Below are 288358 nucleotides of genomic sequence, written 5' to 3'. Positions count from 1 at the left end.
CAGATCTGATTGCTGCAAGCTTTTCTACAATGGAACATTGGGCAAAGGTGTTTCGGTTCAAGTTAAATAAGGATAAAACCCAGTACCTTATTCTCCACTCCCCTTACTACACACTCCCAACAGATACCATCATTGTAAAGGACTACGTCCTCCCTATTTCTAAGTAGCCTAAAGCTCCTTGGGGTGAATTTGGACAAGCATTTGCATCTGGATGATCATGTACGAGTTGTCACTAAAAGAATGTTCAATGCAATGTGGAGGCTTCAGCAGATTAGATACTGCCTAACTAGAGAACTGTTTCGTACCCTTGTTCATTGGTTAGTGCTATCTCACCTAGATCACTGCAGCGGGATCTATGCAGGTTGCCATGAATATCTTTTGAAAAAGTTCCAGACTGCACAAAACACTGCAGCGAGATTAATCCTGGGAAAATCACGTTTTGAACATGCTCAACCTCTGCGCTTCCTTCTCCACTGGCTGCCCGTGAGGGAACGTATCTCTTTCAAAATTTGCTCACTAACTCATAAAATCATTTACGGGCAATCTCCGGAGTACATGCTTCGTCTCATTGACCTCCCACCCAGAAACGCAGTAGTCACCTCACGTTCGTATCTCAACCTGCACTTCCCAAATTGTAAAGGCATCAAATACAAGTCGATCTTCACTTCGTCTTTCCACTACTCCAGTGCCAAGAATTGGAATGTTTTGCTGAAATACTTAAAACTACAAATGGATCACCAACTGTTCAAGAAGCTGCTGAAGACTCACCTATTTGGATTGGCCTCCTCCCCCTATACTCATACCGATTAATTGTCCCACTGATATGCCCCCTTCCCCTTCCAATTGTCTCTTACCATAACTCTTACTGTATTGTTATTTTACTTAATCCTATGTAAACCACATTGTGCCTGCATGTGTGGGAAAATGTGGGGTAGAAATGTACTATAAATAAATAAATATATATATATCAGAAATAGAGCTGGTGTAAATGCTTGCACCTAGATTACTAACAAAAAAAATATGCATGTCAATTATAGTATTCTATAATTCACATGCATAACATATATCCCACCCAGACTCCATCCATGTGTATGCTCATCTTAAAATTTCATCCCATCACCCTTAGGCACCACTCTATCATAGCTAGAATATTGATATTTACATGCATATGTGCCAGTATTCTGGTCACTTATGCATGGTCTTGGCACCCTCCTTATAGAATTATTCCCTATATGATAGCATAGGATCTCACATGTAGAGCACAGACCTTCACCAAATACAGAATAGGGGCCTGAGAAACCTCTTTCAGCAGTGGATCTCTGAAGGAAGAGAAATTGAAATACATTTTGTCCAGTGCTGATCAAACTACAGAGATATATGAAATGCGCATTCCCAAAGCTGATATATCCAATCCCTAAATATCCAAAATAAAACACATCTTTGTCCTTTTGTTATCTGATCCTTTTTATTTTTCTAATGTGATTGGTCCTATATAATACTAACATGTTTACCCATGAAAATATGTGGTTTGAAAATCCCCTTCCCCTATATGTGGTTAAAACTAACCTCCCCCCCCCCCCAGTTTACTAAGTCACGCTAGCAGTTGCTATGTGTTAATGCCGACACAGCCCATCTTGCAACAGTACCTGGAGATCTTGATAACACCCTGCTTCTAACCTTGGATGTAGGCTCTACACAAATATATCCCAACTTGAGGCCTTGACCATTATAGAAAAAGCATTACGAAACCATACCACACACAGACGTATACTGAACCATTTGATTCTCATATGTGCCACCATAGCAGCGACGTTCCTAGGGTGGCTGACACCCGGGGCGGATCGCCGATGCGCCCCCCCCCCCCCGGGTGCAACGCGACCACACACCCCCCCCCCCCCCCCGGCAAAAGGACACCTCCCCCCCGTCCAAGCCCCGGATGCATTTTTACCTGCTGGGGGGGTGCCGCGCGCCTCTCGGCTTCGCTCGTTCCATGCTCCCTCTGCCCCGGAACAGGAAGTAACCTGTTCCAGGGCAGAGGGAGCACGGAACAAGCAGAGCCAACAGGCGCGCGGCACCCCCCCAGCGGCGTGCAACCGGGGCAGACCGCCCCCACCGCCCCCCCCTTGGTACACCACTGCACCATAGCTTTAACAAAAAATTACTTTCAGAACACATACTACCAGCAGGTGAAAGTGACCGCTATGGGGGGCAAGCATGGCACCTGATTTAGCCAATCTATAAGTCGCAGATTTTGAAAGCAAATTTTTGACAGATCATCCATTCAAGAATCATATCAAGATATACAAAAGATACACTGATGATGTTTTTATACTGTGGTGGGGTAATAATGTTTCTGGATTGGCTCAATATTTAAGACTGTAACCTAAAATTTAAAATGAATTATAGTCAAGACACTGTACCCTTTCTATCCATTTCCAAAAATGACATTGAATTCACCACGACAATTTACAGGAAGCCTTGAGATCATAACGCTTTTCTCCATTACACCAGTTTCCACAACGGAAGTCTAAAGAAAAACCTTCCACTTTCACAATTTTTCAGATTAAGAAGAATTTGTTCAGCATTTGATGATTTCCATATACAATCACGTACCACAGCACAAAGATTTATCAATATAGGATATCCCGAGGAACACGTATTGTAAACGGGCCCGCTGCTCCAGTATGGGGGAGGAAGCTGCCTCCCCTGAATAGCCAGAACTTCACAAAACTGCCACCAGGAAATACTTCAAAAACATTCCTTTATTTTCCAGATTCATAAACAAAACTTCCCTCCAGAGTAGAGACTTGCTTCTCAGGCAGGGCTGTTCTGCCTCGCTTAGTACATCAACCAATTACACAAAGACTTTGCCCCTTTCCCGTAGGGGAATGCAATAGTCCTTTGGAAATCCCTGCTTTTTTGGTCCCAGTCAGTAGCAAAGAAATAGTACTTGTCCTACAAGCAGGATTTCCCCTCAAGACAATGTTAATCACCAAGCAGCCTTTACTTTCAGGAGGTTCAATACTTTGGGGACTTCCTTCCACCCAAGGTATTTCAGCCTGCACTGCTCCTCTCCTCCTGAACTGAACCCCTCTTCCCACCAGGCAGCCCTCCATCATAAACAAGCCTTCCAACTTCAGAGGTTCTCACAATAATCAGGTTTCAAAAAGGGTAGTAATTCCCCCACCACTCAGGGTTTCCCCAAAAGAAAACCAGGCTTCTCTACTTAAGCAGGGTTTAAACCAAAATAAATTCCCAAAACCATGTAGGTTCCAAACCTTCAGGGGCTGCCTTCCTCAGCTCTCAAGCTCCCATTCAGTTCTGCTTTCTTCCCCTGCTCAGGCTGATTAATTCCCTCTTCCATCCAATCCTCCTCCTGCTTCTCAGCCCACCCCTCCCTATTACAGGTGGGCAGCATGATATACAGATTGCTGGTTCCGGGAACTGGCTCCTTCATTCACCCTCCCTCTTGTGGTCAGAGACGGTATATGGCCAGCTTGCTTATCCCCTGGGATCTCACTGCTAGGACTGGAAATGCATTCTGGGATATGTAGTTCATGGTTCTGCTGCTTCACTCTATACATCGGGGATGTAGCCTTGTCACAGTATCCAATGGTTACATTAAGGCATGCCTGAAAGAGAAGTATGAACTGCTACAACCAAGACAAGAGAAGGATACTCCAGATATAATTTTTACTCTTCAGTACTCATACTTAGCTAACAGGATTCAAAAAAAAATCATCAGGCACCATTGACATATATTGGAGAATCACGAGTGTTTCAGAGACAAACATCTCACCATTGCATATTCAAGAGGTAAGAATTTAAGAGAAACACTAGTGCCTTCTACCCTCACTGAAATAACAGCTGAATCATCGGAGATTTTTTTGGGACATCAAAAATATGGTAAAAGATGCAGCGTTGGAGACATCTGTATTCATCCATCCCATAACACAAAAGATATACACCTTAAAACACACTTCCAATTGCAATACCTCCAACGTAATTTATATCATTCAATGTCCCTACCAGTTATTATACATAGGCAAAATCAATCGTACGATCAAAACCCATCTTATTGAACATAGCTGCTGGAGTGGAGGAGTAGCCTAGTGGTTAGTGCAGCAGACTTTAATCCTGAGGGTGCGATTCCTACTGCAGCTTCTTGTAACTCTATGCAAGTCACGTAACCCTCCATTGCCCCAGGTTCAAATAAGTACTTGTATATATACTATTGGGCTCATTTTCAAAAGAGAAGGACGCCCATCTTTCGACACAAATCGGAAGATGGGCGTCCTTCTCACAGGGTCGTCCAAATCGGTATAATCGAAAGCCAATTTTGGACGTCCCCAACTGTTTTCCATCGCAGGGACGGCCAAAGTTCAAGGGGGCGTATCAGAGTTCAAGGGGGCGTATCAAAGGTGTAGCGAAGGCGGGACTTGGGCGTGCATAATACATGGACATCCTCGACCCATAATGGAAAAAAAAAGAGCGTCCCTGATGAGCACTTGGACAACTTTACCTGGTCGTGTTTTTCTTACGACCAAGGCACAAAAAGGTGGCCAAAATGACCAGATGACCACTGGAGAGAATAGGGGGTTGACCTCCCGTTACGCCCCAGTGGTCACTAACCCCCTCCCACCCTCAAAAAACATCTTTCAAAATATATTTTGCAAGCCTGTATGCCAGCCTCAGATGTCATACTCAACTCCATCACAGCAGTATGCAGGTACCTGGAGCAGTTTTAGTGGGTGTAGTGCACTTCAGGCAGGCGGACCCAGGCCCATCTCCCTCCCTACCTGTTATGTTTGTGGAGGAAACAGCGAGCCCTCCAAAACCCACCAGAAACCCACTGTACCCACATCTAGGTGCCCCCCTTCACCCATAAGGGTGATGGTAGTGGTGGACAGTTGTGGGTACTGGGTTTTAGGGGGGGTTGGGGTTCTCAGCAGACAAGGGAGCTATGTTGCTGGGAGCATTTTATGAAGTCCACTACAGTGCCTCCTAGGGTGCCCGGTTGGTGTTCTGGCATGTCAGGGGGACCAGTGCACTACAAATGCTGGCTCCTTGCAAGACCAAAGGGCTTGCATTTGGTCGTTTCTGAGATGGGCATCCTTGGTTTCCATTATCGCCGAAAATCAGAAACAACCATGTCTAAGGATGACCAAATTTCAAGATTTGGGCATCCCCGACCGTATTATCGGAACGAAAGATGGACGTCCATCTTGTTTTGATAATGTGGGTTTCACCGCCCCTCCATCGGAACGTTTTGCGAGGACGTCCTCAACAAAACTTGGGCGTCCCTTTCGATTATGCCCCTCCACATAAACCACTTTGAATATAGTTGTAAAAACCTCAGAAAGGCAGTATATCAAGTCCCTTTCCTTTTCCCTATTAACAGAAATGTTGAGACAGCTCCATTGGTGAACCATTGGCATAGTACAAATCATTCCACAGATGACCTCAAGTTTTTGTCTTCAAGATTTTTAAACCCATTGGCACAAGAACAACATTGACAATTTGCTTTTAAGAGAAGAACAATGGCTTATTTATAATTTCAATACTGTTGCACCATTGGGCTTCAATCAAGAAATTGATTTTTGCCCAGTTCTTTGCCCGAGTATTTTTTGCCCAATTCTTTGCCCGCAGTATTTTTTTAAATAGTCATACCATATATACATCGCATTATTTATTGCAATTGTAAATTAAAGCATAATCCATTTATAAGATTACTGATTTACCTACTATAAATATCTACTACTACTACTACTACTATTTAGCATTTTTATAGCGCTACAAGGCATATGCAGCGCTGCACAAACATAGAAGAAAGACAGTCCCTGCTCAAAGAGCTTACAATCTAATAGACAAAAATAAAGTAAGCAAATCAAATCAATTAATGTGTACAGGAAGGAAGAGAGGAGGGTAGGTGGAGGCGAGTGGTTACAAGGGTTACGAGTCAAAAGCAATGTTAAAGAGGTGGACTTTCAGTCTAGATTTAAAGGTGGCCATTTAAATATCTATGCCATTTGCACCTTTCTAGATAATGCAACAATATCTTATAACAATCTGTCATTCTGACCTTTAATTTGATGGGGGGGGGGGGGGGTTATATATAAAAACATTAGAATGGTTTGTGTTTATCACCAGTTTATAATTCTATTTTTGTTCCAGTAGCAAGGTCTGATTGCACATTTGCCAATGATATTCAAATTAGGCATTACATTCCTTTTCAAAGATTTTTATTTACAATTGAAATTTTTTTTAGACATCTATTCATTTGTATCATGTTTTCTGTCTCATTTCCTTCACTACTGTATTCATTTAGGGCCCTTTTACAAAGCGGCGGTAAGCCTAACACGGGCATACTGCTCACTAACAGGCTCATTTTCGAAAGAGATGGACGTCCAAAAAGTGACATAAATTGGCATTTGGGCATCCATCTCACAGAAACGTCCAAACCGGTATTATCGAAACCTCATTTTGGACATCTTTCTCCGAAGTCCATCGGAAGGACGTCCAAATCTCAAGAGGGCGTATCGGGGGTGTATTCAAAGCGGGACTTGGACGTTCCTAAGACTTGGACATCTTTGAGCCATAATGGAACAAAGCAAAAACGTCCAGCACTAAAACATAGTAGATGATGGCAGAAAAAGACCTGCACGGTCCATCCAGTCTGCCCAACAAGATAACTCACATGTGCCACATTTTGTGTATACCTTACCTTGATTTGTACCTGTCTTTTTCATGGCACAGACCGTATAAATCTGCCCAGCACTATCCCCCCCCCCCCCCCCCAACCACCTTGGACGTTTTGAGCTAGATCTGTTTTTCTTAAGAATAAGGCACTAAAAGGTGCCCCAAATGACCAGATGACCACTGGAGGGAATCAGGGATGACCTCCCCTTACTCCCCCAGTGGTCTCTAACCCCCTCCCACCCCGAAAAATTGTGTTGAAGACCATTACTTGCCAGCCTCAGATGTCATACTCAGGTCTATGATAACAGCATACAGGTCCCTGGAGTAGTTTAGTGGACTTCAGACAGGTGGACCCAGGCTCATACCCCCACTACCTGTTACACTTGTGCAGGAAACTGTGAGCCCTCCACAACCCACCAGAAACTCATTGTACCCACATATAGGTGCCCCCTTCACCCATAAGGGCTATGGTAGTGGTGTACAGTTGGGGGTAGTGGGTTTGGGGGGGGGGGGTTGGGGGGCTCAGCACACAAGGTAAGGGAGCTGTGTACCAGAGAGCATTTTATGAGTCCACTGCAGTGCCCCCTAGGTGCCCGATTGCCTACTAAAAATGCTGGCTCCTCCTATATCCCAACGGCTTGACTTTGGACGTTTTAAACTTGGACTTTTTTTTTTTTTTTTTTTTTTTTCGAAAATGGCCGAAAATCAAAGACGTCCAAATCGCAAAACGTCCAAATCATAGGATGTCCATGGTATTTTTGAACACAAAAGATGGACGTCCATCTTTTCCGAAAATGCCCTTCTCCCCGCTTCAGAATTTGGACTTCTTTGTAAAACGTCCAAATTCTAACTTAGACATTTCTTTTGAAAATGCCCCTCTATAAGGGAAGTACCACTAGGCTACCGCAGCAGTCTGGCAATAGTTCCCACCCCCCAGCACACACCATTTTTAATTTTGTAGCGTCAGGGTGTACCCAGCGGTAATCGGGCAATGAAATTACACATTATCAGTAACACATATTTAGTTATTGATTTATTTATATCCTTATGTTATGCAATTATGTAAATTCTCAGTAACATACATTCATTTGTATTTTTAATTCAGTTTTAATATACCCACTAGTTAGTTTCTCATGTCTTATTGCATATATATGTTCTTTTTATATATTTTTTCATGCATATCTCTTACCATTTTATGTTAATACATTTTCAACCTATTTATAATTGTGTAACTTATATTTATATGTTATTGTGCTATCCATTTTTATTTTTTATTATTTTTTATTGTAGACTGCTGAGGCAGGCACTTAAGTGCTGAAACAGAGTGCCATGTCGAGTCTTACATATTGCAGCAATAAAACTAGTCTGTTCATCCCGTTGTCTGTTCAGCCTGCTTCCACTTTTTGGTCTGTTCTGATTACTCCATGGGTTTTTCTCGTTCAGTTATCTTTGGTTTCTTATAGTCAATCCATGCATTATTGAAATATCTGCCTTTCTAAGCACTGGCCATAATGGCTATATTTAGCATTAATTGGTCTTTGGTTCCATATACTCCGCCCTTCTGCTCTACTGCTATGATGTTATTAGAGTCAATATGATCATATATTCTATCAGCATCCATCGCAGCGAACACCTTATATAGTTAGACAAGTTATGGATCTATAATTTTTGGAATCTCCCTTTGAAAGAAATTTTCTTCCTGTTATCATTAGCTATCATTGTGTTAAGTTTGGCTGACTGACCAATTGATTTTTGCAATCTGCCAGGTCTCGGTGGAGTGATGTTAACTGTTTCAGACAAAAATTGGTGACTCCACCTGAACCAGGACTCTTCCAGTATAGAGCTCTTTTTAACCTACTTTCCAACTCTTTTGTTGCTACTTCAAGCCATTCCATAACTTTAATGGGGTTTTTCCCCCAAATTCTCCAATATGCAAGGTAGCTACTCCAATTCTTGGTTGTGTTCTACAGGGTCCTTTTACAAGTTTCTCCAGAATATTTCTGTTTCAGCTTTAGTTGGTGGTGTTTTCACTGTACCAATGCTTTTCCCCATTTCCTGGCAGTGACATAGTCATGGGGGGAACTTGAGAGCCTGGGACCCCCTCCACTCTGGGCTCAAACCCCCTCCAAAGTTGCAGCACCAGTTCAATAGCTGGCAAGGATGCCAAAGCCCTGCCAACCAAACAAATCTGCTACCTAAGCCCCTCTCCCTCATGTTGATTCATGAATGAGGAAGTTGATGGCATTCAAGCGTGAACTGAACATGCTCGGGGAGTGTCAACATTGGGGTGGCTGGAGGCATACCACCAACTTGCTCGCTCCTGAGGCAGCACAAGAAGGAAGGGTTCAGCTTGGGTAGCACCTCTCTTTGAATGGCAGGGCTTTGGCATCCCCACCAGCAAAGGTATGATACTTAACACAGCGGGAGAAATAGAGAAGAAATTGACTACTGGCTATGCCTCTGTTTCCCGGTATGACTGATTTGGGTTCTGTCTAAAGAATTTATTTTGATATATCCATTTTTAGTTTTTGTGTCTCAGCCATTAGTTTCAATTTAATAATTCTATAACAGGATGCCTCGTAGGAACCTATTCTATAAATGAATATAGGCACCTAATTTTCTTTATAGAATACTAGCATAACCAGGTATTAACATGCCTAAATGCCGCAGATATGCGCATGACTTACAGTACACTATAAGTTACTTGTGTAAGTTTGGGTCCTGCCCCTATGTACGCCCCCTCCCACCTCCCTTGCACATACACACCATGTAAGTTAAGCAAGTATTTGCAGAATAATGCTTAGGTAGCATGTTGGCATATACGCACATATGTGCACATACACATGCATATATGCTCATATTCTAAACATGTTACTACCTATTTTATAGAATTGCCCTGTTAATGTCTTCCTCTGTTAATGCAGCACGTTTCAGTTTCATATTTTGGATCTCCCATTATCTTTGGTGATCTTGATCCTTTTAGATACCTCATTCACAATGATTCCATTTTTCCTTCAATGCATTTTTACAAGGAGGAATTATCGATGTTTTGTCCTCTGGCCCAGTTGGTAAAATTCTCTTTGTAATAATGTTTGCTGCACAGTATTGTATTGTATTCAATTAATTACTGTGATACCAATAGATTGTTCCTTTATACAAGTTATGGCCTTATTCATCTTACTTATCATACTCTTTACTGTGGTTGTTAAATACAATTTAGGTAATCTTTCACTTTCCTGTAACCCAGCATATTCATCTCTTCCCAAATAGGCTAGGAGCTCCACAGTTAAATCCTTCACCTCTGAGTCTTTTTCCTGCGTTTCTTCTTCCTCTGCAGTTGACTTTTTAGTCAGTTCTTCATTCATCTCACTCTCTTGTTTCTGGATCTCCTCTCTCCATCTCAGCTTTTCTTCTATGCTCCATTCCAAGACTCCTCTTAGTCTTTCTCCAGAATGCGCAAAAACCAAGCATGTGCAGAAGGAAAGAGGCCAGCATGACAGCAGCATGTGGACAGTGCCACCAGCTGTAGCAATTAGGGGAGTGATTTGTTCTGGCTGCCAGAGTTGGCAAGGCCTGGGGATCCCCGCCAGCTTAGGTATTTATTATTTGTTGGGGGTCACTGGTGCAGGGGCAGAAGAGCACAGGAGGGGGTGGAATTGTATGCCCGCCCACTTTGGGATCAAGGCCATCCAAAATATCATGTCTGGCTAAGTACTGTCCAGCTGCTGCTAAATTTTATGCTGTCCTCATTTTATGATCCCTTTTATGCTGCAATTCCTTGTGAGGATGTGAGGGACCATGCTGGAGAATATGGGATGAGCAATCTGGATAGGCCAGTGTAAAGGGAACAGTGAGGTAGGAGAAAAATTTTAAAATGTACCGGAAGCCAATGATACACAGAAAGAAGGGGTGACCAAGACAAATTTCCATGCTCCAGCAAGGAGTCTGATTGCTGTATTTTGAATCAGTTCAAATAATTTTAAAGATGCCTGCATTAAACTGCTATAGCATTCATTGCAGTGGTTGAACTTCATAGAACTAATGCATGGACAAGAGGTTTGAGATTATTCTTTCACAGTAAGGGGATCATTTTCAAAGCACTTAAACTTACAAAGTTCCATAGATAGGAGTGGCCTAGTGGTTAGGATGGTGGACTTTGGTCCTGGGGAACTGAGTTTGATTCCCACTTCAGGCACAGGCAGCTCCTTGTGACTCTGGGCAAGTCACTTAACCCTCCATTGCCCCATGTAAGCCGCATTGAGCCTGCCATGAGTGGGAAAGCGCAGGGTACAAATGTAACAAAAAAAAAACTTTGTAATATGCCTCTAAGTATGTTAAGGAACAGATCCTATGAAGAACAAGGAATGAATCTATGCACAGGTTAATAAATGTATGCACTAGCAGAAATTTGAGGTGCCAGAGTAATATCAGAATCAATCCAATCCCAAACAGTGGTAAAATCATTTTCTCACAGCAATTTTAGTTCCAAATATAGAAGGTAGAGATTTCGAAGAGGCAGTGAAAGAAACAGTCAAAAGAAATACCATCTGGAGTGGTAAATGCTAACAAATGCCAGTATGGGAACCAGGATAAAATTTATTAGCACTCGACTCAATGCAGCCACATTTTGGCATCCATCTGCATCAGAGGTAATAAATCTTATTAGACAAAAACACAGTGCTATGCTGACTACATAGGACTTGCTGACTGAGAATCTTCTAATGTCAAATAGTACTGCATTACTTCACAAAATGTACGGTTATTATTCAACCAACAAACCCTTGATGCAGTCTGATACAGAAACATGGCCATGTTGGATCGATGTGCTAATAAATTTTATCCTGGTTGCTATACTGGTGTTCATTGGCATTTTTACTGCTGTCCCTCCTGGAGTTGCCACTCCAGGTAGTATTTCTTTTGACCAAGAATAGAAGGTGCCAAGGATACAAGGCCACTCTTGTATGGAACCAGATGGCCTCTTGATTTGTATGGCTTCAGACGCAGCCTTTGTCTAGTTAACCACTGTACTATCGCATTAAGGTGGAAATTGAGAGATTCAAGGTCAACTGCACCTGGGTCAAACATAACAAGCCATCTGAATAGAGAAAATAACAAATCAATTTTAGCGTTAGAGTAGCCAGTGGGACAACAAAAATAAAGTGGATACAAAGATAATGCCTTGTGGGACTCCTTGCTGTAGAGCAAAAGGAGGGAAAGAGAGAGTTATTGTCCACTTGAAAGGCTCTGGACCCAGCTTTAAACTGGGGCACCTATGCAAAGATCCCTTAAACATGACAGCAACAAATTATAATCCACCAGATTGAAAGCAGCACTGAGATCTAGGAAAATGACAATAAAGTGCATCCTGATATCCAACTTAGTTCTAATCTCATTTAAAAGTGCTACTTAGAAGGTCTCTCAGTGCTGTGACTTCTCTGAAAGCCTGATTGTACAAGGAGCCAATGATTTTTCCACGAAATCGCCACCAAATGATAAGTGTGAACCAGGATGCTAGTTTGCAACTGTGGAAGGACTCAGACTTTATTTTCAGAAGTGGGCAAACCCCAGCTTTCTTCCAGCAATGAAGGAAAAACTCTGAAATAAGGCTAGCATGTCAATGTAAGGTAAAAGCCTATTAAAGGTTTTATCATGGCATGGAACTGAAGAAAGATCCGAAGGAGTGCATAGACAACAATGTCTTATGGAGATTGATTGAAGTTACAGGATTTAAAATCCGCCATGCACTCACAGTGATGGAGTTAGGAGTACTGCCAATAGAAACTGGGCAGGAAAAGGCACCTGAGACAGAGATTGGTTTTAGATCCTGAGGCTATGAGAGTAAACACCTGGAAGCAGGAAAAAATAGGGGACAGGAAAGAATTGTTCTCTAAGTGTAAGGATCTTCCCAGAAAATTGTAGGTGAATATATCATTTTCACTTTGATATGAGGAAAAGACTTCAGACACTCGGTACCTGCTGTTAATTTTTAGCTCAGCGGTCCGGTTCACTCAATGCACAGTAGAAAATTTCTTTTCTTAAGATATGTACGGTTGGCGAGTATCCTCATAAGTCTAAAAAACCTCAAGTTAAATTGCATCTACCCTTGTGTTGAAATATTGGCAAAACTGGTACTTAACTGTGGTACATTCTGTGACTGCTGGGTATGCCCGACAGCGAGCTCCTGTTCCGTTAGGTGCTTCGTAAGGAGCTGGACCCAAAATCTTTATCACAGGAATCTGAAAAACAGTACACAGTCTGTAATGTCAAGAGAGAATAGAAAGTTCTTGGAGTGAAATTCCTCTTAGTTTTATTCTCACCTGTTACCACCGTTTGCTTTCTGATACTAAAATTCTAGAAATGGCGGATCCACTCCGATAGGCGCAATGATGTAAGGGCTGACTTTAAAAGCTGCCGCCATTTCTAGAATTCAAGTATCAGAAAGCAAACGGTGGTAACAGATGAGAATAAAACTAAGAGGAATTTCACTCCAAGAACTTTCTAATCTCTCTTGACATTACAGACTGTGTACTGTTTTTCAGATTCCTGTGATAAAGATTTTGGGTCCAGCAGCTCCTTACGAAGCACCTAGCGAAACAGGAGCTCGCTGTCAGGCGTACCGAGTGTCTGAAGTCTTTTCTTCATATCAAAGTGAAAATGATAAAAACTGAGAGATAAACTCGCTAACAGTGTACTTTAAGATTTCCTTTATTTTCGCATGTACCAAGTAAATAATTAAAGGTGAATATATCAGCAGCTAGTACTTTGCAGGCATCACCAGTTAATGGTGATGTGAAACTGGTCACAACTTGAAACAATTATCATGATCCGGGACAATTTTCTGACATTTGTGAGAGCTGAGTAGAAGCTGCATTTGACAGATCAAATACCTTTTTCATACTCTTGATAACACTCATAGCCCTTAAAGAAATTTCCAAAGACATCAACCAAAGTCTCAATATCATGCATTCCTGGGCGGACGCATTTCGGCTAAAACTCAATGCAGAAAAAACCCAGTGCCTAATACTCACCTCCCAACACAACAAGAAAGAATTCACCGCCATTAACACACCAACCCTAAACCTTCCTGTCTCAGAAACCCTAAAAAGTTACCATTGATCAACACCTAACACTAGAGAACCACGCGAAAAACACAACCAAGAAGATGTTCCATTCAATATGGAAATTAAAAAGAATAAGACCTTTCTTCCCAAGGAGTGTTTTCCACAACCTGGTACAATCAATGGTGCTCAGTCATCTAGACTATTGCAACGCACTATATGCCGGCTGCAAAGAACAAATAATCAAGAAACTCCAAACAGCCCAGAACACTGCAGCTAGACTCATATTTGGCAAACCAAAATTTGAAAGTGCCAAGCCCTTACAAGAAAAACTACACTGGCTCCCACTTAAGGAACGCATCGCATTCAAGGTATGCTCACTAGTTCACAAAATTATCCATGGAGACGCACCAGCTTACATGTCAGACTTGATAGACCTACCACCTAGGAACGCCAAAAGATCATCCCGCACATTCCTTGATCTGCACTTCCCCAGCTGCAAAGGAATGAAATACAAACTAATGCATGCGTCAAACTTTACCTACCTGAGCACACAGTTATGGAACGCACTGCCGCGCAGCTTGAAATCGATCTACGAAAGAACGAACTTCTGCTCATTACTGAAGACCCATCTCTTTAATAAAGCGTACCACAAAGATCAACGAATGTGAATGTGCACAACTCGCCCACCTATATTCAGAACTGTCTCTTAATATCTGCCTGTATACTATTACTTTGTTTTATTATCATCATGTCGACCAAAACCCTGCAATACTAAATGTTTATTTACTAACATTCTTCCACTACTCATGATGTATTGTAAGCCACTTTGAGCCTGCAAAGAGGTGGGATAAGGTGGGATACAAATGCAACAAATAAATAAATAAAGTGCAGTTGATTGTTGAATTTTTTCCTACCATCTTCTCTCTACTTGTCTAGCTTGTCTTTCATGCAGGAATTTTATGACCTGCCTTTTAAGAGGGGAGGTAGTGGGGATAAAAATGGTAACCAAATTCAAAAATGTGTGGGATAAACACAAAGGAATTCTGTTTAGAAAGAACGGATCTAAAGAAGCTTAGCAGAGATTAGATGGCAACACTGGCAATTGGGAAACAAAGCCAGGGAAGTAAAGCCAGTACTGGGCAGACTTCTATGGTCTGTGCTCTGATCATGGCTGGATAGATTTGGATGGGCTGGAATGAAGTTTTTCAGGGGCTTCAACAACAGCTTCAGAAGTTTTAGAACAAGAAGAGTGATGAGCAGACTTCTATGATCTATGCCCTGAAAATGGCAGGGACAAATCAAGATCAGATGTGCATATGGAGTATTGCATCATACCTTACGTAATGAGTTTGTCTTGTTGGGCAGACTGGATGAACTGTCATCTACTATGTTACTATGAGGGGCATTTTCGAAAGGGACGTCCATGTTTTGATAAGAACATCCTCGCAAAACGTCCAGATCTAGGGATGGGGAAACCCGTATTTTTGAAACAAGATGGACGGCCATCTTTCGTTTTCAAAATACCATCAGGGAAGTCCAAATCCTTAAGTTTGGTCGTCCCTAGATTTGGTTGTACCTAGACTTGGTCATTTCTGATTTTTGACGATAATCTAAACCAAGGACGTCCATTTCAGAAATGACCAAATGCAAGCCATTTGGTCATGGGAGGAGCCAGCATTTGTAGTGCACTGGTCCCCCTGACATACCAGGACACCAACCGGGCACCCTAGGGGGCACCTGCAGTAGACTTCATAAATTGCTTCCAGGTACATAGCTCCCTTACCTTGTGTGCTGAGCCCCCCAACCCCCCCCCCCCCCAAAACCCACTACCCACAACTGTACACCACTACCATAGCCCTTACGGGTGAAGGGGGGCACCTAGATGTGGGTACAGTGGGTTTGTGGTGGGTTTTGGAGGGCTCACTGTTTCCTCCACAAACGAAACAAATAGGGGGGATGGGCCTGGGTCTGCCTGCCTGAAGTGCATTGCACCCACTAAAACTGCTCCAGGGACCTCCATACTGCTGTCATGGACCTGAGTATGACATCTGAGGCTGGCAATCAATATTTTGAAAGATATTTTTTGAGGGTGGGAGGGGGTTAGTGACCACTGGGGGAGTAAGGGGAGGTCATCCCCGATTCTCTCCGGTGGTCATCTGGTCATTTTGGCCACCTTTTTGTGCCTTGGTCGTAATTAAAACACGTAATTATGGGTCAAGGACGTCCAAGTGTTAGGCACGCCCATGTCCCGCCTTTGCTACGCCTCCGATGCGCCCCCTTGAACTTTGGCCATCCCTGCAATGGAAAGCAGTTGGGGATGTCCAAAATCGGCTTTCGATTATACCAATTTGGATGACCCTGTGAGAAGGATGCCCATCTTCTGATTTATGTCGAAAGATGAGCGTCCTTCTCTCTCGAAAATGAGCCCATATGGCTCTTTATCCAAGGCACAACTGTGTGTTTCATTACAGTATACCGCTTGGTCCTCAAGGGACAACTCTGCAAAATTTGAAGGCAAGGAGTGACATCTGAAATTAGGTTGTTCAAGTTTACATTCCGCAAATACCTGTAATAGTAACATAGTAACATAGTAGATGACGGCAGAAAAAGACCTGCACGGTCCATCCAGTCTGCCCAAGAAGATAAATTCATATGTGCTACTTTTTTTATTTGTACTGTCCTCTTCAGTGCACAGACCGTAGAAGTCTGGCCAGCCCTATCCCCGCCTCCCAACCACCAACCCCGCCTCCCAACCACCAGCTCTGGCACAGACCGTATAAGTCTGCCCAGCACTATCCCTGCCACCCACCACCGGCTCTGGCACAGGCCGTATAAGTCTGCCCAGCACTATCCCCGCCTCCCAACTACCAGCTCTGGCACAGACCGTATAAGTCTGCCCAGCACTATCCCTGCCACCCACCACCGGCTCTGGCACAAACCATATAAGTCTGCCCAGCACTATCCCCGCCGCCCAACCACCAGCCCCGGCACAGACCGTATAAGTCTGCCCAGCACTAGTCCCCCCTCCCAACCACCAGCCCCAGCACAGACCGTATATGTCTGCCCACACTAGCTCCGCCTCCCAACCACCAGCTCTGCCACCCATTCTAGGCTAAGCTCCTGAGGATCCCTTCCTTCTGCACAGGATTCCTTTATGTTTATCCCACGCATGTTTGAATTCCGTTACCGTTTTCATTTCCACCACCTCCCGCGGGAGGGCATTCCAAGCATCCACCACCCTCTCCGTGAAAAAATACTTCCTGACATTCTTCTTGAGTCTGCCCCCTTCAATCTCATTTCATGCCCTCTCGTTCTACCGCCTTCCCATCTCCGGATTAATACCTTTCAAATATTTGAACGTCTGTATCATATCACCCCTGTTCCTCCTTTCCTGCAGGGTATACATGTTCAGGTCCGCAAGTCTCTCCTCGTACGTCTTGTAACGCAATCCCCATACCATCCTCGTAGCTTTTCTTTGCACCGCTTCAATTCTTTTTACATCCTTAGCAAGATACGGCCTCCAAAACTGAACACAATACTCCAGGTGGGGCCTCACCAACGACTTGTACAGGGGCATCAACACCTCTTTTCTTCTGCTGGTCACACCTCTCTCTATACAGCCTAGTAACCTTCTAGCTACGGCCACCACCTTGTCACACTGTTTCATCGCCTTCAGATCCTCAGATACTATCACCCCAAGATCCCTCTCCCCATCCGTATTTTGGAGATGTCCTTAAGAGAACATCTGCTGACTTAGAGAAAAACTAATGCATGATCTGTCCAAAGAAGATGGAAGATTAAGGTATTTTCTTCATTTGCAGAAAAAGGGCCTGCAAAGAAAATCTTGTCCAAAGTATGGCCAGCTATGTGTAAGAGTGTGTAAAAGTTGCTTAAGGCCCAAATCCTCCATGAAAGATAAAAAGTAGAAATTGAGGAACCTAAAAGGACAATCTGTGTAGGTATTAAAATCACCTAGAAGAAGCAGATTTTAGAACAAAGTGAAACAGTCAGTGATCAGAACCTGCAGTCCCTCAATAGAGGCAGGGCTTGATCAATAGCAAGAAAAGAGCAATTGATGCTTTAATGGTTATGGGATGACAGGGGGACCAAGACAATATGTGGCAGCACCTAATGTTGCCAGAGGGCATGGCCTTGGACACAGGAACCCCAACGGATCACCACTTGGGGTCAGACAGGCAAAGGAAGAGCTTGTGTTGCCAGGGGTCATGGCCCTATGCACAAGACCACCGCCAGATCAGCACTCAGAGTTAGGCATGAGGTGGAGAATGTAAGTGTCTTATTTTTCACAGTAACACGTTTGCAGCCTTGTGGATGACAAAGCCCTGGTAAAAAGTATCTTTTTCCAGCCTATGCTTATACCTTGAGCCCATCTATTTCACTCAGGGGTAAACTGCCTTATTTGGCAATCAGATATCCCATGATGAGCTGCTAGGGCTGTCCTCCAGTCAGCAGCAGTGGTGACCACTTCAGTATTGAAGACAAGACATTTCAAATCTACCCCTTAAAAGTGCAGGCATTTATAGACCGGAAGCTTGGAATTACCACCAGCCCATGAATCCATTCTCCTCTGAGGGGGCAGACTCACAAGAGACACACTACCACAGTTTGAAATGGACATAAGATGCATAGTAAGGAGTTGCAGTGGCCAATGCAGACCTGGAGTCATAGCAGCTGGAATGAGCGTATTCCCCCATTCACAAGCAGGTGATGCAGGGAAAAGTGAAGTTGGCAGCTGGTAGAGCAATGAACAAGGTGAGAGTAAGAAGAGAGACTGAGGACTACTACTACTAGTAGTTAGATTTATTTTATTTTATTTTTTATTTATTTATTTATTTATTTGTATCCCACATTTCCCACCTCTTTGCAGGCTCAATGTGGCTTACAATATATCATGAATGGTGGAAATATACACGTATTAGAAAATAGACATTTAGTGTAACAGAAGGATCTTGGGTAACATGATAATGATAGAACATGATAGTAGTATAGCAAGCAGATATTGTAAGACAGTTCTGAATATATGTGGAGGAGTTGTGTATGTTCACATTTGTTGATCTGTAAGGTATGCCTTATTAAAGAGATAGGTCTTCAGTAGTTTACGGAAGTTAGTTCATAAATTGTTTTTAAGTTGCGCGGCAGTGCGTTCCATAACTGTGTGCTCAAGTAGGTAAAGTTTGACGTGTGCATTTGTTTGTATTTGAGACCTTTGCAGTTGGGGAAGTGCAGATTAAGGAATGTGCGGGATGATCTTTTAGCATTCCTGGGTGGTAAGTCTATCAGGTCTGACATGTAGGCTGGTGCATCTCCGTGAATGATTTTGTGAACTAGGTAGCATATTTTGAACGTGATGCGTTCTTTAAGTGGGAGCCAGTGTAGTTTTTCTCGTAGGGGTTTATACTTATTATACCACCTTTCAGCAAAAACAAAATCGTTTACAATCTAAAAACAGACATTAATAAGAAGGAAAAGGAACTACAATGTATTAGTAGGACAGATAGGGGAAAAATGATAAGTAAGGGGATAGGGGATGGGACTTGATATACTGCCTTTCTGTGGTTACAATCAAAGCAGTTTACACATTATATACAGGTACTTATTCTGTACCTGGGCAATGGAGGGTTGTGACTTGCCCAGAGTCACAAAGCACTGCAGTGGAAATTGAACTCAGTTCCCCAGGTTCTTAGGCTGTTGCACTGACCACTAGGTTACTACCTGACCATTAGGCAACTCCTCCCACTAGGCTAGTCCTGCCTCTCTCTGACACAGCTTCCTACCTCTACATGGGAGGACCCTCTCCTCTGATCTCTCCACCTGTCAGTATGTGGAAGTAATGACAGGTGAGTAGATTGAGGGAGAAGGTCTTCCTTAAGCTCTGTTCTGGGCCCCAGAATGTCTAAGACTAGCCCTGACCGTTGCTCAGGCACAATCCTCCCACAGGGGCTGGAAGTCCATGGGACCACCAGACCCCAACTACCCCCACCCCAAGCCAAGCGAAATGGGGGCTGGAGATCCAGTAGACCTCTGGTCCCTCCGACCCTCCTGACACAAGTTCTGGGGGACTGGAAATTGGGGGGTCTCCAGCCCCCCCCTAACCCCACCCCCAGCATCCCTCAGATGTCCCTGGTGGCCCAATGGGCCGCGGGTCAATCCTCCCTTATATGGTGTGAAGCCCCACCCAGCACATCCCAGGATGCACTGGGCAGGGCTGGGCACTGCCATTTTTGAGGTGGCGCAAATGGAAGAGGAGGGAGGCCACCTCGCTCCTCCAACTGAAGGTAGGGAGGTGGGGAAGGGCCGCTAGACCACCAGGTGGGGGGGGATTGTCTGGACCACCAGGGACATCTGAAGGATTCTGGGGGGTTAGGTGGGCTGGAGCCCCCTGTTGCTGGGGGGTGTCAGTTCAGAGTTCCTGTGGGGGGCTGCTGCATTGGGGGGAATAGGGCCTGCTAGCATGCCTGGACAGGGCTCACCATTCCTCCCCAATGGTCTGCAAACCCTAACGCCAGCTCCGAGCTGGCGTAGGGTTTGCTGCAGCCAGTGAGCCAATCTTTGTTGTGTAGGTTGCTGATCATTGTAGATAAATAGGTTTAGCATACATTTGCATGCTACTTGCGCTAAGAGTCCTGTTTTGCATGCATTTCCATGCTAGTTACGTTCAGAGTCCACGAGCATGTTGTTTCACATGCGTAGTATGGCGCTAACAGCCTCTAGCGCCTGCGTTTGCTTCTGATCATCAATCCATAAGTGAACTCATCTTTTTTTTTTGTTCGTTTTAAATTGAAGGATTGATTTTTCTTTGGCTTCCAAAAATATGAAAATACTTTCAGATCTGGATATGTGTCATTTTTTGACTTCTGTAAGTTAAGATGTGCTTGAACCCTTGGTTGTGAATGGAGTAAATGTGGATTATGGGCATTGACCTTACTGCATGGATTTGTTAAACTCTTGAGTGGAATGAGTGAGCTAGGCTTCTCTGACAGATGTAGTTGATATGTTAGAGCTATATTGGACCAGCGGGACCTGATAAAGTTTAGTAGGTAATAGCCTGACCAAAGAGATGTAATTAGTAGAATACCACAGGGATAAGATTTTGAGCCCAGGGTGTTCATCTTCCAGGTTAATGATTGGCAGGCTTGCATTCAAACTGGCCTCTGTACTTCCACTGATTGTCCTGCTCTTCACTATTGTGACAGATTGTTGTCTAGAATCCAGCAAGCAGCACAGAGAGATATTAAATTGCCACAGGCTGACTTTTCTTTCTGATCTTCATGCCTAATTCTTGAACAACTACAAGAGTCTTCTGCATGGCACCTTCCTAGGAGTTTGCTACTCTGGTCTCAATTCATTCAAAATCTCTATTTAGAAGAGATAAGCAAGTTTGGTGAATAAAATTAATTGCATTCCATAGTAAAACAAAGCTAAGGGGCTTTGGATATCTCAGAGTATCCAAATAACCTCTTACATATCAACCTATTTCCTATTCCATTGCTTAATTGTTAATTCAGGAAACTTATATTTTGATGCTTAACATTTGAATTAAATGTCTTATGATTTCTTACATTATTTGTTTCATTTTAAGCTCTAATGTATAGTTGTTATTTAGATTTTGTATTGTATAATGAGTATGCATACTGTTATGATTTTTGTATTAGCAATGATATATACATTGCCTTGAGTTCTATTCTTAGGTGATAAAGCAAGTAAAAAAATCAACAAATAATAAAATGCATAAACCTCATTGCCTTCACTCTTCTGATAGCACCAAAATCTGAAATTGGATAAAGGAAACAAAATGACTACTACTTATCGTTTCTATAACGCTACTAGATGTACCCAGCATTGTACACTGGACATAAAGAGACAGTCCCTGCTCGAAAGAGCTTACAATCTAAGGAGGACAGACAAACAGGACAAATAAGGGATAAGGGAATTACAAAGGTGGGAATGATAAAAATAGGCGCTGAACAAGTGAATAAGGGTTAGGAGTTAAAGCGATATCAAAAAGGTGGGCTTTTAGCCTAGATTTGAAGACAGCCAGAGATGGAGCTTGACATACTGGCTCAGGAAGTATATTCCAGGCATATGAACCTGCTCTAACTGAACCTTAACTAATGGCAAAAGGTGAAAAATGTGCCCATAGCTTTGTCACCACAAGATCTCATTTAAATATGATTGAAACCACTTATGTGGCCTAAATCCATAAGAATCAATGAAGATGAAGGAACATTTAAAAAAAATCAGAAACAGACAAAACTGTCATTCTTGGTGGAAAATAATGCTGTTATAAGTAGAAGCAAGTTAAACAGAAAACTACACAAGATATAAGGAAGCTTTGCATATGTATGAAATACAAAATATTTCTGTATATTTTACCTCAGTTTACACTCCCTTATAAATAGCTTTACATAAGAAGAAGCTATAATCCCTTCACACATTTTAGCCAGTATTTAAAATGGGTGAATGGTTGTTTTGTTTGGGGTTTTTTTTTTTTTTTGGTGTGTGCGAGACACAGAAAAAGAAGCGTTTGTTGCAGTTAAGTAGAAAACAAATGTCAAAACCTTTCCCCTATGAAGAAATGTGAGCAGAGTGACTGCAGCAGCGTTCAAAGCTAGCCATACACCAGCCTTTGGTCTGGGCAGTAGAGCTGATAGGTCAAAGGTGAGCAACCTGAGGCCCAAAGGCCAAATGCGGCCTACAAGACCATGGGACGTCTACACAGAAAACATCATTAACCAGAGTTCTAGCAATTTTAAATACTGTATTTTGCAAATATTTTCAGAATAGCCACTCTAGCAGTTTGATTCCATTGTTTTATTAAAATTGTACTTATTTATTTATCACAGAAGGTCTATGGATCTCTGTGCATTTCTGGTTACAACATTACATAAGGGATAGCACCGACATCCTTGCAGCCCTCTGTGTATAAGGGTTGCCCAGCCCTGTGATGTGATTAAAGACACTTGTACATGAGCAAAATGGAGAATGTGAATTGAGCATTAGGTGCTATTCCTAAATAATCCAAATAATATTTTTTAGGCTTTGACAAATATCTTTGTTTTGGTGTCAAATATCACAGCAATATTTCCTATATCCACAGCTATCTGGCAAAACCCAATTCATTGCTGCTGTTTGTCGTGAAGAGGCCAAGATAAATTTGGTTTGATTGTGTCCATGTGCTTACAGCAATCGCACTGCCTACAATCCCCGTTCTCATAAAAAGTATTAATTTGCTTGTTTTTTGATGTCTTCCTCTGTTGATCTTATTACTGCAGTTCTTCTTTGTACCAATTATAAAGAGTATCAGTTCATTTTAGCAGGATTGTATGTCATGTGAATGTGTAAATAGCAGTTTTACATTTGTAAATAGCCTTACGTATCTAAGTAGAGATTTTAGAAAAGCTGTTATTCACACATGTAGATTCGAAGCACACATTTGGCTGGAGTCAGTAAATGACACCCAAAGATAGGCACCAAAAAGATCCGCATTAAACTGCAAAGCACACGTGCGCAAAAATCAAGTGTGTGTGGCGGGGGAGGTGAGCACGTTGGCAGCACTCGGACTGTGCCATCAGCTGCAGCAAGTAGGAGAGGGAGCTGCTTTTGCCGCCAGAGGACCCCTGCAGCTGGTAGAGCTTGGGGATCCCCACCAGCCATAACAAGGGCATGAGAATTTTGGGTGGGCCTGAGCCCAAAGTGGATGAGTCCAGGCCCACCCGTGGCTATGCCACTCTCCTGGGTGTATCCACAATGGGCACCCAGTTAGAAAAACTGGAGGTGTTCATCCCTCCATGCAGCCTTAAAGGCAATTACACAGCTGCAAAGGCAAGAAAAGGGAAATTTGTAATTTAGTGACATGCTGTTAGTGAAACCTGGGGGGTCATATTTACATTCATGGGTGTGGAGGAGGCAGAACAGAAAATAAGTGTACAGGTTTTATTTTTGCCTCTCCCTCTTGTGCTGCTGTTTCTTTAGTCTTATTTTGGCAGTCCAGTGATAACCAGATCTACTCATAGAGGTTAATTTTATAAAGGGGACCTATTTTTAGGTGCCAAGAAGTTGTCTATTCTAGAAAGGGAAAGGGAATGGGATTTGATATACTGCCTTTCTGTTTTGTTTTGTTTTTTGCAACTACATTCAAGGCGGTTTACATAGTATATACAGATGCTTATAAGAGCATAAGCATTGCCATACTGGGACAGACCGAAGGGCCATCAAGCTCAGTATCCTGTTTCCAACCATGGCCAATCCAGATCACAAGTACCTCGCAAGATACCAAAATAGATTTTATGCTGCTTATCCTAGAAATAAGTAGTGGATTTTCCCAAGTCCATCTTAATAATGGCTTATGGACTTTTCTTTTCAGGAATTATCCAAACCTGTTTTAAACCCTGCTAAGCCAACTGCTTTTACCACATTCTCTGTTCATCGAACTCCAGAGTTTAACTACACTTTGAATGAAGAAATATTTTCTCCAGTCTGTTTAAAGTTTACTACTTAGTAGCTTCATTGCATGCCCCCTAGTCCTAGTATTTTGGGAAAGAGTAAACAAGCGATTCACATCTACCCATTCCACTCCATTCAGTATTTTATATCATATCTTCCCTTAGCCATCTCTTCTCAAAGCTGAAGAGCCCTAGCCACTTTAGCCTTTCCTCATAGGGAAGTCATCCCATTCCCTTTATCATTTTCATTGCCCTTCTCTATACGTTTTCTAATTCCACTATATCTTTTTTGAGATGTGGTGACCCCAATTGCACACGGTATTTAAGGTGCAGTCACACCATGGAAAGATATAAAGGCATTATAACATTCTCATTTTTTTTTGTTTTCCATTCCTTTCCTAATAATTTCTAACATTCTATTTACTTTCATAGCCACCATTGCACACTGAGCAGAGAGATTCAACTTATCATCAAGGAGGACACCTAGATTCTTTTCCTGGGCAGTGATTTCTAATGTGGAACCTTGTATCATATGGCTATAGTTTGGGTTCCTCTTTCCCACATCCATCACTTTGCACTTGCTCACTTTAAACGTCATCTGCCATTAGGATACGTGGAATGGCTTGAAGTAGCAACAAAAGAGTTGGAAAGTAGGTTAAAAAGAGCTCTATACTGGAAGAGTCCTGGTTCAGGTGGAGTCACCAATTTTTGTCTGAAACAGTTAACATCACTCCACCGAGACCTGGCAGATTGCAAAAATCAATTGGTCAGTCAGCCAAACTTAACACAATGATAGCTAATAACAGGAAGAACATTTCTTTCAAAGGGAGATTCCAAAAATTATAGATCCATAACTTGTCTAACTATATAAGGTGTTCACTGCGATGGATGCTGATAGAATATATGATCATATTGACTCTAATAACATCATAGCAGTAGAGCAGAAGGGCGGAGTATATGGAACCAAAGACCAATTAATGCTAAATATAGCCATTATGGCCAGTGCTCAGAAAGGCAGATATTTCAATAATGCATGGATTGACTATAAGAAACCAAAAGATAACTGAACGAGAAAAACCCATGGAGTAATCAGAACAGACCAAAAAGTGGAAGCAGGCTGAACAGACAACGGGATGAACAGACTAGTTTTATTGCTGCAATATGTAAGACTCGACATGGCACTCTGTTTCAGCACTTAAGTGCCTGCCTCAGCAGTCTACAATAAAAAATAATAAAAAATAAAAATGGATAGCACAATAACATATAAATATAAGTTACACAATTATAAATAGGTTGAAAATGTATTAACATAAAATGGTAAGAGATATGCATGAAAAAATATATAAAAAGAACATAGATATGCAATAAGACATGAGAAACTAACTAGTGGGTATATTAAAACTGAATTAAAAATACAAATGAATGTATGTTACTGAGAATTTACATAATTGCATAACATAGAGGGGCATAATTGAATGAAAACGCCTATCTCCATGGGCGTTTATCTCCGAGAACAGGTCCGTGAAGGGGTGGACCGAACCGTATTTTGGGAAAAAATAGACGCCCATGTTTTATTCAACAATGTGTGAGCTGGGCGTTTTTGTTTTTCAGCGATAATGGAAAATGAAAGCGCCCAGCTCAAAACGAATAAATCCAAGACATTTATTCGTGGGAGGGGCCAGGATTCGTAGTGCACTGGTCCCCCTCACATGCCAGGACATCAACCGGGCACCCTAGGGGGCACTTTTACAAAACCAAAAAAACAGGTAAAAGAGCTCCCAGGTGCATAGCACCCTTCCCTTGTGTGTTGAGCCCCCCAAATCCCCCTCAAAACCCACTGCCCACAAGTCTACACCATTACTATAGCCCTAAGGGGTGAAGGGGGGCACCTACAAGTGGGTACAGTGGGTTTGGGGGGGTTGGACGACTATAAGCATTAAGCAGCACAATTGTAACAGGTAGGGGGGATGGGCCTGGGTCCACCTGCCTGAAGTCCACTGCACCCCCTAACAACTCCTCCAGTGAGCTGCATACTGCTGCCAGGGAGCTGGGTATGACATTTGAGGGTGAAAATAAAAAGTTGTGAAACATCATTTTTTTTGTGGTGGGAGGGGGTTAGTGACCACTGGGGGAGTCAGGGGAGGTCATCCCCGATTCCCTCCAGTGGTCATCTGGTCATTTAGGGCACTTTTTGGGGCCTTATTCGTGAAAAAACAGGGTCCAGGAAAAGTGTCCTAAATTCTAGCTAAAAACGCATACTTTTTTCCCATTATCGGTGAAATGCGCCCATCTTTGTTCGGCAGATAACCACGCCCCAGTTCCGCCTTCGCCACACCTCAGACACGCCCCCATCAACTTTGTCCGCATCCGCAACGGAGTGCAGTTGAAAACGTCCAAAAATCGGCTTTCGATTATACCGCTTTATTCGTTTTTGTGAGATAAACGTCCATCTCCCGATTTAGGTCGGAACTTGGGCGTTTTTCTCGTTCGATTATAAGCAGGCTAGTCTCATAAGGTCCTCTTGCAATTTTTCACAATCCTCTTGTGATTTAACAACTTTCAATAACTTTGTGTCATCAGCAAATTTAATTACCTCACTAGCTATTCCCATATCTAGATCATTTATAAATATGGTAAAAAGCAGCAGGCCCAGCACAGATCCCTAGGTAACCTCACTATCTACCCCTCTCCATTGAGAATACTGACTATTTAACCCTATCTGTTCTTTTTTTGTTTGTTTGTTTGTTTGTTACATTTGTACCCCGCGCTTTCCCACTCATGGCAGGCTCAATGCGGCTTACATGGGGCAATGGAGGGTTAAGTGACTTGCCCAGATTCACAAGGAGCTGCCTGTGCCTGAAGTGGGAATTGAACTCAGTTCCTCAGGACCAAAGTCCACCACCCTAACCACTCCTAATCCAGAATAGGACATTACCTCCTATCCCATGACTTTCTAATTTCCTCAGGAGTCTTTCTTCAGGTACACTGTCAAATGTCTTTTGAAAATACAGATACAGAATATCAATCAGCTCACCTTTATCCACATGTTTGTTCACCCCTTCAAAGAAATTTAATATATTGCTGAAGCAATATTTCCCTTCACTAAATCCATGTTGGCTTTGTCTCATTAATCCATATTTGTTCTTTATAATAGTCTCTACCATTTTGCCCAGCACCAACATCAGGCTCACCGGTCTATAATTTCTTGGATCACCTCTGGATTTTAATGATAAATTACTAATGACAGCTCAGCAAGTTCATTTTTCAATTCTATCAGTACTCTGGGATGTATACCATCTGGTCCAGGCAATTTACTACTCCTCAGTTTGTCAAACTACCCCATTACATCTTCCAGGTTTATAGAGATTTCATTAATTTCTCTGACTCATCAGCTTGAATAGCATTTCTGGCACTGGAATCTCTCCCACATCTTCCTCAGTAAAGACTGAAGCAAAGAATTCATTTAATCTCTCCGCTATGACTTTGTCTTCCTGGCGTGCCCCTTTTACCCCTTAGTCATCTAATGGTCCAACTAATTCTTTTACTGGCTTCTTGCTTTTAATATACTTAACAATGTTTATACTATGTCTTTTTGCCTCCAACACAATCTTCTTTTCAAAATCTCTCTCTGCCTTCCTTATCAGCACTTTGCATTTGACTTGCCATTCCTTATGCTGTTTCCTATTATTGTCAGTTGGATCCTTCTTCTATTTTCTGAAGGATTTTCTTTTAGCTTTAATAGCTTCCTTCACCTCACTTTTTAACCATGCTGGCAGTCGTTTGGCCTTCCTTCCTCCTGGAATATATATGGTCTGGGCTTCTAGGATGGTATTTTTGAATAGCATCCAAACCTGATGTAAGTATTTGACCTTTGCAGCTGCTCCTCGAAGTTTGTTTGTTTATTTGTTTGTTTTTTTACCGTTCTCCTCATTTTATCATAGTCTCCTTTTTAAAAGTTCAATGCTAATGTATTGGATTTCCTCTGTATACTTACTTCAGAGTTTATATAAAATCTAATCATATAGTTATAATTGCTGTTATCAAGTGGCCCCAGCTAAACAATGACATAGGGACAAAGTTTTTCCCCATCCCCATGAGCTTTGTCCCCTTCCCTGCCCCATCCCCGCAAGCTCTGTCCCCGTCCCTGCAAGCTCTCACCCCATCTGCACAAGCCTCAAACAGTTATGTAGTACAATAGCAGAGATACGGAGAGATATATTTACTCCTGTACTGTGCAAAATATTAAGATGGCACATTCCAGGGATGGTGTTAGGGGGGTGCAACCAAGACTACTGCCATTGGCTCCTGACCATAGAGAGCCCCAAGCCTGATGAAAACTGAAGAAACTGCAGCTTGGTAGCGGGCTTTGGGGTCCCCTCCCAAATTTCTGTCCTGGACCTGAGCCATATTTAACACTACCTCTGGCAAGATGTATGTTTCAAATCTGACATACTGTAATCACAAAATAGAAAATAAAATTGATTTTCTACCTTTTGTTGTCTGGTCATTGTATTTTTTACATCATATTGGTCTCAGGCTCTGGTTTCTGCTTCCCTCTGTTTTAACTCACTCACCAGGTTTCCTGTCCATTTGACATCTTTTGTCTCTCCATTAGGAGGCGGGGCTATATGGTTGGGAGGCGAGGCTAGTGCTGGGCAGACTTCTACGGTCTCTGCCCTGAAAATGGCAGATACAAATCAAGGTCAGGTAACATATATGATTTTATCTTGTTGGGCAGACTGGATGGACCGTATAGGTCTTTTTCTGCCATCACTTACTATGTTACTATTGGGCTCATTTTCAAAAGAGAAGGACGCCCATCTTTCGACATAAATCGGAAGATGGACGTCCTTCTCACAGGGTCGTCCAAATCGGTATACTAGAAAGCCGATTTTGGACGTCCCCAACTGCTTTCCGTCACATGGACAGCCAAAGTTCAAGGGGGTGTATCGGAGGCATAGCGAAGGCGGGACTTGGGCGTACCTAACACTTGGACCTCCATGACCCATAATCGAAAGAAAAAAGGACGTCCCTGATGAACACTTGAATGACTTTACCTGGTCATGTTTTTCTTACGACAAAGGCACAAAAAGGTGCCCAAAATGACCAGATGACCACCGGAGAGAATCAAGGATGACCTCCCCTTACTCCTTCAGTGGTCACTAACCCCCTCCCACCCTCAAAAAATATCTTTCAAAATATTGATTGCCAGCCTCAGATATCATACGCAGGTCCATCACAGCAGTATGCAGGTCCCTGGAGCAGTTTTAGTGGGTGCAGTGGAATTCAGGCAGGCGGTCCCAGGCCCATACCCCCCTGCCTGTTACGTTTGTGGAGGAAACAGTGAGCCCTCCAAAACCCACCAGAAACCCACTGTACCCACATTTAGGTGCCCCCCTTCACCCGTAAGGGCTATAGTAGTTGTGGGTAGCAGGGGCGTAGCCACGGGTGGGCCTGGGTGGGCCCGGGCCCACCCACTTTCCCTCCAGGCCCACCCATCGACATCTCCACCTTTGTTCCGGTCTCCTGCTGAACTCCACTGCTTCAGCTGCCGCCACCGCTTCTCTCCTGAGCAGCAGCAGGAACAAAAACAGGCGCTTCCCGGCATAAGAAGATAAACAAGCGCGGGGCCGCCCACAGCAGCCTTCAGTCATGCGCTGTCGGCTCTGCCTGTCCTCTGCTCCCGGAACGGGAAATTGACGTCAGCGGGGGCAGAGGATGGGAGAGAGCCGAAAGCGCATGACTGAAGGCTGCTGCGGGCGGCCCCGTGCTTATTTTTCTTCTTGTGTTGACGACGACGCTGCTGCTGTTCTTGCTTCAGAGGGCCAGAGTGAGAGAGGAAATGTGGCTGGTAGGGGAAGGGTGTCTGAGAGAGCAGAGGGGAGAGAAAAAAAAGAAGAGGATGCTGGAGAGTACAGAGAGAGAGAGATTTGGAGAGAGGGGACATGGAAAAGAGCAGGGGAGAGCCAGAGAGAGAGAAATGGGGAGAAAACATGGAAAAGAGCAGGGGAGAGAAAGAGGAGAGAGCCATGTGGGAGATGGGGAGAGAAGGGACATGGAAAAGAGCAGGGGAGAACCAGAGAAAAAGGGGACATGGAAAAGAGCAGGGGAGAGCCAGAGAGAGATGGGGAGAGAAAGAGGGGACATGGAAAAGAGCAGGGGAGAGACAGGCTGCTGGGGAGAAGGAAGGGGAACAAGGGGGATACCCTGACTGGTCAGATGGAGAGACAAAGAGGAGAAATGCTGGATGAAAGGAGGGTGAAAGAGGAAAAATGCTAGAAGGAGGGGCAGAAAGAGGGAAGATGCTAGATGGAAGAGGGGTACAGAGAGAGAGAGATGAGTAGAAAGATGGAGGAGAGAAGGAGGGGACATGGAAAATGGCAGGAGAAAAAGAGAGAAGCTGCTGGAGAGAAACTGGGGGAGACCTTAGCTGGTCAAATGGAGAAATGCTGGATGAAGGGAGGGAGAAAGAGGGAAAATGCTGGGAGCAGAAAGAGGGAAGACGCTGGATGGAAGGGTAGGAAGAGAAAGAGGAAAGCCACTGGTAGGATGAGAGAGGACATGCTGAATGGAAAAGGGTTGAGAGATAACTGTCTAGGAGGAAGGGGAGATAGAGGGAGACAATGGATGGATGGATTGGGAGAGGGTAAGGTGGAAGGATGGAGAGAGAAAGAGGGTGACACTAGATGGAAGGGTAGGAGAGAAAGAGGGAAGGTGCTGGATGGAAGGTTAGGGAGAGAAAGAGGAGACGCTGGATTCAGAGAGAGGGAGAGACACTGAAAGGATAGGTTGAGAAAGGGGGAGAGGATAGAGTTAATGAAAGACTGGAGAATAAGAGGAAGGGGCATGGGGAGAACAAAAGTGAGGAAAAGATGAAAAGGGATAGGTAGATGAAGTAAAAGAGGGAAATTAAAGAATGGATAGTAAGAATTAATTAAATCTGGACAGAGAGTGAGACAGAAAAATAAATTGAAGAAAACAAAGAAAAAGGAGAGAAAAATTACAAATGAACAGGAAACCCTGGCAAGAGAGTTAAGAGAAGACAAAGGAATGCAGAATCTTGACTGGAATCAACACAATTAGAAAAAGTAAATGGCTAGACAACAAAGGTACAGAAAATAATTTTATTTTTAATTTAGGATAAAGCAATGTGGTAGCTGTGTTAATGAAGGCTAATAAATGCAAATAAAATAGAAAATAAAGTGATACCTTCACTGATTTTTAAAACACTTTTGATTAGTCTTCAGAGACCAGCACTTCCTTCCTCAGGTCAGGAGAGGATGTCCTGACCTGAGGCAGGAGGATTTGGCCTCTGAAAGTTAATTGAAAAGGGTATTAGACTATTAAATAAAATATTTTCTGAAATGGCAGTGGGATTAAGTTGTGTCGGGGTGGAGCCAATACAGAGTAGGGCAGGGCTGGGGGAGTGTACTAAAAATCTCCCTCTCAAAAATTGGGACCCCTTGGCAGCTCTGAATGCGCCCAGATCGGATGAAAGTTCCGGAGCGCGGAGCTGCCTGGAATGAATGGCGGCACCCGCTCAGCTGCCAGTCCAGGACTCCAGTCCAGCCCACCACCACCACGTGCACGCCATGCAGTGCACGTTTTACAGGAGGGTTGCGGAGCGGAGGTGAGGAGCACGAGCCTGGCCCTGGAAGGTTCTTCTTCATGATCGACATTATTTCGAGGCGAGCCCAGCAGCAATAGGAGCCGATAACAAAATTTAAATACTTTTTTTTAATCATAATTTTTAACATTGTGTGACGTGTGCTGTGTAATTTTTTTTAAATTGAGCTAGCTGGGGCCTGCTGCCTGCCTGGGGCTGGTGGTCACTATTAAAATTTATTGTTGGGGAATTTCTGGGTGGGGATGGGCTCCTCATTGCCCTAGGTAATATGGGTGGGCACTATATATATATATATATATATAGTGCCCACCCATATTAGCTCTGGGCCCAGCCAAAATATCAGGTCTGGCTACGCCACTGGTGGGTAGTAGGTTTTGGGTGGGGTTGGGGGGCTCAGCACAAAAGGTAAAGGAGCTATGTACCTGGAAGCAATTTATGAAGTTCACTGCAGTGCCCCCTAGGGTGCCCGGTTCCTGTCCTGGCATGTCAGGGGGACCAGTTCACTAGAAATGCTGGCTCTTCCCATGACCAAATGACTTGGATTTGGTCGTTTCTGAGATGGACATCCTTGGTTTGGAAAATTGCTGAAAATCAGAAATGTCCATTTCTAAGGACGACCAAATTTCAGGATTTGGACGTCCCCGATCGTATTATCCAAATGAAAGATGGACATCCATCTTGTTTTGAAAATACGGGTTTTCCCGCCCCTGGATTGGGACGTTTTGCGAGGACATCCAAATCGAAACGTGCATGTCCCTTTTGAAAATGCCCCTCCACATTACTATGTTACTATCCATCTTCCATTTCTGTGTCCCTATCATCCCCCATGTTCAGCATCTCCTTTCTATGTCCCTATATGTCCCCATCTAGTATCTCCCCTGTGTTCATATCCCCAAATCCATCATCACCTCTCTAGCTCCCTATCCTCTCTTCCTGTGTCAAACAACATCTCCCTTTTGTGTCTGCCGTTGCCCCTCTGTGTCCATATACCACCCCCCATGCAGCACCTCCCCTTTGTGTCTCTATCCCTGTGCCCCCCCCCCCCATGCACATAATTTCTGCTCTGTTTCTGTTACCTCCCTGTGTCCAGCTTCTCCTCTCTCTTCCTCTTCCACACCAATTGGTCTGCCTCCTCTTCAGTCCAACATAGCTTCTCCCCCTCTCTTTCCCCATCCATTTCAGCATCTGGCTCACCTGCCTGCCCTCTTTCCCTTTCTCCTTCCTGCTGTGGATTCAGTATTTGACTCCCTCTTCCTTCATCCTCTTGATCCTCTTTCCCTTCTCTCAAGTCCCCCTCCTCCCATGGCCCAGCCAGCACCTCTCTCCTTTCCCTCTAGCCCCCTACTCCTCCTCCCCCATGGGTCCAGCCAGCACCTCCTTTTCCTTCCATGGATCCAGCCAGCATTTTTCTCCCTTCCCATTCTTCCTTCCCCCTCCCCCCCCCTTGCGGGTGTCACTTACACTTTCTTACAACCAGCAGTGATTGACACAGGTCAGCTTCATGGTCTTCCTCCTGTCATATCCCTCCCTCTCTTCTGCAACTTCTTGTTTTGATGTTAAAAAGGAAGTTGCATAAAAAGGGCAAGACTTGGGAGGAGGAAGGCCATGGAGCCGGCCTGTGTGAATTTAAATTTTGTTCCTGCATCCGTGGTAATTTTAGTTAGTGTTGCCACTACCTCAGTTTACAGTGGAATATCCATGGTAACGGATGTATGTGAGAAATGATATCGCAGCAACTGAAATAACAGGGGCCTGGGGAAAGGAAGAAGAGATATGGATCACCTTAAAAAGAGATGATAGAACCTCTGTCCACGCGGGTGTCATCTACAGACCTCCGACAAAATCGGAGGAACTAAAGATCTGATCACAGATATTCAAAAGTTGGGAAAGAAGAGAGAGGTGCTGTTGCTGGGAGATTTCAATCTGCCAGATGCAGATTGGAAGGTTCCATCTGTGGAATCGGAAAGAAGTAGAGAGATCGTGGATGCTTTTCAAAGTGCTCTGCTCAGACAAATGATGACAGAACCCACGAGGGAGGGAGTGACACTGGATCTGGTGCTCACAAATGGGGACAGTGTGTCAAATGTCCGAGTGGGTGCCCACCTGGGCAGCAGTGACCATCAAACAGTTTGGTTTGATATGACAGCTGAAGTGGAGGGCGGCCACTCAAAACTCAAAGTCCTGGATTTCAAGCATGCTGACTTTAGTAAAATGGGGGAATACCTGAGGAAGGAGCTGATGGGCTGGGAGGACATACGAGAAGTGGAAGGACAGTGGTCCAGGCTGAAAGAAGCTATAGATATGGCCACAGACCTTTATGTAAGAAGAGTAAATAAAAGCAAAAGAAAAGGGAAACCAATAAGTTTATCAAAGCAAGTGGCGAGAAAATAAAGGCTAAAGAGTTGGCGTTCATGAAATAACAAAAAAACTCAAGAAGAGGAACAAGGAGAGAATACCGAATGAAACTGAAAGAAGCCAAGAGAAAGATATGTCTGGCGAAAGCGCAAGTGGAAGAACAAATGGCTAGAAATGTAAGGATGGGTGACAAAAATTTCTTCAGGTATATAGTGAAAGGAGGAAGACTAAAATGGAATCGTGAGACTGAAGATGCTGCGAACCGCTATGTAGATAATGATGAAGAAAAGTGAATTTGCTAAATAGATACTTTGTTCTGTTTTCACAGAAGAAATCCTGGAGAAGGACCACGATTGACTGGGAAAAGTACATATGAGAATGGAGTGGATATAGCACCGTTCACGGAAGAGAGTGTGTATGAACAACTTGAAAATCTAAAGGTGGACAAAGCCATGGGACCGGACGGGATTCACCACAGGATATTGAGGGAGCTCAGAGAGGTTCTGGTGGGTCCTCCTAAAGATCCTATATAATTTGCACCTCCAACATTCTACGTCTGGATGCCTGGGTTCGTAACATCCATTCCCACTCATTGCCCCGCTCTCGCATCAAAACGTAATGACGTCAGAGGACGGAACAATGAGGGGAAGGGAGCGCTGGAGGCGAGATGATGTCAGGAGGAGAGAATCGGGGGCATCGAGGGAGGGAGGGAGGGAGGAAGGGAAAGGGAGGGCAGAGCAGAGGAGAATTGATGGACATGCATGGGATGGAGGACAGTCATAGCCACCCATATAAGAGGCTTGGCCCAACCGTGACTTTCCCCCTGGCTGCCTGCCCCTCCCCCCAAACGCAGGGATGCCTGGTGACCAGTTTCACCACTTGTACATCAATGGGGGTCATTTATGCTATTCGCTGTCCTTGTAAACTTTTATACATAAGAAAGACATCTCAAATATTTAAGTCTTATTTAATAGAACATAAACACTGTATTGTGAAAGGTAAAATGGAAGCACCTATGGTTCAACATTGTTTACAGCACAATCATATTTTTTGAAGATTTACAGTGCTGAGTCATAGGAGTGACCCCCACAGTGGATATGGAAGGGATTTAGAACTTTCCTTTGACAGCAAGACCAGTGCTGGATTTTCAGCTGCACTCCACTAAACCAATAGGTTTGAATGTAGCTTTGGAATGAAAAAATATTCTTTGGCTAATCACTAACAAATGAGAATTAAGATATGATGTTTTAGCTTGTCTCTTTGAATAACTGTATTACAACCAAAGCACTGGACTTTGTAGAATAAAGTAATAAGTGTAGTATTATTCTAAGAACTCTTCATATGTGTTTAACTTAATTTTATGTGATTTGTCTAGAAATTTCCCTGAAGCAGCTGAATGTGCAAAACAGGGGCCCTTGTCGGGAATAATCTATGAAGATACTTGATGTTTATCAGTATGGATTGCCATTGAGGAGTCATGAAGACTATACGCCTTGATATCCATTATCTTCAGTTTATAGAAGTTAAACACTCAATTTTGTTTCTCTTTTTTTTTTTTTTTATTTAACAGGAAGTCTTTATTGAAAAGAATGTAGAAAAAGAACCCTATACAGCAGTTGACAATTACAACGATACCAAAAGAAAAATATCATTCTCTACTGTTCACATCAAATACTATTCAACTAACAGGGTTGATAGCTAAAAACAGCTTATAATTAGACTTCACTTTTTATTACCATTTTACCCCAAAGAACCTCAAAGAAAAATAAAAAGGAAAAAAAAAAAATCCCCCCCAAAGAGCCCTCCCTAATTACCCGGTACATTACCCAGCATATAAAGTAAAAAGAAAACAATGCCTCTCACATTTGACATTCAAAGTATTAACATCAATCCCATCTATGGTCCCAAGCCCAAGGGGGCCCATATTCGTTCCCATTTTGTCATTTGTTTGCGTTCTTTCGCTAATAGTCTCTCTTTTTCTGCAATATTTCCAAGCAATGTTTTCCATCTAATTATGGAAGGACAGTTTCGCTGTTTCCAAGTTTGTGCAATTACCATTCTACCTGCACACAAACAATGTTTAGCTAGAATCTTACCCTCCTCTTTGAGGCCCAATATATGTTTATGAAATAGATACACGGCAGGGTCCCACGGTATAGCAGCTCCTACCCATTGTTATATCCGCATTTGAATAGCTCTCCAAAATGCCCCTACCTTTCTGCAAGTCCACCATATATGACCCATGGTGCCCAGTTGACCACATTCTCTCCAGCATTTCTGGGATACTGTTTTAAACATGTGATGTAATCTTACTGGGGTTAGATACCATCGATATAGTATTTTTGTGGCATTCTCTTGAATATTGACGGCTGGGGAAATTTTAGTAGTTCCTCTTTCAAATCTCTGCCAATCCGCCTCTGTGTAAGTTACTCCTAATCCTTTTCCCACTGCTCTCGATGTCTAGAGTTCTGTGGAAGTGCATCCCTCAAATATCCATACAGCAGGGAGATTAGTCCCCTTGTTCCCTGTTCTCTTACACAAAGTTCCTCTAAGAACGTGACCTCTCCAAATAGACTTGCTTTGAGCCCCGGGGAATGTAAAAAGTGGATTAATTGTGTGTATGCATATTGATCCTTCTGAGGGAGATGATAAATTTCAGCCAACTCCGAGAACGTGACAAATCTCTCTCCACTTATCAGTTGTCCCCAAAGCTCAATACCACTCCGTGCCCATTTAGTGAACGTCGAGGATTCACATCCCAGAGGGAAAGTCAAATTATATGCTATAGGAGACAGTTTAGAGTTGTAAATTTTCCTTTTACGTTCCATTTTATCCCAACATGAAAGTGTATAACGGATAACAGGGCTCACCCATGCTCCCAGCTTTCTATGTTTAGGTGCTAGCCAAAGCAGATGGCCTAATTTTAATGGGCTGCGAAGTAAGTGCTGTTCCGCCTTTATCCAAAGTTTATGAGTAGTCTCCTGGAACCATTCTATCGCCGCTTTGACCTGGGATGCCCTATGATAAAATTCCAAGTGAGGAATTCCCAGGCCCCCTTTAGATTTACAGGCTATATATGCCACATTTGAGTGAATCCTCGGCGTTTTCCCTTGCCAAATAAACTTTGTCAAACGGCTCTGCACTCGTTGAAGCAAGTGTTCATCTATTGGCAGTGGTATCGATTGAAAAAGATATAATAGTCGCGGCAAAATGTTCATTTTTACTGTGGCTATCCTGCCAAACCAGGACAGTCCAAGCGGTTCCCATCTATCCAAGTCTGACTTGAGTTCAGTCACTAAGGGATTATAATTCACCTCACTTAGGCGTTGTAAATTACTAATGAGAAAGACTCCCAGATATCTAATACCATCAGTCACCCACCGCAAGGGGAACAGCCTTTGACAGGTCTGATATATTTGCGTTTCCATTCCCTGTGCTAGTGCTTCTGTCTTAGTATAATTAATTTTAAAACCAGAGACCCTGCTATAATCCTCCATAGTCTGAAACAGCTTTGGAAGGGAGTCCAAAGGGGATGTGATTGTCAACAAAACATCATCAGCAAAAAGTGCAACTTTGGATTCCCACTCTCCTACTTTCACACCCGTAATTCCCGGGTCATTTCTAATGACCCACGCCAGGGGTTCCATCACCATAGCAAACAAAAGGGGTGACAGTGGACACCCCTGGCGTGTACCTCTTTGTAAATCGAAAAGGGGGGAAACATGTCCATTGATCTTTAAACAAGCTTTAGGTCTGGTGTAAAATTCCCTGATCCAACCCATAAAATGAGTGCCAATACCAAAACGCTGCATTATCTGATAAAGAAAGGCCAATGAAACCCTATCAAATGCCTTTTCAGCATCGATACTTAACAGACAATAGGGTGTGTTCCTCTGTTTTGCAGCATACATAACATCTATTGTTCGCCGTATGTTATCAGAAGCTTGTCTATTGGCAATGAATCCCACTTGATCTGGGTGAATGATAGATGGTAAAACTACAGATAGCCTAGTAGCCAGCACCTTTGCCAGAATACGCATGTCAACATTTAAAATTGAGATTGGCCTATAGGAGGAGCATTCAGTCACATCTTTGTTGGGTTTAGGGATGACAGCAATCCATGCCTCCCGCATAGTTTCTGGCATACTTCCCCCTGTTCGTATGGAGTTAAGCACTTCTGCTAATAAAGGTGCTAAATATGGAGCAAATCTTTTATAAAATTCACTTGTATACCCGTCTAACCCGGGTGCTTTACCAGTTTTTAGGGATTTAATAGCTGTAAGCACCTCTTTTGCCTCAATAGGAGCATCTAGCACTACCTTATGTTCTGGAGTAATATTGGGCAAATCTAGTTTCTCCAGGTATGATCGAACTTCCCCCTCCTGGATCGAGTCATCCTTAGAGTACAATGCCTCGTAATACTGTCTAAATCGATTTCTAATCTCCTGCGACTGTCGGAGTCGTTCTCCTTGTTGTCCCTTAATACAAAAAATGGTACGCTCTATCCGAAGCTTTCGTAGTTTAAGCGCTAGTTGCCTACTAATCTTATTTTTCTTTGTATAATTATGAAGCTTTAATTTTGCATTAAGGAAGTCTAGCTCCTGACCTAGTAGTGCATCTAATTGTATCCTCTTAGCTTGTAGGACTCGGTAACATCTAAGAGAGCCAGTACTTTTATGTTTTAATTCCAATTCCCCAATCTGGCTTCTCAACTGGTTTAATTCGCTCTCTCTTTTCCGTTTAAGTCGTCCTGCTACTGTCATGAAATGACCTCGGGAAACTGCCTTAAGCGCATCCCAAATTATTGCTACAGAGGGACCTGAGTTTAAATTAAATGACAAATACTCCTCAAGTACTTTAATGTAGTCAGCACATGCCTCCTCTTGTTTTAGGATCAGATTGTTAAGAGTCCAAGTACCTCCCCTGCTCTCCACTAGATGACTATCCCACTGTAACATACATGGAGCATGATCAGAGAGGGTAATATTCCCAATTTGGGCCTTCCCAAGTTGAGTTCCTATTAGTTTATCTGTAAGAATGTAATCTATTCGGGAGTATGTCTGATGAACTTGAGAATAATAGGAATAGTCACGTTCTCGAGGATGGCTATCCCTCCAGGGATCACTAAGCCCCATATCCTCTACAAAAGTGGTAAAATGTTTAGCAAGTATCTTATCATTCTTGGTGAGAGAGCCAGATCGATCTAACTCTGGGTGCAACGTAGCATTAAAGTCGCCACCTAATATCACAGACCCTCCTAACACTGTTAACAATGTTCGCTTTAGCAACTGAAAGAAGGAGTGTTGTTCTGAGTTAGGGCCATAGATAGATCCAAATGTAACCTCTCTATCACCTATAGTACCTCTAAGCAGAACATATCGTCCCTTTTGGTCCCGTTTCACTTGGTGGACCTGCAGTGGAAGACTATTATGAAAAAGTAGAGCTACCCCTCTCTGTTTCTTATTAGAAACATCAGATGCAAAGTATATTTTGGAATATTGAGGATGTTTAAACAGAGTTTCATGAGCTTTCTTCAAATGTGTTTCCTGTAACATTATAACATGCGGCTTTAGTCTCAAAATTTCTTGCCATACTAGCTGACGCTTTCTCGGAGCATTGAGGCCCCTCACATTAAGGGTTACTATGTGTACCTTATGTACCATTAGGGTTGTGTCGACTTAATCTCTGTCGTAAGCATGAATGCTGTATTTGAGTAAAGTACTCTCCATACCCTCCCCCCCCCCACCCTCCCCTGCCCAACCCCCTTCCAAGAAGACCCACCAAACGAGAAAAGACAAGGAGAGAGCCAAAACCCAGCTCCGCCCCTGCCTTTAACTCCCAGCAAGATCAACAAACCCATCCGCAGCCCCCAGCTCCAACCCCCCACCCCTCTCGACTCTTTTGTAATACACAGATATTGACTATATCTTTCTCCAGTGGTTTCTCATATAGACACATTAGTTCAATTACAGAACACTACCAGTTCTTTAGGTCGACTCCATTTCAGCAGAGATCATGTGACCGATTTAGATGTCGACATTCGAGGTTTCTTGGCTTTATTGAAGACCTGCTGCCATTGCCGCACTTTGTCTCGTGTTGTCACGGATGTTGTCGCGGGTGCCTGCTCTGTCTCCACTTCCATCAGTCCTGCCTTTTGCAGTCGTTGTCGAGCCATATCCACGGTTCGGACTTTATGAAGATGGCCTGCTATAGTAAAGCACAGTGAGAACGGGAACGCCCAGCGATACTTAATATTATGTTTCCCCAGGAACTCCAAGATGGGTTTCATGGTTCGTCTTTGTTGTAATGTATAGGCTGAGATGTCTTGATAAATAGTCACTACGTTCTCTTGAAATTGTAAGTCTTTCTTTTGTCTTGATAAAGCAAGCACATTTTCCTTCTCAGCGTACTTCCAAAAACGTACGACAATATCCCGTGGTTTATTAGCCAACGGCTTTCCCAATGCTCTGTGAGCCCGTTCAATTTCTGGGAGTGTTGTGTCTGGGCCTGCTTCCAGCAATTGTGCGCACAGTTCATTTATTATTTTAAGCACGTCCTCTTGTTCACCTGCCTCTGGAATTCCCCGGAAGCGTAAGTTATTTCTCCTTCCCCGATTTTCAATATCGTCCATTTTATATTGTAATTCTTCAAGTTGGGTAAGGAAGCCCTCTTCACGCTGTTTTGCTTGCGCCAACACTTCCTCCTGTTCCTCAACTCGGCCTTCGAGCTCTTCTAATCGGGTCCCGACCTCTTTAATCTCACCTCTTAAATTGTCTATACTTTCCACAATCTCCGATTTCATATGAGCCAGATCTTTCCGGAGTTCTTTAAGTATTTTAGTAAATTGCGAGTCTCGAACTCGAGCCGTTTCATCGTCAGAGCGTACCGATTCAGAATCCGACACAGCCTCGTGCTGTGGGGACATATGGCGCCCATGAATCTTGCTCGCCCTTTGGCTGCTCCGCGCACCGCTCTTAGAGTCTGATACTTTTGATTTCTGCGACATCTTGACTTGTCACTGCTTCCACTAGATTTAAGTTTGTTATCGCTAGTTTTTTCATCAATCTGCACCTCTATGTTCGCTGTTTTAACGAGAGAAGCCCGGGAGCTCCGAGCCTAGGCTGCCATCGAGGATGATGACGTCACCGGAAGTCAATTTTGTTTCTCTTTTAAGACACAGTGGAAATTTTGGATTACACGTACTTATATCAGTGAGAGAGATTCATAATTTTTGAGAGATATTAAAACAGTATTTTTTATGACCTGTGATGTGGAATTCCCTAGGTTATTTAAGTCTGACTGAAGTCTTTCTCCACAAGTTTGGTTATGATACATGATATTTCTCTTGGGGATTTATAGCTATTTATGAACCCCTGTATCTTTGTGATTAAATTTAATGGGAAGATTTTGATTATTATGTGAATATGATCCCACCATTCTTCTCAGTAAAGCCTGAGACAAAGAACTCGTTTAGGGATGGTTTTGTAGCTGGTATAGTCAGCAGATTAAGGGGCCCTTTTACTAAGCTGTGGTGAGCACTGGCTATTTAACCCTACTCTGTTTTCTGGGAATATTTTTTTATTATGTCCTCATGGGAACAATGTTTTTAAGAGCCTGCACTCTTCTGAAGAGCATGCACTGTTTCCCAATAGTGCACATATACATGCACTATTCACATATGCTTGCACTATCACACACATATCCATTCTTTGGGGCCCTTTTACCAAGCTGCAGTAAGAACTAATGCATGTTTACTGCAGCTTAAAATTGCATACCATGGGGTGTGCTGAGGTGTCCCGTGGTAAGGTGCACATGTGCAAGTACTTACACGCTAAAAAATGTTATTTTCTGGCTGAGAGTGTGTGTCTGGGGTTGGACAGTGGGCGTGTTTGTGCCAGTTAGTACAGCCACTTTTCTGTGTGCTGATTAGAGTATGATTAGTGCATGAGCCCCTACTACCTACAAAATAGGTAGTGGTAAGGGCTGATGCGCTCATTTTTGTTAATGACTACATTAGAACATGCTCAACAAATAGTAGACACAATGTTCACTTGAAAATAATTTTATAGGGGGAAAACGTCTCATTTGTTATAAGTACATAAGTAATGCCACACTGGGAAAAGACCAAGGGTCCATCGAGCCCAGCATCCTGTCCACGACAGCGGCCAATCTAGGCCAAGGGCACCTGGCAAGCTTCCCAACGTACAAACATTCTATACATGTCATTCCTAGAATTGTGGATTTTTCCCAAGTCCATTTAGTAGTGGTTTATGGACTTGTCCTTTAGGAAACCGTCTAACCCCTTTTTAAACTCTGTCAAGCTAACCGCCTTCACCACGTTCTCTGGCAACGAATTCCAGAGTTTAATAATGCGTTGGGTGAAGAAAAAGTTTCTCCGATTTATTTTAAATTTACTACACTGTAGTTCATCACATGCCCCTTAGTCCTAGTATTTTTGGAAAGCGTGAACAGACGCTTCACATCCACCTGTTCCACTCCACTCATTATTTTATATACTTCTATCATGTCTCCCCTCAGCCGTCTCTTCTCCAAGCTGAAAAGCCCTAGCCACCTTAGTCTTTCTTCATAGGGAAGTCGTCCCATCCCCGCTATCATTTTAGTTGCCCTTCACTGCACCTTTTCCAATTCTACTATATCTTTCTTGAGATGCGGCGACCAGAATTGAACACAATACTCAAGGTGCGGTTTCACCATGGAGCGACACAACGGCATTATAACATCCTCACACCTGTTTTCCATACCCTTCCTAATAATACCCAACATTCTATTCGCTTTCCTAGCCGCAGCAGCATACTGGGCAGAAGGTTTCAGTGTATTATCGACGACGACACCCAGATCCCTTTCTTGGTCCGTAACTCCTAACATGGAACCTTGCATGACGTAGCTATAATTCAGGTTCTTTTTTCCCACATGCATCACCTTGCACTTGCTCACATTAAACGTCATCTGCCATTTAGCTGCCCAGTCTCCCAGTCTCGTAAGGTCCTTCTGTAATTTTTCACAATCCTGTCACGAGTTAACGACTTTGAATAACTTTGTGTCATCAGCAAATTTAATTACCTCGCTAGTTACTCCCATCTCTAAATCATTTATAAATATATTAAAAAGCAGCGGTCCTAGCACAGACCCCTGAGGAACCCCACTAACTACCCTTCTCCATTGTGAATACTGCCCATTTAACCCCACTCTCTGTTTCCTATCCTTCAACCAGTTTTTAATCCACAATAGGACATTTCCTCCTATCCCATGACCCTCCAATTTCCTCTGTAGCCTTTCATGAGGTACGTTGTCAAACGCCTTTTCAAAATCCAGATACACAATATCAGCCGGCTCCCCTTTGTCCACATGTTTGTTTATTCCTTCAAAGAATTGAAGTAAATTGGTCAGGCAAGATTTCCCCACGCAAAAGCCGTGCTGACTTGGCCTCAGTAATCCATGTCCTTGGATGTGCTCTGTAATTTTGTTTTTGATAATAGACTCTACTATTTTCCCCAGCACCGACATCAGACTCACCGGTCTATAATTTCCCGGATCTCCCCTGGAACCTTTTTTACAAAGCGGCATTACATTGGCCACCCTCCAATCTTCCAGTATCACGATCGATTTTAAGGATAAATTGCATATCACTAACAGTAGCTCTGCAAGCTCATTTTTCAGTTTTATCAGTACTCTAGGATGAATACCATCCGGTCATGGAGATTTGCTAATCTTCAGTTTTCTGAACTGCCCCATTACGTCCTCCAGGTTTACCGTGAAGTCAGTAAGTTTCTCCGACTCGTCCGCTTGAAATACCATTTCCGACACTGGTATCCCAACCAAATCTTCCTCGGTGAAGACCGAAGCAAAGAATGCATTCAATCTCTCCGCTACATCTTTGTCTTCCTTGATCGTCCCTTTTACCCCTCGGTCATCCAGCGGCCCAACCGATTCTTTTGCCGGCTTCTTGCTTTTAATATACCGAAAAAAACATTTTGCTATGTTTTTTGTGCCTCTAATGCTATCTTTTTTCGTAATCCCTCTTGGCCTTCTTTATCTGCGCCTTGCATTTGCTTTGACACTCCTTATGCTGCTTCTTGTTATTTTCAGACGGTTTGGTGTCTTAGTACCCTAGTCATCAATACCGGGCAAAAACCCTCTAGTGACTGTTGTAATTATCAACAAAAAATTCACTCCTACCTATAACTATATTCATATCTTTCTAATAGTATCTTTTTAAAGTCATTTTTCAAAAATTGCTTTACTGAATAATAATGCTGAAAAATCCAGTATGGAGTGACTGAAAATTGGCACAAAGCTCACAGAACGTAGTATCATTTATCTTAAAGCTCATTGGACCCCGACAGGCACCCGTTTCACTGCCGCTTTTTCAAGGGATCTGAGCCAATTGGATACATCTGCATGATACTAGCATACTCAATACTTGTGCCGCCCCATGACAAATGAGACTTTTCCCCCCTATACAATCATTTTCAAGTGAACATTGTATAGACTATTTGAGAGCCATTTCTTTCACATTAGAACATAGCCAGTAATTCAGAAAATGGAAGATCGGCCTTTTTCCAGCTGCAGTAGAAATGGCCTTAGCAAGTGGAAAAGACCCATGTAATGGCACACTAAGGCCACTTTTTGCCACAGCTTTGTAAAAGAGTCACTTTGTGAATAGTGCATATCACTCTTTCAAAAGAGGGTTCTCTATTGTTAGACCAGCAAGGAGAAGGAGATCAAAGTCTATTAGAGAAAAAAGGCAACCCCTGCCCCTGCGCCACCACACCCTAAAACAAAACAATAAATCAGAATGCGTAGGATCAGCTGAATTTTTTAAAAATAATTATTTTCCAACTGCAGCTGAAGTTGTAGAAATATCACCATTTACCTTCTCCCCACCCATCATTGCTTCTGTCTAGCAAATTAAATAAGCTGCAAGTTTTAATGAAGCTAGACAGGTCTATAATGAAGAATGGGGAGAGAACAGGTGCAAACAGGAAACACAGGATCAATACCCACAATCCAATTCATTAAGCAGCTTTTAAAGAGGCAGCAACAGCCTGCCAATAGCACTGTAGCTGCCTAAAGCTCATTAACTGGTAAGTGATGGCCATCTCTCCCGCTGACAGGAGGATATTGGATTTGTAGGCAGGGGTGACTAGGAGTCCTTCATTTAAAATAAGAGTGAAAAGAAGGGAGGAGAGAAGAAAAAAAACTTTGCCTTGATGTGTGTAATTGGTGAACATCTCCTAGAGCTGAGCCCTGTGATTGTTAGCAAGTACTCTGTGAAAAGACATGAACATTTATTATTATCAGACAGAATTTAACCAGCATGAAAATGATCTGCTGAGCTGAAAAACCTCAGGGTGTCTATGACATCAGGTTCTAGAGTAGGGACAGCCAGCTCAAGACCTAGGTAGACAAATATTGACCCATTTTGTAGTTAAACTATAAACAATATATTAAAACTAGTAAATAAGGCCCGTTTCTGACACAAATGAAACGGGCGCTAGCAAGGTTTTCCTCGGAGTGTGTATGTTTCAGAGAGTGTGTGTGAGAGTGAGTGTGTGAGAGAAAGTGAATGTGCGAGTGTCTGTGTGTGTGACAAAGAGAGAGTGAGTCTGGGTGTGAGTGTGTCTGTGAGAGAGTGTGTGTGTCAGAATGAGAGTGTGTGTGTTTGAATGAGAGTGTGTGCGAGTGCGTATGTGAGAGTGTGTGTGTGAGACAGAGAGAGTGTGTGAGAGTATGTGTGCGATACACAGACTCTCTGTGAGACTGAGAGAGTGTGTGAGAGTGACTCTGTGACACATAGAGAGTGAATGTGATACAGTGTGAGACATAGTGTCAGAGACTGTGAGAGTGAGAAAGAGAAAGACACTGACTGTGAGCTAGAGAGTGTGTGTGTGACAGAGATACATCCCCCCCTCCATCTGTGGTGTGGGGACCCCTCCCCCTCCCCTCTGGTCTCAGGATCCCTTCTCCCCCTGTCAGGTCTCAGGACCCCCTCCCCCTCTCCCCTCTGCGTTCCCCTCCCCTCTGGTCTCAAGACCCCCTGCCCCTCCCCCTCTGCGTGTTGGCAGCACCGTGCGAGTGTGTGTGTGTGAGACAGAGAGAGAGAGTGAGACTGGGTGTGAGTGTGTCTGTGAGAGACAGAGTGTATGTGATTATCCTCTCTCCCCTGCACCCCTCCAGGCACCCAGCGATTCTCCTCTGTCCCCTGCCCCCCCTGCAGCCACCCAGCGATTCTCGTCTCCCCTGCCCCCCTCCAGCCACCCAGCGATTCTCCTATTTCCCCTGCTCCCCTCCAGCCACCTAGCAATTCTCCTCTCTCCACTGCCCCCCCCCCTCGAGCCACGTTGACTTCACTCAGAAAAAATGACCCCTTCTCCTGACACTCCTCCCTTCTTCCAATACACGTCCCTCTGATTGGTCCCTGGACATCGCATACCGTTGTGTAAGGCTCCTCCCTTCTTCCCATACAGTTCCCTCTGATAGGTCCGTCGATGTCACATACCGTTGCCTGGCAACTGTGCACCGTTGCCTTCACTCACTGAAAATGACCAATTCTCCTGACACTCCTCCCTTCTTCCCATACAGTTCCATGTGATACGTCCCTTGACGTCGTAACTGTGCACCGTTGCCTTCACTCTCATTGTTCCACCCTCGACGTCATCACGTTTTGACGTGAGGGCGGAGCATAGAGAGATGTGACAGACTTACGAATGTTACGATGTTACGAACCCTTCACTGAATGTTACGATGTTACGAACCCTTCACTAAAGCCACGGAGTCAGCTTCAGAACGTTGGAGGTGCGTTTTATTATAGTAGATGTCTAATGCCTATTTGTGGTGGATGACCTGGATGCAGACCTTTTGGTGGGCCTCAAGGACAAATGTTGACAGCCCTTTTCCTATAGCCAGCCCTGACTTAACCATCAAGCAAAATAAGCAGGTGCTTAGGGCACTAAGGGAAGGGGGCACCACAGCCTGCACTAGCTGCCCTAGCTATCATGCCCTTAACTCTTTCACTGCCATCTGCCACACCCATTATCCAACATGAATTCCAGTGTTTTTCTAATCATTATAAACAGGGCCATTCTTAGGCAGGGGCGATAGGAGCGGTCGCACAGGACCCCACACTTCCAGGGGCCCCGTGGCGCTCCCTCCCGCTCCCCACCATTGCCGCGATCTGACTTGTTGCCTCCTCTCCCCCGAGCCACTGGGTACCCTCCTGGCACATACCCAAAGCCACCCTGGTGGCCTAGTGTGTCTTTGGGGCAGGAAAGATCCCCAGTATTTCCTACCTGCTGCTGGTGCTGACCCCCTGTTGCTGCATTGCTCTTTAAAAATGGCTGCTGAGACTTCTGAAGTCTTGCGAGGCCACCGCTGGAAGTCTCGGCAGCCATTTTAAAGTAGATGCAGCAGCTAGAGGGTATGTGGGGCCCCACTGAACTGGTCTGCACAGGGCCCCACAATTGCTAAGACCGGCCCTGATTATACTGTAAATATATCCAATCTTTTGTTTTATACAATAACAATATTTTTTAGCACTTATTGAGTCTTATTGTCTTGTCCTCAAGCAATGGAAGAGCTGAGGGGTACCACTGTTGGACTGTGCTTAGGACCAGTTGACCTTAATCCAGCCCTGCCTGTAGCAATCAAGACTCAGGGGCCCTTTTACAAAACGTGGTAGGCTCTATGTATGTGCAGCTTGCGCCAAAACAAGACTACCGCCAGGCTAGCATGCCCTCCTGGTGCTAATTTTGGATTTGGTGCACGCCCATACCGCCAAGACAAATTATTTTTTTTATTTCCTACCGCACGCGGCGTTTCTGGCGTTCATTGGCAGTTGGAAAGAGAAGCCATGTGATGTCACCTGGGGTCTGTCAGATATGCTGGATGGTCGGATCAGCGAAGGTCAGATCATCGAGACTGTACTGTATTAGCATTTAAGCACATACATGCACTCTTATATACATAAATTGCTAGCCTGGTGCCTAAGTGCTATTCAGCACATACCCACTTAACTTACATAGTACATATCTACAAGGGGGTGAACACAGGGGTCAAGCATGGGTAGGATATCAGCAGGGGACGACTGACCATTTGGACAACAGGGCAGTGCCCAAGGGCCCAGAGGCTCTAGGGGGCCTAGAGGCTCTGCCTGGATGCCTGCCACACACTACAGCCCTCCCCAGTCCTACAACTTTAAAGGCATGCCTGGTGATCTAGTGACCTCTGAGGGGGGGGGGAAATGTTCTTTCCTGCCCGTTGTGCTGCCGCTATTCCCCCTGCCTGGCACCGCCGTATTTTAAAAATGGCGGCAGAGACTCCCTGCGGAAATCTTACAAGACTGTCAAGACCCGTGAGACTAACGCAGCAAGTCTCGGCCGCCATTTTGAAAACACGGTGGCACTAGCAGGCAGGAAAGAACATGCTTCCCCCCACCCCCCCCCTCAGAGACCACTAGACCACCAGGGCCCTTCAAGTAGGACCAAGGTAGCGGGGGCATTGGCTGCGGTGGTAGGGGGGCAACAGCACGGTGGTAGGGGGGTGTCGAGCAGCAGCCGGGCAGGGGGCCCAGACCACCCTCAGTGCCCGGGGGCCCAGACCACTCTCAGTCCACCCCTGGATATAAGCATGGGTGGGACACTTACGTGCATGCCTTACATAATATTGTAAATTATGCATGTTCCTGCCACACAGGCTCTCATACACTAGCTCTATAGCTGGCTTAAGTTCAAGCACCTAAATGTTAGGGTCACTGATACCTGGTTACACTAGTATTCTATAAAGGAAAGTTAGTGTCTACTACATGCCCTCCAGGTCCCTAATTGGAACTGCCCAGTTACAGAAATGTCCCCTTAGAGGGGCATAATCGAACAGAAACGCCTATCTCCATGGGCGTTTATCTCCGAGAACGGGTCCGTGAAGGGGCGGACCCAACCGTATTTTCGAAACAAATAGACGTCCATGTTTTATTCGCCAAGTTCTGAGCTGGGCGTTTTTGCTTTTCAGCGATAATGGACAATGAAATCGCCCAGCTCAAAAACGAATAAAGCCAAGGCATTTGTTCGTGGGAGGGGCCAGGAGTCGTAGTGCACTGGTCCCCCTAACATGCCAGGACACCAACCAGGCACCCTAGGGGGCACTTTTACAAAAACAAAACAAAAGGTAAAAGAGCTCCCAGGTGCATAGCACCCTTCCCTTGTGTGTAGAGCCCCCCAAATCCCCCTCAAAACCCACTGCCCACAAGTCTACACCATTACTATAGCCCTAAGGGGTGAAGGGGGGCACCTACATGTGGGTACAGTAGGTTCGGGGGGGGTTGGACGACTAAGCATTAAGCAGCACAATTGTAACAGGTGGGGGGGATGGGCCTGGGTCCACCTGCCTGAAGTCCACTGCACCCCCTAACAACTGCTCCAGGGACCTGCATACTGCTGCCAGGGAGGTGGGTATGACATTTGAGGGTGAAAATAAAAAGTTGTGAAACATCATTTTTTTGTGGTGGGAGGGGGTTTATGACCACTGGGGGAGTCAGGGGAGGTCATCCCCGATTCCCTCCAGTAGTCATCTGGTCATTTAGGGCACTTTTTGGGGCCTTATTCGTGAAAAAAACAGGGTCCAGGAAAAGTGCCCTAAATTCTAGCTAAAAACGCATACTTTTGTCCCATTATCTGTGAAATGCGCCCATCTCTGTTCGGCAGATAACCACGCCCCAGTTCCGCCTTCGCCACACCTCTGACACGCCCCCATCAACTTTGTCCGCATCCGCGACGGAGTGCAGTTGAAAACGTCCAAAATCGGCTTTCGATTATACCACTTTATTTGTTTTTGTGAGATAAACGTCCATCTCCTGATTTAGGTCGGAACTTGGGCGTTTTTCTCATTCGATTATAAGCTGGTTAGTGTACTAGTAGTCCTAAAGCTGACTGGCCAGTTAAGGCTCAGGAACCCAAGATACAAAAAAAGCTTTACATATATGTAGCAAGACTCCACAATGTGCCTTCCTGTTCAATTGCAGGAGGAACATTCTAGGTCCCTGCTTCAGAGTAGTACTAGTCAGAAATAGAGATATTAAGGGTAGTGGTCTGTTCAGGGAAGCAGCCTGATAGAATTGCAGCATTAGCCTTTGGAGGGAAATATAAAAAAAGCAAAGCTTAGAAAAGAGTAAAGTTTGTCCTCCCCCAGAGGAGTTCGGTATGGTGGAGATATACATCTGCTCAGGGTGGGTTCTCCACTCTGGGGCCAATTTATTTATTATTTATTTACATAAAATATTTATATCCCACACAGTCAACAGTTCTTGGCGGGCTCCATGCTCTAGGTGCCAAGAAGAGAGAGAGAAAGCACAAAGGTTGTCAGTCTGGTCCACAGCTGTCCCCAGGGCGTACAGAGAGAAAGAGGCTTGTTTCTACATGACAGTAAGAAGAATTGGGGAATTGCCAACTTCACATACACAGCAAAAATAGCCTAATGTGGGACACGCTAAAGCATTCCATGTTAGTTTTGTCATTTGCGCATGTTAAGCATGCAGTAATTATTTTTTCTTAATTTTTTTGAGGGGGCATGTCAGTGATAGAAAGTGGGCAGTCATTACTGCACACTAACTGGTTAGCACATGATTAGTATGGGTGCCCTTACTGCCTCCAAAGCAGGTGGTAGTAAGTGCTTCCATGGTAATTTTTGTAAATGGACGCTTGCCATTGGGAGGGAGGTAATTATGAACATTGGTTAAATTATAAGAAATAATTCTGGATCTATAAATGCAATAGCTCCTTATGCTTGAAATAGAGAAATAGAGTGGATAATGTTGATCTAAGTCCTGCTTGATGATCGGTTCAGTATGTCAGATGACGGGGGTGTATAAAAGAAGGAAAAAATGCCGTAGCCATTTTAACCTTGAATAATATGTGTGCAGAAGATGATCGCATAAAGGTACATCTGTTCAGTAAGGAATGTAAATTGATTATTGGATGATGAATAAATATTATATGGAATGGAAATTACTGTGATATCTTTATTCCTTAGAGGAATGTGCCTTGAAACAACCAAGGCGAATCATGAATTCGTATCAGCAGTAATTCCCCCGACAAGTGAAATGAGTATAAAATAAGTGAAGTTTTATGATGGTAATAGCAAAGTTTGCATGTTGGAAGCAATTTTTTTTAATTTAAGGAAATTTGAGAAAATGAGGAATATGGCATTGAACTCCATTGAAAACCAATCCTTACATAAGTACGTAAGTATTGCCATACTAGGACAGACCGAAGGACCTTCAAACCCAGCATCCTGTTTCCAACAGTGGCAAATCTAGGTCATAAGTACCTGGCAAGATCCCAAAAAAGTGCAATACATTTTATGCTGCCTATCCTAGAAATAAGCAGTGGAATTTCCCCAAGTCTATTTTAATAATGGTTTATGGACTTTTCCATTAGGAAGTAAACCAAACCTTTTTTAAACCCTGCTATGCTAACTTGCTTTTACTACATTCTCTGGCAGAGAATTCCAGAGTTTAATTGCATGTTGAGTGAAGAAACATTTTCTTCAATTCATTATAATTTACTACTTTGTAGCTTCACTGCATGCCCCCTAGTCCTAGTATTTTTGGAAAGAGTAAACAGCAGGGGCGTAGCCAGACACCCAATTCTGGGTGGGCCTGGGCCCAAGATGGGTGGGCAGAAGAACCCCACCCCATCACATAGGTGATTTGGTTTCTCCTCTCGCCTGCATGCCATATGGTCTCTCAAATATCCCTCCTCTCCTGCACACCTTTTAAATTTCAGATTTTCAGTGAGAAGCAACTAATACACACTACTCATGTAGGCCCCACTTCCTTCCCACTGATGCAGCTTCCTGTTTCCGCATAGGTGGGAATACGTCAGAGGGAGCCGGTGTAAGCAGTATGTATCAGTCGCTGCTTCCTGCAGGCGAAGATCTGCTATTTATAAGGTATGCAGGAGGGTACAGTTGTTGGGAGTTTTCAGCTTGGGAATCTCTGCCGGCCACATCATAGGTGTGCTGCTACTGGTGGGCCTGAGCTCAAAGTGGATGGGCCTGGGCCCACCCAAGCCCACCCTTGGCTACGCCACTGGTAAACAGTCAATTCATGTCTACCCATTCCAATCCACTCTATTTTATAGACCTCTATCATATCTCCCCTCAGCCATCTTTTCTCCAAGCTGAAGAGCCCTAGCCACTTTAGCCTTTCCTCATAAGGAAGTCATCCCATCCCCTTTATCATTTTCATTGCCCTTCTCTGTACCTTTTCTAATTCCATGATATCTTTTTTGAGATGCAATGACCAGAATTGAACACAATATTCGAGGTGCGCTCGCACCATGGAGCTATACAAAGGCATTCTAACATCCTCATTTTTGTTTTCCATTCCTTTCCTAATAATGCCTAACATTCTATTTGCTTTCTTTAGCCACCGCAGCAGCACACTGAGCAGTGGGTTTCAACTTATCATCAACGATGAAGCCTAGATCCCTTTCCTGGTCGATGACTTCTAATGTGGAATCTTGCATTATGTAGCTATAATTTGGGTTCCTCTTTCCCACATGCATCACTTTGCACCTACTCCCATTAAACGTCATCTGCCATTTGAATGCTCAGTCTCCCAGTCTCGTAAGGTCCTCTTGCAATTTAACAACTGTCGTGGACAGGATGCTGGGCTCGATGGACCCTTGGGCTTTTCCCAGTGTGGCATTACTTATGTACTTATGTAACTTTGAAAAACGTTGTATCATCAGCAAATTTAATTACTTCACTAGTTACTCCCATCTCTAGATCATTTTTAAATACATTAAAAAGCAGCAGTTCCAGCACAGTCCCCCTGGGGAACCCCACTATCTACCTTTCTCCATTGAGAATACTGATCATTTAACCCTACTTTCTGTTTTCTTTTAACCAGTTTTTAATCCACAATAGAACACTACCTTCTATCCCACAACTCTCCAATTTCCTCTGTAGTCTTTCTTGAGGTACTTTGTCAAATGCCTTTTGAAAATCCAGATACACAATATCAACCGGCTCACCTTTATCCACGTTTGTTAACCCCTTCAAAGAAATGTAATAGATTGGTGAGGCAAGATTTCCCTTCACTAAATCCATGTTGGCTTTGTCTCATTAATCCATGCTTCTGAATATGCTCTGTAATTTTGTTCTTTATAATAGTCTCTATCATTTTGCCCTGCACCGAGGTCAGGCTCAGCGGTCTATAATTTCCCAGATCTCCTCTGGAAGCTTTTTTTAAAAATCGGCATTACATTGACCACCCTCCAATCTTCTGGTACCATGCTTGATTTTAAAGATAAATTGCATTTTACTAACAATAGTTCTGCAAGTTCATTTTTCAATTCTATCAGTACTCTTTGATGAACACCATCAGGTCCAGGCGATTTGCTACTCTTTAATTTGTCAAATTGCCCCATTTCATCTTCCAGGTTTATAGAGATTTCATTCACTTTCTCTGACTCATCACCTTTGAAAACCATTTCTGGCAACGATATCTCTCCCAAATCTTCCTCGGTCAGTCCCTCTTTGCTTTCCTTATCAGCGATTTGCATTGACTTGCCATTCCTTATGCTGTTTCTTATTATTTCCGGTCAAATCCTTCTTCCATTTTCTGAAGGATTTTCTTTTAGCTCTAATAGCTTCCTTTACCTCACTTTTTAACCATGCCAGCTGTCGTTTGGTCTTCCTTCCTTCTTTTTTAATACATGGAATATATTTGGCCTGGGCTTCCAGGATGTTATTTTTGAACAGCATCCATACCTGATGTAAATTTTTGACCTTCGCAGCTGCTCTTCGGGGGTTTTTTTCACCATTCTTCTCATTTTATCATAGTCTCCTTTTTGAAAGTTAAACGCTAACGTATTGGATTTCCTATGTATACTTACTCCAAAGCCGATATCAAATCTGATGATATTATGATCACTGTTATCAAGTGGCCCCAGCACCATTATCTCCCATACTAGATCATGTGCTCCACTAAGGACTAGGTTTAGAATTTTTCCTCCTCTAGTTGGCTCCTGTACCAGCTGCTCCTTAAAGCAGTCCTTGATTTTGTCACGGAAATTTCTTCCCTAACATGCCCTGATGTTACATTTACCCAGTCAATATTGGGGTAATTGGAATCACTCATTATTTCCCCAGTTTGTTAGCCTCCCTAATTTCTGATAACATTTCTACATCTGTCTGTTCATTCATCCTGGCCAGGTAGGCGGTAGTACACTCCTATCACTATCCTTTTCCCCTTTACACATGGAAGTTCAATCCATAGGGATTCCAAGATGTGTTTTGTGTCCTGTAGAATTTTTAGTCTATTTGATTCAGGGCCCTCCTTAACATACAATGCTACCCCTCCACCAATTCGATCCACCCTGTCACTACGATATAATTTGTACCCTCAGTATTTTTTCATGGAGAGAGTGGTGGATGCTTGGAATGCCATCCCGAAGGAGGTGCTGGAGATGAAAACGGTAACGAAATTCAAAAATGCTTGGGATAAACATAAAGGAATCCTGATCAGAAGAAATGGATCCTCAGAAGCTTAGCAGAGATTGGGTGGCAGCGCCAGGAGGTGGGGCTAGTGCTGGGCAGACTTCTACTGTCTGTGCCCTGAAAATGCTAGATACAAATCAAGGTCAGGTATACATATAAGTAGCACATATGAGTTTATCTTGTTGGGCAGACTGGATGGACCGTTGTAAAGGGGTCCGCTTCCTCCACTCTGGGTTGGGGCTGGCAGCCCTGTTAGACTCACAGGTTTCCAGCAAAGAACCAGACTGCCATATGGACTTAAGACTAAAGTGCTTTATTCTCAATTCAGTTCCACTCTCAAAATTGAAATACAGTTCACAAACAGGGTTCAGGCCAGGTTCCAAACTCCAGCCAACATTCAGTTCCTTAACAGTTCAGGCCCACTTCCTTTGCACTACCTTCCCCTCTCCCTCAGAAGGACTCAGTCAAAGTTCAGCCTGCTGTTCTTTACATCCCAATAATTCAACCCTTTCACAAACAGTCTCTTCAAAGGAAACCACTACTTAATGCCCCTGTCCTCTTCTTTTTTTTTTAAATTCTAACTGTGTTTATCAATATCCTACAATTCCTCTTTTAAACCCAACCTTTGACATTATTTTGCTCTGTGCTTGGTAACTTACTTACCAGAGAAATGTCCTCTTCTCTCAGAACTTCTCAGAAAGAAAGTTAAGAGGGTCCTTTCCTCTCTATATAGTTTGGATTCTAAGGAGACTGCTCAAACAAACCCTTTGAAACTAGCCCAGTAGTCAGATTGCCCTTAATAACCTTTGCAAATATTCTACTTCCTCACACCTTAATTAACACCTGTTTCAGGTCAGTAGCAGTGCTACACTCCAGCAGGCAAAGAACAGAAAATAACTTTCTTTTAGGACAGTTTGAACATTGCTACTGTCCTTTTTAATACTCTTTCCTGTTAAGTTTCTACTTCTAGAGAAAGTTTCAGTTTACACCTATGGGGAAAGGGGTTTCACACTATGGAAGCTAGTTACTAATGCTTCTCTCTCTTTTATTTTTATTTTTTTCTAACACTGAACTATGCCCTACTGTGTCTTCTAGAGACTATCTCTGTTAATGCTATAGCAGAAAATTCAAGTTTTAAAACTATGGGGAAAAGGGTATGGAGACTAACTAATACAGTTTGCTTCTTTCTTTTTTAATTGTGTTTATCAATATCCTACAGTTCCTCTTTTAAACCCAATCTTTAAGTTACCAAGCACCCAAATGCCCTCTTCTCTCAGAACTTCTCAGAAAGAGTCCATAGATGTCTTCAGGACTTCAGTCAAATATTTCTTTAATATCTCTAAAGATGAGAACATTAGAGAGGCACTTTCAATAAAATGTCTATGTCCAATTTTGGATGCTTTGCTAAAAATGTCCAAAAATTGAGTGGTGAACATAGCCATTTTCGAACCTGAAAAATATCTATCTTTTCAGTTTGAAAATCACCTTTTTCTAAATGTTTTGTTCTGTGTGTTTTTCTTTTGGGACCATTTTGAAAAATAAAACATCCAACTGAAAAATGCATAAAAATCAGCCATTTGGATGTCTGGGGGCCATCACTCTTAGTAGATGGCCACATAGACATCCCAGCAGAGCAGTGGGGCAGCCTAGGGAGCACTGTAGTGGATTTCACATAAAGATCTCAGGTACACATCCCACCATAACCCCTTTATTTCGAATGGTGAGCCATCCAGAAGCAAAAAAAACACCTACTATACCTCACTGTACACCACTATAATAGCTCTCAAGGTTTCAGGTGTCAACTACAGGGCCGTGCCAATATGGTAAGCGGGGTAAGCACCACAGAGGGGCGCCGACCTCTGGAGGGTGCCGCCGCGGTGCTTACCCTCGCCACTTATCTGAGCTCCGCCGCTGAGGCCTTTAAACCTTTTACCTCCGAGGCTCCAACGGTCGCAGCAGCGTCAGTGAAAGTGCTGCTGACGTCTCCCTTCCCTTCACACTCGTTGGTTCCCTCAGTGTCCCGCCTTCTTCTGACGTCAGAACCAACGAGCACGAAGGGAAGGGACACGTCGGCAGCGCTTTCACCGACGCTGCTGCGACCGGAGGTAAAAGATTTAAAGGCCCCAGGGCGCGGAGCTGAGGTAAGGGAAGGGCAGAGAGGCATGGATGGGGCAGGGCCCAGGGAGAGGACAAATTGCTGGAAATGGAGGGGAGGGGAGAGGGGAGAATTGCTGGCTATGGATGGAGGAGGGAAGGGCAGAGAGGAACAAGGATGGACATGGATGGGAGGGCAGGGCCCAGGGAGAGGAGAAATTGCTAGAAATGGAGGGGAGGGGAGAGAGGAAAATTGCTGGCTATGGATGGAGGATGGAAGGGCAGAGATGGACATGGATGGGAGGGCAGGGCCCAGAGAGAGGAGAAATTGCTGGAAATGGAGGGGAGGGGAGAGAGGAGAATTGCTGGCTATGGGTGGAGGAGGGAAGAGCAGAGAGGGACAAGGATGGACATGGATGGGAGGGCAGGAACCAGGGAGAGAGGAGAAATTGCTGGAAATGGATATATAGCAAGAAATGAAGAAGAAAGGAGGAAAGTAAAGAAATAAATGGAAAGGAAGCCCTGGAAACGGAGTTAAGAGGACAGATAGCAGCAGAATCAGATACTGGGCCAGCATGATCAGAAAAAGAAAGTCACCAGACAACAAAGGTAGAAAAAAATCATTTTATTTTCATTTTAGTGTTTGGAATATGTCCACTTTGAGAATGTACATCTGCTATCTTATTTTGCAATGTATAGCAATTTGTTTCTAAGAATATTGCTGACAATTCCTTTCAGTGTGGCAAGTGGTGAGCGATCATTTTCACGGTTAAAAATCATAAAAAATTATTTGTGATCTATTTGTTGAGCAATCCCACAAAGATGTACTCCATCTTTCAGCTCCTATTTCCTTTGCATCTTGTGCCACACGGTGGGGGGGGGGGGGGCGCCAACCCAACTGATAGTCTGCAGGGGGGCGCCAGAGACCCTAGGCATGGCCCTGGTCAACTATATGTAGGTACAGTAGATATTTAGGAGTTAATATTCAGACCGCAGGAGTTAGACCAGCTAACTCCCGTGGTCTGCGCTAAGCCCGGATATTCAATGAAAGACCGTTTCTGGTGACCGGCATTGAACACCATGGTTATTTTTTTGCCAGTTTGAAGATAACCATAAGTCTATATTCAGACTTAGCCGGTTATCCTCAAACCGGGCAAAGATATTCCAGGGTTTAATGCAGCCAAATATGGCTGCTAAACTCGCTTTATAAATTTGCGGATGGCCGATTATATCGCACAATATAACCAACTAGCAGCTAACTGGTGATATTCAGCAGGGTGTAGCTGGTTATCCCCTGCTGAATATTAACGGATAGCCGGTTTAACGCTATTTAACAGGTCAGCAGCCGTTCTGACCAGTTAAATAGCGCTGAATATTAGACGGTTAGTGTTTTTTTGGAGGGCTCACATGTTCCACCACAAGTGTACCAATTAGAGTGGGATATGGGACTGGGTACCCTTCTCTACAGTCCATTGCCCTGACCTCTAGGCTACTCTTGGGACCTGCTTGCTGCTCTAATAGGAATGGTCATCATATCTGAAGCTGTCATAGAGCCTGGTTACTGTCATATCTTAGGGAGCTGGGACAGGGTCAGTGACCTCTGGGGGAATAAGGGGATTATGCCTTAATCCCTCCAGTGGTCATTTGGTCATTTAAGGCATTTTTGGTCACTTAGTCATGATTGAAACAGGTCTAGCCAAAAACGTTTTAATTTTGGCCCTAGACTTTTTCATTTTTGTTACATTAGTGTAAAAACAATTGTCTGTCTTTTGGTGCTGCCCAGGTCCCACCCAAAACACACCCATAACACACCCATAACACCTTGAAATCTGGACAAACTGTGGAGCACAACGTCTAAAATTGGGGTATCGATAATTACAATTTGGACTTTTTGAGAGAAAAACGTCCTTCTGCCACCTTATGACATTTTTGGACATTTTTTTGTTTTGAAAATGAATCCCTTAGGGCCTTTTTTACTAAACTGTGCTAGCAATTCCCAGCGCGGCAAAGGAACTGCAGCCCATTCAATTGGGCTGCGTCGCATTTGCCACACGGAAATCACTAGTGTGGTATAATGTCTTGGGAAAGTTTAAAAATCTTAAATTTAAATGCCTCTCAAAATTTTCTAACGCCTCTAATTTTTTTCTGGGATACGATATTATCTTTCAATAAACCAGTCTGAACAGTTTTTATCTCTTGCATTGACTGTTCTAAGTAGAAAATCATTTCCCCCTGTTTCTTAACAGTCTCACCATGGGTTTGAATTTGCATTTGGAAAGAGAAACTTCCAAAATGTTATCAAATTTACTCAGCATATAATTCTCCAAAGAACCGATTGTAGCCAGTACTTCTCTCAAATTGGTGGCTCCACTTAAATAAACACTTTCCATGCGATTTCCATTGCTCAGATCATATTTGCAAGCTCCCTTCTTACCCAAAAGATCTTACACCCCACACCTTCAGTTGAAAGCTCAGCAACCTCCAGAGGGGTCAGTGGAGGGGGGGGCCTTAATGCCAGCTCTTGCTGCCCCATTCAATGAGTTCACCGAAGCAGCACTTTTGGCATAGACGGTATTTCTTTACAGCTCAGAACCACCCACACAACCGGGTCTGGGAGGAGTCTCCAGTGGGCCAAGACTCAGCGTGATGTTGAAAGGTGCATGAAAGGGCCCTCCATCACCCTGCTCCTGTTCATGACTCAATAAGGTAACTGGAGTAACAAAGCCCGTAAGGGTCTGCTAGACTATGTTAGGCAATGGTGGGTCTGCAGACAGGTATGTGCATAGCTTGCCCTTGCATTTAACATTGTTGTCCCTGCAGATACCAGTCCAGAATTCAGACACTGAGGAGCAAAGTATACTAGCCTCTGCTTAGTTGGCCATCATGCCCGCAAAATCAGCCATCATAAGTGATAACGTGTGCACATACTGTAACTCTGTACAAATGTAAGAGTTAAATTATAACTGAAAAATTGGAAACTGCAGAGATGGAAGAGCCTGGCTAAACAATGCTGAAAGCTCTGGCTCCATAGTATCCTTGGTTATGGTGATATCCTTATCCAGTCACTGTCAATGTGTCAGAGTTCTTGTACCAAGTAGAGCACTGCTGAGCCTGGTACTCGGACCAGGTTCCGCTTAGCGGCCGGACAACCCCGGGTTTCACCTGTGCTGACTGCCGTTCCCCAGAGGTTGAGCCCTTAGCTGCGGGTGGCCTGCAGGACTTAGGAGACAAAACGGGAAGCGGAGTGGTGAACGTAACGGCCAGACAGGCAGCAGGCAAGAGAGTGATCCAGGTACAGGCATAGTCAATAGGCAGGCAGCAGGAAAGGGAGAAATCCAGGAACAGGCAATGTCAACAGGCAGGCAGCAGGCAGGGGAGTGATCCAGGTATAGGCAACCTCAATGGGCAAACAACAGGCAAGAGAGTAATCCAGGCACAGGTAAAGTCAATAGGCAGGCAGCAAGCAAGAGAGTAATCCAGGCACAGGCAAAGTCAGTAACAAGGGACAAAGTAGTGAAGAAGCACACTACTGAGCAAGCAAAACCTACCAAAGTAGAAGCCGAAGCATGGAGTCCAGGAAGAGCTCAGCTGATAAAGTGCTGGCATCTGACATCAGCAGGGACCAGCAGGGAGAAGAAACACAGCCATAGGACAAGAGCAGGGGAAGGAGGACCCGGAAGACCAATAGGAGAGAAGCAAGGGAAGCCAGGCAAAGAGAGAGCAGACTCAGGTGCGTGGAAGCAAAGCAATCAAAGAGCCTGGAAGCCAGGCAGAGAGAGAGCAGACCCAGGTGCATGGAAGCAAAGCAATCAAGGAGCCTGCAGCCAGAGAAGAACTACACACACATGGCTCAGGGCTGTGCCAGTCAAGTGTGCGTGTCGATGGGACTGCACGCAACCCGAGGACGCCGCTTACGTTGAGGTAGGGGATATGACACAATGTTTTAAGCTAAAGACTGTATCAGATGCAAGTGTTGTACTAGTTATGATTAGAATTCTGCTTTTGATATGATTTTATTGTGTATGTTATTTTGTACCTCTCCTAGAACTGTAGATGGGTGGTTATCAATAGTTTAAATTAAAATAAAATAATAATAATAGAGTGTAATTTTATAACCAGCCACTGATCTTCTATTCCAGGTAACATTAAAAATAGGGCAGTCACACAACCGTGGAAGAGTTGTTTTATCATTTTGAATAGTCAAACTCATTGTCAATATTTAAATAAACCAACAATCCAACAATGTTGCAAACTGACATTTTATTTGCTATCAATCCTTAGGTGAATGTGACACGAAAAAAAAAAGCACACTTGTTCTTGATCTGTCCCTGCTATTTTCGGGTCACAGACCGTAGAAGTCTGCCCTGCACTAGTCCTACTTCCCAATTGTTGGAGTTGCCAACAAAACCCACTCCTGCCCATCGATAATCGGGACACAGACCATAAAAGTCGGCCCTGTTTTGCCATATTTGGGACACATAATCTATAATCGGGTCACAAACTGTAGAAGTCTGACCTTCACCAATCTTACTTCCCAATTGCTGGAGTTGCTGACAAAGCCCACTCCTGCCCATCCATTGTCTGCCATATTTGGGACACAGACTGTAGATGTCCACCCAGTACTTCTCTACTACTGGAATTGCTGTCTAAGCACCAACAAGTTTTTGTTTTGGTGCCATCCTTTTACCGTATAAGTATCCTTTGTGTTTATCTCACACATTTTTGAATTCCGTCACCATTTTCATCTCCACCACCTCTTCCAGGAGAACATTCCAGACATCCACCATCTTTTCCATAAAGAAGTACTTCCTCATGTTACTCCTACATCTACCACCATGTAATCTCAATCCATGTCCTCTAGTTCTACTTCTTCCCCATCTCTGGAAAATATTTGTATGTATATCGATACCTTTCAAGTGTTTAAACATCTGTATCATGTCTCCCCTATCCATCCTTTCCTCTAGAGTATACATGTTCAGGTCTTCAAATCTCCTCATACGGCTTTTGGTGCAAACCCCATACCATTTTTGTTGCTTTCCTCTGGACCACTTCAAGTCTTTTTTTTTACACTGGTTTTAAAAGGGAAAGTGTACACATTGAAATTGCCATTACATTTAATGCACTTATGTACACATGTTATAATATACATTCATATATGCAAACCCTGTCCCAATGAATATCTCTGCTCAGGTTAGACAAGCTTATGTGCAAACAGAGTAAATGTCCATAAGTTTAGCTGGTTGCTATACCTCAGGCACTTAAAAGGCAAATTCTTCATGTGAAACCTCTGTTACACACACAGAAGTGCCTTTAAAATTACCCTCATAGTTGCTGGAGATTCCATTTTACTTAACCCTCTTGGGGAACATAATGTTAGAGCAGCTTGGTAATAATGACAAGATAGTGAGATAAGCCTTATGGGAAATGTTGCTAATGGAAGAAAGCAAGTTAGAGGTGAAAGAGGAGATTTTTGCCCGTCTTATTCTTTCTAAGCTACACGAAGAACAGACAGGACAATATTTAAACTCAGCTGAGGTATTTAAAGTTTATACCCAGATAATCAGCATTGGCTGATACCCATATATCAGTGCTGAATGTCCAGGTATAGTGCTGACCGCTGCCAGTATTCAGATAATGGCAAAATTCTGCACCATTCTGTACAATTCTGAACACCAAATATACTCATGTATAAGTCGAGGGACGTTTTGGGACTAAAAATGGCCACATCTGCTGTGACAACAGCAAAAAAAAGGGGGACACAAAACTTCCACAATCAGTCAAGAGAAACAAGAAGGTTGGAAGTGAAGTGTTCCAAGATGAATCAGACAAAAATAAAGTCACTTCCACCCTTCTTGTTTCACATTTTCTGTGACCCATGTATAAGTTGAGGCTCCCCTTCAGCTCTCCCTTACTCACCTGGTCCAGCACTCCTTTCTTCCTCCTCTCCACCCCTGAGTTCGGTATATCCTCCACTCTATCAACCCCCACATTCCGATCATCTACCTTAAAATGTCTTTCTTTCTCTTTATAGAGTCACCGTGGCAGCAATAGCAATACACATAGGCTGCCTGTGACCTGACCTGGATCCTTTCCTCTGCTACGTCCGACCCCCTCTGATGCAACTTCCTGTTTCTGCGTGGGTGGATGCATCAGAACGCAGGTTCCAGGTCAGACTACAGGCAGCATATGTGTATTGTTGCTGCAGCCAATAACATCTAAAGAAAGAAAGAAAGAGAGAGAGAGAGAGAGGCATTTTAAAGTAGACTTGGGGGTGGGGGGAATGCTGAACTGCAGCAGGGGGAGGCTAAGAGAGAGGGAAGATGCCAGACCATCCGTGGGGAGGGAGATGAAGAGAGAAGGTGGTTACTGGACATTGGAGGTGGGGAGACAGGAAGTAAGAGGAGAGATGCCTGCCCATGAAAAATGACCTATGGATAAGATAAGAACATAAGAATAGCCATACTGGGTCAGACCAAAGGTCCATCTAGCCCAGTATTCTGCTTCCAACTGTGGCTAATCCAGATCACAAGTACCTGACAGAAATCCAATTAGCAGCAACATTCCATGCTACAAATCCTGGGGCAAGAAGTGGCTTTCCCATGTCCATCTCAATAACAGGCTATGAACTTTTCCTCCAGGAACTTGTGCAAACCTTTTTTAAACTCAGATACACTAATTGCTGTTACCACATCCTCTGACAACAAGTTCTAGAGCTTAACTCTTCTTTGAGTGAGAAAACATTTCATCCTATTTGTTTTAAAAGTATTTCCATGTATTTCGGAGCAGACCCAACACTGTTACCTCTCATACTATGTCCTGCATTCCACTAAGGACTAGATCTAAAACAACTCCCCTTCCGTGTTGGCTCTTGGACCAGTTGCTCCAAGAAGCAGTTATTTATTATGTCTAGGAATTTTACCTCCGTAGCGCTCCCTGATTTAACATTTATCCAGTCAATACTGGGGTAATTGAAATCACTGTTGCCCAATTTACCAGCTTTCTTAATTTCTGTAAACATCAATTTTTTTTTACTACTTTATTCATAGAGGTGACTGCTGATCACTTATGGTTTATTAAAACTTGCTATACCACGGTAGCTGCCATGGCAGAGCAGAGTGGTGTCCAATTTAAAAACAATTAGAAAAAGGAAAGGAACTCCATTAATGATAGGAAAGACATGCATTCTTCTGCTAGGGCTAACCCACATGCTGTAAAAATGCTGGCTAACAGCTTCCAAGTGTTTGATCTCGCATCCAGGCAGTCCACATTAAGCAAGCAGTATTCTTCATTGTTGGGAATCAATATACCTGTGATCTCTTTAAGCAGAGTGATTACATTGTCCTAAAACTGTAATTTTGGGTAAAGCCAAGTGTGTTGGAACACTCCTCGATCTTTACATCTTTGCCCACACAGGTAGCTAAAATTCCATATAGACTTCACCGTCACAATGCGGTATAATACCATTATAGAGCATCTTATACCTGTTTTCAACTAGATTGCTACTGAAATCTTTTCTGTCATAAATTTTGTCAGCTACAGCTGTTGTACTGCTTTGCCTCCAGACCTGCTTCTCCAGGACCAGCATTGCATCCATGTGCTCATTTATGAGAAGCTCTGCCTCTCAGATCCGCTCCCCAATGTTTTAAATTCTAGTCTTACCACTTTGATATCCAATTTTATTTCACACAGCCAATCTCACAATTCTGTCATCGGTACTTCAGATTTTGGGCAGGGCTGTGGAGTTGGTACACCAAACCTTCAACTCTGAATTCTCTATTTTATTACTGTCCAACTCCAGCTGATATTTGGCTTTAAAATTTTTTGTTATGGATCTACGTACTGGTAATATATTTCAAAGAAGCTAAGTATTTTTTACTTTATAACTAAGGGGTCAAAGGCGCACTGAAAAATGACTTGCAGTAGTGTAGGCATGGGTTTTGGTAGTGCGCCGATCCATCTTTCAGGGCGCCTGTGAAAAAGGCGAAGTTTTTTTTGCCGAAATTGGACATGCGGCAAAATGAAAATTGTCGCGCGTCCATTTTTGGTCTGAGACCTTACCGCCAGCCATTGACCTAGTGGTAAAGACTCACATGGTAACCAGGCAGTAATGACCTACGTGCGCCAAATGCCACTTGGCGTGCATCCATTACGCGTTCCCGAAAATAACAAATATTTTCTGGATGTGCGCCAAAAATGAAATTACCACAAAAGACACACAGTAGTCAGGCGGTAACTCCATTTTGGCACTTATTGGGCGCGTAGATGCTTACATGGCTTAGTAAAAGGACCCCTGAGTGAGTCCATGATATACTGTGCCTTGGCATAGTAAAATGGTTGCAAAATGTGCGATAATTGAATGTTTGTGGACACAGCTTAAAGCCAGCAGGTCTCTGACTGTTCCTTTTGAAAACATATGAGCACATTTTCAAAAAACATTTATAAAAAAGTGTTTGGAATATTTTGGTGATGGTTTGGATTATTAATTACTGTATGGGAAATACATATTGACAATGTTTTGTGATTCCCATGAGATTTATTCCTCTCCAACTGTTTAGTGTATGTATACTGTGACCAAATATTATTATGAACTAAATACTAATTTCGGTTTGAATGCAGATCAGACAATCAAAAATACAATACGAAAAAGGATCTGCTACTGATAAATGACAGGAACTTCCTCCTACAGAGGCTATCTTCAGGTTCGCAGGAAAAAAGGCCTCAAAGAGTTCTCACTATAAAGATAAGTGGGTTATTGAGTATCACATAATCTATCGAACTGTCTATGAAGGTGGAGCACACATATATACATTGTATCTACGAGCAATTTTGTTAATTAAATAACGCAAAGCAGGTTTTTTTGGCCAAGGATGAAAGTAGGGTCTTGAGACCCGGCGTAGCTTCTGTAGATCAATTGAAGACCTGGAAGCTCTTTGAGGCCTTTTTTCCTGCGAACCTGAAGACAGCCTCCGTAGGAGGAAGTTCCTGTCATTTACAAATATTATTATGGCCAAGTTTATTTTCAGTATACTTTTGTCATGGATTTATTTTTTTTAATGTTTTTAATTTTCTTTGTTTATTTATTTTATTTTATTTATTTTTGTTACATTTGTACCCCGCGCTTTCCCACTCATGGCAGGCTCAATGCGGCTTACATGGGGCAATGGAGGGTTAAGTGACTTGCCCAGAGTCACAAGGAGCTGCCTGTGCCTGAAGTGGGAATCAAACTCAGTTCCTCAGTTCCCCAGGACCAAAGTCCACCACCCTAACCACTAGGCCACTCCTCCACTATGTTTAGGTTTATATTCCTGCCCTTTTTATATACATATTTTTGCAGGTCATTTAGCATGTACAATTTGTAGTTTTGTGTATTTCTTTTAATTATATATCTTTTTATTTACGTTGTGTTACCCGACCCCTGATGCAGTCTTATTAGGCTAAATGTGGGAATGTCAAACCTGTTTTTATTAACAAACTTTGGTGCTTCTATTTTAGGACTACTGTACTTTGTTTTCCAGTGCTGTTACTTCCAGTGTTAGTGCATTAGCACAGTGATACCCAAATCTGTCCTGGAGGCTCCCCAGCCAGTCAGGTTTTCAGGATATCCACAATGACTATTCATGAGAGAGATCTGCATGCAGTGGAGGAAGTGCATGTTAATCTCTCTGTTTTTTAATTAAGCCATTGTAAAGTTTATTTCTCAATTTACACATGAGTACATAGGATAGTCTTTTCTGTCCTAACTTATCCAGATAGCTATCCAGATACTGGCAATGAATATCTCTGGTCTCTAGATAAATCCCGGCTCCACCCAGGCACCAACCTGCGGTATATCAGATCCAGGACCCTTGACCCCTTGATTTTCAGCAGCATTATCCAGATGTTGGCACTGAAAGTAGTGGATGACCCTATTGCTATTGCCCAGATCAGTGGTTCCCAAACCTGCTCTTAGAGACACCCCAGCCAGTCAGGTTTTCAGGAAATCCACAATGAATATTCATGAGAGATTTGCCTGCACTGCCCTCCACTGCATGCAAATCCCTCTCATGAATATTCATTGTGGTTATCCTGAAAACCTGACTGGCTGGGGTGCCTTCAGGACCAGGTTTGGAACCACTGGCCCAGATAAAAAGATTTCAATATCAGGCTCAGAGCAATCCCAAAGCAGAAGGTGACTGCTTGGAGGCAGCAGTACAAACTAAACCCGAGTCTAAATCAAGGCATTATGAAACCCTTGCATCTGTCTGTATTTCTATGTTTGGTCCACCTTAGCTGTATTGGTTTCTGGCTGTACAGTACCCTGAAAAAAAATACTGTTGTTTTCTGTATGAAGCAAGGTGTCCCAGAGGATTTCTCCATCTTACTGGGAAATGTTCAGTAAATTTCCTGTCACAGGCAACTAGGGAGCTGTACTTGTATACAATTCAGAAGCAGGGAAAGAAAGGGAATTTGGGTTCAGCTCACGCCTTTTCAGTAGTAGCTCAAGATGAGTTAAATTCAGATAGAGTAGATATTTTCCTGTCCCCAGAGGGCTCACTATCTAAGTTCATATCTGAGGCAACAGAGGGATAAGCAATGTGGTCAAGGTCACAAGGAGCATCAGTCAGATTTGAGCCAGGATTCCCTAGTTCTCCTCCTGAGCTTCCATGGTCTTTAATAGGTATCATGAAAGATGTCTGGTATTATGCCCATACCATATTCAGAATATAGTTATATAGAAGTTTCCTGAACTCTTATACATGTACAGCTACAAAGAGAAACACAACCCATAGGAAATCACTACATCACAGGCAAGGTAACTTTGAGTTTTCCTGTGCTACCTACAAGCTCAAAGGTACTGTCTCCAGAATGCTATAAAGGTCACCCAAATTTGTGCGCAGATTCCAGGTCCATGTGCAAACTAATGAGCTGTTATCAATTATTGACATTAATTGGCACTAATTAAGGCTTGCACATGGATCTGTGTATGTGCTATTCTACAACACTGTACACTTAATTTGTCTTATGTGCGACTCATAAGGAGGTGTGGCCAGGGGAGGGGAATGGGCAGGTCAGGGCATTCCCAAAATGTAGGCACAGTGTTATAGAAAAGGGTCATTTACATGTCCAACTGCCATTGGTTGCACCAGTATTTATACCAGGTTTCAGCAAATATAAGTCCTTGCACCCAAAGGCAAGCTGGGTGCAGGTATTCGCACTAAGCAATATTCTATAAAGGTTGCTTAGCGCTAAGAAACCTTTATAGAATTGGTGCTTGGTGCGGATCTTCCTTGCACCCAACTTTCGGCACCATTTATAGAATTTCCCCCACGTGTAGTTAGTTCACTCTTGCAATTAAATAAACACAACAGAAAACAGACAACACAAATCTCATCATGAATTTCATTGTAAACTCAGGGATAAAAAGAGTGTCACATCACTGAAACAAATGTGCAGAAAGAAAACTTAAATTATGCAATATAACATTTGTTGAACTGTGAACAAGACTGGAAAAGACCTTGGAAAAAAGTGCAGAAAGCAGGGGCACCAGACAAACAAATCATACCCAGTAATATCTGAACTAGGTAGCTAGATTTTTCATTGCAAACAAAATACTATACTAATACAATTTTAATATTGCATCTTTGGTGCAAAGAGACTCTTAACAAAGTTTTCAATCATAATATTTTAGAAACATACAAACTTTTCAATCATAATATTTTAGAAACATACATACAACTACACTACAGTCAATATGACAGCAGCTGAAAAAAAAAGAGCAATCTGATTCGTGTGAAGGTCACACAAAGAGCTAATAGCAGAGCCAAGGTTGTCCCTGGAGTTCTCCTAAATTCCAATCCCATACTCAACGCATTAGACCACTCCTACCTCTAGAAGTACTTCAGACATTGTGTGAAGTACCCTTGCACTTATCTACGCTGCATGCAGGGCTTCCTTTGTTTGCTTTCCATTATGTTCAACCATGAAGAATTTGGTCCAATTTATCATTGTAGCTTTTGAATCTATGGTTGTTTTTTTTCCAAGTCTCTGGTGAAAACTGCATTTCCTTATCTTAATCTCTTTTGTTCTGATGAAATAAAGAATTACTCTGCAGAAGCTGTAATTGTTTTGGAGTTTGACAATGGAAAGTCTTGGTGGATAAATCTCTCACTATTGACCTTGAAGATCACACTTAAACCTTTTATTTTTTCCCCCCAGTAATAACTAGCAAGAATTTGGTAGCCATATGAAATTCTGTTGTAAAATGTACAGAGTGCTGGTAATTCTATGATAATCCTCTGACTGTACAGCTATATATACTGCAATGGAATTTATGCAGGTTGCAAAGAACAAATCATAAAGAAACTTCAGACCGCTCAAAACACGACAGCCAGGCTTATAATTGGAAAAACGCGATTTGAAAGCGCAAAACCCCTCTGTGAAAAATTGCACTGGCTCCCAATCAAAGAACGTATTGCTTTCAAACTCTGCACCATGGTCCACAAAACTATCTACGGTGAAGCCCCGGGATACATGACAGACCTCATAGACCTACCACCCAGAAACATATCCAGATCCACACGAACATATCTAAATCTCCACTACCCAAGCTGCAAAGGACTCAAATACAAATTAACCTATGCATCCAGCTTCTCCTACATAAGTACACAACTGTGGAACGCATTGCCAAAAACCTTGAAAACAACGTATGACCACTTAAACTTCCGGAAATCACTAAAAACTAACCTGCTCAAAAAGGCATACCCTATCGATCCAACTTAAATGCCAGGATTCTGCAACACAACAAAACCACAGCACGTAATGGACACAACAAACTCCCTCCACTCTACAATTCCCTAATGTGTCTGTTCCACACGAGCCTTATCCTATCATAACAATCACTTTGTATTTGCTCATACCGGAGTCGGCGAACGCCTCTCCAATATTATGTAAGCCACATTGAGTCTGCAAATAAGTGAGAGAATGTGGGATACAAATGTAACACAATTCTGGAACGCGCTGCCGCGCAACTTAAAAATGATCTATGAACTAACTAACTTCCGCAAACTATTGAAGACCCATCTCTTTAACAAGGCATACCACAAAGATCAACAAATGTGAACTCCTACACATATATCCAGTACTGCCTTAAGATATTTGCTTGTTATACTATTATCATGCTTTATCATTATCTTGTTTACCCAAGATTTTTTGCAATACTAAATGTCTATTTTCTTATATATTTCCACTATTCATGATGTATTGTAAGCCACATTGAGCCGGCAAAGAGGTGGGAAAATGTGGGATACAAATGCAATAAATAAATAAATATGAAAAAGAGAAACCTAGTCAATATATTATCAAGATGAGCTGAAATACAGACTCGGTACAGTATTTTGAATACATATATTTTTCAGCAATAAAGAACATTGGGGTCCTCTTACCAAACCATGGTAAAATTTGCAGTTACTGTAGCTGTTAATAAAACAGGACTTTCTGCAAATTTAGGGCTTCTTTTACAAAGCTGTACTAGCGATTTGTGTGCGATAAATGAGAGAAAGCCCATTCAATTGCTATGAGCTTCCTCTCATTTGTCATGCAGGAATCACTAGCGCAGCTTTGAACAAAGAAGCCCTTAGGCTTAATGCATTCGAACACAGGGCTTTCCCACGTGCAAGGCCCAGATTTAATATGGCACTTAATAGTGCGTTTTTTAATTATTATTTGCAGGTCCCGCACTAATGGACTGATTTACTAAAGGTGATAATTGGGTAACTCCTGTGCTAGAAAATCAAACCTAATTTTCTGTAGCGCCAGAAATGTCACGTGCTGAGGCAGAACTACTACTACTACTTATCATTTATATAGCGCAACTAGACGTACGCAGCGCTGTACACTTGACCATGAAGAGACAGTCCCTGCTCGACAGAGCTTACAATCTAAATAGGACAGACCAACAGGACAAACAAAAGATAAGGGAATATTAAAATGAGGATGATAAAATAAGGGTTCTGAACAAGTGAATAAGGGTTAGGAGTTAAAAGCTGCATCAAAAAGGTGGACTTTTAGCTTAGGTTTGAAGACGGCCAGAGATGGAGCTTGACGTACCGGCTCAGGAAGTCTATTCCAGGCATATGGTGCAGCAAGATAAAAGGAATGGAGTCTGGAGTTAGCAGTGGAGGAGAAGGGTGCAGATAAGAGAGATTTACCCAGTGAACGGAGTTCCCGGGGAGGAATGAAGGGAGAGATAAGACTGGAGAGGTACTACTACTACTACTACTACTTAACTGAGGAGCTGCAGAGTGAATGCACTTATAGGTCAATAAGAGGAGTTTGAACTGTATGCGGAAACGGATAGGAAGTCAGTGAAGTGACTTGAGGAGAGGGCTAATATGAGCATAACAACACTGGTGGAATATTAGTCATGCAGCAGAATTTTGAACAGATTGAAGAGGAGAGAAATGGCTAAGTGAGAGACCTGTGAGAAGCAAGTTGCAATAGTCTAAGCGAGAGGTGATAAGAGTTTGGTTGAGGGTTCTGGTAGTGTGCTCAGAAAGGAAAGGGTGAATTTTGCTGATATTATAGAGAAAGAAACAACAGGTTTTAGCAGTCTGCTGAATATGTGCAGAGAAGGAAAGGGAGGAGTCGAAGATGACCCCAAGGTTATGAGCTGATGAGACAGGAAGGATGAGAGTGTTATCCACAGAAATAGAAAATGGGGGAGGAGGAGAGGTTGGTTTAGGGGGAAAGATAAGAAGCTCAGTCTTGGTCATGTTTAGTTTCAGATGGCGCTGAGACATCCAGACAGAAATGTCAGACAAGCAGGCTGATACTTTGGCCTGGATTGCCGGCACCCACGTTGGGTCAGTGGTAGTTCCCAGTTGCCATGCAGTTTTGGTGGGTTTTGGAGGGCTCACAGTTTCCAGCACATGTGTAACAGAGTGGGATATGGGCCTGATAATTCTCTCACTAACAAAGATTCTTCTAGCCGCTCAATATTCAGCTAGCGGTGATCATTGTGTTCTTAAACACTGACCGTTGCCAGGGAAGTTAAACCTGGATATTCAATGCTGGGCCATGAGTGTCTCTGTCAATTTCTTTATCCCAAACAACTCCACCCCCACCATCTATGCAGACCCCCCTCCCAAACTGTCACCGAACATGGCCAAGTTTTGTTCCTTCTTCAGGATAGAGGTGTTGGCTCAGTATGCTCAGATTACTACCCTGAAGAAGGAATGAAACTTGGCCATGTCAACAGCAAGTCCGAATGTTGACAGCAGTTAAAAGCTAAGTAACCATGCTGGAGAAACTATATATATATATATATTGTTTGAAGGAAAAAATGTTGATATAAGTTTTAAAACAGACCAATGATGATTAGGCATCCATTTTCTGATGGTCACAAAAAAATTTTTCTAATGAAGCTATGTTTAATGCATAGTAAACTTGTGGATATAAGAGACTAAATTTGCTGGGATTTTGTATTGTATGTTATAGAATCACTAGCACAATTCTACAGTTGGGAATCTAACTTTAGGTACGAACACTTAATGGCAGCTCAGTGGCAAATGTAAATGCCCGGGCCTAACTGCTGTCAGTTATAGCATTCTATAACCTACACATGTAAGTGCTGGTCACACCCCTGCCCCTCCCAGGTCCATGCCCCCTTGCAGTTGTGCACTATGGATTTTGCGTGTACAATTTGCAAAATCCCAATTAAGAGCAGTTACAAGCATGTAAGTGCTGGTCACACCCCTGCCCCTCCCAGGTCCATGCCCCCTTGCAGTTGTGCACTATGGATTTTGCGTGTACAATTTGCAAAATCCCAATTAAGAGCAGTTACAAGCATATCTGCTTAGCATCAACTAATACTAATTATAGCCAATAATTGGTAGTTAACACCAATTAGCAATTAAGTTACACACACAACTGACTGTATTCCATAATTTAAGTGCACAACTTTGCACAGTGACCCCCTGAGTCTATAAAAGTTGTCACAAATTGTGTGCACAAACTTAGGCGCATTCCTGATTTGCATGCACAATTTAATAGAATAATGAGTTAATTAGTGCCAATAATTGACTTAACAAGCAATAATTAGCATTAATTAGATTTACTTGGGACCTACATGCATAAATTTACGCACAGGATCCATGCCTAACATTTACACGTGACCTGAAAAAGGGGGTGTGGAAATGGGAGGGTCATGTGTGTTTCAGGGTGGATCAGGGACGTGGTTTTGAGTTACACACGTAATTATAGAATAACGGTGCTCTGTGGATAAATTTAGGTGCAGGCATTCGCATCACATTTTTGCTGGTGTAAATGGCGGCACCTACATTTATGCGCAACCTTTCTGCTTAAGCATTAATTCTATAAACTGTGCCAAAATTTAGGCGTGGCTTCTAGAATACCGCTTCAACTGGTTTGCCAATTTTTTAGGTGCCATATATAGAATTTAGCCCTACGCATACAACTGTGTGTGCAAGTTTATAGAATTAGTGTCCTTATGCTCTAATCACTGTTATATCTATAGCTGCCGATGGTGAACAGTTGACATATACCTGTATATTCAGTGCTGCTGGCTATACATGTGTGGTGCTGAATATGCACATTTAAAAAAGAAAACTACAGCCAGCATTTAATAAAACCCACTGACCCCCATGGCTGAATGTGGACCCAAGAAGATACTTATTTATTTATTTATTTATTTAAACATGTATAATTCACTCTATCCTTTGCTACACCATATGCCTGGAATAGACTTCCTGAGCCAGTACGTCAAGCTCCATCTCTGGCCGTCTTCAAATCTAGGCTAAAAGCCCACCTTTTTGATGCTGCTTTTAACTCCTAACCCTTATTCACTTGTTCAGAATCCTTATTTTATCATCCTCACCTTAATATTCCCTTATCTTTTGTTTGTCCTGTTTGTCTGTCCTAATTAGATTGTAAGCTCTGTCGAGCAGGGACTGTCTCTTCATGTTCAAGTGTACAGCGCTGCGTACGTCTAGTAGTGCTATAGAAATGATAAATAGTAGTAGTAGTTGTACAACAATGTTAAAGGAAAGCCAGAATACAGCCGAGGTTAAATAGTGCTTAACCGGCTATCCGCTGATATTTACCAGGGGATAACCAGCTATCCCCCTCTTAACATCCCTAGTTAGTGGCTAGCAGATAGCCAGTTATGTTGCCCAATATAACTGGCTATCTGCTGATTTTTAAAGCCAGTTTAGTGGCCATAATTTGCCACATGAAAACGTGGGATATCTTTGGCAGGTTTAAAGATAACCAACTAAGTCTGAATATTGACATAGCCGGTTATCTTTAAACTGGGCAAAACTAAACTGGATATTCAATGCCAGTCACCAGAAATGGTCCAGCTTTGAATATCCGGCCTCAGCACCGACAGTGGGAGCAGGAGCTAGCCAGTCTAACTCCCTTGGTCTGTATATCGACCCCTATAAGTGAGTGCACTGATGCCCAGTTTACCCTTGAGCTACTACTGAAAAAGGTGTGAACAAATCCAAAGCAAAAAATTGATGCTGCACAGTGAAGCCTATTCTCTAATGGCATCTGGCACCTAGATTCCTTTATTATATACTAGTGTAACCCAGCACTGGCACACCTAAAATCTGGGTTCCTGCATTTACACCAGCTATAGACCTGCCATCACTACAGGCACCTAAATGTGACAAGGACTAGATGGAGGATCCAAGATGGCCGCCTAGAGAGCTGTTGTACCAGACATGCTCAACTTGCTCTTTCAGAACGCTGCGAGAGGGCTTTGTTTCCCTATCACTATGGGGAAAAGGAGAGGGAAAACTCGGGTTACTCCCTCAACTCCGAGTAGAACCCACCTTCTACAGCAGCCGACGCTCGAGCAATTTGGTGTGGTCTCTGGCCCAAGTCAAACATCTTCCCCTGCTATCAGAGCCGGAACTAATGAGCTGGCCAACAGTGTAGACGGAGTTTCTTTCAGCCCTGTCATGCACACTGCTCCCCCGCAACCAAGAGGTTTGGAAGCTGGAGAAAGTCCTGTGTCTCAGTTTCCCATAAATGTGACAAGGATGCATGTAACTCACCCCCAAATTCTATATAGGTCACCCAAAGTTAGGCATGCAATTTTGGGTGTGGTTCGCAAATACGGGCATAAAGTAATCAGCTAAATTTTTTTTTCTTTTTTTTATTACATTTGTACCCCGCGCTTTCCCACTCATGGCAGGCTCAATGCGGCTTACATGGGGCAATGGAGGGTTAAGTGACTTGCCCAGAGTCACAAGGAGCTGCCTGTGCCGGGAATCGAACTCAGTTCCTCAGGACCAAAGTCCACCACCCTAACCACTAGGCCACTCCTCCACTCCAATCAGTAATTGGCCTTACCAAGTGCTAATTGGCACTAATTATTGTTACTTGCCTAGCTTCTCTGCACTCCGATTCTCTAACCTGCGCCCTTAATTCATCTCACCTGTAACTCCAAAGGAATCATGGCCAAGGGAGGGGCATGGAAATTCCCAGAATTTAAGCACAGAGTTCTAAAAGACTTCAATTTCTGTACCTGTTATAAAATAAATTAATGAACAAAAGGTTTTTAGATAAAAGTAAATTTGTGGACCAATAATGATAACAGCAAATCACAGGGCCATGTCCTTATGTGAAAAGAGTCGCTGCGGAGGTTCACAGTGAATAGGAAATGTACTTATTTGCCTCTAGTTGGTATCTCCAGTGCAATTGATATTGGTGCCTAGCGCTGGGTCTATAAAATATATTGATACACGCCTAAATTTAGGCACTAAACCAATATTCTATCAAGACAATTGCAGAATTCCCCCCCCTTACTCAATTCTGTAAGTGGAGCACATAAGGTGCAATGGCACCCATGCTCCTCTCATGCTTCATCCGTGTAGATACCCCTCCCCCTTGCATTTACGCACTGTCCTATTTATATGCACTTTTACAGAATAGCACTTAAGTGAATCGCTGCCACTTATGTGCATAAGTGCGCATTTACCCATGACAGTGTCAGTATTCTATACATTTCCCCATGTAGGCACTCAGAGAATTGTTCTTGTAATGATGGTGAGTTTGCATGCTTTGTAAATGCCCACTGCCAGGGCTGGCATTAGGGGTGAATAAAAAAGGTAATTCCTTGGGCCCCCATGTAACTGGGGGCCCCAAACCTGCCTGAAGTTGAAAGAGGGATAACCTGCAAGCAAGCTATGGGACCCTCTCCCTAGCATCTGCCCTGGGCCCCATCATATCTAGCATAGTTTGGACACATGCAATTTGTTAAGTCCCCAATTCGTGAGTCTTCTGTACTTGTACACAAGGTAGTCTTCCTGGTGCGGTATATTATCCGCTATGCACTGTGTTGAGGCCTGTGAATCTTTAATCCAAGTATATGATAAAGTTGCCACTTATCTCTTATGTTGTCCTATGTGTATCACTTATGTCTCAGGCTCCACCCCTCAGTGCTTCCGAGGCTATCTTGTCCTCAAAATGATCACCACGCTTGCGTCAAATTATGAATTCTCAATGTGCCACCATGTTCCTTCCATTCACATTAACGCTTAATCATGGCTGAGAGGCTTCTACGTATTCCTCCAAATTGAATCAAGTTACTGATTCACCATCGGTTCCTCGATGCGGGACCGCATTGTGTGGTACTTCCTCAGGAGGAACCACTTCTTAATCTATAACAATTCAACAACATGTATCCTAATTACCAACTACATTCTTACTTAACAAACTCAATTCAACCGTCATTTACCTTGCATTCATATTGATAATAATAATGTTAGTGGCTGCTTACCAGTGGGACTACTGTCCTGGCGGACCATCAAACTTCCACCACTGAAACTTCTTCTCTCTGACTATTTCTTCTGGGGTTAAATACCTGACCTTTTTGGTACTACCCACCCTAATTTAAAAAGACAGTCCTTCACACCCACTCCACCTCCAGGTTCAGGCCTTTCGGGACCACCGTATCCCATGTAAAAATATGCCATTGCTCAATCGCCAAAAGTTGTGCACTAACGTCACCTCCTCTTTTAGGGGGGGGGGCAATTTGAACCAGTACTACACATTGAAGCTGTTCAATGGAATGATTTTGTTCAATCCAATGAGCAACTAAAGGTGCTTCCTTCTTTTGATGCCTCAGATTACTGATGTGTTCCACTAATCTGTGCTTTAGTTGTCGCTTCGCATGACCAATGTAGTACAATGAACAATGGCATGCAATACAATATATTACTCGCTCACTATTACATGTGGTCTCATGCTACAAGTAAAACTGCCTAGTGGTCCCCGGAATAGTAACCACCCTGGTGGTAACTGAGTGTTTATAGTAAATGCATCTCCCACAAGGGGAATGCTGACCTTGGAGCCTGTCTAAACCTGGTCTCTTAAGTAATTCCCCTACATTTGCTTTCCATTTGTACGCAACTTTGGGATGCTCGTTAAATTCGGAGTGCAGAGCCAGAACATGCCAATGCTTATGTATAATATATCCAATTTTGGAAGCCTGCTGGGAGAATGGGATCACACATGCCAAGGTTTTTTGTGGGGTTTTATGTTTTGGTAAGAACAACCAAGGTCGGTGAGCATAAAGCACCCTTTTATATGCTTTTCTAAGTATTCCCGATGGATACCCCCTAGCCATGAACCTCTCCATCATCTCTCTCGACTGTTTCTTGAATTCCTCAGTGGAAGAACATAGCCTTCGTAATCTGAGGAACTGACTGACAGGAACACTTCTTTTCAATGCACCATGATGAAAACTATTGTAATGTACAGGGTGTTCCTATCTGTCTGCTTCCGGAAAATGGTAGTAGTGAAACAGCCATTATCTGATTTAATAATTTTGATATCCAAAAACTCAATCTCTCGTTGATCTACCCTAACTGTAAATGTAATGTGAGGATCAACAGCATTGAGGTGCTCGAAAAATGTCATCACCTCACTCTTGGGTCCCTTCCAAAACAAAATAACATTGTCTATGTACCTCTTCCACATAACAACATTGGCATACTGTGGGGAGGTGTATACATATTTATTCTCAAACTGTGACATATAAAGGCATGCCAATGAGGACACTATAGTCGCCCCCATTGCCACCTCTTGCGTTTGCATATAGAAGTTATTTTGAAATTCAAAATAATTATGACAAATGACGAAACTCAGTAGTTGTTGCAATACCGAAATTTTTTATTCTGAAATTTGAGCCTCCACAAAATGATCACAGGCTAATTGTATCACCCTATCCTGAGTGTACAAAGCCACCACATCCAATCCCACCATGTAAAAATTGTCCCCTACTTGAGGTTCCACTCTATCCAATATTGTTATGAAGTGCATAGAGTCACGTACGTATGAGATGGCCTGACCTACAAAGGGATTTAACAATCTATCCATACATTTGGATAACGGTTCTAAGACCGAATCCCGGGTCGATACTATAGAGCGACCAGGCGGGTCCGCCAGAGATTTATGGACTTTAGGGACAAAATCAATATAGGGCACCTTGGGACATGGATGGCATAAAGACCAAAAGACACGAATTGGGGACTTAACAAATTGTACATGTCCAAACTAAGCAATCAATAAGTGACATTATGTATCAGATCAAAGTATTTCATGTATGTGCCCATCTGGAAATTAAGTAATGTGAGAGTTGAATAATGCTGTAAGTTGGAATAATAAAATGTGTATGAGAAATTTATATTAAAAAACATTTTAATCTGAGTACTTTATGGTAATTTGTTAGATAATAGGACTCTGGGGATTCATATTTATCCCCTTGTATTTGATAGAGATTTTCATCAGAGTTAAAATTTAATGCCAAGAAGTGTAGAGTGATGCACTTGGGGTGCAGAAACCCAAAAGAGAGATACCGGATAGGAGGGGAGAGATTAGTAAGCTCGACTCAGGAGAGAGACCTTGGGGTGTTGGTGTCTGAGGATCTAAAGGTGAAGAAACAATGCGACAAGGCGACGGCCGTGGCCAGAAGGATGCTAGGCTGTGTAGAGAAGGGCATAACCAGCAGAAGAAAGGAGGTGTTGATGTCCCTCTACAAATCGTTGGTGAGGCACCACTTGGAGTATTGTGTTCAGTTTTGGAAGCCGTATCTTGCTAAAGATGTAAAAAGACTAGAAGCGGTGCAAAGAAAAGCTTCAAAAATGGTATGGGATTTGCATTGCAAACCGTACGAGGAGAGACTTGCTGACCTGAACATGTATACCTTAGAGGAAAGGAGAAACAGGGGTGACATGATACAGACGTTCAAATATTTGAAAGGTATTAATCCGCAAGTGAACCTTTTTCGGAGACAGGAAGGCGGTAGAACTAGAGGAATGAATTGAGGTTGAAGGGGAGCAGACTGAGGACTGATGTCAGAAAGTATTTTTTCATGGAGAGGGTGGTGGATATGTGGAATGCCCTCCCGCGGGAGGTGGTGGAGATGAAAACGGTAATGGAATTCAAACGTGTGTAGGATAAACACAAAGGAATCCTGTTTAGAAGGAATGGTTCCGCAGAATCTTAGGGGAGATTGGGTGGCGACGCCAGTAATTGGGAAACAAAATGGGAGCTGGGCAGACTTCTACGGTCTATGCCCTGATTGTGACTGAATAGATAGGGATGGGCTGGAGTGTAAATTTTAAGGGGTTTCGACGTTAGCTCCAGAACTTAGTTCAAGAACAGTGCTGGGTAGACTTCTACGGTCTGTGCCCTGAGAAAGGCAAGGACAAATCAAATTTGGGTATACATATAAAGTATCAGACACCATGTAAATGAGTTTATCTTGTTGGGCAGACTGGATGGACCGTGCAGATCTTTATCTGCCATCATTTACTATGTTACTATGTTCTTTCGGGAATTCAGATTCCTCAGGTGGATACAATATGTATCCTAGGAGTCTTACTCGATTCAGAACTTTCCTTCCTTACACAAAATTTCAAAGTAGTCCACAACTGCTTTTATAAACACCGGTTAATCCATTCTGTACAATCATTGATCTTGCCTTCTGCACTCAATATATTGATCCATTCATTAGTCATAACACAACTTGATTACTGTAACTTTCTTTATGGGGGAATTAGAGTCAAAGATCTACGTCGATTACAAATCATTCAAAATAAAGCCATCAGACTCATAGCAAAGATTAGGAAATGTGATCATGTCACATCTTATCTAAAGGATGCACACTGGCTACCTATTACTCATCGAATTACCTTTTGAATCCTGTTTCTTGTCTTTAAGACTTTCAGGCTCATTTTTGAAAGGGAAGGACACCCATCTTTCAACACAAATCGGAAGATGGGCTTTCTTCTCCCAGGGTCATCCAAACCGGTATAATCGAAAGTCGATTTTGGACGTCCCCAACTGCTTTCCGTCGCAAGGATGGCTAAAGTTCAAGGGGCGTATCAGAGGCAGAACTTGGGCTTGCCTAACACTTGGACGTCCTTGACCCATAATGGAAAAACAGGGCGTCCCTGACAAGCACTTGGACGACTTTACCTGGTCGTGTTTTTATTATGATCAAGGCACAAAAAGATGCCCGAAATGACCAGATGACCACTGGAGAGAATTGGAGATGACCTCCCCTTACTCCCCCAGTGGTCACTAACCCCCTCCCACCCTCAAAAAACATCTTTCAAAATATGTCATGCCAGCCTCAGATGTCATACTCAGCTCCATCACAGCAGTATGCAGGTACCTGGAGCAGTTTTAGTGGGTGCAGTGCACTTCAGGCAGGCGGACCCAGGCCCATCCCCTTCCCTACCTGTTACGTTTGTGGAGGAAACAGCGAGCCCTCCAAAACTCACCACAAACCCACTGCACCCACATCTAGGTGCCCCCTTCACCTGTAAGGGCTATGGTAGTGGTGTACAGTTGTGGGTAGTGGGTTTTAGGGGAGGTTTGGGGGGCTCAGCACCCAAGGTAAGGGAGCTATGTTCCTGGGAGCATTTTATGAAGTCTACTGCAGTGCCCCCTAGGGTGCCCGACTGGTGTCCTGGCATGTCAGGGGGACCAGTGCACTACAAATGCTGGCTCCTCCCATGACCAAAGGACTTGCATTTGGTCATTACTGATATGGGCGCCCTTGATTTCCATTATCGTCGTAAATCAGAAACAGCCAAGTCTAGGGACGATCATCTCTAAGGACGACCTAAATTTCAAGATTTGGGCGTCCTCGACCATTTTATCGAAACGAAAGATGGACGTCCATCTTGTTTCGATAATACGGGTTTCCCCGTCCCTCCATCGGGACATTTTGTGAGGACGTCCTCAACAAAACGTGGGCGTCCCTTTCAATTATGCCCCTCCACGTCTTCAAATGAACCACTTTACCTTTCTTGGCTTCTCATTCCTTACTCTCCAAACAGAACCCTTAGATCTGCTCAACAAAACCAACTCACCGTTCCTAGTTACTGCATAATTGTCCATGAACATATCAGAGAAGCTATATTCTCGGTGCAAGGCCTCAATTATGGAACACTCTCCCTAGCTCGCTGAGACTGCAATCTTGAGTGACACAATTCAAAACTGATCTTAAAACCCATCGTTTTGCAGATGCCTATCAATAAATTACCCCTCTGTTAAGGGTTGCAGCTCTAGGTTGCCTGGATAGTACAGAGTTTCCCTATCATCTTAACCCCCTTCTGTACTATCACAATTATAGTTATACCCTCCTTCCTTCCTTCCTTCCTTCCTTCCTTCCTTCCTTCCTTCCTTCCTTCCTTTCTTCTTGTATCTCATCCTGAGTATGTTACTTCCCTTTTTTATTATATTTTAGATTGTAAACTGCCCTGAAGGTTTCCATAGGGCAGGGTAGCAAGTTAAATAAACTTGGAAACAGTGCATGCAAATTTCTCATGCATATTCATTGCGAATATCCTGAAAACCTGACTGGCTGGGTGTGTCCCGAGGGCTGGGCTGAGAACCCAGAATGTTCTGTGCCTTCTGCATATATCATTTAGAAAAATGTCCTGCACATGCAGTGACAAAATCTACAGTGGTGGGAAAATGTGTTCTGCATACACCATTAGGGTAACATTATATACATGCACTAATAGGATAGTAGGAAGATATTGTGCTTCTGTACCATTAGGATCTTGGTCTTCATTCCCAGTCTTTGAGGGCCATCACAGATCAGATTTTCAGGATCTTCCAATGAATATGCATGAGAAAGATTAATGTGTCCACTATCTCCATACGTACTTATTGGGATATCCTGAAAACCTGACCTATTGGTGGTCAGCAAGGACCAGGAGTGAAAAGCAAGGTATTAGGAGAATGTCCAGTGCACATACTGATAAAACCTTCAGCAGTGGGCGAATGTTTTGTGAGTGTACAATTAGAAAAGGGGTTCTCACCCAGTCCTTGGGACACGCTCAGCCAGTCAGGTGTTCAGGATATCCATAATGAATATGCATGAGATAGATTTGTATACAATGGAGGTAATGTATGCAAATTGATCTCATGCAAATTCATTTTGGGTATCCTAAAAACCTTACTGGCTGGATGTCGCATGAGGACTAGGCTAAGAACCACTGCATTAGTAGAATGTTCTGTGAATATAGTGATAGAACTTTCAATGATGGCAAAATGTTTGCATATATGCCATTAGGAGAATGTTCTGTGCATGCACTTTAGAGCTTTCCATGGTCCCAGTCTCCCAGACTGTCTTGTGTTGTACCACTAGGAGAATATTCTGTGTATGCATTGCCTTCCATGGTCCTGGTCTTCCAGACTGTCTTGTGCGTGTACTACTAGGAGAATGTTCTGTGCATGCATTTTAGAGCCTTTTGTGGTCCCAGTCTCCCAGACTGTCTTGTGCATGTACCACTGGGAGAATGTTCTATGTATATACTGAAGGAAAACGTCCTGTGGTCCTGTGCGTGAGCAAATAGAATCTTCAGTGCTGGAAGAGTATGATGCCTTGGGGACACCTTTGTATTAAATTTATTGTTAAACAAAGCAGCCAGCCTGACACTGAAATTAGCTTAGCAATTTACACCTTTGTTAAAAGATTAGCAGAACTCAATTCTTTTGATGTTAGTTTCTTCTTAATTTGCATCTTTAACGATGTGGGCTTTTGCTACTTTGTGTTCATCTCTGAGAGAGAATTTTATTTGGTCTAGTCTGCTGGATTAAGCTAATGTAAAACTGCTGTGTTTTGGAACAGTTACACTAACAGCTTTACTGCTGAGGACTGCTCTTCCCCAGCTACTGTACAAGGAGCAGTGCAGATCTTTTCAAATGAACTTGATGAATTTTCTGGAGTCTTTGAAATATTACAATCTTGTTTGACAGGATCACATAGTTATAAAACACATACAGCCTGATTTGTAGATTTCTTTCAAGCACAGATGGGAGCAAATCAGTGATTACGAAGTCCCTTACTGACTTCCTTTGGTCTATTTTGAAAACATCACATACTGCATGTTCTAGTGAAATGTCATTTATGTCTCTTCTTGACATGACTAAGCATAGGGATACAGACTTAAGAAAACAAATTCATGACCAATATTCTGCTGCCCAGATAAATAGTGCTGACTGGGGCCATATTTGGATTTTCAATGGCATTATTCAGATCCTATTGCTGAAAATCTCTGCCGACTACCCCTGCACTATCCAGATAAAACTGTGAAGTCTGGGTTTGGAACCAGGAGTTATCAAGAAATTGGCAATATTCAGTGCTATGTAACTATTTGGATAATGTAGGAGAGGAACTAGGTAATAATGCAGAATATTGCTGGTACCAGCAATTGGTACTGAATATCCAGATATAACAAACCACAGCAACTGACACAATAAATGCTGACTAACTCAGCTGAATATCAGGCCAACAAGTTTTAATTAATAAAAGATAGTTTATTAACAAAGTAGATGCCAGATAAAAGACAAGCCCAAGAACTTGTCTTGAAGGGCCCAGATTAACAGTGGGCTGGGCCTGTTCGCTCTGGACTAGAGAGTTGCACGGGGACAGAAATCTTACCCATCCCCACCCGTCCCTGCTGGAATCTTACCCGTCCCCACCAATCCCCACTGGAATCTTACCCATCCCCACCCATCCCCGCAAAAATTTAAACCATCCCAACCCGTCCCCACCCATCCCCGCAAGAATTTAACCCATCCCCACCCATCCCCGTAAGAATTTAATAATACATAAAAGAAAGTTCCAGTCAGCTCCCTCAGTCTCTTTCTGGATTTGAGCCACAGCACTGTAGGCAAGGAAGGAACGGAAGTTGGAACTTGGAACTCTGGTGCGCACATGAAAGATTTGTCTCTGATTCACTGGCCAGTGTGTGCTGAGAGGTCGCCACATGCACGCGCCAGTAGGTCAGGTGACATCTGATTCTCGTGCCTGTGTCAGAGCTGAGGTCTATGCACCAGCCTGGGAGCAAAGAGGATTAATAGTAACATAGTAAGTGACAGCAAATAGACCTGAACGGTCCATCCACTCTGCCCAATAGTCACACTCATGATCAATTCATCATTAAATCAACGAGTGTGATATTATATACTTGATTATGGTTTTTCTTTTGTGTTTCTGGAACAAAGACCACAGAAGTCTATCTGGCCCCATCCTTATGTTCCAACTGCTGGAGTTGCCATCGAAGCCCACTCCAGCCTATTCATGTTTCTTATTTGTGGGACACAGACCGTAAAAGTCTGTCCAGCACTGTCCTCATGTTCCAGCCACTGAAGTTGCTGCTTAAGCCCTTTCCAGCCCATCCTACACCAGATTGCCATGTATGAGACACAGACCATACAAGTCTGCCAGGTATCAGCTCTAGTTCATCACAGCCAGAGTCACCATCTAAGTGTCACTTGACATATCCACACACATGCAGCCATTTAAGGTTAGCTTTTATATAACTTCCATTTTCTAATTAGAGATCCTCTGTGTTCATCACATGCCTTTTTGAATTCCGTCATCATTTGTGACTCTACCACCTCCTTAATGGAAGACTTTCCACATTTATGCTGTTAAAGCAAGGAAGAAGAGGAGGAGGAGGAGACAGCACTCAAATTGGTATTCAGTAGATGAGAGGCTGGTGCAGGTGCAGCTTACACTTCCACGGGAAGCCCACAGAACTGGTTCTATCCCCGCGGGAACCCCACAGGAACTGCCTCCATCCCCGCGGGAACCCCGCAGAACTGGTTCCATCCCCGCGGGAACCCCGCAGGAACTGCCTCCGTCCCCGCGGGAATCCCGCAGGTTCCGCGGGATTCCCGCGGGGACGGAAACCGTGCAGCTCTCTACTCTGGACCTGTGCGTTGGCTAGTGGTCGGGGGGCGGGTCCAGCAGGTCTTGGGTGGCTGCTATTGGGCATATTTGAAAGAAAGCAGTTTGCCTGTGAAAGCAGTCTGCCCATCGGCTAGGGGATTGGATGGGAGGGTAGATAGAGGTGAGCTATGGGTGCCTCTTAAATGTATGCCTCCTCCAAGGATCAGGGCATTCCTGCTCCTTGGAGGCAGCTTTGCAGTATGGCATTGGGACCGAAAGATTCTGTGGAGGAGTCTGTGCAGAAGGAAGTTTCTCTTTGCACCAGCGACTTCCGCGACGACTGGGGGAGTCCCGAGCAGGTGGTACTCCTCCAGTACAAACGGCCCCTCTCTCATTGACCCACAGGTCTAAGGAGAGTGATCGGATACCATAGCAGTCGATGCTGCACAGGGTGCTGGCAGGAAGCACCGAACAAAGGTTTCCCCTACTAGGGCCAAGAAGCAGAAAGCCGGGCCTTAGAAGACAAAAGCGATTCTCCTGGGCAGCCTACCTGTTCTTCGGGCTCTGGGTCAGTCTTGCCGCCAGTCCTGGGTGGGGGGTTCTCGGTGGTGGAGTCATCTTCAGGGTCTCTGGCCTGTCTGCCTCCTCTTGCTGCCTCTGCCATCATTTCTGCTGCAGCAGGATAAGGGTTCTACTACAGCAGTGTCAGGGCCTGTCTCCCTAACGTTGTGGGATCAATTCCAACCAGAGGACGGGAGAGGGAAGTTCTAATTTTCTCTCTTGCCCTTCCAATTTGCCTGCCTCTGACAATTTTCCTGCAGGCCCCTCAGGGAGTACCCACCCTCCCTAGTTCTCTGGTGGGCGGGGCCCCTTCTAGTTTAGATCATTTCCCATTGGGACCCTGGCAGTCCTCTTATTGGTCCACATGGGTGGTTCCTGCCTCCCTCCCCCTTCTGGCCCTTGAGTCAGTTTACCCCCCCCCCCCCCCAGCCTTTTGGGGGTCTGCCTCTCCCTGGGTCTTTCAGTGAGGGAGTGGGGGTATCACCTGGGTGGGGGCAGGATCCATTGGGACTGGTCCTGCCGCTGTTCTTGTTGTGTCTCTGCAGGTGCATGAATCCGTGGAGCAGGCTGAGATGGTACCTAGTGTGACAGAAGTTGCGGCATTGCAGTCTACAGAAGCGGACCGCAGGCCATCGGCGGCCTGTACAAGTAGCCTTGCCAGCCCAGGTCTTGCTCAGGCTGCGGGCCCTACTGTGGTTGCAGCAGCTGCACATCCTGGGATGTCATCTGAAGATGTCCCCGCTGCAGTCTTGGGGACTTCAATGGCAGGAATTGGAGCTTCAGGATCTGGTGAAATATCTTCTCACTCATCTGAGCAGGAGCAGGGCACTAAGCAAAAAAAGAAAGGGAAGGGAAAAAAGCTTAGGGATTCCTCCTCCTCTTTTAACTCTTCCTCATCCTCTTCTACCTCTTCTTTTTCCTCTTCCTCCTCTCCTTCTGTGTTCTGTGTCCACCTTCGGGGACAGCACCAGCTCAAGGAGATCAGGCTAGGGGCCCGCTTACATTGGTAGCCATTTCTGAATTGTGGGAGCAGGTCCCACACACAATGCGTAGAAAGATCAGGAAGAGAAAATAAATTGACTTGTTTCAGCTGATGGAGGGAAGCAAGAAGGATAAGAAGAGGGCTAAGAAACACGGCGAGGATATAAAGGAGCAGAGGGTGACAAAAAAATGTGGTTAATTGGATGTGATTTTGGCCAGTGTCTCAGGGCACAAAGATCCAGGGCAGTACGGCCTCCTGTTGGCCTATGCATATACGGTACTTAATGCCTTTCAGAGGTATGATGGTCATGGTTAAATTATGACAAGGTGTTTTGGGACAAGATGGAGGACAACCTCCATCTGTCCTGGGGGACGCAGGATATCAACCTATGGTTGATACACATGGCTCCTCGGTTTTCTTCAGTGGGGGTGGTGAAAACAGGACAGGGCTGGTGTCTGCTGAGCTGCTGGCTGCATATATTGTTTATGCCAAGGCACTCATGTGTTTTCAGAGTGCTGTGTCTCATCATTTGGCAGGCTTTGCCTTTTCATCAAGGCATTTGGCTGGGGTCAGCCGTTGTCAGGTTTTCCGGTTTGTAGCTCTTTAAAGGGTTGGGGTAGGTCTTCCCCTCCTGTGCCTGATGCACGTCGGCTAATCACTCATGATTTACTGGTGCGCCTTTTGCATGTTGCCTCAAGAGTGACGTACTCAGTATATGAGACAAGCCTCTACAGGGTGGCATTTTGCATTGGCCTTTTATGGGGCCTTCCAGGTGGAAAAGCTTGAGGACAGTGCTAAGACCGTTGCTGTTCTGGGTGGGAGTCTAAAGAAAAATGTGAGCGAGCATACAGGGTGATGTTTTGCGAATTTGACTGCTGCGCTCCAAGACTGATTAGAGGGGCGTGGGATACACCATTGTGTTGAAATGGGTCCCTGGTATTATTTCTTGACCAGTGTCTTTGCTGGGAGCCTTTCTTGTGACATGCCCCCCAGGCCCTCGTTCTTTGCTAATTCATAAGGATGGATCAGCTTTGACAAAATATCAATTTGTGGTTGTCTTACGCAAATGTCTAGTTGGCGTGGGAGAGGATCCTAGTCTGGTGGTCGTCTAAGGCCTTCCGGGGTTATATTCAGCCCTTCTGATCGGGAGGATAGGAGTGGCTGAGTCCAGCTCACTTTGGGTGATGACTAGCTCTTACCCTTCTGTTCCTTTGGCCTTCTTCACATCCTCTTGGCTATTGGGTCTCTTTGTTGAGGTTGTTCTGCTATGTCCACACACTCCCACTTGCTGTGTTGTTTTTCTAGATGCTGTTTGCCCGATCCAGTCTATTTGGATTATTGGCCACTCTTTTGTTCACTGGGCTGGATGCAGAGCTACGTGTCGTCCCACAGGATTTCACCTGGGCCTGGTGCAGTGGGGATTCACATCTCGTGGTTGAGAGAGCACAGAATGAGCTGGTGTCAGCTCCTGCCTCTTCTGTATTAGCTGTGCATCAAACCTCGGCACCCGCATGTATTGACATTTGGGCGTGAATGAGGTGGACAGTTGGATGGGCAAGAGACTGACTGATGATTTGCGATTTGTACTCTCATGGTTTCCTTCTACTAGACTGGTATGGTCTGATATTATTCCCAGGCCTGCTCGATTGCCTGTATGCAAGTGGAGATGGGGTTTGCAAAAAATTAATTGCCAGATTGGGGTCTGGTTGATGGCAAGGGGGGCTATCAGATTAAACATGAATGGGTTGACATACAGTGCACTGGCCTTTTTGCTTGGGACAGGGTTCATCTGTCAAATGTTGGCCTGGAACTACTTGTTCAGTGTTGTTTGGGTGAGGGCGTTGGTAGGCTGCAGCTTTCCTTTTTGATGTGGGGGGGGGGGGGGATCTTTGACAAGTGTCAAAGGCCCCTGTGGAAGAAAACCCAAGCTACAGGAGCGATGGCTCATGGGGAATGAGCCAGATCACTGAAGGGCAGGTTGGGTGACCTTGATTAAAGATGTGGAGGTCCACACCAGCTGGGGCTCTTGCTGCCAGAATGGAGCCGGAAGAGGGAGATTGGCGGCGACCACAGGATGCGGATTTGCTGTTCTGCTGACATGGTGAGCAGCGACTGGGGGGTTTGGATGTTGTTACCTTTTGACAACTGTAGCTCAGTGTGTTACTTCCTGATGTTGCAATGTTTTGAAAGTTGTTAATAAATTAAGCTACTGTTATCACAACCTACTGTTATCACAAGTTGGTTTGTAAGTGAGTTTTATTGACTTAAGAGGCTGGTCTTGAAAAGGAAATAGGAGCAGAGATTGAAGTGCCTATGTTGGCAATATATATTTTAAAAAGAAACAAGAGGGGAAGGAAAATGTTCACCGGGGGGGGGGGGGGGAGTGAGATGGGGGGAGGTAGGTTGTATGTGCTGTGGTGAACAGGTCACAGATCCAAGAGTTAAGACTAGTTGGTCAATCCAGCCTGTCCAGTCCTCTCTGCTAAGGATCTAGGGTTAGATTCTACATATCACACCTAAAAAAATCAGCACTGAAAAAAATACACCTAAATTTAGGCATACTTTATAGAATATGCCTACATTTCCACGCAGTATAGAATACGCTGAGCACTTGTCCATATGAATAAATTTAGTTGCGGGCAGTTACACCAAGTAAAACTTGGTGTAAATGCCAATGCCTAAATTAGGCGCAGCAGTGGCGTAGCCAGAAGGCAATTTTTGGGTGGGCCAACAAGTTGGATGGGTGGGCACTAGAGTTGCCAACTTTTTGAAAGAGAAAAAAAACCCCTGCCACCTAATACACCCATGCTTTACCCCTACCCCACCCCATGCTGCACCTCTACCTCACTCCTCATTACTTCAATGAGGGTAGCAGTGCAGGCTTCAGTGGCCAATTAATTGAGAGCTAAAGGAAGTACAAGGAACTGCACTCTTCTTCAGCCTCCATTGAGCCAAGGTCCTCCAACACACATATGGTATTGAAAGCCAAACACTGAACGCCAAACACATTCTGCATCCAGAGCACCTCCTGGCCTTCCATCAATAATGGATGCAGAGCACAGCAAGGACATTTCCCCATAAAACTCACCATACAAAGAAATTCTGGTAATCTCAATAATAGACATGTTGTAAAGTAATTTTTAAAAATCTACAAACAAAAAGTCACTCAGAATCTAGAGCAAATCTACCATGCCAGCACTAACTTCCAAAACAAGGATCCTCTACCTATGAAAAGTGGCTCTAAAATATTGATACATCTATCAAGAAAACTGAACAAGCCAAATTACTACAGAATGCTACATAGAAACTTCATGGTGACAGAATACCTTGGGGCCACGCACACAGAACACAAGAGCCAAATACAGAATAAGTGACCACAAACTCTATAAATATAAATTAAACTGAAACCCCAAGAAACCAGACCTTGTATGTAGTACAACACTAGAGAAACAAAAAGAAAGGCATTTCCTCCTGTGCAAAATTTAAAGGTATCACATGCCAGGGATGATGTTTTTTTTTTTTTGGGGGGGGGGGGTGCAAATAGGGCAATGTGCTTGGCTTTCTGGCCAGAGAGAGCCCCAAGCCTGCCAGAAGCTGAATAAGGTGCAGCCTGGTAATGGGCTTTGGGGTCCTCTCCTAGATTTCTTCCCTGGGCCCCAGCCATGTCTGACATATGCCAACTCTGACATAATCTAATCACAAAATAGAAATAAAAATAATTTTTGTACCTTTTTGTTGTCTGGTCATTTTATTTTTCATATCATATTGGTCCCTGTCTCTGGTTTCTGCTTCCCTGTGTCTTTCCTGTCCATTTGACATTTCTTCTGTCTCCATGTCCATCATCCACCTCCCATCTCTGTGTCCATATATTTCCTTATCCAGAATCTCCCGTGTTCATATCCCCGCATCCATCTTCATTCCTTTGTGCACCCATGTACCCCATGCCCAGCATCTCCCATCTGTGTTCATATTCTCCCTCTTGTCTGGTATCTCCCCTCTGTGTCCATTATATCTCTATTCTCATACCCCCCCATGTCCATTGTATCTCTATTCCCATATCTCCCTCCCCACCCCCATGTCAGGCATTGCCCCTATGTGCCCATATGTCATCCCAATACAGCATCTCATCTTTGTCCCTCTCCCCATGCTCCCATCCAATGCTCATCCCTTCTGTTTCTTTGTACCTCTCTATGTCCCCTTTCTCCCTCCCACACACCTTTCCTCTCTAACCAGCAACTTTCCTTCTCTCTTCCCTCCCCCTTATGCATCTGGTTCATTCTCCACTGTGGGTTCAGCATTTGACCCCCCCCCCCCCCCCCCATTCCTTTATCTCCTTGATCCAACATCCTTCTCCCTTTCCTCTAACAGTAACCCTTCCCCCTCTCATAGGTCCAATGCTTCTCTCCCTTTGTTCTCGCCCCCCCTTGCAGGTCCACATTTCTCCCTCTTCCCTCCAGTCCTCCCCTGCATATCCAGCACCGCTTTCCCTTTGCTGCAGCCTCCCTTGCATGCCCAGCACCTCTCCCCCTTCCCGCCTGCCCTCCCCCACAAATCCAGCAGCTCTCTCCCTTCCCTCCCACACCCTCACCCAGCACATCTCTCCCTTCTCTCCCTCCTACATATCCAGCACCTCTCCCTTCCCTCCCACCCACATATCCAGCACCTCTTTCCCTTCCCTCCCACCCACATATCCAGCACCTCTATCCCTTCTCTCCAACCTCCCACCCACAATCATACATGTCCAGGGCCCCTTCCCTCCCCTCCAACCCCCATATCCAGCGCCTCTCTCCCCTCCCACAGTTCCGGCACCGCCAGGGCGCTACCTCCGTGTCTTCCTTACCCACCCGCCATCCTTGCCGCGGAACTTCTCTCTCTATGATCGCCGCCCAGCAGGAACTTCAAACAGCGCGTCAGCACTGTGTCAGAGCCTTCCTCTCTGCCGTGTCCCACCCAGCCTGCGTAAACAGGAAGTTGCGTGAGATGCGTCAGAGAGGAAGGCTCTGACACAGCGCTGACGCGCTGTTTGAAGTTCCTGCTGGGCGGCGATCATAGAGAGCGCAAGTTCCATGGCAAGGATGGCAGGTGGGTAAGGAAGACACGTAGGTAGCGGTGCCGGAACTGTGGGAGGGGAGAGAGAGACGCCGGACATGCGAGGGTGGAGGGAAGGGAGGGAATTGGTTTGGGTGTAGTGCTTCTGGGTGGGCCTGAAGCAAGACTGGACGGGCCTAGGCCCACCCGTAGCTACTCCCCTGAGGCGCAGACCAGTTGTATTCTATAACAGCGCACATAAATTTTAAAAACACAACTATTCCATGCCCCTTTTCAACTATGCGACTTAGAATTTGCACACATCACATTTCAGAATACATTTAGTTGTGTGTGTAAATTCTAATTAATGCCAATTACTGTCAATAATTGCTTAAGTGGCAATTATCAGCGCTGATTGGCTTGTTAACTAATTAAGTTGCGAGTACAAATCCAGAATACGACTGGATTTGTGCATGCAACTTTAGTCGCACTATATAGAGTCTGGGGGATAACCCAGCTATCAGGAGAAACTTGACCACTTGTAGAACATTGCCTCCTAACCACTTGTAGGACATTTCTTCTTCTCTTAAGTCAGTTTCTGATGCATTCCTCTTCGGTTCTCTACCATCCTAGACAGATGAGTGTTCCAATGTGTGTGGGCTCTTGTATGCTCAACTTCCCTTCTCCGCCATGTCTTACCATCAAGATTTGCAATAATCAAAAAAGCCACAGAAACTAGTGAGGCTGTCTCTGAATAGCTGGCTTGCCACCCTGCCATAGCCCTGCTGGACTGTGCCCAGTCAAACCCAATCTGCCAGCATCAACCCAGTCGGGTTCTGGGGAATGGGAGCTTGGTATTTCCAATCCTGTTATCCTATTGTCTGTGGTGGCACTGTTTATAGTTCTCTTGACTACACCTTGTTTTTTAATCCTTGTTGTGTGCTACCTGAACCACAAATCTAGCAGCATTGATCCAGTTCCTGCTTTCCATGAATACTTACATAATATTGTTTAGATAATGTTAGATAAGTCTACTTGAAGGGTCAGGAACCTTATACTTAAACAGAAAGCCAACTCAAGTGTCACCAGAGCCTGAGATTCAAGATCATAATCATCACAGCAACAAGTAAGTGCCTCTAAAGCAGGGGTTCTCAACCTAGTCATGTTTTCAGGATATCCATAATGAATATGCATGAGAGATTTGCATACAATGGAGCCACTGCATGCAAATCTCTCTCATGCATATTCATTGTGGATATCCTGAAAACCTGACTGGCTGGGAAGCCCTAAGTAAAAAAAAAAAAAAAGACTACAAGTCCCTGCATGCAGTGGGATAAACCCAGGACTATATCAACTTTGTCAGGTGAATCGAGAACAGTTGATAAACCTAGTTACATACAATAATACCACTACAACCATAGTTCATATGTCTGGCCAACAGTGTTTCATTGCTGTTTGAAATGAGAAAACTGAGAAAGTGATTTTTTTCAAGTAAACATATTCAGAGCACTGCAGGTTATGTATCAGGCTCCGAGGTGCCTAGGTAATTGAGTGCAATTAAGGTTTCAAATGGTCGCTAACCTCAGGTTATCAGGTTAGAGGTCAGGGATCAAACTCATTATAGTAAAATAAAAGATGGCTTATGAGCTTGTGGATAGCAATTGCTAGATTGCTTTGGAATGTCAATATAAGATCTGGGAAGAGGGGTGAAAGTTAGCGTCCAGGACCCGAGAGTTAGGAAATGTCATTTTTACCGACGGGCGTTCTTTCGGATTTATTAAGCATCAAGATCACGTTGACACTCTCTGCGTTTATAGAGAGACCAGTTGGTTTTTCATTTTCTCGCTCAGTTTTTCCAATTACTGTGAAAGAAACAATAAGAAACTTGGGACATTTCTGACCCCTGACGCAGGGGTATTTACGCCGAAACACGGCCCTTGTCAGGTCGCATTCTGAATAAATTTTCTTCATTGTCCCAGTCTTGAAGGCACTTGTGTACTTTTTTTGTTTTGGTTTCCTTTTATTTAGTAAAATCCTGAATCCTTTCTTTGCAGCAAAGTGTAATAATCCTAATTACTTAAAAAGCATTTTTTTCTCTTTTACCTTTTCTTTAGCAAGCTTTAGAGGTTCAATGTTAGAATTTTCACCTGCCATGAAAAAGACCTGGATTTGATTCTGGGCCAATGCAATACAATTTCTTTTTACATTAGACATTAGGAGAAAAAGCTTTCTGACTGTAAGCTTAGTCAAGCGCTGGAACAAGTTATCTAGGGAGGTAATGGAATTTCCATCACTGGAAGTTTTTAAGAGCAGGTTAAACACACATTTGTCTGGGATGATAAAATTAGAGTAGGTCCCCCCTGGAGGCCAGGAGATGGGCGAAAGGACCTCTTGAGACCTTTCCAGTTCTTTCTTGAGAAAATGTGGCATGAGTAAAATGTCATCAGAGAGGCGTTAGTCCTACCTGTTTGCCTCTAAGCAGAAACAGAAAGAAATTAAAGAACTTATTTTAATCATGGAAACCTGTGAGTCACTGTGGCCACAACAAATATTGTGTGCAATTTTGGTTACTGCATCTCAAAATAAAAAGATATAGCAGTATTAGAAAAGGTACAGAAAAGGGCAACTAAAATGATAAAAGCCGGAAATGGAATGACTCATCTGAAGAAAGGGTAAAGATGTTAGAGCTCTTCTGCTTGGAAATGCTAAATAGTAGTAGTAGTAGTAGTAGTAGTAGTAGTAGTAGTAGAAGTGATGACTGAGGGGAAATATGATAGAGGTCTAGAAAAAAAAAGAAGGGTGGAGCAGAACAGGTAGATATGAAGCCAGGCCCCAGGAAGAGAAGCCCCAGCCCAGCCCTGCACTCACTGTTACCTCTTAGGCTGAGAACTGGGGATCTCTGGTAATGTGCTGCTGTCTCTCAGTCTCTAAACATCCTCTTTCCTCCTGGTACCATGTAAAATGAGTTTATCTTGTTGGACAGACTGGATGGACCATACAGGTCTTTATCTGCCATCATTTACTATGTTACTATGGTACCTGGGTAGTGAATCTCCAACTCGGAAGTCGCTGCATTGTGCCTGTTGGAACTTGACAAGGATGGAATTCTCAGACCGGTGATGACCACATGATGGAAGAGCTTCAGTGCATATGTGCAACAACCATTTTTACGACAGCATTGCATTTTGATTCAGTTTTAAAGCAAATGGCACTTGTGTGACAGTTTCTTGGCAGACTATTTGCAGCGTAAGTTTGCCATCGCCTTCCCCAGTCATCTTTACCCCTCAGTTAAAGCCACTCATTTATCAACAGAACGTGGACAGGTGGCTGAGTTAGACAAAGGTCAGCTACCTGACAGAAATCCCAGTATGGGATTCAAACTCAGGTTATGGGTGCTGCAGTAGGCAAGCAACATACCAGCTGCACCAAAAGCATCAGGAAGTGATAATGTACTTTCCCCGAAGTACCCTGGGTAACCAGGCAAGAACAGGTGTAGTAGCCTCTTTTAATACCAAACTTACGTTTCAGTTGTTAGTGCAAATTATGTGCACATTTCTTCTAAACATTACGTCACTATGTTTCTGCATCTGCCCCTTACAGAATAAAAACTAATATCCTTGTCTTACATTTTATCATGACAAAACATCTCATTAATTCACAACCATCAGCTCATATTTGCCTTTGAAGAATGTAATAATCAAAACTGTAAAAGAGAGATGCAAGAAGATGAGAGAACAAAAAGAGATGGATGAGATTTTAACCTGTATTTCCTCAGAAAGATGCACCCTTTTCCCCTGGAAGTACCAGTTGTTGTGTGAAAGAGTTAACACAGGAAGGTTCAGGAAACCAAGTCGGCCTGGTTGGCAGTAAATGGTCACAGGGATTTAACCTGCAACTTTTCAGCTCTGACACTTAATCTATGGCCATAAATCAAGGGACCGCCTCAATTATTCCTTAATTATCACTTTCTATTCAGGAACAGGTTCTTTCTCTTGGTCCCAGCTGCTTGGTGAGCAGCAGTAGCACAGGCCAAGGCCTAGGTGCTGATGCACCACTTTAACAAACACTGCAACTCTTGTTTTCTACTGTCTCGGCCTGGAACTTTTTATTGTTCCTTTGAAACGAAATATGCCCCATCATCAGGGCCAACTTCAGCATCAGTTAAGGTCAGCTGGTGAAAACTGCCTCTTGATCAAGGCTCTCACAGATGACTGGAACAAGGTCCCTTCTCTGCAGACAGAGCTGGCCTCAGTCTCTCTTTACTACCGAGGGAGCTACAAATTTCCCTGCCCAGCCAAGCGAAAGCCTTTTTACTTTCTGTAACATTCTTGCCTTTATCGATTTGGTTCTTGGCTATAGTTTTATGACTTACATTCATGAAGAATTTATATGTATTTTATGATTTTTAACCTATTTTTTGTTATAAACCAGCACATACTGGTGAAGTGTGGTATATGTGTATCCCCCTATTAGACTGGAGATTTGTTTAGATCTAGATTTCAGTCCAACAGACATAAAAGCTGGCAAGTGTTCTTAAATTTAGAGCCCAGGGCATACTACCACCAGTTAAAGGAGACATTTCAGATAAGGTTGTGGTGTTCCAAAATAAAAGTCTTTACTCAATATATTTTCTTCCAGCATATACAGTCTGTGGTAACAGGTTCTGACTCGGTTTCACAGTACACAAGTACAGAAAGCAGAACAGGGTTCAATCCTTTCTTCCACATGCTTCCAAGACACCCTCCTTCTCTTCCCTTGGATTATGGACCTTTTTTAGGGTCCTCAAGGATCCTGTTGCTTGAATCTATTTCCTGAAAAACCTTTTAATCTAATCTGTCATTTATATTCCACCAACTCCCATTGTGACACAAAGCAGATTAAAAACAATAAATATACAAAACTACTATCAATAAAAAAAAATCAAATATTAAATTAAATATTTTTTTAACAGATAGGTTTTCAAAGATCCACAAAAAAATTGCCCAAAAACAGAACAAGAGTTCCAAAAGGTTCCTATAAAGAATATCTGTTACTGAAGAAAAATGACCAAGAATCACCACCTTTGGAATCCTGAGATTCCTGGATTAAGTACCAGTTGTGTTCCTTTCTCTTATTCTGTTTGCAGCCATTCCCTCTGATTGGCAAGGCTGAGGTGCCAACAGAGGTGAGTGCACATGATAAAGCCAGTGTCTGTGGATAAAATGTTACACCCTTTCACACAGAACAAATGTAAAGGGTCCCTGGCAGCTAGCTTAATAGTCTCTGACCAGACTCTGGACATGGACCTGCACTCCATACACTTGGAAAAATACTAAAGGGTCGATGCAGAAAGATTCATGGTAGAGCCACATGTGGATATCTGAGCAAGTGCTTTCCACCACAATAATAATACTATGCCATGTAGAAACCTAATAGCGTGCAAATGTTTTGATCAGAAAATGTGCAGCTAATTGGAAGAAGTGTACAAGACACATGCGCACAAAGGTATTCAGATAAGCAGGCTTCTTGCATGCATGTTCAAACAAAAATTGAAAATGAAACCCATTCCACAAACCCTTGGACACTGCCCTAGACCTGGCAGAAAAATTCTTGCAGTAGCCACACATCAGAAGTCCCTGTTTATGTCTCTGCTTTGCTGTGAGAATGCTCAATGGCCTCATTAGCATTCTTTTTAATGTAATGTGTGGCCATGTATTCCATGTGAGTTAATACCCACACTTCATTCCTCTCTTTATTGCTCCACGTGAACCTGCGTTCAACCCGCAGTAACTGCTCAGTTAGGCCCACGATATCTTTCTGCATTGGCCCCTAAGGGAGTCTGGTAGGGATTCATAAAAAAAGACCCATTTATTGGGACCTTCCAAGGCAAATAAAAATGTACAAAAGCAAAGCAAAGCAAAAACAATGAGACATACAGTCCACAAAATTAATGTAAGGTGATGGAAAATTATATCAGACTTGCTCACAGTACATAAGAACATAAAAGTAGCCATACTGGGTCAGATCAATGGTACATCTAGCCCAGTATCCTGTTTTCCAAACAGTGGCCAAGCCAGGTCACAAGTACAATGTGCCTTGGTCTCCTTCCCAGTGGCGTAGCCAAAGGTGGGCTCAGGTGGGCCCAGGCCTACCCACTTTGGGCTCAGGCCCATTCAGTAGCAGCACACCTATGATGTGACTGGCAGGGATCCCCAAGCCCCACCAGCTGAAAACTCCCAACAACTGTCCCTCCTACATACCTTGTAAATAGCAGATCTTCTTCTGCAGTGAGACGCAACTGATACATACTGCTTGCTTTGGCCCCAAAGCCTTCCCTCTGATGTATTCCTGCCTATGCGGAAACAAGAAGGTGCATCAGGGGGAAGGCTTTGGGGTCAACATGAGCATTGTGTATTAGTTGCTGCTCGCTGCCGGTGAAAATCTGTTATTTAAAAAGGTATACAGGAGAGGGGGGGATGTTTGATAGATCATATGGCATGCAGGCGAGAGAGGGAGAGACCAAATCACTTGTGGGACAAGGCAGAGTTCTTCTGCCCACCCATCTTAGGCCAAGGCCCACCCAAAATTGGGTGTCTGGCTACGCCCCTGCTCCTTCCCCTTTCTGTAAGTGAAATGTTTGCTAGTGTGGATTCAGGCTGTTTAATTAACATTTGCCTGTCTTTTTGGTCGGCAATCTTGTTGCAAGTAGTACATGCGAATGAATGCAACGTTCTACAATCCCCAGAAGCACATCGTTTGACCGAAATGCTTTCTTCAATATGTGTTTCAGAGTCCTGCAGCAGAGTTGTTTTATCAGCGCTAAATATGCAAATGCAGGATAAGCAGTCGCCATTTATTCTTCCTCTTTATTTGCTCAGAGTGTGTTATGATATTTTATCATTTTGAAGATATTAAGGTGTGTGTAATACACTTTTATATTTAATTATAGTTTTTCAAATAAAGTAGTAACGTTATTCTTGTGGAGATTTTGGTCCTGGTTGGCAAATGATTGATGTTATGCAGTAGGGTTTGAAATAGCTGAGTGCCATAGGAGACCTAATAACCTGGCTGCTCATATATATCTGATGCCCCTGATTCCTTTTCGCCTTCTTCTTTTTTCACATCACAGGATCTTTTGTTCCTTTTGCTATATGATTATTTTTGAGAAACATTAGTATGTATATCATATTGATGGTTGTTTCCACTTTTTTTCACTGATGGTAATTAACATTTCAAAGCAGAATGGTCATTTAAATTTCCTTTATTCAGAGAAATAAATTACTAGCAAGAATGTGGTTCATTAGACCGAGTACTAACCATCATGCCAGTTTTCCTCTCATGAGCTTCTTGCCCGACAAAAAGAGTGTACAAGATTATATAGAAATAAAAAAGCTTACATCAAAGGGTCAGCTAACATTCAGTTCTATTCAAGGAAATCAATAGGTCTGCAAAATAATGAAAGAAGAGGGACTTTGTCCATTAGCTAAAACCAGATGGATTTCAAGACAGAAAAACATGTTTTAGATCATTTTTATTTATTTGTTACATTTGTATCCCACATTTTCCCACCTATTTGTAGGCTCAATGTGGCTTACATAGTACAGGAGAGGCCTTTGCAGGCTCCGGTGTGAACAAATACAGGGTGATGTTGTGGTAATATCAAGTTCATGTGGCACACCCACATTAGGGAATCGGAGAATGGAAGAGTTGTATGTCCATTACATGCTTTAGTTTGGTTGTGTTGCAGAGATTAGGCATTTAAGTTGGATCGGTAGGGTATGCCTTTTTATACAGGTGGGCTTTTAGTGATTTCCGGAATTTTAGGTGGTCGTACGTCGTTTTCAAGGCTTTTGGTAATGCGTTCCACAGTTGTGTGCTTATGTAGGAAAAACTAGATGTGTAAGTTTTTTTCTATTTAAGTCCTTTGCAGCTTAGGTAGTGCAGATTTAGATAACATCGTGTTGATTTGGATGTATTTCTAATTGGTAAGTCGATCAAGTCTGTCATGTAACTCAGGGCTTCTCCATAGATGATTTTGTGAACCAAGGTGCAGATTTTGAAGGCGATGCGTTCTTTGATTGGGAGCCAGTGTAGTTTTTGCGGAGGGGTTTTGCGTTTTCAAATCGCATTTTACCAAATATAAGCCTAGCTGCCATGTTTTGAGTGGTCTGAAGTTTCTTTAAGGTTTGTTCTTTCCATCCCGCATAAATTCCATTGCAGTAATCTAAGTGGCTTAGTACCACTGATTGTATCAGGTTATGAATAATGTTTTCTCAACCATTGTTAAGAAAAGAGAACAACCACTGATATCTTCTTATCTAACTAAATCATTCTTTATGCAACATATGAACTGGAAAAGAAAACAGTTGTCAATAGCACCTTGCCTTAAGAAGTTTACTAGGGCCTCTCAACCTCAGATGAACAATTCGTTTCATATTGATTTGGCCTTCTCCTATGGTCAGTGGAAAAGCTAAGAGAAACACATTTCTCTCTTGTAAACTAAAGGCAATTTTCTAACAATTTTTCAACTAGAAATGTTAACCCTAAGTTTTCCAAATCCACACTAGCTTCTGTCTGAGACAGGTTCTCCCATCCATTTGTAATCATACCTCTTATTTCTTCACAGGTGCTAAAAGCTAAAGAAATTGAGCAGATGCAGTGCTAGATTTGGATGGCAGTCGTGCAAGAGTATTAGATGCTAATAGTGATGGCTGAGTAGAAGCCATTCTTCCCTCAGTACCTAAAAAGCACCACTGAAATTACTGTCTTTCAAATGAAACATAAAACCAGACTTCCATCTATTGAACATTAGAGACTGCAAGGAACATTTCACTAGGGATATTGGCAATGCTGTGTGCAGCTAGATTCCAGATGGGTTTTCCTAGGTTGCAGTCTAACACTCCAACTTCCCTCTACTGATGCCAGCTTGATAAGATAAAATGTTCACATCTTCCTGACCACCTTCTGGTTATCACTGAGATCAGGATGGTGGTTTTGGCCAGTTTTTCACTGCAAACAGCTTTTTTTTTAAATCTTAGATTCTACAATGATATTCTTCGGTCTTCACCGAGGAGGATTTGGGAGGGATACCGGTGTCGGAAATGGTATTTCAAGCGGACGAGTCGGAGAAACTTACTGACTTCACGGTAAACCTGGAGGATGTAATGGGGCAGTTCAGCAAACTGAAGAGTAGCAAATCTCCTGGACCGGATGGTATTCATCCTAGAGTACTGATAGAACTGAAAAATGAGCTTGCAGAGCTACTGCTAGTGATATGCAATTTATCCTTAAAATCGAGCATGGTACCGGAAGATTGGAGGGTGGCCAATGTAACTCCCATTTTTTAAAAAGGTTCCAGGGGACATCCAGGAAATTATAGACCGGTGAGTCTGACGTCGGTGCCAGGGGAAATGGTAGAGGCTATTATTAAAAACAAAATTACAGAGCACATCCGAGGACATGGATTACTGAGACCGAGACAGCACGGCTTTTGTGTGGGGAAATCTTGCCTGACCAATTTACTTCAATTCTTTGAAGGAGTAAACAAACATGTGGACAAAGGGGAGCTGGTTGATATTGTGTATCTGGATTTTCAAAAGGCCTTTGACAAGGTACCTCATGAAAGGCTACAGAGGAAATTGGAGGGTCATGGGATAGGAGGAAAAGTCCTATTGTGGATTAAAAACTGGTTGAAGGATAGGAAACAGAGAGTGGGGTTAAATGGGCAGTATTCACAATGGAGAAGGGTAGTTAGTGGGGTTCCTCAGGGGTCTGTGCTAGGAACGCTGCTTTTTAATATATTTATAAATGATTTAGAGATGGGAGTAACTAGCGAGGTAATTAAATTTGCTGATGACACAAAGTTATTCAAAGTCGTTAACTCACGACAGGAATGTGAAAAATTACAGAAGGACCTTACGAGACTGGGAGACTGGGCGGCTAGATGGCAGATGACATTTAATATGAGCAAGTGCAAGGTGATGCATGTGGGAAAAAAGAACCCAAATTATAGCTACGTCATGCAAGGTTCCACGTTAGGAGTTACGGACCAAGAAAGGGATCTGGGTGTCATCGTCAATAATACACTGAAACCTTCTGCTCAGTGTGCTGCTGCGGCTAGGAAAGCTAATAGAATGTTGGGTATTATTAGGAAAGGTATGGAAAACAGGTGTGAGGATGTTATAATGCAGTTATATCGCTCCATGGTGCGACCGCACCTTGAGTATTGTGTTCAATTCTGGTCGCCGCATCTCAAGAAAGATATAGTGGAACTGGAAAAGGTGCAGCGAAGGGCGACTAAAATGATAGCGGGGATGGGACGACTTCCCTATGAAGAAAGACTAAGGAGGCTAGGGCTTTTCAGCTTGGAGAAGAGACGGCTGAGGGGAGACATGATAGAGGACTAGGGGGCATGCGATGAAACTACAGTGTAGTAAATTTAAAACAAATCGGAGAAAATTTTTCTTCACCCAACACGTAATTAAACTCTGGAATTCGTTGCCGGAGAACATGGTGAAGGCGGTTAGCTTGGCAGAGTTGAAAAAGGGGTTAGACGGTTTCCTAAAGGACAAGTCCATAAACCGCTACTAAATGGACTTGGGAAAAATCCACAATTTTAGGAATAACATGTATAGAATGTTTGTACATTTGGGAAGCTTGCCAGGTGCCCTTGGCCTGGATTGGCCGCTGTCGTGGATTAGATGCTGGGCTCAATGGACCCTTGGTCTTTTCCCAGTGTGGCATTACTTATGTACTAACTTCTGGCTGACCTGGCATTAAAGATCCAAGCTTTCAGGTCATGGCAGTCAGCAGCTTAAAAACCACTGTACATCGTGGGCAGAATATTACCCTCAAAGATTTTAAGTACCCTTCCAAAGGGCCTAATTAGCTTGAAAATAAATGCCTAACAGGTAGAGTTACTAACAAGCATAGGCACCAGATTTCAATAAGTTTTGGGGTTGTGCCAAACACAATAAAATTACCACTCCCTGGCCATAAATGAAAGATCTTGCTCAATATATGGGGGTGCTTAGTATCCACTGCACCCACAGAGATGGCTGTCATACTAATATGTGTTAACACACATTATTAGTAATAAATCCCACTGGATAAAATGGAGCCTGGGGTAAAACAGCACGTTAATAATATTAGTGCATGCTGTGATAAGCATGTTATAAACCTCTTAAATATAAAACATATCATCAGTTAAACAGGTATACACAGCTCAACAATAAGCCTGAAAGCAATACACAGAAAAAATAAAGTAAACACCTCAATTGTTTCCTTCTATAGTTACTATCATCACACAAACCACTACCCAAGTATCTAGTTTTTAACAAACATCTAAGTTGGATGAAGGGATGGGTTGGGTCTGAGATGTATATTTGAGGGGCAGTGCTGTTGTGGGAAAGCTAAGACATAGTCTTTCTCAATTGCTCCTGTAGGGAGGTTTCAAGCCCTCTATTGTGTTTTCTTTTTCATTGTTTCTTTGATTGGATGTATTATATTGTTGAGAAAATCAATACACACATTTTCTTAAACCATCTAATCACTTCCTCTAATAGTAAGTTATCAGCCTTGCATGAAGAGCCAGGTTTTCAACCACTTTTGGAACTTTAGGTCATTTATCATCACTGGAGTTGCAAGCAACAATTGCTGGGAAGCTCTTTTTTATTTTTATTAGATTCATTGATTTAAAATACCACCTTTCTGTGGTACAACCAAAGAAGTTTACACACAGTTACTTTCTCTCTCCCTAGTAGACTCACAATCTGGGGGGGGGGGGGGGGGTTGGATCACAGTAGCCCAGTGAGCTTGACATTTATAAACTAAAGTTGAGATCTTAAATTGAATTTATTGTGCAATAGGAGCCAATGAGCCATGTAAAAAGTACAGTAGGTGTCACGTGGTCACTTTTGGATTTTCCTGTCAGCAGTATTGTGTTGAAGTTGAAGATGTTTGAGGGAATAACTCAAATACAATTGTGATGTATTTCTATACTGTTAAAACCACCAGATTCTTAGCAGTTTACAGTAAGTAAAAAAAAAACAAGGCAATATCTTAGGAAGAATAACACAAACCCAAATAGCTGACATCAAACTTGGTGTGGCCTGATGGTTAGTGAAACAGGCTTTGATCCTGACAACCTGGGTTCAATTCCCATTGCAGCTCCTTCTGACCTTGGACAAGTCACTTCACCCTCCATTGCCCCAGGCACTAAAACTTAGATTGCAAGCCCTCTAGGGACAGAGAAAATACCTGCATATAAAGTATACAGCACTGGGTAAAAATCATTATTACTAGTAGTAGTAACACAACTCTCTTAAAAAGATGGGTTTTCATTTTTTTTTTAATTGAGAGTAGGATGACTGCACAGTAAAACAAATATAAAAATCATTACAAAGCCTAAATGCTTAAACTGCTAGAAATTTATCAAATATTGTAAATCTCTTTAGACCAGTGGTTCCCAAACCTGATCCTGGAGGCTCCCCAGTCAGTCAGTTTTTCAGGATATCCACAATGAATATTCATGAGAGAGATTTAGCTCCACTGTATGCAAATCTATCTCATTAATATTCATTATGGATATCCTGGAAACCTGACTGACTGGGGAGCCTCCAGGATCAGATTTGGGAACCACTGTTTTACACTCTTAATAGATGGAAAAGCAACAAGTAAAATTTGGCACGTTCTTATTTCTCTAGTTTTAGAGATAAAATCTACAAGATCTATCAAACAACTTGGACATTCACCGTTCAGAATTTTGTATAAAAGGCAGAATTTGAACCTAATCCTCATCTCAACAGGCAACTAGTGCAATTCAATGAGGTATAAAGAGATTTTCTCCTGCTTCTGTAAAGAAAAAAATCAATCTTCTTATAATGTTCTGAATTGTTTGTATATGCCGGATAACTTGTTTAGGTGCACCCAAGTAGATAAGATTGCAGGATTACAACCTGGACAAAAGGAGCACCTGTACAACTAATCTAAACTGTTCAAATTCAGAGAACCTTCTTATGTGTCGTACATTTTGCATAAAGAAGAAAGCACTCTTTGTCAGAGCATTAACTTGAAAATCAAAAGATAAATTTTGGTTGACATAAACCCCTAGTATCTTTATTACATGAGTATACTTAGTTTGACCTACTAACTAGTATATCGTCTACTTGAGGGACAGGATTATTGACAAGAAGTAAAAATTTGATCTTATCAGTATTTAACTTCAGACGATATCGTAATATCCAAGAACTGATTAATGTAACATAAGTACATAAGTATTGCCATACTGGGACAAACCAAATGTCCATCAAGCCCAGCATCCTGTTTCCAATAGTGGCCAATCCAGGTCACAAATACCTGGCAAGATCCCAAAAAAGTACAAAACATTTTATGCTGCTTATCCCAGAAATAAGCAGTGGATTTTCCCCAAGTCCATTTTAATAATGGTCTATGGACTTTTCCTTTAGGAAGCCATCCAACCTTTTTTAAACCCCGCTAAGCTAACCGCCTTTACCACATTCTCTGGCAACGAATTCCAGAGTTTAATTATACGTTGAGTGAAGAAACATTTTCTCCAATTTGTTTTAAATTTACTACTTTGTAGCTTCATTACATGTCTCCTACTCCTAGTATTTTTGAAAGAGTAAACAGACGTGTCACGTCTACCCTTTCCACTCCACTCCCTTTCCACTCCACTTATTATTTTATAGACCTCTATCATATCTCACCTCAGCCATCTTTTCTCCAAACTGAAGAGCCATAGCCACTTTATCCTTTCCTGATAGGGAAGTCATCCCAGCCCCTTTATCATTTTTGTCGCCCTTCTCTTCACATTTTCTAATTCCACTATATCTTTTTTGAGATGTGGTGACCAGAATTGAACACAATATTCGAGGTGCGGTCACACCATGGAGCGATACAAAGGCATTGTAATGTCCTCATTTTGTTTTCCATTCCTTTCCTAATACCTAACATTCCATTTGCTTTCTTAGCCGCCACAGCACAATGAGCAGAAGGTTTCAATGTATCATCAATGACGACACCTAGATTCCTTTCTTGGTCGGTGACTCCTAACGTGGAACCTTGCATTATGTAGCTATAATTCAGGTTTTTCTTTCCCATATGCATCACTTTGCACTTGCTCATATTAAACGTCATCTGCCAGTTAGATGACCAGTCTTCAATTCTCTTAAGGTCCTCTTGTAATTTTTCACAATCCTCTTGTGATTTAACAACTTTGAATAACTTTGAGTCATCAGCAAATTTAATTACCTCACTAGTTACTCCCATCTCTAGGTCATTTATAAATATGTTAAAAAGCAGCAATCCCACCACAGACCCCTGGGGAACACCACTATCTATCCTTCTCCATTGAGAATACTGACCATTTAACCCTACTCTCTGTTTTCTTTCTTTTAACCAGTTTTTAATCCACAATAAGACACTACCTCCTATCCCATGGCTCTCCAATTTCCTCTGGAGTCTTTCATGAGGTATTTTGTCAAAAGCCTTTTGAATATCCAGATACATAATATCAACAGGCTCAACTTTATCCACATGTTTGTTCATCCCTTCAAAGAAATGTAATACATTGGTGAGGCAACATTTCCCTTCACTAAATCCATGTTGGCTTTGTCTCATTAATCCATGATTTTGAATATGCTCTGTAATTTTGTTGTTCTTAATAGTCTCTACAATTTTGTCCAGCACCAATATTAGGCTAACCAGTCTATAATTTCCCAGATCTCCTCTGGAACCTTTTACATTGGCCACCCTCCAATCTTCCGGTACCATGCTCGATTTTAAAGATAAATTACATATTACTAACAATAGTTCCACAAGTTCATTTTTCAATTCCCACTCCACTCGATCAAAAGCCTTTTCAGCATCAAAACTAATCAGTAGAGCGGGGATAGCCTCCAACCTTACCCTTTCCAGTGCTGCCAAAATACGCCTCATATTCTTTGCCACTACTCTCCCACAAGTGAACCCTACCTGGGGCTCCAAAATCAGCAATGGTAGCACCCTCGCCAATCTGTTGGCCAGAATCTTGGCCAAGTATTTAGCTTCCGTATTTAACAAAGATATAGGATGGTAAGAGTCTGCTCAGTCAAGCGGCTTATCAGGATTAGGGAGGACAATAATTTGAGCCTTATTAAAATGACGAGGCAACTGTCCTTGCTGTATTGATTAGTTGAATACATCCGCCAGGAGCATTCCCATTTCAGGATGTAAAAGCTTATAAAACTCATTATGCCACCCATCAGGCCCAGGAGCCTTGCCTAAGGGACTCTGACTAATCACCCACTCCACCTCCTCCGCTGTGATGGACGCATTAAGCTCTACCAAACCCTGGGCCGCCACTAAAGGCAGATCCAGGCCCGATAGGTATACCTCTCCGTTCAAAGGCATTGACGTCTGTGGCCCATAAAGATGACCAAAAAACTCCTTTAATACTGCATTAATTTTGTCATCACTGTGAACCAAGCCCCTCGTAGCATCTTGCACTGTGGCTATCTTGCTTGGCCCAGAACTCCTATCGGCCACCTTAGCCAGAAGCCTGACACTCTTGATTGCAAATCTATAAAGTTTCTATGTGTAATGCTCTTGGGACTTCTTTGCTCACCTATGCAGCAATTCATTTAAAACCTGTTGGCCCTCCAGTAATTGTTTTCTAACCCCCATGGAGTGACTCCTCCTGTATTGCTGACGAAGAGAGGTTACCCTTCTCTCTAAATGCAACACCTCACGGTGCCAGACTTTTCGCTGAAAACTAACATAGGAAATCACCCCCCCCCCCCGGAGGACAGCCTTCGCGGCCTCCAAGTAGAGAATCGGGTCCTCTCTGTGTTCCACATTCCTAGTCTTATAGTCTTGCCACTTAGATTCTAAAAAGACCTTAAAGCGACCATCCTTGTACAAGAAGATGGGGAAACCTCCAAGAACCCCCCCCCCTGAGGTGTACCGTCCCTAGCCTGCAGTTGTAATTCTACCCATGCATGATCAGAGATCATTATGGGTCCCAGCTTTATGGCCCCCACAGACAACAGATGTTCCCTGGAAAGTAGCACGTAATCTATTCTAGACATTGTGGCATGTGCTCTCGATATATGTGTATAATCTTTTTCTAGTGGATGAAGCGTCCTCCACACATCTATCAAATACAGAGCCGAAAATAACATAGAAATTCCGCCCCTGAGATCTGAAAAGGTCTCTCCTTCTTGGCTGTGAGCGATCTAGTAGAGGATCAGCGACTTCATTGAGATCACCCCCCAACAGAACCGGCACATCTCCCAGATCATGTATTTTACAAATTAATTGAACATAAAATATCTTCTCAAAGGTGTTCAGGGCATAGATGTTACATAGCAACCAGGGTTTCCTTTCCAGCACCACGGATGCCAATACAAAACCTCCACCTCCTCCCAACCAAGGTTCCACATGCTTCTGTCCTGCTGGGCTGGGAACGATTATGCTCCTAAGAAGTCCACCGGGAGCCCGTGGGCCCCCAGCAAGAAAGCATATAAAACAGGTTCAAGCGTCCCTCAGCCCATTCTGTTACCATTTCGGGAGGAACACATTAAATAAAAAACTGCAGCATCTGTTAGAGGCTCCAGCGCCACTACCGTCTGTTGCATCTCAATACTCTGAACGATCTTGTTCATCCACTCACTCCTCCACTTATAAAGAACATAAAGACAAGCAGTCTATGTCCAAGAGAAAAAAAAATAAAAAAGCTTTCTGCTTCATCCAGTCAAGACTGCATTGGCACCGCCATCTGTTGCATCTCGATACTCCAAATGATCCTGTCCACTTGTTAAGAACATAGAATCAAGCCTGCCATATCCAGAGAATTATCCAGAGTGCCCCTTGGGTTCCTTCTTAGGCAACTCAGATCCGAAACTTCTATCATGCTGCTTGTAACCCATCCACATATGGTTGTGCTTCAACCACTGTAGCAAACAAGTGAACTTGCCCATTGTCCACTATCTTAACTAAGCTTCGCTGGGTAGAGAAGACTAAAACGAATTTTCATGCCAAAGAACTTAGAACACAGCGGAGCAAATGCTTTCTGTGCAACCGATACATTGGCAGAGTAATCTTGAAAACACAATACTCATGCATCTTGGTACTCCAATTGCGCTCCCTCCCGCAAGGCCTGCAATATCGCCATTTTATGTACATAATTTAACATTTTAAAGATTATCACTCGGGATCTGTCAGCTCCCTCTTTTCATTGCCCCAATCTATGGGTTCTCTCCACCCAAAGGGTGCCAGCCCAGTCTGTTAGCGTTAACACTTGCGGGAGCCATGATTCCAGGAACTTGCGAAGGTCCCTCTCAGGAAGCATTTCTGGCAATCCAACCAGGAGGAGGTTGTTGCATCAGGACCTGCTGTCTAGGTCCTCTACTTTTGATTCTAAATCCATAATTTGTGCTATGAGCAGCAGCTGTTCCGCCGCCTCCTGTTGCATGGTGTCTTCGATATTCCCCACCCACTGCTGGACCGTCTGAAGCTCTGCCACCAAAGTTGTGTAACGCTCTTCCATGCCGTCCAGTTTATCCAAAATTAATTGTAACTTCCTGCCAAGTGTTTGTTCCACAGTCGCTTTCACCTCTGCTGTAATCTCAGCTGTCCATTGTGAGCTTGGCATCGGCAAAGGTGGCATGCCTATATCCACCATCTTTGTCTCATGTGCACAACTTTTCTCCTTAGTCTCTCTCCTCACGACCTTGGACGTCATCCGCACTTCAGACCTGGCACAATAATCGACCTGGTAGGACCCACTCTCTCCCAGCAGCTTTTCTTTCTCAGTTCTGGGGGGGGGGGGGGGGGGACGGTTTTCTATAGCAGCTTATAGCGGTTACTCAGGAGCAGTGATCCCACGCTACCTCACTCCTCCATGATCCAACCGGAAGTCCATCCTCCTTTTTTAATACGCGCAATATATTTGGCCTGAGCTTCGAGGATGGGATTTTTGAACACCATCCTCGCCTGATGCAAATTTTTGACCCTCGCAGTCGCTCCTCTAGGTTTTTTTTTCTTCGTTCTCATTTTACCATAGTCTCCTTTTTGAAAGTTAAACGCTAATGTATTGGATTTCCTGTGTATACTTACTCCAAAGCTATCTGCTCATATTTTGATCACTGTTATCAAGCGGCCCCAGCACCATTACCTCCCGCACCAGATTATGCACTCCACTAAGGACTAGGTCTAGAATTTTTCCTTCTCTTGTTGGCTCCTGTACCAGCTGCTCCATAACGCAGTCCTTGATTTTGTCAAAGAATTTTACCTCCCTAGCATGCCCTGTTACATTTACCCAGTCAATGTTGGGGTAATTGAAATCACCCATTATTATTGTGTTGCCCAGTTTGTTAGCCTCCCTAATTTTCTTTAACATTTCTATATCCATCTGTTCATCCTGGCCACTCCTATTCCCCTTTACACACGGAATTTCAATCCATAGGGATTCCAAGATGTGTTTTGTTTCCTGCAGAATTTTCAATCTATTTGATTCAAGGCCCTCCTTAACATACAATGCTACCCCTCCACCAATTTGATCCACCCTATCTCTATGATAAAAATGTGTACCCCATTATGACAGTGTCCCACTGGTTGTCCTCCTTCCACCAGGTCTCAGAGATGCCTATCATATCTAATTTTTCATTTAGTACAATATATTCTAACTCTCCCATCTTATTTCTTAGGCTTCTGGAATTCGCATATAGTCATTTCAAACTATGTTTGTTGTTCTTATTTACATCATGCTCAGTATTTGACAGTATTAATTTGCAATCTTTTGTCTGATTTTTATTTAAGGACACCTGATCTACTACGGTCTCTTTTGCAACCTCACTATCGGGATACCCTATCTTCCCTGTTTTGGTGATATCTTTAGTAGAGAGGTGTGGTAGCCGTGTTAGTCCACTCTTAAAGGTTATCAATAGAAATCAAACAAAATAAAACATGGAAAAGAAAATAAGATGATACCTTTTTTATTGGACATAACTTAATACATTTCTTGATTAGCTTTCGAAGGTTGCCCTTTTCCGATCTGACGAAGAAGGGCAACCTTCGAAAGCTAATCAAGAAATGCAGTGGCGTAGGAAGGGGGGGGGGCGGTGGGGCGGTCCGCCCCGGGTGCACGCCGCTGGGGGGTGTCGGCGCCTCGCTGGTTCCTTGCTCTCTCTGCCCTGGAACAGGTTACTTCCTGTTCCGGGGCAGAGAGAGCAGGGAACCAGCGAGGCGCCGACACCCCCCAGCGGCATGCACTCGGCGGATTGGCTCTCCCGCCCGCCCCTCACCGCCTTCCAGGTATGTTCTCGGGGGATGGGTTGCGCTTCGGAGGGAGAAGGGTGCACCGTGCTGCACCCGGGGGGGGGGTGCGCAGCGGCGACCCGCCCCGGGTGTCAGTTGCCCTCGCGACGCCACTGAAGAAATGTATTAAGTTATGTCCAATAAAAAAGGTGATATCTTTGAAAGATACCTTATTCTGAACCATGCGCTTTTAAGCGACTGTCAGCCTTCCCTCAGTTTCTAATTTAAAAGCTGCTCTTCTTTTTAAATGCCGATGCCAGCAGCCTGGTCCCACCCCGGTTAAGATGGAGGCTATCCTTTCGGAATAAACTACCCCTTCCCCAGAATGTTGCCCAGTTCCTAACAAATTTAAAACCCTCCACCCTGCACCATCGTCTCATCCACACATTGATGTTAAACATCTATGAACAGCTGATGAAATCAAAGTTACAGATGAATACATTGGAATCAAAACAGTGATATCTTATACATAGTATAGCCTTCTTTGGTTAACTCCAACCCCAGAGACTGTAGAAAAACATTACGTAATGTAGGTGATAATGGGGATCCTTGTGGGACTCCACAAGGATTTTGTTACCACAATTAATAAAAGTTTCCTCTTATTTTTTGGTACATAACATACAAGGCCCCAGCTAAGCATTTTAGAAATCCATTCACTATGTGATTTTTAGGGCAGCACTGCCCCCTGAGGCACAGATATAGAATACCAGAAGCTGAGAGTTCTTAAAAAGATGTGGTGTTTAAGCAATTTAGGTATATTTACTGCCCTTATCTGGATTGTGAAAATATGTATAGAGCAGGGATATTGAGACCACTATTTGAATATATTTAAGAGAACCTTTTTGCTTGCCTACATTTATCCATAGAGAGGACTGAATATCTCTGCTTTCTGGGTAACTAAAGAGATATTCCCATCCCCACTAGTGCAGGCTTTCCAACAGACACCCAAATTAAAACACTAGTGAAAAGCAAACTCCCAATAGAAACTCAAAAAGAAGAGAGTGGCACATATCCTTGCAATATATCTAGTTACAAACTGTGCCAACACATTTCACAGGATCCCACAGTCATTCACAAAGGAAGAACATTTAACATAAAGAAGTGGAGGAGTGGCCTAGTGGTTAGGGTGGTGGACTTTGGTCCTGAGGAACTGAGTTCAATTCCTGGCACAGGCAGCTCCTTATGACTCTGGGCAAGTCACTTAACCTTCCATTGCCTACCGCATTGAGCCTGCCATGAGTGGGAAAGCGCGGGATACAAATGTAACAAAAAAAAATCCTTCACATGCTCATCTTCAAATGTGGTATATATCATTCAATGTAAAAGTGTGAAGAAGGGACCTATATTGGAGAAACAAGCCAGATGCTAAAGACAAGATTTAATCTACATAGACATCATATGAAAAATGCCAGTGCCAGCCAAAATGTCACCTCTGTGGGACAGCACTTTACAAAACCATGCATGAATGATTTTATGGTGAGAATACTGAAAGGAACCGTTAAGACAATCCAAGAACGTAATACCTTTGAAGTTAAAATGATTAAATATGTTGACACCCACCAGACAGATCTTAAAGATCTGGGTTTTCTAGCACATACAATTCTACTGCTTTGTCACCCTCTTATCTACCATCCATCTCTCCCTGTCTCTCATCCACCCAGCTCCCCCCCGTTTCTCACCTAACCCACCTCACCCTCTTCCTGTGAGACTATCATTGACATGCCTTTGTGTTTCACTTATATATATTGATGTTTGCCAACATGTGCTTATTTCTGATCTGAAGAGGAAGGGTTACCTTCAAAAGCCAATCAAAAAAAGTATTGTTAGTCCAATAAAAAAAGGTATCATTTTCTTTTCTATGTTTTGTTTTATTTCTATTTATTACCTTTAAAAGTGGACTAACACGGCTAACACATCACTTTACAGGGTAACTAATGTAATGCCCCAGTTAGTGCTGGGGTGGTTTGCATGATTTTCAGCAGCACTATTCATATAGTGCTGCTGCTAATTGATGGATATTGCTGACTAGAACAATTATTCAGATAACAGCTGTCATTTTCCAGATAACTGCCATTAAGTATCAGGGCCAGAGAATATTGCAGTGGTAAAAGCCTGCAAGGCCAATCTAATCTGCTCATGTTCCATTCGCATCTGATCTCAAATTTATCCTACTTTCATATCTTCACACCTAACAATTTTTTGTGTTTACCCTATGTTTTCTTGACTTCTGTTAGCTTGCTCCATGCCTCCAACATCATATGCTACTCCTTAATGAGCCAATGATCAAAAGCAAACGCAGGTTTTAGAGGCTCTTAGCACCATACTAGCACCTGCATTTACTATCGCCCCATAATCAGAGCCCTGAAGCACGTGAAACAATGCGCTCATGGGCTCTGAATGCAACTAGCATGCAAATGCATGCAAAACAGGGCTCTTAGCGCAAGTAGCATGCAAATGCATGCTAAATGTATTCCTCCCTAAAGATCAGTGAGCAACTCACCAAACATTGGCGCGATGTCCGCTGCAAACCCTATGCCAGCTCGAAGCTGGTGTTAGGGTTTGCAGACCATTGGGAAGGAATAGTGAGCCCCATCCAGCATGCATTTGCATACTAGCAGGTCCCCCATTCCCCCAAAGCAGCAGCCTCCCCCCCCCCCCCCCCCACAGGAGCAGGAACCTCGACCCACCCCCCCACCCCCAGCGATATGGGGGCCGAAGGACCTCCAGTCTCCTCAACCCCCCTGACACAAGTTCGGGGGGGGGGCTGGAGATCCAGTGGGTCTCCAGCCCCCCTAACCCCCCTAGCATCCACTCAGTTAGCCCTGTTGGCCCAAGTGGGCCACTAGTCAACCTCCCCCCCTGGTGGTCTAGTGGTGGCCCTCTTCCCCACCCCCTACCTTTGTTGGAGGAGGGAGGTGGCCTCTTTCCTCTTCCATCAGCGCTGCCTTGAAAATGGTGGTGCCCAGCCCTGCCTGATGCATCCCAGGATGCACTGGGTGGGGTTTCACACCATATAAGGATGCATCCTGGGATGCACTGGGCAGGACTGGGCGCTGCCATTTTTGAGGCGGTGCCAATGGAAGAGGAGGGAGGCCACCTCCCTCCTCCAATGAAGGTAGGGGGTGGGGAAGAGGGCCACCAATAGAGCCCCAGCTCGTGGGGTGTTGACTCGCAGCCCACTGGGCCACCAGGGTTATTTGAGTGGATGCTGGGTGGGGGGTTAGGGGGGCTGGAGACCCATCAGATCTCCAGCCCCACAAACATATTTCAGGCAGGTCGGGGGGGACTGGAGGTCCACTGGACCTCCAGCCCCTGTGTTTGACAGGTCTCGGCTTTTGATAATCCAGATGTCAAATAAGTGCAGCGCTCAGGCACAATCTTCTCGCACTTTACCCTATGATCAGACATAATAGCGTGCTTAAATTTGCATGCTATTATCTCTGATCATAGGGGTGGTAAAGCCCCACGCTGTTCCAGTGTTATTTTTAGAGCGCTGTTTGGAACAGCACGGGGCTTTCAATCATCTGCCCGTAAGTCCTTTAAAGCCCATATCATGACCCTTTGGTTCTAGGGCTTTTTTTGTCCCCCAACTGAAAAACATACATTTGCTAGTCAGCTTTCAGTTACATGTTTCCTTGCAGCTGAAAAACATACGGGGGGGGGGGGGGGGGATAGAAATTCTATATATATAGCACCTAAAAAATCACACAGAAAACATTTTCACCTAAGCGTATTGCATAAGTGGTGCCTAGATTTACATGCGGTATATAGAATTACATTTAGTTGATATCCCAGTGCCTAAAACTACGTGCATCCATTTACACCAACAAAAACATGGCATAAACCCCATTGCGTAGATTTAGGAGAACTGGGCCATATTCTATAACTACGCACATAAATTTCAGAACACACACAAAACACCCATTTCCCCACCCATAACCACACCCTTCTTTGGCTGCGCATATTAGAAGTTGGGTGCACTGAATTACAGAATACACAGTGAGTTGTGCACGTAAATTTTAATTATTGCCAATTACAGCTCATTATTGCTTGTTAAGTGCTGTAATCAATGCTGATTTATTTATTATTACATTTATATCCCGTACTTTCCCACAGAAGCAGGTACAATGCGGCTTACATATTAAGCAGGATTACAATTGTTAGATTCAGTAAGGAGAATATTACGAACTAAAATGTAACATAGTAATAGAAGGCTTTGAGAATGTGTGAGTTAACATGGGAAGAGGTAATACAGATGGATAAATAGGGATGAATATGGTGAAGGAAGGAAGGGGAAGGGAAGACTAGGATAGTATGGAGTAGTTAGGGTGACATGGCTAATATATAAGCCAATTAAGTTACACGTTGTTAAAGAATATGCTTGGATTTCGACATGGATCTCTAGATGTGTTATATAGAATCCAGGGGCTAGTATTCAGCGTCGAGAGCAGCGTTTATAAGCTACTTATCACTGTGGGTTGAACTGAGCCTGCATATTCAATGCCAGGCCATGTCTGGGATTCAGCATTGAATATTCAGGTATATACAGTCACCTGCAGTTAACCAGGCATCAGCCAATATATAGATCTTTATGTTGCTCTTACTTTATCCACTTTATCACTGCTAACAGGTTAAGTGATGGCTCTGCCCAAGCTCCAGATTCAGACCATCCCAGCACTAACCAAACTGTGCCATTGCTGTCACAGGAAATCTTCACTGGCACTACCTGATTAAGTGCCACTGAATACTGCCGGATGTCCAGCTTAGCGGGGTTTAACCAGGTAGCAGCCTCTCCCTGCACAGTTAAATTATCAGGCCCAGAACTTTGTTAGCTGTAGATTTTCAGCTATACAGAGAGATGTAAGCTGTAAATCTGTCCAGCTATTCTATAATTTTCATACAGCCGAGGGGCAGCATGAGAGAACCATCCTGAAACTAACCACACAACAGTAATTTTCATCGGCTATATCAGGGGTAGGCAACCTCAGTCCGAGGGCTGCAACCCAGTCATGTTTTTAGGATTTCTCCAATGAATATTTAAGCAACATTAAATTGCAGAAACTCCCTTGGTAGAACATTGGATTAAAGAACATCATGTTATGACAGATTTGAAATTTGTAGTGCTACTTCAATTTGATGTGCAAATGGGGGTAATATACTACAAAGAATGTTTCATACAGAACAACGGCTCATTTTTGAATGGAAAACAGTGGCCCCTTGAGGATTAAATAAGGAAGTGGAATGGGCAGGACTATAGTACATGACGTATTCCACCAAGGTTTAAAATGAGAAAGGGCTCTGCGCATGCGCAGCATTGGTGATTTTAGCAACGCCATTGATCCTGATATCGGTTGGAAATTCGCTTGGGTAAAGCGGCAAAACTAATGCTGTATAAGGCATGAAATTCTTATAGGATTGTAAGTGTTATAGTTAAGGTGTAAGTGTGTATATAAAGTTAAGGCCTGACAGCAATATTGATCTACATTTTCCAGTCAAAACCCCTGATGACGCATCTAGTGAAACACAGATTTGTGTAGGGTTTGACGGCGTTTTCAAGAAACAGATATTCCTGTGGTTTCTGGCAAAGGAGTAAATTGGGAGAAAAGTAAACTGGCTATTGCAGAAAATAAGAACATTGAGGTCGATAAGATGTTTTATGAAATTGGATACGGAGTTTGGAGATACGTGTGACTTAAAACTACTGACCAAAACATTGGACAGTGGTGTAAGATCATTGTAAGAAGATGGACACTTATTAAGAATGATATTTGAAATCATTGCTGAGAAAAGAATAACAGTGTGATCTATAAATTTGTATGATGGTAGTGATAGACATTAGAGGCAATATAGATTTCTTAATGTTGGGAAGTTTATACCCACATGTTGGAATGTAGTATGAACGGTGAGAATGAAATGGTGTGATAAGTTAATATTAGCTGGACAAGATACACAATAAAAATGCTATTTTAAGATTGAAAGTTTTCAATAAAAAATATAATTTTTTTTATAAAGAGTGAAGTAGTTACTTGATGATTGACAATGAATATGCATGAGATCTATTTCCATACAATAGAGACAGTACATGCAAATAGATCTCATGCATATTGGGGAAACCCTGAAAATCCAACTGGGTTGCGGACCTCAAGGATCGAGGTTGCCCACCCCTGTGCTACATGGACCAGTGTTTCCCAAGTCCAGTCCTGAAGTACCCCTTGTCAGTCAGATTTTCAGGATATCTATAATGAATATGCATGAGAGATTTGTATATAATGGAGACAGTGTATGCAAATCAAGTTCATGCATATTCATTGTTTGTATCCTGAAAACCTGACTGGCAAGGGGTACGCCAGGACTGGACTTGGGAAACACAGATATAGACAGTTTAAACAGATCATGGCAACAGCAGTCAGTGGTAAATATGTATATTTAGTGCTACTAACCACATTAATATATATATATATATATATATATATATATATATATATATAGTAGTGGTGAATATACATATTTAAATACCAGAGCTGGCATTTAAATTAACACACTGATCACTGCCACTGAAAATCCAGCCTATTGAGAATTAAGTACATACGGGTGATATGGCCCATCTAGTCTGTCCAATTTAATTCTTCCTACAATGCCATAGATCCATTTGGGCTGTTTTTTCCTCCTTGCATCTAAGCAGCTGGGGGATCCTTTGTGCTTATTACATGCTTTCATAAATTCTGTAACTGATTTGTTTACAGCTTCTGCCACCTGAAGGCCAGTCCATGCAACCACTGATGAAATCTTTGTCCACTGTTGTTCCTGAGAGTAGCTCCATGGTGGTCTCATTGTGTGGCGCTTTATCTATCCTCAGAAAAGAGGTTTACTTCATATGAGTTATTTATACTTTTGAAGCATCAGAATGTCTATCATCAATAACTGCATCTCCCAACCTCTCTGGTATGTATATATCAAGAGTAAAGAGTAATGGATTTGACTTACTCACCTTTCTGTGGTAACAACCAAAGCAGTTTACATATTATATATGCAAGTACTTTTTCTGTCCCTAGTGGGCTCACACACCAAGTTTCTGGATCCACAGATCTAAATCCAGGTAACATTTTAAAAATTAGCATAGATCACGTGACACCATGAGGGAGCGAGGACGTGGGTAGAAAGCTCTCCTGCTGACTTCTCCCAAAGCTCTGCTTTTATAGCATTTTTGAAACCCATTGTTTAGTGCACTGCTTAGCAGTACATATGGAGAGCCTGTCTCGCTACGGGGTGCTCTTCTGTTGGCTGGACGGCGGCGAGATTGAACTGCATGGATAAACAATGGATCTGGCCATTTGACGATAAAATGGCCCTTCTTTAAGCTCTGCTTATGTGTCTGAAGTGGCATCAGAGGTGGCCCCACTTATGGAGGCTATGCTGGATAGGAGATTTCAACACCTCAAGGAAAAATTAAGTACAGGGGACACTTGAGGAGATGACCTGGGAGTTTGCACACCAGCAACAGGTGACAGGGGAACTTGAAGATAGAGCTCAGGTGGTGGAGGACTCCCAAACACAGTTCTAAAAGGCCTTGGAGACTTGCCAGGAGCAACTAGATCTGGAGAATCGCTCCAGGAGGAGCAATCTCCGTTTGGTTGGGATCCCAGAGTTTCTTTTAGATGCTGAGTTGCTGGGCTTTTTGGAGGCCTGGATACTGCGGGATGCAACTTGTTGACCATAGAACAAGCTCACAGACTGGGCTTGAGGAGACTGGCAAGGGTGGTCATATTGAAAATTCTTAATTATGCACATAAAGTTGAAATACTGCATGCCCTTTGGGGGGAGGGTAAAACTCCAACTTATGAAAATAAAAAAGATACTTGTCTTCCAGGTCTATTCGGTGGGAATGGCAGCCCAGAGGAGCTTCTTCTCACTGGTATGCTCTAAGTTGTTTGAACTGCATGTCCAATTGGCATTGCTATACCCAGCCCTCTTAAGGTTGATAAAGGACAGATACATCTTTTTGATACTCCAGAGGCAGAGTGGACTTTCCTGGAAGGTCTAGAAAAAAATACAGGACTCTGGAGTAGCAGGAGTTTAAGAACAGCATCAAGTCCTAGTGGTGGAAGGTGGGATAGGATCCTTTGCTCTTAGACACTGTTGCTACCCTGACTTTATGTTTTGAGATTAGCGGAGGTGGCTGGTGATGGGCCAGCTGCAGGCTACTCAGAGAGGAGATATGATGTTGCCCTGTTCTGGGGTCTGGTTACTAGGGCCTGCATCCAAGTGAGTGGGACCTTGCTACAAAGATATGTCCTTAGGTCCATCTAAGGGTGGTCCTAATTGCTAATGCTGGAGAGATCCCCAGACTTGTAGCAGATTTTTTTTCTTCTTCTCTCCCTGTTTACATAAGAGATCTATTGAATTAAGTGAAACCTAGACTGTGACTGGCTGGGCAATGTTTTGGGTGATAGAAGATGAGACTCTTTGCTTACCTGAAGGAGGCACAAGTGGACTTTTATTCCCTTGGATGGTGTTCTAATCTGTTGGCAGGGTGGTGAAGTCTGGTGCTGCATGATCTTTTGGAAAGAGTACCCTAGGTCTCTACACTAGGGCAGTGCTAAGAGTACTTAGGTCCTTTGGGGTATTGTTTTTTCAAAATTCGACCCGCCAAACTCAGAGAGCTGCCTTTGTTTTACTGGACAATATATTATGTGATAGCAAGGGGGAGGGAAAATGTCTGTTTCATTGCCACTGACATACTTAGCTATTACCCTTTTGGCATACATCCTGACTGTTGGGCAGACTATGGGAGCCCTTGGTGATTTGGTAAAATGGTTTGAGTGTCTTATTTAGTTACACTAGGGGAATGTTCAGCGTTTCTTTTTTTTTCTTTTTTTTTCAAAGAGGGGTCAAAGGCAGGATATCTGTTTTAGAAGGGCTTTGGGAAAGTGGGCGTTAAGCATGGAGGCTCTAAGGGTTGGGCCAATGGGTTTCTTGTGGGGTTGGGGATAAGAATGGGAGAAGAAAGGAGTTGGGATCTTGGGTATTACAACCTCCGAGAGACGGTTTGTCTCAAGAGTCGATTTACACCTTTGGAATTAGAGCAAGCTTTTTTGCCCCTTATGATTGCAGGTATTTGCTGCATGCTCTGGTGGCTAGGATTCTGGTGCAGTTGTGTCCAAATGTGTTGCTTCGAGCAATGAGGGAACTGTGGAGGGTGCTAGTAGGGCTGTTGGGGGGGGGGGGGGGGAATCTGAGGGTTACAGATCAGCTTCCTCTTTGGGGCAATGGAGACTTTGAGCCAGGAATGGATAATGTAGCATTTAGGGATTGGAAACATCAGGGTTTAGCTCAATTGGAGCATATTTTGACCACAGATGGGGACATCCTACCCTTTGCGGATCTTCAAGACCACTATGTTGTTTCCCTGACAACATATGCGCTGCAACATAGGACTGGGGCCCAGTTGAGAGAGTTCTTCCACAACATATCAGTACAGAGAGTTTCTATATCAAACATAAACAAGGCCTTGCAAAGAGTGGCACAGGGAAAAGATTTAAGGGAAATTACGGCTAAATGGACTAGGGATTTCTTTGGAAAGGTGGGACATTCAAGCAGCAATCAGGGGTATTCCAAGGTTGCTTTCAGGAGCCTGGTTATAAAAGTGTCAATTCCATATATTTTATAGGTTTTATTTTACACAATATCAGCTTTTTAAAGCAGGGAGGGTAGATTCACCTACTTGTATTGTGTAAGAGGGCTGATGGTACATTCATATTTTGGGATTGTGTGATGTAAGAAGTACGATGTCCCCCAGAGGTCAGATGTCAGCCTGTGGCTTTGTCTGGTTCTGAGTTCCTTTCCTTCGTCCCAGATTAACTTCTTAGGAGCACGAGGATTTTGTAGCACAATAATACAACACAAGAGTATGGCTTGGCAAAAGGTATTTTATCTAGAAATCAGCTTACAGAGCTTAGGATAAAAAGATACAACACTGCTTTTGCACGCCTGAGTGAATAAATGTCTGTGCTGAGAAGGAGGCCATGTATGTGGAATGGATGCAGGAAGAAGGGGTGTAGAGATGTGTCTGAAGGGGGGTATGTATGCAGGTATGTATGCTTGTCTGTCTCTCTCTCTGGGGTTTTAAATACTAAATTCTTTTCCCAAACACCAGCCTATGATATAATTTGGTTTGCTTTGATCCTATGTCTCCTGATTCACCAAGGAAGTGTGAATTCCTGTGAACTAGCACAGTGGTATATTTCTATTGTTTTCCTGTGCAGATTCTGGTCTGTTTTATTGCTGGGAAGCACAGGTGTTAGGAGACATCCTGTCTTTCACCAACATTCCCAGGAGATCAGACTATGAGGGGAGGAGGGAATGTCAGAGCAGCTCTCACAGAAGTCTTAGGCTGATACAGAGTAGGGCCTGAAGCCTCAGTTAGACTAACTCCTTGGGCCTTACACCTTATGCTAATGCTGACATCAAAGAATACAAACATTCTAGACTGCCAATTCCTGTGAGAACATATTTAAGTGTAAAATTGCTGGATCAGTGGAACAAATGCTTCTGGATACGCCTGGATCATTTGGGACTAGAATCAAGAGCGATCATTTCTTGTTCCATAAGTTGACTTTGGTGGCACGAAAATGCATCTTGCTTAGACTTCACCTTAGCCTCCAGCTTATTGGCACTGGAGGAATTAGGCATATCTCTTAGCCACCTGGGAGGCAAGGGGTTCTTTTAAGAGGAAAGTTCTTTTTTTGAAAGTGTGGGAATCCTATTTTAATATCTTCTAGAAGACATTATTATTTACTAACTTTAAATGATTCTTTAATATCTACCAGCATTATGTTGGTTTTTGGGTTGGGGGCAGATTTTTTTTTTGTTACATTTGTACCCCGCGCTTTCCCACTCATGGCAGGCTCAATGCGGCTTACATGGGGCAATGGAGGGTTAAGTGACTTGCCCAGAGTCACAAGGAGCTGCCTGTGCCTGAAGTGGGAATCGAACTCAGTTCCTCAGGACCAAAGTCCACCACCCTAACCACTAGGCCACTCCTCCACTCCACGTGGAGGGTTTCGGGAGCTATAAAAACCAGGCTCACAGAATCTTCAGAGGTTTTTTTTTCTTCTTCTTTTTGGGTAATTGTTAAAGGGAGGGGTTGAGAGTTGGGGTGGTGGAATGGAAGGTTGGAGGCAGGGGGGAATTATTTGAATCACAGCAGAGAGTATCAATGGCTTGTATTAGAATGGGAGGGGGCAGTGGGGATAAAAACAAGATTGTATTCTGATGTGGTTCTATTGGGCACACTTTGATACTCACCATATTGGTAGTGTTGACTTGTCATCAATAAAAATGTTGAAATATTAAAAAAATAGCATAATAATTTTTAGCAAAATCCATGTTTTATGGATATGGAGCTACCTTTCAGAGCTCCTGGCTTCCATATAATAAAAGCCTCTTTTGAGTGCAAATCTAGATGGGTGCAAGATAGTAAATAATGGAAGAAGCAAAGGCTTAGAATGTACCAGCATCGTAAAGCCACTGCTGCACTGCTCTCTAGTGACCTTCCCACCCACCTCAGGCATCTTGCTTCCTTAGCTCCAAGTCTCTTGTTTCTTGTGCTGCATCCTGTGTGCATTCACTACATCATAAGCACCAAGGGACATGAACATTCCAATATGCGTCTTTGAACTGCATTACACACATTTGGTATGTACTCTAACCGACTGATGTTAGTCTGCCAAGCCAACAGATAGTGCTATACCTTTCTCATAGTACCATGCAGGCTAACAACTTAACTTTGGCCAATCAGGTCAAGAAGAGACAAAGGGTGGAGACCACTGCTTTGTTTTGTTATTGCTCTGTGCCTAGCATTGTTAAGACATTCCTAGAGGTTTCTTCACATTTGGGATTGCTTTAACTGATTATGGAGTTTGGACAGGTTGACCCCAGTAATTTTGTATGCATCAGATTTGAAATATAAACACAAAAGTTTGAGTTATGTTACATAACCACTACTACTGAATCATTCTGAATCTCATTTTTAAAGCACGACATACAAAGAAAAAAAAATCAAAGTAAAACGCCAATGTGTGTCAAGATATTGTTTAATTCTATTTTGCTCTTTAAATTCAAAACAATTAGTATTACCATTACAAAATGAGTCACATCTAAAATGGTGGCAGTGAAGTTCATCTACTGTACCCCAATTTCTTCCTTGTTATTTCACAGACCCCAACTGACCTTTGATTTTTCCCTTACTACATCCCTTTGCACTATGCTTTGTAAAACTGCCATCTCTGCTGGAAGCCTATTCCATGCATAGACCAAGCTTTCTGTGAAGAAATATCTCTTATATATATGGTATTTTCTTTACAAATGCTGTTTCTTGACACCAATGTCTGCTCATCTTGTTTTGCTCTAACAATTTGCTAATGTAGTCCCCAGTACTACACAAAAGATTGGAAGCCATTAACAAATCAGATTCAGATTTGTGCAAGGCCTGATTTCTGGGGGAATGGGCTGGAACACTGTTGCACTGCTTTTTTTTTTTCAGACACCAGAGGAAACTCCAGCCCCTTTCTTCAATGCACACTGGAAGGGGATGAGTGGGGGGCAGAACAGAGAACAACTAAATCTACTTCCTTATCTACAACTACTACTATTTAGCATTTCTATAGCGCTACAAGGCGTACGCAGCGCTGCACAAACATAGAAGAAAGACAGTCCCTGCTCAAAGAGCTTACAATCTAATAGACAAAAGATAAAGTAAGCAAATCAAATCAATTAATGTGTACAGGAAGGAGGAGAGGAGGGTAGGTGGAGGCGAGTGGTTACAAGTGGTTACGAGTCAAAAGCAATGTTAAAGAGGTGGGCTTTCAGTCTAGATTTAAAGGTGGCCAAGGATGGGGCAAGACATAGGGGCTCAGGAAGTTTATTCCAGGCGTAGGGTGCAGCGATACAGAAGGCACGAAGTCTGGAGTTGGCAGTAGTGAAGAAGGGAACAGAAATCCAGCCCCTCCTTCTGTTTCCGGCCTGCCCACCCCTCTTTGTAGGCAAAAAAAGTAGAATAGTGGAAGCAAAGCCTTGAATTTGTGTATGAGAATTCCCTCAGATTTCTCTCCAGGACTGCTTGTGGCATAATGACACTGGCGGAATATTAGTCATGCAGCAGAATTTTGAACAGAGTGAAGAGGAGAGAGATGGCTAAATGGGAGACCTGTAAGAAGCAAGTTGCAATAGTCTAAGCGAGAGGTGATAAGAGTGTGGATGAGGGTTCTGGTAGTGTGCTCAGAAAGGAAAGGATCATTCTGAATCTCATTTTTAAAGCACGACATACAAAGAAAAAAAAAATCAAAGTAAAACGCCAATGTATGTCAAGATGTTATTTAATTCTATAGGGTCATCTTCAACTCCTCCCTCTCCTTCTCTGCACATATTCAACAGACTGCTAAAACCTGTCGTTTCTTTCTCTATAATATCAGCAAAATTCACCCTTTCCTTTCTGAGCACACTACCAGAATCCTCATCCACACCCTTATCACCTCTCACTTAGACTACTGCAACTTGCTTCTTACAGGTCTCCCACTTAGCTATCTCTCTCTTCAATCTGTTCAAAATTCTGCTGCACGACTAATATTCCGCCAGTGTCGTTATGCTCATATTAGCCCTCTCCTCAAGTCACTTCACTGGCTTCCTATACGTTTCCACATACAGTTCAAACTCCTCTTATTGACCTATAAGTGCATTCACTCTGCAGCTCCTCAGTACCTCTCCACTCTCATCTCTCCCTACATTCCTCCCCGGGAACTCCGTTCACTGGTTAAATCGCTCTTATCTGTACCCTTCTGCTCCACTGCTAACTCCAGACTCCGTTCCTTTTATCTTGCTGCACCATATGCCTGGAATAGACTTCCTGATCCGGTATGTCAAGATCCATCTCTGGCCATCTTCAAATCTAAGCTAAAAGCCCCCCTTTTGATGCTGCTTTTAACTCCTAACCCTTATTCACTTTGTTCAGAACCCTTATTTTATCATCCTCACTTTAATATTCCCTTATCTCTTGTTTGTTCTGTCTGTCCTAATTAGATTGTAAGCTCTGTCGAGCAGGGACTATCTCTTCATGTTCAAGTGTACAGCGCTGCGTAAGTCTAGTAGCGCTTTAGAAATGATAAGTAGTAGTAGTATCCCAGAAGTTTTCCTTCAATTTCTAGAGGTTTGGGAATGTCTGTGCTTTCGCCTTTCCCACAGATCTCCTTGTATCCTTATCCATTACATCTGCCTCCAGACTGATGAGTCTGCTTATAAGGGTGCTGATATCAAAAAGCAGCAACTCCTGCAGTCTGGTAGGCAAGGATCCTCTCAATGGTGAACAAACCTCAACCCTACCAACGTGAGGTTGATCGTTTAATTCAATAGTAGGCCGGTACATGCTTTCATGGTGATGCTCTAAGGTTCAGCTCTGCGGGTGCAATGCTGAGCATCCCGAATATTAAGCAAGTGCCTTCATTTTGTCCATGGAAGGGGTAATTTATGTTGTGTTCAGCACCCCCCAATCATTTTGAAAAACTGGCACCTATGATTAGCACTCTAAAAATAATCCAAACCAAGTTCAATTTGGCATTGATGGATTACTTGTCTGACAGACACAATCCTGCTTATGGCAGAAAGTTTTAGGGTCCCATCTCAGTGAAGAAATAAAATGAACTACAACTTCCCATGAGGCACAAAATATCTTGCTGGTTTTTCCAAATGTTAGCTTGTCAAAACTGGCTTAATTGTGTATTTTTAATTCTAATTTTTCCCTCTTCTATTACAACACAATTCCTACTACTGAGCAAAGGCTGGAAGAAAAGTCTAAACTGCACAGTGTCAGGTGGAAGAGAAAGAAGAGAGAATGTTGGCCTATTAGTAGGTAGCATCTACAGTAGGATCTTTTAATGAAAGGGAACTGCAGATGTTTCACTCTGTCTCAAAACAGTGACTGCTACCATGACCACTACCAGCACAGCCCTACAGAAATGGTACACACATAGGAGAACCCTTCACTCTTTAGTATCTGGCCTAGGATGTGCAATTAAAAAAAAAGATATAACATGTAATTCATGATGGAAATAAAAATAAATCTATAAATCCCCCACAGCATAAAAACCATATATACACTCATTCTATAATGCGAGGGTCTAACTGTACACACCATTTGTGGGCTCAGATTACAGAATACTAGTACTTACACATGTGAAGGTCACATATTTGTGCGCAAGTGCCAGTTGGGCGCTAAGTGGTATTCTATAATCTTAGGGCACAATGTGCATGGTGTGCAGTTGCAAGGGAGGCATTCAAATGGACAGGGCATGGGCATCTCCCACAATTACAGGCACATGTTATACAATAGTCTCATTTATATGCCAAAGTGCAGCATTTACACCTGCCATAGGTGTCTATATGTTGGCACATAAATACTGTCTTGCGCTACCTTTCTCTAACAGAATCTGGGCACCAGATCCCATTCTAGACTTCATGCTTAGCGCACATGGATGCATGAACCTGATAATTGAAAGTAGTAAAATTTTCTGCTGTTTTTAAAATATAGCCAAAAACCTGATGGGGTGTGGAAGTACTAGCACACTAGAATACTCTCACAGAAATTTCCACTACCAAAAAATGACTTCAATATTTGGCATACACTACATAGTGTGTGCCGTGCAGGAAGGAAAAGGCCTCATAGAGCTCCCAGATGATATTTAATCTGACGGAGCTAAAACAGATCACATTGATCTTGCCTTCATCATCGGCCAAAAAACCTTTGAGATGTATATAGCACATGGACGCATGAACATGATAACCGATAGTAGTAAAATTTTCCGTTCTTTATAGTCCTTCAAATTCCTGGTCACAGAAACCCACATAGACAGGCTGAGCTCTGATACCACGTCTGAAAGAAAGAAAAAGACATCATTAAGGATAGGCACAGACAGAACTGCTCATCAGCTGAATGTTTTCCTCCTATTGTTGCCAAGGGACAGATGTGGTCATTTAACTGCATGTGACTCCCAGTGATAGGCTTCTACTGGGCATTGCAGTGCCAGATTGGCTCTGCTTCACCTTCTCTTTGCTCTCTGAAGTTTTGCACTGTACTGCAGTACTACCCGCCTTGTCATGCTGCATGTTAAAAAAGATACATGTGTCCCTGTGCCTTCAGGATTCACAAACTATATCTTCACAACTGAGAAGCCCGAATTGTAGTATTCCATTTACAAAATGTTCACTTTCAAAAGATATTTTAACTAAACCTTTAAAATAAAATTTGGATAACTACATTTTCCATTTAGCGCTTATGCTCTCATATTTCCTAAAATGTAGTGAACAGGTTGGGGATTGATGTACAAAGTGGTATGTCCAGGTAACTCAATTACCTAGACAAACCACTGGTTCTTTAAACTTTCACCCCACAGACCCCTTAACCTTTAGCCAAATAACTTGATACCCAGTCAAATGATAAATATTTAAAATTGGGAAGGACAGAAGGTATTGTGTGTTCAATGCTCAAAGTTATTTGTTTGGGGAGTTTCTGTGTTTTAACTTGTACCTTTTCAGTAGTAGCTCAAGGTGAGTTACATTCAGGTACACTAGGTACTTCCCTGTCAATGGAGGACTTAGAAGTTTGTGCCTGAAACACTGCAGGGTTAAATGACTTGCCCAAGGTCACAAAAGATATGAGTGGAATTTGAACCCCAGCTTCCCTGGTTCTCAGCCTAGAGTGTACAGTTTTACGTCAAGCTGTACACTGCCTTGGGTGAATCTTTTGATAAGGGCAGTTAATAAACAAGCAAGCAAACAAAATCTTTATCCGCACTGGAAAAGGAAGAAGCCTGTTACCTGAGGAGCCTACACCGGAAATCTGAGAGTCTGTCGTATGCATCCTGCAGGTTTCTCACTGTTGCATTGCTCCACAGCCTCTCGGCTACTGCTCCAGCTCTGGGCCTAAAAAGCACATACATGGGTCAGTGACTCATGAACCTCATGCCTCAAGGTAACTGCTGTAAAGTGGTATCTACTACATGGAAGCAGTCAATGCTTCTAAAAACACTGGAAACAGTAAGACAGATATCCAAAATTCATAAGGTCAGGTCAGTCCCTCTCTAGGTCACCTCTCTGAGTTACTAGCCCTGCAATGTATTTTTTTCCCCATTTTCCACAAATGAAGACAGGACACTGGTGTATTATTTACATTATTTTTAAAAAAAAAAAAACTTAGTTGGATGCTTTACCATGGGCTTCTAATCAAACTGTCATAGCTAACATACAGTCCCTTTCCACAATCAATACAAAGTACATTTCCAACCAGCAATAAAGTTTCCACACTCAGCTGCTCTGACTTGCCACTGTAGAGTACAGCCTATGGCAGTGATGGCGAACCTTTCAGAGACTGAGTGCCCAAACAGCAACCCAAAATCTAATTATTTATCACAAAGTGCGAACAGGGCAATTTAACAGATGGTGCATTCCCCCTACCCCTCTTCCCCCCTCCCCTCTCCCCTCATCCCCCTCCCTCCTTCAAGTTTCAGGGTCCCCCGTCCTCCCTCCCTCCCAGTTCCAGGAACCCCCCCTCCCTCCCTCCCTCCCTCCCTCCCAGGGTCCCCCCCTCCCCTCCCTTCGAGTTCTAGGGTCCCCCTCCCTCCAAATTTTAAAAGTCACCTTGAGGTCTGGCTTTACCCTCCTTCCTCTCCACCCCTTCGGACTGGCATCGCATGATCTTCTTCCTCTCTCGTCCACCTCCTTTTTCCCTTTCCCTGCGGGGTCTGGCAGACATCGAGACGCTCTTCCAACGGTCCACCTCAGCTCTCTCCCACCCCTACCCGCTCTGCAGGCCTCCAAGCTTTCCAGCCTCACTGGCACGCAGCATCAGTGATGTAAGAGCTGCCTTTAGCCTGCCCCGGAAGCTTTCTCGTACAGCTTCCCACGTAGGCGGGAAATTGTACATGAGGAGGCTTCCGGGGCTGGCCAAAGGCAGCACTCATGTCGCTGACGCACACTGCCTGAGTTCTGAAAGTTTAAAGGCCTGCAGAGCGGGGTGAGGGTGGAGAGAGGAAGGAGAGCGATACAATACATCACAGTAGTCGGAGGGGGGAAGCGCTTGACAGAATCCTTATTGCAGCACCATAAGCACCGAATGATCGGAGGGGGGGGGGGGGGGAAGATGCCTATGGCAGTCGCACGCTCCCCGCAGCACCCCTTTATGAACTTCCACCCGGAGCGGACCGCTCCACCCTCGGTACACCACTGGAGGAGGGAACAAACTTCCGGTGGCTGAGGAGACAGCGCGCGTGCCAACAGAGAGGGCTCTTTGTGCCCTCCCTGGCACACATGCCAAAGGTTTCGCCATCACTGGCCTATGGGCTTTAATGTGCCATCCTCTCAGCTGCTAAACACAGCTTTGACTCTCTAAATTACAGACTAATTTCTTGATCCTATCATGCTTTACCATGGGCTCATGACCAGGAACCTTCCCATCCAACCTATAATTCTCCCACAACTTTATCTAAAATGCACAACAGGCAATCAGGTTACAATTTCCTGCTTTGGTATTTCAATCTACTAGGTCAGAGGTGGGCAGATGGGTGTAAGGAAACCTAGCCTAGTGCCACTTGCTCAACAGCACCCAGCCTGTCAAAGCCTATCTAATGGTCAATCTGTAGACATCACTCAGGGCACTGACTTGCAGATGCACAAAGGTCCCATTAAGGATCCGTCTGCGTTTCCAAATCAGTAAAAATTTACCAATTTAGAAACACAAAGGGATTCACAAAGAAAATCGCATGCAAATGAGCTGCTCGTTGCTTTTGCGACCCAGCTCATTTGCATGCAATATGGGAGAAGCAAATCGGTGAGCTGAGAATGCGAAGAACAGTCAATCACTATGCGTCACTGCTCTGTGCATGCTACAGACGGCTCTCATACATGCAGACAAGCTGCGTGTATGATAGCAGTAGATTTACCCTTTTTTTTTTTTTTCAAGCACAAAAGCGCTTTTTTTTTGGATGAGCATACCTGTATTGCAGCTCCCTGCCTCTCTGCTGCTCTTCTGTGAAGAATCAGCAGTATCAGGGCTTGGGTCCACCCCCAGCTGTTCCTCCTGCTTCCATCTATTGGCTGGCTGACATCCTAGAACGCCCATCTCCCTAAAGGTGGACTCTCATTGGCTGGCTGCTGTCCAAACTCCTCCTCCCTGCAGGACTTCCCTGATGACATCACTTTAGACCTGTTAACTGATTGGATCCAAACTTCCTGGTGTCCCCCTCCAGTAGAGAGCAGGTGGGACATCCTAGGCTGATGCTGTCCAATTGGTTTAGCCCCTCTCTGTGAAGGGGGACACCAGGAAGTTCAGATTCAATCAGTTCACAGTTCTAAAGTGCAAGGAGTTGGGACAGCAGCCAGCCAATGAGAGTCCATCTTCAGGGAGATGAGTGTTCTAGGATGTCAGCCGGCCATAGAAGGAAGCAGCAGGAACAGCTGGGGGGGAACCAAGCCGTTTCCGACAGACACTGTTTCTTTGATGGACCCTTGTCTTTCTTGCATTTTTGGTAAGTCACCATTACTTTTAATCTTTACATTTCGGTACTGGCCCCCCCCCCCCCCCCCCCCCACACACACACACACAATTTCTTGCCAGTAAAATGTAATTTGAAAAAAGTAACATAGCACGGCTTTCATACACGCAAAGAAGCTGCATGTAAGATGTTATACTTTTTTTTTTGTGCTCCATCTTCCCTGCCTTGTTTCTCCCCTTCTCCTACTTGCAATAATGAAGAACCGGCAGGTCCACACTTCAGTTAAAATTTACCCGGTAAAGGTAGGGACTGCTTTTGTGCATCGGGTCGGAAACGGTAGTGCACTGCATCGCATTCACATTATAATAGTAATTAGCTCATTTGCATTCTGTTTTCATTAGCTGCTACCGTGATAAGAAAATGGCTCGGACAACCCTTTTGTGCATGTCCTGGTTTACTACTTGCGCGCTAAACTGGCTAGAACCAGTTTAAAAAACCACGTTGCTGGCTCGTTAAGTTTAGTGCATCTGGCCCTGAGTGAGGACATCAACACAGTTACCACAAGGAGTACTGGCATATTCCTCTCCTTTCCTCTTGCTAGTAGCACCCATGCACAGACAGTACAAAGAATTAATAAAGCAATAAACCTGGAAGATGGGTTACTGAAGATGACCGACTTCTATGACCAGATAAATTAAAAAAATCAACCCTACAGACTATTTTAACATAGTAAATGATGGCAGATAAAGACCTGAATGGTCCATCCAGTCTGCCCAACAAGATAAACTCATACATGGTATGCGATACTTTATATGTATACCCAAGTTTGATTTGTCCTTGCCATTTTCAGGGCACAGACCGTAGAAGTCTGCTCAGCACTGCTCTTCTACTAAAATTTCTGAAGTTAACATCGAAGACCCTTAAAATTTACACTCCAGCACATCTCAAGAGGTTTGCCCTCAGGTAAACGATGAGAAGAAAAGTGCAATCCTGAAACAGCCTGGAGAAAGAATTACACACAATGCAAATAATCCACTTCCTACCCCTGCACCGCCCCATATTCCCCTCAAACCTTTTGAGTGGGGGGGGGGGGGAGTCTAATTATGATTGTTGATCTACTCTATTAAATGTTAAGAGCAAGTCAAAGGCAGTGGTCATGAAGACTGTGGACTGAAATCTGTAGAACACAATTTTTGGACTATCCAAGTCTCACTACGAAAGCAGTTGAAAACAGTTTCATGTTTGGAACTTGAGGTTAGTTTAGTTATGTTAAAACCTCCTCCTTCACACCTAATGAGCACCAGCCCCTCAACTGAGTCATGGCTCCCACAGCAGTCCCCAAACTACCCCCTATGCTAGATGACTATTTTACCATAGCTTATAATCAGGATCTCTCATAGCCACTTCACAGCCTCCTGACCAACTGAGTCCAGGATGCCTTTCCAACAAACAATTTAAAACCGATTTAAAAACCTTCCCGTTCCAAGATGCCTATATTTAAGGCTTCTCCTCTCAGAGGTGGACCTGAATGACAGTTACCTCCATCTTTTTTGTTTCCCCTTGCTATCCTATCAATATTGTAGTTCTACCTCTTCTCCTTTTGTTCCAGTTTAGTCCCCCTTTATTCTTTGTTTCCCTTTTTATTTTTTAACATGTAAGCCACCTTAGATGTACTTGCGATGGACGGGGTAGTAAACCCCAAATAAACTTGAACTGGAAACAAAGGTCCTTTCTCAGCTGGTCTGACTTTCAGTAGTGCAGACTTCAGCTTAAGGTTTTAATCTGCCATGCTCTGCCCCTTACTTAATAAAACCTGAAGAAGAATTCTATCTATCAACCTCCCTCATTTCAGGGTCTAGTATTCCTGACAACTAATCCCAGTTGCATCCACTTTGTATTCCTCCTGTTTTTACAGTCTGACTTTTGTTTCATTTATCAGCAGTTTTCCAAATTGGTTTCAAGTGCTCAACTGCCTCTACCTGTATTCTGAACCCCATCTTCCTCAAAATATCTCCTAGACTGCAGTGGCACTGATGAAGGGGGCATGGGTCCCCTCACCATCAGCTTAGGCCCCCTCTACTTTAATAGTTGGCAGGGATGCCAAGCCACGCCAGTCAAAAAAGTCTCCTTCAGGAGTCCCACCTGTGCTGTCCTAGCAGCACTTAAGTCAGTAAATAAACTTCAGCCTCTGCCGTCAGCTCACACACATGCTCAGTTCAGCGACTGTACTGAGCATGTGTGGGAGTGCCAACATCAGTGGCTGAAGTGTGCTGCCAACTTGAGCACTGCTTTAGCAGCACTGGCAAGGTTTGGCAATCCCACCAGCAAAGGTATGCCTCAATATTGCGGATACAGTAATGGCGGTGGTGAAAAGGGGAAAGGGAGAGAATATCTGGCTCCCTCAGTCCACCTTTGACCCCCCCCCACTCTCCCCCCCCCCCATCAAAAAAAGACACACTTCTGGCTACGCCCCTGCTAGACTACTCTCCTCCAATATGAATCCGCTTCCTGCCAGTGGCACAGCCAGACCTGATTTTTGGGGGGGGTCCAGACTAAACATGGGGGAGCACTAGGCATTTAGGTGTGAGCAGTGCTTGGTGTACTCCTAAATAATGCCTTAGAGTGCACTTGAAGATGGATTTGAAGTAAACAGTCTGGCCAACAGCTGTCCCGCAGCACATAAACTCCACAAACACTTACGGATGCTTTGGAAACAATGACATTTTTAAATATAGTCACATTACCCCATAACAAACTTTGTTATTATAGTAGTCGAGTCTGGTCAGCATTTCAACACACATCACAGTATCCCGCAAAATAATTACTACAATGGTACATATCCTTCAACTTTATTTATAACAAACAAACACCTTATTAAGCTAATTTAATAAAACAGGTAAATACCTCTGAAGAAGCAGTTTAAATATATAGCCTAAGAACTTTAATATAAAAAATACTGACTTCTAACACTGCAATCTGGACTATCAAGCTGTTAATTTAAACATTTTTTTTTTTTTTTGCATCCACAGAAACCCCCATAGCTCCTCTTCTAAGAATGGATGCAAAGCAGAAAAAGGGCTTTTCCCCAAGAACTTACCATACAAAAAATGTTAATTTTGATGTAATCTCAGTAAAGCAAAGGCAAGACAAGGAGACACACTCTACATAACACCAAACTCAGACAAATAAACAGTGAAGTTTGGCGGGAGAATCGTTTAGCAACGTTCAGCTAGATACTTTTCTATTGAGCAAGTTTATGTTTAGAACTCTGCAAGGCACTGCAGACAGACTGTACTGTTAGTGTGTGGATTTTGTGCCTTTTTGGCATTGTAATACTTTGCACCTGCATTTGATCAGATATCAATTGACTCCTGATGCAGGCCTTTGGCCGAAACACTGTCCAAGTTGAGTCATTTCCATGCTTCAATAAAGAATCTTCTGTCATTCATCATCCACTTCACTGTTTTGGGGGGTTTTTTTGTCCAAGTAATCTCAGTAAAAACATAGACCCTCTCCAGTCCCAAGCATATTGTGAAATACCTATAACACAAAGCCTATAAAAATCAATCAGGACCTATAGAGCTAATCTACTTTATCATAACACCACTAACTTACAGAAGTAACACAACAAGGACCCTACCTTGGGTTTGGTTTGTCTCCAGAATACATGCCAGACTAGGTAGAACTATCCCTAAGAAACACAAGCCCAGCAACCAAAAGGTACCTACTTCTTCACCTACTCAATTGCAGAAACATAACTTTACATATCTATCTATATGGCAGGATTTAACCACCTGGGTTCCAAATGGTGGAACTCAATACCAAAGATCACAATCAGTATCACAAATTATGTTCAAATTAGAAAAGAACTGGAAACACACCTCTTAAAAAAAATTCTACAATAAATAATTTAGCTATCGATGTCCATTCCGATTACTAATCATAAGCTATCCTTATAAGTACCAACCAAAATGAAAACTGTAATTGTAGACCATAACTATAAATCTCAACCAAACTGTAAAATGTAAACCAATACTGTTAAACCAGAATGTAATTTGTAAGCCACTTTGAACAAAAACTTTTTTTGGGATAACAGTGGGATATAAGAATGCATGCATAAATAAATAAATAAATAAATAAATAAATAAATAAATACCTAGGAAAATGCTACACAGTAAATATTGCAGTCAGACCTAGATCATCAATATGCCTATTGGGAAACTGAACAAACTGAATTACAGATGCTTAAATAGAAACTCCATGAAAACAGACTACCTGGCCTTGGTCACTGAAAAAAAATAGACCCTTGCTAGGTACATAATAAGCGAGCACAAAGTTAAAATATGAACACATAGGCAAAAATTAAATTTTAACCTAAGAAGCCATACTCTGCAAGCAGTGCAACACTAGAAAAAGAGAAATAGAAAACAGCACTCTGCAAAATATAAACAAAGCAGTGTGAATTTACTGTAAATCTGACATTTTCCCCTCACTGAATTAAAAATAACTTAAAATTCTTTCTACCTTTGTACATAAGTACATAAGCACCGCCATACTGGGAAAGACCAAGGGTCCATCAAGCCCAGCATCCTGTCTCCAACAATGGCCAATCCAGGCTTCAAACCCCCCCCCCCCCCCCCCCCAAAAAAAAAAAAAAAAAATTAATAATGTTCAATGGACTTTTCCCTCAGGAATCTGTTCAAACCCCCTTTAAATTCCATAAGGCCAGCTGCTGTCACTACATTCTCCGGCAACGAGTTCCAGAGTCTAACTACACGCTGAGTAAAGAAAAACTTTCTCCTATTTGTTTTAAATCTACCATATTCTAGTTTCATCTTGTGTCCCCTGGTTTTGTTGTTGCTTTAAAGTGTAAACAATCGCTTCACATCTGTCTGCTCTACTCCGCTCATTATCTTGTAGACTTCTATCATATCACCCCTCAGCCGCCTTTTCTCCAAGCTGAAGAGCCCTAACCTTCTCAGCCTTTCCTCATAGGGAAGTAGTTCCATTCCCTTTATCACTTTCGTCACCCTTCTCTTCACCTTTTCTAATTCCTTTATATCTCTTTTGAGATGCGGCGACTAGAATTGGACACAATACTCGAGGTGCGGTCGCACCATGGAGCGACAAAACGGCATTATAACATCCTCGTGTTTGTTTTCCATCCCTTTCCTAATAATACTCAACATTCTGTGCTCTTTCTTAGCCGCCGCAGCACACTGGGCAGATGTTTTTAACGTCTTATCAACAATTACTCCCAGATCCCTTTCTAGGTCCGTAACTCCTAACGCGGAACCTTGCATGACATAGCTGTAATTCGGGTTCCTCTTACCCACATGCATCACTTTGCACTTGTCAACATTGAACTTCATCTGCCACTTGCACGCCCAATCCCCCAGTCTCGCGAGGTCCTCCTGTAATCTTTCACACTCCTCCTGCGACTTGACGACCCTGAATAATTTTGTGTCATCTGCGAATTTAATTACCTCACTAGTTACTCCCATCTCTAGGTCATTTATAAATATGTTAAAAAGCAGCAGTCCCAACACAGACCCCTGCAGGACCCCACTAACTACCCTTCTCCACTGAGAATACTGACCATTCAACCCTACTCTTTGCTTCCAATCTTGCAACCAGCTCTTAATCCATAGTAATACCCTACCTCCGATCCCATGACTCTACAGTTTCCTCAGGAGTCTTTCATGAGGCACTTTGTCAAACGCCTTTTGAAAATCCAGATACACAATATCCACCGGCTCCCCATTGTCCACATGTTTGTTCACCCCCTCAAAAAAATGCAGTAGATTGGTGAGGCAAGACTTCCCTTCACTAAATCCGTGCTGACTTTGTCTCTTCAGCCCATGTTTTTGTACGTGCTCTGGAATTTTATTCTTGATAATAGCCTCTACCATTTGTTGTCTGGTTATTTTGTTTTTTTCCAATTATGTTTGTCCCAGTCTCCAGTTTCTGCTTTCTTCTGTCCATCTGCCACTTTTTCTCTCCCTTCCTATCTCTTCTCTGCATTTATATTTGCCCATTTAAATTTTATCCTCATTCTCCCTTCCTCTTGCCTCTAGTCATTAGTCTCCTCCTTTTCATGACTCATTTATCTACTGGCTTTTCCCATTTCTTTCTCCAGTACTCCCATTGGCCCATATCTCTCTCCTTTCCCTGTCTCCTACCCCTCCCCATCTTTCACCCACTCCCTAGTCCCCCATTTCAATCCTCTTTACTTACCCTATCAGCCCTCATCTACTCTTCATTGCCTCTCAACCCCTCACCAGCCCACTCCCGTCTCTTTCCTTCTCTTGCCTCCAGACCATTCTTCTGTTACCCTGTACCCTAACTCCTATTGCATATCTTTAATCATCTTTTTAGTCACATTTATGCCATCCCATGATAACTGAATTCTATTATTCTGTCTTGCTGTATTTTCAAATGTAAGGCACATTGAATCCAAGTTTGCTTGGGATAAATGTGGGACATAAATGTTAAAAAAAAAAAAAAAATCCTTTATCCTCCACCTTTTAAGACACTGCCTATCCAGCTGGATGGTGATGGCGCAAGGAAAGCAAGTTTGGTCCAGTGAAGAATAACTTAAAATAACCTGTCCCTTAGCTGGGCTCTAGTATTACCATATTGAAAATGTGACCATACTATGCCTCTGTGGTTATGTTCCGCTAATAAGTTAAACAATTAACTGGCTGTCTTGAACGGATTATATAACCTTTGGATGCATGACTAGGAACAAAAACATATTTATTCAATATCACAATTCCTCATGTACAGCCACAAAACAACCTTTTAGGGTGGATAGTGTTCACAATGAGCTCCTTTTATTATCAACCACATAGAAGAGTTTTCAGTTCTGGCATAGTATAAGTTATCACAAGAACAAAATATAAGAAAACCAATGGACTGGATTAGGGGCTTATTGCCCATTTATGTTTAAACAAAAGAGATTTGCGTAAAACAAAATATTTATTTTTATTTTGACTTATAAAACCACTTGTCCCTGAAACATACTCAAAACAGAATAATCCATTTGTGTACCTAAAATATAAACTTCTACAAAACCCTAAGTCTAATAAAGGTGAAAAGGAGACACGGAGGTGTATTTATTTTGGACGTTTTACTAGAAACGTCCAAAAACTGAGTGACCATAGCCATTTTGGAACCTGAAAAATGTCTATCTTTTTGGTTCAAAAATCACCTTTCCTAGACATTTTGTGCTCAGTGCGTTTTTCTTTTGGGATCATTTTGGGAAATAAAATGTCCAAAATAAAAATGCCCCCAAACCAGCCATTAAGATGCCTGGGGGCCATCATTCTTAACAGACTGGCCACATAAACATCCCAGCAGAGTAGTGGGGCAGCCTAGGAGGCACTGCAGTTGACTTCACATAAAGGTCCCAGGTACACTATAACCCCCTTATATTATATGGTGAGCCCTCCAGGAGCAGAAAAATACCTACTGTACCTTAGGGGTGTAGCCAGACAACAAATTTTGGGTGGGCCTAAGCAAGATGTGGGTGGGCACCAAATGTTCTCCCCCCCCTTCCAACCACCACCAAAAAAAAATTTCAGCTGGCGGGAAAATGCTTCTTTCCACCTTGGCAGTATGCAGCAGGCATGCGCTGAAAACTGAGCGTGTGCAGGTGCCAGTATCGTGGAGAGTAGCGTTTTTGTTACCATCAGGGGGACGTCTTCAGCTGACTGAGCTTGAGATCCCCATCAGCTACCACTAAATGTGTGCTACTGTTGGGTGGGCCTGAGCACTAAATGGATGGGCCCCGGCCCACCCAGGCCCACCTGTGGCTACGCCACTGCTGTACCTCACTGTACAACATCTTTGGGGTCACCCAGGTCCCGCCCAAAACACACCCTTTGAAATCTGGACAAGCTGTGGAGCAAAACATCTAAAATCGGGGTGTCTAAAATCATAACTTGGACTTTTTCAGATTTTGCCATCTTATGACATTTTGGGGATTTTTTTGTTTGTTTGTTTTGAAAACGAGCCTCTTAGTGCGTTAAAAAAAATTAGCTAGCAAAAAGGGAAACAGATCCAAAGAAACAAGCAAGATCAGATCACCTGCTGAGGAAACTAGTACTGTGACTAACATCTCTAAAACAGAAGAAATGTAAAAAAAACTTGTAGCAAAATAAATTAAAAGAAAACCAAGTCATCTGTGTATTGTGCAGTATCAGCAAATAAAACAATTTTTAAGACCTTAGTTCTAAGTTCTTTAAGATGCCTAGGCAGACTGGATGAGCCTGTGGGTTTCTCTACCAATACGTAACCATGTTTCTATGTAATCCTCTCACTCACCGAATCTGATTAGTCCACACTGATCAAACATGTCACATCTACCAAATGCAGAAAATGTTAAGAAATACTCAGGAATAATGTTCTGAATGAGGAAGCAGAGCAAAGCAAAGGAAGCTGAGATTTTTTTCCCCCTTCAAGAATATACTTATTTAGCTCTTCTCCCAATGACATGACCTTTACACCCCCCCCCCCCCCCCCGGAATGTTTCCCTTTCTTAAATGGCACTTCACTGACCCACCAAAAAGCCCTGGCTGCTGATGTATAGCATAACATAACATAGGAAATCTTACCGTATCAACCAAAAGGCTCAGAACAGTTTACATAAAAGGAACATATAATACAAAAAAATCAAACCATAATTATGAATCAAAAGGTACAGTGATATATAATAAAACAAAAATCACATAGTATAATGAGAAAAAAAAGCCAAGTTTTCCCTAATTTCCTAAATCTTAAATACTGAGTTTCCATCCAAATTTCTAAAGACAGTGAGTTCCATAAAGGAACTACTGCATGGGTAAAACGTTTCTTAAAAGTGGCAGCCAACCTGGGTTTAGAAAAGAGTGGTTGTTGTAATGTATTATCATGCAAAAGCCTGGTTGTGTGACTAATTATGATTCATATCTCTAGGACTACAAGATAATCAGGACAGAAACCATACAAGATCTTAAAAGTTATGCATAAAGCTTTAACGTGTATTCTGGCCTGAATAGGGAGCCAATGAAGGGCTACAAGCAAAGGCGTGACATATTCATCCTTAAGACTTATAAAAGAAACCTGCGGCACCATTCTGGAGTAACTGAAGTTTAGATAGGGGTTTAGAAGGTAAACGCAAGTACTGAGAATTATAGTGACCAATTCTAGAAAAGATGAGAGCCTGTACAATTTCTTGCAAGTCATCCAATGAAAAATAGCATTAACGCAGATATTTTTGTGCATCTAAGCAAAAAACAGAAAAGTAACTTTCAGTAACCCTGGTGTCTTTGGGGTCCCTTACCACAATCTGGGAGTGAGGTTTGTCACATCAACATACTCTCCCCACATGCAGGCTTCCCCTCCAATCACCAAGGCCTTCTGCTCTGGACTCCCTGCAGCAAGAAAAAAATCATTTATTTCTATTTTTCTTTCAATGGTACTCCCAACCTTCTTAATGATTAACATCACAAAAGAAAGAGACTTTTCCTTACTTGAAGGATCCAGACACAGGTATTAGTAAAGTTGGGGAGACTTTTTATACAGAGTTTGTAATTTTCTTCCTAGGTGTAATATGCAGTTGTCTAAAAGATAACATTCTGTATTAAAAAAAAATTTATGTATTAAAAGTGCCTTTGGGCCTCCAGTTCTCTTGAAAAAAACACAATACACCTTACAGCATCTTCCTTAATGAAGACTATCTCGTGGTGCTTCGAGGCCAGTACTCCTCTGCATGTTGTCCCAGCTGGAAACATATCAAGACAATCTATTACAACTCTCAAGCCTTCCCTGTGCTTCCCTAGAAAGAAGGAAGGTGGGTCCTCTAAAATGAAACATCTCAAAATTCAAGATGGCTTGTTGTCTCTACATACTTAGACAGGGAATTTCAAACTTAATCAACACACAATCCAAATACTCTAGGAAGTTTGAAAAAAATTAGTTTGTGTGTGTCTCCCACTTGTACTGGAGAGATTTCAATTTAGGAAATCTGTAATGTAAATTTACACAACCGGACCCTCAAAGCTCCCGATATGGAAAATACATACAGTATTACAAAACCACTATCAAATTAGGAGTAAGTTATTATCATTGGTCCCAAAAAGGAGAAAACGAGAAAAAAGAATCATCCGCAAAAACTCATACTTACACGAGAAAATCGGATGATTTAAAAAACTCTTTTCCTCCTGAAACCCAAACAAATGAGAGACACCATACAACAAACTGACTTTCACGGGGAAAACCCAGTCAAGACTATAAACATTTAACTCAATTAAGCAGGAACACCCCCCCCCCCCCCCCCCCACGCACTCACACACATATGCATAAGCCTAACAACCTCCAAAAAACCCGGGCTATATCACCTACAATCAGTCCATAACAACAGGCTCTCTTCAGATAAACATTGTTGTTCAATTACTAAGTCTGTAAATCAAAGTATCCTAGCACCTGTTTTTGACTATTGCTGTTTCTTTGCGAAGACTGGTTTCTTCTGTGTTTTGGACGAAATCAAAGTATCCTAGCCAGGAATACTTCACATAAATCTTAAGTAGAACCCGAGAATTTCACCATCCACGGCTTGGAGGAGGAGGTGTTCCAGCAGTCCAGGATAAATAATACCCTCCAAATGTCACCCTTCAACAAGTGCGCCTTTTTTCGCCAAACTTCTGGCTGCCTCAGGAAGGGCACAACTATAGAACAAAAAACTCTTTAGGCCTGGTCGCTGGCTTCAAAAGATGGCGCAGAGAGATTCAAAGACGCAAGAGCATTTAAACTCTTCAATGTTGTCAGCGTTGTCAACTGTCCAATCACTAAAGAGGTTAACCCCACCAATCAGGAAGCTAGCCACACCCGTGGGCGTGGCCAGCATCAAGTCAGTAATAGGCATGCCATTCAATACTTCTGTTTAAACCTTTCGGTTCTACTGTGTCCAACAAATAAATCCAATGTGTTCCTTGCGCCACAGAATATTTTTAATGTTGTCTCTACATGCCATTCTGGATGGACATTGTTTTATAAATTTTTAGTGGCATGTAAGCTGGATTTACTTAACCAAATGCCCACTGTGGATAAAGCAGCAGAGTAATGACGACCATAAACACCTGTCTCCAGTATGGAAAAGTGTGTGAAACAGGTCAATACTGACTGCTCTGTTCCTACTGGTACAAAATAGATGCTTCCACAAACAGTAGGGAGTCAAATTCAAAGTAAGCACATCATGCCCCTCTTGGCGCTCAAATTGATTTTTCAGTAAAGCAGCCCTTCCTTTGGACAATGCTACTTTGAATTTTATACATGAGCAGTCCCTATACAGGACACAGCTGATGGCCTTAGTAATTCTATGGCCATCCTAATGTTATATCTTCTTTGAGAGCAGTAAAAGTAAGAATGATGGGGGACAATGAGGCAATGTATAAAACTCAGACTAATTTGTATAATGAGAAGCCAATAAAAAGATCAGGTATTCAGCTCTTAATGTAAAAAGTTCTGAAGTGGAAGGTTTTAAATCTGGAATTGACCATCCAATTTCTTAATATTTCTGCCTTTTTATCCTATACCACAACAAATGTATCACATTAACACATGCATCTACTAGGTGGAAAAGGGTCAGGCACATACCATCAAACTCCTGGGGCTCCACCTTGTAAGCTACTGTCCAGTCTTGCCCATATGTAATGATATTGAGATACCAGGGAGAGGAGAGTAAGGCTCTGTAACCGGCTTTGGTGACAGCTGCCAGCTCTTGTAGGTAAGCCTTATCACCCTTCCATACATGGACCACCGTGTCATTTCTCATCTGGTGTAAAAGCAAACAAGGCACAGACTTGTTATAACCTGCAGTCACATGATATTAGAGTGAAATAAAATTGTTCAATTTGGGGAAATGGACAGATTACAATGAGGTGAGAGCAGCTTGCTTTGAGCCCATTCACATCCCCAAGAAGAGAGAGAAAGGGGAGAGAACAAAGCAGTGAAAGGGATGTCCTACAACAGAAGGCAAGAGGAGAAAGGTGTGACAGGTGTGAGAGAAGTGTGTTTTAACCCTGTAAAATTGCTTTTATTGATTCTTCAAGTGCATTTCTCTAGTTTGGCCAGCAGATGGTGCATGTTATGTTTTAAGCTGTTACAAAAAACTGACCTTTCCTTCTTTAGTTAACACAGATAAAGGAAATGCCTGGACTGATGTAACCAGCTTTTTTTTTTAATGTTGTTGTTCTGGGCTATGATTGGCTTGGAGTTTGAAATTACCCAGTAGTACTGGCTTTTGCTTCAGTCTTAGCCAGGAAGAAAAGAGAGTAGGATCTGTTTGCTGAGGCTCTGTGAACAGTTATATGTCCTGATCTTCCCAGGTACTGTTTAGACAGTATACAAGCGTTTAGTTAGTGTTATAATTGATCCCTATTTTCAGTTACCTGCTATTGTTTGCTGATTGCACATTTTCTGTCCACTGTTCAAGTTCTGAGAATAAACACATTTGTTTGTTCGCCCTGCCTGTCTGGACTGATAAAGAATCCTGGTGGTTTCTATGTTGGGTCTGTGAGTGCTTTCTGGAAACTGTGGGACCACTGTGAGTGTGGCCTCCAGTAACCTAGAAATCACTGGAGATAATTTGAAAGTGGGAGACTCACCCAGAGGTGGTTGTGACCCAATCAATGGGAGGAGGGTGTTAGTGTACAGCACAAGTGACAGGTGCAGGCGGACCTGAGTTATGCTGGGGATAGACCCTATACATGGCCGCGGGGTAACCCCAGACAGGTGGCTCTACATTTCATGACAACAGGAATGGGCACAGGGAGAGGGTTAATAACTGAAAGGGCAAGGTGCAGGATATGGATGAGAGGGAAATGTGACAAGCGAAAGGGAATGGAGATGGGAGAAAAGACAGTGCAAAACACAAGGGAACGTATACAAACATATTGTACAGGAGGAAGGTTGTATGGTTGGGGTAGGAGGAGCATGTATATACGAGAGAGAATGAAGCTGTGTATTAAAGGCTTTAAATGCCCTTCTAAGTAAGAGCGCCAGATCTGTTTAACATTTAAAACGTGCTATATTGTTTTTGGTGAACAAAAAAAAGTAGTTGATATAATTCAATTCATACAAAACAAAAGCATAGGGGTTTGCAGCCACAGTGGAACTTATGGGGAAGTTCCATTCAAAAGGTTGAGAACAACTAGAATAGTTTATCAAGATTTTTTTTTCATTTTGCTGTTTTCAATAAAATAAGAATGGAAATAAAAAAGTATTCATGTAAATCAGATTAACAGCATTTGCTTAGTGCATACAAAGATGCTTCATTTTCCTATAACTGTGACAGGAAATGTCAAGGAAAATGAAAGAACAAAATCAGAAGGCATAAGATGAGCACAAAAGAGAAGAAAACAGGAGCAGTAACACAGGAGGAGAAAAGTGCATGAAGATGACAGGGGCAGAGGGGAGGAGCGAAGGATCCATCATCTGTTAAGCAGCAGAAAACTTCCACAATGATGTTCAAGACTACAGCTCTCACCTCTACATGGTTATCAAACACTTCCTGCCACACCAGGTAGCCTTTACCATACCGAGAGATAATGTCCATTAGCCTAGAGGGAAACATGTTAAAGAGAAACCTGTAAATCCATGGTCCAGGGTGCACAAAATAACATATTATTCAGAAGCACTGCAGCACTATATTGTGCATTACACAGGAACACTGGAGTGGAGGAGTAGCCTAATGGTTAGTACAGCAGCCTGAGAACGTGGTGAACTAGGTTGATTCCCACTGTAGCCCCTTATGATTCTGAGCAAGTCACCTAACCCTCCATTGCCCCAGGTACAAAATAAGTAATATATAATATGTAAACCACTTTGATTGTAACCACAGAAAAGCGGTATATAAAATCCTATCCCCTTTCCCCTCCCCTCCTTTCCTGTGTTATCAGGGTGGCACAAGAGTTTAATGCCACCATAACGCAGTGCTTACAAGCTAGTAAGAGGATGAGCACACATACTGGTGTTCACAGCGCTCAAAACAATTACTACTGAGAAAAGAAGGACTGAAATATTATCTTATATTACAAGACACATTTATATTCCACATATATCTAAAAGAAAGGTTCAGTGCTGATTAACACAACAGAACTTGGAATAGCTAGGAATTAACCATCTCTACTATAGACCACAAAACAAAATCACTTGTTCAGCACACAAATTTCCCATATAAAAAGGTTTTCAAATGTTTTCAAAATGTATAATTGGATATTTGTCTAAACTGGATTAATAGAATAATCCACCATTTGGCTGCTTGTATTATTTTTTTAAATCTTTTCATGGCCAAGCGCTTGAGCATTTGTGTACTATGCTAAACAGACCATCAGCTCAGTTTCACTAATTTAAGACTGAATTTTCCATGTATCAAAGGGGTTCTCTATAAGAAACACAAATAGTTCTTTTCTTTTCCCAATCTGTGTATATTAGGAATAGCAAGAATTTTCTTATTATTCCTTTCATAAAAAATTGAAGGTTTTTAAAACAACTTTTGATTATGTAAAATTCATTTTTTAAAAATATATTCTAACTATGAATACTGTTTTTCCCAAAGTTTTATTTTGGCTTTTTTAATGTATACTGCTTAGGACCTTTTTTTGAATAGGCAGTTAATAAAAGACTAGATTAGATGACAAGGTCACCATGATTTTACATTGTACCCCTTTGGGAGTAGGGACGTGAAAATTTAATGTCTAGATAAACGACTCCAATTTGTGCCTGCCAGAAATATTAAGTTATACATATAGCTAGGAGTTTGACCTTGAAACAAAAGAAATACCAACGTAGTTTAAAAATAGCCCTAGCTTCTATCAGTAACCAATAAAGTGTATTAAGGGAAAATTAGGTTCTTACCTTGGTAATTTTCTTTCCTTTAGTCACAGCAGATGAATCCATTAACTGATGGGTTGTATCCGCCTACCAGTAGGTGGAGATAGAGAACACTGAAGAACCACAGTGACCCTTGGATGGCTAGCCCCAACTGCCTTCAGTATTTGAGATTTCCAAAGCAGAGTGCACCATAAAGGTAGAACAACATAAACTTTCCTCACAGCAAACAAACGCCCAGGAACAGGAGCAATAACCACACAAAGGAGGGACGATCTCAACCTCCTGTAATAGAACATCATGTAGAAATTCTGAAAACTGGTTTCCAACTTCTCCTGATGAGATATATATCTGCATGAAATATCTGAACCAAAAACAAAGTCAGCCAGGGAGAGATCATGGATTCATCTGCTGTGACTAAAGGAAAGAAAATTACCAAGGTAAAAACCTAATTTTCCCTTCCTTGTCATCAGCAGCAGATTTTATGTATTTATTTATTTATTTATTGCATTTGTATCCCACATTTTCCCACCTATTTGCGGCTTCAGTGTGGCTTACAATACATTGTGAATGGTGGAAATACAGTTTGTTACAACTTGGTTATGGATTACATTGTGAAGAGTTATGCGAAAACAAGTCAAAGTATCGTTAAGGGAATAGAACAATGGATAAGAACAATAGAACAATGGAAGGAAATAACAGGAAACTGACAGGGCAGCTGAACAATAGTAGGAGAACATTCGGTATAACCTTTTTCTGTGATTAGAGGTATAAATGTGGTGAAATTACGGGGGATGGGAAATTCAGAAGGAGTGTATTGTTGTATCACTAACAGTGTGTGTGGACTTCATGTGTTTTCATCCTTGCAGTAAATCTTATCAAAGAGATGAGTTTTCAATGATTTGCGGAAGTTGGTTAGTTCGTAGATCGCTTTCAGGTTGCGTGGCAGCGCATTCCAGAATTGCGCGCTCGTATAAGAAAAGGCTGATGCGTGCAGCGTTTTGTATTTTATGCCTTTGCAATTAGGGAAGTGAAGGTTGAGGAAAGTTCGGGATGATCTTTTAGCGTTTCTGGGTGGTAGGTCTATTAAGTCAGACATGTAGGCTGGGGCTTCACCGTGAATGATTTTGTGGACTAATGTGCATACTTTAAAAGTAATGCGTTCCTTGAATGGGAGCCAGTGTAGCTTCTCTCGTAAGGGTTTGGCACTTTCATATTTTGGTTTTCCGAAGATGAGTCTGGCTGCTGTGTTCTGGGCTGTTTGAAGTTTCCTCAGTATTTGCTCTTTACAACCTGCGTATAGTGAGTTGCAGTAATCCAGATGGCTGAGTACGAGGGATTGCACTAGGCTGCGAAAGACGGATCTTGGGAAGAATGGTCTTATTCTTTTCAGTTTCCACATGCAGTAGAACATTTTTTTGGTTGTGTTGTTTGCATGAGTTTCAAGTGTTAAGTGGCGGTCAATAGTGACTCCAAGGATTTTTAGAGTTTCTGAGATTGGAAGGTTTAGCTTTGGTGTGTTTATAGCGGTAAATTCATTCGTGTTGTACTGGGAGGTATCAGGCATTGAGTTTTTTCTGCGTTCAGTTTCAATCGAAATGCATCTGCCCAGGAGTTCATGATGTGTAGACTTTGGTTGATTTCATTGGAGATTTCTTTAATGTCTTGTTTGAAGGGGATGTATATTGTTACATCATCGGCGTATATATACGGGTTGAGGTTATGGTTTGATAGAAGTTTTGCCAAGGGGATCATCATTAGGTTGAAAATAGTTGGTGAGAGGGGTGATCCTTGCGGTACTCCACATTCAGGTGTCCATGTAGCAGACGTGGTTGAATTTGATGTGACTTGATATGAGCGCAGGGTTAGGAACCCCTTGAACCAGTTTAGGACATTTCCTCCGATTCCAAAATATTCAAGTATGTATAATAGGATTCCGTGGTCGACCATATCGAAGGCACTTGACATGTCAAATTGTAGGAGAAGTATGTTGTTGCCGGTTGCAATCATTTGTTTAAATTTAATCATTAGGGTAATTAATACTGTTTCTGTGCTGTGATTCGACCGGAATCCTGATTGGGCATCATGCAGTATTGAGAACTTGTTTAGATAGTTTGTAAGTTGTTTTGTTACCATCCCTTCAGTTATTTTGGTTATTAGTGGTATAGATGCTACTGGTCTGTAATTGGTTATTTCACTTGCGTTTTTCTTTGTATCTTTAGGTATTGGGGTGAGTAGAATTTTTCCTTTTTCCTTTGGGAAAAGTCCGTTTTGTAGCATGAAGTTTATGTGGTTCGTTAGGTCTAGTATGAATTGTTGAGGAGCTGATTTCATGAGGTTGTTTGGGCATATATCTAGTTTGCAGTGGGATTTAGCAAATCTTTTGAGTGTTTCAGAGATGAGGTCTTCGGATAGTAATTCAAAATCGGTCCAGGTTCTGTCTGCTGGGTATATTCCGTCTTCTGTGTCTAGACAGTCTAGAAGTGTGGCGTACTCAATAGGGCTGGCGGGTATTTTAAGTCGTAATTGTATAATTTTCTCCTTGAAGTATTTCACAAGGTTGTCGACACCTGGTATGTCTTTGCTGTTGGTTGTAACTGGTGTGTTGTCTAACAATTTATTCACGAGGTAGAAGAGTTTGTGTGTGTCTTTTTAGTTTGGTCCTATCATTGTTTTGTAATGTAGTCTTTTAGTCTGTTTTATGGTATATTTGTATTTCCTCCGAAGTAGTTTCCAGGCATTTAGTGTTTGTTCATCTTTCTTTTTGTTCCATGCGCGTTCTAGTTTCCTGACTTGTGTTTTAAGTTTTTTCAGCTCTTCGGTGAACCATGGATTTGATTTCTTCCTATGTGATGTTCTGGTTTGGATTGGGGCGATTTTATCTAATGTTGTGCATATATCGTCCCATTCTTGGAGGAATTGGATGGTGTCAGCATTTGTTGACCATTCGTTCTGGTAGATCTGTTGCCAGAATATTGTGGGGTCTATTTTTTCTCTCGTGGTGTATGTTGTTCGCTCAAGTTTGTTGATAGCGTTTATGTGTGTTTTTCGCCAGTAGAGGGAGACGTATGCTTTATGGTGGTCTGACCATAGTGTAGGTGTCCATCTTGTGTCAGTTAGTAGGATAGTTGAGTCTGGGTCAAATTTGTGTGTAATGTCCTTTTGTGTGTCCTTTTGTGTGTGTTGGTTGAGTGTTAGGTGCGTGTAGGTCCCAGAGATTTAAGAATTCTTTGCATTCTCGTGTGCCTGTTGAGGTGTCGTCTTCAAGGTGTAGGTTGATGTCTCCTACTATAAGGATGTTTGAGGCAGAGACACATGTGCTCGAGATGAAGTCCATGAGTTGCGTTTGAGAGTCTTGCCATTTTCCTGGTGGTCTGTAGAATAGGATTGCGTTGAGGTGTCCTAGTAGGTTTGGATGATTGATTCTTGTCGAGGCAATTTCAAGTTGTGGTGAGGTGGATTCACCCGTGGTTGTGATGGTGAACTCAGGCTTGTACATTATGGCTATTCCGCCCCCTCTTTTTCCATTTCTTGTCCAGTGGGTGATTTTGTATTCTGGTGGGCATGTCTCTAGGATGGCAGGGTCTGTTGGGCTGTGGAACCAGGTTTCTATGATGAATAGAAGGTCTAAATTGTCTGTGGTAATCCAGTCTAGTATATCTACTGAATTGCTTACTGCTGATCTTGCACTGATGTATCCTAGTTGGATTGAGCGGTATGGTTCTGTGGGGGGGTTCGATGTGTTTATTTTTATTAGTTGTCTGTTTTCTCGGTGGTTGAATTTGTTGTTGTTTTTCTCTTTTTGTTGGTGATGTTCGTATGTGGAGATTTTTCCTATTGGTTGGTTATTGTGTCTTTGGTCTGGTGAGTTGTTAATAGGATGTACATAGACTTGGTGTGTTGTGGTTGGGTTGTTATGAATGTTCTTTAGGGTGGGCATTGTGTGTGTGTGAGTGCTGTATGATTTGTGAGTTATGGGGTTGTTTTTGTCTGAGTCGTGGGTTGTGTTTGCGTGTAAGAGTAGGGTGAGACAGTAGATGGTTAAGAGTGTTTTGCTGGTATTCATATCAGTGTTTAAGGCGCTGTAATAGTCAATCAGCTGGTTTATATTCAAAGCGAAGCAAAGCCTACATTTGCGTTTAAGCTTGGTAACATTTCATGCTAATCATGCTTGGTTTATATTCAAAGCGAAGCAAAGCCTACATTTGCGTTTAAGCTTGGTAACATTTCATGCTAATCATGCTTGGTTTATAATCATAGCATAGCATAGCAAAGCCTGCATTTACAATTAGAGCATAACAAAAGGTGTTTCATGCAGTTAAAACAGATCAAGCAGTTATTATTAGTTATTAAGGGCTGTGTTATCTTTATTCCGTGGTCGGGGTGCTCCGCTGTCCACCGGATCAGTAAGTGATCAGCTGTACAGCGCGTACCTCTTTCTCCACCGTTTCGGGTCAAGTCGGCGGGCAGTCAGCTGTTTCACTTCGTGTTGCCGCGGTTCGCACACAGTAAGTGCCTGATGGTCGGAGGGTTGTAGTCTATAAGAGATTTAATAGATTGGAGTGGGAAGTAAGCTTGTCCAGTTCACTGTAGGCAGGGAAGCCAGTCGGTTTAATCTTTGTTTCCCCTATCCTGCGCAGCCGTCATCCTGTGCACTCAAAACAAGTATGCAAGCCTATGAACCGCTGCAGGGTTTTAATAGTCAGGAGTGGAAGTGAGTCTGTCTGGTCATTGTTGGCTACGAAGCCAACTTGCTCATTCTCTATCTCTACTTCCCTTAGCAGCCGTCACACAGTTCAATCAGACGGAGTATGCAAAACCCATGGGCTACTGCATGGGTCCGATGGATTGGAGTGAAAGTGAGTCTTCTTCTTACCCCTCTGTTTTGATGGCCTGTCTAGTCTCGTGAGCTCAGCCAGAGGGACATAGCTCCGCATGGGTCACTCGTTGCTGCCATTAACTGATGGGATGTACAAAAGCACTCCCTACTTAGGGTGGGAACAGGCCACTCCGCGAGCAAGCACTTGCGCTCCAAAATGCATGTCCTGCTTCGCTGCAACATCCAGCCTGTAATGCCGGACAAATGAGAGCTGAGAAGCCCAAGTAGCCGCACTACAGATCTCTTGAAGAGAGAGTGCACCCGTTTCAGCCCACGAAGAGGAAATCGCTCTCGAGGAATGCGCCTTAAATGCTTCAGGCAGAGACTAGCCTGAAAGCAAATACGCAGAAAAAATTACTTCCTTGAGCCAACGGGCTATAGTGGCCTTAGACGCCAGGCACCCGTGTCGAGGACCTGTCAACACTACAAAAAGGTGATCAGAAGTCCTGAAGTCATTTGATATTTGCAGATACTGCAACAGAGCCCTGCGGACATCCAAAAGATGTAATTGCCCAAAGGAGTCCAGAAAATCTTCCCTAGAAAAGGAAGGAAGAAATATGGGCTGGTTCAGGTGAAACGCTGAAACCACTTTAGGCAGGAAAGAGGGCACAGTACGCACCGTTACCCCGGACTCTGAGAATTGCAGAAAAGGGTCCCGACAGGACAGCGCCTGACGCTGAGACACGCGTCTAGCCGATGTCATGGCCACCAAAAAGACTGTCTTGAGAATCACATCCTTCTCCGAAGCTCGCATAAGCGGCTTGAAAGGCGAACGCTGGAGAGCCTTCAACACCAGCCCCAGTTCCAGGCCGGACAAGGCACCCGCACAGGAGGACGGAGCCAAAGCACCCCTCTGAAAAACTAGGCAATGTCCGGATATAAGCATAAGCTGTGGAGGTGGACCGCTTGCAGGCCTGCAAGATAGTGGAAATGACCTTGTTAGAGTAGCCCTTGTCTCTCAATTGCACCCTCTCAAGAGCCAGGCCATAAGACCAAATCGGCAGGGATCCTCCATAGACACCGGACCCTGAACCAACATGTTCAGCACCAGGGGCAAAAGAAAGTGGAGCCTCCACCATCATCTGACGGAGATTCGCATACCACGGACGCCTTGGTCAGTCCGGAGCGATCAGAATCACCAATCCCTGGTGTATTCGAATCCAAAGGAGCACTCGCCCTATCAAGGGTCAAGGAGGGAACACATAAAGGAGGCCCGAGGGCTAGGGTTGAGACAGAGCATCCAACCCCGCCGAGTGAGGATCTCTCCTTCTGCTGAAAAAGCGAGGGACTTTGGCGTTTGCACTTGACGCCATTAGATCCATTCCGGGTGTCCCCCATTTGGCACAAATCAGAAGAAAAACTTCTTCTGCCAGTTCCCATTTCGCCGGGTCGATTTGATGCCTGCTGAGAAAATCGGCTTGCATGTTGCTCTGACCTGCTATGTGAGCTGCTGACAGAAGCTGCAGGTGGAGCTCGGCCCAGTGGCAAATCTGAGCGGCCTCCGCAGCCAGGGCCCTGCACTGAGTGCCGCCCTGACGATTTATGTAGGCCACCGCTGTCGTGTTGTCTGACAGAACCCGGACAGCAAGCCCCTTCAGAGTCTTTTGGAAGGCCATAAGAGCCTGGAATATCGCTCTCAGTTCCAAGCGATTGATGGACCACTCCGCTTCCACGGTTGTCCACTGACCCTGAGCATAGCTTCCCTGGCAATGTGCTCCCCAGCCCACAAGGCTGGCATCCGTTATCATCAGGCACCAAGAAGGAAGCGCAAGCGGCATTCCTTGTCGCAGCATCTTGGTCGGAGAGCCACCACTCCATACTGAGCCGGGCCGCAGGGAGCCACGTTAGTCTGCATTGATATTCCTGGGAAATCGGAGACCATTGTTGAAGCAGGGCAATCTGCAGAGGCCTCATATGCGCTCTCGCCCATGGAACCACCTCCAGGGTGGCCATCATCGACCCCAGCAGCTGGACAAAGTCCCAAGCTAGTGGGCGAGGCATCCGCAGGAGCAGACAGACCTGATTCTGAAGCTTGCACTGCCTTTGGTCAGGGAGAAAGACCAACCCCAAGGCCGTGTCGAACCGGACCCCCAAATACTCGAGAGACTGAGAGGGGGTCAGGTGACTTTTGGGTATATTGACCACCCAGCCTAGCGCCTGCAGGACTGTAACCACTCTGGCTGTGGCAAGACGACTTTCGGCTGCCGAATCCGCTCTGATGAGCCAATCATCGAGATAAAGGTGAACTCTGATACCCTCTCGCCTGAGACAGACAGCTACGACCACCATTACCTTGGAAAAGGTATGGGCAGCTGTGGCTAGGCCGAAAGGCAAGGCATGAAACTGGAAATGTTGTCCCAACACCGCAAACCAGAGAAACCGCTGATGCGGGGGCCAAATAGGAATGTGCAAATATGCTTCTTTTAGGTCCAGAGACGTGAGAAACTCTCCTGGCTGTACCGCCGCAATGACGAAGTGCAGGGTTTCCATGCAAAAGTGTCGTACTCTTAGGGCCTCGTTGACTCTTCGTTAAGTCGAGGATCGGTCTGAAATACCTGCCTTTTCGAGGAACGACAAAATTAATGGAATAGCGGCCGCAGCAGAGTTCGGCGGGAAGCACTGGGATCACCGCTCCGAGGTGCAGCAAGACTTGCAAGGTCTCCTCTACCGCCGCCCGTTTGACGGCAGTGCCGCATCGGGACTCCACAAACACATCTCTCCTCGGGGCACCGAATTCCAATCAGTAACTTTCTCTGATCAGGTCCAGAACCCACTGATCCAAAGTAATCTTGGTCCACTCCTCGAGAAAGAGGGAAAGACGTCCTCCTACTGCAGGAATCGAGGAGCGGACCAACGTCCCATCATTCTGGAGGACACCCCTGAACTCCAGGCTGAGACCCGGCCGCTGCGGATCGTTTGTCCGAGCGAAAGGAATTCCTCTGCTGAAAACGGACACGTTGAGAAAACCCAGCAGAGCACCCCAGGCGATACCTGCGAGCTTCATGGAAGCGAGGTCTAGAAGAGGAGGGAAACACAGAACCCTTGGGAAGAAGGCCTCGGCCTATCCTCAGGTAATCGCTGGGGCTTAGAGCCCCCTAGGTCTTTAACAATCTTCTCCAAATCTTCTCCAAATAACAGGAGGCCCCAAAAGGGTAACCTCACCAGCCTTTGCTTAGAGGCCATATCAGCCGCCCAATGCCATAGCCAAAGAAGGCGGCGGGCAGAAACCGCCACAGACATCTGTTTAGCCGAAACTCTGACCAGATCATAAAGGGCGTCAGCCAAAAATGACAGGGCCGATTCCATCCGCGGGGCAACCTCAGAGGGACCCCGCACCATCCGCGGGCTGTTCCACCGCCTGTTGTAACCAGGAAAGACATGCTCAGGCTGCATAGGAACTGCAAATAGACACCCTTAAGGCCAGGCCCGAAATTCCAAAGGACCGCTTCAGCGCAGATTCTAGCCGCCGGTCCTGCATGTCTTTCAACGCGACCCCTCCCTCTACTGGGAAAGTGGTCTTTTTAGTCACCGCCATGACCAATGTGTCCACTTTAGTCATCCCCAAAGGGATCAAGTGCTCCTCACTCAGAGGGTAAAGCTGACCCATAGCCCTGGCCACTTTCAAAGGCCCATCGGGGTGAGATCATTGAGCTGAAATAAACTCTTGGATGCAGTCATGCACAGGAAAGGCCCGAGTCGGCTTCTTAGTACTCGCCATCCTAAGATTAACAGAGAAGGCATCACCCTCGGCAGGATCATCAATTGAGAGGGCCTGCAAGGCGTCAGTAATGAGAGCTGGCAGCTCGTCGTGGTGGAAAATCCGAACCGCACTGGGATCATCTGAATCCAGTGGCAAACAGGCACCCTCATCTGGATCGTCCGTCCATGAGGGCCTGCCAGATCCCTCAGACTCCCCACAGCCCAACCACCGGGGGGGGGGGGGGGTGGGGGGGGTAAGGAGGTGTGCCATCTTCAGACGGGGAATTTACCCATCTATGTTTAGCATCCTTCCAACGCTCAGGGGAAGAGAAAACCTCTGTAGCCAGCCCTGGGCCATCAACACCTGGAGGTGATCCAGAAAAACTCACCCTGACCCTCCGCCTCTGAATTAGGAGAAACGGATGTTGGAGCTCCTCTGGCAGCCTCAAAACGAGGTGTCCCCCTGCTCTCAGACTCCTCCGCAACCGCGAGGGTCGAGACATGCGGCGCTTCCAAAATGGCGCCCGCTGCCAGCTCCATCAAGCGGGAAGAATCATCGCTCGCCATGCTTGTACTAGCACGAGCGTCTAAGGAGCACGTTTTGCACAGCCCCGCTGCTGATATGCGTTTACCACAACGGGAGCAGCGCTTAACTCCCTGAGCAGCCATCGCCCGACTGGACGGAAATATAGCAATAAAATGGTGGCTTCGCGCCAAAACTTACCCCGTTCGGAACGCTGTCCGTGGGAACCTTCCCGGAGGAGCTGGGCAACACTCTCACCTCAGAAGATCGAGTCAACGAGCTCCGGTCAAGCTGCACTGAACCAGAATCTCTGGAGAAAGCCTCAAAACAGCCACGCAGTAAAAGCGTGCTTTTTTTTTTTTTTACGCTGTGAGGAAAGTTGGAGGCAGGCAGCAACAGAGGGACTCCGGGAGGAGGGGGGAATGGGTAAGGCAGGGAAAGGGCAAACCTATATGCCTTTAAAGTGGGCACCACCAGCCACAACACCCCTGCTCAACTGGCAAAGCACAGGAGCCACCCCAGGCAGAAATCCAGGAGCTGATCAAGCTACGTCCACACCTGCTGGAAGATATAAAAATACTGAAGGCAGTTGGGGCTAGCTGTCTAAAGGTCACTGTGGTTCTTCAGTGTTCTCTATCTCCACCTGCTGGTAGACGGATACAACCCATCAGTTAATGGATTCATCTGCTGCTGATGACAAGGAAACAATGGTGTTATTCTATCAAATGAATGTGCTGAACTCAACAATTGCACTCCTGTATTCTGAAGGGTTTGCAATTTTTTCCCATAAAGTCACTTGACAACCTAGATATAAGAAATTACAATAATCTGTGATAAAACAAGAGATTGTACCAACAATCTGAATGAATGGAATTCCAAGAAGCTACAAAGGAAATATGTTCTTACCTGATAATTTTCTTTCCTTTAATCATACCAGACCAGACTAATGGGTTGTGTCCATCTACCATCGGAAGGAGACAGAGAAAATAGTTCCAAGCAAACCGCCCCCTTAAGGGTATCGTGCAGCCTGGAATGTTCAGTATTTCGAATAGCCAAGCAGTGGTGCTCTGAAGTCTAGAAGAAAATAAAGTTAATACCAAACAGGCAAACTCTTGGAGCCAATATGCAGAACCTCACTGTTCCTGCTTGGCCAAAGGCAACTGCAACCTCCTCTCACAGTAAAGTAAGCGGGAGGGAATGGTCCATACTGAGGTTGCCCAAGCACATAGAGATCTACCCCTGAATCCGGGGAAAGAACTTCGTGATCCCAAGTAACAGGAGTCATACAGAGCTGGCACAACAAGTGGCAGGAGATTGAATAGAGAAGATGAAGTAGGCAGTACTGTAGGACATCCCACCGTATTGAAGAGCCGTGGAACAGCCAGGGATACCTAAAGGAAACAACACTCTGACAAACTTTAGCCAGGGAGGGAATCTGGACTAGTCTGGTATAATTAAAGGAAAGAAAATTATCAGGTAAGAACATAATTTTTCCTTCCTTGTCATCTATACCAGACCAGTCCAGACTAATGGGATGTAGCAAAGCAGTTTCCCAAAGATGGGAGGGAGAAAAGAAGAATGTTGAAGGTTGAGAAATCAACAAAGCTATACACACAGCAAAAAAACTGATCAGCAGAAAAGGATTTGAATATCCGAACGACCAGGCTACCAAAATGGAACAGAGTTAGACACTAGAAAAGGAACTGAAGCCATAGGACGTAAAACAAACGTCTTGAGCAAAAGAAAAATTACGTCCCCCTGTCCCGAGAGTAGAAAAAAGAAGCAGCAAAAGATACTCATGCCAAAGGACCCCACTATGGAAGGAAGGCAACAGTTGTATCCGAGCAACAATGAGAAGAACTGTCTCTCCTAGACCAGGATCCACTTCTCCGAACCCTGGAAGGACAAAGACTAACTCCCAAACCTGCCGGTCTGCGTTAAGTCCAAGATGGTCAGATGAAGTGACCCTAACAAGTACTAGGAGTACAAACCCCAAACAGTGTGCCACACTTCACAGGAGAAAGAAAGCAAGGCCCAGGAACCACCCAGACCCGCGCCTAGTGAAAGAATCAAACTCCACAGAACAAGAAGAAACTCCAGAGTCGAGAGAACCAATTAACTGGAGCACTAGTCTCTCCAGGAGAACCGTGAAGAAAAGGGCAGCAGCATACCAGGGTACAACCATAGAAAGACAGTACTCCTCAACCAGCTCGCTCTGGACTTAGGGATGCAAGAACAGAGCCAAGAGAACAAAAGGAGACAAAAAGAGAGAGACGAGAACCACACTGTGGGGAAAAGACCCTCAAGGTGCCAAGTAGCCACAAAAGGAGCAGAGACGAATTCCAACTTCAGGAATGGAGACGCTTCTCGCCAGCCACCAAGAGCTACGGCAAAAAAAGGTGCCACAAGAATGGTAGCTAACAGGAGACAAGACAGCCTTGTCTAGCAATATAAACTACAGTATGCCACAGCTGCTGAGAAGTTACTGTATCCAACCTGCAGAAAAGAGCTGGGGTTGACCGACAAGGTGAAACAGTGCCCAACAGGCAAAGTTGAAAAACGCTCCACAGTCAGAAACTAAACTGTGCTAAAGGGACAGAAATGAAGCTGTGCTAATCAGACAGAGTAGGATCCGTGCTCAACGAGAACAAACGGATTTGCACTCAAAGCACACAAACTGAGCCACGCACCACGGGCAGAGAAAGAATTGCACACCTCTGGCAAAAATAGAAATGCACTGAACAAGCAGAAAAGAAGCTGAGAGTAACAGACAAGAGGATGAGCAGTGCCCCACTGAAAGAGCTGGATGTTAGAGGTACCTGCAGAACTGAAACTGCGGTTGCGATGGAACTGTGTATAAAACGCAGACAAGGAGCTGCTTTCCACACGCAAACAAGGAGCTGTGCTCCGGATGCCAGCAAGGAGCTGCGCTCCTGACACCGGTAAGGAGCTGTGCTCCAGGCACCGGCAAGGAACTGCGCTCCAGACACCAGCAAGGAGCAACACTCCACACGCCGACAAAGACCTATGCTTCCTATGCAGAGATGAAGCTGTGTAGCACCTGCAATCACAGAGCTGTGCTCCACATACCACCCTGGAACTTCGCCCAATTTGCAGAGAAGAGTTGTGCTAAACACACAGAGATGGAGATACACTCAACTGGTGGTGGAGCTGCACTCTGCACGCAGACAAGGAGCTGCATTGCATACGCAAAGAGAGAGCTGCATGACACACACAGAGCCATGTTCTACACGCAGACACAGGACTGCGCCCCACACTGAGACCTGCAGAGAAAGAACTACACTCAACATTTGACAATGGAGCTGAGATGAAATGCAGAGATGAAAGGTTGCAGAATAAGCAGCAAAGGAACTTCAATCAACATGCCATGATAGAACTGTCCTCAACATACAGCGATGAAGCTAAAGCCAACCTGGAACTGTGGAACTGTGACCAACATGCAGCGATGGAGCTAAAGCCAACCTGGAACTGTGGAACTGTGACCAACATGGAATGGTGGAACTGCATGCGGCGATGGAGCTGCGCTCAACAAGCAAAAAGCATAGATGGAGTCCCGGAGAACAGCCAGAGAAGAAGGTGCTGCCAGGAGGCCAACAGGAAAGGAGCTCAACTTGTGGAAATGCAAACCTGGTGCTGCACTCCCCTGGCCCAGAGGGACTAAAACTACAAGAAGAGAAAGCCCCGTGTCCCAAGAGACACTCTCGGCCCCCAAGTGGACCCTGAGCCACAATGACCACCCTCCTAGGCAACCAATACAGAGCAGCAGTCAACGTAGAGAAAGAACTCCCGCCAAGAGGGAGATAAGCATCACAGATCTAGAATCCTCAGACCATAGGGAGCAAAGTGCAGCCATAAGGCAGTGAGGAAGAAACAACTCTCGCCTGGCCAGGAACAAAGACGAAGCTGGCCACTAACACCAAACTGAGGAAAAAGCAGCTAAGGGAGAGAGAAACTTCACACCTAGAACAGAGCCATTTCCATGCAGAAAAGTAGAGAAAAGCGCAGAGCTAAGAGACAATAATCCAGATGAACAGCAATAGATCTGCTCAGCAGGAAAGAACTGCGCTCCTTACAGAAAAAGGAAGGAGTGCCAAATATGCCAGAAGCGAGGCGCCTGAAACTAGAAAAGGCAAAATCCGCCTGTGCCAGGCTAAAACTCCCGCCCGAAAGCAAGGGAAGCTAGGAAGAGCTGTGGCAAACTAGTCCTAAAAAGGCACATTCCCATAAAGAGACATTGAACTGAGTCCAAGCAAAAGACTGGCAAGAATAGTGCTCCCGAGGGTACTCAGAAGAGGGATTTGAGCTAGCAGTTGCACACCGAGGGCAACTCGAACCCCTGCCGAAGGAAAATATACTGCAGACAAACCAGAGCAGACAGGAGGGCTTCATGGGGACGAGAGAACCAGAACCTCCCTAAGGAAGGGAGGAAAAACTGCTGCCAAAACAAGAATCAAATAGCAGGGATGTCTCATGCAAGATGCCTGAAGCAGCAGAGACCAGATGGTCTAAAAAAGAACTGACCAACAGCTGCGCAAGGCTGACAGGAATGAAAAAATAGCCCTGGACTAAAAAGACCAAGCCTGCAGCCAAATGGAGCCAGTGAGAGACTTCCCCCACTTTGGAAATGGCAGACTAAGACCTCCGAACCGCAAAGGTACAAGTTCCAGCAACGGGGCCGCCCTCTGAACCAGCCGCCATCTAGGATCGTGAAGAGGAGAAAAACAACTGAGTTTCCTGATCCAGACACGAGCCGTGCCCCACAAAAAAAAATCAAAGCAACTGGTACCAGCTCAGAAGGGTCCAAGATCAGAATCAGACGCCGGCCAGCGAAATGCAAAGAAACTTCGCAAGCAGCCCCCTAGAATACATTGCCAAAGGCGGGAAAATAAATCAGGTAACAGGCAAGAGAAAGAAGGAAAAACAAAAAGGTTCTTCTTTTTTTTTTTTTTTTTTAACAATCTTCTTCACTAGTGACAGGAATTAATAAAGGCAGAGAATTAATAAAAGGAGGGAAAAACAAAGTTTCCTTTTTTCTTTTTTTTTTTTACCAACCTTCTTCACTAGTGACAGGAATAATTAAAGGCTTACCTCAGAAGCAGAAATTAAGATATACCTACCACCACAGAAGAGAAGAACCCCCACAGGGGAGACAAGTTACTCCATGCCACAATCAACCATCACCCTGCTACAAAGACAGCCAGGGGAGGGGAGGGAACCAGGGTCACTGGATATCACCCTAGCTGGCAGATGAGGAACCCAGGGCCACTGCATGTCTTATATTCCGCCAGAACCGATATACTCACACCACCCCTCTCCTCAAGTCACTTCACTGGCTTCCGATCAGATACCGCATACAATTCAAACTTCTCCTCCTTACCTACAAATGCACCCGGTCTGCGGCTCCTCACTACCTCTCTACCCTCATCTCCCCCTATGTCCCCGCCCGTAACCTCCGCTCACAGGACAAATCCCTCCTTTCAGTTCCCTTCTCCACCACTGCCAACTCCAGGCTCCGCTCATTCTGCCTTGCCTCACCCTTTGCCTGGAACAATCTTCCTCAACCCCTACGCCAAGTTCCCTCCCTACCCATTTTCAAATCTCTGCTTAAAACTCACCTCTTCAATGCTGCGTTCGGCACCTAACCTTTCGTGAAATATAGTATTCCCTATCAGACGGACTCCACACTTGTCTTTAGATTGTACACCTGTCTTTTAGATTGTAAGCTCCTTGAGCAGGGACTGTCCTTCCATGTTAAATTGTACAGCGCTGCGTAACCCTAGTAGCGCTTTAGAAATGTTAAGTAGTAGTAGTATCTAAAACTAGCCCCAACACGGCTACCAGCACACCCCTGGCTCCACTGTCACCAGAAGAATCTGGACAGGAACTACCAGCCGGCAATCCAGAGCAGCTGCACGAGCCGTCCATCATCCGCTAGGAGACAGAGAAAATACTGAACATTCTTGGCTGCACGATACCCTTAAGGGGCGGTTTACTTGGAACTATTTTCTCTGTCTCCTTCCGCTGGTAGATGGACACAACCCATTAGTCTGGACTGGTCTGGTATAGATGATAAGGAATGTGCTTCAGTTTTCTCAACAGCCCAAAAACTCTCAATTACTTAAGAATGTGGGTCAAATGTTAATGCATTATCCAATGTTACTTTCAAGATTTTAAAGTTGGGACTCCTAAGACATGCCAAAGTAACATTGCTCACTCTAGCTCAGCTCCTGTGAACTATGCTACTACGTATGCTCAGTTTGGGTTGTAATGGCTTCTGGCCAGGTAGCCATTTCCAGTTTCACACACGCTCACATAACAGCACAGATATTAGGGGACTTGTGTGCTCCACCCACCACTATCACAACACACATTACTTTCAGTCAGTGTTGACAGAACATAATAGAAAACTATGGAGTTCCCTTTTCTCGAAAGATGAAGTGGAGACCAACAGGGGGATGATCAGAAGCAAACGCTGGCGCTAGAGGCTGTTAGCGCCATACTAGCACCGGCGTTTACTAACACCCCATGATCAGAGCCCTCGAGCGCATGAAACAACACGCTTGAGGGCTCTGAATGCAACTAGCATGCAAATGCATGCTAAACAGGGCTAAACATATTCATTCCCAATGATCAGCTGCCAGCGCACCAAAGATTGGGGTTCTGGCTGTGGCAAACCCTACGCCAGCTCCGAGCTGGTGTTAGGGTTTGCAGATCATTGGGGAGGAATGGAGAGCCCTGTTCAGCATGCATTTGCATGCTGGCAGGCCCACATTCCCCCCAACAGCAAACCTGCCACTGACAGGGGGCTGGAGGTCCGGCGGACCTCCGGTCCCCCTGGCAATCCCCCCCCCCCAACTCCCCCCAGCAAAAGGTCCCTGGTGGCCCAGTGGGCGACCAACCAACCCCCCCCCTCCCCAAGTTCAAGGAGGGCTGGAGATCCGGTGGGTATCCAGCCCCCCCTAACCCCTAACTCCCCCAGCAAAAGGTCCCTGGTGGCCTAGTGGGCGACCAACCAACCAACCCCCCCCCCCCCCCCCCCCCAGCAACAGGCGGCTGGAGGTCCGCTGGACCTCGTCCAGGTTCAGGGAGGGCTGGAGATACGGTGGGTCTCCAGCCCCCCCTAACTCCCCCAGCAAAGGGTCCCTGGTGGCCTAGTGGGCAGGCAACCAACCAAACAACCCCCCCTCCCAGGTTCAAGGAGGGCTGGAGATCTGGTGGGTCTCCAGCCCCCCCTAGTCCCCCTGGTGGTCCAGACCCCCCTAGTGTGTTGGAGGAGGGAGAGTAGCCTGCCTCCCTCCTCTTCCTGTGATGCTGCAAAATGGTGGCACCCAGCCCTGCCCAGTGTATCCTGGGATGCGCTGGGCGGGGCTATATACCATATAAGGGAAACTCCCTTGTACGGTGTATACCCCCGCCCAGTGCATCCCAGGATACACTGGGCAGGGCTGGGCGCCGCCATTTTGCGGCGTCGCAGAAAGAGGAGGAAGGCAGGCTTCCCTCCCTTCTTCAACACACAAGGTAGGGGGGTTCCTTATATGGTGTATAGCCCCACCCAGCGCATCCCAGGATACACTGGGCAGGGCTGGGCGCCGCCATTTTGGTCTTTGTTAAATTGTACAGCGCTGTGTAACCCTAGTAGCGCTCTAGAAATGTTAAGTAGTAGAAGGGCTGGGCGCCGCCATTTTGCAGCGTATTTTGCGGCAGCGCTGGAAGAGGAAGGAGGCAGGCTACCCTCCCTCCTCCAACACACAAGGTAGGGGGTCTGGACCACCAGGGACCCCTTGCTGGAGGACTGGGGGGGCTGGAAACCCACCGGATCTCCAGCCCTCCCTGAACCTGGGGGGGGCGGGGAACGGAGGTCCAGCAGACCTCCAGCCCCCGTTGCTGGGGGGGGGGGGGGTTGGTTGGTCGCCCACTAGGCCACCAGGGACCCTTTGCTGGGGGAGTTAGGGAGGGCTGCAGACCCAGACCTGTCAAACAAGTGCAAGAGGATTGTGCTGAGCGCATGCTCAGGCACAATTCTCCCGCACTTTTAACCCATGATCAGAGATAATTGCGTGCTTAAATTTGCATGCAATTATCTCTGATTATAGGTCTAATAACGTCCCGCGCTGTTCTAGCGCTATCTTTGGAGCACTGTTTGGAACAGTACAGGGTTTTGATCATCTCTCTGCAAGAGCCTAGGGTGAAAAGCAACAGGAGCCATGAGGAATGGAAATCTAGCACGTCTGTGCTTCTGCTAAACAGGGACTAGGGACAGACATCACTATCCATCTCCTTACTTCTTTATGTAGAAAGATTCTAATCTGGTGTAGTCGTTTCCAAATTGCATCATCTTCATAAATTCCCGGACGTGTGGATTTGACTTCCTTATGATAAATACACCCAGACAAAAAAAAAAAAAAAAAAAAAAGAGAGAACTGGAATTAAGCAAATGCTGAAATTTCAATTCATTTTTCATTTATTGCATACACTTTTTTGTTTTTAATTAGTTGTAAAACAAGAAAAGCTCTGTTGAGGATCTACCTCTTTCCATATGAAAAAAAAAGTCTTTTAGCAATATAGCCCCTGTATTTCAAGGAAGCACGAAGGGATGATGAAATACAGTATAGTGTGAAACTGTGGGCCAACCAGCTGACAGGCCTCACTTCTAATATCATGCACTTCAGAAAAGAAGGCAGACACGCTGCTATGACATTGCCTGTCTGGTAATTAAGACAGAACAAATCCCTCTACTACTACAAAATATTTTGAGCCTTCTGAGGCATAAAGCTGAAGACAAGGTGACTCCAGAGACTGAGAAGGACTTGTTATGCTCTGTGATGCAGTGTCAACAATTTCTTACTCACAAAGCAGTTTTATTAACCACATACTCTGGCCGTTGTCTGTCTATGTTGAATTGTTGTTTTAAAAAAAAATACAGGACAGATGATACAACCACTTGTTAATGAATCCACAAAAAATATTTTCACCAAAATGAAATCAAAACACAATCAAAGAAAAGACTAAATATATTGGAGAAAAATTATTATAAAGGTTGAATCCTCAGTGTGAAATTCAGAATACTGAGACCACAAACAATGCTCCTCTCATAAGACCAGCTGTGTGAATTAATGTTCACCATCCACAGCTGTACACACCATCATCGGACACAACCTACGTATGTATACCTATTGTGCAGTAAAGAACAAAGGTGAATGTGTTTCACAATATAAATCATAAATCAAAAATAGTCTCACTCTGAAGATGTTTACCAATTCAACTCTGTACAGTTCAATGCAAAGTCTATGTATTCAGTGAACATGTAAATGGGTATACCTTTTTTTGAAAAACAAAGATAAGTTAATACACTTATCTTGATAGTAGTAATGTCCCAACCCACTCAGATCGGGACATTATTGCTATCAAGTGCACTGACATATCTTTATTATGTATATCTTTGTGTTCCGACAGCCACATTGTCTGTGGTCTCAGTATTCTGAATTTCACACTGAGGACTCAACCATATAATAATTTTTCCACATGTATATTATATTTAGTCTCTTCTCCAATTGTGTTTGCTTTCATTTTAGTGAAAGTATTTTTGAGGATTCATTATTTATTTTACTTTTTAATTGGGTTCTTTTCTTGTTTCAGCAACCACTGGTTAAGCAATGTTGCTCACCTGCAGCTGGGATAAATTGGCAAGTGAGTGTACCATCCTTGAGATACAAAAGAAGGAAACCACCATAGTGGAGGAACAAGGAGAACCTTATGGAGTCCATAGAAACAGTCAAACAGTAAGGTCAATGGATGAGTCTTCCAACCCAAGCAGACAAACGAGAGTAGATTCTTAAAGGTGTGGTTTTATCGATGGACAAAAAAGACCCTACACGAGACCTTAAAAAAAGCCTGCCTCAGGGGTCTTTTGTAGAAGTAGTCATTGTGTTCCTTGTGATCATCCCAGAGATATCTGTTAGACTACCTGTTCTACAAAAAAAAAAAAAAAACCCTGAGGCAAGCTTTAAGAAGAAAAACAGTCCTTGTCAGGTCTTTTTGTTCATCAAAAAAGAAACTACTCTCATTTGTATGCTTGTGTTAGAAGACTCATCCATTGACCGTACTGTTTGACTATGCCATCCATGAGATCCAGTATGCAAAGCCAATTCCTTTTTTCAGGGATAGTAGAATGGAAGAGTATGTTAATTTTTAATTTCTTTTTGCCCAAGAAAAAAAAAGTTGAGATCCCTGAGGCTCAGAATGAGAAGGCCCCTGATTTCTTGGGGGGATTAGAAAATACCTGGAATAGAAACCCTGATTTCTCTCCAATAGAGGGACAGGTTCCATAGCATTGGCCTGGAGCAAGAGCAACATCCTCTTGCAAAAGGCTGACATCGGAGATGGGGAGGAGGGTCCAGTGCAAAGGTTCATCTGGGGGCTTTCTTTCTGAGAAGCCTGAGGTAGTAACCCTTTTGGTTTATACTCAGCACCTAGAAATATGTGGTAATGGTCTGCCAAGCTTTAAAGAAATAATGAGCCTGACTCCCCCCCCCCCCCCCCCCCCCCCCCCCCCACCATAGCAGGGGTTCTCAACCCAGTTCTTGGGACATATCCAGCCAGTCAGATTTTCAGGAAACCCATAATAAATATGCACAAGATAGAATTGGGATAGTACATGCAAATTTAACTAAATCTTTCAGCCATACCTATCTATATGGTCCTTCTTTGCTTATACCCTACGCTGTTTATTAAAATGTTCAATTACATGCTATGTTGATATTGTAAGTAGTATACTATACTGTACTTTGTGTTATTTGAATATTTTTACTGCTGTAATTGTCTATTGCTTATGTTTGATTTCTTCTTACTGTACACCACCTTTAGTGAATTCTTTCAAAAAGATGGTAAAAAAATCCTAATAAATAAATAAATATCTACTGTGGGTATCTTGAAAACCTGACTGGTTAGGTGTGTCCTGGACTGGATTAAGAAACCCTGCCCTACAGCAAAGGCAAGGTACATCTTTTAGAGGAGTTGTGGCTACTGAGACAGAAGATAGTCAAGGCTGCTGCTTTGTTGGAGCAGGAGACTATGATTAAGCTGAGCACTCTCTCTGACGAGGTCTCTGGGAAGCAGGAAGATGATGTTCAGACAGCTGTTTTTGATAAAGTCTTGTGCTGTGAGAACCCCTTGTGGTACTGAATAAAAGATGGCCATCTACTCGTATCAGAAAAGGAGGGTGGGCATGACAGAAATTACTGCAGGGTGGAGCAATAATTCATTATGGTTTCAAAAGAACATGACTTGTTCTCCAAAAAGGAGAGACCCACATACAGGGTGCATCCATTTAGAATGAATGCCCTCATGGGAACCAGAAGCAGGCAGCCACACAAGGCATCTAGCTGCAATAGTAAAGCAGAAACTCTGGAGGAGGAGGTTTCAAAAATATTTCATGCAGTACATTATCAGATCTGTACCACATTCATCCACCTCTGCTAGAAAGGCAGCTGTGTTTGCGACTGAAGACAGGCTTGATAAAAAAAGACTGGAAGACCGTGTGCATATACTGGACTATACAGAATTGAAGCACTTGTACTCATGTTGACAAACATCACCCTATGGAGGAAGGGGAGACTTCCCTGCCAAAGTAATCTAGCATTCTCAGATCTTTCCCAGCTGGAATATTGGAAAAATCCCTAAATTTCTTGAACTTCCTCATAGCTGCCTCAACCATCACAAATGCATGGAAAAGCTGGACTTTGCTGAATCCTAGAGCTGGCTTGGCCTTGTATTTTATTTATTTATTATTTATTTTAGAGAGATGTTGAACATCGAGTGGATTATACCACATCTGAAAATTGTTGGTCCTGAAGCAAGCCATGGATAATAAGAGTACCAGTTCATTTTGGTGTCTCAATGTATTTTAAGAGACCAAAATCATCTACTCTTGGCTCAGCCTCCTGCTACAGAGGAAAAGGCACCCCCTTAGCCATTTTCTGAACAGGTCTTGGCAAGAAATATTTCCAAATAAGGACCCATTTCTGGCCAGGGCAGGAGACGGATTAGACAGAATTCCTTTATAGTCCCTGTCAACATCTTTGAAAGATGAAGGTTGAGTATAGCAAAGATACTTACTTGTGGAAGGTATTCTCCAAGGACAGCAGTTTTATATTCTCACAAGTGGGCGACGCCATAGCTAAATGACAGCATTGTGGAGCGCAAGTGCCTTCCCGCCCGCCGCGAGAACACAGTCTCCTTAGTTTAATACTATAGCAAAAAAATAAAGTAAAAATAAAGGAGACAATTCCAAGGGTAGGCAGGAGGGATTGTGAGAATATAAAGCCTGCTGTCCTCAGCGAATACCTGCTACACAGTTAAGTATCTTTGCTTTCTCTGAGGACAAGCAGGCTTATAATTCTCACAAGTGGGGAATCCCTAGCATCCAGGCTCACCAAAAACAACATACATTGGTCATTGGGCCTCGCAACGGCGAGGACATAACAGAGATTAACCTGAAATTATATACAATCTGAACGAGATTGTAGCCTGGAACAGAATAAAACGGGCCTAGGAAGGTGGAGTTGGATTCTAGACCCCAAACAGACTCTGCAACACTGTCTGCCCGAACTGAATGTCACGTTGGGTATCCTGCTCAAAGCAGTAGTGTGACGTGAATGTGTGAAGACCACATCGCAGCCGTGCAAATTTATTCAATGGAGGCCAACCGCAAGTGGGCTACCGACATGGCCATGGCTCTGACATTATGAGCCATGAAATGACCATTCAAGGACAGCCCAGCTTGTGCATAAGTGAAGGAAATGCAATCTGCCAGCCAAACAGAAATGGTACATTTCCCAATACTGTCCACCATCCTGTTGGGACCAAAAGAAACAAAAAGCTGGCCTTGTCTGCTCCATGTAATAGGCCAATGCACTATTGCAATCCAAGGTTTGCAAGCTGCTTTCGCCAGGATGAGCATTAGGTTGGGAAAAGAATGTTGGCAAGACAATTGACTGCTTCAGATGGAAGGGTGCGTGCGGAGGAATACTCTGTTGAGATGAAACTTAGTTTAAGGTGCATCCACCACTAAGGCATGAAGTTCACCGACTCTATGAACTGAAGTAACAGCTACCACAACAATGATCTTCCAGGTCAAGTACTTCACATGGCAGAAATTCAGTGGCTCAAAAGGTGCTTTCATCAGCTTGGTGAGAATGACGTTGAGATCCCAGGGCACTGGTGAAGGTTTGACAGGGGGCTTTGAAAAAAGCCCTCTCATGAAGCAAACAACTAGAAGCTGTCCACAGATGGGCTTACCTTCTACAAGTTGATGATAAGCACTAATTTCATTAAGGTGAACCCTTACAGAGTTGGTCTTGAGACCAGACTCTGATAAGTGTGGAAGATAATCAAGCAGGGTCTGTGTAGGGCCTTGCTCTGACACCAGATGGCAAATCTCCTCCATTTAAAAGAGTAACACCTCTTAGTGGAATCTTTCCTGGAAGCCAGCAAGACCTGGAAGACACCCTCTGAGAGGCCCAAGGAAGCAAATTCTAGGCTCTCAACATCCAAGCTGTGAGAGCTAGAGACTGGAGGTTGGGATGCAGAAGTGACCCCTCATTCTGAGAGATGAGGGTCAGAAAACATTCCAATCTCCACTGTTCATCGAAGGATAATTCCAGAAGAGGGAACCATATCTCCCGCGGTCAATATGTCGCGATCAGAAGCATGGTTCTACAGTCTTGCTTGAGTTTCAACAATGTTTTTCCCACTAGAGGTATTGGAGGATACAAATACAGAAGACCTGTCCTCCAACTGAGGAGGAAAGCATCTGATGCTCGTCTGTCATAGGCCTGAAGCCTGAAACAGAACTGATGGACCTTGTGATTGATCTGAGCGGCAAAAAGATCCACCGAGGGGGTGCCCCACACTCAAAAGATCTTGCGGGCTATGCCCACCATTGAGAGACTACTCATGTGGTTGCATTATCCTGCTCAGTCTGTCAGATAGGGTATTGTTTGTGCACGCCAGATAAGTGGCTCAAAGAAACATGCCATGTTGGCGAGCCCAATGCCACATCCGGATGGCCTCCTGACAGAGAGGGCGTGATCTGGTGCCCCCCTGCTTATTGGTGTAATACATTGCAACCTGTTTGTTTAGATGACAACAAATTGACGAGATAGCCGATCTCTGAAAGCCTTTAGAGCGTTCCGGATCACCCGAAGCTCCAGGAGATTGATCTGAAGATTTGTTTCCTGGAAGGACCAAACTCCATGAGTGTGAAGCCCATCTACATAAGCTCCCCATCCCAGGAGAGATGCATCTACTGCACTTTTTGCAACTGAGGAATTTGAAATGGAAGTCCCAGAGTCAAACTGGATTGAATGGTCCACTACTGAAGAGAGTGTACCAGGTCTAGGGACACATGGATGACACCTTCTAGACTCCCTGTGGCTTGATACCACTGAGAAGCAAGGGTTCATTGAGCTGATCTCATATGAAGATGTCTCATGGGTGTAACATACACTGTGGAAGCCATGTGGCCCAACAATCTCAACACTGCCAAGCTGTGACCCACTGAGAGGCAAGAACCTTGGAAGCGAGTGAGACAAGATTGTCTGCTCTCATCTCCGGAAGGTAGGCTCGAACCTTCTGTGTGTCTAGCAGGGCTCCTATGAACGCCAATCACTGGACAGGGTAGAGATGGGACTTGGGGTAGTTTAAAACAAACCCTAGTAGTTCGAGCACCCGAATAGTCCTTTGCATGGACTCCTGAGCACCCTCCTCAGAGGTGCTCTTTACCATCCAATCATCAAGATACGGGAACACATGGACTCCCAGTCTGAGGCAACTACCGCTAGACATTTGGTGAAGACCCTGGGAGGCAACGCAAGGCCAAAAGGCAATATACAGTACTGAAATCGAAGATACATTCGGTGGGCTTGAAGTATCGGGATGCGAGTATATGCATCCTTTAAGTCCAGAAAGCATAACCAATCATTTTGTCTGAATCACTGGGAGAAGGGTGCCCAGCGAAACCATTCTGAACTTTTCTCGGACTAGGAATTTGTTCAGGGCCCTTAGGGCTAGGATGGGACACATCTCCCCTGTTTTCTTCTGCACAAGGAAGTACCTGGAATAGAATCCCTGCCCTTCTTCCCCTGGTGGAACGGGTTCGACTGCATGGGACTTCAAAAGGGCGGAGAGTTCCTCTGCACCTGCCTGTGCTCACAGCTGAATGAATGAGCTCTCTGTGGGCAATTTGGAGGTTTTAGATGCTAACTGAAGGCGTATCTAAAAAGAACTATTTAAAGAACCCACCGGTCAGAGGTTATAAGAGGCTACCTTTGGTGAAAACATTTCAGCCTCCCCCCGACCAGAAAGCTGTCCGGGATAGACATTTCTACTGTGGCTATGCTCTGCTAGAGCAAGTCAAAAGCTCATCCCTTGCTTTGCCTGGGGAGCAGCAGGGGCCTTTGGCGCATGCTGTTGAGGTGAACGAACACGCTGGGGCTGAGCCCGAGTAGGCTGGTGAGCCAAAGTGTTGTACCTATGCCTAGGATAGTAATAGGAACTTCTCCTTGGCTTACCAAAAGTCCTCCTAGTTGAAGAAGTTGATGCAGAAGGTGCCCGGCAGAAGAGAGAGGAGATGGTATCAGTGTGTTTTTTTTAATTTGGTCAGCGACCTCTTCAACCTTCTCTCCAAAAAAGTTATCCCCCCAACACGGAGCATCCGCCAACCTCTGCTGAACAGAATGTGCCAAGTCAGAAACACACAGATACGAGAGTCTGCGCACTGTCATACTTTGAGCAGAGATCCTGGATGCCACATCAAAAGTGTTGTAAGTGCCGTGCCCAAGAACTTTCGACATGCCTTCTGCTGCTTGACCAACTGACAAAAAAGTTCAGCCTGCTCCAGAGGGAGAGTGTCAACCAAGTCTGACATCTGGCGCACCGAGTTTCGCAAGTAGACGCTAATAAAGAGCTGGTAAGATTGTATACAGGAAATGAGCATTAAAGTCTGGTACATCTTCCTCCCAAAAGAATCCAGGGTTCGAGCTTAGAGTACCTGGGGGCACTGAGGCATAGTCCCTGGAACTCCTGGCTCTTTTGAGAGCAAACTCCATCACCATGGAATCGTGTGGCAACTGATGCCTATCAAAACCAGGCGCACTGTGGAGCTGATATTGGGTGTCAATCTTCTTGGGCATGACAGGGACTGACAGAGGGTTCTCCCAGTTCCTGACGAGGACATCCTTGAGTACCTCATGGAGAGGTGCAGTCACAGCCTCCTTAGGAGGAGATGTGAAGTCTAGGACCTCGAGTATCTTAGCCCTGGGCTCATCCTCCACTTCTAAAGGAAATGGAATGGCTTCAGTCATTTCCTTTGCAAAAGATGGAAAAGAAAGGCTCTCTGGAGGAGGCTTTCTCCTTTCAAGTGGAGGGAAGGGTTCAGAGGGAATCCCACAGGACTCATCCAAGGAAAAGTACCTTAGATCCTCCTCTGAATCCCGTGAGCACTCCTCTTCAGTGTCAGACAATACCGCCTGATAGGAGTGTCGAGACCGAACCTGCCTCAGTGCTGAGGAACCATGTCCTCGAGCATGGCATCAAGAAGCAGACTCCCATCTCGACTCCTCTGAAGCTTCCTCCACCGACGTCGAGGAAGTGCCGGCTTGAGTGGCAATCGATATCGGGCCACATGAGGCACCAGAGGCCACACCACAGGCAGAGGGCCAGGCAGGGCCGCAACAGGCGGCAGGGTAGGCGCAAGCATCCCCGATGCCGACGCACACTGTTGCAAAAGGTCATCCAGCAGTTCAGGGAGCAAGGCCGAGGTGCACTCATTGAGGACCGACACCTGGAAAAGCTGGGTTGCCTGCTGAGGCGCAGGCTGCAGAACTGCTGGGGTCAACGGGGGAGATGGATCTTGACTGCTAGGAGACAGGTGCATCAGTACCTCATGTGTGGAGGGGGAGCGGTCCTCCTGGCACCAACGCTTCTTGGGTGCCGAATCTTTCGACGCCCCAGAGCTCCCAGCACCATATGTTGAGGGTGACCGAAGACGATGCTTCTTGGTTTTCACCCGAAGCGTGTCACCAAGGCTCCTCGATGCCAACAAGGACGTCGTCGAATCCACACGTCGCCTCAGGGTCAGGTTCAACAATGGATGGACCCGGAGGCCCTGCACAGCAGGAGACCTCGAGGAAGTTGGAGACCCACTCGATGCTTCACTGCTCCCAGTGTCTAAGAGTATAGTAGCAGCCATGCTTACCAATGCCCCCAATGCTGATGCAATTCTTGACGTCGATGTTGATGCCTCCAACCTCAATGCCAATGTCGACAATGAGGAACTGGATGGCTCCAAAATCCTCTCTTGTTGAGCCTCTGGAAACCTGGGTCCTCTTCTTCATGTGAAGACAGAGAACACAGCAAGGCTATGGTCGAGAAAATAGCCAAAAGGCACAAAAATAGCTCTTCTAGGACTGAGGAACATGAGGAGATAAGAAAAACACCTTCTCCTCACGCAGAAAAAAAAAAGAACTGAGGAGACCACGTTCTCGTGGCAGGTGGGAAGGCACTTGCATATGTGCGATAGAATGCGTCTCGCACTCTACAAAGCTCTCATTTAGCTATGGTAAATGCCGTACTGGACGATACTGATCAGCGTCACCACCCACGTGAGAATTATAAGCCTACTTGTCCTCGGAGAACAAAGGGATCTAACGGTCCCTAGGTATGAGAAGTGATGAAATTTGGAGAGGATGACAGAAGCAAATATGATGGCTCCTACAGTCAGATATAGGAAAGCATCAACAAGGACCCTGAGATGATCTATTCACTCTGCACAGGTGTAGCTGCCATTGAATGGGAAAGTACCTACAAAGGCTCCTGATAAGCAATGATGGGTAAATCTTCAAAGTAGCCCTTAACAATACCAACAATTAGGACTCTGTGACTAAACAGCACCAGAGTGGAAGGAAGAATTTGTTGTGAAGAGGTTCTGCACAGGAAGAAAAGTGAACTGCACTGGAGCAGGTTGGTCTTTAGAGGAACCCAAGCACTGTTTGCTTGACTGGAAGCAAGACTGCACTGATGCACATGCTCTAAGCACAGTGAGGGAGAAGGTCCAATCATATTCCCTTCTGGCTTTGACAACTGTTCTGTTCCTGGCTACACAACTAGCCTGGAGGACTTAGGCATCAGCAGTTAGCAATCCCCCTGGGAAGCTAGAGTGTGGACATCACTATACCTAGATGTTGAAAGCCACTAAAAGGAAGACAACTTGTATGTGCTGGAGTCACCGATGACTACACAGAGCTAACTCTCTTCTAATTCTTCTCTTGCAGGAGATGCTTCTTCACCTCCAAATGGTCATGATCTTCTCTCTCTAGGAGATATTCTAGTGCAATGCTTGTTGTCCTTTTGACTATGTTCCAGAACCAGATAGTTTTAGATCATATACTGCAAGGAGACAGATTTCTAACTCATGCCTGTTCACTACAGTAGAAGAAATGAAACAAAGAAGCTGAAGATCCTAATGCATGCAAGAAAAGACATGCAGGCTCAGAACTCTGAGCCGAAGTTCTGAGCTATGAGAAAGCAGTTCTGTCCCTACACCATTGGATGACATCACCCACTTGTGTGACTGACCGATTCAATCCTGCTTGTTGACAGAAAAGCAGTAGCAGAACAGAAGAGAGTGTTAGCTGGGGGAGAAAAGGGGGAGAGAAAGGGTTTTAAAAGAGCCTGATGCACACTATGATGAGGCAGAAGCACATATTTGCATTTATTGGTTCAAACCAGACAGAAGTAGCAGTTGCACAAAAAAAAAAAAAAAAGTTACATCATTTCTGGGTTACTTTCAGGTAAACAAAAGGCCAAAGGGCTAACAGGACAACATGCCACTTAAATATAAACAGATATTAAACACACACCATTACTGTACTATTTAAATCTTCATTGGAATGTCTAATAAAACCAAAACTCCTGGAGGTCTAAAACATTTGTTGCAACAGTAGGGGGAAAGGAGCATACCAGCAAGAGAAGTCAACCTCATCACCTCCTAGGTGGATGTAGAAATCTGGAAAGACAAAACTGACTTCATTAAAGAACTCAGCCATGAAGTGATAGGTGCTGTTTAGTGTAGGATTCACTGGCCCATACGTCCCGGTGGGGTTTGCTCCATTATAGCATGGTGTCAGCAACTCAGGAAATCCTAAAAGTAGAGAGAGACATTTTAAAGGGCCATTAGCTTTCTTTGTGAACCCAAATAAAAGATTAGGAATATGCATTTTCATTTTGTTTACATTTGTTCTTAAATTTAACATGCACTAAATTAAAAGGATCCAAGAACCTCTCCTTTACAGAAGTAAAGCTCAGTCTGTGGAATAATTTATTAAGAAATGAAGAGAGAATAAAATGAAGAATATCATAATGCCTCTTTATCATGCCATGGTTTGACTGCACATGGAGCAGCATTTTAGGAAGGATGTTCAAATTGGAATTGAGACATCCAAGTCGAGACATCTCAAGTTCCACTTGTATTTAGGCTAGGATCTGATGATGTACAACCTATTCCCAAATATATGAAGAAATGGACATTTATGCACTGGTTATGTGCAGCATGAATCTCCACCTTAGAAAAACAAATGTAACCCTGGTCCCACTCAAACAGTTCAGGTTGCCGGCTAAGCTCTTCAGGGGAGGCACTCGGACCAGGTTTTACAAAAGGTATCGTGTCCGATGAGCTGGGTGAATTCCAGGGCTGGGCTACTTCCTGGTAGACCGGGGGATTCACCATCCCCTTTCAAGCTTCCAAAATATGTTCAACAACAAAACCCACTCATATACCGGGGTCTTTTAAAATTTACTAACAGGAAAAATAAAAAGTCAAAAGGAACAGTTCCCATCAATAGTAACATGGAAAAAAAAAAACTGATGCAGCAATGTGATACTTTCTCAGTTCTTTCTTGTCACGCACCTAATGAGTTCTGGCCCAGCCCACCCAGCAGAACAACCCACAGCTGCAAACAGGTTGATTCCCTGCTTCAATCTCGAGGTTCCTCTCTCCCTAGAGTCTACATACTCTGCTCCTGAGCAGAGCCGATTCCCTTATTTTTTTTTTAAAGCAGCCCCTGTTTCTTATGCCAGACAGGACATAGGAATGACATAGGAAAATGTGGGAGAGAAGTTCTGAAAGCCAAATTTAGGCTCTTAGGTAGAAAGCTCAAATCCAGAACCTCTAGTGTAGCATTTTCTGAAGTGCTACCCGTTCCACGCACAGGGCCCAAGAGATACGCAGAGCTCCGGAGTCTCAATGCGTGGATGAGACAATGGTGCAGGGAGGAGGGTTTTAGATTTGTTAGGAACTGGGCAACATTCTGGGGAAGGCGGAGCCTATTCTGAAAGAAAGGGCCCCACCTTAACCAGGGTGGGACCAGGCTGCTGGCATCGGCATTTAAAAAGGAGATAGAGCAGCTTTTAAACTAGAAACTGGGGGAAGGCCGACAGTCACTCAAAAGCGCATGGTTCGGAATAAGGTATCTTTCAAAGATATCACCAAAACAGGGAAGATAAGGTATCCCGATAGTGAGGTTGCAAAAGAGACCATAGAAGATCAGGTGTCCTTAAATAAAAATATAGATCAGACGAAAGATTGCAAATTAATACTGTCAAGTACTGAGCATGATGTAAGCCTAGGAAATAAGATGGGAGAGTTAGAATATATTGCACTAAATTAAAAATTAGATGTAATAGGTATCTCTGAGACCTGGTGAAAGAAGGATAAACAGTGGGACATTGTCTCATCGGGGTACAAATTATATCATAATGATAGGGTAGATCGAATTGGTGGAGGGGTAGCATTGCATATTAAGGAGAGCCTTGAATCAAAGAGATTGAAAATTCTGCAGGAAACAAAACACATCTTGGAATCCCCATGGATTGAACTTCCATGTGTAAAGGGGAAAAGGATAGTGATAGGAGTGTACTACTACCCGCCTGGTCAGGATGAACAGACGGATGTAAAAATGTTAAAGGAAATTAGGGACGCAAACAAACTGGGCAACACAATAATAAGGTAAAATTATGTATCATACCTGATAATTTTCTTTCCATTAATCATAGCTGATCAATCCATAGACTGGTGGGTTGTGTCCATTTACCAGCAGGTGGAGATAGAGAGCAATCCTTTTGCCTCCCTATATGTGGTCATGTGCTGCCGGAAACTCCTCAGTATGTCGATATCCAAGCTCCATCCGCAGGACTCAGCACTTAGAGAATTACACCCACAAAGGGACACTCTGCACAGCTCACCACCGCCGAAACGGGGGAGGGGAATTAACCCAGCTCATCCCCACACAAGTGGGGGAGGGGAATCCGTCCAGCTCATCCCCGCGGAGCGGGGGAGGGACATCACACCCGCCGATGCGGGGGGATCTGGCTTATCCTGCAACCGCAACCGCGGGAGGAGCTGACTGACCCTAACACCACCGAAGCGGGAGGGGTACAAAGCTGCCCTACTGCCGCACGAAGCGGGAGGGAGCGCCGGCAGAATTTAAGTCTCAATCCAGCCCAGTAAAACGGAGGGGAGAGGAATGCAGCAGCTCACTGTAACACAAATTCGTCTCAACTCTTGAAGAATCCATTGAAAAACTTGAACACGAAGTCCTCCTGAACAGGAACTGAAGACTAAACTTGAACCTGAAATGCAACCAGAATATAAACAATACAGATATCTGGGAGGGGCTATGGATTGATCAGCTATGATTAATGGAAAGAAAATTATCAGGTATGATACATAATTTTACCTTCCATATCATCATGCTGATCAATCCATAGACTGGTGGGATGTACCGAAGCAGTACTCACCCAGGGCGGGATATAGAAATCCCTGACCGCAACATTGAAGCTCCAAACCGGGCCTCCGCCCGAGCAGCCACAGTCAAGCGGTAATGCCTGGAGAAGGTATGGGCCGATGCCCAAGTTGCCGCCTTGCAAATCTCTTCCAAGGAGACGGACCCGGCCTCTGCCATCGAGGCCGCCTGAGCTCTAGTGGAGTGAGCCTTCAGCTGCATAGGCGGCACCTTCCCTGCGGCCACATAAGCCGCTGCAATGGCTTCCTTGACCCATCTTGCCACTGTAGGCTTAGCAGCCTGCAGACTCTTACGAGGACCTGCAAACAGGACAAACAGATGATCCGACTTCCGGAAATCATTGGTCACTTCCAAGTATCTGATGATGACTCGTCTCACATCCAGATATTTGAGAGCAGAGTATTCTTCTGGGTAGTCCTCCCTAAGAAAGGAAGGGAGACAGAGCTGATGGAAGCGAGAAACAATCTTGGGCAGGAAGGAAGGCACTGTGCGAATAGACACTCCTGCCTCAGTGAACTGCAGAAAGGGCTCTCGACATGAGAGTGCCTGGAGCTCGGAAACTCTTCTGGCTGAAGTGATAGCCACCAAAAAGACTGCTTTCAACGTCAGGTCTTTCAGAGATGCCCTCGACAAGGGTTCAAAAGGCGGCTTCGGCAAGGCTCATAGCACCAGGTTGAGATTCCACGCAGGCACCACTGAGTGCAGAGGAGGGCGCAGGTGATTAACTCCCTTGAGAAAGCGCACCACATCTGGCTGCGAAGCCAGGGAAGCACCCTTCAGGCGGCCCCTGAAGCAAGCCAGAGCCGCTACCTGGACTTTAAGGGAACTGAGCGACAGGCCTTTCTCCAGACCTTCTTGCAGGAACGCCAACACTGAAGAAATTGGAGCAGTGAAGGGAGAAAGTGAGCCTGCTTCACACCACGCTGCAAAGGTACGCCAAACCCTGGCGTAAGCAGTAGAAGTAGAGCGCTTCCTCGCTCTCAGCATAGTGGCGATGACCTTGTCTGAGAAGCCCTTCTTTCTCAGACGCTGCCGCTCAATAGCCAGGCCGTAAGACCAAAGGGGGAGGGATCCTCCATCACCACGGGACCCTGATGCAACAGGCCCTGCTCCACTGGCAGCCGCAGAGGATCGTCCACTGAGAGCCTGATCAAGTCCGCATACCAGGGACGTCTGGGCCAGTCCGGACCCACCAGGATTATCCGGCCCGGATGCTTTGCCACCTGGTCTAGCACCCTGCCCAACATGGGCCAGGGCGGGAACACATAGAGAAGCTCCTGTGTCGGCCACTGTTGGAGAAGAGCATCTACTCCCAGGGATCGAGGGTCCTGTCCTCTGCTGAAAAAGCGCGGCACTTGGCAATTGGCCGATGATGCCATCAGATCTAGGCTCGGCTGGCCCCAGCGCTTCGTAATGTCCAAGAACGCCTGAGCAGATAGCTGCCACTCTCCGGGATCCAAGGTATGGCGACTGAGAAAGTCCGCCTTGACATTCATGACTCCGGCAATGTGGGCCGCTGACAGCTGTTCCAGGTTCGCTTCCGCCCACTGGCATAGATTCATGGCCTCCTTGGCTAGAGGGGCGCTCTTGGTACCTCCCTGGCGGTTGACATAGGCCACAGCCGTGGCATTGTCCGACAGGACCCGTACTGGCTTCAACGCCAGTACCGGGATGAACTCCAAAAGCGCCAACCGAATGGCTCTGAGTTCCAGGAGGTTGATAGACCACTTTGCCTCTGCAGGAGACCAGAGCCCCTGCGCTGTCCTTCCCAAGCAGTGGGCTCCCCAGCCCGACAAAGAGGCGTCCGTCGTGACGACAATCCACTCCGGGGTCACCAGAGGCATTCCTGCAGACAACTTGTCTGTCTGCAGCCACCAGCTCAGCGCCTTGCGCACTGCTGGGTCCAAGGGAAGGCGCACAGCATAATCCTCCGACACCGGAGTCCAGCGCTGCAGCAGAGAGTGTTGTAGTGGTCTCATATGAGCCCTGGCCCAGGGCACTACTTCCATCGTGGCCGTCATAGAGCCCAACAGCTGCACATAGTCCCAAGCCCGAAGAGGAGAGGCTACTAGGAACTGGTCCACCTGAGCCTGAAGTTTGACAATCCGATTGTCTGGCAGGAACACTCTGCCCACTTGGGTGTCGAATCGAACTCCCAGATACTCCAGGGACTGAGTCGGGCGCAGCTGGCTCTTCTCCCAGTTGATGATCCACCCCAGGGAGCTCAAAAGAGCAATCACCCGGTCCACAGCTTTGCCGCACTCTGCATAAGAGGGGGCTCGGATCAACCAGTCGTCCAAATAAGGATGGACTTGTACTCCTTCCTTTCGCAGGAAGGCCGCGATGACCACCATTACTTTGGAGAAGGTCCGCGGAGCAGTAGCCAACCCGAAAGGGAGGGCTCTGAACTGGAAGTGTCGGCCCAGGACTGCAAAACACAGAAAGCGTTGATGAGGAGGCCAGATGGGAATATGCAGGGACGCTTCCTTGATGTCCAAGGAAGCCAAGAACTCCCCTGCCTTCACTGCCGCTATAACAGAGCGGAGAGTCTCCATGCGAAAGTGCCGCATTTTCAAGGCCCGATTGACCCCTTTGAGGTCGAGGATAGGCCGGACAGAACCTCCTTTCTTTGGTACCACAAAGTAAATGGAGTAACGTCCCTAGCCAATCTGATTTTCTGGCACCGGAACTACCGCACCCAGGCGTATCAGGTTGTCCAAGGTCTGCTGCACTGCCACAGCTTTGACCGGAGACTTGCAGGGAGAGAGTACAAACCCGTCTCTTAAGGGTCGGCAGAACTCTAGCTTGTAGCCGTCTCTCATGACTTCCAGAACCCAAGCGTCTGAAGTTACCCTGGTCCACTCGCCCAGAAACGAGAACAGGCGTCCTCCAATCTGCACTGGGCCATGGACCAGGGCCCCGTCATTGGGTACGAGACCCTGGGGGAGGACTGGAGGGCGCACCTCCGGGACGGCGGTCTCTGCGAAAGGAATGCTGCTTGGGGGAGAAGTTCCTTTTGAAGGAAGAGGGGGCAGAGGAGCCCGACTTGCCCGGGCGGTACCGACGGGCTTCCTGAAACCGTCCTCTGGAGTTACCAGGGCGAGCACCACTGGCCCGAGCCCTGACCTCTGGTAACCTCTTGCCCTTAGACGTGCCGAGATCGGTCACAATTTTGTCCAGCTCGACCCCAAAGAGCAGCTTGCCTTTAAAAGGCAACTTAGCCAGGCGGGACTTAGATGCGTGGTCAGCAGACCAATGCTTCAGCCAAAGCTACCGCCGCACAGAGACTGTCTGAGCCATACCTTTAGCCGAGGCTCTCAAGACATCATACAGTAAGTCTGCCAAATAAGCCAGGCCCGATTCCAGGGCCGGCCAGTCAGCCCTCAAGGAAGGATCCGAGGGGGAAGCCCGCTGCACAATCGTCAGGCACGCCCTGGCCACATAGGAGCCACAAACTGAGGTCTGCAAACTTAAAGCAGCCGCCTCGAAGGACGACCTTAAGGCCGCCTCCAATCTTCTGTCTTGGGCGTCCTTTAGAGCCGTGCCACCTTCCACCGGCAACGCCGTTTTCTTAGTCACCGCAGTGATTAAAGAATCCACGGTAGGCCAAAGAAAGGTCTCCCGTTCACTTTCAGGCAAAGGATAGAGGCGGGACATAGCCCTAGCTACTTTGAGGCTCGCTTCCGGGACATCCCATTGAGCCGAAATCAAGGTGCGCATGGCATCATGCACGTGGAAGGTTCTAGGCGGGCGCTTCGTCCCCAGCATAATGGCGGAGCCAACAGGGGCTGAGGGAGAGACGTCCTCTGGAGAGGAAATCTTCAAAATGCTCATGGCCTGCATTAACAGGTTGGGCAAGACCTCTGAGCAAAAGATCCGCGCTGCAGAGGGGTCATCCGCTCCATCCGAGCGGGAATCCGTCTCCTCCAAGGAATCCCCAAAGGACCGTTGGGAGAACTCAGATACGCTGCCCTCATCTACATCAGAGGAGACAGAGTCCTCTAAGGCCTGGAAATCCACCCGAGGGCGTTTACTTCCGGGGGCCTCAATCCCTTTATCGGACAAGGGAGCAGGGGCAGCGTTTTGCATAAGGAAGGCCTGATGCAGCAGCAAAATAAACTCGGGGGAGAAACCCCCCAGACTGTGCACTTCAGCAGCCTGGGCCACAGCCCTAGACGCACCCTCAACCGGCGCTCGCAAGAGCGGGGGAGAAACATGCTGCGCATCCAAGATGGCGTCCGGCGCGACACTCTGCGAAGGAGCCGCGCGGGAAGAACGGCGCTTAACTTTAGCCGCTTTTCTGCCGTCGCCCAAATGAAGGGCGGCCATGGCATTAACGTCTCCCACCTCAAGGGCGGCCCAAGAAGAAGCCGTCCGAGCAGAGTGGCCGGCCAAGATGGCGGAGGCGAGCAGCGGGGGATGGGCGTTTATGGCGGGAAAAACTGCCGCACCGGAGGAAGAACCGGGACACTGACCGGCCTCCAAACTGACACCCAACAAGGGCGAATCAGACTTTAAAACCCCCGCATCCCCGCTAGACGCGCATACGCAGTCCGGGGAGCGATTCTTTGCGCCCTCGTCCTCCGACGCCATCAGCCACGTGGAGATCAATCGGGGAACCCCCTGCCCGCTACAAAAAGGTAAAATTACCTGCTTTCCGCTCCGAGCTGTAACGACCTGGTGTCCCAGTGAGTAGCTGCAATAAACGTTTAAATAAACGTCGAAATAAACGCCCTTAAGGACGTCCAAAATTTTTTTTTTTTTTTAAACGGAGCCAGCGGGAGGGGGGAGAAAAGGAGGGACCTGGCACCACCAGGTTTGCACTTGCTCAAGAAGAGCCCTCAACCCCAGGCACTCAACAAAACCTAAAAATTAGGCTTGGAGGCCTAGCCAGAGCTGCTGCTGTGTGTGACCACCACCTGCTGAGATAGAGAACATACTGAGGAGTTTCCGGCAGCACATGACCACATATAGGGAGGCAAAAGGATTGCTCTCTATCTCCACCTGCTGGTAGATGGACACAACCCACCAGTCTATGGATTGATCAGCATGATGATATGGAATGGGTGATTTCAATTACCCCGATACTGACTGGGTATATGTAACAGCAGGGCATGCTAGGGAGGTAAAATTCCTTGACAAAATCAAGGACTGCTTTATGGAGCAGCTGGTAGACGAGCCAATGAGAGAAGGAAAAATTCCAGACCTAATGCTTGGTGGAGCACATGATCTGGTGCAGGACGTAATGGTGCTGGGGCCACTTGGTAACAGTGATCATAATATGATCAGATTTGATATTAGCTTTGAAGTAAGTATACACAGGAAGTCCAATACGTTAGCGTTTAACTTTAAAAAAGGAAACTATTATAAAATGAGAAGAACGGTAAAAAAAAAAACTTAGAGGAGCGGCTGCAAGAGTCAAAAATTTACATCAGGCGTGGATGCTGTTCAAAAACACAAAAAGGAGGACGGAAGACCAAACGAAAGCCGACATGGTTAAAAAGTGAAGTGATGGAAGCTATTAGAGCTAAAAGAAAACCCTTCAAAAAATGGAAGAAGGAACCGACTGAAAATAATTAGAAACAGCATAAGGAATGTCAAGTCAAATGCAAAGCACTGATAAGGAAGGCAAAGAGGGACTTTGAAAAAAAGGTTGTGTTGGAGGCAAAAGCACATAGTAAAAAAATATTTTAGGTATACTAAAAGCAGGAAGCCGGCAAAAGAATTGGTTGGACCGCTAGTTGACTGAGGGGTAAAGGGGGCAATCAGGGAAGTCAAAGCCATAATGGAGAGATTAAATGAATTCTTTGCTTCGGTCTTCACCGAGGAAGATTTGGGAGAGGTACCGATGTCAGAAATGTTATTCAAAGCTGACGAGTTGGAGAAACTGAATGAAATCTCTATAAGCCTGGAGGATGTAATGGGGCAGTTCTACAAATTGAAGAGTAGCAAATCGCCTGGACCGGATGGTATTCATCCCAGAGTACTGATAGAAATGAAAAATGAACATGCGGAACTACTGTTAGTAATATGTAATTTATCCTTAAAATCGAGAGTGGTACCGGAAGATTGGAGGGTGGCCAATGTAATGGTGATTTTTAAAAAAAAAAAGGTTCCAGAGGCAATCCGGGAAATTATAGACTGGTGGGTCTGATGTCGGTGCCGGGCAAAATGGTAGAGACTATTATAAAGAACAAAATTACAGAACATATTCAAAAGCATGGATTAATGAGACAAAGCCAACATGGATTTAGTAAAGGGAAATCTTGCCTCACCAATCTATTACATTTCTTTGAAGAGGTGAACAAACATGTGGATATTGTGTATCTGGATTTTCGGAAGGCATTTGACAAAGTACCTCAAAAAAAGACTCCAGAGGAAATTGGAGAGTTATGGGATAGGAGGTACTGTCCTATTGTGGATTAAAAACTGGTTAAAAGATAGAAAACAAAGAGTAGGGTTAAATGGGCAGTATTCTCAACGGAGGATAGTTAGTGGGGTTCTCCAGGGGTCTTTGTGCTGGGAGCGCTGCTTTATAACATATTTATAAATGACCTAGAGATGGGAGTGACTAGTGAGGTAATTAAATTTGCTGATGACATAAAGTTATTCAAAGTCGTTAAATTGCGGGAGGATTGTGAAAAATTAAAAGAGGACCTTACGAGACTGGGTGTCTAAATGGCAGATGACGTTTAATGTGAGCAAGTGCAAAGTGATGCATGTGGGAAAGAGGAACCCAAATTATAGCAATGTAATGCAAGGTTCCACGTTAGGAGTCACCAACCAAGAAAGGGATCTAGGTGTCGTCGATGATGGTATGTTGAAACCTTCTGCTCAGTGTGCTGCTGTGGCTTAGAAAGCAAATAGAATGTTAGGTATTATTAGGAAAGGACTCGAAAACAAAAATGAGGGCATTATAATGCCTTTTTATCACTCCATGGTGCTACCGCACCTCAAATATTGTGTTCAATTCTGGTCGCCGAATCTCAAAAAAGATATAGTGGAATTAGAAAGGTGCAGAGAAGGGCGACGAAAATGATAAAGGGGATGAAACGACTTCCCTATGAGAAAAGGGTAAGCAGCTAGGGCTCTTCAGCTTGGAGAAAAGACGGCTGAGTGGATATATGATAGCGGTCTATAAAATAATGAGTGGAGTGGAATGGGTAGAAATGAAGCGTCTGTTTACGTTTTTCAAAAATACTAGGACTAGGGGGCATGCGATGAAGCTACAAAGTAGTACATTTAAAACGAATTGGAGAAAAATTTTCTTCACTCACCATGTAATTAAACTCTGGAATTCGTTGTCAGAGAATGTGGTAAGGGCGGTTAGCTTAGAGGAGTTTTAAAAAGGTTTGGACGGGAGATCACGTGGTGCCATGGGAGTGAGCAGTCGCTGAGAAGTGAAGCTCCCAAACCTCCGGATAATCAAACTCGCTAAACTCTCTTAAAATATCTCGATTTGCCACGGAAACCTAGCTGGAACAGCGGGGAAAGGTGTAGCAGCGAAAGATAACGCTTACCTGATTAAAAATATACAGAATGGCATCCAAAATGCAGAAGAAGGAAAAGAACAAAAATAAAAGCGCGGAGCCCAAGATGGCGGATGAAACACAACAGCAAGGCTCCTTGGTGGGCTCAGTATGGACAGCTGAGATAACAGCGGAGGTAACCGTCGCAGTAGAAGCTGCGTTAGACAAAAAACTTCAAGCCCTGTATGACAGAGCGGAGGAAGCACATGAACGTCTGGATGGCTTCCGTCTAGACTTAGATCATATGCAGCAGAGAATCAGCGATGTCGAGGTCAGAATTACAGATACGGCGGGGCCTACAGAGGCATTGGAGAAAAAAGTAGCGGATTTGGAGCAAAAGCTGGATGATCTAGAGAATAGATCAAGGTGCAATAATCTTCGTCTCATAGGCCTGCCGGAGAACTTGAGAGACACTGAATTGGTGGAGTTGTTGGAACGATGGCTGCCACAAGCCCTACAATTCGGCACGGCATTGGGGACCTTAAGAATTGAAAGAGCCCACCGGATAGGGCTGAAAAGAGCTGCAAATAACCGACCGAGAGCAGTGATCTTGAAGGTATTAAACTATGGGCATAAACAAGCGATCATGCGAGCGCTGCGGTCGGGCCAAAAACTCCAATATGAAGGGAACAACATACTCTGTTTCCAGGATTATTCGGCGAGAGTGGCGGCAGCAAGGAAGGCGTTCACGCCGATGTGCGCCGAACTGCACAACAGGAAGATTCGATTCACGTTGGTTTACCCCGCCAAATTGAGAGTTTCATGATGGAACAGAGAGAACTTTTGAAGCGGCAGAAAAGGCCCAAGAATTCCTTAATACCTTACCGCCTAAAACAAAGGAGTGAAGGGATTAAAAGATGCAAATGATTTGGAATTCAATAGTGGGGAGGAGAAGTCAGGAACGAGATTTGATCATTGCGATATCAAACATTTGGGCCTGAAATGGCGTTTTATAGAGAAGAGCTTGGAACTGATTACTGTGACCCAGACTACTGAGTATAACAAATTTTTATAAACCTGATCTTCTTATGTCGAGATAATGGACACCTAATTTATGGGATGAAAAAGAGCCAACAGTGAAGACCAGCAATGACAAGAAGGCCATATTGGACAAATGTTTGAGGAATAAGGTTACAAAGAGAAGTATCATTGTTTGTTAATGGCTACATGATTAGCCCGGTTGGCTAAACATGCACTGCTACAATTTGCTAATATAAGACTAGGTTTCCAGTTAAGGGGAAAGGAAGGGAGACAGAGAGAAAAAGTGTTTAGTTTTTGTTTTCACTTCTCTCTCTCTCCTAAATAGAAAATAACTAATTTGAAAGGAGGTGGGGTGCCAATATGTGAGGAGTTCATTTTGAACTCAAAAGGACAGTTGTGGGGAGGGAAAAGGGAGGGCAAGGAGGATAGGGGAGGGAGAGGGCAGGGGGGAGTGGGGGAGGGGAGGGGAGAGATGGAGATGGGGGGAAGGGGATTTGATAGGGTCAAGTTTCCAACAAAATTAGATTTAAAACGTGGGAAAAGGCTGTTGCACAATAAGCTGGGGGAGAGGGGTAAGCTGGGATACCTCTCTCCTGCAAAAAAATACAATCAAAATGAGCTATTGATAGCTGAAAGACTAAAGGTAGAACAACGGTAAAGATTATTTCATGGAATGTGGGGGGTATAAACTCTCCAATTAAGCGCTCTAAGATTATGCAAACATTGAATAGACATAAAGCGCAAATAGCCTTACTTCAGGAAACACATCTAAATACACTGGAGCATAGTAAATTACGTCGGTGGTGGGTTGGTGAGATGGTAAATAGTCCAGCACTGAATAAAAAAGCAGGCGTGGTCATACTGATCCGTAAAGGACTACAATGTGTATTGAATAATAGGATTGTTGACTCACAAGGCCGATATATAATACAACACATCACACTACACAATAGACCACTTTTGTTGGTAAATGCGTATGCCCCAAATCAATATGATACAAAATTTATCCGGACTCTGATTAAACAAGTGAAGAGTTTTGGCCAGCTCCCAATAATTATGGGAGGAGATTTCAATATGGTTTTTGATCCATTGTTGGACAGCACAGGCCCCTCACGAGTCAGACCAGTGAATTATAACAAAGGCGTACCATGGATATGCTCGAACTTAGATTTGGTAGATTCTTGGAGGTTGTTACATCCAGGAGAGAGGGATTATACCCATCTCTCCAGAGCCCATGGAACGCAATCCCGGATAGATTACTTACTAACATCACAGAATAGTACAACGTTTCTTACTCAGGCAGAGATAGGCCCAACACAAGTATCAGATCATGCATTGATCTGGATTACATTAGAATGGAGCAGTGAGCCAGAACGACCATTTTATTGGAGATTTCCGAGAGCACTGTACAACGACACAACATTCCACTCCTTCATAAAAGATAAATGGAAAGATTATGCTGAATTAAATAAAGACAGCTTTCACTCAGACCCAATACTCTTCTGGGAAGCCGCCAAAGCTGTGTTGAGAGGACACATTATCTCCTATTCTACCCATAAAAAGAAAGTAAGAGAAGCTGAAATGCTAAGACTGGAAACAAAAGTGAGGAACCTCAGACAAATATATGGACAAACACACTCCATTGTCCATAAGAATCTATACATAAAGGCACAAATAGAGTTAAACCATTTGATTCATACCCGAACACAACAATCTCAGATATACTACAAATACCAAATGTACAAGCATGGTAACAAGCAAGGAAAATTATTAGCGAGATTAGTACACCAAGAGGGAGACAAATGATGGGTATCACGGATTCAAGACACACAGGGCAAGAATTATCATACGAACAAAGAGATTAGTAAAGTCTTTGAAACTTTTTATGCCCAGTTATATGCCCCTCCAGGGGACGAGGGATTAGAGGCAATAACATACTTAGAGGGGCAAAAACTTCCACAACTTACGAGAAGGCAACAAGAGGTCCTGGAAGCGGAAATTACAGAAGATGAAATTAGTTGGAATATAAGAGCCAGTCCCCTATATAAAACACCAGGGGTGGATGGGTTTACAGCAGAGTGGTATAAAATTTTAGTGGAAGACATTGCGCCTTGCATGGCTAAGGTATTTAACTCACATGTTTTGAGAGGACAGCTACCAAACTCGTTGAAAACAGCGCAGATAATTGTATTATTAAAACCAGGGAAGGATCCAAATCGGGCAGAATCTTATAGACCCATCTCCCTGATATCTTTTGAAGCTAAATTACTTGCAAAGATTTTGGCCAATAGGTTGGCTAGGTATCTACCACAATTGATATTAGATCCACAGGTGGGATTTGTCCGGGAACGCTCCGTGGCAAAGAATCTAAGGAAGATATTACTGGCATTGGAACATGTCAAGCATGTGAAAGCCCCCTCACTCCTTATTAGTTTCGATGCACACAAGGCATTTGATAGAGTGAGGTGGGACTTCATGTTTGGAGTTCTGGAAGCATATGGAGTGGGAGGTTTCTTTACAAAAGCCATACAAACTTTATATAAGGACCCGGTGGCAGAGGTATCGGTGAATGGAGTGATCTCTCAGCAATTTCTGATAGCCCGAGGGACAAGACAGGGGTGCCCACTCTCGCCTCTTTTGTTTGTAATGGTGTTAGACCCCTTAATTAGAGATATTATGGGCCTAGCGACAGTACAGGGAGTGGGTTTAGGAACTGAACAATTCAAGATCTCTGCCTTTGCGGATGACCTACTAGTTGTACTTCAGAATCCGAGAGAATCTCTACCAGCTCTTTTGGAGATATTTAAGGAATATGGTGAGTTTTCTGGATTCTGCTTGAATTTAGATAAATCTGAGATCCAGCCCTTATGGATGTCTGAGGAGGAATGGGCGCAGCTCCGTTGTACCTTTAAAAGAACCAATGGCTCATTTAAGTACCTTGGTATACAGCTGCCAGGAGACCCACTACAATTATACCAATTAAATATAGCCCAGCTATTTGAACAAACAAGACAGATGTTAGGGAGATGGGCTAACCTACCAATATCACTGTCAGGGAGAATTTCACTGTTCAATATGATATTATTTCCAAGGTGGCTTTACTGCTTTCAGATATTGCCAATTTATATGATTAAAAGAGAATGGAAAAAGTTGATGGGCCTGCTTTCCAAATTTTTTTTGGAATAAGAGACGTCCACAAATCAAATGGCAAAATCTGCTGGACCCTTGGAATAAACGGGGATTTGGGGTCCTAGACCTACAACGCTATAACAAGGCATGTTTGCTTAGACATATAGGGGACTGGCTTTTGGGAACAGCACACTATACATCGAGGATGATGGAGGAAGAGTGGGTACACCCTTTGAAACTCCATTACGTGCTACAGGCAAAGTTAACTGAACTACCAACACACCTACGGAGGAACATAGTGATTCGTCCCCTTAGACTGGTTTGGAGGGACTTGGGCCAGATTTTGAAGTTTGATGTGCACCACAGCACACTATTACCAATAGTAGGGAATGGAGGATTTCTCCCGGGTATAGAGGGTCAGAGATTTAAAAGATGGCAGCAAAAGGGGCTTATTCTCCTACAGGATATTATTGAATCTGATGGTAGCATTAAAAAATTGGAGTCTTTGGGAATAGGAGATATGATGTGGATGGATACATTTGCATACCAGCAGATATCCCATTATGTTGCCAGCCTCCCACGCCAATCTCTTGCTATTGATATACCTAGCATGATAGAAACACTGTTTGAAGTGCCCACTGAGGAACCCATATCTATCTCCTTAATACATAAACAGCTTATGCACAGCACTATACACAGAACACTACCACACCTGATGAAAATATGGACAGCGGATTTACAAAAAAACATCACTGCACAAAGGTTGTTATGCAGCATGAGACAAATCCCACAGAAAATAAGTAATGCAGACTTGAGAGAGTGTCAGGGTAGAGTGTTGTTTCGAGCATATACCTCCAAATTTAGATTGTATAAAATGGGAGGAGTGGATTCACCAAACTGTGGAAAATGCAGAGGGCTGCAATGTACATACTTTCATGCCATGTGGGATTGCCCGGTGGTAAAACAATTTTGGGAAAAGATATGTAATTTCATGGCACATATAATGAATCAACATATATCAGTGGGCCCAGAACAGGTATTGTTGGGAGGGGAGACGGTGGGGGGTACTGGTGCTGTCCATCATAATCTCTTGCTATATAGAGCATTTTTAATAGGGAAAAAATGCATTTTAGCCAATTGGATCCACCAAGAGGCTGCTACATATTGGCAATGGCGTAATAGACTGCATGCGTTACTATTAATGGAACTCCGAGAAGTGCAATGGAAATTAAAAAGACAAAAAGAGTTTTACTTAGTTTGGAAACCATACATACAAGCATTGGCTCCACGAGCACGCAGTTTTGTGCTAAACCAAATAGGGACCCTTTAATGAAAGAGGAAGTGATATCTGCTACAAGCTGGTGACAGTCAATCTCAGTATAAAGAATTCTTGACCCCTTATCTGGGGGGGGGGGAGGGGAAGGGAGTGGAAGTACGGGTAAGGGAAAGGGGAGGGAAGGAAACGGGAGGGGGAAGGGAAGAATAGTTAATAAAAAATTGACATATATGTACATATTTAACATAAAGAGGGACTAGTTCTGTATGTAAGAGCTTCTTTAATCATAAAGTTATTATGTAAATTCTAAAGCGAAAGGAGTTATATTGAAATTGTTAATATACAAGAAGAAAGGATGCTGTAACAAAGAAGAATAAGACAAGAGGTTTTGGGGAGGAGGGAGGGGTTAAAGGGGGGAAGAAAAAATGAAAAATTCACACAGACTTATGGTTGTAATGATTTATTGTTTGTTCAATAAAAAATTGTTTTAAACTAAAAAAGGTTTGGACGGCTTCCTAAAGGAAAAGTCCATAGACCATTATTAAAAGGACTTGAGGAAAATCCACTATTTCTGGGATAAGCAGTATAAAATGTTTTGTACTTTTTGAGATCTTGCCAGGTATTTGTGACCTGGATTGGACACTGTTGGAAACAGGATGCTGGGCTTGATGGACCTTTGGTCTGTCCCAGTATGGAAATACTTATGTACTTATGACACCCCCTTAGCTTCACAGGTTCTGGCAAGGATTTAGGCAACCAAAGACCAAACCCTCAGCAATGCAGATGACTTTATCCTATCCATACCCCAACCCTGTGCATAAAAACACTCTCAATCATATTTTCATAACATCCACAACTGTATCTGCCTCCCAACTCCACCCACCTTTGGCAGCTCTGCTAGCTCCCACCACCATAGTGACCCCCAAGAGATCCTCCTACACCCTGCTCTGCAGCAGACACTTCTCCTTAGAGGGTTACCCAAACATCTAAAAGGTCAACAGGTCAAAACGTTTATCTTAGTAACATAAATGTTTTCCCTGACGTTATCACAGATCCCAGAAAACCTTGCCAGTCTGGCTTTCAAAAGGGGGGGGGGGGGGAGAGGGTTTCAACTTTTGGAAGATTATGGAGGCTTTGCCTTGTTCTGTGTATTATTTTTGATGTATATGTCTGGGTCCGATGTAATTTTTAAAAATTTTATATGTTGTGCTCTGCCCTGGATAAGAGCAGGGATATAAATGGTAATAAATGAAATTAAAATGAAAATCTCTGTAGTGGAGTGTTGCTCAATGGGACCACTCTTTTGAAACCTAGGACACGTAAATCCAGACATTGATCTATTAAGGACACAGACGTTCATTCCTCTTCTGAAATTAGGAATATATATTTTTTTAAAGCCTGCTCAAAACTCATTCAGACTATGTCCCCTTGCCATTTGCACATTATTTTTAGACGTGTGGATACCGGCTTTGTAAAATCAGAACATAGACATTTATGCAAGATAAACATTTGAGTGCCAGTTTATGCCCATCTAAAATACAACAGGGCTTTTCAAATAAGCATCTTTATATACTGTGGGCAATTCTGTTCATTGCATCTCAAAAAAGTCACTGGAATTAGAAAAGATACAGAAAAAGATGACCACAATGATTAAGGGCATGTAACAACTCTCCTACAAGGAAAAGCTAAAGAAAGGGCTCTTCAGCTTGGAGAACAGATGGCTAAGGGGGGGGACATGAAAGGTCTATAAAATGAATGAGTAAACGCAAATCATTTGTTTACCCTTTCAAAATTCAAAAGACCTGGGGACACTCTGCAAAGTTAGACAGGCATATTTTCAAAGCACTTAGACTTACAAAGTTCCACAGGTTACTATAGAACTTTTTAAGTCTAAGTGCTTTGAAAATGAGCCCCATAGTAAAACATTTAAAACAAATGAAAAAATACTTTTTTTCAATGTAAAAAGTTCTTTAACTCATTGCCAGAGGATGTGATAAAAAACAGTTAATATAGATGTTTTAAAAAGTTTTGTACAAGTTCCATGACGTGACCAGTGGCGTACCTAGCATACTTGACACCCAGGGCTGACCTTTTTTTAACACCCCCCCCCCCCCCCATGAAAAAAATATTTTTAGCAATAATCATGAAATAAGATAAATGGTCAGAAAAGAAATAGACAGTAAAAAGTAAAGGATTAATACTTTTTAATTACATTAATGTATTTTTTGAAAAAAAAGATGTGAAAAACCTCATATTGGTCTGTTGCAGTAACGAAGAACAACATTATAGTTTCTGTTTTAGAGCCTTAACTTCTGCAAATTTGTCAATGACCATCAAAATTGATCTCCTTTGCATATTCATGTTCAATGGACAGTATAGCCAGATTTGTCAATCTATCTTCACTCATAGTTGATCGAAGAACACTTTTTATTAATTTTAATTTTGAAAAGTTTCTTTCACATGAAGCAACAGATATACATATAGTTAGAAAAAGTCTTAAACATAAGGATAAGTTTGGCACAGATTCATAAAAATCCCATTTCACAATAAATTCTAGAAACTGCAATACCGTCCATGTCTTCGTTTCTTCAAGATTGATTCCAGCAGCTTTTAAATGTCTCCGCAGTCGAAAAAGTTCCACTAAAATTTCTTCACCAGAAAAATCATCATAAATTTCAACTATATTTGGTAAAAACTTCCGAAGTTTTTCTTCTTCTGCAAAAATCAGAGAGACTGGCTGAATGATAGCAAACACTGACATTATTTGATCCATTGCTTTAGAACGAGTCTCCAATTCTTGGTGAAAACGATCAAGGCAAACATAGCCCTTTTGATTTCTTTTGGCAATGGAAGACCAGCATCTCTTGCTGTTTCTCCAAGCATTCTTCTTTGAAATTTGATTATTTTTTTCGATGGCAATGTCCATTTCCTTACATTTTGTTGTTGCATAGTTAATGGCCTTCTCCACAATTTCTGTGCGCTGATCTTCAAGGAACAATTTTAAAGCTTGCAATTTCACTGTACTTTGCTCAAGGCTGATTCCGGCTGTTTGCAAATATTTTTGTGTCTGATTAACCTCACCTAAAACTTCACACCAGAAAAAAAGATAACTCAGAAAAGAAAAATTGCATACAGCAGGGAGCAAAATCTGAGCTGATACTCTTGTATCCACATTTTCTTTTGGATCACGCAGTACCTCAAAAGGTAGAGATTAACTTTTCAAAATGTGTCTTTACTGCATGCACAGCTTCATAATGAGCACTCCATCTTGTCTGGGAAAGTCTTTTTACTGTTACACCTACATTCTGCAGCACTTCCCATCGATGAGTTGAGACTGAAAAGAATGAGTACATATTTTCCAATGTTCCAAAAAATGTCACACATGAAGAAACACTTCCAAAAGAGTGAACTCCGCAAAGGTTCAGAGAATGATTAGCACAAGGCACAAATAAAGACTTGGGATTAATTTCTTTGATTTTTGCCTGAACACCACCAAGAATATCAGCCATAGTTGCAGTGTTGTCATATCCTTGACCACAACAGAGGTTTATGTCCAGTCAATCACTATCCAGTTGTTTCAAGATCTGTTCTGTGAGTTCAGCAGCAGTCTTCCCGGAAATAGGAAACCTTGGAGGATGTAATGGGTCAGTTCAGCAAGCTGAAGAGTAGTAAATCACCGGGACCTGATGGTATTCATCCCAGAGTATTAATAGAACTAAAAAATGAACTTGCGGAGCTACTGTTAGAAATATGCAATCTGTCCCTAAAATCGAGTGTAGTACCGGAAGACTGGAGGGTAGCCAATGTTACTCCGATTTTTAAGAAGGGTTCCAGAGGAGATCCGGGAAATTATAGACCGGTGAGTCTGACGTCGGTGCCGGGCAAGATGGTGGAGGCTATTATTAAGAATAAAATTGCAGAGCATATACAAAAACATGGACTGATGAGACAAAGTCAGCACGGATTTAGTGAAGGGAAGTCTTGCCTCACCAATCTAATGCATTTTTTTGAGGGGGTAAGCAAACATGTGGACAATGGGGAGCCGGTTGATATTGTATATCTGGATTTTCAGAAGGCGTTTGACAAAGTGCCGCACGAAAGACTCCTGAAGAAATTGCAGAGTCATGGAATCGGAGGTAGGGTATTATTATGGATTAAGAACTGGTTGAAAGATAGGAAGCAGAGAGTAGGATTGCGTGGCCAGTATTCTCAGTGGAGGAGGGTAGTTAGTGGGGTCCCGCAGGGGTCTGTGCTGGGTCCGTTGCTTTTTAATGTATTTATAAATGACCTAGAGATGGGAATAACTAGTGAGGTAATTAAATTCGCCGATGACACAAAATTATTCAGGGTCGTCAAGTCGCAGGAGGAATGTGAACAATTACAGGAGGACCTTGCGAGACTGGGAGAATGGGCGTGCAAGTGGCAGATGAAGTTCAATGTTGACAAGTGCAAAGTGATGCATGTGGGTAAGAGGAACCCGAATTATAGCTACGTCTTGCAAGGTTCCGCGTTAGGAGTTACGGATCAAGAAAGGGATCTGGGTGTCGTCGTCGATGATACGCTGAAACCTTCTGCTCAGTGTGCTGCTGCGGCTAGGAAAGCGAATAGAATGTTGGGTGTTATTAGGAAGGGTATGGAGTCCAGGTGTGCGGATGTTATAATGCCATTGTATCGCTCCATGGTGCGACCGCACCTGGAGTATTGTGTTCAGTACTGGTCTCCGTATCTCAAAAAAGATATAGTAGAATTGGAAAAGGTACAGCGAAGGGCGACGAAAATGATAGTGGGGATGGGACGACTTTCCTATGAAGAGAGGCTGAGAAGGCTAGGGCTTTTCAGCTTGGAGAAGAGACGGCTGAGGGGAGATATGATAGAAGTGTATAAAATAATGAGTGGAATGGATCGGGTGGATGTGAAGCGACTGTTCACGCTATCCAAAAATACTAGGACTAGAGGGCATGAGTTGAAGCTACAGTGTGGTAAATTTAAAACGAATCGGAGAAAATTTTTCTTCACCCAACGTGTAATTAGACTCTGGAATTCGTTGCCGGAGAACGTGGTACGGGCGGTTAGCTTGACGGAGTTTAAAAAGGGGTTAGATAGATTCCTAAAGGACAAGTCCATAGACCGCTATTAAATGGACTTGGAAAAATTCCGCATTTTTAGGTATAACTTGTCTGGAATGTTTTTACGTTTGGGGAGCGTGCCAGGTGCCCTTGACCTGGATTGGCCACTGTCGGTGACAGGATGCTGGGCTAGATGGACCTTTGGTCTTTCCCAGTATGGCACTACTTATGTACTTATGTACTTATGTACTTATGTAAGCCCAAGAATGATTCCTTTATTTCAACTTTATCATCTTCAATATGGACATATCTGATCACTTCACACATTTGATCAGTGTGTGAAACATCAGGAGTGCTATCAAAAAGAATTCCAAAGTATTTTGCTTTTTTAATATCTGCCACTATTTTTTCTTTGACATAATTTCCCAGAAGATGAATGAATTCATTTTGAATTTTGGGAGAGAAGTATGAAGTCACTCTCCTTTCAGAAGAAACAGTATGATTGAGTTTTACAAAATGCTCCTTCAAAATTGGGTCATAATTTGAGAGTAATTCTATCAACTCCAAAAAATTTCCTTTGTTTGCTGATGACCTATCCTCTCTGTGTCCACGGAAAGGAAGGTTTTGTTTCGCCAAAAACATGATTACATCCAAAAGACGATATAAAATGTCTCTCCAGTTTTTTCTCTCTTTATCCATTTCCACTTGATGGATTTTATCAATAGTTTTTTGGAGTTGCAGTCCCATTGCCAAGGTCTTCCATTTTTCTAAGCAGGAGAGATGTTGTTCAGATAGCTCATGTTCAGGAACTTTAGGATTTAACTTCCACCAGTTTTTAAAGCCAGTTATAAAAACTGATGTTCCAGCTTTTGTCTCATTATCTGCAAACAGTCTGCAGCAAAAACAAACAATTTTTTGATTTTGAGTAAGCCATCCAAGTTCTCAATACTTTTTCACCCTTTGGTAAAGATTTATAATGCCATGAAGTTGTTAAGTGTCGACTGCCTCCTTTGCTCTTTTTTCCTTCTCGTTGAACTGCAGAGAAAGGTCCATCTTTATTCTGAAGAGGTTCATTCCCCTTTTAACCAGATTAACTCTCAAGTCATCTGGAACCGGTATTGGCCAAGAAGCGATATCAGAATAAAGTAAAATATCATTTGTTGCCATTTCTTTAAACTCTTGTTGGTCTCTACTACTAGTGTCTCTTTCTTCTCCATTGCTATCAATTCCTTTCTCTTCCTCATTATCAGTGCTTATAGATGATGATGATTCATTGTCATCTTTCAGCCCTGTGTCATCTGAATCATCTTGTGTTGTTTCTTGTATAGGTGCTTTGGATGCGCCACCTTCTTCCAAATTTTCATTACCTATATGCGATGTTGAAGGCATTACACATTTCAACAAAGATCCAGACATTGCTTCAATCGCCTCTTCTTTTGCTGTTTTAATTTTTCTTTGTTGTGCTCCACTGAGTCGATGTCGTTTCATGTTGGTATCCCACCTCGAATTTCTTTAAAACATTCAGAATAAATATTAACCAGTTGGTGGAATGGAGATTTCTAACCATACCATCTATTGCTTTCTTATAATTACAAAGATTTTAGAAATTCTTTATAAAAACTTTATAAGCGCTCCAGGAGACAGAGTATACCCCCCTTCTCTCTCTCTTGCCCCTTTCCATTCAGCATCTGCCTCCTTTCTCTGTCCCTTTCCATCCAGTGTCTGGTCTGCCCTTTCTTCTCTCATTTCCATCGCCGTTTGGTGGAAGAAGAAACTGTTTTCAGCTCATGGCAGAGAACTAATGTAATGTTGCATTAAACATTGTCATCACTGTGAGTATCAGAAACAATCACTTTGCAAATGAACCATGTTTTTTTAGGTTTCAGCTGCAGGTAGATGCATTGATTTTTGCAGGGAAGAGGGGGCAAAGAAGGTTGAGAAAATAAAGTGATCAAGAAAAAAAGTGCTCAAGACAGGAGCTTCAAAAATCTAGAGCAAGAAATAACCAATTCTTTGGTCTAAGCCTTGAAAAATCCATTATGCAGAAAATGGACATGGAAATTTGCATTTATATAGCACTATCCATTACAGGACTGCAGAGAACACTGCAACAGTGCAGCCATTGCTGGGGGGCCAAAAAGGAACCATTTTACCAACTGTCATATTGCTGAACAAACAGTGCCAGGCTGAAGGGACAATCCACATAGGCGACATCTCATTCAAAATCAGTTTGGGGAAGCAACTGCTCCCCTTGTACCCCCCTCCCCCGCTACGCCCCTATTGTTAGGGCTCACTGACTGTATTCCCTAAAACTTTAACAACTTTTCAAAGAACCCATAGCAGGAAATCAGATCAAGGGAGCAGTGGCGTAGCTAGGTGGGGCACCAGGGGAGCAGCTGCTCCCCCAAACGGAGTTCTACCAGCGCCGGCGCCTATTTTTTCTTGTCATGTTGCACTGAAAATGTGCACCGGCAGAAGTCCGCTTTCGCGCCCCCCCCCCCCCCCCCCCCCCGCGCCATCAACCTGGCTGAACCTAGCTCCGCTTCGAACGAGTGCTAAAGACCCCAGGTCCTCTGTCTGCTAAATTATAAAACCTTGACTATGTGGTCTTGGTGATTCAATTATTCTTAGCTCTACCATTTCCTCAGGTTAAGTGATGCAGCTGAACATAAAAAAGAAAGGCAGTCCTCTCTCTCAGCAGTAATATTCAAAGCTCTAATTGGTTGTTTTAAATTCCCAACTTTCAGGGCCACTGAGAGGGGGGCGGGGGAGACAAGATTCCCTGGACCTGGTGCTAGCGCTGTCTGATTTGAATTGATTCACTGATTAATTTTGGCAAATTAATTTGAATCAATTTGTTTTGTAAAAATCAAAGCCCCCCCCCCCCCCACCCACCCATGCACCTTTTAAAACAGCAGTTCTTGCCTAGTACCAAGCATGAGCAGCCAGTGGCAGATACACCAACTGCACACATAGGAGCCAACTTTTAAAAATTATTGGGGGTGCTAAGCCCAATGGAAATAACCCCTCCCTGGACACATACAAGGAATTTTCTCAATATTGGGGGTGCTCAAGCACCCACATAGTCGGCTCCAGTGCAGCCTTCCCTGTGATGCAGGTTCCTTTTTCTGCTTTGTCTCTCAGCGGCCCTGTCGGCTTAGCCCCCCCCCCCCCCCCAAGAATAGTCAGAAAAGATCTACTCCAGTCCAATTTCTATTTTAACTTCTATGGCTCCTTCTGACCCATATTCCCTGTCTGCTGCACTTACCTTCAGAGGTGCGGGAAGAGGCTGCTTTCCACTGATAGCAGTTTTTCTGCTTCTCTGTGTGTGTCCCACTCTGAGACTAGTTACTCTCTCAGCAGGAAGGCCGCAAGCTGCAAGGCGCACTGGCGCGCAGGGTGCCGCAGGGGGGAGGAAGGCGTCATGACGTCGTCACGCGAAGTAGTCCAGATGGGCGGGACTTGTCTCGGACCGACGGAGCCTGGAGACAGAGAGGACTCGGAGCCGCTGGAAGGCGTCATGACGTTGTCACGCGAAGTAGTCCAGATGGGCGGGACTCGTCTCGGACTCAGACGGAGACTGGAGAGGGAGGGAGAGAGAGAGGACTTGGAGTCGGAGCCACTGGGAGGAGACAACAGTGAGCCGGCTCACGCGCCGGTGCAGCTTTAGGGGAAGTCCAAACTCACTGACGGACGCCGGACGGAACAGCGGAGTGGAGCAGAAGAAGTTATACCCCCCATTGGTTTGCACCCGGGGGCGGTCCGCCCCCACCGCCCCCCCCTCGGTGCACCACTGGACGTGATATCCATAAACTGTTAAGGTAAACCTGGGAAAGCCAGTGCTTATCCCAAGGGCAGGGAGAGGGGGTGGTAAACAGCATGGAATCTACTACCTTTGGGAATTATGCCAGGTATTTGTGACCTGGATTAGCCACTGTTACCAAAAAAGGATACTGGGCTAGATACCAGTGTGTTGCAAGGATCGGTTCTAGGACTGGTTCTTTTTTTTTTTTCCACTTTAAAATATTTTTTATTTTGCATAACTCCATAACAAGAGCACAACTCGCTCACATTTACCCTCACAGGGGCCCATATGTACTAAACTAATACACTATTATTTCTGATACCAACTCCCCCTTGCACCAACTGTAACAAAGAACAATTAACAAAATCATAACCGTAACACCACCCACCATCCAGCTCAACCTTATGCCCCTAACCACCTTATCTCCCACCCATTCAGTCTAATCCACCCCCACCCCCTACTCAACATGAAATCACCCCATGGTTCTTTGATACTCTCTCTCCCCCTCCCTCCCCCCCCATATAACTTCATTAACTTAAATACTTATCATTCGCTGTTTAAGCGGGCCCATCTTCCTTCATGCCTCCTTGCTCCCTCCCTACGATAGGCTGTTAATCTCTCCATTTGCATTAACTGGCCCAATTTACATTTCCAATCACTCAATGTTGGGTGATCCACCCTCTTCCAACACTGTGCTATGAGGAACTTAGCTGCCGCCAGCCCCCAGCACATCCATTTCCGCTCCTCCTAAATTTCCCTCTCATTGTGTAAGCCCAAAAGGCACACCACAGGACTGCACACCAAAGATGATCCAATTAACTTTACTAAGGCCTTCATAACCCCTTGCCAAAAAAGTACCACCCCGGGGCATGTCCACCATATATGCAAAAAGGAACCCCTTTGTAGACCACACCTCCAACACAGATCCAACGCTTCAGGGTACATCCTCCTCAACCTCTCCGGTGTATAATACCAACGAGATAAAACTTTATATGCATTTTCCTGTACCAAAATACATACTGAGGCTTTCCGCACCTCCCCACAAATAACTTCCCACTCTTGATCTGAAAAGCGGTAACCTAAATCCTCCTCCTAAGTCCACTGAAAACCAAATGACTTAGGGTCATATCCCTTCAAGAATTTATATATCACTGATATTGGCCTGGGATCCTTCTTCAACAAAAGCCACAGATTTTCCAAACTCTCCCTCTCCTGTGGGTTCCCCCCCTTCCAACCCAGTGCCCCCACAAAATGTTGAATCTGTATGTAAGAAAACATGTCCCCCCTGGTAAACCAAACATAGAACACAACGTATCAAAGCTCTTCACCCTCCCCCCCCTGTAATACTGCACAGAAATTCACAATGCTCACTTGCTCCCATCTCACGAAACTAGCATTTGCTCTCCCTGCCCCAAATCTTAGCTCCCACCTCAAAGGCGCCAGTGTTGACACCCCTTCCAACTGCCCCCATTTCCTCCTCACTCCTCCCCACACTTCCAGCAGATGCCTCACATATGGGTTCTGTATCCCTGCCAATATCCCCCCAATTCCTTCAGAAGTCCACAAATAAGAGCTCAGTGGCTTTTGCGAGCTATATGATTGCTCCAACTGACTAGCCAGCTTAGTTATTCCCACTCCCAATCTACAATCATCCTCAATTGACCAGCAATGTAGTATCATTCAAAATTAGGTAGCCCTCTACCCCCCCCTCTCTGGATCCCCCCATAACACTCGCCTTGCCAAATGAGACTTACCCCCCCCCCCCCCCCAAATAAACTGACCCACTAGACCCTGCAATTGCTTCAGTATCCATTTCGGAACCGCTACTGGTAACACCTGAAACAAAAATAGCAACCTAGGCAACACATTCATTTTCCCCACAGCCATACGGCCCCACCACGATAGCCACAATCCCTTCCATTGGGACAACTCCCCCTGAATTTGATCTATTATCTTCCCATAATTGAGACTATACACTCTACCCAAGTCCCTAGGAATTTGAATCCCCAAGTATCGAATACGGTGCTTGGCCCACCGAAACTTAAACAATTCTTTCAATCTACTTTTTTCCCCGTATGGTAAAGATATCCCCGTATTAACTCTTAGGCCAGCATATTGTTCAAAGTCTTCAAAAATCCCCAAAACCACTGGAAGTGACCTCTCCGGATCTACCACATAAAGCAGCACATCATCTGCAAATAACGCAATTCGATGTTCCATCCCCCTCCCGACCTTAATACCCTTACATTCTGGGTGCTGCCTTATCAATACCGCTAACGGCAAAAAGGAGAGGGGACAAGGGACAACCCTGCCTGGTCCCCCTACCTATTGGGAAGAAAGAAATATAACCCCTACTAATGTTACAACGCGCCTTCGGTGTTGTGTACAACTCTGACAACAAAGCCCCCAAATTATCTCCCAAATCCATTTTATTCATCATTGCACGCAAAACCTCCCAGCTTACCCGATCAAATGCCTTTTCAGCATCTATGGCCAACAATACTGTACTATCCCTAGATCTTTGCGCTCCCCCCCCCCCCCCAAATCAAATGAAGAGCACGCCTGATATTATCCCCCACCTGTCTCTTCGGTATAAAGCCTGATTGGTCAATATGGACCAGCTTCGGTAACACTCTAGCCAATCTAATAGCCAGTATCTTAGCCACAATCTTTGTATCCACATTCAGAAGGGATATAGGTCTATAGGCATCGCATACTACCGGAACTTTCCCAGGCTTAGGCAACACCATTATCCCAGCCTCAGACACGGATTCCGGAAGCCCATTACCCTCCAAAACACCATTCCCCACTCACACCAAAAGGTCCCCCACCTCCCCCACGAAGCATTTATAGAGCCTTGCCGAATATCCATCTAAGCCAGGTGCTTTTCCATTAGAGAGTCTTTTTATCACCCCTTGACCTTCCCCTAATCTAATGGGTCCCCAAGCTGGGCACTTTCAGCTTCGTCCAAACATGGTAGAGGAATCTGATCCAGAAATCTAGCCATATCAGTCATCTGTGGTTCTCCCAACGCACTATAACGTTTTTGATATTCTACAAAACGATGTCCTATCTCAAGATCAGTATAGTGCCAGTCTCCACTCTCATCCCTCAACTTCTGAATAAGGAAAGGCCCTCTTCTCGCCCTCAGATACCGGGCCAACACTGCACTGGACTTATCAGCAAATTCAAAATATTGTTGCTTCAGCTTAGTTCTCATAAAATCCACCTCAACCATCTGGAATTGCGCTAGTTCCCCTCTCACTTGTTTTAATTCTGCCCATACCTGTGTGCATCTGCAATATCCTTTGTTGTAAGATCAATGATAACTGCCCTTTTTCCCTTTTCTTGCGGGCCCTCTAATCAAAACACCCCTCACCACCACCTTCAACGCATCCCATAGCACTCCATCCTTTACTTCCCCATTATCATTAAACCGGCGGAATTCCCGAATAGTACTCTGGATATCTTCCCGCAATTTTTCATCCCCTAGTAGTGATTCATTAAGTCTCCAAACTCCTTGCCTCCTACATTGGCCCAACCCCAATAATTTAATCCACATTGGCGCATGATCAGAAACACACATGGTCTCTATCTCAGCTGCCCCCACCATATGGCATCCATTGCGATGCACCCATAGCCCATCAATCCTAGAATAAGTCTGAGCTGAAAGAGAGTAAAAGGTGTAATCCTGCTGCACCCCCATGCTTCAGCCTCCAGCAATCCACCACTTTCAACCCCTTCAAAAATTGATGCAGTGCCTTCCTCCCAGGACCCCTTTGCTGCCCACCTCCTGCTAAATGATCTAACCTTGCATCCGGAGCAATATTAAAATCCCCTCCTACCACTACTTGTCCTTTCACAAATCCAGAAATTTCTTCATGTAGCTTGCGAAAAAATTCTCTCTGTCCTATATTCGGAGCATATACGTTGATCAATGTCAACTCCTCCCCCTGTAGCCACCCTCTAATGCCCACACAACGTCCACTAGTATCACGAAATACCTCTTTAATCACCATTCCACAAGTTTGTCTGATCATAATTGCCACTCCACCCATCTTTTTTGGCTCTATTCCCCCTTAGACTTTCCCTGCCCTAAATCCCCTCTCCTCTGCTCCCTCTTATCCCCTGCCCCTCCCCCACCATCCCCTCCCCTACAACTGATCTCTTTTTCAGTAAATCAGCCATCACACTCTGAATCCACTCTCCCTCCCAAAACCTTAACCCTTCTAACGCTAACCCCTATCCCTCCCCATCAACCTACTTACACCCGCATTTCCTTCAGTCACTCAGATATCCCACTCTCCCCCCCTCAACTCCCCCACCAAATTGAGCAAATCACCACCAGTCCACACCATACTTTCAGGATCCTTGTTTGTCAGAAGCCTTCGCCCGCTTCACCACTTTCTGCCAAGCCGAATCTGTTCTGGGCTCTCCAGCAGTTTCCCGAATCTCTTTCTGAATTGGAACATCTCTGCACCCCAAAGATCGCAAAGCTGACCAAGCCTCTTCCGGGGTCTGCACTTTATGTGACTTGCCGTCCACGGTTAACCACATCCCAAACGGAAAGAGCCACTTGTATCTGATCCCTTTTGACCTCATAAACTTTGTGGTTTCTCGAAAAGAGAGACGTTTTTGCAATGTAGACCAGGCCAAATCTTGAAATACTTCAATTTCACAGTTTTTCCAAATAATCTCTTTTTGCTGCCTGGCTCTAGCCAAAATTCTCTCCTTCAAGGGAAAATCTGTGAAACACACTACAATGTCTCTTTGACGAGATTCTCGCTGCGGGCCCGCCACTCTATAAGCTCTCTGAATATGTAAATTCAGCAACTGGCTCCCATCTTCCGGACTCAAGATGAACCCACACAATTCTTGAATTAGTACTGTACAATTGCCAGACCCATCCAACTCAGGAACACCTTTAAATCTCAAATTGTTACGGCGTGATCTATTTTCCAAATCCTCAACCTGGTCCTTGAGCTGTTGCAATTCTCGCGTCTCCTCATTCATCACTTCTGCAATTTCCCCAAGTCTTGCTTGCAACTCTCCATCCCCTCCCTCTATCTCGCCAACACGCATTCCCAAATCACGAATGTCTGCCCTAATTTCTCTGAGAGCATTTTGTATAGTCATCCAAACCCCTGCCAAATCAGTCTTCAAATCTTGAAACCAAGTCACCATCTCCCTTTTCACATCATCACCAGGCCCAGGGCTCACCTCAAGATGCTCTTCCCCGGCCGCTGCTGGACTTGCCGCCATTTTGGCTTCACTCTGCTCCATCCCCTTCACTGCCACCAGAGTTTTTTTCTCTTGCTCTGCTGTAAAACAATAGCGCTCCAGTCCCTTCTTTGGTGGCATTCCTCAGTGGTCTTTCCCCCTCAAGGCCCCTTCAGAATGTCACTGAACTCTATGGTATACACTCACTCAGCTTAATGTCCCAGTGCAGCTCTGCTCTTAAGCTCTTACAAAATTCTTTCAGCCTTTCCCAGGCCCTTGTTCTACTTCACTTCTCCTTCACACTTTTTTCCTACTGGAAATCAGTCCCCCTTAGGATTCACTCACTCAGCTTAATGTCCCAATGGAGCTCTGCTCTGAGGCTCTCCTCTCAATCCTGGATCCGCTAGGTCCTCACAAAACTATAGCAGTCTTTCCCATTCCCTCCTGCTCTTCTGCTCTGCCTATTCACGTTCTTCTGCTGGAGGTCTGTCCCCTTTCAAAGACAGGAGCAAAATATGAACCAGAGCAGCCATGCTCAAGCTGTAGATAGTTCTAATTTCAAAGCTGCAGCATTAATGCTGAATTCTAAGCACCAAACTGCTCCCCTTCTTAGATCTCCATATTTTGCAGCCCTTCCCCCAGCAATGGCCCAGCTGGTCCTACCACTAGGACGGCACTTCTCCTCCTCTCTACGCCCAGCCGATCGCTGTGGGCCTCCGCCTCCACACGAGGGAAGACACCGGTGCCGTCAGGCCCCAACACACTGAAGCGCCCGAAATGACGCTCAGATATCGCCACCCTCCGCTTCCTTCAAGCTCCACAGCTGCTTCCTTCCCCTTCGCCCGATCACCGCTCCTGCTTCTCACTGAGAGCCGCTCTCTCCCATCTGCATCAACAGTCCTGCTCTCACTAAGGCGCCAGTAAGCCACGTTCACCACGTGCAGGAATGGTCCCAATCACCAAATCCTCCCTGCTCCTCGATCTCCTCCAAACGGTACCTGTTGGTCACCAACCACTCCTTTCTTGCTCCCTGACTAGCACAGCCCTCATTACAGAGGAAGCGGGAATTTATCCAGCATCATTCGGGTAAGTGTCTCGGAAGTACTCGGGACACGTCTTTTCACTTTGCCGCCATCTTGGATTCCCTCTAGGACTGGTTCTTTTTAACATTTTTTGAAAACAATATTTATTAGGATTTATTTACCACCTTTTTGAAGGAATACATCAAACATGAGCAATAGGCAATTACAGCATTAAAAATATTCAACTAACAATACAAAGTATGGTATACTACTTGCAATGTCAACACAATACATAATAGAACATTATAATTGGTAGTGAAGAGTAAGGCAAAGTTGTAACATATAGATGGTTAAGAAAGTAGGAAGAGTTAGAAAGTAAGGTGACTGGTTTGAAGAAAGTTGCACATGAGGTCAGAGAGATGCTTAAATATTATCTCAGCTAGGGTAGGAGTGGATAAACATGTCCCGCTGCAGTAAGTGCAGCCCGAGTCACTCCTTGTGTGTGTGAGTGGGACTAACAAGTTAGTTACTTCTTTCATTAAAGGCCTGGTTGAAGAGCCAAGTTTTCACCTGCTTCTCTTGTGTTAAGCGGAGCCTTTCAAGGTAATCAATTCCAGAGTGCGAGGGCTACTCCGGAGAAGGCTCGCTTGCGGGTATCACAACGTGTAATGTCTTTTGGAGAGGGTGTGGTTAGTGAAAATCCTTGGGAGGACCTTAGTGTCCTTGGAAGTGTATGGAGGATAATCCTATTCTTCAGATACTCGGGGCCATTTCCTTTCAGGGCCTTGAAAATCAGACAGAGTTTTAAATTTTGCCCTGTATTGTACTGGTAACCAATGAAGTTTTTGCAAAAATGGTGTGATGTGGTCATGTCGCTTGCAACCTTCTATGAGTCTTGCTGCTGCATTCTGAATCAATTGGAGCTGGTGCAGGCCCTTTGTAGTCAGACCACTGTATAGTGAATTGCAGTAATCCAGTCTTGATGTTACCATGGCATGCACAACTAAGAAGATTTACCTTCTCGATGTAAGGAGAGAGGCAGCATAGCTGTCACAAATAGTAGAAGCAGCTCTTGAAGGTTGCTTGGATTTGGGGAATCAAAGTAAGTGTTGAATCTAACTGTATTCCAAAGCTCCTGACTTGTGATTTGAGGAGGAGTTCATACTTCTCAAAAGGGATTTTGATGTCAGGTATGTATACACTTGTGCTAGGGACCCAGAGAAGCTCGGTTTTACTTGGGTTCAGGCAAAGTTTGTTGTGTTTAGCCCATTCTTGAACTGATGTTAGACAAGTAATCAGTTTATTCAAGGCTGTAGGTAAGTCAGGTTCAATGGGTATGTGTAGCTGCATATCGCCCGCATAGATTTAGAACTGAGTGTCCATTGATCGAATCAGCTCAGCTAGTGGCTTGAGGTAGATATTGAACAGAATAGGTGACAGTATCGATCCTTGTGGTACCCCGTAGGTCAGTGTTCATGGTGGTGATGAGTTGCTGCCAAACGTTATGGATTGTTGCCTGTCTGATAGATAGGATCTGAACCAGGCAAGTACTGTTCCATTGATACCTGTTTCTGTCAGTCGTGCTAGCAAGATATCATGATCCACAGTGTCAAAAGCTGCTGAGAAATCTGGCAGTACTAACATCAAGGCGAATCCCTTGTCTCGGTTTCTATGAAGATCATCTAGCAGATACGAGGACTGTTTTCTGTTCCATAAAAGGGTCTGAATCCAGATTGACATGGATCTAGCCAGTTACTCTTTTCTAGCCATTCATTAAGTTGCACACAGACTGTTTGTTCTAAGAGTTTCCCTAGAAACGGGATGTTGGATACTGGCCAGTAACTTTCAAGTTTGTCCTGGTCAAGGTTGTTTTTCGTCAGCAAAGAGTGAACCACTGCCCTTTTTAATGCCGTTGGTAGTTGCCCGTTAGGAGGAGAGGTGTTCACAATTTTTCTGGCCTTCTATAAGGCCCATACTTGCTTGCTGCACAGATCGACTGCTAGCCTTGTTATTATTATATCTCTGTACCACCAAATATATTTCTGTTCCCTGAAATGGTGAAGCCATTACAGGTTTTTGTAAGCCACATTGAGCCTGCAAATAGGTGGGAAAATGTGGGATACAAGTGCAATAAATAAATAAATATCTTTGATGGGCAGGGATCAAGGGAGCAGGTAGTTGGTCAAAGGTATCTTAGGATTTTGTCAAGGCTCTACTCTGTCATTAGGTTAAAAGTATTCCATCTGTCTCTGTTAGGAGGGGGCGAGTTTGTGCATCCCTGGTTGACTGGTTGGGGATTGGGTGGGATTGCCTGTAAATCCTGATGGAGACTTAATTTTGTTGGCAAAATATGCAGTTCAGTTTAGACTGGGCAGGCTGGTTCTGTTTTGGGGGTTGCAGTAGGCTGTTTACTATACTGAACAGCTGCTTGGTTGAATTGGCAGCCTGTGCAATGCATTGAGAGAAATACTGTTTTTTGGTTGCTGTTAAGGCTTGGCGGTACTTTGCCATGTGCCTCCTGCAGTTTAGCCTGTCTTCATCCAGGTGAGATTTGCGCCATCTCCTTTCCAGTTTTCGTCCTTTGCGTTTAAGGATCTGAAGTTCTGGAGAAAACCAAGGTGAGCGTTTGTGAGTGGGGCATAAGACCTATTTTAGAGGTGCTGTTTTCTCTAAGGTCTTGGCTAAGAGTGTATTCCAGATGTCAACTTGTTCTGACACCAAAGCCTCTAAGAAATTCTCAGCGGTCAGCTTTTTTTGTCTCTGATCTCCTTCCAAACTCTGGGAGGTGCAATTTGTTTCAGGTGGTCACTTAGGGAGAATTTAATTAGAACATGGTCTGACCATTATAGGGGTGTTATTTCAATACTATTGTCCCAGAATTCTGGGATATCCACCCCTTTGTAGAATACCAGGTCTACTATGTGATCCTTCTCGTGGGTTGGAGAACTGATCACCTATGTAAATCCTAGTGCTGTCATCATGTCCAGAAAGGCAGCTGTGGTGGTATCTGGGGTTTTGATGTATAGATTGAAGTCTCCCATGATCACCAGCCTAGGGTAATCAGGTCTAGGAGTTCTTGCACAGATAATGTGTTATGAGGTGCTCTGTATACCATGAGCAGACAAATTGGTTTCTCCTCTTCAAGTTGGATTAAAAGAGATTCTGATCCATGTAGCTGCAGAGGGGGGGGGGGGATATTCTGCGCACTTTGATTGTGTCCCAAATCAAGACTGCTACCCCACCACCCTCTCTTCCTGGTCTTGGTTGATGTTGAAACCTGTTGGGCATAGTTCAGCCAGTGGTAAACCCCCACTTTCATCTAGCCAGGTTTCACTAATTCCTAGGATGTCAAGATGCTGTTCATTTATGGCATCATGGATCACCAAGGATTTCTTTGAACCTGATCTGGCATTCACCAGCCCTATAGTTCCCAAGGGTGGTCTGGGGATGCAGTGGGTATCTTTCATGTGGCAATGAGGTGATCTTTTAAGTACTGTTATGTAGATGTTTGACCTCTTGCACTTTTGCCTTCTCTTTGGTTAGTGGGGATTATGGTTTTCTCTCCCACACACCACTGCGATGCTTGCATGACACACTTTTTGTGTCAGAAGCTAGTTAGGCAAAATTTCACTGGGTGGCGCTGCAATCCACTCACTGGAGTACACCCTGTAGACCAGCAATCTTCCAAGTTGGCAATGCAGGGTTAAGGCTTAATAGCTGAAAGAACAGACCTTTTTAAAGTTGTAAATTCAGACCAGGCCTGTGAGATCAAAGTCTTCCATCAAACAGAGAAAGAAATGGCTGCACTAAGCACTTCTATGTGAAATTCATGGAGACAGTGCATAGGTTTCCTTTAGTTTTAAGGAATCTAAAAGGTTCAGAATTATAGAAGTAGATTATATAGTTAACATAAATTTTTAACTCACAGATTGTAGGTATGAACTTTAGAGTTTCTGGTTCTGATATCCTTGGATGGTCCAATTGATGCAGGTTGCTGTAGGCTTTTTCTTTATTGTCCCAGAGGAAGGATAGATGTAAATAAGGATCCAGCTCCAATCACGGAGCATGAGGAGAATGTTGAAGGAAGACCTTAGGAAACTGGAAGACTGGGCATCCAAATGGCAGATGAAATGAACTGTGGACAAGTGCAAAGTGATGCACATTGGGGAAAATAATCCAAATCACAGCTACCTGATGCTAGGGTCAGCACCCAAGAAAAAGATTTAGGTGTCATTGTGGACAATACACTGAAATCTTGTGCTCAGTGTGCATCAGCAGCCAAAAAAGCAAACAAGATGCTAGGAATTATTAGGAAAGGGATGGTTAATAAGACCAAGAATACTATAATGCCTCTGTATCGCTCTATGGTATAACCTCACCTTGAGCACTGCGTTTAATTCTGGTCACCGTATCTCCAAAAAAAAAAAAAAAAAAAAGATGTAGTAGAATTATAAAAGGTTCAAAGAAGAGCAACCAAAAATGACAAAGGGGATGTAACTCCTCTCATATGAGGAAAGGCTAAAGAGGTTAGGGTTCTTCACCTTGGAAAAGAGATGGCTGAGGGGGGATACGATTGAGGCCTACAAAATCTTGAGTGGTGTAGAACAGGTAAAAGTGAATTGATTTTTCACTTTTCAAAAATTACAAAGACCACTCAATGAAATTACATGGAGATACTTTTAAAACAAATAGGAGGAAATATTTTTTCATTCAAAGAATAAGTAAGCCATGGAACTCATTGCCAGAGGATGTGGTAACAGTAGTTAGCATATCTGGGTTTAAAAAAGGTTTGGACAATTTCCTGGAGGAAGTCCAAAGTCTGCTATTGAGATGGACATGATGGATGCCACTGCTTGCCCTGGGATTGACAGCATGGAATGGTGCTACTCTTTGGGTTTCTGCCAGGTACTTGTGACCTGGATTGGTCACTGCTAAGCAGGATACTGGCTAGATGGACCATTGGTCTGACCCAGTATGGCTATTCGTATGTTCAGTGTAGAAATGCCTGTGCTCCTAATCAACAAACAGTCCAAAGAAGCCCAGAGTCTAAAACTTTAACACCAAGATTTTTACCAGTGAACTTTTGACACAAAAAGTCATAGACCTCGGTGGCGACTCATTTCATAAGAGCCAGAGCTCGCCTTGCCTCTTCACTGGTCTACAATTAATTTTAACTCAAATTAATTATTTTCAATTTTTTTTAGGAACTTTAAAAAGAACTCAATAATTGAGCTCTTTTTATTTTTATTTTTTTATTAGAAATTTTATTGATAAATCAAAACATCTCCAAATTCTAGCTATTACATACATCTACTGCACAAATGCTCCCTTTGAACTCCAGTTATCCCCCCTCCCTTCTCCCCCTATCCCGGTGGTGACTGCTCTTGGTCATGAAATTGTTCATATGGTGTCCATATTTTGGTAAAAGCCATCATGGAGCCTCTCCGTATGGCCGTGAGCTTTGACATTTGGTATAGAAAATCCACCTTCTGTGTCACCGCATAGATCGCTGGTGGTTCCGATTGCCTTCAAGCTCAGGCCAAGGCCAGCTTTGCCGCTACAAAGTATTGGATAGCCAGCCTATGCTGTCAACTAGGTATTGCTGGAGGCTTGAAGTGGAGGAGGCAATAATCCGCCTCATGTGTATATGTCCTTTGAGTCACTTTATTAACCACTTCCACCACCTTGTCCCAATAGACTTTTACTTTCTCACACTCCCACCAGATGTGAAGGAACGTGCCCTCTTGACCACACTCCCGCCAACATTGACCTGATACTCCAGGATACATTTTTTGCAGCCGGACGGGAGTGTAGTACCACCAATACAGCATTTAAACCCATTTTCATTTACAGACTGCGCCAGTGATGGTTTGAGCAAATACTTAACTCCGTTTCCACACTGTCTGGGGGTATGTGGCTTGTAATGCCCTCTCCCATCTCGCCTGGTGTAGTACCTTTGGGTCAGTGCGCCCCAGCAAGGCCGAATAGATATGAGTTATGCTGCCCTTACCCCCCCCCCCCCTCCCCTCTATGCATCGCTGTTTCCAATGCTGTTTCATCTAGCTCCAGCTCATCTTGTGCACGTCTCATGAGGAAATTGCGAAGACAGCAATAGTATACTAAGTCCCTCTCCACAAGACCATATTCTGCCTGGAGCTCCGTGAAACCAACTAGTTCCCCATTGCCCCATATTTGGCCTAAGGTACATAGACCTGCCTGCGCCCAAATGTTAAAAGCCCTTTCCGTTCAGCCCAATGGAAATCCCACCGCCCACCTTATTGCTGTTTGCCTATAGTATCTCCGTTCTGGAAACATCCGCCTCCTGATCTGATACCATGTCGATAGCAGATGTTTTAATCCCAATGGAGCCCTCCTAATTATTGGTGTCAGCTCCTCCCCTGGTACCCATAAGATATCTTCTATCTCCCTCCGACCTAACCATGCCCGCTCCCAATGTAGCCATTTCTTGGATACCCCTGGGGCCCAGTCTGCGAGGACTCGTAACTGTGCTGCTTGATAGTACAAACAGAAATTGGGAACTCCCATACCTCCCCGCTCATATGGTTGATACATCATAGCTCGTCTCACCTGCGGTGGGCGCTTCCTCCATATATATGCAAAAACTTTACGACTAAGTTTGGCGAAGGTGTTGGACATTGGTATAGGAAGCACCATAAAGAGATAAAGTAACTTGGGGAGTATCATCTTAATAGCAGAAATACGACCCTTCCATGATATATTAAGCCCTTCCCATCGATCAAGTTCCCTAAAGAGTTCCTCTATTTTTTTGGGATAGTTGGCCGAGAAAAGACCCTCTATCTTTGGCGTTATCTGTATTCCCAAGTATCTGATCGGGCTCTTAGCCCACACAAAGGGAAATGTTGCCTGAAGGCTGGGTAACTCACTCAAAGGTACTGTTAAATTTTTAAAAATTGATTTTGTCAAATTTGGCTTAAACCCTGATAGCTGTCCATACTGTGTCAGATGTTCTATTTTGGAGGCCATATCTTGCGAAGGATGTTAAAAAAATGGAAGCGGTGCAAAGAAAAGCTATGAGAATGGTATGGGATTTGTGTTGCAAGACGTATGAGGAGAGACTTGTTGACCTGAACATGTATACCCTGGAGGAAAGGAGAAACAGGGGTGATATGATACAGACGTTCAAATATTTGAAAGGTATTAATCCGCAAACAAACCTTTTCCGGAGAGGGGAAGGCGGTAGAACTAGAGGACGTGAAATGAGATTGAAGGGGGGCAGACTCAAGAAAAACGTCAGGAAGTATTTTTTCACGGAGAGAGTGGTGGATGCTTGGAACGCCCTCCCACAGGAGGTGGTGGAGAGGAAAATGGTAAACAGAATTCAAACATGTTTGGGATAAACATAAAGGAATCCTGCTCAGAAAGAAGGGATCCCCAGAAGCTTAGCCGGTGGTGGGAGACAGGGCTGGTGGTTGGGAGGTGGGGATAGTGCTGGGCAGACTTATACGGTCTGTGCCAGAGCCAGTGGTGGGAGGCGGGGCTGGTGGTTGGAAGGCGGGGATAGTGCTGGGCAGACTTATACGGTCTGTGCCCTGAAAAAGACAGGTACAAATCAAGGTAAGGTATACACAAAAAATGGCACATGTGAGTTTATCTTGTTGGGCAGACTGGGTGGACCGTGCAGGTCTTTTTCTGCCGTCATCTACTATGTTACTATTATCCGATTCACTGACTGCTCTGGTTGTGTCAGGGTCAGCACAATATCGTCCGCAAATAGCATGATTTTGTGTTCCCTCCTCCCCCTCACTATCCCTTTTACCTCTATATCTTTTCTCAGTTTGCAAGCCAGCGGCTCCAAAGACAGAGCAAAAAGAAGAGGAGAAGAGGAGATAGTACACATCCCTGCCTGGTGCCCCGCCATAAATTGAACGTTCTTTTATATGACCCATTAATTTTTATTGTAGCCAATGAGGCCTGATATAACAACCGTAACCAATCTAGATATCTCCCTTCGATCCCTACCCACTTGAGCACTGCAAACATAAAGGTCCAATCGACACGGTCAAATGCTTTTTCTGCATCTACTGAAAGCAGTACTGCAGGCGTCTGTTCATCCTCCACCTGTTGTACAATATGCAATAAACAGCGAATATTATCGAATGTCTGACGGCCTGCTATAAATCCTGCCTGATCCTCATGTACCACCCCAGGCAAGCTGTCCTGTAATCTGTGGGTTAGAATTTTATGTAGATCTTATAATCTACATTAAGGTTATTTATTTTTTTATTTTTATTACATTTGTACCCCGCGCTTTCCCACTCATGGCAGGCTCAATGCGGCGGGCAATGGAGGGTTAAGTGACTTGCCCAGAGTCACAAGGAGCTGCCTGTGCCGGGAATCAAACTCAGTTCCTCAGTTCCCCAGGACCAAAGTCCACCACCCTAACCACTAGGCCACTCCTCCACTGGAGTGAAATTGGTCTATACGAGCCACAAAACTGGGGTTCTTTCCCTGGTTTTAATAGTAGGGTAATCGCGGCCAGTCTCCAAGAATAGGGGAGCTCTTGTGCCTCCTCTAGTGAATTAAATAGTTTCAATAATATTGGCGCTAAATGTTTGGCGAACAGCTTATACAATCTTGTGGTAAACCCATCTGGGCCCAGTGCCTTGCTATTCGCCATATCCCTTATCGCCCAATTGATGTCTTCCTGCGTTATAGGGTCAGAGAGAGATTCCAACTCCCCCTCTTTCAGCTGGGGAACATCAATCTCCCCTAAGTACTGTTCAATTGCGGCTGCCTCTGGTGTGTGTTCTGGCTTGTATAGTGTGGTACAATATTCTAGGAATGTCTCCTGTATTTGCTCCAATTGCGTGACATACTCTCCAGCCGGAGTTTGGATACCCCAAATATGGTTGCGTTGGGACAGTTTTTTAAGTTTGCAAGCTAACAATCTACTGGCCTTGTCTCCAAATTCAAACTGTTCTTGCTGTGCACATTGTAATTGAGTGGCTATATCTGCAAGCTGGAGTTCATTGAGCTTTAATCTCAGCTGATGCATCCTATCCAACCCCCCCCCCCCCCCCCCCCCCCATCTCTGTAGGGTCCTCCTTATGTTTTCGCTCTAAGCTCAGGAGTTCAGTTCTAATGTTGTTTTCCTGCTCTGTGTGGGTTTTAAGTATATGAGCCTTCAGTGCAATTAATTGCCCTCGGATCACTGCTTTAAGCCCTTCCCAGAAACTGGCTGGGTGTATCCCCCCCTATATCGTTGAAATCAATATAATCTAGAATATATTTTTCTATCACTGGGATATTCTTTACATCATGTAGAAGTGCTTCATCTAATCGCCAGTAACGTGTGCCCACCCGCTTAACTCCGACCCATACCACCATGATCACAAGGGAGTGGTCAGACCATGTGCAGGGCTCAATATCTATCTACTGAACTTTGTTGGCAATTGTCACCTCCCCCATCCAATTGTCTATTCTAGAGTAAGATTTATATTGAGAGGAGTAATATGTGTAATCTCTCTCGGACCCATGATGAGCCCTCCATAGATCTATCAATCCCCATCTGGCCATAAAAGCTTTAAATAGTTTCCTATCCACTTTAGCATATGTTGCCTGACTCGTGGAGTTGTCTAGAGGAGGGTGAATGGTGAGGTTAAAGTCACCCCCTATCAATAGGTGACCTTGTTGGTGATGTTAAACGAGCTGCTCTATTTGTTCAATAAATGGGCCTTGTCCCTGATTTGGGGCATATATGTTAAGGATGGTATATTGGACATTAAACAAAGAAGCCGCTACTAGGATAAATCTGCCCTCCTTATCATGAACAGTTTTTAGGCTCTGCCATGGATATGCTGCTGAGAGTGCTATTAGGACCCCCCCTCTTTTTTGGGTTAACTGTACAAGATGAGAAAAAAATCGTGGGATAGTGCTTGTGACAAACCAATTTCTTGTGGCATTTTTTAAGATGTGTCTCTTGTAAGAGAGCAACATCTGCCCGCAATCGTACCATATCTTTAAACGCTAACTTACGTTTCATGGGGTAGTTAAGACCCCTTACATTTAGTGTTACACACTTAAACACTTTATCAACCATCCCCAACAACAGATCAGCTTATATAGCCACCACCTTATACCCTCCCCCCTCCCCCACAAACCATATGTAACATGCCCCTTTCTCTAACTGGGACTTGTCTAATGGAAGAGTGACTTAGCTTCCCGAGTCCATTACCAGTCCGCTGATTATGTCCAGACCTCTCTCTGCTGTTGTTGCGACCGCCATCAAACTCTCTCTGTACCTGAGAATATGCAATAGAAAAATTCACATTTGTAATCCAAGCTGTTGCGGTAGTTCACAAGCTCTTGTTTGCTGCAGACGTGTGACCCGATATTTGTCTTCTCAGGCGTCCCCGCCCATGCGATATCCGCTGCCATTTCAACTTAGAGCTTTGCGGGGGTTCTGTTGGTAATCGTGACTGTGTCAAACCCCTCGGTGCGTCTTGCCTCAAGTATTCTTGGGCATCCTCCAGCGACATCACCCGGTGTTGTTTTCCCTCCTTATAAAATACCAAGGTGAATGGGTGCTGCCATTTATATTTAATGCCCTCTGTTCGAAGACGCTCAGTCAGTGGGCGTAGTGCTCCTCTTCGCTTCAAAGTCATGGCCGATATATCTTGGAAGATCTCTATGGGGGAAGTTTCCCATGTTATTGGACTGCTCGCTCTTGCTTTATGCATGACTTCTTCCTTAATTTTAAATTCTGAGAAACAGGCCACTATTATCCTTGGGTACGTTGGCCCTTCACTGGCCCAAAGCCCGGTGCACTCGCTCCAGCCGGATGGTGTTGGGGGCAATTGTGCATTCTGGTGTAGATAGAAGATGGGCAGCCAAGTTCTGTACCACCAGTTCACAGTTATTAAATTCTGGCAGTTCTGGTAGGCCCCATATCCTAATGTTAGATCTCCGGCTCCTGTTTTCAAGGTCTTCCACCTTGTCTGTGAGAAATCTCATCTCAGTTTGCTGTTCCGATAGCTGTTTTTCCATCACATTGAGGGAGTCTGCGTGTTCTTCCAGTCCTGCTTCGGTCTCATTGACTCTATTCCCCAATTCCGTGATTTCTCCTCGGAGGTCCGCACCCAGCTGTGCGAAGTCGCGACGCATCTCCTTAATTTCAGACTTGATATCCTGGAACCAGATTTGGAGTTGCTCCCATTTGTCTGTCTGTATTTCGCTTTCCCCCTTATTGTCGCGTCCCGCATGGCGTCTCGCGCCCATACCTGCGCTCCCGCGGTGGGGAGCGGGAGCACGCGGCCTCCTCAGCACCTGAGGACGGTCGGAGAGGTCCCGCGGAGGAGCCGGCGTGGCTGCGGGCCTAGCAGGTCGGACCGGGATCGGCGGCCGCTGGAGGGAACGCCGGTCTCATAGGAGGGGGCGGTCGGGAGGAGGTTCACGCCGGCCAACATGGCGGCGCCGGAGCCGACGTCTCCCTCGCATCAGAGCCAGGAGGCTCTGACGCTCCACCTACGGCGCCCCTGATTGGCGAACCCGGGGGATGACTCCGCCTGTAGATCGGGCAGAGCCTATCCAGGGACGCTGCTGACTTCCCGGGGCCGGATTGGTGGCTTTTCGTTCTGAGGGCAGGATGGCGCGATATTTAAACTTAGGAACCAAGGAACCTCCTTGCTTCCGGTTCTGTTGCCGATGCAGGACCCGTGCCTTGCTAGCCGCTATCCTAAGACTGTGCTGATATTCTACCGGACTGCGAGCCGCCCTTGCTAGCCGCCATCCTCAGACTGTGCTGATATTCTACAGGACTGCTAGCCGCCCTTGCTAGCCGCTATCCTCAGACTGTGCTGATATTCTACAGGATTGCTAGCCGCCCTTGCTAGCCGCTATCCTAAGACTGTGCTGATATTCTACCGGACTGCGAGCCGCCCTTGCTAGCCGCCATCCTAAGACTGTGCTGATATTCTACAGGATTGCTAGCCACCCTTGCTAGCCACTATCCTAAGACTGTGCTGATATTCTACAGGATTGCTAGCCGCCCTTGCTAGCCGCTATCCTAAGACTGTGCTGATATTCTACAGGACTGCTAGCCGCTATCCTAAGACTGTGCTGATATTCTACAGGATTGCTAGCCGCCCTTGCTAGCCGCTATCCTCAGACTGTGCTGATATTCTACAGGATTGCTAGCCGCCCTTGCTAGCCGCTATCCTCAGACTGTGCTGATATTCTACAGGATTGCTAGCCGCCCTTGCTAGCCGCTATCCTCAGACTGTGCTGATATTCTACAGGATTGCTAGCCGCCCTCGCTAGCCGCTATCCAAAGACTGTGTGTGTGGACTACTAGCCAGGTCAGTCCGTCAACCCCGTGGTTCCAGCAGTCCTGCTGGCCGCCTGCAGCTGGGGGCTCAACCCTTGGTGAACGGCGGCCGCCGCGGGTGAAGATTCGGGGTTGCACGGCTGTCCTCTGAGGTCCTTTTGGGCCTTGCGGGACCTAAGGGCTCGCCAACGAAAGACAAGACACTTATCACTGCGATCTTCAGGGCATTCTGGGGTTTGGGGCCGCATGACGTCTTCACTAGCGCCTTTCTCTCCGGCCTGCACTTTTTGCACCAGCTCCCGCTGTCGGTACGCGAAGGCGTTTAAATCTGTTGTTTTTGTCCCGGAGTTGACATTGCTGGGATTGTGTTCTTCTCTCGCACCGGCAGCACTGTTCCAAATAAGCCGAGGGAACAGTCAGCTCTTATATTTTGCTTTTATTTCGACTGGATATCGGGAGCTCCGTTTTTAGACCGCCATTGCAGCTCGTGACGTCCAATTGAGCTCTTTTTTAAAGTTCCTAAAAAATTTTATAAAAAATATCTATTCATAATATTTGAAAAATTGAAAATAATGAATTTGAGTTAAAACGAAATGTTCTGGCTCTTATGAAACGAGTCGCCACTGAGGTCTATGACATTTTGTGTCAAAAGTTCATTGGTAAAAAGCTTGGTATTAAAGTTTTAGACACTGGGCTTCTTTGAGACTGTTTGTTGTATACTTTGCCCCCATCTGCTTTAAGTGAACAATTTGTTTGTGTGCCCTTCAAAGCTGATTCATCGTATGGTCCTAATCAATGCATATAAAGCAAGTATCATTCAGAAATGTCAGTCAATAAGGACCATAAATGCTCATCTAATCTCTGCACAATTTCATTTCTAGTACAGTGCCACAGACTAGACTCAAACTTATTACCTCTGCCCCAGGACTGTGTGTGTCCAGGGGTGTCAAACTCAGAAATCACTCGAATCCCACGCAGCCGGGCATGCTCCATCACAGTTTTCACATCACTGGTGGTATAGACATGGGTCTCAGGGTGGTATGAGCCCTGGAAGAACAAATCAAGTTCCAGAAGTCATCTTTATGCTTTGCCTTGTTCTGTGTATTATTTCAGTCTTGGTCTCCTCAGAACAGAACAGAACAAATAAAGCCACACATCCAAAGGTTGGAACCAACTTAAAACAATCGAGGAAAGCATTTAGAGAATGGTTCATATAATTCTTTCCATCTTTATGTACATGTATGTTTAACTGTGTCTGTGCACACGTGTTTGCATGCATATTTGTATGTGTGTGCTTGTTTATGTATTTTGAGTGTGTGAGAATTTGCATTGGCACTTGTTTGTGACCAGGAGAAGGTTAAGAGATGAAGGTACTGTGAATTTGCTGCAGCTGCTGGATCTGCTTCTCCGATAAAAATGCTTTGGGCCATTTTTTCAGGTGCTTTATTTCTCTGGAATCCCCAGTCTGATCTGGTCCATTATTTAATTCACTCTCTCATCCACTGGTTTTTCCTCCCTGCCGAATTTGGTCCAATTCTATTACATTTTCAGAGAAACAATCCATCAAATTGGAAAGAATAAAACAAAGGGTGGGGAAGTCAGAAGGGAGTGGCAACATAACAAGGAAGAGACAGTTTGAAAGGAGAAATTCCCTAACTACTGTGTTTCACTCAGATGACAATTGGGCTCATTTTCGAAAGAGAAGGACGCCCATCTTTCGACATAAATCGGAAGATGGAAGTCCTTCTCACAGGGTCGTCCAAATCGGTATAATCGAAAGCTGATTTTGGACTTCCCCAACTGCACTCCTTCACAGGGACGGCCAAAGTTCAAGGGGGCGTGTCGGAGGCAGGACTTTGGCATGCCTAACACTTGGACATCCTTGACCCATAATCGAAAAAAAGGACGTCCCTGATGAACACTTGGACGTTTTCACCCGCACAAAAAGGTGACGAACTGACCAGATAACCACCTGAGAGAATCGGGGATGACCGCCCATTACTCCCCCAGTGGTCACTAACTCCCTCCCACCCTCAAAAAACATCTTTCAAAATATTTTGTGCCAGCCTCAGATGTCATACTCAGGTCCATGACAGCAGTATGCAGGTCCCTGTAGCAGTTTTAGTGGCGAAGGAAACTTCAGACAGGCGGACCCAGGCCCACCCCCCCACCTGTTACGTTTGTGAAGGAAAGTCAGTAGAGAACCCACAAACGTGGAGAACTCAACGAAGTCCCACGGATAGTCACAATACAACAAAGCAGTGGGTAAAAAACCAGGAGTCCCAGAGTGGAGATGAACAAAATTTTATTAATCAATATATCGACTCGACACAACGTTGTGTTTCGGCCAAAAGGCCTACATCAGGAGTCTAAGTGCCGAAGTGGAGCTTGATGGCGATGATCCAGATTAAAGCAATACTGGAAATTGAAGACTGTTTTTGCAGTGGTCCACTTCGGCACTTAGACTCCTGATGTAGGCCTTTTGGCCGAAACACAACGTTGTGTCGAGTCGATATATTGATTAATAAAATTTTGTTCACCTCCACTCTGGGACTCCTGGTTTTTTACCTACGTTTGTGGAGGAAACAGCGAGACCTCCAAAACCCACCAGAAACCCACTGTACCCACATCTAGGTGTCCCCCTTCACCCGTAAGGGCTATGGTACTGGTTTACAGTTGCGGGTAGTGGGCTCAGTACACAAGGTAAGGGAGCTATGTACCTGGGAGCAATTTATGAAGTCCATTGCAATGCCCCCTAGAGTGCCCAGTTGGTGTCCTGGCATGGCTTGCATATGGACGTTTCTGAGATGGACGTCCTTGGTTTCGAAAATCGCTGAAAATCAGAAACGACCATGTCTAGGGATGTCCATCTCTAAGGACGACCAGATTTAAGGATTTGGACGTCCCTGATGGTATTTTCGAAACAAAAGATGGACGTCCATCTTATTTCAAAAATACGGGTTTCCCCGCCCCTGGATCGGAATGTTTTGCAAGGATGTCCAAATCGAAACGTGGATGTCCCTTTCGAAAATGACCCTCAATGTCTCTGGTTGGATTAGTTTGAACAAATCAAGACAGTAATGAACCTCATTCCTAAGCCAGAGTACGAGTATGATTTCAGTCTCTCACGATGCTGCAGAAGTTAGAACTGCTTCTGCCACAGAATGCATTGGACCATTTTTGGGAGAGCTTATTTCTATGGAACTTCCAGGTATGATCTGATCTATTTTCAGGCTCAATGTGTCCCTTCACCTTATTTTTCCTCCATACTTCCCAAGTTTCATTCAGTTAAGTTTTTGCCCCCAGACAGACATTTGACATCTTCTGTAAAACTCTAACTTCTATTGGGTTGGAAAAAATAAACTAAATAGTTAAAACCTGAAAAGGTTCAATAAAAGGGGGGGGGAGGGAGGGAAAAAGGAATATCCAAATTATGTACACTATATGCAAATACAATCTCAAAAACTATGGTGGAGAATTGTCTAATCCTTGTGCTGTCCCAGAAAACCAAGAGTCTCGCATATACCATAAATCAGATTACTTTTCGGGTCCATCTTCAGAATTCTGAAGATGTCAAGTGGTAGTTCTTTCCACTCCTTTCCCTACTCTGGAAACAGAACCTGGCCAATGATGGATCACCACCACTTGCCAAACTTCTTAGGCAGTCTCAATTACTACAAATTTCTACACGTAACACCTCGTGACACCACAATGTATCAAGCTGCACTCACTGTAGAATTCTCATCAGACCTGGTTCTGTCAGAAACGTATTACCATCAGCAAGTACATACCCTATGGTGATCTTTATCTACAGTCATTTTCCTCTGTTTCTACTCTCAGTATTGACAGCATTCAGCAAGGGAATCATTTGGAAAAAGGGACAATGATGGCAAGAAAGAGAGAAGATGAGAGTTCCTTCACAGCCTATATACAACTCAAGAAATTCAAGTGCAGCAGGGTTATGCAGTGGTTGAATAAGTGAGACCATATGGTTCTGTGCGACTTCTTCCAAGACCCTCCAACCCCTGACAGCCTGTCCAACAGCAGAGTGGCAGGAGGCATCTTTCTCCTTCTGTAAAATGTAGATATAGCTGACATATGAGAAAGAAGAGGATAAGTCACCAGTCAGCTCTGCTCTGGTCATGATGTGCATGTTTACCAGACAAAAATAATTGTGTGTTCCAACAGACCCCATGCTGTCAAGTCCCCCTTAGGTTGACGAGGTATCTTGCTGAGGCTTGCTATTTTGACCCAGGAAAGTGAAAAGAGGTAAGAAATGCCAGAGTTATGCTGCTGGTATTCCATGCACATTTCATTTGGTAAAATGGTACCTTCTTGCTGAGCTGAGGAAACAAAACGCTCTCATATGGGAATGATGGATCATCCACGATGTGCCAGTGAAATACATTGAACTTAGAATAAGCCATACCATCCTGCAAAGTTAGAGAGAAAGTATGATTAATGCCCACTCATCACAATCCCCAGGCCAGTAGACAATACCTGCAGGAACAAACATCTATGCACTCAATGTTACAAAGTTCAGACCAGCTGAATGGATGGAGAGGGACAAAATAAACAGCAAATACTCAGAAAAATTCAAAGTCTCTTGTATTCAGCCTGAAGAACATTTTCAGTGCCTGCTGCTGCAGCTACTGCAAATCTAGGACTGAAGAGAAATATTACAGTGACCATGAGTGTAGGAGAAGCTGTTCTCCCATGGCAGGCCTTGGCCTAAAGGCAGTCACTGGGGATACTCCCTGTCTGGATTAGAGGAGGAGGAGGAAGGAACCAAAAGAAAAAAAAAAATAAAGGCAAAACCAACGAGCTGGAAAAGAAATAGCTTTTCTGTTTTACCCATATTTTGTTTTCGAAGGGATTTTAAAGGGAAATCCCCCCCCCCCCCCAATCCTAAAAATTTTGACCCCTGTCCAAGTTTTCTATATATTTTCCAACCTCTGATTGTTCATCTTTACAGATGGTATATCTTAAGTTTAACATCAGAACTTGCTTCAGGAGAAAGGAGTAAGAAGTGCTGTAGCCTCAATCCTGTCCATCTAAACATCTATCCTTGATGTCCTCCCCCAGCTCCTGGTTGGACAAATAATTCAAGAGATCAAATGCCTGCTATATGCAGGAAATCAGGTCATTTCATAGCCTACTCCACAACATCTGCAAGACATCTACTGCAAATCACAGATCATACATAAGAAACTGGAAATGGCAGGATCATGATCTTCCAGAAAAAAGCTAAAGGCTACCCAGATAAGAATGGAAATAGAGACCTGTCCAGACGATGAGTACCTTAGCTGAAAATGTGTGTATCTGGAAATTTTAAGTTATCTATAAAGGTACAAGAAGAAACCTCTTACCCCAGTAAAATGAGTAATAAAATTATTTCCTGTGATGCGAGAGAGAAACTGACATGCAGCATCTGCAGGAACACCCCAATAATGTGTGTAAAATAGAACTAGTTTTTAGGTGGAATAGAAGGTAAAATTATGTATCATACCTGATAATTTTCTTTCCATTAAACATAGCTGATCCATAGACTGGTGGGTTGTGTCCATCTACCAGCTCTACCAGCAGGTGGAGATAGAGAGCAATCCTTTTGCCTCCCTATATGTGGTCATGTGCTGCCGGAAACTCCTCAGTATGTCGATATCCAAGCTCCATCCGCAGGACTCAGCACTTAGAGAATTACACCCACAAAGGGACACTCTGCCCAGCTCACCACCGCCGAAACGGGGGAGGGGAATCCGTCCAGCTCATCCCCGCGGAGCGGGGGAGGGACACCACCCCGCCGATGCGGGGGGATCTGGCTTATCCTGCAACCGCAACTGCGGGAGGAGCTGACTGACCCTAACACCGCCGAAGCGGGAGGGGTACAAAGCTGCCCTACAGCCGCACGAAGCGGGAGGGAGCGACGGCAAAATTTAGGTCTCAATCCAGCCCAGTAAAATGGAAGGGAGAGGAATGCAGCAGCTCACTGTAACACAAACTCGTCTCAACTCTTGAAGAATCCAATTGAAAAAACTTGAACACGAAGTCCTCCTGAACAGGAACTGAAGACTAAACTTGAACCTGAAATGCAACCAGAATATAAACAGTACAGATATCTGGGAGGGGCTATGGATTGATCAGCTATGATTAATGGAAAGAAAATTATAAGGTATGATACATAATTTTACCTTCCATATCATCATGCTGATCAATCCATAGACTGGTGGAATGTACCGAAGCAGTACTCACCCAGGGCGGGACATTGAAATCCCTGACCGCAACACTGAAGCTCCAAACCGGGCCTCCGCCCGAGCAGCCACAGTCAAGCGGTAATGCCTGGAGAAGGTATGGGCCGATGCCCAAGTTGCCGCCTTGCAAATCTCTTCCAAGGAGACGGACCCGGCCTCTGCCATCGAGGCCGCCTGAGCTCTAGTGGAGTGAGCCTTCAGCTGGATAGGCGGCACCTTCCCCGCGGCCACATAAGCCGCTGCAATGGCTTCCTTGACCCATCTTGCCACTGTAGGCTTAGCAGCCTGCAGACCCTTACGAGGACCTGCAAACAGGACAAACAGATGATCCAACTTCCGGAAATCATTGGTCATTTCCAAGCATCTGATGATGACTCGTCTCACATCTAGATATTTGAGAGCAGAGTATTCCTCTGGGTAGTCCTCCCTACGAAAGGATGGGAGACAAAGCTGCTGATTCACATGGAAGCGAGAAACAATCTTGGGCAGGAAGGAAGGCACTGTGCGAATAGACACTCCTGCCTCAGTGAACTGCAGAAAAGGCTCTCGACATGAGAGCGCCTGGAGCTCGGAAACTCTTCTGGCTGAAGTGATAGCCACCAAAAAGACTGCTTTCAACGTCAGGTCTTTCAGAGATGCCCTCGACAAGGGTTCAAAAGGCGGCTTCTGCAAGGCTCTTAGCACCAGGTTGAGATTCCACGCAGGCACCACTGAGTGAAGAGGAGGGCGCAGGTGATTAACTCCCTTGAGAAAACGCACCACATCTGGCTGCGAAGCCAGGGAAGCACCCTTCAGGCGGCCCCTGAAGCAAGCCAGAGCCGCTACCTGGACTTTAAGGGAACTGAGCGACAGGCCTTTCTCCAGACCTTCTTGCAGGAACGCCAACACTGAAGAAATTGGAGCAGTGAAGGGAGAAAGTGAGCCTGCTTCACACCACGCTGCAAAGGTACACCAAACCCTGGCGTAAGCCGTAGAAGTAGAGCGCTTCCTCGCTCTCAGCATAGTGGCGATGACCTTGTCTGAGAAGCCCTTCTTCCTCAGACGCTGCCGCTCAATAGCCAGGCCGTAAGACCAAAGGGGGAGGGATCCTCCATCACCACGGGACCCTGATGCAACAGGCCCTGCTCCACTGGCAGTCGCAGAGGGTCGTCCACTGAGAGCCTTATCAAGTCCGCATACCAGGGACGTCTGGGCCAGTCCGGACCCACCAGGATTATCTGGCCCGGATGCTTTGCCACCCGGTCTAGTACCCTGCCCAACATGGGCCAGGGCGGGAACACATAGAGAAGCTCCTGTGTCGGCCACTGTTGGAGAAGAGCATCTACTCCCAGAGATCGAGGGTCCAGTCCTCTGCTGAAAAAGCGCGGCACTTGGCAATTGGCCGATGACGCCATCAGATCTAGGCTCGGCTGGCCCCAGCGCTTCGTGATTTCCAAGAACGCCTGAGCCGATAACTACCACTCTCCGGGATCCAAGGTATGGCGACTGAGAAAGTCCGCCTTGACATTCATGACTCCGGCAATGTGGGCCGCCGACAGCTGTTCCAGGTTCGCTTCCGCCCACTGGCATAGATTCATGGCCTCCTTGGCTAGAGGGGCGCTCTTGGTACCTCCCTGGCGGTTGACATAGGCCACAGCCATGGCATTGTCCGACAGGACCCTTACTGGCTTCAACGCCAGTACCGGGAGGAACTCAAAAAGCGCCAACCGAATGGCTCTGAGTTCCAGGAGGTTGATAGACCACTTTGCCTCTGCAGGAGACCAGAGCCCCTGCGCTGTCCTTCCCAAGCAGTGGGCTCCCCAGCCCGTCAAAGAGGCGTCCGTCGTGACGACAATCCACTCCGGGGTCACAAGAGGCATTCCTGCAGACAACTTGTCTGTCTTCAGCCACCAGCTCAGCGCCTTGCGCACTGCTGGGTCCAAGGGAAGGCGCACAGCATAATCCTCCGACACCGGAGTCCAGCGCTGCAGCAGAGAGTGTTGTAGTGGCCTCATATGAGCCCTGGCCCAGGGCACTACTTCCATCGTGGCCGTCATAGAGCCCAACAGCTGCACATAGTCCCAAGCCCGAAGAGGAGAGGCTACTAGGAACTGGTCCTCCTGAGCCTGAAGTTTGACAATCCGATTGTCTGGCAGGAACACTCTGCCCACTTGGGTGTCGAATCGAACTCCCAGATACTCCAGGGACTGAGTCGGGCGCAGCTGGCTTTTCTCCCAGTTGATGATCCACCCCAGGGAGCTCAAAAGAGCAATCACCCGGTCCACAGCTTTGCCGCACTCTGCATAAGAGGGGGCTCGGATCAACCAGTCATCCAGATAAGGATGGACTTGTACTCCTTCCTTTCGCAGGAAGGCCGCGATGACCACCATTACTTTGGAGAAGGTCCGCGGAGCAGTAGCCAACCCGAACGGGAGGGCTCTGAACTGGAAGTGTCGGCCCAGGACTGCAAAACGCAGAAAGCGCTGATGAGGAGGCCAGATGGGAATATGCAAGTACGCTTCCTTGATGTCCAAGGATGCCAGGAACTCCCCTGCCTTCACTGCCGCTATAACAGAGTGGAGAGTCTCAATGCGAAAGTGCCGAACTTTCAAGGCCCGATTGACCCCTTTGAGGTCGAGGATAGGCCGTACAGAACCTCCTTTCTTTGGTACCACAAAGTAAATGGAGTAACGTCCCTTGCCAAGCTGATTTTCTGGCACCGGAACGACCGCACCCAGGCGGATCAGATTGTCCAAAGTCTGCTGCACTGCCACAGCTTTGACCGGAGACTTGCAGGGAGAGAGTACAAACCCGTCTCTTAAGGGTCGGCAGAACTCTAGCTTGTAGCCGTCTCTGATGACTTCCAGCACCCAAGCGTCTGAAGTTACCCTGGTCCACTCGCCCAGAAACGAGGACAGGCGTCCTCCAATCTGCACTGGGCCATGGACCAGGGCCCCGTCATTGGGTACGAGACCCTGGGGGAAGACCGGAGGGCGCACCTCCGGGACGGCGGTCTCTGCGAAAGGAATGCTGCTTGGGGGAGAAGTTCCTTTTGAAGGAAGAGGGGGCAGAGGAGCCCGACTTGCCCGGGCGGAACCGACGGGTTTCCTGAAACCGTCCTCTGGAGTTATCGGGGCGAGCACTGGCCCGAGCCCTGACCTCTGGTAACCTCTTACCCTTAGACGTGCCGAGATCGGTCACAATTTTGTCCAGCTCGACCCCAAAGAGCAGCTTGCCTTTAAAAGGCAACTTAGCCAGGCGGGACTTAGAGGCGTGGTCAGCAGACCAATGCTTCAGCCAAAGCCACCTCCGCGCAGAGACTGTCTGAGCCATACTTTTAGCCGAGGCTCTCAAGACATCATACAGCAAGTCTGCCAAATAAGCCAAGCCCGATTCCAGGGCCGGCCAATCAGCCCTCAAGGAAGGATCTGAGGGGGAAGCCCGCTGCACAATCGTCAGGCACGCCCTGGCCACATAGGAGCCGCAAACTGAGGCCTGCAAACTTAAAGCAGCCGCCTCGAAGGACGACCTTAAGGCCGCCTCCAATCTTCTGTCTTGGGCGTCCTTTAGGGCCGTGCCACCTTCCACCAGCAACGCCGTTTTCTTAGTCACCGCAGTGATTAAAGAATCCACGGTAGGCCAAAGAAAGGCCTCCCGTTCACTTTCAGGCAGAGGATAGAGGCGGGACATAGCCCTAGCCACTTTGAGGCTCGCTTCCGGGACATCCCATTGAGCCGAAATCAAGGTGTGCATGGCATCATGCACGTGGAAGGTCCTAGGCGGGCGCTTCGTCCCCAGCATAATGGCGGAGCCAACAGGGGCTGAGGGAGAGGCGTCCTCCGGAGAGGAAATCTTCAAAATGCTCATGGCCTGCACTAACAGGTTGGGCAAGTCCTCTGAGCGAAAGATCCGCGCTGCAGAGGGGTCATCCGCTCCATCCGAGTGGGAATCCGTCTCCTCCAAGGAATCCCCAAAGGACCGTTGGGAGAACTCAGATACGCTGCCCTCATCTACATCAGAGGAGACAGAGTCCTCTAAGGCCTGGAAATCCACCCGAGGGCGTTTACTTCCGGGGGCCTCAACCCCTTTATCGGACAAGGGAACAGGGGCAGCGTTTTGCATAAGGAAGGCCTGATGCAGCAGCAAAATGAACTCGGGGGAGAAACCCCCCAGACTGTGCACTTCAGCAGCCTGGGCCACAGCCCTAGACGCACCCTCAACCGGCGCTCGCAAGAGCGGGGGAGAAACATGCTGCGCATCCAAAATGGCGTCCGGCGCGACACTCCGCGAAGGAGCCGCGCGGGAAGAATGGCGCTTAACTTTGGCCGCTTTTTTGCCGTCGCCCAAATCAAGGGTGGCCATAGCATTAACGTCTCCCATCTCAAGGGCGGCCCAAGAAGAAGCCGTCCGAGCAGAGTGGCCGGCCAAGATGGCGGAGGCGAGCAGCGGGGGATGGGCGTTTATGGCGGGAAAAAACGCCGCCCCGGAGGAAGAACCGGGACACTGACCGGCCTCCAAACTGACACCCAAAAAGGGCGAATCAGACTTTAAGACCCCCGCATCCCCGCTAGAAGCGCACACGCGGTCCAGGGAGCGATTCTTTGCGCCCTCGCCCTCCAATGCCATAGGCCACGTGGAGACCGATCGGGGAAACCCCTGCCCGCTACGAAAAGGTAAAAATTACCTGCTTCTCGCTCCGAGCTGTAACGAACTGGTGTCCCAGTGAGTAGCTGCAATAAACGTTGAAATAAACGCCCTTAAGGACGTCCAAAAAAATTTTTTTTTTTTTTTAACGGAGCCAGCGGGAGGGGGGAGAAAAGGAGGGACCTGGCACCACCAGATTTGCACTTGCTCAAGAAGAGCCCTCAACCCCAGGTACTCAACAAAACCTAAAAATTAGGCTTGGAGACCTAGCCAGAGCTGCTGCTGTGTGTGACCACCACCTGTTGAGATAGAGAACATACTGAGGAGTTTCCGGCAGCACATGACCACATATAGGGAGGCAAAAGGATTGCTCTCTATCTCCACCTGCTGGTAGATGGACACAACCCACCAGTCTATGGATTGATCAGCATGATGATATGGAAGTGGTTATATATAATCTGAACATTCCCTTTCATACTATGTGTGCTGTCAGTCCTTTAACAATGATACACACTCCCGTAACAATCATGCATCTTTATAGCAAGCCTAACTTACCAAAACAGAAATCAAACAGCAGTCACCCTCTCTATAAAACTTTAACAGTACACCTCATATTAGGAGATATGGACTGCAGACACTCACAGAGCAAAAAAAAAAAAAAAACTGGACTCCCAGAGTGCCCTAAACTATATTCTACCATATGACCACAAATTCATGACAGCCTGGGGGGATTGATGGCAGTGTACACCTAGATTTAATTTATGGGCAAGGCTTGTTGATATCTACTACTACTACTTATCATTTCTAAAGCGCTACTAGACGTACGTAGCACTGTACACTTGAACATGAAGACAGCTAGGGCTGAAAGGCTGAGGAACAAGACCTCAAAGAGTGCCTGTCATTATGCAAGTGACACCTAGTGCCTGGATGGCTTCAGGGATCAGGAAGGTGCACTTGGGACCCATTTTCAAAGCACTTAGACGTACAAAGTTCCACAAGTTATTATGGAACTTTGTAAGTCTAAGTCCTTTGAAAATGAGCCCCTATGTAATTTTGTAAGTCTAAGTGCTTTGAAAATATGCCTCCTAGTGTGTTACCCCAAACCTAGAACTGCCATGCAATGACTGGGCTAAGAATAAAAAAAAAATATTGGTGAAAAAAATCCTAAGTTAGTTGAGAATGAAGCCTCATGTAGCCCAACAGAGACCTGTTTCAATCCCAACACTGCTGGGCCAACCCCCTCCCCCCCCCCCCAAAAAAAAACAACTCAAGACACATGGAAATCTAAGACTCCATATTTACCTACATTTATTGACTGCCCCTTCTAGGGCTCCAAGTAACGTTTGCCAGTAGTTTTCTATTTGTATTGTACAGTATAGAGGAATATTATGCGTACCCAACAATCACAGAATGCATCACAGCTAAGTACCAGTTTTTTCAAACATTTCAACATAAAAATGGGAAGAAATTAACTCGAGGCTTTTTTAGACTTATGACGATACTCGCCAAACGTATATATTTTAAGAAAAGGCAGAGAGATAAACTTGCTAACAGTGTACTTTAGATTTCCTTTACTTACACAAGTACCAAGTAAACAGTTAATGAAAGCATATATACAATTAAAATATATAGAAAAACAACTATTCTAGGCTAGTCTATCTTCATAAATCCAATTCTGGGCTGACCTAACCCTGTGAACCAGATAAAATAAAGAATATCAGAGAAATGTAAGTTCAAAAATGCATTACCACCTCAACCAGAGAACAGGCAAAGAAGTGAAAGGGTCCCAATGTTGCATGTAGTGCAAATTAGAAAAGGAGAAACAAATACAAATTACAAAAATACTGTATCAGATCTACATTCCCAAATCTGAAAGAGGAAAAAAAGATTTCCCACAAAAGAATAAGCAAAAACAGTTTAAAAATCCTCCATACAATTCTGGGGAAATAATACATACATCTTTCCGATGGGGCCGCTGGCCAAGATGGCTGCTTCCAGACGAACTCCAGCAACCCCCAACTGCAGACCCCCAAATTCAGCAACCAGAACTCTATCCCACAACCCTGCCCAAGGTCTTGCCCTCCAGTTTTACCTGGAGGTGTCAGAAGCATTCTTGTTTAAAGGTTGGGGGCACCGGGTGGAGCCATTCGCGACGTGAGCTTGTGCCCCCCAAAATCGGAGTTGCAGTGGCGGTTCAGAAGGAAAGACCGGCGGAGTGAGGCAGCCGGTTCAAGTAGTGACTCTGGGACTGGAAGAGGTGAGGAAAACTTGTCTGGCAGCAGCCAGCGCTGCGGAAGAAACCGGTGCTACAATATTGGGGTGGTGGATGGTGAGGCATCCCACGAGGTACAGCTGCTGCTCTGGGCCCTGAGGCACACGTCTGGATGGAATCTGGCCTGAAAACCACCGGGGTTCTGCTCCATCACCTTGGACAAAGACCACTTTCTGAACTCCACACGAAGTGGACACTACCAGGCTGCTTCTTTGGCTGATCTCCACATGGATTGTGAGCAGTTCTGAGATGGGGGTTTGCTTGTCTGGTCTTTTGACTGAGGAGAGGCACTGGTGTACTGGCGCTGCATAGGGCTAGAGCAGTGTTTCCGTATGGCTGCCCGTGGTTTCAGGAAAGACGCGGAGGAGGATTAAAAATAGGGGGAAAAAGTGCCCCTCCCTCACCAACAGTGGGATCCACCTGGGCGTCGGAAATAGTTGCAGAGGTCCGCCAGGCTGTGGAACAGGCCATGGGAACCCAGCTGCAACAAATTATCGATAAATTGGACCGCATGGAACACCAATTTGCTACTTTCACCAAAGATCTTCAGGAGATTCAACAGCGAGTCAGAAAGGTGGTAACTTCGACTCAGGAATCTTCATTGGAAATCAAGATAAGGTTGCTTCCTTGGAATAGAAGGTTGATGACTTGGAAAATCACTCTCACAGGAACCAACTGAGACTGGCTGGATTGCCAGAATCGGTTCACTATGCAGAATTACATGGTTTCCTGGAAGCCTGGTTCCCTAGAATCTTGCAACATCAAAGTACGGCTGAGTTTTCTCCACTTTGTGGCCATTTACACAAGTTGCAAGTACATTTTAGCTTGCTATATCCGGCTAAGTTGCGGATCCATCACAATGGAACCTTCCAATATTATGATACAGTTGAAGCAGCCCAAGCTTTTGTGGATCAGCTGGAACGAGATAGGATGAGCACATCCAAATGACTTTTGAGACTTACAGTATAACGCCTCTGGGTGTGATTATGAGAATGAGGGGAGTATATTCTGTGTTGCTTCTGTTAGCATTTCTCTCTTTTTTTTTTTTCTTAATAGATTCACAGGCTAAGTCTCTGCTGTCCATGCTGTTATACTTGACTGGGAGGGAGACTGGGAGCCAATAGACTTTTTCCTTTTCATTTTACAAGATGGGGGTCTGCAGTTGGGGGCACGGAAATCATGCACCGTATAGTGCCCTTTAGGAGACGGGAGAGATTGGAGGAGGGGAGGGGAAGGGAGATGGGAAGGGCTGGTATGGGTGGGGACTCTATTGTGAGGGGTGGGAGGCAAGAATAAGGCAGGGAATGCTGGACTATTACATGGGAGTATTTGCAACAGAAAATAGTGTGGTTAGGGTGGTGGGGGTACTGGCTAGGATGCCCTTCTCGCCCTATTAGAGTGGTTATCAACTTTTGTATCATCTGTATAATGCTATCTTGTAATGCTCTTCAAAATGGTGACCTGGAATGCGAGAGGTATTTTTTCCCCGATTAAGCGTCAGAAAATACTTCAAGCACTAAACCAAACAGAAGGTATCCATTGCCCTCCTCCAAGAAACGCATCTAGATGCAAGGAAACATCAAAAACTTTGTCGCTACTGGGCCGGTTCTTAGTTTGAATCTCCAACATGGGCCAGAAAGGCATGTGTCAATATATTAGTTCGGAAAGAGATCCAGCTCGTTTCTCACAAAATTATTCATGATGATGCTGAGCGATTTTTGTTGGTTCATGTAACTGTTGAATGCCAACCACTGCTCCTTTGTAATGTTTATGCAACTAATACTTACAGTAAAGCCTTCTACAAGAAGATTCTTCATCATCTTCAAAGTTTTGATGGGGTTCCTTTTTTAGTAGGAGGGGACATTAATGAAGTGGGGGATCCAAGGCTAGAGAGATCTCATGGGACAGTGAGTGGATCCTATCATGACTCCCAGGGTATTTCAATGTTAAGTGAAGTCCTGGATTTGGTGGATGTTTGGCACACCTTGCACCCAGCAGACCTTGACTATACTCACTTGTCTCAGGCGCACGCCATCATGTCCAGGATTGATTACATTTTAATTTCTCGCTATTTACAATAATACAGGCAGTGGAGATTGGACCCATTAAAATCTCGGATTATGCTATGATATCTGCCTGCATGGAGTGCCCTGGGGCATCCCCACGACACTAATCAGTGGAAGTTCCCTGTTCAGCTTTATGGGGATGGGAGATTTTTAAACTTTATTTCACAGAAATATCAGGTATTTAAGGAAGCGAATGCTGCCCATGTGGATAATCCTATTTTATATTGCGATACTGCTAAGGCAGTGCTTAGGGGAGAGATTATAGCTTATGTTAGTCATCAAAAGAAGGTCAGACAGGGAGCTGCTCCAGTTGGAACGAGAGGTTACACATCTGCAACGTCTTAATGGGATACACCATAATGTACAGATTAAAACTCAGCTTTTAGAATTGCAACATACTCTAAATGAATTAATTCATCACAATACCCGAAAATCACATAGATAAGAGTGGTAGATTGCTAGCCCACTTGGCTCATCCCCATCAGGGTCCATTTAAGTTTGATGCTCTGTACTCCTCCACCGGGGTTTTGGAAAAATAAGGATATTCACATCAACCGCACCATGAGAGACTAGTATGCCCACCTGTTCTTGTCCCCTGATCCTCCTCCATTGGAAAGCTCTACGTATCTTTCTGGTTTGGATCTTTCACGGTTGGATCCAGACAGTTTGGCTATATTAAATGCTCCTTTTGAGGCAGAGGAGGTATCTTGGGCTATACAAAGGGGATCCTTCAGTAAGACTCCTGGACCCGAAAGCTACAGAGAATTCTATAAGATGCTGAGAGGGGAGGTGGTACCCCCACTGACTTCTATGTTTAATACTATAGTAGGAGAGGGACGGCTGCCTGAATCCCTGCGGCTAGCCCAGTCGTTTTGCCGAAACCAGGTCGATATCCACAGAAACCGGAATCATATCGATCGAAATCGTTGCTCAATTATGAAGCTAAGTTATTTGCAAGGTTTTGGCAAACCGTCTATCTCGTATAACTCCTGATATGATTGAGGACTCTCAAGTGGGTTTTGTGCAAGGCCACAACATTACTAAGGATATGAGAAAGATTCTTACTATTCTAGAGCTGGCAGCCGTCAAGATGTTCCCTCAGTGCTGATCAGTTTTGATGCTGAAAAGGCCTTTGACAGGGTGGTGTGGGGCTTTTTATTTGGGGTATTGGATGCTTACGGCATACAGGGTTTTTTTTCAGGAAGCGATTCAGGCTTTGTATTTTCTTCCTCAAGCTCAAGTGTGGGTGAATGGACTGCTTTCCTCCCAAATTTTCAATATATCGTGGTACCAGACAAGGTTGCCCGCTCTCACCACTTTTGTTTGTCCTTACTCCGGTTCCCCTCCCACGTGACATTCAGAGGAATCCAGACATACAAGGCTTTCAATTAGGTACAGATACTTTTAAAATAGAATTGCTGATGATTTGTTGGTTCATGTGATTAATTCCCAAGTATCAATAGGGGCTTTGTTAGAATGGATAACTGAATTTGGGGATTTTTCAGGCTTTAAGTTAAATCTCAATAAATCAGAGGTGTTGCAAAAGGCAGAGGAAAAGGGTGGGGTTTGGCAGGGACATTATCCGTTGAAATGGACCAGTGAATCTTTTTGCTATTTGGGGGTGTTATTGGCTATGAAAACTTCGAGACTATATCGTTTGAACATTGATAGATTGTTAAAAGACACCAAGCTTCATTTCAAGAAATGGAGCCATTTACCTTTATCTTTAATGGGAAGGATAAATCAATAATTACTTTTCCTCACTGGCTCTATGTTTGGCAAGTTTTACCACTGTGCCTTGTGCGGAAAGATCTCCAGCAGTTAAATAGAATGTGTAGGAAATTTTTGTGAGGGAGAAAGAAATCGAAAATGCGTCTACAATATCTTTATGATTCCTGACCGCAAGGAGGTTTAGGTTTACCTTGCCTTGGGCGCTATTAGTCAGGCTTGTCTTCTGCGGCACCTTTGGGATTGGTTGTTAGGTACTGAGTTTACTCCTACGCAATGGGAAAGGGAATTGTTTACACCTTGGCATTTGACTTTTCTTTTGCATGTCCAGACAATCTGCTTTGCTCTTGTCATAGAAGTGTACTGCTGCAGCCACTGAGAGGCATTTGGTAGGCTCTTTTGAATTGTTGGAATCAGAACCCAAATGTTAGTGATTTATTGCCATGTAGGGGTAATGCTGATTTTCCACCAGGGCTGAAGTCCGGACAGTTTAAGATATGGTCAGACATCGGCATTGTTTTGATTGAGCATTTTCTCAATGGGGAAGGTGTTTTTTTATTCTTTTCAGGATTTACAGCAGAGGCTTTCCCTAACTCACACAGATTATTTTGCTTATCAGCAGCTGCACCACTATTATACTACCTTAGATCTCGGGGCTCTGCATACAAGGCTGGGTCAGAAAATTTCAGTTTTTTGCAAGGAGATGTTTTTGGCCAGGTTTCTGTATCAGGTTTACACAGAGCTTTGCTTTCTCTTCTCCCTCTCTGGGAGTATGGTCCGCTTAAGCAGGCTTGGAGTAGGGACCTTGGGTACAAATTGAAGGGGGTGGATTTTCAAAAACTGATTACAGTTATTCCAAAGCAGATTGTAAATGCTGAACTTCAGGAGAGTCAATACCAAATACTCCACAGGGCATATATATCACAATATCAGTATGCTAGAGTAGGTTGGGTGCCTGCTGGTCAATGCCCCAAATGTCAGCGGGGGGACAATACTTTTTTTATGCCTTTTGGCAATGTAGTGGAATTCAAGCATTTTGGAGGTCACTTCATTGATAGTTAAGGGATTCCTTTTGGTCACCATGTAGTCTTTTCCTGGAAGGGAGTCTTGCTGAATAAATGGGAGGCATATGAGATCTCGGAAAAAAATTCAAGCTTATGCAGTGGGAAAGAAGTGCATACTTACGCACTGGATGCAGGAGGAGCCTCCCTCTTTTTGGTACTGGAGAAACAGATTGTTTGCCTTTATGTTATGGGAGGCAAGGGCTGTTAGGAATTCCTCAAAGGGGAGAAGGGTTTTCATGTCTGTCTGGAATTGTTACTTGCAAACTACCTCCCATAAAGCAAGAAGTGCAGTATTGAACAGGTCTCAGAGTATTTCCTAAGTTGGTACTGTTATATTAGGGGCTGTTTTGGGATTCTCTGCATGGGTAGGGGAGGGTGGATTTGGAATACTGGACGTTATCCTTTCAAAGATGGCTTAGGGTCACAAAAGTCCAGATGACGGGTCATCTCAGTGTATGTTTAAGTTATGGGTAAAGTAGGGTTGGGGGAGGGGTGTGATCTTGTATACAGCCGTTAAATTTGAAAGGAATGTAGGGTAATGAGGAAGAGGAGGGTGCAGGAGTCTTCTCACAAAACAAAAATGGGGATCATGTTTTTGTTTATTATTCTGTTATGCTTGAGTGCTGTCATGTAACTACTTCATATTTTTGTCTAGACTTGTTGTTTTGTTGTTAGATGTTGGCTATGGTTGATCCTGAACAAAAATCATTAAACCTTTAAGAATACATATAACTATAGCAGCAAAAATGTGTCAAAAGAGTGTTGTTTGCTGGGCTATAGAAATGATAAGTAGTAGTAGTTATTTCATATGAATACACAAAAACATTGTTACAAAGAAAGTGATTGTACATATCTTATGAAGTGATAATTATACTTGTTTGTTAGACTATTTCTATGCAAGATGCAATTTAATCTGACCAGAGGCACTATCAAATATTACCAGTGCTTTTTTTGTAGAAAAAAAAGGTGCCGGTACTCAATGTGGGCAGAGTCACCACATATGACTCCACCCCTATTATAGCCACACCCACATTCACCACACCCCTTATACCAGCCATAGCGCATATAAGCAGACATCATTGAAAATATTATACTAGTATAGGAGAAAAAAATAACGTGATTTTTTTTCATTATAAATAATTTCTGTAAGCTGTTACAGCTCTAGTATACCCAGTGCAAGATAAGACAGCAGATGTAAATTCTCAAATTGGACATATTCCAGACACTAAAATGAAAATAAAATGATTTTTTCTACCTTTGTTGTCTGGTGACTTTGTTTTTCTGATCATGCTGGCTCAGTATCTGATTCTGCTGCTATCTGTCCTCTTAACTCCGTTTCCAGGGCTTTCTTTCCATTTATTTCTTTACTTTCCTCCTTTCTTCATTTCTTGCCCTACATCCGTAAGTAAAAGCTGGGTCCTCCGCAGACTTGACTGTCCAGTGGATCCAGCTTCTGCCTATTTTCTACATCCATATGCAGTTTTTCTCCTCTTCCTTTTCCCTCATCTCATCTCCTTCCTCACTCTTCCCTCACCTCCATCCATGTCCAGCATTTCTTCTCTCTCCCTTCCCTCTCCTCCATCCACCCAGGTCTAGCAGCCCTCCTCTCCCCTGCCCTGCATCCACCCATGTCCAGCAACCCCCCACGTCCCCCCTGCCATCCACCCATGTCCAGCGACCCTCCTGTCCCCCCTGCCCTCCACCCATGTCAAGGAACCCCCCGTCCCCCCTGCCATCCACCCATGTCCAGCGAGTCTCTCTTCCCCCTGCCATGCACCCATGTCCAGCGACTCTCCTGTCCCCCCTGCCATCCACCCATGTCCAGCAACCCCCCCCGTCCCCCCTGCCATCCACCCATGTCCAGCGATTCTCTCTTCCCCCTGCCATGCACCCATGTCCAGCGACCCTCCTGTCCCCCCTGCCCTCCCCTGTCATCCACCCATGTCCAGCAACCCCGTCCCCCCTGCCCTCCACCCATGTCCAGTGACCTCCCGTCCCCCCTGCCCTCCACCCATGTCCAACGATTCTCTCTTCCCCCTGCCATGCACCCACGTCCAGCGACCCTCCTGTCCCCCCCTGCCCTCCACCCATGTCCAGTGACTCTCCTCGTTTCCCTGCTCCCCCTCGCTCCAGCCACCCACACCCATCTGAGCCCCCCTCCCCGACCCAGTCCCCACCTGCCTACCAGCTCCGTGCCGACGACCCTCTTCTCCTGCAACCCGGCACCATGACCCAGCCTTTAAAAAAATCTACGAAGCGGTGCCTCACGTCTGCCTGTAAAAGAAGAAAAATTGCCTCGTCGGCCAGCCTTCCCTCACTGTGGTGCTCTGACGTAACTTCCTATTTCCGCAAGGGCGGAACACAGTGAGGGAAGGCCGGCCGATGAGGCGATTTTTCTTCTTTTACAGGCAGACGGCGAGGCACCGCTCCGTCGCTTCGTAGATTTTTTTAAAGGCTGGGTCACGGTGCCGGGTGGCAGGAGAAGAGGGTCATCGGCACGGAGCTAGTAGGCAGGTGGGGACTGGGTCGGGGAGGGGACCTACAAAAAAAAGGTGCCAGTACACCGTACCGGCACAAAATAAGCACTGAATATTACTAAAACCTTGTAGTTCTCTCTTCTGCAACTTGCAGCTCCTTCAACTGACCACTTTATGTACAAGCTGCCATGCACATTTCTTAACATGTGAGCAAGAAAGAGAAGGCAAATATGAAAGACAAGCTCACCGGTGACAGTGAGTCAGAGAAAAAGACAGGCTTACCAGAGTCTCGAGAATAGTTTTAATGGGCAGGTAATGTCGGGATGTGTCCAGCAGCAATCCGCGATGAGCAAAGCGAGGATAATCCGTGATCTCTGTCTTGTTTATTAAGTACTGCACAAAACAAGATAAATCCACAAACTGACAAATCTCAAGTACATCAAGCCCCCTTCTTCTGTACTTAGAAATGCATAGCAAACCATGAGCAGTCATTTCAAAATAGGGGTAGATGCAAGGAGGTTGGATGAAAACAGGAGACAGAATGACATCAAAAAGTTGAAACCAATTAGGTTAGTTTGTGTTTCCCCGTCCCCCCCACGCAACCATCATCCCACTACACTCAAAACAAAGCAAACAAACTTATGAGCTGCTACATTCACATTATCGTTCTTTACTGTGAAACATGCCAGCTTGTGCAGCATATAGATGTACACAGAGAAAATAACACAACAGAATTTTTCATATGTAGAGTTGAAATTTCTTATAAATCATATTCAGCATGTCATTTGGAGGGAGTGGTTATAGGGATACTCTAGCATGTGTTATATTTGTGTAGATTTTTTCTCTCCTGGTATAGGGCCACTAAAACAGACATGTTATGAGCAGTGGCGTAGCCAGACTGCCAATTTTGGATGGGCCTGAACCCAAAGTGGGTGGGCACAACATTTTCTCTCTACCCCCCTCCCCCAGCAAAATTTAGTCACGCTAATCAGATGCATTTGTCACAAAGGGTAAAGTGCTGCTTTTCAGTGCATCAGATTTTAGAAAATTTATTTAATAGCCTAACACCCTTTTCAGTGAGCTTTCAGAGGCCAAAACCTCCTGCCTCAGGTCAGTATAATGCTGTTACGGTATCCTTGCCTGACCTAAGGAAGGAAGTATTGGTCTCTGAAACTTCATTAACACAGGTACCATATTACTTTATCCTAAATCAAAAATAAAATTATTTTCTTTACCTTTCATGTATGGCCATTTACGTTTTCTCATTGTGTCGCTCCCAGTCTCTAGATTCTGCTTTCCTTCGTATTCGCTTAACTCTTCTGCCAGGTTTTCCTGGCCATTTGTCATTTTTCTCTCCTTTTTCTTTGCTTTCTTCAATATTTTTCTGCCTCTCTCTCTGTCCTGATTTAATTCATTCTTACTATCCATTCTTTAATTTCCTTCATTTACTTATGGCTTGTCATCTTTTTCTCACCCTTGTTCTCCCCATGCCCCTTCCTCTTATTCTCCAGTCTTTCACTACTCCCCTTTTCCATCCAGCAGCTCTCCTCTTTCTCTCCCCATCCTTCCAGTAGTCTCCCCTCTTTCTTTCTGCATCCTTTCGTCCACTGTCACCTCTTTCTCCCTACCCTTCCATCCAGCGTCTTCCCTCTTTCTCTCCCCATCCTTCCATCCATCTACCCTCTCTCCTGATCCTTCCATCTAATGTCTCTCTCTCCCTCTTTCTAACCAGTGTCTCTGTATCTCTGTACCCTTTTCTGTTCAGTGTCCCTTCTCTCTCCACATCCTTCCAATCTCTCCCCTTTCGCTCTGCATCCTTTCATCCATCTCCCCTCTTTCTCTCCCCATCCTTCCATCCAGAGTCTCTCTCCCCATCCATCCGTTTTCCCTCTTTCTCTCCCCATCCTTCCATCTGTTTCCCTCTTTCTCTGCCATCCTTCCATCTGTTTTCCCTTTTTTCTCCCCATCCTTCCATGTTTTCCCTCTTTCTCCCCATCCTTCCATGTTTTCCCCCATTCTCTGCCATCCTTCCATCTGTTTTCCCTTTCTCTGCCATCCTTCCATCTGTTTTCCCTCTTTCTCCCCATCCTTCCATCTGTTTTCCCTCTTTCTCCCCATCCTTCCATCTGTTTTCCTTCTTTCTCTGCCACCCTTCCATCTGTTTTCCCTCTTTTCTCCCCATCCCTCCATCTGTTTTCCCTCTTTTCTCCCCATCCCTCCATCTGTTTTCCCTCTTTCTCCCCATCCTTCCATGTTTTCCCTCTTTCTCCCCATCCTTCCATGTTTTCCCTCTTTTCTCTTTTCCTCGAGGCCCGCCCGGCATGCCAGCCCCAGCTCCCATTGCCGGCCACTGCTGCTTTTCCTATTGAGCAGCAGGGCCGGCGCTACAAAAAGAAGAAGCGCTAACGCTAAGGACAAGAAATGTTTTAAAAAAAAGCGCGGCACCGGCAGGCACTGTGTAGGCAGCCTTGAGGCATTGGCTGCTGGCTCGCAGGCTCCTCCCGTCTCTGACGTTACTGCCCCTGCGTCGCTCCAGGGGCAGTGACGTAGGAGACAGGAGGAGCCTGCGAGCCAGCAGCCAATGCCTCAAGGCTGCCTACACAGTGCCTGCCGGTGCCGCGCTTTTTTTTTTTTTTTTTTTAACATTTCTCGTCCTTAGCGTTAGCGCTTCTTCTTTTTGTAGCGCCGGCCCTGCTGCTCAACAGGAAAAGCAGCAGTGGCCGGCAATGGGAGCTGGGGCTGGCGCTGGGCGGGCCTGGGCTGAAATTGGGTGGGCCTGGGCCCAGCCAGGCCCACCCGTAGCTACGCCCCTGGTTATGAGAATCAGGTGCTCAACATTTAGAGTTTATATCTATTTATTTATTTATAACATTTATATCCAAGTAACATAGTAACATAGTAGATGACGGCAGATAAAGACCTGCATGGTCCATCCAGTCTGCCCATGACAAACTCATATGTGTATACCTTACCTTGAATTTGTACCTGTCCTTTTCAGGGCACAGACCATATAAGTCTGCCCAGCAGTATTTCCCGCCTCCCAACCACCAGTCCCGCCTCCCATCACCGGCTCTGGTACAGACCGTATAAGTCTGCCCTCCCCTATCCTCGCCTCACAACCACCACCCCCTCTTCCCCCAACTGCTCCGCCACCCAATTTCACCTAAGTCTCAAATGTGTACAAACAACAGTAATAATAAGGGCAAGTCTCGTCACAAAATATGGTCAGCAAGGAAGGAAAAAGAAATTAAAACGGGGGACAAGACCTCAGAAAGGGTGACTCCGAGCAAACAGCTGAAATGTTCAAAAAGGAGACTTCACCAGTAATTCTTTAATCATTGGTCTAAAAAAACCCCGGTCCTTCCAATCTGTCATTTATTTTTATTTGTTTTTTTTGCAATTCACTCCATCGTACTTTAAATAGTATCTTCAAAACTTGAAAGAAAGTGGAAAGAGAAAAACCACTTAACTGGCTACAGCGTCCAGGAAAAACATTCACACCCAACGGACCCGTTTCACCTAAGGGCTTCTTCAGGGGTTAAGAACGCCACTTCACGTTAAAGGTTCCTAGCTCAACGTGAAGCAGCGTCCTTAACCCCTGAAGAAGCCCTTAGGTGAAACGGGTCCGTTGGGTCTGGATGCTTTTCCTGGACGCTGTAGCCAGTTAAGTGCATTAAGTACATAAGTAATGCCATACTAGGAAAAGACCAAGGGTCCATCGAGCCCAGCATCCTGTCCACGACAGCGGCCAATCCAGGCCAAGGGCACCTGGCAAGCTTCCCAAACTTACAAACATTCTATACGTTATTCCCGGAATTGTGAATTTTTCCCAAGTCCATTTAGTAGCGGTTTATGGACTTGTCCTTTAGGAAACCGTCCAACCCCTTTTTAAATTCTGCTAAGCTAACCGCCTTCACCACTTTCTCCGGCAACGAATTCCAGAGTTTAATTATACGTTGGGTGAAGAAACATTTTCTCCGATTTGTTTTAAATTTACTACACTGTAGTTTCATCGCATGCCCCCTAGTCCTAGTATTTTTGGAAAGCGTGAACAGACGCTTCACATCCACCTGTTCCACTCCACTCATTATTTTATATACCTCTATCATGTCTCCCCTCAGCCGTCTCTTCTCCAAGCTGAATAGCCCTAGCCTCCTTAATCTTTCTTCATAGGGAAGTCGTCCCATCCCCACTATCATTTTAGTTACCACTTTCTTTCAAGTTTTGAAGATACTATTTAAGTACGATGAAGTGAATTGCAAAAAAATAAAATAAAAATAAAAATAAATGACAGATTGGAAGGACTGAGGGTTAAGACCAATGATTAAAGAATTACTGGTGAAGTCTCCTTTTTGAACATTTCAGCTGTTTGATGGGAGTCACCCTTTCTGAGGTCTTTTCCCCCGTTTTCTTTTCTTTTTCCTTCCTTGCTGACCATATTTTGTGACTAGATTCGTCCTTATTATTACTGTTGTTTGTAACATTTATATCCCACATAAAATATGAATTAGGTTGAAACCTGAGAGCATTTAACATCTTTTTGTTTTTCCTGTGACAAGATCAAAAGAAAAAGATGGCATGTGGGAACTTGCTCCTTTTGTTTTGTGGATTTCAGTGGTATATTATAAAAATGCACTTGATATTTTTTATGGGAAAATTAGGTTCTTACCTTGGTAATTTTCTTTCCTTTAGTCATAGCAGATGAATCCATTACGAGTGGGTTGTGTCCATCAACCAGCAGGGGGAGATAGAGAACACTGAAAAACCATAGTGCCTCATGGCCAGCTAGATCCATCTGCCTCTTCAGTATTTGAAGCTTCCAAAGCAGTGTTACACTGCAAAAGCATAATAACATGAACTTTCTTCACAGCGCATGAACGCCCCCAAAACTGGAGCTATAATTCAAAGGCGGGAATGAACTCATCCTCCTGTAACTGAACAGAAATCCTGAAGACTGTTTTCTAACTTCTCCCAATGAGGGAACATATCTACATGAAAAACTGAACATAAAAGTAACATGAATTGCATAATGAACCACTGAGGGAGGGCTCATGGATTCATCTGCTATGACTAAAGGAAAGAAAATTACCAAGGTAAGAACCTAATTTTCCCTTCCTTGTCATCAAGCAGATGAATCCATTACAAGTGGGATGTATCAAAGCAATCCCTAGATAGGGTGGGAACAAGCCACACCACGCGCCAGCACTTGTGCTCCAAAATGCGCGTCCCTCCTGGCAGCCACATCCAGCCTGTAATGTCGGGCAAATGAGAGCTTAGAAGCCCAAGAAGCTGCACTACATATTTCTTGAAGAGAGAGTGCTCCAGTTTCAGCCCAAGAGGAAATCGCTCTTGTGGAATGTGCCTTAAAGGCTTCAGGCAGAGGCCAGCCAGATAGCAGATATGCTGAAAAGATAGCTTCTTTGAGCCAACGGGCTATAGTGGCCTTAGACACGGGAGACCCTCTGCGTGGACCTGACAAAAGAACAAAAAGATGGTCAGAGGTCCTGAAGGCATTTGACATGCGCAGATATTGCAACAGAGCCCTTCGCATCCAGAAGGTGAAACTGCCCATAGGCTTCTGGAAACTCCTCTTTAGAAAAGGAGGGCAGGAAAATAGGCTGGGTTAGGTGAAACGCTGAACCACCTTAGGCATGAAGGAAGGCACCGTACGTACCATTACTCCGGACTCTGAGAATTGCAGAAATGGGTCTCGACACGACAACGCCTGGAGCTCAGATACCCGTCTCGCCGATGTCACGGCCACCAAAAAGACCGTCTTTAAGGTCACATCCTTCTCCAAAGCTCACCTCAGCGGCTCGAAGGGCGAACACTGAAGGGCCTTTAAAACTAACCCCAGGTTCCAGGCCGGACACGGAGCCCGCACGGGAGGACGGAGCCGAAGCACCCCTCTAAGAAACCGTGTCACATCCGGGCAAGCAGCCAGAGAGAGGCCAGCGACTTTCCCTCGAAAACATGCTAAGGCTGCCACTTGAACACGCAGGGAATGATAGGCCAAGCCTTTTTGTAAACCATCCTGCAAAAAGTCAAGTATCGGCGAGACAGAAGCCTGCATGGGTGTAATCGCTTTAGAAGCACACCAAGCCTCAAATTGGCGCCAAATCCTGGCATAAACCACGGAAGTGGAACACTTGCGGGCCTGTAGGAGAGTGGAAATGACTTTACTGGAATATCCCTTGTCTCTCAATTGCGCCCTCTCAATAGCCATGCGTAAGACCAAAGCAGCAGGGGTCCTCCATGGTCACCGGGCCCTGTGACAACAGGTTCAGTACCAGAGGTAATGGCAGGGGATCCTCTACCAGCATCCGCCGGAGGTCCGCATACCACGGCCTCCTGGGCAAATCCAGGGCAATGAGAAACACCTCTCCTTGGTGGAGCCGAATCCGCAGGAGTACTCGCCCTATCAAGGGCCATGGAGGGAACACATACAGGAGGCCCTGAGGCCAGGGTTGAGCCAAGGCATCCAACCCTGCCGAGCGAGGATCTCTCCGTCTGCTGTAGAAGCACGGGACTTTGGCATTTGTGCTTGACACCATAAGATCCATTACGGGCTTTCCCCATTTGGCACATATCTGCAGGAATACTTCGTCTGCAAGTTCCCACTCCGCTGGGTCGATCCGATTCCTGTTCTGATCATCGGCTTGCATGTTGCTCTGACCTGCAATATGAGCTGCTGACAGAAACTGCAGATGAAGCTCGGCCCAGTGGCAAATCTGCGCGGCCTGCACTGCTAGTGCTATGCACCGAATGCCTCCTTGGCGATTTATGTAGGCCACTGCTGTCGTGTTGTCCGACAGAACTCTGACAGCCAATCCTTCCAGGGTCAATTGAAAGGCCAGAAGCGCCTGGAAAAACACTTTCAACTCCAAACGATTGATGGACCACACCGACTCCTCGGGTGTCCAAAGACCCTGGGCATGCCTTCCCCGGCAATGTGCACCCCAGCCCTTCAGGCTGGCATCTGTTACCACCAGGCACCAATCGGGGAGCGCTAGCGGCATTCCTCGCAGTAGCATGCTGTCTGAGAGCCACCACTCCATACTGAGCCGGGCCGCAGGGAGCCACGTGAGTCTGCATTGATAATCCTGAGATACTGGAGACCACCGTTGAAGCAGGGAACACTGCAGAGATCTCAGGTGCGTTCTCACCCATGGCACCACTTCCAAAGTGGCCATCATCGACCCCAACAGCTGGACAATGTCCCAAGCTCGCGGGCGAGGCATCCTCAGGAGCAGACGGACCTGGTTCTGAAGCTTGCACCGTCTTTGCTCGGGTAGAAAGACCATCCCCGAGGCTGTGTTGAACCGGACCCCCAAATATTCTAGAGATTGAGAGGGGGTCAGGTGACTTTTCGCTATATTGATGACCCAGCCCAGAGATTGCAGTACTGAGACCATTCTGGCTGTAACCTGATGACTCTCTTCTGCAGAGTCTGCTCTGATGAGCCAGTCATCTAGGTACAGGTGAACTCGGATACCCTCTCGCCTGAGAAAAGCAGCTACTACCACCATTACCTTGGAAAAGGTTCGGGGAGCTGTGGTGAGGCTAAAAGGCAAGGCCAGAGACTTCCGGTTGGGGAATGAAGCGGTGAGACGGAAGATCGCACTGCTCCGGGACTTTGAATAAACTGCACTCGCAAACAGCGTCCGAACTCCATAAAAAATATACGGAAGGCACTGGGAGAGAGGCGCCCCCAAAAAGCCCCACAAAGGAACGGCGAAAAGCGCTGGATGGCGGCGAAATCAGGGCGGAAAGAACCCAAAGAGAGAGCGAAACCCGTGGACGCCAAGATGGTGGACAAAAGCACGCCAGACTCACCGTCACCGAGCTCCCTGTGGGCAGCTGAAATTACCGAAGAAGTAAAATTGGCGGTGGGGCACAAGTTGCAGCTCATCCTAGACAAACTAGACGGGATGGAAAAACGGCATGCAGCATTGGTAACAGATATGCACGAGGCACAGCAGCGCTTGGGGCAAGCGGAAGATGAAATCCGGAAACTAACGGAGGTGCAACCCAGGCATGAATCCCGGTTATCGGAATTAGAATCGAGGTTGGAGGACCTAGAAAATCGTTCTAGGAGGAATAACCTGCGGCTGGTAGGACTGCCAGAAGCCTTGCCTGAAAAAAACCTTGGCGCCTTTTTGGAAAGATGGCTGCCGGAAGCGCTGGAGGAACCAGGTCTGGAGGGCAGGCTGAAAATTGAGCGGGCTCACAGGTTAGGACCACGAAGAGATACCGCAGACAGACCAAGGGTGGCTATATTGAAGATCCTAAACTACTCCCATAAAGTTGAAATTCTGCAGAAGCTGAGAACCGGGAAGCAGCTGGAGTACCAAGACAGAAAAATCCTGTGCTTTCAGGATTATTCCCCAAAAGTATCAGCAGCCAGGAAGGAGTTTGCTCCTCTTTGCTCCAAACTGTTTGGGCTTAAATATAAGTTCAGCTTATTATATCCGGCTCGACTGAAGGTGATCAGCAATGGGCAAGTATTGTACTTTGACTCCTTTAGAGCGGCGAAGGAATACGTGGATAAGTTGACCATGGACACAGCTGGAATACATGGGCAAAACAACGGTTGATGCATGGTGGAATTACAGAATTGACGAGCTACAAGAAGCTTTGTTGGCGGGAGGAGAGGTGGCGGAGTGGAGAGATTTTTGTTTGGATGTTGCACCCGTTGGTGCAGGCTGGGCATGTGGATATAATACATACATATTTGAACTCATGAAAGAGCAAGGTCAAGTGACCAGGACAAGAAGAGGGGTTGAACCCTCGCAGACATTAGGAGAAGTCCCAAGCCCTGAGAGGGAAGTTCGAATGCCAATTGGCATGGAAGGGGTAAGGTATGAGGGGAGGGAGAGGAAGGGGAGGGGTGAGGGGAGTCCGGGGGGGATGGATGGGTGGGGGGAGGGGGGAGGGCAAGGGGAGGGAGACGGAGGAGGGGAGGGGGGAGGCAGGGATACGAATGTGGGTGCAAGATGTGAGAATGTGGAGAGAAGGAATAGCTGGCTTCCAACATAGGAAAGTTGTAGAACGAGGTTGGGGAGTACACCTGGGGGGTGAAGGCTGGGACGCCCTCTGGGGGAGTGAGTTACAGGAACAACTGACCAGAGAGTGGGATATGGTGGGGGGATGCCAGTGTTAAACATCGTAACTTGGAATGTAGGAGGTATACATTCCCCCATCAAGAGATATAAAATTTTAAAAGCACTCAATGATCAGAAAACAGCAGTAGCCTTCCTTCAGGAGACCCATCTATCTAAAACGGAGCATGAGAAATTGAAGCGCTGGTGGGTGGGTGAAATTGTGGAGTCACCAGCGGTAGATGGAAAAGGGGGGGTGATTATCTTGTTCCGGAAGGGATTCCAAGTGCAAATTAAAAAAACAATTAGGGATAAAAGGGGAAGGTTTGTATTGGTGTCGGTGGACTTGGACAGACACCCTCTACTGCTATGCAACATTTATGCACCTAACAAATTTGAGAAGCAGTTCTATAGGCAACTTATCTGCAGGATGCGGGACATGGGTGAGGGGCCAGTGGTAATGGGAGGGGACTTTAATGAGGTTATGGACCCCAAGATGGACCGATCACACCCAACAGCACAGGAGCTGTCTAGAACTTTGCGAGGTCTTGGGATGTTAGGGGAGGCCCTGGACGTGGTGGACGTATGGAGAACTTTGCACCCACTAGAGCAGGACTTCACACATCTTTCACGTGCACACGCTACGCTTTCCCGTATTGATTATATACTAGTAGGCAGGGATATCTTTACTCGGGTAACGGCGGCTACAATAGGTCCCATAGCGATATCTGACCACGCATGGGTCTCTATGGGATTACATTTGGATAGGGAGGGGAGGAGAGAATTCCTATGGCGTTTTCCCGCATATCTTTATAGAGATAGTCAGTTTATGCAGCACCTGAAGACATGTTGGGCTAACTTTCAAGGGGATAATGCGGGACATAGGGACGATCCAGTACTATTCTGGGAGACCGCTAAGGCGGTCCTCAGGGGAGAGACCATAGCATACGTGAGCTTTAAGAAGAAGGTGAGACAGAAGGAGGTGATGCAATTGGAGAGAAGGGTGACTGCATTAAGGAGGCAATATGGAAAGGTCCACTCGCAGGAGCTGAGGTCACAGTTATTAGAGACACAGCAGGCGCTCAATGAGCTGTTGCATCACAATGCGCAGAAAACAGCAGTATATTATAAATACCAGCTATATCAATTTGCCAATAAGGGAGGGCGATTTCTAGCGAGGCTCATAAATAGAAGGGAGGGCCCACGAAAGGTACTCACTATGACAAACACTCAGGGGGTTAGGGTGCACACTGATAAAGATGTAGCTGGGGTATTCAAAAAAATTTTATGAGGAACTATATAAACCACAGGGGGAGATTGTAACACCTAGTAGAGCTTACCTGGACAGTGTAGACCTACCCCGTTTGGACAGAGAAGAGCTGCATATCCTAAACGCTCCCATATCGGAGGACGAAGTAGATTGGGTGATAAAGCAGAGCCCACTCGGTAAGGCGCCTGGGCCTGATGGACTCAGAAATGAATTCTATAAACTGCTTAGATCAGAAATAGGCAAGGTACTCTCAGAGATCTTTAATGAAATAACTCGGGAGGGAAGGATGCCCACACATCTGAATCAGGCCCATATTACAGTACTATTAAAGCCTGGTAAACCGGCACACCTCCCGGACTCCTATAGACCCATATCACTACTGAACACAGAGACCAAGTTATTGGCTAAGATTCTGGCCAACAGGTTATCCCGGTTTCTACCGACTCTGATTGAGGAGTCTCAGGTAGGTTTTGTTCGAGAAAGGAAAATCGCAAAGAACATGAGAAAGATCCTGGGGGCGCTGGAATGGGTCAGAAAAGAGGGCCAAGAAGCTATGTTAATTAGTTTCGATGCAGAGAAGGCCTTCGATAGAGTGGACTGGGGGTTCTTGTTTGAGGTACTGCAGGCATATGGCATCGAGGGGTTTTTTGCGGATGCAGTGGCAACACTTTATAACGGGCCTATGGCGCGAATCAGTGTCAATGGGCTGTGCTCAGAATGGTTCTATATTGGGCGGGGAACTAGGCAGGGATGTCCCTTATCACCTCTGTTATTTGTACTGACCTTGGACCCGCTTTTGAGGGAATTAAGGAGGAATGCGGACATAAAAGGAGTGAGTATTCAGGGAAGAGAATTCAAAGCAGCGGCCTTTGCAGATGATTTGCTGGTTTTGATCACAGAACCCCAAACGTCATTGCGCTACTTAATGGAAAGCCTACGAGAATATGGAGAGTTTTCAGGGCTCAAACTCAACTTGGCCAAGTCGGAGGCTTTGGCTAGTGAGGGGGTAAAACAAACAGTCTTGGATCAAGTCCCCTTGCGGCAGGCGACAGAAGCATTCAAATACCTAGGGGTGCAGCTGCCGCTTAATCCGATGAAACTGTATAGTTATAATATTCCCCAGTTGCTTAGGGATACCAAAACACAACTATCTGCGTGGGCTTCGCTACCACTGTCCTTTATGGGTAGAATACATTTATATCGTATGGTTATATTCCCGAAGTGGCTCTACGTGTTGCAAGCATTGCCGCTCAGACTGTTGAGGAAAGACTTGAGGAGATTACAAAGCCACGTGGTGCGGTTTTGCTGGGCGGGGAGAAAACCAAAAATGCGATGGCAACATTTACTTGGAGCCCAGATGAGGGGTGGAATGGGTATGCCCGAGATGAGCGATTACAATCAGGCTTGTCTGTTGAGACACTTAAGGGACTGGATCCTGGGAATGTCCACCTATACAGATCTTGGATGGGAAAAAGCTTACTTTAAGCCCTGGTCTATGAGTTATTTGCTGCATGCAAAAAGTGAGGGACTTCCAAAGCAGGTTAGGGATAGTGTGCTTTTAAAGCCCATGCGACATGCTTGGCGGATTTTATCAGGATATTGGGGACAGAATCCGGAGAGTAGTCAGTTGTGGGGAATGCAGACTTCCCGGCAGGAAGAGATAGTCGGGTCTTTAGAGACTTGGAGAGAGGAAGGGTGTATCCCTGCTGGAACACTTTGTTCAACCTGATGGGAAGGTAATACCATATACGGAGTTCTCTGGGAGATATGCAGGAGGGCCTATGACAGAACTGGCATATATGCAGTTGGCACATTATATCCGGGGTCTGCCCCAGTCCACTCTATCGACGGAATTTGGGGGGAAGGTTAGGGAATTTCTAGCCGGAGATGCAGCGGGACAGGTGTCAGTATCATGGTTCCATAAGGTTCTGCGAGAATTTAAGCCTCAGAGGGATGTTAGCGAGGTGGTCGATCGCTGGAGAAAGGAAGCAGGGGGGAACATAACAGAAGGGAAGGTTTTAACAGCACTCAAAAGAATTCCGGAGGTGGTGCACAGTGCAGAGTTGCAGGAATGCCATTTCAGATCAATACACAGGGCATACTTTTCAGGTAAGCAGGCATGGCGAGCAGGGGTTAAAGACTCGGATAAATGCAGGAAATGTGGGGCGAGCATGCCATCGTTAACACATGGGATGTGGCAATGTAGGGCCATTCGGAAGTTCTGGGCAGCTCTTGCCCGATTTTTATCGGGGATTCTAGGGCAGCGAATACCCATCTCATTCGATCAAGCACTGTTCAGTTCGGGAGCAGTGTGGCCAATGGGGAGTCGAGAGGAGAAATTGTTCCTTAGTAAGTCCTGCATCCTGGGGAAAAAATGTATACTCAACCATTGGATTTCAAGCACCCCTCCATCCTATTGGTATTGGAGGAATAAATTACATGCACTGATGCTATGGGAAGCACAAGGGGCCCGTCATTCTGGGAACAGGAGGAAGTTGTTCATTAGAGTATGGGGAGCTTACTTAAACATCATTGCACCTAGATCCAGAAGCCAGGTGATGAACGTATTGGGATGAATGTGGAGTGAATGAGATGGCGGGGGAGGGGGGGGGTCAGAGCTCTGGGGGGATGAGAGACCTTATCCTATTATACCAGTTAACTGCAGGGAGATATATGCTCATTGAGGGGCGCGTTAGGGATCACTTTGTGATCAATTAATGGCATTTTCATGAAGGTTGGCCGAATAGAGGATTGGGGGGTACTAAGGGAAAAAGGACCCCTCATCTGGAATTTGCTGTTGTCCACACTTGAAAGTTGCCCATAGTGGAACGACACATATACTAGGGCAAAACGATCTCATAATTGGCTGGGCAAACATCTACCCTGGGGTCTGGGGGATGGGTAGGGCAGGGAGGGGAATGTTAAAGGTTGGCACTGGGGACAAAACACTGCTATAGTACTAACTTGTTGAATATTAGGGGGGGGAGATAACAGACAAAGCTTGCTGACTGATATTAATGTTCTGTTGTGGGGGAACAAATTTTGATGTTTGACTTTATGTACATCACACTTGTTGGAGATGATTGTCTGTTCTGTCATCAATAAACAAATTGTTGAAACATAAATAGTTGAGGGGGAGGGTTAAAATGTAAAAGTTTGATGACTATCAATAAGGATGAGTGCCAGTTGTGTTACTGTCAAACATGATATTAATGTGTTATAGTAAAGTTGTATTTTCTGATTTGTCATCAATAAAAACCGTTGAAACATAAAAGGCAAGGCCCGAAACTGGAAATGTTTTCCCATCACCGCAAAACGCAGAAACCTCTGGTGCGGGGGCCAAATTGGTATGTGCAAGAAAGCTTCTTTCAGGTCCAGAGACGTGAGAAACTCTCCTGGCTGTACCGCCGCTATGACGGAGCGCAGGGTTTCCATGTGAAAATACCGCATGTTCAGGGACTTGTTGACTTGTTTTAAGTCTAGGATAGGCCAAAAAGATCCTCCTTTTCGCGGCACCACGAAGTAAATGGAGTAACAGCCAGAGCCGTATTCGGCGGGAGGCACGGGGGAAACCGCCTCAATGTGAATCAAGCCTTGCAAGGTCTCCTCTACCGCCACCCATTTGTCGGCAGAATCGCATCGGTACTCCACAAACACGTCTCTTATCGGGGCATTGAATTCTATTCTGTAGCCTTCTCTGATCAGGTCCAAGACCCACTGATCTGAGGTAATCTTGGCCCACGCCTCGAGAAAGAGGAAAAGTTGTCCTCCTATCACAGGAATCGAGGAGGGGGCCGGCGCACCATCATTGAGAGGGTCGCCCTTGAACTCCAGGTCTTGAGCCTGCTGCTGCGGAACGTTTGTCCGAGCGAAAGGAGTTCCTCTGCTGAAAACGGGCACACGAAGTGAACCCAGCAGAACGCCCCGGGCGGTACCTTCTAGCTTCACGGAAGCGAGGTCTGTAAGAGGAGGGAACCGCCTGACCCTTGGAAGAAGGCCGCGGACTATCCTCGGGTAAGCGCTGGGGTTTGGCATCCCCCAGGCCTTTCACAATTTTCTCCAACTCCTCACCAAATAGGAGAAGGCCTTGAAAGGGCAACTTCACCAACCTTTGCTTAGAGGCCATGTCAGCTGCCCAATGCCGTGGCCACAGAAGACAGCGAGCCACCACCACTACAGCCATCTGTTTAGCTGAAGCTCTTACCAGATCATAAAGGGCGTCAGCCAAAAATGACAAGGCTGACTCCATCAGTGGTGCCACCTCCGTAAGGGGCTCCGCTCCATCTTCGGGCTGTTCCACTGCCTGTTATAACCAAGCGAGGCAGGCTTGGGCAGAGTAGCAGCTGCATGCAGACGCCCGTAAGGATAGGCCTGAAATTTTAAAGGACCGTTTCATAGTTGCATCCAGGTGATGGTCCTGCATGTCGATCAGGGCAACTCCTCCTTCCACTGGGAGGGTAGTTTTCTTTGTCACAGCCGTGAATAGGGCATCCACTTTAGGCACTGCTAGGCGCGCCAAATGATCCTCACTTAGAGGGAATAATTGCCCCATAGCCCTGGCGACTTTCAAAGGCCCCTCTGGGTCAGCCCATTGAGCCGTGATAAGCTCTTGGATGGAGTCATGCAAAGGAAAGGCTCGAGCAGGCTTCTTAGTACTTGCCATCCTCGGATTACTGGAGGAGGTCTCAGTACTCCCAGGGTCTTCTATAGAGAGGATCTGCAAGGCATCAGTAATAAGTGCTGGCAGCTCATCGCGGTGGAAAATCCTCACTGCGGAAGGATCATCTGGATCCGGTGGCAATCCTGCACCTTCTTCTGGCTCTCCAGACCATGAAGGCTTGCCAGACCCCTCAGAGTCCTCACATCCCGACCACGGGGGAGAGGGGGGTACGCCATTCTCTGAAGGGGAATCCACCCTTCTGCGCTTGTCTTGCAGCCATCTGTCAGGGGAAAACGCGCCTGACGGTAATCCAAGGCCCAGACTTCACTGGAGGGGAAACAGAAAGCAGGGCCGCAGAGGACCCCTGCGGAAGAGCTCTTTTTAACATGTATGCATTATGCAGCAATAAAACAAATTCAGGGGAAAATGGCTCACCCTGTCCTCCCGGTTCCAATCCGGGGGAAACAGCTCTTTTATTAGCCTCTACGCGAGGTGCCCCTCCAGGCTCAAACCCCTCCGCCTCAGCGGGGGTCGTGCCATGCTGTTCCAAAATGGCGCCCACTGCCAGCTCCACGGAGCGGGAAGGAATATCACTCGCCATGCTCGAGCCGGCTCTACCGTCTGAAAAGCACGCCTTACAGAGCCCCGTTGCAGATTTGCGCTTGCCACAAACGGAACAGCGCTTTACTTTCTCAGCAGCCATCACCAAAAACGGCGGAAATTCAAAATGGCGGATTTGCGCCAAAATCATCCCGAACGCGGGCCCTGCCCGGAGGAGCTACAAAATGCTCTTACCTCATCAGAAAGACCTCCGAGCTCCGGTCACGCTGCACAATCAGAAGAAAACCTCTTTTCTGGGATTGCAGCACCAAAGCGCAACACAACCTTTTTTTTTTTTTTTTACGCTGTGAGGAAAGTTTGAGGCAACAGCGAAAGAGGCAAATTTCCAACTCCAGAGGATCAGTAGCGTGGGAAAGGCAGGGAAAGGGCGAACCTATGTGCCTGCATCCACAGCGTGGGCAAAGACAGGGACAGGGCTTGCCTATTTGTCTACTTCCACATCGGGGGCCGGGTAAGGCAGGGAAAGGGCTAACCTATTTGCCTTTAAAGTGGGCACCATCAGCCACAACATCCCTGCTACAACTGGCAAAAGCACAGGAGCCACCCTAGGCAGATTTTCTGAAGGAGCTTGAACAAGCTGCAACCACCCTGCTGGGGAGATACTGAAGAGGCAGATGGAGCTAGCTGGCCAAGAGGCACTATAGTTTTTCAGTGCTCTCTATCTCCCCCTGCTGGTTGATGGACACAACCCACTCGTAATGGATTCATCTGCTTGATGACAAGGAATACTACTATTTAAAAGGCAAATACTGAATAATGACGGCAGAGCTACCTTCATCCAGAAGTCTAGAGTCAGTCTAAATGTGCCACCATTGTCCAGTTCAGTACACTATTAGCTGCCAAGTTCATACAAAGTTAATTATGTTCAATGGAAAATAAATCTGTTGGCTCAGGCTACTTGCTATGTGAATATTCCATCAAAATTCCATATTAAGTAAATTTGCTTTAAACTTTGTTTTAATTTTGTTTATCCAGTCCTTACATGCACATAGTTTTGCTTTTTTATGTTTCAACAATTTTTTATTGGTGGTTCAGCATGTTAAACATAAACTTTGTGGTCAATATTTAATAGTTTGAATAACAACATACTTATACGAATACAGTATTTACTACTATTTTCAAAGTTTTTTTCCATTTTCTCCCCCCTCCCCTCAAACTTTTATTACTGTGAACTCACTTTTTGTATTTTTATTTTTATTTTGTAAATCAGTAAAATAAAGTTCGAATTCAAACAGTACGTCGTGTTGTGCATTATTCAATATTTCCCATCCCATTCTGCTTCCCTCCCCCCCCCCCCACCCACCCTTTCCCTCCCCTCCCTATTCCTAAAAAGCACAGCTCCATACTTCATGGTATCTACTTCCCTTTGTCCTTTTCCGATCTCCTTTCCCATCTTCCTGTTGAGGATTCCATAGCTGACCTAGTATTTGGTACTTCCTTCTCCTGCTGCTTGCTCCCTCACTGGCTTATTCCTATCCATTCTTCCCCAATTACAGCTTACAGCCACTCCGGTTACCTTTATGCTTCATCTATAACATAGAAAGTTTAACACATCACTTCGTGCTTTATGAGAGATACTTTGCTTTTTAAACCTAAAGGTGAATCTTAAGGATAGTGGAACCAGTCAGTATAAACTGTGCTGTTTCTGACTTTTCTGGTTTTGGACTGCTTTAGGTCCTGCTGATCTATAATCTGCTGTCTGGAATTTTGGAAGATGGAAATGAGAAAATAAAAATTTAAATTTTGGATGTACTCTGTATTAGTTGTTGTTTACTTTTTCAATGTGTGTATGGATGCCTGTTCTGGTGTACGCATGTGAAATATTTGAGTAACTGTCTATACTTATGGCTGTGATTTCTGAAGATGTGGTATCATTAAAGGACACACTTTTAAATGCCCAGTAGGGTCTATATGCTAATCTCAACTTTGTTAAATGTTTCATATCCATCTATTTGCTCCATAATGTAACTGAATTCTATTATTCTGCCTTACTGTATTTTCAAACATAAGCCAAATTGAGTCTGACTTTGCTTGGGATAATGTGTGATATAAATAGAAAAAAAATCCTTTTTTCCGCCACCTTTTAAGACACTGTCTATCCAGATGGATGATGATGGCGCAAAGAAAGCAAGTTTGGTCCAGTTAAGATTAACTCAAAATAACCTGTTCCTTAGCTGGGTCCTAGTATTACCATATTGAAAATACGACCATACCTTGCCTCTGTGGTTATGTTCCACTAATAAGTTAAACAATTAACTTTGCTTTCTTGAAAGGATTATATAAATTTTGGATGCATGACTAGGGCCACAAATATACACTTATTTATTCACTATCACAATTCCTCATGTACACCCACAAAACAACCTTTTAGGGTGGATAGTGTTCACAATGGGCTCCTTTTATTATCGACCATATAGAAATAAGAGTTTTCAGTTTGGGCACAGTAATCACAAGAACAAAAAAATAAAAAAAACCAATGGACTGCATTAGGAGCTTATAGCCGTTATGTTTAAGCAAAAGAGATCGGCATGAAAACAAAATATTTATTTTTATTTTGACATAAAACCACTTGCCCCTGAAACATGTTCAAAACGGAATCCATTTGTGTATGTAAAATGTAAACTTCTACAAAACAGATGATGTAATTCCATGTGCCCCAATGAAAGGAGAATTTAATTTTACTTCCATTTAATTTCAATATATTCCATCTTTATAACACCACACTTCCCAAGGGAGATTACAACAGTTAAGATGAACCCATCAGGAAACACGATATCCTCACTGAAATTTGGCCATCTGTACTGTATAGAACAGTGTAAAAAAATGAGCACAAAATAGAGTGTTTTTTTAAACCTGTTTTAGTGATACTCAATTTTTATTTCATGATATTTAAATCTAGATATGGGAAGCATTTAAATAAATTAAAAAGCTGTCAAATTGTCCTCCATCTTTTAAGACACTGCCTATCCAACTGGAACAGCTTTAGACTTTTTACAGATGGACCATGCATAGGCAATTATTTCTAATAACCTTTTGTAATTGTTTTGGGTGTACTCCGCCTACTGGCTTCAGCACCATAAATGGACTAGATAAGCTCACCCGTCTCCTATTTTCATCCAACCTCCTTGGGTAGATACATGCTTACATCCTTCCCCCTCCCTTTTGCCCAGTTTGTATCCGCTCACTCCAAACAGCATTCCCAGGTGACTTCATGAACCTACACAAGCCCTGGGAATCAAAGAAAGGTTTCCAAGACAACCCGTCAAGCTGAGCAGTGGTGCAGAAGCACGATATGTACTCCCTCCCTTCCTTAACGGGTGGTATAGATATCAGTGTCAGAACCTCACCCATTTTCTTCCCATCTATTCAGTGCTCTAAAGATGTTATACTCAATCCCCTCCCCCTGTTCAATAGCACCCAGGCAGTGTGCATACCCCATCAGTGTTGCTCCCACTGTACATCCTCCCTCCAGATCTGTATCACCGAGTCACTATATGCAGCCTCTCCACTTGCTGAGATGGCAGTATCAAGGCATAATTTATAGATTTATGAACTGACCAACTTCCGTAAACTACTGAAGACCCATCTCTTCAACACAATATACCACAAAGACCAAAACATGTGAAACTCCCACATATATCCAGAAATGTTAATAATGCCTTCTGTTATATTACTATCATGTATTCCACTACCATGTAACCCAAAATCCTTCTGTAACACCAAATATCTACTCTTTTCTCTTTCCCACTATCCATGATGTATTGTAAGCCACACTGAGCCTGCAAAGAGGTGGGATAATGTGGGATACAAATGCAACAAATAAATAGATAGGACAGATGCCACAGGCAGGTCAGGTTTTCAGGATATCCATACTGAATATGCATGATGATTTTACATGCACTATCTCCATTGTTTGAAAATCATACACATTCATTGTGGATATCCTGAAACCTGACCTGCCTGTGGCACTTGATGACCGAAGTTACCTATCCCTGTACTCTGGATAGCAGTACCTCCCATGTGAGAAAGCACAAGTTCAACACGTGTACTAGAATTTGTCCTGCCACACAATGGGTAAATAAATCAGAAGAAATATAAACTTTGATGTGCTTCTCAGGTGGCATGTGACGATAGCATGTGTGTGGTGGGGGGGGGGGGGGAACTCTCTTCTACCCTCTTCCAAACACATGGATTGCAAGGACTGCTATTAATACGTACCCTGCCATCTTCTGCTCGCCAAACAAGCTGGCTGAAGGTCTCCAGTCCTATAAGAAAAAAGGCATACAGAACATAAGATCTCTCCCTTCCTTCCTGTTCAACCTCTGCACTTCCAACTTATGCTGAGCCTTCTCAGCCCTGTGCAGGCAGAAAATCTGGCAAGGGTGTTATCCGAGGGAAGTGCAACTCAGAACATTATTACTGGAAAGGTAACATAATATATAGATATACACACACACACACACACCATACCATACTGCAAAGGCATACAGGACAGCTCACAATAAAACATCCATAATCTATAAAAATACAAATGACTAAAATATACAAAACTTAACCAAATATATAGTTCCATGCACACACACAGAAGGCGGGAAAAGTAACCTATACAACTACACTACCCAGACAGAAACAAATGGCATTTCGATTTTTTTCAGTTTTCAGGTATGTTTGTAAGCACCACTGTCACTGGCAGAAAATGTGGATTTTTTATATAGAAAAGATTTTATTAAAGAAATCCAATGGGTTCATAATTCTGTCTTATGGAATAACTCAAATATATTAATTGCCAAATCGACCATTAATTGGCTGATTTGGCAATCCCAAAACATCTGGTTCATAGATCAATTACTAATAAATAATAAAGGCAAATCATTTGCTCAACTTAAAGCTGAATACAACCTTATGGATGCAGAATTCCTCCACTTCCTACAATCTATCTCCTCAATTACCACAATTACTATCGCCTCAATATCTGATATCCTTCACTTGTCAACTTGTATCTCCTTGAAAATTATTATATGGAAATCAATTATCTTACCTGAACTATCTGATGAATCTGACACATTTCTATTTGATTTTCTAATACCTGTAGCACTTAAACTCATTGTTAATCATTGGAAGGATAACTCACCTGTTTCCATATGTGGTGGACTTGGGTTACATTGTATAAGAAATATGAAAATAATTTAAGTTGTACTTTCCAGAAATCTCATAAGTTGTTAAAATAGAAAACTTTAGATAATTATCTAGTATATAACTCACAAGGATCAGCATTTTGTTATCCGAGATTATTTGTATTTTACACTTTAATCCTGGATATACACACACTGTACTCATGCTTTCTATGTAATACTTGTTATACTGTTCTTCTTACTATTATACATCTGTAATTTGTTTATTCTTGAATTTACTATATATTTTTGCATTTCCAATTATACTCAAAATATTTTTAAATAAGATTTTGTATAAATTAAATGTAATTAGTCAGTTCATAGTTTTGGCATGCTTTTATGAATGATCTAACGATGAATTCTGAAGCTTATTCAATTTCACCTCAGACATGAGAAAGATGACCAATCACCTTGAAACTACTGCCTGGAGGCTACAAGTAGGGAGGATTGTATCAGCTCAAAAAGTTCCCTCACATAATCCCATCCTTTCCCAGTCAAACTTAGATCAGTTCTCCCAAATTAAACAGAGCCCACAGAGCTACCTGCAAGCCCACATCTTAGCACACTAAAGCAAAGTGCTTTGCATCATATTACATCCAAGCAGAATATAATAAAGATATTTTATGATAGAATACCACTCCCATGTGAGCACTGAGTGGGTTACTTTAATTTAAAAAGTTCGTAGGGAGATCATGGCTAGGACCATCTTGAGCTGGGGGATCAACTGGCACAGTAATCTACTCACTCAGCACTCTCCTTTCATCTACTAAATCAGTCCAAGCCAGACTTTTACAAATATGGGACAACTCCAACATCATCTACATACAAAGCAGAGGTAGAGAGAAAAAAAAAATAATTCAATTACTTGCAGCCTATGTTAAGTTTCTTAGGAACACTTTGGGCCATAGAGGTTCCTAGTGAAAGTCCATTAACAGCTTTATTCTTTCTGGGCCCCTCCTCCAGGGGGAAGGTGCTCTCTTTCAGCTAAGTAGGGATCTTTGAGCATTTTTAGTACAAAGGCCCTCCCCTAAAGGGAACAGCTACGGGATTTCTTTATTCTGGTAGATCTTCTGGGACTCTCCTTTGCCCCCTCTTGCTCTATCAGTACCTCATTCCTTTTCTCCTTGGAAGGACATGTTACCGGTTGGTTCCCCGTTTCAGCTTTCACCTGTGACCAGTGAAGCAGCTTTACAGAGAATGTTACTGCTCTCCGCTCCCCCTTTTCCCTTATGTACTGACTGGGCTAACCAGTCACTAGCTTCAGTGGTGCAATGACCATGGAGCAGTGAACTTGAGATTTATATATTACCCCTGTTTTCCCTCCAAGGGGTGGCTCCTACTATCAATCCAAGCAGAAGGGCAACACCTTGTTCTAAAACGGTTAAGGTAAGCAAAAATGTCAGACTACAGTATCCTGGTAGCAGGACTAGATGTCTCTCCTCAAAGGTGCAACCAAAGAGAGGGTCCAAAAGTACACAGAGTCAAGCAGCAGTTTCTACACTAACAGGCCTCAGCTCCATTCAATGCTCTTACAAATATTTCATTGCCAAGCAGCTCCCCCTATAATTACATCTATATCTCCAAAAGTAGAAAGGTCATATTCCTGCCCAATTCCCTCCCTGATCTTAGAATCTGGCATCCTTATCTTTAGCTATTCACATTGTAAATGGGGGGGGGGGGGGGATGGGCAAGAGGGCCACAGAGATATCTATACGATTGCATAAGTCTCTCTGACTAGAATTGAAAGTTTAAAAAAATACTAATAAATATTGTTGGTGTGCAGTGAAAATTTAGCGGGAAAAAAAAACCTGGCAGTATTATCTACACATTTCATTGGCTTACACCACAAACATTTGATAAAGAAGTGGGTGTTAACAGATTTATGTGTTTAAAAAATGTGATATACTGCTCATATGGAAAACCATTCAAAGAGGTTCACAACCAAGATCATCACATATCAACCCCAAAAACTAACTCTCTCAAAACCAGTATAAAACAAACATTTGCTGCTATTAAAAATAGCAACAATTAACTTGTGCTACTGGATCACTAAACTCAGGCTCCAACCACTCCAATAAGGCTTGCTTCACATAAAAACCCAAGAAATATGCACCTCTCACAAAACACACACACACACACAAACCTTAACTTTGTTTTCAGGTTCAATAATTACACCTTTTTTTTTTTTTACAGCTTTGATTCTCCTCTCAGATTTCCCCTCTAGTCCATAAACTCTCACCGGAGAGACAAACATGCCTAAAGAGAACATGAGGCATGCATTACAACAAACTTTTTATGGGGGAAAAAAAAAAAAAGACACAAGCTCTATAAAACAGAAACCTTTCACAGCAGAGAGGTAGCCATGCCTCTGTCTACTAGAAGTGGACTGCAGGGTCCATTTGGAAACCTGTCTACCAAGAGGCCAGCTCAGGAGGATTCTAGAGCACATCTGCCATGAATGAGCACTTTACAGAAAGTGACCCAAACAGTGGTTAATGCCACACAGTCCCATTCTTTGCCTTTACTGGAGAAGCTGGCTAACAAGATATTAATGTGGTGTCTCTTCTTCACAATAAGTTAGAAATAGCACTGTCCCTGTATATATAACAACTGTGATCATCTATTCTTTCAATATTTATTACTTGGTTTCTCTTATGCATGTTTGCAACAGTTTTGGCAGTGGTACATTTTTCTTAAATTGCACCATCTCCTTTTTCTTCTCTGCTCAGTTCTGGAACTGTGATTGGATTTGGAGGCCTTCACGCTTATTGCTGTGGCCCAAAATGGTAAATGATAAAATGCTGCAGAATTTATCCTCAAATACAGTGGTAATCAGAGCTCCAACTTGTCCTGGGCTTCTAACCCTTTTCTTTAAAGAAAAATAAATAGCGGACGGCCATGCGTCTTTTATACAGCAAATTTGTCCATGGATAACTATGTATTCTGCCACATTTTCTTGGTCTCTATTTCTTTGTACTCAAGCTCCTCATTCTCCACATAGTGTACAGAATAGTTGCTGGGTGCCGACACCAATAGTAGCAATGTCATTCTTATGTTTTTCTCCTATACTGTGTATGGAGTGTGAATGTCCCAAGCAATTACAGCTTCTGCATTCTGTCAGGGTCATGATCCCAGTGTTTTTCTATGGCAATGTTTCTCAAACCTGTCCGGGGAGAAGAAATCCAGCCAGGATATCCACAACGAATATGCATAAGAAATTCTGTATGCAGGAGAAGCAGCTCGTGCAAATCTCTGTTCTTATTTATTTATTAGGATTTATTTACCGCCCTTTTTGAACAAATTCACTCAAGGCGGTGTACAGTAAGAATAGATCAAACATGAGCAATAGGCAATTACAGCAGTAAAAATATTCAAACAACAATACAAAGTATGGCATAGTATACTACTTTGTGTTAAACCACAAAAATACCTAAATAGGGACCACTGGTATCTATTCTAATTCTAATGTTGTATTACCACGTGGTGTTCAAAATATTCTGCTTCAAACAACTGCAGCTGGTTATAAATCACACTTATTTATTCTTACTTTTATTAAGAGGACCTCAAATCTTCCCAGCTTGGCTGTTCTATTCAGAACTAATTTGCTTGATATTTTCTTACATGCGCTCAAGCTGTTTTCTGAAAGTATTTATTATCACTGGTCCAGTATTTACTATCAAAATCTTTCAGAGGTCAGGTTTCTTATGTCACTGAAAAAAAGCTCCCGATCGGAGAAAAACCAGTGACTCCTGCCCTCTGAAAAACAGCTTCCCCTTGTACCAAGCAGAAAATTTTCTGCAACTGATTCTGTCATTCATTTACACTTGGATATGGTTAAATTCAGTGCTCAATCTTCACATTATCCAACCCAGCTTTTCTTTCTTCCCTTAAATCTTTAGCATTTCGTTTGTGGATCTCTATCCAACCAAATATTACACTGGCCAGACCTTAATATACCACCCATATGGAAAACACAGACTGTCAACAATTTGAAACAAGGGATCATAATATCACAATTACTCATGTACAGCCACAAAACAACCTTTTAGGGTGGATAGTGTTCACAATGAGCTCCTTTTATTAATGACCAGTTAGAGATAAGAGTTTTCAATTTTGGCATAGTCATCACTAGAACAAAATAAAAGAAAACCAATGGACTGCATTAGGGGCTTATAGCCCATTTAGTTATGTTCAAACAAAAGAGATCTGCATGAAACAAAATATTTATTTTTATTTTAACTTATAAAACCTCTCTCTCTGCCCCAATCCAACACTGCCCCACTGTCTTGCTCCACACCACCATCCAACATCTCTCCCCATCTTTCTCTCCTCCCTTCATCATCCACTGCATCATCACCTCTCTGTTTCTCCTCCCTCACCAGTCAGCTCTGTGTGTCGGTTTGGTTTGGCCGATTGCTGGTGCAGTGTTACATTCCAAGGAAGCAGCAGTACAGGGAAGTACACGTGCTTGCTGACAAGCTGATACATAAGCTCCAGGGTGCAGGGAGAAATTACGCAGCAGCCGCCTGATGCTCTCTTCTGTTTAAAAAGAAAAAAGAAACGCTCCCTGGTTTAGCACGAGCCATTTCACATGCTGCCATAATGAAGTATAAAGATGTGTTCAAATAACTGATTTCCTACTTTTAACTTACTACTAGCCAAGCCTCTTTGTGAGGCCCTCGGGGTTACATGCATTCCCGGTCCCACTCAAACAAAAGAGCTGTGAATTCATTAAAGTCTTTAATTAGGGTCTCTTTCTTTCTCTCCATTAGCCAGGCCTACCAGCACATGGTAAATAAAGACGCTATGGGCTTTCCCCAGCAGACACACGGGTTCTTTTTATTCTTTATTCACTTTACAGGATAAAAGCTTCCCAAATACTCCTCCCACTCCTCCCCCTCCAACACTTACCAGCTTGCTCATCCTCTACTTCCCTCCCTGGCTCGGTTTGTTTCTGACACTGACTGAAAAGAGCCGCATGCTGCAACACTCAGGCTCACAGTCACAGCCCCAGGCTCTGCTGCCGGAACATACGGTGCAGGAAGTTACAGGGGGAGGTTCCGGCAGAGCCGGTAAGAAAATAAGTGAGTGGGCTCAGTGGGGGGTAGGCACCAGCAGAAGATACAATCTTGTTAATGGCTGATCCGGGGCTGAATTCAAGAAGGAGGCAGGTGGGGAAGGTCACACACGATTGGGCTAGGGAGGCTTAGCCTCCCCAAGCCTCTTATACGAGGCGCCTATGATCCAACCCAAACAGAAACAGTCTGTACTTAGCTTCAGGGTTGTCCGTGAGCTGCCATACAAGCTGCACATATCACTGCTTATTTCCTCTTTCCCATTGTGATGTTCTCTAATTCCTTCTGTCCCTTCAACAAGAATGTCTCGTTTCGCTGCTCTCACTGCTGCGTCAGGAAGGAAACACTGGTTTTTCTCCGATCGGGAGTTTTTTTTCAGTGACATAAGAAACCTGACCTCTGAAAGATTTTGATAGTAAATACAGGACCAGTGATAATAAATACTTTCAGAAAACAGCTTGAGCGCATGTAAGAAAATATCAAGCAAATTAGTTCTGAATAGAACAGCCAAGCTGGGAAGATTTGAGGTCCTCTTAATAAAAGTAAGAATAAATAAGTGTGATTTATAACCAGCTGCAGTTGTTTGAACACCACGTGGTAATACAACATTATAAATAGTATACTACTTACAATGTCAACACAATACATAATAGAACCTTTTAATTGATAGTGAAGGGTATAAGCAAAGATGGAACATATATAGATAGATAAGAGAGTAAGAAGTTAGAAAGTAAGGTGACTAATTTAAAGAAAGTTGCACATGAGGTCAGAGAGATGATTAATTATCATCTCAGCTAGGGAAGGAGTGGTTAAACATGTCCTGATGCAGTACGTGCAGCCTGTGTCACTCCTTGTGTGTGTGTATCTTTTCTAGAAGATACAATCTTCGTTTGAAAATTATAGCGAATACAGGTAATAATGACATGAGTTGCTCTTGAGGGAGTATTATAATTCAAATTTACGTAATTTTAAAAGAGTAATTTGAAAAGATGAGTTTAAGTTTATTTGAACCTTTCTTGTTCTGATTCATTGATAGTTATGACGGCGCAGTGTTCCACAAATAAGCAGGTTCCCTGATGAAGACATTCGAAACGGGACCGTTGGAACCTTTGCATTTATCTATTTTTTGGATCTAGCGTCTTTTTACTAGACAATTTGAACATAACACAGCATTGAAAGCACTAAAGAACAACATTGTTCTGTATTTCTGGGCAAGATAAGTGATTCAATTTTTGATATTTTTGATTTATTTAGATATTGCCATTAAGTTTTAAGGTTGAATCAGTCATACATAGATATTGATATAGTAAAATTTAATAAAAATAAAAAATTAAATATTGAGGGTTTTTAAGTCGATGATGACTTTTTCTATGGGCTACACAATGAATGTTCATGTGTAAACAACAGCCATAGCAGTTGAGACTTTTCCCTCATTAGCAATTTAACATCTGCTTTACAAACATTTAGATTGTGTGTGAGAGAGACCAACAAGGTAGTTACTTCTTCCAATAAAAGCCTGGTTGAAGTGCCAGGCTTTCATATTCACAGCTCATACTGACAGGCTGGGCTGAGAAATGCCATTATAATGTTTCCAGTGGATGAGTTCCACTACCCTATTCATTCTCCCCATTACAGACTTTCAGGCTATTTATTTATTAGCAATTTTTGATGTATTGCCAGTTATGCAGATATCTTGGTATGTACAATAGTTCTGAGATTTTATTACTGATTACATAACAAACTTAAAAATAAAAACATTGAGGTGGACTGCATACAACCATAAACAAACAAATAATAAATAAATGATCCCAACTCCTGCTCGCCACAATCACAACAAAGGTCCTGAACTAGCAGAATCCCTGTGATCCCACCTCCTTAATTTTACCCTTCCTCTTCCCCATATTCTTTCCATAGACGGCGGGCAAAGAGAGACTACAACTATTCCTCAGAAAGCTCTGAAGGCCTACAACTGTGGAAATGAATCCACAGGCCGCATTCTACAGCTAATTAAGTGGTCCTTTTACTAAGCTGTGTTAAGTGTCAACACAGCTAAACATGGAGTACTGCAGGACACACTCAGGCATTCTGTGGTAACTTTGAAATGTGCATGCACTAAACTGAGCACTAAACAATTTTTCTATTTTCTGAGAGGGTGAAGAGCAGGTGTTCCTGTGCTAACCAGTTAGCACATCTACATTACCATGCAGGGACAGAACTGATCACCTACAAAATGGGAGGAAGTGCTCACAAGGTAATTTTTAAAAATGGCCACATGCTAATGGGTCAGAACAAAAATTAACGAAAACAACCGAGGCACTAAAATTCTAATAGATATAATAATAAAGTAAATGAAGAGCCCAGTAATGATACAAAGATATCTGGTATTATTTAAAGTAAAACGAGGAATCTTCTGGTCAACTGGTTCAAACGGACGAGGATATCAATACAGTGTTCAGACAATATTATGAAGTGTTATATGGAGACTTGGGGATCACACCATTGCCAGGATCAATGTATTTAAACAAACAATCTAGATGTAACGAAGGTTAGCTCTTCTCAAAAGAAGATTCTTAACAGTCCTATAACCTTGGAGGAAATCCAGGTAGCCTTACAGTCATGTAAATTGGGGAATGCCCCGGGGTCCTGACAAATTCTGGGCAGAATTCTACAAGCTTATGGGGCCCACATTGGAACTTGTGTTTGGAGAGGTGATGGAGACTGGGCAGCTCCCCAGTTCCCTCCAGATGGCCCAGATGATAGTACTATTGAAACCTGGGAAGAGCCCAATGGATCCATCTTCATATAGCCCTATTTCCTTGTTAAATTTTGAGGCAAAGCTGTTTAAAGTATTGGCGAATCGGCTTGCCCGCATACTATCTCACCTGGTTGATGTGGCCCAGGTCGGATTTGTGTGTGGCCGCATGGCTGCTCAAAATATTAGAGCTATATTGGCATCGTTAGAGGTGGTTCAAACCAATAGATGGCCTTCTCTGCTCATTAGTTTTGATGCAGAGAAGGCCTTCGACAGGGTCTCATGGGATTTTTTTGTTCTCTGTTTTGGACTCCTATGGAATTCAAGGTTTTTTTTGTGGAGGCGGTGAAGGTCCTTTACAAAAACCCCCAGGCAACGATGGTGATGAATGGCGTTACCTCACAACCTTTTTGATTATACAGGGGCACAAGACAGGGATGCCCTTTATCTCCTCTTCTTTTTATTTTAACATTAGATGCCCTAGTTAGGAATATTAAGAGGCACCCGGAGATTAGGGGGGTTCCCATAGGTAACTCGATTTTTAAGATCTCAGCCTTTGAGGACTTGTTGGTCCACATTACTAACCCCCCCAAAATTCATCGACAGCTTTGCTTGAGACTATTGAATGGAGCTGAGGCCTGTTTATTATATTCGGGCTTTAAATTAAATCTCAAAAAGTCTTATGCACTGGCATCACAGCCTGGAGTTAGAGCAGGATAGCAGGGGATCTTTCCTATCCAGTGGGCAAAACATTCCTTTAGGTACCTGGGCATACAGCTTACTATGCATACCTCTGACTTGCACCATGCTAACATGGATTTATTGAGCCAGCATACATCAGACACCTTGCGGGGATGGCGACATTTGCCGTTGGGCCTCCATGGATGAATTCAATTATTTAAAATGATAGAATTTCCTTGCTGGCTATAAGCTATGCAAATGTTACCCTTAAGATGGTTAAATAAAGATATTCGCAGCCTACATCATCATTTAAACAAGCTTTTTTTGGGAAGGGACAAAGGCAAAAAGGTTCCCTTTCGACGGCTTCTGGGGGATTGAAGGGAGGGGGGTCTGGGTGTCCCAGATATTAGGAATTACAATAGGGCATGCTTATTCAGACATATGGGAGATTGGCTACACAAAACTACCAACTTTACCCTGTTGTCGTTGGAACAACAATACTTTAGTCCATGGCACTTACGATATTTGTTACATGCACATCTAGCCTACAACCCCAGTAGCCTTAGAAATAGTGTGCTATTACGCCCGTTGCGGGTGGTGTGGAAGGAGTGTATGGGACACTGGAAGGTATCAGCAGAGGTATCAGATAAGCTGTCAATTAGAGGGAACGCAGACTTCAAACCAGGAATGACAAATAGAGTGTTCCAGTCTTGGGATACTCAAAATATTAAATTCTTGTCCCAAGTAATGGGACAGACGGAAGGCATAAAGTCAGTAGCCCAGCTATTTGGAGAACAACAACCGTCTGTGGGACATATATTTGCGCACAATTAATTCACTATGTGAGGTCTCTGGACCAGACCACTCTAGGACAAGGGCACACTTGGAAAGTACAAGAATTTTATACTAAAGCCAGGGAAGACCGGGCTACGGTTTCATAAGGTCTTCGCGCAGATCTGTCTGGGGAAAGAGTATGGGGAAGTGGAGAGGAAATGGAGGGTGGATTTAGGGGGCTCGGGGGTAGGCCTTGACCTCAAAATGCTGGTGGGGAAAATACCAAGTCTCACAACAAATGCAGAGCTCAGAGAATGTCAATTCCGGGTCTTGAATCGAGCCTATATGACCAAGAAACAGTTGTTTAAAGTAGGAAAGGTGGATTCCCCAATGTGTGGGAGGTGCCATGCCATGGATGGGGATTTTTTTTTCATGCTTTTTAGGGGTGCCTGGCAGTGACAAGATTTTGGAAAAAGGTGTTGACATTTATAGGAGACTTGCTGGGGGTGCCCATACCTTTCTCCCCATCTAGAGTCTTATTGGATCAATCGGGAGCTTTTGCACTTTTCAGGAAGGGAGGGCGACAGCTCGTTAGGAAGGCTAGCATTGTTGGGAAAAAGACAATCTTAGGAAGACAATCTTGGGGGTCTGGGTAAGCCAAGACTCCCCATCTTATTGGAATTGGCATAATAAATTTCATACATTAATGCTTTTTGAAAGTCAACAAGCCCGGAGCTCTCCTAAAGAGAGGAAGTCCTTTACGTTGGTTTGGGGGGGCGTACCTTCAGTCGTTATCCCATAGAGCCCATAGTGGAGTGTTAAATACACTCTAGATCCCGACATGGAGAAATTATTTTTTTTTTATAGCTGATGTTTTATAGTAGACAGGAGGTCAGGATACCAGAGTAGAGCAATGGAGCTAGACATGGGAAGGTCCTTAGAGTTCAGGCCTTCTCAAATCCACTGGCAGCAGATACATCGAAGCTCCAGTGCTTGTTGGTTTGTGGGTAATATTTGTTATAGCTTCGTCTTATATATGCATTCAAATGAGCCGCTCATTGCTTTTGCGACCCAGCTCATTTGCATGCGATATGGGGGAAGCAAGTCAGTGAACTGAGCATGCGCAGAACAGTCAATCACTATGCGTGGCTGCTCTGCGCATGCCACAGACAGCTCTCATACACACAGACAAGCTGCGTGTGTGAAAGCAGTACATTTAACCTTTTTTTTTTTTTCGCAAGCACAATAGTGCATTTTTTTTTTTTGGATGGGCATACCTGTACTGCAGCTCCCTGCCTCCCGATGCTGGAGAAAAAAATGGGAAAAACCTCTCTGCTCTTCTGTGAAGAATCAGCAGCATCAGGGCTTGGTTCCACCCCCAGCTGTTCCTGCTGCTTCCTTCTATTGGCTGGCTGACATCCTAGAACGCCCATCTCCCTAAAGATGGACTCTCATTGGCTGGCTGCTGTCCCAACTCCTCCTCACTGCAGGACTTCCCTGATGACATCACTTTAGAGCTATGAACTGATTGGATCTGAACTTCCTGGTGTCACCCTCCAGTAGTGAGTAGGCGGGACATCTCAGGCTGATGCTGTCCAATTGGTTTAGCCCCTCTCTGTGGAGGGGGACACCAGGAAGTTCAGATCCAATCAGTTCACAGCTCTAAAGTGATATCATCAGGGAAGCCCTGCAGGGAGGAGGAGTTGGGACAGCAGCCAGCCAATGAGAGTCCATCTTCAGGGAGATGGGCGTTCTAGGATGTCAGCCGGCCAATAGAAGGAAGCAGCAGGAACAGCTGGGGTGGAACCAAGCCTGTTTCCCACAGACGCTGTTTCTTTGATGGACCCTTGTCTTCCTTGCATTTTTTCCTTTACATTTCGGTACTGCCCCCCCCCCCCCCCCACCAATTTCTTGCCAGCAAAATGTAATTTGAAAAAGAAACATATGGCACGGTTTTCATACACGCGTGTAAGCTGGTATACTTTTTTTGTGTGTGCGCTCCATCTTCCCTGCCTTGTTTCTCCCCTTCTCCTTCACTTCACTGGCTCCCTATCCATTTCTGTATGAAATTCAAACTCCTCTTATTGACTTATAAGTGCATTAACTCTGCAGCCCCTCACTACCTCTCCACCCTCATCTCTCCCTACACTCCTTCCCAGGAATTCCGTTCACTAGGCAAATCTCTCCTAATTGCACCCTTCTCCTCCATCGCTAACTCCAGACTCCGTTCCTTTTATCTCGCCGCACCTTATGCCTGGAATAGGCTTCCTGAGCCGTTACGTCTAGCTCCATCCCTGGCCGCCTTCAAATCCGGGCTAAAGACCTACCTGTTTGATGCTGCTTTTGACTCCTAACTTGTCACCTGCTCGTAACCTTTATCTTGTCTTCCTCTCTTCAATAGTCCCTTTCCCTATGTGTCTTTCTGTCTGTCCTACCCTTATCCCTTATTGGTCCTGTATGTCTGTCCTGATTTAGATTGTAAGCTCTTTTGAGCAGGGACTATCTTTTCTTCATGTTCAATTGTGAAGCGCTGCTTACGACTGGTAGCGCTATAGAAATGATTTATAGTAGTATAGTAGTAGTAGTTCTGCTACTTGCAATAATGAAGAACCGGCAGGTCCACATCTCCCGTTAAAATTGCCACAGTAAATTTCACAGCTTTTGTGCAAGGGGTTGGAAACGGTAGCGCATTGCATTGCATTCACAATATAATAGTAATTAGCTCATTTGCATTCCGTTTTCGTTAGCTGCCACCGTGATAGGAAAATGGCTCGGAGAACCCTTTTGTGCATGTCCCAGTTTACTACTTGTGCGCTAAACTGGCTAGAACCAGTTTAAAAACCACGCTGCTGGCTCGTTAAGTTTAGTGCATTTGGCCCTGAGATACAAATTAAACGTCTTCATTCAGGTCTCAGCCCTGTATTTTTGTTAATAAAGTTTTGCAACGTCATTCCGCAGGGGATGTCTCGCTTGCCTGGAATCTACACAGTACATTGGCAGTAGAAGCTTCAATCAAGGATGGCGATTTTTCACACAATAGATAACCCTCACCCGAGTCCCTGATGAAAGTCTACAGTGAAACCCCTGGTGTTGGGTGATTACAAAGCAGGGGAGCTTGGTGTGGTCTCTGTTATGATTTTGCAATTGTCGAATCCTACAGCATTCTCAGTGCCCATGTCACCTATCATTGACGCCGGGCCGATAAGATATTGTACATTTGTTCTATGTGATAAGTTCCTGGGGACACTGTGTGCTTATGTTCTAACGCTGGCTTTTTAGAAATATATGTTTATGAACATTTGGAAAATTCAAAAAATATATTTGAGTGCACATTGTGGTTCTATAGCACACGGCTGCACTTTTCCACTTGGAGCACTTTGCCTGATGAAATAAATGCAAAATTTCACCCTTTTAACGGTTGACTGCCATGTGGGTGATTTAAATGTCTGAGGGCATTACTCCTTTAAAATTTAGTTGCTTTTTTTCTGGTTATATTTTGAATTTATGTTACTTCACCAATGAGTTATCTGGATTATTTGTGTGAACATTAGAGCATGGCCATTAATACAAAAATTAGAAAATAGGCCATTTTAGGGCAGCGGCAAAAGTGGCCTTAGCATGTGAGAAAGACCCACATAATGGTGCACTAAGGCCACTTTTTAGCACAGTTTAATAAAAAGGACCCCTAAAACGTCTAGAGTTGGTATTGCTTATGCTGACATCACATAATCTGCATTTGTCTCTAGGATATTCTCTTTGTCTTAAGTCTCCTATCTATTTCTTCTTAATACTTTATTCCTTAGAGTGAACAATTTTTATTATAGCCACACATCCTGTTTTATACATCTCTTTCCTGGAATGTACTTTGTTTACACCATATGGCAGCTTTACCAGTGCAAGTCCTATAACTATCAGCACAGCAACACCCTGATATTTTGGCATCAGAAATGTGGAAGTGACTAAATGGGAGTCTTTCAAAAATTTTAAATATCAAACATTTTTTCAGGAAATAAATACAAAGCAAACAATGAAATGGATCTTAAGCTATTTTAGTTGCCCAAATATTTGCTGGTATGACTACACTAACATATGTGAGCAAACATACTGGAAACATCCAGTAAAATCCTAGGTCACAAGAGTTTAATTTTTCAGTTTCCCTCTATATCTGCTGAATATATTTTTGAGTGACCATCTTAAACTTTTCTATCAAATTCGTTTCTGTAGCTTTTGAGCAATCAAACCTAACAATATTCCCTCTAAAAAAATTAGAAGGACAAAAAATCCTCCTTTCCCCCATATGGGTATCACTGCTGACTAAGCAGGTGCATCCAATTAGGTCCTTCACATATACAACCAAAATAGCTCATCTTATGAAAGCCCATTTGCATGGCTCTTCATTTGCAAAGTTTAATATTAAATCAGCAGAGGTGGAAATAATTTAAATTCCAGCCAACATTTTTTATTTTAAACCAGGGAAAGAAATGTTTCTTTCCTTGTAGCCTCTCTTCTTGGTCATTTTTATTTCTTTTACTTTTTGTAGCAACCCACTTTTGGGGTTTAAAAAGGTGTGTGTGTGTGGGGGGGGGGGGGGGGGTGATATTCAAAGCAAATTAACTTGCCAAAAATGCCTTATGGCCAATTTTTAAAAAAAATCATTTATTTGAGGCTAACTGGCCATTTTCAGCAGCGTTGAAAATGTCCAGTTTGTGCCTAATTCAAAACTGACTATATCGGGGGCATTCTGGGGGGGGGGGGGGGTGGAGTAAACACTTGGCTTGTTAAGTGTCAATATTTATTTATTACATTTGTATCCCACCTTTTCCCACATTAGTAGGCTCAAAGTGGCTTACATAGTTCCAGAGAGATGGTTACAGATTCCAGTGTGAACAAATACAGTATAGGTGTACCATTACAGTGACAAGTACAGTAAAGAAGTATCGGTAAATAGGTTGGGGTGATTCAGACAAAATGTTAGGGTGTGATCATGCGTCGGGGTTGAAAACTGTCCATTTCCTGATTAAAATGCCATATTTCATTATTCGGTGGTTATGTCAAATACTGTGGAGTATTGCCTTCTTGAACAGGTGAGTTTTTAGGGTTGTTTTTTTTTTAATTCTAGATGATTATTCGTAGATTTCAGGCATTTTGGTAGATAATTCAGCACATAAGCAGCCAGGGTAACTGTATAAGTAGGACCACAAAGAAACCAGTCTTATCTTTATACAGTATCCCATTGCTGGTTAAGAGCACAATATCACATTTAACCGGTCATGGTACAGCCAGCTCCATAAAACTGGGAATTCAATGCCAGAGCCCTAACATGACCTGTAATTGAATTTCTGAGCATAACACCTGCGGAGGTCAGCAAAACGCTGAGCAATGCAAGTGTAATATCAACCCCAGGGTTTATATTTGTAGACAGCAGCATGATGAACCCCCACAATCTCTCCTCCTGTGCCAGATAAGAAGGGAAGGAAATGAGGAACAGTGTGTGGGTAGATAACTTGGTGGTATGGTAGCTGAAGCCCAAGGCAGGCAGGTGCTACCTCTGCAAGACCAAAACAAACAAAAAAAAAACTCTTCATGCTAAGAGTTACAAAATTAACTGTATCAATTAGGCCTTTTTTCAGTAAATAGAGTTAAACAGAAAACGAAAGACCTCATTTATCTCCCAGTTTGGCCAAGATGTTGGTAAAACAAGATGAAGCCAAAAGATGTAGGAGACTATTAACTGATAAACGGGGACAGTGTCAGGGCTGGCTTGCCACTAAGCATCTGCCTAGTGTGGTACGATTTTAAGGGGGGGGGGGGCACCAATGCTGCAGTCAACACCATTAAACAACACTAAGCACGGCCAGTATGGGGCCCTCAGCACCCACAGGGCTCAAGGTCTGCCACATCCTGCCAATTTTCAAGTTTCAAACACCATTTTGGCAATCTCATAGTGTCTCTCCAATATAAAAGTATTTTCAGAGGGGGCATGGTCTGCTCTGCAATAAGGGTGCAGCTGAGGTATTCATTCAGCAAACAGAGCATACAGCATGAATTACTATCAAAGCTTCTCATAGAAACCTGGAATGAATGAGCCCAAATATGACCATCTCTGGGAAAAGGTGACTAAAGTCACCAGAAACCAAAAATAAGGGTTTCATTAATTCTGTTAGGTTTGGAATACAACAATTTAAACCGCACCCTTTTATGTGAAGATTAAAATAATAGAAATTCAAACATGTAAATTTCAGACTGTGTATGGACCCACTACTTTAGTCACCTTTTCTCGGAGATGGTCACAAATGTGAAAATAAATAGCTTTAAGTACCCCACCACCAAGAAGCACAAAAACAAGAGCGAGCAGCGTTACCTCTAAGAGCACCCCAGACAGTGTCTGCAGTCAACAGGAATCCCTGGTCCGAGATACTCAGCTTATCTGAAATAACAACATTTCTAGTCAATACCAGACATTCAGCTCCCTACAGAAAGGGGGCGACAATTTTCACACTCCTCACAGAGTCCAACAGATATAAGACTGGGCCTTTCCTTTTGAAAAACATGGCCAATGTGCACAAAGCAGGTGTAAAGATATCAGTGTACCTTACACGGGAACAGGTGCACAGTAACTGAAGGGGACCTGCCATATCTTTAAACTTGCTGTCACCTGATGAGCCATTACTTGAGATGTAATCCCTTTATCCCAAGACCTGCTTTACTCACTGTCCATGTCCTACTGCACCAGCAGAAAGCCAACATGGGGGCAACCATCCAGCAGATGCAGCCACTAGACCCACTGCCCTCCCATGGTCTTCTGACTGGCAGAACTCGATCCAGCCAGCTCAATTAATAGAGACACAAAAGGTACGTGTATGTACATAAAGCTGGTCCAAATAGATACCAAGTTCCAGAAGTTTATATTAGATAGAAAATTTGTACCGTCACGAATTATCAGAACAAAACTATTTTTAATTTTACGTAGTTATTACTCTTTCAGTTATAGCATTAGCTGCTGAGAAGAGAATCCAACATCACTCAGAGTTTCAGTCCTAAAGCCAGGACTGGAATCCACAGAGAAACTCAAATTCTAACCACTAGATTATACTTCATCCCCCAAATCCCTGATTTGGAACAGATAGATTGTGCTTTGCTAATACATACAGTTCTCCTTGGAGTCAAGCTGAGGAAAGTCATCACATCCAGGCGCTGTAACAGAGACTGCCAAAGTGAAGAAAGATGCTGCTCCATGAAGTACATCCTCTGCAGAAAGAAGAGAAGCAGAACGTTTAAAAAAACCCAAACACCTTCATGTCTCACCACAGTCACTCACAGCTTTCATAATCTCTCTTTTCTGGACTATATACCCCAAATTGGTATTGTTGCCGACTTTCCCTTCACTAGGTAGTCAACAGCTCTCTGGCAGAAACTGAAAGATTGGCCAGAAGCAAGACAGTAACCGGAAGGACAAAGCTGATCCTGAATGGCACCCCTCTATTTGTAAAATCTGAGACCTGAAAATTAGGCAACTTCCCTAAACTAATAGCAATCACCCCAGTGGCAAGAAACGCCTTCTTCCACCTCTGGCAGCCAGAGCAGGTAAATCCATAGATCACTAATATATTCATCTGTCCTCTCGTGCCTAGATTACTGAAATTTATTGTATACAGATCTCTTACAACTAATGCAGTCAGAGAGTACCATGACACAGCATTCTGCAACTACATAGGCCACATCAGATTGGTCCTCCTGGATCTACGCTGGCCTTCTGTTCCCTGCCAGGCTCAATTCAAAGCCCTCTCTAGCAACTAAGGAGCCCTTTTACTAAGCCACATAGGTGCCTATGTGCGCCGAATGCGCACCAAATTGGAGATACCACCCAGTTACCGCGTGGCCCTTGTGGTAATTTCAATTTTGGCGCACATCTGAAAAATATTTTTTATTTTCTGGCACGTGTAATGGATGAGCGCCAAGTGGCATTTGACACACATAGGTCATTACTGCCCAGATTCTTTACCACTAGGTCAATGGCTGGTGGTAAGGTCTCAGACCCAAAATGGACGCGCAGCAATTTTGATTTTGTCGCATGTCCATTTTCGGCAAAAAAAAAAATAGAGGCCTTTTTTTACAGGCGTGCTAAAAAATGGATCAGCACATGCCCAAAACCCGCACCTACTCTACCGCAAGCCATTTTTCAGCGCGCCTTTGTAAAAAGACCCCTGACTAAGAGGGGCATAATCAAACGCGAACGCCCATCTTCATGGGTGTCTATCTCCGAGAACGGGTACGTGAAGGGGTGGGACAGACCGTATTTTCGAAAAAGATGGGCATCCATCTTTTTTTTCAATAATACGGTTTGTGCCGGGCCAATGCATCGGATTTGTGCGGATTTGAGCTGGGCGGTATCGTTTTTCAGCGATAATGTGGAAGACTCCTAAAAAAATCCACATTGGACCATCAATACTCAGCAGAAACTATTACAAAATTAATCAAATTCATTTTAACTCACAACTACTTCCGCTTTAACAATGATATCTATCTACAAATAATGGGCACTGCAATGGGCACCAGGACAGCACCCCAATATGCCAACCTTTTTATGGCTGAGCTGGAAGAGACATTTCTGAATACACACCAGACCAAACCTCTAAAATACTACCGGTACATCGATGACATTTTTATGATTTGGACGGAGGGTGAAGAAACTCAGAAACAATTTTATTCTGCCTTCAATACATACCATCCTACTATCAGATTCAAAATTGACTACTCCCCAGAAAAAGTCAATTTTTTGGACACCACAGTCTCAATCAGTGATGGCTGTATACAAACATCTATATACAAGAAACCCACAGACAGATGCAGCTACCTCCACAATTCCAGCTTCCATCCTTCACATACAAAAAGATCCATCATTTACAGCCAAGCCACAAGATACCACCATATCTGCTCTGACCCAGGGGACAGAGACAGACACCTTAAAAGCCTGACTGCATCCTTCAAACAGAAAGGCTACAACCCCAAAATAATCTCCAAGAATATTGCCTCCTCCCTCAAAACACCCAGGGAGAATCTGCTACAGTACAAGGAGAAAAAATCCACAGACAGAATCCCGCTTGTAGTGACATACAATCCAGAGCTGGAAAAACTGAGGAAAATCATAAGAGATCTACAACCTCTACTCCAGGAGGATGAATTACTGAAAGAGATATTCCCATCCCCACCGGTACTGGCCTTCCGACAGCCACCCAACTTAAAACACAAGCTAATCAGAAGTAAACTTCCATCACAGACTGAAAAGGAACAGAAGGGCACACTTCCCTGTAATTTATCCAGTTGCAAACTATGCCAAAATATTTCACAGGACCCCACAGTCATCCACAAAGGAAAGATATTCAACATAAAGGAATCTTTCACTTGCTCATCTTCCAATGTGGTATATATCATTCAGTGTAAAAAAATGTAATGAAGGATGCTATATTGGAGAAACAGGCCAGATGCTTAAGACAAGATTCAATTTACATAGACATCACACGAACAATACTGGTGCCAGTAGGGTTCCCACCCCTGTTGGTCAGCATTTTACAGGACCAGGACACTGTACCAGTGACTTCACAGTGAGAATCCTGAAAGGTAACTTTAAAACCATACAAGAACGTAAGACCTTTGAAGTCAGAATGATTGAATATTTTAACACCCAACAGAAAGGACTTAACAAGGATCTGGGGTTCCTAGCTCATTATAAACCATAAAGCTGTATGTCTCTGTTGATCACCCTCCCCTCACCTATCCACACCCATCCTGTTAGAATATCAATGATATGCTTTGATGTCCCCATGCATACCTCCTACCCACCCCCATCCTCCCACCCTGTCAGACTGTCATAGTAATGCTTGAATGTTTTCACTTATATACACTGTCAGCTAGCACATTTGCTTATTTCCGATCTGACGAAGAAGGGCAACCTTCGAAAGCTAATCAAGAAATGTATTAAGTTATGTCCAATAAAAAAGGTATCATCTTATTTTCTTTTCCATGTTTTATTTTGTTTGATTTCTATTGATAACCTTAAGAGTGGACTAACATGGCTACCACACTCCTCTACTCAGCGATAATGGAAACCGAAGGCACCCAGCTCAAAAACGAACAAATCCAAGGCATTTGGTCGTGGGAGGGGCCAGGATTCGTAGTGCACTGGTCCTCCTCACATGCCAGGACACCAACCGGGCACCCTAGGGGCACTTGTAACAATTAAAAAAAACAATTAAAATACCTCCCAAGCCCATAGCTCCCTTCCCTTGGGTGATGCGCCCCCCAAATCCCCCCCAAAACCCACTGCCCACAACTCTACACCATTACCATAGCACTTATGGCTGAAAGGGGGCACCTAGATGTGGATACAGTGGGTTTTGGGGGCGGTTTGGAGCGCTCCCATTTAGCAGCACAAGTGTAACAGGTGGAGAGGGGGGGATGGGCCTGGGTCCACCTGGCTGAAGTCCACTGCACCCACTAACAACTGCTCCAGAGACCTGCATACTGCTGTGATGGAGCTGGGTATGACATTTGAGGCTGGCATACAGGCTGGAAAAAAAAAATTTTAAGTTCTTTTTTTTGGGTGGGAGGGGCTTAGTGACCACTGGGAGAGTCAGGGGAGGTCATCCCCGATTCCCTCCGGTGGTCATCTGAGCAGTTGGGGCACTTTTTGGGGACTTGTTCATGAAAAAAAAGGGTCCAGAAAAAGTGACACAAATTCTCGCTTCTGGCTCCCTTCTTTTTTCCATTATCGGCCGAGCGTGCCCATCTCTCCTCGGCCAATAAACACACCTCAGTCCCGCCTTCACCACGCCTCTGACACGCCCCCTCAGCTTTGTCCGTTCCCGCGACAGATCGCAGTTGGAGAAGCCCAAAATCGGCTTTCAATTATACCGATTTGGGCGCCCACGGGAGAAAGGCGCCCATCTCCCGATTTGGGTCAAAATATGGACATCTTTCTCTTTCCAAAATAAGCTGGTAAGGGTCTCTTTTACCAAACCATGCTAGCAATTCCCGTGCCGCAGCCCATTCAAAATTAATGGGCTGTAGCACATTTGCCAAGCCAGGAATCGGTAGCATGGTTTAGTAAGAGAGGCCCTATATTTATTTATTACATTTGTGCCCCACATTTTCCCACCTATTTGCAGGGGCTTACATAGTACCAGTAAAGGCGTTTGCCAATTCGGTTGATAACAAATACAAGGTTATGTTGTGGTCAAAGGAGGTAGGTGTGAATCAGGCGTCATGGGGTCAAAGGGAATGAAGATTGTAAATTGTTCAGTACAATCATCGGTTATGCTGTGTTGCTGGGTGTGGGGATCTACGTTGGATCGGTGGGATAGGTCTCTGTGAAGAGGTGAGTTTTTAGTGATTTCCTAAAGTTTAGGTGCTCATGGATTGTTTTCACAGCTTTTGGGAGTCCATTCCATAGTTGTGCGCTTATTTATGTAGGAGAAGCTAGAGGCATAAGTTGTTTTGTATTTTAGTCCTTTGCAGTTTGGGTAATGTAGGTTTAGGTATAATCGTGATGATCCGATTCTGTTTCTGGTTTGTAGATCTATGAGGTCTGTCATGTATCCTGGGACTACGCCGTAGATAATTTTGCGGACCAAAGTTGTTTATTTAAACCTTATCCGATATCACCATGGAAATGAGACTGAGGTATACCCATTAGCTGATCTCATTATTCTCTCTTTTATTGATCTGCAAAAGCTGCTATTCACCTGCTGTCTGTGGAGCCTATATATAATCAAGGTCCACTTTGTAGAAGGGCTACATACAAACTCTCTTCCAAATTAAAATCCAGAAATGCACTCCTACTGCTGTCTGCCCCAAGGGATTCCAGGCTGGCTAGACCCTGTAAGCATGCCTTCCCCTGTTTTAGCCTCAGGCTCTAGAATGTTCTACTGAGAGTGACTGGACTAACCCACACAAGCCAGAAACCTGATTTGGTGGTTATTCCATAAGGCAGTATAGTAAATGGCACAATAAACACACATAAGCACCATCCTCATTCCATCTGCCTTATAACAGTGGTTCTCAATCCAGTCCTCAAGGTACACCTAGCCAGTCAGGTTTTCAGGATATCCGCAATTAATATTCATGAGATATATCTCCATACAAAGGAAGCAATGCATGCAGATTCAATGTGGATAGCCTGAGAACCTCACTGGATGGGTATGTCCTTGAGAACCATTAACTTATAGAATCCCAAACTATATTCAACTAAAGGATCCACTAACACTTTAGCCTCAGGAACCCCTGTCTTACTGTGATGCCTTCATCACCTAATCACTGATCTGTATCCTTTATTCCCAACTCCGTGATATCACTGTGTCACCACGGATTCCCACCTTCGTTCTATGAGACCTAACAGCATAACATGCCACTAATTTAATGTCACTGACCCAAAATAGCTAATGTTTTTAGTACTGATAATAGAGTTACATAGTACTAATCTGTTACCTGTAAACTGACTTATGCATGACCAATAACTTCTAGTTTATTTCTGGCATTTTCTCACACTGGTAAATTACATAGAAATACTGGAGTGGAGGCTCAGCTTAATGTAGTGGGCTAAGAACCTGGGGAACTGGGTTTGATTTCTACTGCAGCTCCCTGTAACCCTAGGCGAATGGCTTACCCCTCCATTGCCCACATACAAAACTTCAATTGTAAACCCACTAAGAACAAAGTAAGTAGCTGCATAAAATAAATGCAAACCCCTTTGGTTATACCACGACCTTTTAACTCCTGTATCTTGCTTTCAGTACTGCACCAGAAGGTGAGAGAAAAAAAAATGCTTGTACAATTTTTTACTCCCCAGTAAAGCAGATAATTTTATATTGGTGATAATGACAACCCAGAGCCCAATGTCACACTACCAGCCAGGGCCGCAGAGGGGGGGGTTTGCATGGGGGACAAAATTCCCTGGGCCCAGGACTCCAAGGGGGGCCCGGCGCCACAGTCCCAAGTCTCACCCGCCTGCCCTCGGCTCTGTCAACAGCCCCTCTCCATCTGCCACCGGGACCCCTGCATTCAAATCGATTCGGCAGCGCCTCACCTCCGTGTGAAAGTGCAGCGGCAGATCACCTCCCTTTGGGCCTTCCCTCCGTGTCCCGCCCTCATCTGATGTAACTTCCTGTTTCCGCGAGGGCGGGACACAGGGAGGGAAGGCCCGAAGGGAGGCAACCTGCCAGTGCACTTTCACACGGAGATGAGGCACTGCCGAATCGATTTGAATGCAGGAAGCCCGGTGACGGACGGAGAGGGGCTGTCGACAGAGCCGCGGGCGGATGAAACCGGGAGGCTGCAGCGCCGGCGGCCTGAGTGGCGATGGGGGCGGGGGGGCGTGGCCCGGCTCAGTCTCTCAGCGGCCCTGCTACCAGCTTTCACATACTTGTGGTTTTCCATGGACAGGATCTTCTAGTCACACCCCTTGAATATACGCCACGATGATGTGCGTGACCCGGCCATCCAATAGCAACGCTTTAAAAAGAAAGCAAAAAAATTAGCGGATTCCCGCCCATAAGTACTGTATAAATACACTTGACAGCCCAGACCAGTCAGTTTTATTTTTTCCGCGATTGACAGCGACCCGGTTTTTACTATTCAGTCAGTCATCTACAATTGTAAATTATTTACGTTATGTCTCAGAAAAAAAACGGGGTTTAAGGCTTGCGCTACATGCCCACGTAAATTGTCTCTCACAGATACACATATTAGATGTTTGAGGTGTTTAGGTGAACATCACAATACCAAGTCCTGTTTTGCCTGTAAGAATATGTCTCAGAAATCCTTGCACATTAGGGCATTTAAATTACAGCAGCATCTGACAGTGTCTCAGTCTGAAACTCGATCTGTCAGCTCCTCTGACAAAGCTTCACCGCCTATGGCTGTCACAGCATCAGCAGCTTCAGCGCTTCAGGATGTTGCTATTCTCCCTGCTCTCCCCCTTGCCATAGTGCCCGGGGATCAGGTGGCGTCCATTCCTGCTCTCCCCCTTGCCTCAGTGCCCGGGGATCAGGTTCTTTCTTTACAAAATGGACAGCAAGCGTCTGTGAGAGAAGTCACTGACATCGAGGTCAGTTCTCGAGATCGACGTCGGCATCACAGATCTTTGAGATCAGCTGATGCTCGACGTCGTCATGACAACCCTCGACATCGAGCAATGAATCCGATGTCAGTACCAGGCAGGGCAGTGCACGGCACCATCGATGTTCTGCTAGACCAAGTCGTTCTTCACAGCGTCGTTCTTCAAAATATGAGTATTCTCCTCGAGGCAGAAGCATTGTTCGATCCAGTTCATCTTCTTCTTCATCTGCTGCTCCTCAGAAGAAGCGATGCAGAAGGCAGGCTCGATCACCCTCTCACTCTGCTAGATGTAGGGGATCGACTCGGTCAATTTCTCATGCCTCCTCTAGAGGGCGTTCTTCCACTTCTTCCACTACACAATTGAAAATAGTGGATTTGCTAACGAAGTTGTTAGCAAATCAGCAAAAAATGCATCAGCCTGCAGTTCAATCAACTCAATTAGTCACCTCTGAAGCAATATCTCTGCCTCATTCACCTCAGAGGCAGCAGTTATGTGCCTTTTCTCCTTCACCTTTGGTGCAGGAAGTGTTGTCAGTAAAATCACCAGCAAATTCACCAGCACCTTCAGTGGCTTCTTCACATCATACACACATGACTCCAACAGGACAAGATTTACCTGCGCTTCCAGCTCTTCCTTCTACTTCTCAGGATGAGACTCTTCCTGTCCAGGATGAATCTTATACAAAATTTTTACACAAATTGGTGACTACTTTGCATATACCCCTTACATCTCAAGGGGACATTTCTGAAGGGAAAAGATCTGTCACTAAATATTTGAATTTAGTCAAGCAATCAATAGCCTTGCCTATACCGCAGGTGCTTCAAGACCATCAAAAATTAGTTTGGTCCACACCTTATTCAATTAGACCTACACAAAGGTGGTTAGACAATAAATATAAGGTCCAGGATTTTTTGGGTCATGGGAAGATGCAACTTCCTCATGCATCATTGGTAGTCAAATCAGCCATGAGGCGAAGTAAGTTGCAGAAAGATATAACCAACCATCCACCACCGAAAGATTTGAAATTTATGGACATTCTAGCACGGAAAACTTTTCAGTCTTCCATGTTGTCAGCACATATTGCAAGTCACATGTTCCATCAGATTGAATACCTTTATACCATCATGGAAGATTTATCCAAATTGCAATCATTGATTCATCAACAGAACATGCCGCTTTTTCAGCAAATTCTGGTGAGTTTAGAAGACAGCTCTAAACAAATGATCCGAACTATTCATGATCAGTTTGACACTTCGGTCAGAACTGCGGCTACTTCTATTGCATCCAGACGCTTGTCATGGTTAAGAGCGTCGGCATTGGGAGAAGATGTTCATGACAAGGTAGCTGATGCTCCTTGTGTTGGGGATTCTTTGTTTGGAGATAAAGTAAAACAGTTAATTGAGGGCCTTAAAGAGGACTGTACAACTTTAGATACGTTGGAGCAAGATAAACAACAGCCTTCAAAATCAAACTGTAAACGCTTGCCTTATTTTAATACTAAGAATAGATTTCTTCAAAGGAAGTCTTTTCCTCCTCAACAGTCAGCTTCTCATTTTAAATCTCAGTATCACCGTTACAATTTTCATGCTAGACCGGCTAGAGAAAGGCGCTCTCAGAAGCCTGTTCAACCACATCAGCAGCAAAAGCTTACGCCTTCTTTTTGACCCTTCCCAGGCCCATTTTTTCCCTGCTTGGAGATCAATAACAACAGACAAGTGGATTCTGGAGATTGTTCAACACGGTTATTCTCTGGTATTTTCACAAACCCCACCTTTTCGATCATCTACACATCTCCATGTCCCCAGTTCTCAGGTGTTTCAATTACGTCAGGAAGTGTGCAGACTTCTTCATCTCAATGCTATAGAGATTGTACCTGCTCACGACATAAACAAGGGCTTTTATTCCCGATTTTTTCTCATTCCCAAGAAAGATGGAGGTCAAAGAGCGATACTAGATCTGCGGCATCTCAACAAGTTTCTCCCAAAACAAAGGTTTCGAATGACATCGTTACAGGTCATTCTCCCTCTATTGAATCAGGGAGCATGGTTTTCAGCCATAGACCTGCAGGATGCTTACCTACATATTCCTGTTCATCCCTCTTCAAGACGATTTCTTCGGTTTGTCTGTCAAGGACAACATTACCAGTACAAAGTTCTGCCCTTTGGTCTAACATCAGCTCCCAGGGTGTTCTCGAAGTGTGTCATAGCACCAGTTGCTCAATTACAGACAGGGAATCGTCCTTTTCCCATATCTCGACGATTGGCTGATCGTAGCCCAGTCTTCTCAGCAGAATCTTCAAGATTTACAGATTACCATTGTGCTTCTCGAAAAGTTAGGTTTAGTGATCAATTACAAAAAATCACATTTGATCCCAACACAGAGATTGACTTTCATCGGAGCGGATCTGGTGTCATACGAGTCTCTAGCGAAGTTACCACTCCCTCGAGCTCATTTGCTTATCCAATTAGTTCACTATCTTCAATCACTGAAGGTCATAACAGCTCGGGTTCTCCTAATTCTGTTAGGTCATATGGCATCGACAGTTGCGGTACTTCCACTAGCACGTCTGCACATGAGACCTTTACAGTGGTATTTAAAGAACAGGTGGATTCAGTATCAAGATCCGCTTACTTCAAGGATTCTTCTATCCACCCGTATCAAACTTCAGCTCTCTTGGTGGACATATCAACACAATCTTTTGGTAGGAGCGCCTTTCCAGTCACCTCTTCCAACAAAAATTCTTACCACGGATGCATCCAAAGTGGGATGGGGGGGCGCATATCGACCACTTCTCGACACAAGGCCACTGGACCAATCAAGAGAAGTGTTATTCCATCAATCTTCTGGAATTGAGGGCGGTCAGATTGGCTATTCAAACTTTTCACCATCTACTTCGATCCCAAGTGATTCAAGTTCGTATAGACAATCAAGTCGCAATGTTTTATATCAACAAGCAAGGAGGTATGGGTTCTCTTCATCTGTGTCAAGAAGCTGTCACACTCTGAAACCTAGTTCTCTCCCTCAATTCGGTGATTCAAGCAATTTATCTACCAGGTCGGGAGAATCAGATTGCAGATGTATTAAGCAGGAGTCTTCAACCTCACGAGTGGTCCCTGAAGACCATAATTATTCACGAACTGTTCCAAATGTGAGGCTGGCCTCTAGTAGATCTTTTTGCCTCCCCACAGAACAACAAATGTCAGAGATATTGTTCAAGGTGGCCTGCAAAGAACAGAGTAGCAGAGGACGCATTTGCTATCCGTTGGACAAATTCTCTGTTTTTTGCATTCCCTCCAATCCCTCTCATTCCAAGAGTGTTGCAGAAAGTTCTCCAGGACAAATCATCACTCATTCTAATAGCGCCATTTTGGCCGAGGCAAGTGTGGTTTCCTATGCTAAACCAGTTAGCTGTCCGACCACCACAGTTTCTGCCTGTAGTTCCAGACCTTCTTTCACAGAACAACGGTCAGCTTCTACACCCAAATCTCAGCCACCTCCAGCTCACTGCGTGGTATCTTCAAGTCAATCATTAGTTTCTCAAGCTTTTTCTCAACCAGTTCTTGCAGCAGTCTTGTTGGCAGTCGACTCGAATGGTTTATGCCTCAAAATGGCGAAGATTTTGTCATTGGTGTACAGCGCATCAACTTGACCCAGTGTCGTGTCAATTTCTTCCTTATTGGAATATTTCCTTTCTTTATCTAATTCACAACTAGCTGCATCTTCAGTAAAGGTACATGTTGCGGCGATTTCTGTTTTTCATGATTCAATTGATGGTTGCACTGTCACGGCACATCCCATCACTAAAAGATTTTTAAAGGGGTTAACCTTAAACCTCCGGTTCAATTACCTCCAGTAGTTTGGGATTTGAATTTGGTTTTAGACAAACTCATGGAACCTCCATTCGAACCTCTTCAAGAGACAACCCTTCAATATCTTACTTGGAAAACCTTGTTTCTTATAGCTATTACTTCAGCTCGAAGAATTGGGGAATTACATGCACTCGTATATTACAGTCCTTATACTCAAATATTACATGATAAAGCGATACTACGTCCTCATCCGAAGTTTCTGCCAAAGGTAGTTTCTTCTTTTCATATAAATCAATCAATTATTTTACCAGTGTTTTTCCTCCTCCACATCAATCTGTTCAACACAGTAGGTTGCACACATTGGATTGTACCAGAGCATTATCTATTTATTTGCACCGTACGTCAGGTAGTCATAGACCTTCACAGCTTTTTTTGTCGTACAATGGGAATGCTCAACAACCAATATCAAAACGAACTTTATCATCATATGTGACTCAGTGTATAAATTTTTATCATCACCAGCATGCATCACATCCTCATGTTACTGCTCATAAATTACACTCAATGGCAGCCTCTACTGCATTTCTACATAGAGCACCTCTTATTGATATGCATACTTTTTCAAAGCATTACTGTTTGGATGCAGCTTCACGTGCAGATTCATTGTTTGGACTGTCAATCCTGCGGGAGGCAATGTAACCGACAACTGTCCTCCTCCTCCTATCACAGGTAACAGATTTCCGGCAGTGGGTTGACTGTATATTTCATGTTAATGATTACATGTTTTTGTTACCTGTGTTTTCTTGGGAGTCTTCAAGGGGTGTGGCTAGAAGATCCTGTCCATGGAAAAATCTTAGTTTCTTACCTGTAACGGTAGTTTTCCGTGGACAAAGGATCTTCTAGCCACACCATCCCTCCCTACCCTCCCTAGTTGTCTTAGCTATATTATTAAACTGACTGGTCTGGGCTGTCAAGTGTATTTATACAGTACTTATGGGCGGGAATCCGCTAATTTTTTTGCTTTCTTTTTAAAGCGTTGCTATTGGATGGCCGGGTCACGCACGTCATCGTGGCGTATATTCAAGGGGTGTGGCTAGAAGATCCTTTGTCCACGGAAAACTACCATTACAGGTAAGAAACTAAGATTTTCAGTCTTTTGTTTTGACCATACAAGCCAAAGCAATATGTTCAAGGTAGTTCCTGATTCTACCCAATTAAATTTTCGCTGCAGTCCCACAATGCCCTTTTCTGGGAGATGTTCTGCCTTTCAGTTACTTCCTAGTTCTTCTCCATGTTTATACAACCCGTTTTTAACATCTACAAAAACAAGTGTGCCATACTAACTTTGTTAGGCTTGAAAATGTCAGGAAATACTGCTTTGGCTTGTGGTACATAATAACCACCACACTCCGGGTCCAGCAGATACTGTGTGAAACAATTGCTGGAGTGCTCGTGATCGGTAATGCTAACGACTTCTTTAGATCTTTACCTGGCCGGGTCCCGGGATTCTGCGCCCCACCAGCAAACAGGATACGGGAGTAGCGCTTGAAAGCCTCATCAAGGACACTACAGCCCTCCCACACCGCTGAGGAGGCCGAATACTGGAAACGGAAGCTGAAAGGGCTAACCGGGTACACCTGCGGAGAGGAGACCACAAACTGCGGCAGGGGCCATACAGCTTCCACCGGCAAGACCAGAAGCAGGGGTAGCAACACAAGGGTCCGAAAAACATTCATAACCAAAGACTACGACTGCCAGAGCCAAATCCAACACAGCCCAGCGAACCCACAAGCACCATCAAACTTGAAATACCACCGAAAAGCACAACGAGAAACCAATAAACTAGCTTCCAGCGCAAATCATGTGACAGTCCCACTTGATAGCCTGTCACTTGACTCTCACGTGACTGGGAGATCGTGCCGGCTGGGCTTCTTCCCGCGACCCGCTGCGGCTTTTTCACGCCGCGTGCGGTTTGCAATATTTTGGGCGTTTTTTTTCGCCCGCCGCGGCTTTTTTATTCACGGCAGTCGGCAGCGGGTTGGGGTTTAAACCAGTGGTTTTCCCGCAGCCGTGGCCAGTGGAGGCGGGGTTATGACATCGGAGGCGGGGTTAATTACATCATCTGTATGCAAATTACTGTGTGCTGTTTGGGGCGGGGAAATTTTTTTTCCATCTGGCAACTCTGGCATCCTCCTCCAGTAGTAGTTTGTGTTTTTTCTAGGGACGGACGCGGAAGAGGAGGAGGCCTGGGTTTATAAGTGACCTGGATATCTTAGAGCGAGGAACACAACTGAAACGGTGTCAAAGATTGAGCAATAGGCTCTAGACTGACTCAGCATAAGACCAAACAATAGTAGCACTCATAGTTTATTTTTTATTTTTGTTACATTTGTACCCCGCGCTTTCCCACTCATGGCAGGCTCAATGCGGCAGGCAATGGAGGGTTAAGTGACTTGCCCAGAGTCACAAGGAGCTGCCTGTGCCGGGAATCGAACTCAGTTTATATTACGGACTTGTGATATTATACCCAGCACAATTTTTTTTGAAGACCTCAGTTGCTGGAGTCATGGGGTACTTTATAACTTTAGCCTCCATTTCTCCAATCGTCACTGGACTTACTAATTTGTTTTTTTATTATTTTTTTTATATTAAACCTATGTATCCCTTCTATAAACTTTATGTATATACTTATATCAGGTTAATGCTATAGCAGCACTTGTTTAAGTCTGTTCTCTGGGGGGATATGTTGTCCGAAACGACTTCGTGTTTCGCCATTTCGGCTTTTTCAAGGATATCGCCCCTATAAAAAAAAAACATATGAAATGCAAAATAATATATATTACAGAATAGTACTTATCTTTGAAGAAATCTGTGCCACCAACTGTCTCGGTATTATATCTTTCTCTCACCGATGTAAGATGGCAGCGGCGTTTTTTTATCAGCTGATTTGTATCTCATCATTAAATTCCCCACCAATCACTTATATAGTACTATTCTGTAATACATAAGTTCTTTTGACTGAAGTCTATGCATTTCATATGTTTTTTGTAGGGAAGGCATCCTTGAAAAAGCCGAAATGGCGAAACATGAAGTTATGTTGGGCAACATATCCCCCAAAGAACAGACTTGCTTAAGTGCTGCTATAGCATTAACCTGATATAAGTATATACATAAAGTTCATAGAAGGGATACGCCTAATGGACATACATCAATAGGTTTAATATAAAATTAAAAAATTAG

General features: G+C 44.3%; 1 protein-coding gene across 1 annotated transcript; it reads right to left on the bottom strand.

The window, feature by feature from the left end:
* Nucleotides 1–124992: 124992 nt before the first annotated feature.
* On the bottom strand, nt 124993–287175 carry HEXA (hexosaminidase subunit alpha). The gene is made up of 14 exons (XM_030187644.1): nt 286608–287175; nt 274346–274444; nt 273558–273623; nt 256962–257008; nt 237374–237484; nt 220945–221046; nt 217528–217660; nt 173439–173619; nt 162704–162790; nt 143957–144029; nt 142066–142243; nt 139754–139844; nt 127757–127861; nt 124993–126812 (listed from the first exon to the last, which is right to left on the bottom strand). The coding sequence occupies exons 1-14, from the start codon at nt 286852–286854 to the stop codon at nt 126749–126751; spliced, it is 1584 nt and encodes a 527-aa protein (XP_030043504.1). The 5' UTR covers nt 286855–287175; the 3' UTR covers nt 124993–126748.
* Between the last annotated feature and the right edge of the window lie 1183 nt (nt 287176–288358).

The sequence above is a fragment of the Microcaecilia unicolor genome, chromosome 1 (genome assembly GCF_901765095.1).
Source record: "Microcaecilia unicolor chromosome 1, aMicUni1.1, whole genome shotgun sequence".
In the NCBI taxonomy this organism is placed as follows: domain Eukaryota; kingdom Metazoa; phylum Chordata; class Amphibia; order Gymnophiona; family Siphonopidae; genus Microcaecilia; species Microcaecilia unicolor.
This window is presented reverse-complemented; position numbering and strand designations above follow the sequence as displayed.

Excerpts from the sequence above, each read along its gene's own strand:
- HEXA (XM_030187644.1), bottom strand. The coding sequence starts at position 286,854 with ATGAATGTTTTTCGGACCCTTGTGTTGCTACCCCTGCTTCTGGTCTTG. Across the intron at positions 144,030-162,703 it reads GAATCTTTCTACATAAAGAA|GCTAATGGACATTATCTCTC; the intron begins GTAAGGAGATGG and ends GTTTCCCTCTAG. Across the intron at positions 126,813-127,756 it reads TTCCGGTGTAGGCTCCTCAG|ACGTGGTATCAGAGCTCAGC; the intron begins GTAACAGGCTTC and ends TCTTTCTTTCAG.